This window comes from Triturus cristatus, chromosome 2_2 (assembly GCF_964204655.1).
Source record: "Triturus cristatus chromosome 2_2, aTriCri1.1, whole genome shotgun sequence".
Classification (NCBI taxonomy): Eukaryota; Metazoa; Chordata; class Amphibia; order Caudata; family Salamandridae; genus Triturus; species Triturus cristatus.
In genome coordinates this window covers 1,080,913,866-1,081,202,223 of record NC_140582.1, presented here as the reverse complement: position 1 = coordinate 1,081,202,223, position 288,358 = coordinate 1,080,913,866, and the positions used below count along the sequence as shown (strand labels likewise).

The 288,358-nt window shown below is 47.7% G+C and overlaps 1 protein-coding gene across 2 annotated transcripts; it reads left to right on the top strand.

The window, feature by feature from the left end:
* Positions 1–157,757: 157,757 nt before the first annotated feature.
* LOC146863176 (endogenous retrovirus group PABLB member 1 Env polyprotein-like) lies at positions 157,758–268,257 on the top strand. Of its 2 annotated transcripts, XR_014978222.1 has the most exons (3): positions 157,758–157,885; positions 187,168–187,216; positions 189,009–189,704. XR_014978222.1 is itself a non-coding variant. In XM_085642605.1 (2 exons), exon 2 carries the CDS (start codon positions 265,879–265,881, stop codon positions 267,424–267,426), a length of 1,548 nt encoding a protein of 515 aa, XP_085498731.1. In that variant the 5' UTR covers positions 157,787–157,885; positions 265,121–265,878; the 3' UTR covers positions 267,427–268,257. The 2 variants fall into 2 exon arrangements, 1 of the variants encoding a protein (XP_085498731.1); XM_085642605.1 differs by lacking the exons at positions 187,168–187,216; positions 189,009–189,704 and adding an exon at positions 265,121–268,257 and having other exon boundaries at positions 157,787–157,885.
* Positions 268,258–288,358: the final 20,101 nt, after the last annotated feature.

The following is a 288,358-nucleotide window of genomic DNA, read 5'->3' as shown; positions in this document are numbered from 1 at the left end:
CATCATAAAGGACTGCGTCTGTTTACTAACAGTGTCTCTCTATTATGATATGGCTGCTGCGATGCAACAAGAGTAACGGACACTCGACTCGTTACATGCATGTGTGTGCACACACGTGTGGTCACATGTGAATGTTACACATGTGAGACTGCTGTCATGCACAGCCCAGTAACTGCATGCTGTTAACCTGGCATAGAAGCAACTCTGCAGGGTTAGAAACCGACATGGTGTAGGCCTTGTAATATTAGTGGGCACTCATAGGTAAAGTCAGAATTTACAGTTTTGTCTGCAGTGACATACATAGGGTAAATCTGCCTTACAGTGCAGTGTCACTTCACTTTTCCCTACAAAGTCCAACAAACTTTCAAACGGGGGTGAAAAGAGTGCACCAAGAGTGATTATGCAAGTTCCAAGCAGAAATTTGTAGATCTTATGAGTCGTTTTTTTCATATTTATCTGGCTCAGCTCAGGATCAGGGCCCAGGCCTTTTGTTACCCTGCAGGGCCACACAAAAGGAGTATAGACAGAGCAACATGAATAGTGACATGGAAGGTACAGACACACTTAGATAGGTAGCCATAAACACAGACACTGGTAATAGGATGGGCAGACACTGGACTTAAGGAAGCACTGACAATGAGGCAAAAAGAAAGTAACAATGTGCTGAAGACACTGAAACTAAAGCAGGAAAATATTGACATAGGACAAGAAGATACAAGCACATGGTCACAAGGGAAGGAAAGATGTAGAGGTTATTGTATAAATCCGACAGCGAGACATGGGCACTAGGAGACATACATGCCAGGCAAACGTTATTGGGAGACTATGGAGATAAAGGCATGGGAAGGCACAGAGTTGGGGAAACCTAAGCTTGGTGAGAAACGTAGGGAACAAAATGGAGGCCACTTGGGAGACATTGGACTGCCACTGGCATAGGAAGATACATACAAGTAAAAACAAAGGAAGACTCTGCTGACACAGACACAGTAAGACATGGAAACATACTGAGGAAACCCAGACAATGTGTGAAAGGCACACTGAGAAACATAGAGAGGCACAAACACCAAAGCTGTATTGAGGAGACAAAGACAGACACAAGAAAGACACAGAAAGATAGGTGAATATATTGGGAATACATGACTGCTAAGAAACATGGGTGCTTTGTACATAACACACAAGCATAGGGAACCATGAACACAAGCAGAAACTTAGTCATTGGACAGAGACAGCTCTGGGAACCATTAGATGTTAGAGACCCAGGAAACAGAAATCTACAGAGAGTCGTTGAGAGGAACATATACTTAATGCCACCAAATTGCTGTATTCAAGCTATTACATGCCTGAGTAGAAAAGCACTCCTCCCTAAAGCACCACAATACAATGAGGCCATAACAACAACAGACGTACGCTATACAAATATTGTGTAATACAACTAAACATACCAAAATAGAGTACTAGTTACTTTTAACTGTTTTATATATAGTGGCATTCTATGAAAACATAAAAGTAAACAATTTGAGAGGGAATACACTCAACCCCAATAAAAGATGAAAAACAAAATTAAAACATAATGAAAAAATATTTATCTTCGGGGAAAACAAAAATCTCTTACCTCACACCACAATAATAATAATATTACGAAAGAAAATTGGGGCTCTGAAAAGAACTGTAAAACAAATGGAACTTAAATCTTTACAAGGGGAAGAAAAATGTATTGCCTGATTAGAAAACCAAGCCCACCCTTTGAAGGCTTAGGGTATTCTCTCCTCTAACTTCAACACCATACTCTTAATATTGCAAGCTGTACACTGATTTTCCACAGCTGTTTGTCCTTGGTAGCCAGCTTGTTGCTGCTTTTGCATCCTTGTGTGAAGACTGAAGGCATGGTGAATCCTGGTGTGGAGGTAATGATGTTATAAAATGTGACAGGCTTCATCATTACTTTTTCAGCTCAAACCATAACAGCATACTATCAGACAGCCTACATGCACAAGGCCCACAGCTGGGCGATTGTTTTTCTGGTGCTTGTGACTTAATAGTGGTGGTACGGATGCTGCGGTGCAGAGAGTAGTGCAACCCCACAAAGGACATGGATTCTCTCTTTTGTACAACCCTCTCTTGGGTATCATGGTTGTCCTGACTCCACATTGGGTTATACCACTGCTTCAGTGCTGATGACACATACACGTTGTTTCCCACTTCCACTGGCTCCACTAACCTCACAGCTACTTCCCTCCTGACGTTGTAGCCTTCCAAGCTAAGTTGTACTTGCAAAACATAATATTCATGATTCATATTCTAGTCTTTTTGCTCAATGCCAGTTCCTGATTATGACAATGTTGTCACTTCTTCGTCACCTCAAACACTTGCTCCAAAAAGAAGTCATCTTGGCTGGTCCTCACAGGCATCTGTCCCGTCTATTAATAGGTCATAGAGTGGCAAGATGAGCATATTACTCTGCTGATGCAATACAACTGCAACTAATCCAATATACAATATCATAATTTGTGAAGCACTTGTCACACTGTCTCACATATTATGCTGTACTCTTCAGTAATCTAAATATGAAGATGTTAACACAATTGTGTTTATTTCTGATCTCTATGGGGCTGGAAGACACTGGAAACAGGAAACACAGATATAAAGAATGAGTGCTCAATCGAGAGTCACAGATAGGAGGGAGAAGAAAAGACAGAAAGTAAGCATAGCACAATTGAAGAAGGAAGATCATCCCACCAATCTGGATGTGTCTTCACTGCAAGATGACAGAAGAATGGGACGAGGGTTGGTTAAACATATGTTATTTCAGCCCAGGACATGCACATCCAAATCACCATGTGAATTCACCATTTCTGATGACCCGTGTCCATCTACAATGCCATTCAGTGGAACATGTGGTGTCGGGAAATGACACTGAGCTACCACAGCATGATGCAGTAATACATTTGTGACAATGCTCCGAATGCACCACCAGCACCATATTACACCCTTGCCATCCTGTTAAATTAATTTGCTACTCTTGTTCCTTGTGTGACATTTGACTTTTTCACAACCCCTATGACTTCAGGGATGTAACATTGATGGCAGGACTCCCACTCTGCAAATTGTTCCATCACCACGGCAAATGGGAGAATTGCAGATGTGTCTTCCAGTTTAATGTAGATCTGTGTATCATTAGCGCACACATGTTGGTGAGCGGAGGCATGCTGGAGTTTTAGGAGGGTGATAAGGGACAAGCAGTGTGCCAGCCTCACAGTTGTGGAGAGAAAGAGGCCCAGTTCAACTTGAAGAATGCACTTTTGATTGCTCAAAGGCTGTCAACTGGGCATTCCAGTGATTAGCGTTAAATTCTACTGAGAGGTTTAAAAGAATCGGAGCACTAGTATAAGAAATTGGATTATTATTTGGGAAGGATGGCGGTCTGCAGAATTCCATCTCCTGGGAACAAAGTTCCCTGTTGTATCTCTTGACCCTCTCAGAGAGTGAGGCAGAGCAGTCTAAGGCCTTCTCAGGGGACGTGGTGCGGGCCAGTACCCCAGTCTACAGGCAAGCAGCAAACAACCCCTAATAAATCATTGCTCGCTCATTGTTTTTACTTATAAAAATGAAACAGATTTTATTACCCACACACTACTCAATACTATACATTAATTTACAAATATATACACAATGGCAGATGGAAATACCTATGGTGACACCCTCCCAATAGTTTACACCACTAGCAACACCCGATCCCTATAACCACCTTACTCCCCATATGCACAGGACACAATCTAACGGGGTGTCATTATCTAAAGGAAGTCCTACTGGCTTTTTCCACGTGTCATCACATTTGTAACATCAGAGTTAAGCCACAATAACCCAATGCAGCATCATTAACATCATAAAAGGTATTACTGTCTTACAGTGACATTCATTGGGCATAAATCATTTCCATGACCGTCATCAATACTTGTAATGATGGAATCCACAGGGGAAATTGTGGGTTGCTCCAGTAGGTGCGCTCCAACCATCAGGAGTGGTTCTTCGGGCCTCATGGTCTCTAAATGTAGTAAATACCTGGGGAACTTGATCTGTCCTGAGCTTCCCTCTCACACAGGACCTATCTCCTGTCTGGACACTTGGCACTTTTCCTGGGTCTAGGGCATTCCACAGAAGCACCCCCAAGACTCCAAGGTAGAGTGCCCTTCCTGCCTGGTCCATGGCCTCCTTTTGCCACTTGCAGAGCACCTGGGTCATCGGACATCAGGGCATGCACTTTCTGGAGGTTACACTTCTGGAGGTTACACTTCTGCAGAACCAGTCCACAGAAGAACCAGAAGAACCCTTCAAGGTTTCCTATGAGCTCCATCCATCTAATGTCCCCCAGAGGGCAGCAGTACTGCACTAGCAGAAAGAGGTCCTTGTCCCTGGAAGTCACCTGAAACCAGAAGTTACTGAGTTCATCTTTGCAGTGGTGTTAGTATCGTCGCTCCTACTGCAGGAAATTCCTCCGGTGTCACTTCCTCCATGTCCAGACTCCTCATTTCTAAAGTCTTCCTTGTGCAATGGTTTTTAAGTGGAAGTGTAATGTTCCAGAAGCTAAGCATCACTCCACCCCTGCCTCAATCCTGCTGCACAGAATTTGGGGAATTTCCATGATGGCTCCATCAAGTGGTCTCTTGCAAGACTTTCTCTGAGAGCCTTAGCTATGCTGTTAACTGTCAGAACTGCCTCGTCCCTCCCTCCTAAACTTGATAACCTCTTCTGGGACTGGCTCTAGAGGTCTCCTACACTCCGTTGTTTCTGTGGGGTTGAGCCCTCCCAGGCTAGGCACTGTATAAAAAGTAATTAAAACATGCATATTCTGTGCTCACCCTTTCCTTTCACAGGCAGGCCCGAGCATTAAAAATGGCCTCTTGTGTGACTTCTATTCATCACCTGCCCAGCAGAGTAATTAACCAGGCCTAGGAGGAGGAACAAAAGCCTGGAATCTAATTAAAAACGGAGTCAGAGAAAAATCACAAATGTGTAAGTGCCACAAGGAGTGCAGATATGAGAAAAGTGACATTGAATCAGCACTTCTGGACCATTTTTACTATATGATCAGTGTGTCACTCTAGGTGTAAGTTTGGATAGTCTGTACTTTGGTGGAGCGTTCCCCAATAATGTATAATAAGGTAGGCAACCACGTTCAATTTAGGACCACAGACTTACACTATGAATGTCTACTTGCATGATAACACCCACACCGTGTCAGCACCAATCCTTTAAGGTTACCTTCTGCAACAGAACAACTTTGTACAGATACAGGGGCGAGTTTGACAGTAGTCTCACACCGTAATTAAGCAGCAGCTGACCTTATCTTCAGCAGCGGCCGGCACAGGTAAACGCAGTGAGGCGGAGGAAGGCACGGCAAGGGGGTGGGGGGGATCAACAGACAACAAGATAGGTATAATTAAATAAATAAATAATACCTATTCCGTTGTCTGTGGGCCTCCCCCCATGCCGCGCCCTGCCCGCCCCACTGCGTTAACCTGTACTGTCCGCCGCTGCTTATCTTAAATGGTGGACACTGGTGCTAAGCACTTCTTATTCATTACAACAGAGCTTACATTGAGTGAGACTCAGGAAGTAAGACTCGATCACAGTAAAAGCCTATAAACTAGGCAGTCCAAATAGTGAAAAATCCAAGCGTACTCAACAGGACAAACCCATCTCTTACAACAAGACAGTAAATATTTCTTCCTGAGACTTCAAAGCATTGTCATCATTCAATAGTGATGCCTGAATACTGACTGTATATCACATATCATGTCATTGCCCTAATGTTATGGGACTAGTTTACAGGTAACAACTTTTTCCAATGCTTTGTTTTGTGGAGTTTTTCTATAGCTTAAACATGACCCGAAGGTATCAGACCGCTTTACATGAGCACCAGTTGTGTTACAGATGGGCACATTCATTTTTGTTAGGCACGGGGAGATTAAGTGATTTGCCCAGAATCACAGGATATTGAGCGCCCCTGCCGAGGCTTGAACACGGTTCCCCAGCTTTAAGGTTGACTACTCTAGCTGTTAAGCCACATCCTCCCCTCTTGCTTTGAATGTATCACGCTACAACGCGTGCTTTTACCACGCGGTAGGTAACAACGCGGTTGTTATAATGACCGCGTTGTTACCACGCGTAGCAATACATCGCAAGTCATTTCAACGACTTGCGCTAGGTAGCGCGCTGGACTTAGGAATAGTATAAATTACTATTCCTACTCCAGTTAGCGCAACAGTAGGGAAGGTGTTGGATTCAAAATCCAACACATTCCCTGGTGTTGCACGCCACCTTGCGCAAGTTGTTGAAACGTCTTGTGATGTAGAGGCACGTGTGGTAATAACGCGGTCGTTGTAACAACCGCGTTGTTATGTACCTACATGGTATTGTCAGCGTTGTAAACGCTGCTCCCCCCTGCTTTATCTTGCAAGCTAAGACCAAGATTAGTAGATAGCATGAAAGCTTGTCAGGATCAGCAGAGGTTTTCTTTAGAAGAAGGGTGATGACTGCATGTTTTAGGGCTTGGAAATTTTACCAGAAGAGACTAATTAGGCTGCTGATTATTAGGCATGTGCTGCAAGACTTAGACTGATTGTCAGGCTTAAGAGAAGGTTTATGGATAGCCATCCGAGAGGCCCAATCCTCCTTAAACTGCTTCGGAGACACTAGTAGATATATGAGGTACCACAAGGCATTAAGGGAAATGTGGGGTAAAGGGAAAAACTGAGGTGTCTTGTCAAGGAATCGGCACTACTCACCTCACTGAACAATGTGTGGGTAAGCCCTCACTGAGTTCTTTGGAGAAAGAACACAATTATTAAACATTACCTGAGAGTAGTATTATAGGAAATGGTTATCTTAGAACGATTAAACTTGGTGTCAGGCATACTTTTACCAAGGCAGAGGAAACAATGACAAGACAATTCATCAACCTAGGTATTGATGGTAAATCCCAAAACACCAGAGCAAAATGAACACTAAACAGGCAATTTTCTCTGCAAGTGGAAAAAGGGAGAACAACAAAAGCTAACAAACCAGGACAGTTAACTCAAAAACAAAAGGAAAAACAAAGTGTGAATACAAAAAATAACTAAGTGAATGGGCTTTGTTCCTGCTCTCCCTCTCATGACCTAGAAGTGACCCTTATCCAGTTCTGTGGTCTAGTCTTTGTCCTAACTGCCACCTCTGAGTTCTCTATACACTCCATGAATACAATTGAGCAAGCATAGTTTCCTGTAGGTCTGAATCATGAAACAGATGATCTTAGCATTGAATGTGTCACAAGAAGAGGAAGATGTTTTCGAGTGGATCACACTTTTATGCTCTTTTGTGTACAATGGATTGACCAGGATAAAGGTGAAGAGAGACAAAGACACAGTTAGTAAATCCAGCAACTCTAAAAAAACTATTTCAAGCAGCTACTCACAAAATTGACAGTTCACCATGTCTTCCACTATAGCTACAGTTTGATCACTGTAGCAAGAATATCCTGGAAAAAAATCACTGTTTCCCATCTCCAGACTCACCTTAACCTTAAGCAGCCTGGTTCCTATACTGACCATGGTAATGATGCAACACTCCATAACATCTGGGAGGCTAACTTCAAATCAGCAGCTAAGACAAATGCAGTCTAGTATTACTAGAATTTAGGTTGTGGCTGGTGAATCTTTACATTAGGAGACTCGTCACCATACAGCTCTATGCCTTTCAGCGTTAGTCTCTGATTTCTCCCACAGTCTTCTTACCAAGCCACTCAATAACTCAAACTGAAGCCTTCCTGTCAAACTCCTATAAGTTCTCATTAGGATTACGTTGCGAAGGTCTGTAATAGCCATAAGTAAGGATGACCGAAGGAAGACCTGTAGAGACATTTACTCACATAGGTGGCATGAAGTACCATACAATGGATAGGTAGTTAGGTACAAATGATATGTGAGCTACCAGGATAAATGTTACACTTTCGGCTCCCTAACAGCATCTGTCAAATCCCTGGTCTGGACCTTCTGACTCATGGGTTATGCGGGAGGAGGACACAGAAACAGAACAACGCACTCATATTCTGAGTAGGCAAGAGTTAGCAGACAATACTCAGTATCTACCATGACTAACTCCGGAAGACCATTGGCATGCACAGAAACCTCTACATATCTAACAAAGACAGAGCACTGTCAATGCAAATCACCAAAACAATTACAGGTCTCTAGAAACCCACCTGTCTGCTAATAAAGTATGGATGGCAAGGAGTTCACTGCAACCTCATCTAAACAAATTTGAAATACTATTTTTGTTAGGTTCTGTGCTCATAACTTAAAGCATGTGCCACCTTGACTACTATTGCTAAGGGTGAAATGTGGCATGTAACTTGGGGCAAAATACAATTGCTGTCTGCTGCCTGCTCTGTCGGTCGTGTTATACTTATCGCCAATACATTCCGTTAACTCACCTCGAGAGTTGTGATCCTTTGAAGATCTTTTCAATGGTGACAAGCAGAGCTGAACCCTGTGACCGGCAGGGCAGGCATTACTGAGGGTCAGAGCCCATTGTTGTCCTCGGCCGTGGGAGCATAGCACCTCATTCGGTAGTTGTTTACTGGCTGTGGTAGTCATTTGCTGGCAGTGGTGGTCGACGTCAGGAGGGGCCCTGGAAGCAGTAAAGCCACTCATTTGGCTCAATTTGGAGTCATCTGTTGCATGGCAACCCAACGGAAGCTTTTTGATGGAGAAAGCATCAGTCTCAGCAGTGCTCTGCATATCAGTGATATGCACACCTCTGCAGGTCACCAGTCTTCAGCAAGGCCGTATGGCGCATTGTGAAGCGACGCATCGTGAATCGGTGATATGCACACCTCAGCACTTTGGTGCGTTATTACAATGCTGGCAGTTGCATTTGGGGCTGTTTGGGCAAATCAGTGACACGCACACCCTTATAGATTTCCATTGTGGTTAATGGTCTCTTACGGGGGCATTTCAGTTTCACACCTCAGCATTTCAGTGTTTTGCCTCAATGCTGAGAAATCTAAGTTGGTTGAGACACCCGCCAGTGACAATTTGAGTACTTTTCCGAACTTTGACACTGTAAAATCTTTTGGCGTGATACGCACACCATTACAGTTTACCTGATTCTGGTGCATGTCTTGGTGCATATCCATGTAAAGTTGTACTTGTAGGCAACTGTATATGTAAGTATTTTTATGAGATCCATTTCTAATATGTTTCAACACATTCAAGTGTGATCTTTTTGGTGGTGACTATTCTTTTCCAGCATTTAACGGTGAATTACTGTCATTGTAGTATGGGCAATCAATCCTAGTGACAAAATGCAACAATCAGTACTACCGCCGTCCCCTTTTCTGTCTACATCAGGTAATTCTCCAGCGTAATGGGAAGCCTGCTTAGAGGGATTTGAAGCCTATTTAGAGGCAATTGAGGGGGAAGTTTTCACTCAATAGAAAAAATGTGCTTTACTGCACCATTCTTTGGGAACCAAAGGCAGGAAAGCACTAAAGCACTTACCTGTAGCTATTGTTATGGGGGAGGGTGATGCTGTAGTATATGGTGTAGTAGAATCATTGCATTATGACATAGGATGCCACACAGCTGGATTCCAGTATGGAACTTAGCGTTCAGCAGTCAGTTGGTGAAGTTGTCTTGTGTGAAAGACTTGGGTCTGTGCTCTCCTCCTGTGTCAAGAGTAAATCTTTACTTACCTACTTCCATGGTGTTAAGTCTTCACTAGAATGTGACGACGAGGATGGGATATAAACCCATGCATGGGGCACTTACAAGGGGCACCTGGGCATCCTCAGGTCTAAGCAAAGCGAGAAACTGTTTTATTGGTGGCCTGGGATTGACTTGGAAATGGAAAAGTTTGTGGGGAAATGTACTCATTGTACCTCGGTGGACAAGTTTCGTAAAATGTTTAGACCTCCCTTAGGAATGGCAGAGTTACCTTCAGAGCCTTGGAGGAACCTGTCCACAGACATTGTAGGGCATATTTTGGATAGGAATGGGGTTCCTAAAAATGTTATGGTACTTTTTTAGATGCACTCCAAATGGCCAGAGTTGGGAGTTCTTGAGAGTGTGGATTTGGCAAGTGTGGTTAAATTTTTAGAAAAAAAACTTGTGTAAGGGAAGGTATCCATAAGTCACTTTAAAGTGACAATGGTCCACAATTTACGGCAGACAAGTTTAGTAATTTCCTGTCATAGAATGGCATAAAATAAAAGAAAACCTCTGTTTATCACCCGGCTTGAAATGGTGCAGTTGAGAGATTTAATAGAGTGATTATGGGTAGCATTCAGAGTGCCATCAATGCGGGCCAGAACAGGAAGGTGGAGCTTGACAAGTTAGGGTGGGCTCATAGAATTCCTCCTACTGTCACTGGATATAGCCGCTTCAAGATATTGAGAAGTAGAGAGCCATATACCAAGGATAATTCAGTTTGGATGTTCCAGGAATACCAAAGTAAATGGTCACCTGAGGTAGATAAGAATAATTTGGAAAAGGGTCAGGTGACTTATAAAGCATATTTGTAGTGATGAAGCCAATGCAGGAAGTAGTAAGTAGGTAGTTTATTAGCCACATGGACAGCAGAGAAGGAGGACCCACTCTGCCAACAGCTCCAGCAAGAATGTCCACCAACATCATTCCTAGGCAACCAGGTATACATTCAAGATCACTTCAACATCAGAGTACAGATAAGCTGCAGTATGACAGAGTAAACAAGCTGCAGTGCAACATATCTTCTCTTCTTCCAAATAACAAAAAAGAAAAGAAAAGAAATAACAAAATAAACTAAAAAAACAATAGGGAACTTTATGACAAATAATACAAACTTCATGACCTGTACCTAGCAGGCTTAACAATATTTCTTGAGCTTTTCCTCAAAAGTACTTGATCAAAACCAGGAAGAGAGCTCTTTGTTGGAAGAGAAACAGTAGTATTGTCACGAACCTTAACCACTCTGTTGAGGTTCCACCAATGCTCCCCATCAACCATAACAGCATTACCAAGACTTTTTATGACTTTGACAGGACGACTACATTTGCTGTCACCTTTCTTAGCATGAAGACCACTTTTGATTTTAAGAGCATTCCCCACTTCTAGTGGAGTTACTTTAACACCTTTACGAGAATCAAACCACATTTTTTGTTTGGCTTGAGATGCGGACATATTCTCACTCACTAAGGATAACAAATGAACAACATCTGATTCAGACCTGACCCATCTGCTCATCCAAGCAGGTCTGAAACTGTTGTTTGGCTTACGTCCTCTCAACAACTCAAAAGGTGAAATTTTAGTAGCAGAATGGGGTGTAGTTCTGTAAAACCAAATCATGGCATTAAGTGCTTTGCAAACGTCACTACCACCGGCTCTAGCCCACTTAACACACTCCCCCACCACACGATTCATTCTCTCACCAAAACTGTTACTTTGTGGGTGATAGAGTGAGCTTTTATGGTGTTTTACACCAGAATCCTTTAGAAAAGACTCGAATTCAGTACTGACAAACTGTTTCCCATTGTCCGAAATCAATGTTTTGGGAAAACCCTCTCTCAACCACACGTCCTTTAGAAAATCTATAACAGCAATAGTGTTGGCATCTTTCACCAATTTGATCTCAGGCCATTTGGATGTGTAATCCATTAAAACAGGTATAAAACGAGTTCCACCTGGGAGAACCTCATAGGGAGCCATCACATCAATCCCCAGTTTGGACCACGGGCTTTTGGGACACTCAATGGGCATTAATGGTGGAACAGACACTTTTAGACTTTTGTCAGAGGAGCCACAAACACAACAACCGGACACCATGGAATCGATCTCAGACTCCATCCCTGGCCACCAATAAACATCCCTGATGTGCTGCTTAGTAAGCGTTGAGCTCAGATGGCCCTCGTGAGCCCTTTCAATAATATTTTTGTGGAAAAGAACCGGGGGAGCAAACTTATAACACCTGAGTAGCAACCCATCTTCAATGGAAAGTCCGTCCTCAACCTTCCAGAAAGGTTGCAGAGCAGGAGAAAGTACCTTTTCTCTTGGCCACCCATTCTTGACAAAATTAGTCACTTCACGTAATACATAATCAGATCCCAGTGCTTGTATCCAATCATCCTCAGAACCCAGACTTAAGTCGGGTAAATCAAGCACAGTAACTAAGCAATCATAACAATCCTCATTTGAAAATTCCTCAAGACTTACATCGTCAATCTCACTGGACTTGACGGGAAAACGGGATAAGAAGTCTGCCCTCCCATTCTTTCCACCAGGAATATGCTGTACTGAGAACTGGTATTGTAAAAGTTTAGTAACCAAACGCATGATCCTAGGAGAACAGCATTTACTTACACTCCCACCCAGGATGTTTACCAAGGGCTTGTGATCCGTCAAAAGCATGAACCGTTTTCCCCAGACATAAGGTCTAAAGTTCTCAATAGCCCATGTACAGGCAAGTAACTCCTTTTCGATGACCGAATACCGGAGTTCAGGAGTTCTCAGTACCCTTGGCGAAAAATAAATAGTGCTTTCAATATTGTTGTCAATTTGAGTTAATGTCGCACCAATGCCTACTTGGCTCGTGTAAACAGTGACGCAACACGGCAAACTTGGGTCAAAGGGTTTAAGTACAGTACCATCACTTAAAGCGGACTTCACAAACTTAATGGCCACAGCACAATCATGACACCAATCAAACTTGACTCCCTTTTTTAGGAGATTGCTTATAGGACGGACAATTGTGGCAAAATTTGGTATGAACTGAGAATAGTACTCACACAAACCCAATAGCGAAGTAACTCCTGCTTTATCTACCGGGTCAGGTGACTCTACTATAGCTTGAAGAAGACCCGGTCGTGGACTGACCCCTTCTTGGGATATAACATGTCCCAAGTATTCGACTTTAGAGCACAAAAATGTACACTTGGCCTCCTTTAAAATCACACCACGTTTTTTGAACAGAGTCAACACCTTTTCTAATGCAAGATTATGAGAAGTAACATCTTTTCCAAAGATAAGAACATCATCCTGAAATACAAGGACACCATCAACATCTCTGAGTATACTGCTCATTATCCTCTGAAAAACAGACGCTGCAGACGCAAGCCCAAAAGGCATGCGACAGAAGCAAAAAGTTCCCAGATGCGACACAAATGCAGTTAGATGGCGTGATTCAGGATCAAATTCTACCTGGTGGTACGCACTGGCTAAATCTAGTTTGGAGAAATAGCGTGCTCCTTTTGTTGAGGAAAATAGGTCACTGATTTTGGGCAAGGGGTGGGAATCAACCCATATCTCCTTATTCAGGGATCTCAAGTCCACACAAACGCGAAGATCTCCTCCCCTTTTTCTCACGACGACCAATGGAGAAAGCCATAACGAGGAGTCCGTGGGTTCAATGATCCCTTTGGCACACAACTCCTTTAATTCTTTTTCTAAGTCTTCCCTCACGCTGAAAGGAACTCCTCTCAGTTTGTGCTTAATGGGAAGAGCACTCTCTTTAACAATTATTTTGTGTCGGAACCCCTTAATTTTCCCCAACTCGTTACTGAAAACCTCAGGGTACTTTTTTTTCCATTTTAAGCTGGTATCTTCGCAACCAACAACTAGTACTTGTTCTTTTTCACCAGGTTTTAGTATCATGCCGAAGAGGCCTTGGTGAAACCAACCTAATATGTTAAGTCCTTTTACGGCAACATAAATTTTTCCTTGAATTCTCCTTCCTTTAAATTGCAACTCATCTTCAAAATATCCCACCAAATCTATCCTACGTCCTTCATATGAGACAGGAGAATGATCAGGAGGAAATAAGGATTGGGAACCATTCCACGTTTCTTCGAACAATTTCTGAGTGATCATAGTGATCTTTGCCCCAGAGTCAACCAAAAGTTTCACAGTGTGTTCTCCAATCTTGATATCTACAATGGGATCAATACACAAAAATGGATCACCTGTAACAACATTTGGGGAAAGGTTAGACTTGACTGAGTCTAAATCGTTTTCATTTCTTACAATAGAGACAATTTCTAGGTCTGACTCCCCATCAGATTCCACACTACAAACAGATGGTTTGCTTACATTCTTCTTTGTTAAAACATAATTTTGCAAAGTGACCCATCGTTTTACAATAATAACACATAACATTATTAGCGGGACAGCGTGAGCCTTTGATATGTGGAGAATTACCGCATCTAATGCACATATTTTTAGAAACTGCTTAAAATGAATTATTACTATCTGAGTTAGACTTGGAGGGTTGATGAACCGACTGTACAGGCTTACCACGATGTTTAGGATTATTATTTGTACTAACAGCACTAATGGCATCTTGTGGTTTGTCATTAAGTTCCTTAATAGAGACCATAGAAATCTCTATACTTTTTGCAATTTTTATAATTTTATCTAGTGACAGAGTTAGCAATTTTTGGCGAATGTTTTTTTCCTTGCATTGACACACAAACTTATTTCTAATTAATTGATTCGTGAAGTTTTCTAACTTGCACTCAGCTGCCAGTCTGCGCAAAACCGAAATGTAACCGTCAACATCTTCTCCTTCTGTTTGCTTCCTTTTAAAAAACTTGTGCCTCAATACCATAAGGCTCGGTTGCTTGTCAAACCTAGTTCTTAATTTAATGACAGTCTCTTGATATTCGTCAATCCCATTTAGTTCTTCTTCTGAGAGAGAAGGTAAGTGTTTATGAATCGATCTCCCTTCAAATCCTAAAGAGTGCAGGAGACATTTCCTCCTCCCTGCACTAAAACGTAACGCACCAATGGCTCCTAAATATGTTTGGAAAGCGTCGTACCAGATTTCCCACCTGACAGGAGGATCACCAGGTGATTCTAGAAATGAAGGCGGAGGATTAACAGATTGCATAGTGCACCATTCTCTACTTGGGTTGGAAAATTTGGAAGAGAAATGGTGTCTTATAGCAATTTAATCAAGGATGAATTGAAACCAAAAATGTAACTATGATGTGGAACATCAGATGTAAGTGGTTTTTTTTTAGTCTGAAATGTGAGAAAGCAAGTAAAACTGTGAGAAGTTAATTATCTAATCAGGTACATTAGACTATAAAAAATGAGAGTTTCACTTATTGCAACTCTTTACATATAATTGTATCTGTTTTGTAATTTATGACTGCATTTTGACACAGCTTGGCAAAATTATTATACAGGTTATTGTGGTGTGCGTGTCACCGAGGACAAGTAACACGTCTATAATATAGTTGTATCATTAGGTAGTGAGGTGTGCGTGTCACCGGTAATAATGACACACACGTTGTTGAAAAACAACTAATTATGCAATGGTGTGCGTGTCACCGAGTGTCAGTATACACGCAATTGGCTTCTTCTTTTCTCTTTTTTTAAAACAATGGCACAATTAAAATGGTGTGCGTGTCACCGGGAACAATGAGATACGCGTTGTTGTAATGACTATTCAACAATGGTGTGCGTGTCACCGGCAAGCAGAGACACGCGTTGCCAAGGAGACGGTGTACAGGCTTCTCCCCCAATGAAAATTGACGTTCGTGATGACGTCAGACGTGTTGACACGTTGATTCAATGGAGGATGAGACGAGCTCGAGAAGTGAGGTGAGCGCGCTGCTATGAGACACGAAAGCTTGGGATGGAGTGAGCGCGCTGCTATGAGACACGAAGGCTCGAGAAGGAGGTGAGCGCGCTGTTAGTTGAATGTAAACACAGTGCGTTGACTTTGGGAGCGCGAGTGAATGACAGTTGAAACAAAGTGATGTAAGCAGATCTGTTGAAACTTTAAAACATAGCGAGAAATCAAAGCGCAGAAATCAACATTCTTGGCAAAAAAGGAAAAAGTCATGAGTTGTCATGCCATTAAATGCCGATTTTAGATTAAAAGAGAGACACAATCTTTGAAGATGCCTTCTTAAACAGTAAGATTTGATAGGAAGGTCATATGTTGTTTTAATTTTCAAAGTTGTTCTGTCAGTAAAAGTAATTATTGGAGCATGGAAGACAGTTGATACAATAGTCAATATTGATAGGCAGTCAATGAACATCTGGAGATAATTTTAAACGCTGTTTTTGATCAGGAAGTCCGTCTCACTTATTTGGTAAAGTGGTTATAACAAGTCACAGCAGCGCAGCGCAGATACAAAATACCTTTCAAAAGGAGACAGCAGGAATTCTTCAGAAGTAGAGGTAGAATTGATTGAAGAAGGTAGCATTTGATTGAAGAATTTTCTCATTGAAAGGTTGTCAAATGGCTGCGTGGGTTCTTCCATGTAGCTAAAAGATCGTCGCCATAATTTTGTAGTGATGAAGCCAATGCAGTAAGTAGTAAGTAGGTAGTTTATTAGCTACATAAAGAGCAGAGAAGGAGGACCCACTCTGCCAACAGCTCCAGCAAGAATGTCCACCAACATCATTCCTAGGCAACCATGTATACATTCTAGATCACTTCAACATCAGAGTACAGATAAGCTGCAGTATGACAGAGTAAACAAGCTGCAGTACAACAATATTATAACAAGAGGAATTGCATGAAGGAAATTTCACTTAAGGAAGGTGAGTCAGTATGCGTGAAGCTAAACAATAAATTACGGAAGGGTGACAGACGTTTTTCTTCACCATACAACGTTTTGGAAATATACCAGTGTTCTGCTAAGTTAAGTAATGGAAACATTTGGCACCTTAGCAAACTTTCCAAATGTAATAGTATTGCATCTTGGAACGACAAAAATTGGGTTTCATCCCAGCAGTGGTTTTGGTATGAACAATTTCAAAGCACTTCGACCGTTCCTTCTTCTTCTGTTAACTGTCCTGGCCAGTCTGGGAGTTTGAGTCCGGAGGGTAGTTTTGATTTCGGGGGAATACCATCCGGAACGTTGGATGAGAGGGAGAATGTTGAGGTTGTGCCCTTCAAGGGTAAGGATGGGAAGTGAACTAAGTCAGGAAGATTGGTTACCATGCCTCCGAAGTTGAAGGATTTTGTGGTAGAGTAATATGTTGTAGCACTTAATTCTACCTACAAGTGTTCTCACTATAATTGGTGTATGCCTTTATGTCGTTTTCCTTATAGTTTGCTGTGTGTTGTGTTAACTTGCTACTAATGTATAAAGGGGGGAAGAGTGTGGTATCCTGGAGTCATTGCATTATGACATAGGATGCCACACAGCTAGATTCCAGTATGGGACTTAGCGTTCAGTGGTCAGTTGGTGAAGTTGTCCTGTGTGAAGGACGTGAATATGTGCTCTGCTCCTGTATCAAGAATAAATCTTTACTTACCTACTTCCACTGTGTTCCGTCTTCACTACATAGAATAAGAATTAGCCATCCAAATGATGGATTCTCAACTTAAAAAGAAGCATAACATCATTATGTAAAGTCACACATTTTTATTTAAGGAAGGAACTTCTGGGGGAACCAGTGGAGGGTTCCATGAGTGATCTTGGGATTTAGCTACAGCATGTGACTATAAAACCTTTGAGAACGAGATGCTGAGGGATCAATTAGTGCAAAAAACTATCAGGAAAAAGTTCCAAGAGAAATTTTTAACGACGGAGAAGCTAACCTTGGCTAAAGCGTTGGAGATCGCGAAGAATGTTGACACTACTGCAATCAGATGTTTGGAGATAGGGGTCCAAGCAGTTGTTTCTGACAAAATGGCAAAGAAAGGAGAAAGTAAAATGGACACTAGACAGAAAACTTCTTTAGAGTGTTATAGATGTGGAAGCAAAAATCTCTTAGGCAATGCCTCCTCATGCCTGGCAGTCGATAAGAATTGCGCAGAGTGTAAGACGAAGGGACACTTTGGAAGGGTATACAAATCAAAGTCAGCAAATATCAAACCCAAACATATTCTTTCTATTGACTGTTTTCAGAAGGCAGAATTGAATATAATAGAATTGTATATTGTGTGACTATATAAAATCATTACAATTAAACTAATAGTTCATTCCTACCTAATTGCAGCTTAACAGTATTTATAGAGACCATGGGGGAAAACATTGTAGATATTTGTATACATTAGCAGCATGTAGTTTTAAAGCCATGAGTAGGGGATAGAAATTCTTAAAATTTGTAAAATAGTATTAATTGAAAATTGATCAGTATGCCTATCAGGACTACATTACTGTAAAGTGCAAGTGTGAAACTGTGAAAATGCCACTAGGGTACAGTAATTGCCTGTTGATGGATTGCAGGCATACCCCATAGCCCCCCACAGTGTGGTTTGTTGAGGCCCCAGTTAAAATACAATTAATAAAATATTATTCAAGAACTAATATTCATATTAATTCAAGAGTCTTCCAGCTGTGTCACCGCGTGGGATTTCAATGCACTAGAAAAAGTGGTATTAAGAGCTACCAGTCACGTAGTGGGATTTGCAATTCATAGTGAAGTAAAAAATATACATATCAGAAGGCAATTCTGATTCAGTTATTAGTTATTGTGGGGGGGTAATCTTGTGACATTGGTGTCAAATTCAGTTGATGCAGTGGGGGTCAGAAAAAGATCTAGAGGAAAACAATGTACTAAATGTAGATTCCATGACTGTCAGGGGTCCATTCTGTCAGATTGAGGTTGCTGGCATTTCCATTTCCATGATGGCTGATTCTGGATCATTTCTTACCCTTGTAGGTACAGAAGAGTGGTGTAAATTTGCGAATATCCTATTGAGACGGTCACAAATTAAACCCATAGCCTATGAGGGTATGCCAGTGGAGGTATTGGGGTAATTTGACAGTGTTTTGAGTTTTAGAGAACTTGGTACCCCTGCCATAGTCTATGTAGCGAAGAATGGATCGTGGTTTCAAGGGTGGTTGGAGCAAAAAAATGTAGGTATTATTTTTAACCCTAACAGCTAAGAGAAGGTGTTGCTCAAGGATGAATGCAAGTCAGTGTGGGTTGCGGATGTAGGATGTTGGAAAGCATTCTTTCTGGAGGTTTTTAGCAAAAAGCTTGGAAGGATTAAAGGTTTTCCCATAATTTTGAAGGAGGGTGCCCAGCCAGTGGCTCACAAACCCAGACGAATACCTTTCGCCATGCGGAAGGAGTTGAATCAAGAGCTGGAATACTTATGTCAGCAAGTGATCATCAAGCCTATTGGGAGCTCAGAGTGGGTGTCTCCCATGGTGTTGGCCAGGAAGGGAAATGGTACCTTCAGAACATGTATAGATTTGAGGGATTTGAACAAGAGGATATGGGTGGTCAGACATCCCCTACCCAGCATTGAAGAGACGGTGGGTTCATTGCACGGGGCCAAAGTTTTTACCACACTGGACTACCACTAAATCACTTTGCAGATAGAAAACCACCATTTGACATAATTTGTGACTCCGGCTGGCACTTCTTGATTTAAGAGAATACCATTTGGTTTGGGGTCAGCCTCGACAGTTTTTCAGGGAGTGGTGAAGGCTCGGTTGACGGGAGTTCCAAATCTGAGGTGCCTCCATGATGGCATTCTTGTGTGTGGGAAAGACATGGAGTTTCATGACAAAACATTAGCCAGAGTGTTATACCTTTTAACAGAAAGGGGAGTTACCTTGAAAGCAGAGAAATGTAGATTTGGCGAAGACATGCTGGATTACATGGGCTACAAATTGTCTGCCCGGGGAGTTGAACCAAAGGAGGATTTGGTAGGGGCTTTTAGGGAATTTCCTGTTCCATAAAATAAAAAAAGGATCCCCTATAATAATTTTGGGGATGTTGGAGTTCTATGCCTGGTTCATTCCCAACTGCAATGCGAAGACCCATAACCAGAGAGCTATTAGGAAACATTTCAGCAGTTTGTGTGGTCCGCAGAGCAGGAGAGGGAGTTTCAGGATGTCAAACGTGAGTTAGGAGTGCCATTCCTCTTCAGCCTTTTGATACACATGACCCATCAATTGTGGTAACAGATGCTACTCAGCATGGGTTGGGGCCATTCTACTACAAAAAAGAGAGGGAAGGAAGGAAGCAGTGGCATTTGCAGCACAAGCTTTGCAGGGAGTGGAATGTATTTACTCTGTAATTGAGTGGGAGGCTCTAGCTTGCTGGTGGGGTGTGGACCATTTCAGAAACTATCTTTGGAGTTATTTGTTTGTAATCCGTATGGACCACAAGCCTTTGGTGAAAGTATTTACCATGAAGGGGGCCAACAAAGACATTCCTCGCATAGTAAAGTGGTATTATAGGATGATGGAATTCCAATTCCGGTTGGAATATATTCCTGGTGAAAATAATGTCTTTGCAGATGGTTTATCCAAAGTGCCACTCAAGAATGCGGTGATGGGTGTTGACTATGAGGAAGATTTTTACATGGTGTTGGGTGCATAATGGAGGAAGAATGGAAGACAGCTGTGTTAGAGAATGAAGTTATTCAAGAGCTGACAGGTATGATATGCAAAGGATGGATGTCCAATGACTCTAGCACAGATGTGAGCTCTCTTAAGCAGGTGTTGCCAGAATTGAGTATGAAGGAGGGAGTGATGAGAAGGACGTATTCTTTTGATAGCCTGGAATGGACTGAGGAGTGAAGCATTATGTCAGAGAATGCACAGCTTGTGCAGTGAGTGACAAGATTCAAGTTAATTTTCCTAGTCCAGTTGAAGCTAGAACTGTTTAAGATAAATCTTGGTTCAAGTTGGGTCTGGATATCATTGGGCCAATGTATGAAGTGAACGAACGGAGTAGGTATGGTTTGGTGTTGGTGGAGTATAACACACGTTTGGCCTGAAGTGCAGTTTGTAAAGTCAGCTAGCACGGAGTAGGTGATAGAATTTGTGCAGTCTTTGTTCTTAAGAGAGGGTGTCCCAGTCGAGCTGGTTACCGACAATGGGGTGCAATTTGTATCCAAAGGATTCTAAAAGCTTCTGTCCCGTTTGTGTATAGGACATATTAGAACTTCCTTATATAAAAACCACGCAGTAATGGGTTAGCGGAACGTTGCAGCAAGGCCATCAAGGACAGTATTCAGTATCAAGGATTTGTTGTGGGCTTTACACACCACTCCGAGTGCCACTATCAATGTGTCATGATTTACTTTATTGAAAGGTAGGATGGCTGCAACGAAACTAAATAGGCCTTGGAGGAGTGACTTAAAAGTGTCGGATGAGAATGTTAAAGGGAAGTACATGGGCAAGGAGCCAGACGTCAAGTTACGTTCAAAACAGGAGATTAAGTTAAGGTAAGGTTACCTGGAATAATGCCCAAGTTGCACTCCAAATTTTCCAATCCAATGGACATTGTAACGGTCAAGGGCAGAGTGGTTCAATTTAGCGACGGGAAATAGTGAATAATGAGAGGTTCTCCAAACATAGTGGAATGGAATATATTCTAAATGAGCGGAGCAAATTTCCTTTTGTGCGGGAAGATTCTAGTACAGTAAGGTCGAAAAGGGTAAAAAGAGCACCGGCATGGTTTAAAGACTATTGGCCTTATTACGATGTAGGGCGGACTCACGTCTTTCCAACACTGTTGCGGATTAGTTTGGTGGTTCCGACCGCAGTATTGGGTCGATTAAATTTCCCTCTATTTTTCTAGTTCAGTTTGGTATTTTCATTGTTTGCTGTTTTTAAGTTATTACCATTTGGGTAATGCTTAAATACTTTACTTATTGACATGAATATAGCCTGTCTACTCTGTGCCATAGCTATCAGGGGGTTCAGTTCAGGGCAATTTAGTGACTTTGAGGGTTCACCCTGACAAGGAGTGTTATCAGTCCTTGAAGTGGGCAATCGCCCACCTCAAAGAACAATTCATTTTTTTACAAGGAATTTGAGTAGAATAGGGATGGATCCCATCATCTCATGGGTGCAATCCCCATCTTCACCCTACCTTGTTATTGGTCTCTGGAAAGTGGGTAGTAGATCTTTGGCAGAGGGAGGCTACCACCTAATCCTACCAAGCTTTGCATGGAAGACTCAACGTTGAGCTTACCAAGGATTCTGGGAAACAGAGTTTGCAAGCTTCAAAGCCCTATAACCAACCTGCCATGGTTAAGATTTTACTGTGTAGGGGAAACACAAATTCACAAATGTATGACTGTTGTATGCCTTTTACATGGTCACTGTTATGGTATGGTTCTTGTGTGTACTAGTGCTGTACTTGTCACATGACCGTTGCGAACATTTGTACCTGACCACAGGACACTTGGTTTATAATGTTGGGGTTTTGAAGTATGGGGACAGTTACATCTGCCTGGAATTGACAGATGACTGTTTCTATTCAGTGGGCTGGGAAAAATAAACTACAACTCTACGTACTTCTTCCTATTCGAGATATTTCCATTACTTCTCAACAGTCACTCTTCTGATACTCTTATCTTTTCCGACCCCCAATCCCAAATAAAAAGACTGCCATGACTGCCGCTATAAAAAGCTTGAGGCCAGGAGCGTGAGCGCCACAGAGACTCGCGGGTCCAGCAGTACTAAGCCACGGTGCCAGGGCGTCCAGTGGTTCCATCTTTTAGGGCCATGCATAATTCCTGCATATAATCTGTCAGCGTTTCTGCAACTTTTTCGAGGCATGAATTCTTAACCTTCTCCTGGGGTTCTTGGCTTTCATGTCTACTTCTTCCCAGCTTAGAAAGTAATGCGGAGTCCTATACATAAACCTAACATGCTGTCCTATGTATTTGTTTAGGTCATCCCATTCCAAGATGGTGACGAAGAGGATTCTGGGCTAACTTCCAGTATTTAAGCAGCAGAAGCCTGCAGGAAGGGGTGAAACAACACTTTCGTAGTTCTTTCATCTCATTCTTCGCCCTTTCAGCTCCTGCCTTATTTTTCTTCCACCTAGCTCTGGTTCTTCTTCTCAGGTTTTTCTCTTGGTTTCCGTGAACTCCATTCTCCCTGAATTACTGCTATCCAACACTCCATTCTTCAACCCCAACAACATCAGAAGGTTTATCTGCCCTTCTGGTTTTTACCTTCTTGGAGGCACCTTCTGGAAGTCACCAGTTGTCTAGTATAGATTACCACCATTGACAGCACCGGGGCTACTGGAAAGGTTAGCCTGCATCCTAGTCGGTCTTTGTGGGAGAAGGACTCAATAATCCAGTCCTTGACACAGACAGAGGGAAATCCGCCATATTGTCAGGTTTTCTGCCTTTATCAGTAGAATTTACATTCATGCTATTTTTCTCATCTTTTATGTACATCAGATAATGTAGAATTTACTCTTGTCATGCCATTGTTTTCTTTACTATGCTCCAGTTAGCTGCTTTATGCAGTAAAACCAAAGGGGTTAAGGTGTCTGCGTAAAAGACACATACTTCCCAAAAACACTCTTCCCGATTTGTTTTAAGGTGTTTGCCCCAATTCCCCAGGCCCACTACCAATGCTGCCCAGTGATCTTTTGACCTCACTATATCTCGCCAGTCCCAGGATTATTATTTCACAGTTTCTGAGCATGTTTCTAGATAGTGATTCTAGTTCATTATTTGTCATAAACCACTAAAGAACAAACACTGCTGACATGTGCCCCTGCACAAAGCCAAAGGGAGGACTTGAACGAAAGCCAAGGATTGTTAAATGTAATATGCTGCATAAGGTAATGATCTCTGAAACCCGCTTTTCTTCTAAAACACATCCACCTGGTGTCCATTAACATAGTAGGTTTCTGATATGAACTGACAGTCAGCTGTATTTGCTTGGGCAAAAACACGACATGCTCCTAACTTGTAGTTTTTGGCAAATTCAGAGTTTGGTTTAACAATGCTGCACTGACTCAGAAAATGTAGGTTTAGTGTTAAATTATCCAGGATTAAGTATATGCCAAGGAAAAGCAGAACCAAGATGTTCTTTCTGAAGGTTTGTTAGATGGAGCCAGTTTCTTTGCAGTACTCCAGATGCTGTCCACTTGGGGGGCATTGTTCTTTTGTCGTTTGTTGTGGTCAGTTTACTCTTTCTGAGTACTTAATTCGGGTGAAATAGATACACTAATTGCAATGGGAACCCTGCAAAATGTTTCTCTGGCCCCCATTGTTTTGAAAGAAAAGAAACTCTGTCTTTATAATAAATCTTAGTCTCATGTTGGGCACGATTTGCTAAATCGTAAATTGCTGAATGCTTCGGTGTAAGCCTATAAATTGTGAAGATTTACTACTGTTTGCCCACTTCCTAGCATTCCATGTCACATGTACCAATGCATTGGTGTTAAGCTACATTTTTGGTGTATGTCTGTTTTTTCCCATCCTATGTGTTCAGACTCCACTAAGGTGAATTACTAAGTGTTCGAAATGAGAAACATTTAAAACAAGTATTTTTTAGTTACCAGTCAAAGTCCAAGTCAAAGAACAGCTTTATTCGATTGTTATACAATACAATCATAAAAGCATTACAAACACATGATTACAGTAAACATTTCATAATTACAAATTTAACTCATCATCAAGCCCATGCTTAAGACAAGTCATTAATGCCCATCAAAATAAAATTGAATCGCCTGTTTTGACTCCACAGTTTTAGACGTATTCATGCATTAAATTGACTTATCTATGGAAAAACCTTTTGATTTAGGCCACAAATAGGCCCTCGTTAGTGTTAACCTATAAACCCTGCTCCTGCGATAAGCTTCCAAACCGAAATTATAACTGGGGTGCTGATTGTGCTGCCTAGTGTGTGTTGAAATATTTTGGCCAGGCAACGCCTAGCAAAACTTAGACAGGCAAGCAGCATGTACAGTTAGCCTGTCATGCTCAGTCCCAGTTGCTCGGCTAGTGAAGTAACCCTGCACCCACTAACTACTGCACCCTGCAGTTTCGCAGTTGTGGGTGCGGTATCACCAATAGACCACCTTGAAGTAATAATTCACTTTGTCAGGTACAGTTGCTAAGGTACAACAGTCGTTGTATCCAAAGTGCATTCTCACGTAAAGTGCTGCTTCTCATCAACTATTTTGTAATCAACAATGCTCTTGCACACCCCACTGACTTCAGTGCGAAAGAAGAAAAACAAGCCTTTTAATCCTTAATACCACAAATGGGGTCTTGTGACTTTTCGGGTCACTTTGTTCCATGTTTTGTTATTTTGGATACAATGAAGGTTTTGCAAAATTGCAGGACTTAATTTCTGCAAAGGTTGCAAATTTGATATCGGTTCGGGTTGTTCACCCAGAGAATAACCCTTATAAAAGAACATTTTCAGATAGAAAATGCATTTGGCAGTAATTAATGACATTAGTGCTGGGAAAATGAATAGTGCAATAAAAAAAATTAGGGAGTGATTTTAACCCTTGTGTCAAAGATAAATGTGTGCGTATCACGATTTCCACGTGTAGCACTGCTGACGGAGATCGACGGTAAAAATACTGTTTGATTCAGTATTATATTCAGGGCCACTGGAATTATGCGGCGAGAGAGGGTCACATTATGCGGCTGAGTTGACTAATTTATGTGGCGAGAAAAGGCAAATATGTGGCATAATGCAGCGCATTTTCTGATAGTATTACTGCATCATTTTTATACTTGTTAACACTGTCTGGGTATTGGTTGCACCTTATTATTACTAGAAACTTTTTTTTTTTTTTAATCTGCAGAATTATGTGGCAAATGTAGCAGATCCATAGTTATGTGGAAAAAGTCCATGGATGCGCAATCACATAGTTCCAGTGACCCTGATTATATTTCATCAGTGACATACTGAAACCAAGTCAGAACACAGTAAACCGGGTTCATTACATTTGTAAAGGCTTGAGGTAATCGAAAGAGAACAAAGCAGATATGGGTGTGGTAAAGATTAGTACCTGTTATGCCTCATTTACCCCCACACAGTGCTAAACCAGGTGGTAAATTAATCCAGTTGTAGTCGTACAGGACCTGAACTCTCTATTTCGCAATATGCAAACGAACACCTTAGATTTTTTTCCTCACAAATGGCTCCTCCCATTTCTTTTCACTAAAAGAATGCATGCAGAAAATAGCAGCTGCTTTCAATTACAAAATCTTTGTGTAATACACTTGTACGTTGAATTCAGTTCCAGTAAATCTCTTTAGTAGGAGTTTGTGATGAACGTGTACGGTGCAGGGTGAAATTCATGTACCCAGCACTCACATTAATGTGTAGCACACTGCAAGGTCCGTAGTACTTGTGACTGCTACTTGTTGCTGGACATGACCTCTTTTCTGCAACCTATTTCTCTGACTAGCTCTTTATGGTGGAAATGGAGGAGAGGAAGGGACAATATCATCAATTCAATACGAACAGAATTCATAAAGCGCGGCTAATCACCCGCGAGGGTATCCAGGCGCTGAGGGTGGATCAGTTGAACAACCAGGTCTTGAGTCGCTTCCTAAACTCTATAAGAAAGGGTGAGATCTGGAGGTGATGGGGAAGGCCGTTCCAGGATTTGGCGGTGAGGTAGGAGAAGGAGCGTCCTCCACTGTTGCTTCGGTGGATGCCGGGGGTGTGAGCGAGGGAGAGAGAGGCGGAGCAAAGGTCTCTAGAAGGTTGGTGGAAGTTTATGCAGTGGTTGATGTATGCTGGTCTTTGACCGTGGAGGGCTTTGTAGGCACGGGTCAGCATCTTGAATTGGCATCTCTTCTGGATCAGGAGCCAGTGGTGCATCTTGAGGTGGAGGGTAATGTGGGTCAGTTTGAGAAGGTCTAGGATGTGTGTGGCCGCTGCGTTCTATATCGTCTGCAGTCTCTTCAGGAGGTCATTGGGGAGATTGCTTTGCTTTTTGTTTTTTGTTTCTTTCGGTTGCGCTGATATTCCAAATAATGTAGTTATTCAACCACAATTAAAGTGAAACACTATTCCAAGCAAATTTTCAAGCACATGATTTCACAATTTGAACAACAGAAATTATCATAGCAATCAATATATAAAAAAAAAATCTTTATTAACTTTTTCCATAAACAGTCCCAACTTCCCCCCCATCGCATCCCCCCTCCCCCGGCTAATGACATTTCCCAAATACATAAAAAAGTCAAAATACGACACAATTTCATGATGATATAAATAAACATCTAAAATAAATAATGTACATATCTATGAAAAATCCATAATACATCTGCAACCCTCGGGGATGGCGGATCCCCCACCTCCTAAAGTGTCAAGTGCAATCTACATCATTTATAGCTAACAGCCTATCAAAAGCATTAACCCTTGAATCTACTGTGGTCTGCTCTGATCTCAGCTGAGCATTAAGACGTTGTGTCCAGGAGTATGCACGTTTTTGTTACACATACCATTTGTCTGTAAACAGCGATTCCTCCAGAGAGCAGAGTTGTTCTTCATTTCTTCACTTGATTACCAACCCCTTTCCCAGCAACTTGCTTCCAATTTGAAAAAATCCTCTAACTTCTGCCAAACCAAAAAAGAAATTAGTTTCATTTTGTTTGAATTTCTGGTGTCTAGACAATGGGCTTACACATCTCTATTAATGTTACACCCAAAAATACTATATGGCATACTACATGAACCTAAATCGTATATATAGTCACTTCAGTATTTAATCCATTTATATGTAAGATTAGGATCAATCTCTTCAATAATCTGGTTTGTCCATGTAAGTCCCTTCCATGGATGATGATGGTGTCTTGAAAACACCGTACCAATGAAACTTCAGCAACGATACCAAATGTCGTATTGGGCTCAGGCCTGCACCCCTACCCACTACATAGGCCCCAATGCCCCCAGTGACTGACATGCACACAAGACTGCAGATTGGACGTAAGACCCCAAGCGGTCTACTCTCCTCAATTTAAAGCCTCGGGCCACACCTGGCACATGGATGTTGTGGGTGTACATCAGGTGACTCTGCAAAAGCAGGACTGCTAACGTGCTATATCCCTTCCCAACCTGGTCTTGAAGATAACAGTGCTGGAGTGAGGTTTTCCCTAAGAATCGTATACCTCCTCCATTTTATCAATTTTGAATTAAAACAAATAACTGATTAATATTAATAGTATTAATGGTTTGCTGTGTTTGAATAATCAACATTACTAATTAGAAAATACACGTGGGAATCGCATTTGCATGGCCTGATTGATACGTAAACTAATTTTCGTACGCATACTAATGTCAGATATTTAGAATTTGCATGTTATATGTTGCTTTCGTGATGTGATTTGTGAATCGCGCTTTAAAATGTGAGTATAAACCGCAATGTGTGTTGCTTTTGCTAGATAAATCCACACACATAAAGGGTTTAGTGAGGGAATAACATTTTAATAGTCATTTCCATGTATTAATTACGTTTTGTGTTTCTTTGCTTAAGTTGACCTTTCTGGAGTGGCCACAAAATGGCTGTCATCCCTATTTTGACGGACAGACGAGATACAGAAGTCACTGAGTGAAGTGCGCCTGCGCTAAAGATGAGCAACAATAACCTCGTCCTGACCCCAGGCAGACTGTACTCGTGAAGGTCGCACCGGGAGGAGTGCCATTCCTCAGACAATGGACTTCCTTAAACTAAGAACTGTTATAATTGATGACACCATGGACACAAACCCGTATGGGAATCAACATGCCCTGAATGGACTAGAAACTGTTGCAAATTATTAATAAATTGAGAACTACATCTAATGAAACATTGAACGCATGAGAATCAGGAAGAATGATCCTGGTTCCACCAATCGGATTTGTTCTAAAACATGTATTGTAACATTTTGTTGTTGATTTTACTATAAAAGAAGTAGACTAGAGAGGGTAGGTACCTCTTGTCGTGCTTTACCAGATTTCCTGACGTTATGCTGACGGAGAGGACGGTGACACTGCTGGACAGCTGCTTGCCAGAGACTCTGATAGACTGATCAGATGCCCAATTAATTTACGAACTGATTGATCGATTTATGGGCATAGAGATGAAAGATCTGAATTTGACATAGAGGACGCCCTTTAGCCAGATTAGGTAAATATGTGAATCAAAATATTGAATGCTTTATGATTTTCTTATGCTTTATTTAGATAAACATTTCAATTCTTTTAAACTGTGTCGGGTTATTATTGGAAGTGTATTGATGTATATTGTTTAGAAGAATTAGGTGTCGCTTTTCCCAGCAACTAAGCTGATCCATGGCCTATAGTATGGGAGGAATTGCTAGGTTAGAAAGTATTGAGACCCTGGTGAGGTAGGGAGGAATAGGTGAACTTGTTGTTACTCATCAGGTGATTGCTGCAATTTTCCTCCCATTACCAGCGCATGGAATAGAGAAAGGAATTCCCTCTCTCGAGGACCATTGATCTAAAGTAGAATGAATGATTGGTGTTATGGGCCCCACCAGTGAATGAGTGAATGAATGTTGGTCGAAGAGATCTGTGGTCTGTGACGTAGAAAGGGGATTTTGGTATTCAGCGCTGGAGCAATAGTTCATTTGACATGGCATGCAAAGTCCCTGAGCCGCTGGCTGGGTTGAGGGTTAGGTTGGAAGTTTTGGAAGTTGTATCGTGGGTACTGGTTGTGAACTGACGGATCCGGGTTAGGGGACCTAGGTGGCGCAACCCCTGAAAGGGTCTACTCGGTCCTCGGCGAGCGCTGGTCTGCTGGGCTTCCTGCTCACTCACTGTTTTCTTAAATCCCTGGCCAGTCAACTTCTTCTTCATCGCCAGTTGGATCTAGGTGTTCTGGTGATACTTTAACTTTCTTGAACCACGAGATGCTCTGGGCAACTGTTTCTTGTCATTTTCTGGCAATCACCAGGGATCCATCACTTCCCAAAACTGTCCATATCCCTGGCTCATATGGTGTTTTGAATTTCCACCCATGCTTACAGTCCTTGATGATTACTTGGTCCCCAGGTCGGAAAGAGCGGGTCTTTGCTTCTCGGTTCCAGCTGGCTCTGGCATGCCTGGGTCTCTAGAGCATCATGAGGTGGTAGCATCCACACTGGGCACGTGGGGATGGAATCTCCTCGAGGCCCATTAAATATCATGGTCCAAGGGGCTTGATGAGTCATGCAGTGAGGCGTGCCCCGATATTCCTGCAGGAAGGATTGGAGGTGGCGTTCAGGATCGACTTGCTCAGCCACGCCAATATGGAGTGACTTATTGAGAGTGACCATGAATCTTTAAATCTCCCCATTAGCTTGTGGCCATTGGGGAGTAATACGGGGGTGACGTATTCCATGGTACTTGAGGAAGTCACCAATTCTCCGTCCTGGAATGGTGGGCCGTTGTCACTCTTGATCTTGGTGGGTAGGCTGAAGATGGTAAATGTTTTTTCCAGGATGGGGTTCCACATGATTGAATGATGTAAAATCAACCACCTCTACAATGGGGCATTTCGAATAAGCGTTGATCAGGACCATGGTGACCCGCCCATCAGTGAAGCTCCCAAAATCCAGGCTCACTTTGGACCAGGGTACTGTACATGATTCCTCAGTGATGATCGGTGCGGGCCTCTCTGGTGTGCTCGTCAGCTGGCATGTGGGTACTTGCGGACAATTTCCTCAGCTATGTCCTCTAGCCCAGGGAACCACAGCTTCTCCCTTATTCGGGACTTCATTATCGTATAACCCTGGAGCCCTCCATGTGCTAATTGTGTCACATGGCGTCGCAGGGCAGTTGGGTCAACAATGCGAGATCTCAGCAGAAGGATTCCATCTTAGGTCATGGTGAACTCATCTCGCACTCTTCACATCTTCATCAAACTCTCTCAGTCCGCCCAGGGCCAGTCATTGGCGTCTCACAGGAAGTCCTGCCACGTCCCGTTCTGGATGGCGGCACATACTTGAGTGAATATGGGGTCCATTTTATCTGCTTCTTTGATGTCCTCCAGGCTCAAAGCCCGGGGAGAGGTGGCAGTTAAGACCATGTTGATGTAGTCCTCCACTGTGACAGATTCACTGTTGTCTCCTTGGGGACTCAGAGGCACAGGGTGATGAAAGGGGAAATCGGAGGGGCTTTTAGATCTGGGTCGGTAGACCACGTCTAACTAGCATTGTTGCAACAGGATGGCCAACCCCTTGATCCTCGGGGTGGATAAAGAGCGATCCCCGGAACAGAGGTACGAGAGGCTGGTGGTCCATGATAACTCTGAATGATGACAGTTTTAGAAAGACTTGTGTGTGTCACGTTACAGGATCCAAGCGCGCCTTTACCAGGGCCATGACAACTCTACTAGATGTGAGTCTACAAGAACAGGAAGATTTCCTTTTGGAGTCACAGCTGAAAATGTATGCCCTTATGAGACACTGCTGAGGATCTGAAACTCAAGTCTGGCAATGCTCATCATAAATCTTTAGAGGTGGTGCCCCACTCGGGCTTTTTATAATGAGCCCAGGAATCATGCATGTTTGGGGCAGGCACAATTGGAACCCCTAGGGGGCGCTAGGTGGCGCCAGACCAAGATGGGCGCACCGCTGTGAGGCTCTGGCTGCCTGGCCCGGTTATCCTTCATTTATTTGCGATTTTGCACGTTCCCCGTGAGTTACGCTGCCTGGATTGAGGAGCGGAGGACGGCGACCGGCCTCGGGGCAAGTTTCGGCCCGATCGGAGGCGGGACGGAGGCGCGGCGGCCTCGGGTGGTCGTCAGGGAGTTTGACTGCGGACGGCGCTGGAGCCCTGAGTTGGGCACTGATATCAGGTGAGCTCGGCGCGGCCACGAGGTGAGAGGCCGCGGGCCGCTAGCGGTGCTGCTGTGGGTGGAGTGCGGGGCCGCTCTGACCTCTGATCATTGCCGCGGCTGAGTCGCGCCTGCGAGCCTTGCTGAATTGACGGATGACACTGCATGAGCCTCGGGGCGCACCTCTGGACTCTGCGTCCCTGCTTTGGCGGGCGCCTTGGTGCGGCCGCGCCTCCCGCGCTGACGGGCTGACTTCTGAAGGTTTGGCAGGGGCTGTTGGCGGTGGCGTGGTGCGGGAGAGGTGCTCGCGCCCTTGCTCCTGGCGGTGGGTGCCGCTTGCCTCTGTGGGTGCCTCCCCTGCACATCGCGGCGCTGTTGATGACTGAGCAATCATCCTGAGAGGTCTGCTGGCTAGATGAGGCAATTGCCCGCCTGTGGCTGGGTCGCTGCTGCCCCGGAGGTGCCTGGGCTTATGTAGGGCTGGTGGTGCACTGCGGGACCCTCACCTATGTGGCCGATGGACTGTTGGCACGGATCTTGCCTGAAGGGGTATATTGTGGCATTGCTGGACGCGCTGACGGCCTTTGAGTGACTGCCCTGCGGCCTGCGCGTGCTCCTCGGCTGCCCCCCCGGCCTGTGTGAACCTGCGGGGGTGGATGTGGAGTCGGACGGAGATTGCTGGGCCTTTGCCTTATGGGAGGAAGACCGCGGGACTGGCCTGGCGGTGAGTGTGGAGGTCACCCCGGGGCTCGCTAACTTGTGACGGAGAGCTGCCCCGTTTCCCCCTCCGCTTGGATATTGGCGTGCTCGGCTCCTCTCTGCGGAGTGGGGGTGCGGGAGCCATAGGTGTGCTGAACGGCGCATGAAGACGGTGAGACTGCGACCGCAGCTGCTGGACATAACATCGGAGTACAAAGGCCTCCTGATAACGCGCAGACACCCCACCGAATAAAGCGCAATTGCGGACAACGCTGGGCCTGCCGAGATGGGGAAATCGGATGGGCGACAACAGAGGCTCCACTTTGAGTCTAAGAAGGCGGGCACTCGCTCGGGGACGGAGGAACCTCCCGGGCTGGAGCGGGAATCGCCACCCGGACCGGCGCCGAGCCCGGAAAATGAGGTCAAGGAAATGCTGCAACTACTACAGCAGAGTGTCAACGGGCTGTCGGGGAAAATGAACACGATGAACACCAGGCTCGACTTTCTCGTTCTGAAGGTGGATAAGCATGACGAACAACTGAAGGAGATGGAGCAGCGTATCTCCGACAATGAAGATCGCACAGGAACCATGGATGAACAATTGACACAGATGGATTGCCTCCTGAAGGTAATAGCGGCAAAGAACGAGGACTTGGAGGCCCGCAGCTGCAGGAACAACATACGCCTCACGGGGATTCCGGAGAGTACCAATATCGGACGGATGGAGGATTACGTCGAGAGGCTTCTCCTGACGACTTTTGGGGCTGAAGCATTCTCGTCTCATCTGATAGTGGAGCGGGCCCACAGATCGCTGGGACCTCGGCCGCCGCCGGGCGGACCACCTAGACCCATCGTGGCACGTATACTTAACTATAGAGACCGAGATGTGGCCTTGCGGCGGGCGAGAGAACAGCAAAATTTGCAGTTTGAGGGTACAGCGTTCTCCATATTCCCGGACTTCACTGTGGCTGTTCAGGAGGCGAGACGTAAATTTGTGACTGTTAAACAAAAACTGCGTGCAGCCGGCGTTGAATACGCCCTACTCTATCCAGCGAAATTGCGCCTCAGACATCAGGGTCGCACGGTCCTGTGTATGACCCCACAGCAAGCGGAGGAATTTCTCAAGACACTGCGACGCCGCTCGCCCAGCCATGTGGTGGAGGATGGGGGGGTCGCGTCCCCCTTCGCCTGCCCTTGTGGAGTGGGGGGGGAGTGAGCATCTCCGGGCCCGTGCATTGGCTTGGACTCCGCAGCTGGACTGCCTGTACCATGGAGGCTGGAGGTGAGAGATTGATTCGGGGGTGGTAGTGCGGACTTCTAACTGTATTACATTGGATTGCCACTCTTAGGGCCTCATGTAGGTAGCCAAATACCGGTCGGTAACGGCCGATTTTCGGTAAATATGCCGTTACCGACCGGTATTCAGACAAGTGAGATGTAGGAGTCCAAAAACCACTTTTCGGTAAATATGAGGCGGTAAATACCGATTCATATTTACCGAATTCCAAAATACCGAATCAGATTTACCGAATACATAATTAACGATTCGGTAAACATGAAGTGGTAAATATGAAGTGGTAAAATTGAAAATGACATGTAGGAGCACTCGGTAATTAAGAAATCCAGGAAAATCGGTAAATAAGAGTCGGTAATTAACACGGATTGAAAGCAGGTGGTAACCATCAACAATGCATATAGGCAAACCCAAAATGCAACAGCGTGGACAACATGGCCGCCATGTACGTCATTGCAAGGCGCCTACGTCTACAGGCAGCAGGACTGAGGGTGTGGCGACGGGAGGAACAAATCTACAGACAGCGCATCACACTATTCCAGCTGACTGATGCAGAGATACATGAGAGGTACAGGCTACACCCCGAAACCATCATGGACTTAATCAGGGACCTTCACCCACTCCTGGACCAGCCAATAAGAAGGGCGCACGCCATACCCCCACATGTGCAGGTGCTCTGCAGCCTACATCTGTTGGCATCCGGCAGTTATCAGGTGGTGATAGCTGCGGTGGGTGGGGTATCCCAGAGTTGCCTGTCACGTTTCTTCAGGAAGTTCCTGGATGCCATGATGCAGAGAATGCACCACTACATAAGCTTCCCAAACACACAGGCTGCACTGCAGAAAACAAAAACAGACTTTTATCACATGGCACAGTTCCCCCATGTCATCGGCTGTATTGATGGTACACACATCCCAATCTGTCCACCAGCTGATACAGAGCACATCTACAGGAACAGGAAGTCCACCCACTCCATCAATGTGCAGGTGATCTGTGATGCAGGGAACATCATCACAGATATTGTTGCAAAGTTTCCTGGGAGCACCCACGACTCTTACATCTTCCAGAATAGTGGGATCTACACACGACTGAGAGCCGGAGAATTCGGAGAGGGATACCTGCTAGGTAAGTAACAGTGACGCCCCTTGAAACCTGCAAATCATAGTGTATAGAGGCATGTTACTGATGGTTCCCTTTTACTCATCCAGGCGACAGTGCATATGCATGCCGGTCATTCATCCTCACTCCCTACCTACACCCAGCAACCCAGAGTGAGAGACGATACAACGTGGCACATAAAACAACACGCAATGTGGTGGAGCACACGTTTGGACTACTGAAGAGCAGGTTCCGCTGCCTGCACAAGAGCGGAGGCGCACGCCAGTACAAACCCATCACCTGCTGCAAGATTATTGCCACTTGTGCAATGCTGCACAACCTTGCCACGAAAAAAGGTACAGATGTGGAACTAACATATTTTGAGGACAACGAGGATGAGTCAGGCCAGCCAGAGGGCAACGCAGCTAGAGTGCCAACTGCAATCGATGGGAGAGAGAGACGGGCAGAGATCACATGCAACTATTTCTGAGTAAGTGAGGGGACACAGCGAGTTGTGAGAAGTCCTGACGTAGTTTTAATGTGGCACCACGCCATGAACACATGAACAGGCCAATCAGGCAATATACCATCTATACAAGGAGTATGTCCAGGGTTACGTCACCCAATGGGAAGTGGCTTAGCAGGGCTACATCAATGTTTGCGCATACGCGCTGCAGTGGTGGATTGCACGGCCTGTGCATCCTCACTAGAGCCAACCCCAAGCCGCCTGCTGCTCCTGCGTGCTTCTGGGACGGGGGGTGTGATGCTGCTGCTGGTGTCGATGCTCTCCGCAGCATCCCCTGCAGCAGTTGTCGACGCCTGACTAGTCAATAGCACCCCTAGTGCACTTGTCACCTGCACCATCCCCCGAGACAGGTCGCTGCAGCACTGTGTTAGGCCCTCCTGCATCGTCACAGAGCGCCGGCACAGTAGAGAAGTCGCAGTTGCCAGACGGTTGAGTGCCCTGCTGGTAGTGTCCCTTCTCTGGCGTTCCCGGCGCCGTGCTTCGATGTCAGCATCTAATTTGCTGCACAACTGCTGGATTGACTGGGACATGTCCCGAATGCCCGCAGCCATGCCGCTAATGTTACTGTCCATGTTGACTAATGTTGTCCTCATCACCCGCATGTGCCTCTGGACTGACATGACTGCCTTTGATTGCAGGCGCTGTTGCTTCAACATTTGGCCCTCGAGACCCAAGAAGACACCATGGCCGTCAGTGGGTGCTGGTGGACTCTGGACACGCGACCTGCGGCGCCCTCTTGCTCCCGTCTGTGCTGCCTGTGAGGTGTGGGGCACAGTGGCATGGCTCCCTTCCTGGGGCCCGGTGCGGTCTTCTGGGCCCATGCTGTCGTCTGACGAGGTGTCTAAGGCTCGTAGCCTGGCTGCTGGACGCCTCCTCATTCTCACACCTGCAAGCGGAGATGTGGCCGGTGATTCGAACATGAGTGGCGATGCTGGCTCTGGTTGTGGTGATGCTGGCTCTGGTTGTGGTGATGCTGGCTCTCGGTGAGGTGATGCTGGCTCTGGGTGCGGCGAGGCTGGCTGTGTTGGTGGTGCGGCTGCCAGTGGGCCTGCTCCCTGGTCTGCACTTGTGCTGGCTAGAGGTGATACTTGTGGCCGGTGTGCCGTCTCTCCTGCAGCATGCCCTGTCCTGCATGATGTCACATCTATGGACAGAAATACAACATTGGCTCAGTGTCCCCGAAGGGCTGCATTGCAAGCGTCACAATAAAACATTTCACATTCCAATATGTCCTCTGTCTCCTTGTGCCTCGAGTGCGTGACATGCCTTGTTGCCCTGTAACATTTACGTCATGGTTAGTGTTGCCCTGACTACATCTCCCGGAATGCATTGCCTGTCTGCACTGACACGTGTGGACTGCAGTGTGATTCTCGTTTCACAATGGGGGATGTGGGATAGGGGTAGGGGGGGCTACATTGCTGTGCTTTCGTCTTACCTTGGTGTGTTGCGGCTCTGGCAGAGCTGTCGGCGTCCCCAAGACCCACGACGCTCTCCTGCTGGATTGTGGCCGCCACCAGCTCCTCCAGTTCGGTGAGGGCAGGTGCCCTGTTGGTTCCACCTCCGGTCTGGCTGGCCTCCTTCTGGATGTCGCCCATCTTCCTCTTGGTTACAATCCTCAGGTCATACCAGCGCTTTTTGAGGACCTCAATGTCCCTGTGGGTCACTCCCACAGCATTGACCTGCGCCTGGATGGCCAACCATATGTTGCGCTTTTCCGCCTCAGGCACTTGCAGGGATTGCCTTCCAAACAGCTTCTGGTGCTGCTTCACCACCTCCTCCACCAGCACCTGGAGTTCCTTGGGGCTAAATTTCAGCTTCCTCCTCCTTTCCCCACCGTCTTTCTGTGGTCTCTGGCTGGACATGCTGTTCGTTTACCCGCTCGCACATGCAACGGCTCCCTGCCTCTCCTCTGCACTCCAAGCCTCTCCAGGGTCGGCTAATTATGTACACCTGCCTGGGTGTGGCCACTTCGGCTAATTATGTACACCTGCCTGGGTGTGGGCACTTCCTGGTTGGGTGGGCTGTCGTTGCACAGGATTAGCTGTCAAGTCATGTGATTTTATTTACCGAATCCGTACATACCGATTCGGTATTTTCCGATTCGGTAAATACCACCTCGGTATTTTCCGATTCGGTAAATACCGCCTCGGTATTTTCCGATTTGGTAAATACCACCTCGGTATTTACCGATTCGGTGAATTCCGATTCGTGATTACCGAATGTTACCGAATCGGTAACTGTTACCGAATTTTTACCTACATATAACTTACCGATTCTAATTTACCGATTCGGTACGGCTCGGTATTTAAGAACCGGTAAAATTTATTTACCTACATGAGGCCCTTAATGAGATGCTGATGGGGAGGTTTGTAATGCATGCTCCTACTGACTACTGGCAATGGCTGATCCCTTAGCGCTCACCCGATTGCGTATTTGCTGAGAGAGGGGAAACGTGCGAATTTTGATGTACAGCCAGGCCCCCTCCCAACACTCCCTCTCCATGCTCCTGCCTTCTGGGCGGGTAGTAGACCACCAAGGGCGAGAGGGATAAGGGAGGGTTTTCTGGGTCCACAGGCGCCCCCATCATGGGAAGTCCCCCACAGGGTAGCGATGTTCTTGTACTTCAGTTGACCCGCTTGTTGAGGTCGCTAGTGGGTTGGGGGGGAGGGATGTATGGATATCGGCACGATTGGGGTGCTGTTGTGGGAGGGACGGGGCGCACCAGTTGTTTGGTCTGAGTCTTTAGGGGATGGGGGTGGGTTAGTGAGGCATCAGCAACCGCTCAGGCAACTACGAACGAGAGAGAACACGATATTCAAGGCACATATCCACATGGAGGGGGGAGAGCACTGGGAGTTTGGACAGCAGGCCATCATTCGTTGGGCATGGTTCATACAGTACGCACGCACAACTTGCTCTAACCAAATTGAAACTACTGTCCTGGAATGTTCGAGGGCTGGGGGACCCCCGTAAGCGGCGTCAGATCCTCGCCTACCTTGATAGACATCATATCAGTATAGCGCTCCTCCAGGAAACACACATGGCCCCCGGGGATGACCCGACGTTTGGATGTAAGTGGGCCTCTGAACGAGTATTCTCGTCCCATTCAACGTATGCCAGAGGCACCGTGATCCTTGTAAAACGGGGTACTCTGTTTGTATGTGCAGGACAGACGAAGAGTAGGGATGGGAGGAGTTGTATGCTGTGGGGCACGCTGGGCACGCAGTCTGTTGTGCTTGTAAATTGCTACAGTCCTAACGTTGATGACCCTGATTTTCTACACTCACTCTGGGGGCGGATAGCGGGGGTGGGAGCCACACACGTCTTATGGGCTGGGGATTTTAATACAGTCAGTGACCCCCGGGTGGATAGATCAGGGGCACTCCCGCACCACTACACCCGTAGTCAGGCGGTGATGGCCGGGCTCCTCGCACACGAGGGGCTTACTGACCTCTGGCGATATACGCACCCGGCAGGCAGAGAGGGTACTTACTACTCGACGGGGCAGGCGGCCTGGTCGAGGCTGGATTACTGGCTGGGTTCTAGGGGGTTAAGTCACTGGGTTCGCGCGGTGGAGCACCTTGCCCGCACTTTTTCTGATCATTCGCATGTGTGCCTCACGCTGGAGATACCGAACCTTATTACCACTCCTAGAAGCTGGAGACTGGTCCCTGGGGCCCTTCTAGATGAAGTGTTTAAAACGGAACTAGGGGAAGAGATAGTGGATTTTATTGACCGCAACAGGGGGTCGGTGGCGCGGGTGGGCACGGTGTGGGAGGCCTTGAAGGTCACCATCCGGGGCACCTGCATGGCGAAGAGCTATGGTGTCTTGAGGGACATGCGACGGCGCCTTTGCCTGCGAGGGGAGGGCTAAAATGCGAGACATCATCACCGACTACACCTCAACGGCAGAACGGGAAGCTCGGTTTAGGGGAAAATATGTTACTGCCCGACGATATGGCGAGGGAGGCAGGCCGGGGCGTGCTCTGGCCCGCGACATCAGCAGACCACGGTACACGAACTATGTGCTTGAAATTGAGGATGCCCATGGGGATAGACACAGGGATGGCCTAGAGATTCTGAATACCTTTACCAAATTCTACGAATCACTGTATTCGTCTAAAAGGGTTAATTCCAATGACTTTGCTGCATTCTTTGGAGACATTACATTGGGATATCTAAGTGGGCGACAAAGGGAGTTCCTTGCTACCCCGTTTATGCTTGAAGAAATTCGGGACGCCATTGCCCAGCTGCCAGCGGGGAAGGCGCCCGGATCCGCTGGCCTGCCGGCAGACTTCTATAAGTTATATGTGGAACATCTTGCGCCAGTGCTGTTGGAGGTCTACTCGGAGGCGCTGGAGGTGCAGGAATTGCCCGCCACGATGAGGGAAGCCCTTATTATATCCCTGTTGAAGCCAGGGAAACCCTCCGATAAGTGTGATTCCTATAGGCCTCTATCGTTAATCAACGTGGATATCAAAATCTTTACTAAAATGATAGCTAATAGATTATATCTCCTCATGGATAAGCTGGTTTTGCCAGACCAGGCGGGGTTCATCCCCGGGAGGGCGACGTCTCACAATTTGCGCACTCTCTTCTCTATCATGCATCAGGTGGCTCCGAACCTCCCTTTGGCCGCTATCTTCTTGGACGCCACTAAGGCGTTTGACTCGATCGAATGGGAATATCTTCACGCGGTTTTGCGCAATATGGGGTTCCCGGTAGGGTTCTCTGCCATGATACGGCTGCTATATACCGCGCCAGTAGCTAAGGTGATGGTAAATGGTCACACCTCTACCGCCATAGCACTCTCCCGAGGTACCAGACAGGGGTGCCCGCTATCGCCTCTATTATTCGCGCTGGCGGTGGAACCATTGGCAGCTCGGGTGCGGCAGTATTATCGGGACAAGGCGCTTATCTGCCCTCTACGGCCTATCCTCATTTCGCTTTACGCGGACGACATCACTCTGTATGTCAAAGATCCGGAGACAAATTTGAATCCACTGCTGAGGGAGTTTGTGCGTTTCGGGGGGCTCTCAGGTATCCACATTAATTGGGCTAAATCCCAGATATTCCCCCTTACTGCGGCCGTATCGCGTTTCCAGGCTGACTCCCCGTTAGAGTGGTGCGACTCCACCGTGCGGTACCTGGGGGTACATGTTTCTGCGGACCGAGAGGAACTCATGAGAGACAACTATGGGCGTGCGCTTGAAGCACTGAAAGACACTATCACACGATGGATTGCCCTGCCGCTGTCCCTTGCAGACAGAGTGTCCCCGGGCAGAGTGTTCTTCGCTGCCCTGCGCACTGAGCTCTTGCGGCTCGTGTGGGGAGGGAAGCAGGCTCGTATCAGATGGGATGTGTTGGCTCGACCGTATGTGGCAGGGGGCTTAGATCTGCCAATTTTTGAACTATATTATCAGTGCGCCCAGGCCCATTATGCGCACTACTGGACGAGCGGCCCGCGGTACACAGCACATGTTACCACGGAGCATTGGCTCGCTGATCCCGTGTCATTAGATGGGGCATTATGGCTGTACACATCACGACGTGAACGCAGTCCTGATACTGTGGAATTTACGAGCCGAGCTTGGGAGTGGATCATGAAACGGACAGGACTGCCTTTGTTGTACAGGAGGGAATTTTCACCAAATTGAAGCATCACAGGGGGCTGCGTACATGGGGTGATTTATATAGAGACGGCAGGTTCATTACTTTACAGCAGCTTTGTGCTGAACCTGCCCCCACCGCCATGGAAACCTTCCAGTACATTCGGCTCTGGGCCGGGGTTCAGGCTGTAACATCTGGCTATCCGTCGGAACCGGTGACTTCGCCCCAGCTACATGCGATGCTGCGGGCTACTACTGCCTCTCATTTGGTGTCGACCCTATACCGTTCAATATACTCGGGGACGGAGTATGCGCAATGTGCTGCACGTGGCAAGTGGGAGGAGGAATTGGGGCAGCTGTTGACTGACCGTGACTGGCTATTTAGTTGCAGGCAGACAGAGCAGGTTGCGGCTAACAGCAGGCTTCGTGTCACACACTATAAGTTCGTTCAGCGATACTATTACAACCCCGTGAAGTTGCATCGGTTTGGGTTACGGGAGGATACCAGGTGCGATCGGTGTGGGGCCGAAGGGGCGGACATGTTGCACCTGGCGTGGGCTTGTCCCTCTGTGCAGGCGTTCTGGATGCTGGTGTTTGATGCGGTGGGGAGAATGATTGCTGCCCCCCTGCGACCGTCCCCGCTAATGGGTATTTTAGGTTGTAAGGAGGGCATACCGGCTCCTCACAGGAAATTCGGCTCATTTTGTCTTCTCCTTGCCAAGCGCAAGGTGGCCTGCAGATGGGGGAGAGGACGGGCTCCCAAGTTCAAGAATTGGCTGGAGGACCTGATTAGATGGCAGGATGAATTAACTCTGTATGCGGACCTCCTGCCGGCTGCCTCCAAGCCCAAGGACATATGGGACCCTTTGAGGGGGTACCTGCTTCAGAACCCTCAGGCGCATGTTAATACTGACGCTTCTATTTCCTGAGCTGGCCGTGCACCGGGGGCGGCTAGGGTGCAGCGGGGGAGTTCGGAAACCCTGATGCCGGGTCTCTTCTGTTGGGGCGGGCTGTCTGGCCCCTGGGCCTAATACGGACTTTTTTTTTTACAGAGGGCGGCGGGCGGGGATGTGAGGACGCCGGGAGGCGTCCCTGAGGAGGTACAGGCTGTGGGAGGGCGGCGCATTGCCTGTCGAGTGCGGTCCTTTGTGAATGCGGGATGGTGGAGGTCGTACGTTAGGAAATATATGCTAGCCTACTCTCTCCTTATTGCTTTCCTACTATGTGTCGTCCTTTAATGCTGAGATGCCATTGATTGTTCTGGGTTGCCTCTCGTGTTGCCTGGTGTTATCGGAATTACATGTTTTTTTACGCGGCCGGCCCTGTTGGGTTGTAGGCGGCATGCTGTGTTAATATTGCATAATGTGATACTTCTTGATGTTCATATAATGCTGCCGGCCCCGACGGGGTTGTAGGCGGAAGATAGCTGTGTCAAACTCTGGGTTTTCTTGTGGTTCAATAAAGGTTTAAAAAAAAAAAAAAACTATTGGAACCCCTATCTTTATCGCTGCTGATGCATGGTCAGGTCGTCTTTCCAAGTGATAGCAAAGGAAAATCTGACCTAGCATCATTAATATTCACTCTCTTTGACCCTCAAGCCCAAAATGATTAACCAGAACACAGTTGTGGTTTGCTCTGCCAACTTTAAAGCCAAATGTAAGCAATAGAGTGTAAATAAATAAAATCAATCAATCAAAAAGCGTTATTTCGGACACAAATGTGACCATAAAAGCACACATTAAAAACAATTCTGATAAAACAACGGACAAATCTCCACAATTGCAAACACATGCAAAAGATTAAAAAGCTGGATCAATAAATAACACACACACTATTTCATTGCATGACTAGTTAATGCATATAAGATGCAGAACGTTATATTAAAAGTGCAGATAGATTGGATTCAATAAAGTGCGAATAAATAACATCCTAAAATTTAGTCTGTCAGGTAAAACATTAGTGAATTTCTTCTGCTGACTGCACATTTGAGGAAAGAGCATATGCTAGCACAATTAGATGGGGAGTCAAGTTGTTGAGATACACAAGGGCTAATCTCAAGGATCTGATCCCTTGCTTACGTAAGATCAATATTAAAAACCTTTTAGTGAGATCAATAAAAAATGTACAAAAAAGAGTAAAATGCAACACACTTTGCGGAGTGGTCTCATCAAATGAGCATATCAAGAATTTGGAGGGCTTGAATTTGCAAAGGGGAAAACCAAGAGGCCACCTCACAAAGCCTAGCCTGAACTAGTGAGCAGTAACATGTCCCATTAGCCACCAATCCACTCTAGGAAAGGCTCCAGGGGTGGAGAAGTTTGAATCTCCACATACTCTTTGTTGGACCTTTTTTTAGTTCAATGTCCTCCCTAAGGGCTCTAGACCTTTCCTTAAATGCAGACTTAACCCAAAATATATCTGTTTTCCGCATAGAGGAAGGGATGGTGAAAAGGGACAGCCTTCCTAATTTAGTAAATTCAGTGTTAATATAATTGAACGTATGAATTTACATACCTTTCTCACACGAGAGGCAATCAGTGATAATCTCTCGATTTAGCGAGGCGTTTGGGTTCGCCCAGATGGAGACCACAAACTCAGCAAATTTCATCCCGAGCTCCTGGTGTGAAATGTAAATGGAGCATGAAGGTGGGAGGCCCAGAAGTCGCCTAAGCACCCTATTTTGTTCCGCCTGGAGTGGGCTTATATTAGACTATCAACAAATCCCTGCGCCATATGTAAGAACTGGAAGACACTCCCTCTTATAGACTTCCAGAAAGGGGGGAACCATTTTTTCCCACTATGCTTAGCCAGGTTGAATGAATAAATGAATGAATGAATGAATGAAAGAGATTTGAATAGCATGAACAGTTACTCAAAATTAAGTGCCCCGTCGCTGTCAATAATGTAACATGGTGAGGAAAACGGAGAAAGGGTGAAATATGGCTGAATAGGTATGTTTTTAGGGCTTTGTGGAGGACAGATTCAGATTCTGTGCTTCTGAGCTGAAAGGGGAGGCAGTTCTAGATCTTGGCAATGCATACTAGGAACAAAGTCCCACCGCATCTGGATTTTTTGAAGCAGTGATTACTATAAGGTAAGCCTTGTGGGAACGTAGGTTTCTGCTAGGCTGGTACTCTATGATTCTTTTGTTCATATGGCTGGGTCCGACATTGTGCAAGGTCCAGTGTGCTAGGGTGAGAGCTTCAAAGATAATTCTTTTGCTGACCAGTAGCCAGTGCAGAGTGGCCAGAAAGGCAGAGGTGGGGGTGCCTGATCACAGGTTGAACAGCAGACATGTTGCCGTGTTTTGAACCACTTGCAGTCACCGGATTAGGTCTGTGGTTAAACCCAGGTACAAGGCTTTGGCGCAGTCTTAAAAAAAATATTGTTGTTGAAGATGACTCCCAGATTTCTTACTGTTGAAATGGCCAGAGAAGGGGTTGGACCATCTTTGGGCCATGCACCAACCCAACCCAGAAAAGGATTAGATCCGAACAATAAGATTTCTATTTTTCTGGGTTGCATTGTAGTTGGCTTTCTTCAAGCCATCCTAAGACTGATTTCATGCAATTTGAGAAGGAGTCCTTACAGGCATCTGAGTCGCCCTCTTAAGAAATGACTAACTGCATATGACACTATAGTGATGCAGAACTCCTTTACCAGAGTGGCCAGGGGAGACATGTAAAATTAAATAGAGTTGTGCTGAGTGAGGAGCTCTGTGGAACCCCACATTTTAGAGGCTTGGTTTTGAAAAAATGAGGTTTTGTCCAGACCGATTATTCTCAGTCGGAAAAAAAACAAGGTCAGCCAATCTAAGGACACTTCCCTGGCATCACAGTTAGATAGGCATTGTAGAAGGATGTCATGGGGACAGTATCAAAAGCCACTGATAGATCTAACTGAATGAGTGTGGCATTGTGTCCGTGATCTAAGGACATTTTTAGTGACTCTGAGACATCCAGCAACGCAGTTTCAGTGCTGTGTCATGAGCAGAAGCCTGATTGGGTACAAAAGATGGCTGGATTCCAAAAATTCTGAGAGTTGTTTATTTACTATAGATTCCAAAATGTTTGCGGCTGCTGGAAGGAGAGAAATGGGTCTGAAGTTAGAAATGGGTCTGTCTGCTGAGGGCTTCTTCAATAGCCGGATGATGCTGACTTGTTTCCATATTAGGGGGACAGTGCCTGTTTGAGGCATAAAACACTTTTGCTCAGTCAGGGCTATGATCTCTGTCATTTGACTCATTATAAGAGGGGGCATAGGGTCTAATGGTGAGCCAGATTTACATGATGAAAAGAGGTTCTTTAGTTCTTCTTCATTAGGAGGCGAAAAGAATGTCAGTAAAATGGGTGAGGAGGGTTCAGTGGGCACAGAAGGAAGGGCAAAGGTGAGTGGTATTGAGGAGATTCCAAGGTCTGTTTGTATTTTGATCATTTAATTTTTTAAGAAGTCACTTAACTCCTGTCCTATTTTTTTTGTAATTGTAACTGGGGGGCGGGCATCCATAAAGCATGAAACAGTGTTAAAAATGTCTTTTGGCTTATTTTCGGCTTTTGCTATTTTTACCGTATAGAAGCTAGAGCGGGCTTTTTTTATGTCATTTCTGGGGGCCCTTATGTAGTCAGTTTTATTTGTGTCCTGGTAGTCTTTCCTCTAGACTCTCTCGAGTTTTTTTACATAACTTTCTTTCTCCACCTAAGTCAGCAGACAACTATGGTGCTGAGGGGGTAGGTCTCTGTTTCCCGCTTCTCTGCTTCCTGGAAGTGGGAATATGTTTGGGGCAATTCCGTCTGCATTGCCCGAGAGCCACAGACTGACAATGATGTGTCCCTATTGATGTCGCCCGATAGAGTAGGTATTGATAGGCAATAAAGAAGAACGACAAGAAGGAGGATTGTGCAGCAGGAGACAGGCAGAAGCCAAGCACTTCAGCGCCCTTGATGTCATTGATGGGGAATGTGGAGCAGCTTATGTGGATTTTGAAAGCAATGGCTATCCCGCCTCCTATTTTCCCAATACTGTCTTTGTGAATAAAAGCGGCTATTCTGTAAAAGCTAGTACGCTGTCGGGGGGGGGGGGGAGACTACTTTTATCCAAGTCTCTGACATGAAAAAAACATTGTAGTCCGCATCTCGATGTAGTTGTAGATGTCAGTGGAGTTTTTGTGAAGGGAGTGGATGTTGAGAAGGGCGGCGCTCATGAAAGTCTGCACCCCTGTAAGGACTTAGTTTCCCTTAACACCAGTGTTTAGAAAATTTAGACAGGCTTTACAGTGGGTACAAGAAATTGCACTTGGATATGAAGCTCTGGTTTGACTCTTGGGGATTGGGACTGCAACTCCCACAATGCACCTGGTCAATCCAATTAAATCCAAGTGAAGCTTGTCAGCTGCAATTTTCCTTGTTGATGTTGCAGGTAGCTTCTTCCAGCATTTTTCTACCTGTTGCTGCTCTGCTTACTGCTTACCCTTTAAGACAGGCAAATTCCTTCTGTTGCGAAGCCTTGAGAGTGCAGCAGGTGCAGTCCTTATGAGTGCAGTCCTCTCTTGTGAAGTCCAAGGGTCCAGCAGGACAGTCCTTCTTTTCCAGATGTTTCCAGGCAGGGATCTGAGGTGCGGTGCAGCTCTCCCATATTTATTCCATATTCTGGGCTGGCAACCAATGGGGTTCAAGTTGCCACCCTCTGTTATGACCACTTCCTGGGAAGTGTGGCATATTTCTGTCCCAGAATACACATCTCAACAAAAATAAAAATAAAGAAAATTTCTCGTTGGAGCTCAGAGCTGGGTAACCCAACACGCAGGTGTAGCTAACATTTCCCTACACTCACCTTCCAGGCCCTTTTCTAATCTAATTAGAGGGGCTCCCAGCTGGCTCCCGAAACCCCCTTCCTGTCCTGGCATCTGTAGGAACCAGATCTCCTCCCACCAGATGGTTGAATTGTTTCAACCCCAGGACTCTTCACATCTAATCAGGGAGCAGCTTGGTTCAGGCTGTCAAAGGCTGGCCAATCAGAGGAGGCTGGTACAGGGCAACTTTAGGTAACGTTCTAAAACTACTTTCCTGAAATAGTTAAAACAAATCATTATAATAAATCAGCACTTGGCAAGTTGTTGGATATATTGTAACTATTAGTTTGATACTTTGAATTATTGTGCTAGCTTATTCCTGTCAAATGTTAGACTTTATTAAAGTTTAATAAAGCCTGTCCATGTTATTCTATGGAGCTAGCAGCAGTACAATGGGGGAAAATTAATTAGGCTGTTTTCCCTCACCAGGTCGTATGAAACATCTTTTATAATGTCTCTGCTTTTTATAACAAGGCATCCTATCCTTGGGGCACCTAGGGCAGACCTGATGGATGACTTATATCTACTAAAAATGTATCTTTAGACTTTGAAAGTACTTTTAATTCCAAAGTCAAATTTGGACCCAGTTTTATTTTAGAACCAACCAGCAAGGCAGGGCTGGTTTAAAATGACAGCAGACACCTAAGCAGTGCACACTTAAGGGCATTAAATACACTATGGGGCATATTGTCAAGGGCTTATCGCAGCCAAAGTGGCAATAAATGTATCGCCCTATTCACAAGCTAGTGCTAACAGCCAATATCACCAGTATTCCTGAAATAGCAGCCGCAAAAAACATTGCCACCGATGACCCCGGCAACTAACATTAATGATATGCAGAGTAGGCGTTCCCGTGCAAAAAGCCGCGAAAACACCACTCCGCAACATTCTCAACAACCAGCCAGATCTGCGATAAGATCACAAAACAGGCGATAAGGTGCGTTAGCAGCAGGGATTTAACACCTGCTCTGACCTGGTGTAATGTCGGTCGACAACCTGCACCATAAAAGGGAGCCCAACCCAGAGCCACACCAGAAGAGCAACAGAAGCCATGGAGCTACTGATCATGCAGCTCGGAGCCCCAAGAGGTCCACAACACCCACCGCCACCACCCCCAGGCCCGCCACCCCCCTGGACTCCCCTCCGCCCCCCCTGGACTACCACAAAGGCAGCACAGACAAAAACAGCGGACCTTCAGAAATCGCACCAGCCTCACAGACTTAACGACAGAGATTGTCATTGCCCATTACAGGCTCAAAAGGACAACCATCCTCCGCATCCTGATCATCATTGCCCACAGGCTGACGGTACCAACATAGCGGACAACCAACATCCCACCTCAGACAAACCTGCTGGCTGTGCTGCACTTGTTGGCCTCTGGTACCTTCCAACCAACAACTGCAAGAGTCGGAGGAGTCTCACAGCCAACCCTATCAAAGTTCCTCATACCTGTCCTGGATGCCATCATCAGCTTGGTACCCCAGTAGCTTTACTTTCCCCACACTGAGCAGGAACAACTGGAGACCAAGCAAGGTTTCTATGCCCTAGCAGGCTTCCCGCACGTGTTGGGGGCAGTTGACTGCACCCATGTCCTACTTGTGCCCCCTGCCGACACTGCACACAATTACCGCAAACGAAAGTACACACATTCCATCAATGTGCAGGCAATAGTGGACCACCGGGGACTCTTCACCAACGTCGTCGCCAACTACCCAGGCAGTGTGCATGATTCCTACATCTTCCGACAGTCCATCATCAACCAGCGCTTCCAGGATGGCACCTACAGAAATGCACTGCTCGTTGGGAAGTTCCAAATGAACACACCACACAACTCAACTCCACAATCATGCAACTCACTACTCTGGGAATGCACACGTCACAAACTCCCATGCAACATGCCCACCTACCAGACACAACAGCACAATTTACTGTGGTAACCTTGTACACAAGCCATCAACGGCATTGCACCTCAGCCACACAACAGCAGAATGTGTGGAGAGGTGGTAATAAGGCATGTGCGAAGGAGGCAAGTGACACACGAATGAGAATGTACACAATGACAAGTGTGGCGTGGATGTGCTGGCCAGACTGCAGCATTCAGACCACAGACATGCCCATGTTGACATTCACTGCTGGTATTTGGAATGTAGTGAACAGTGGATGCAACCATGTTACCCCAGGCAGTGGGGAAGATCACCGAAATGTAGCATGTTACGTCCCCCCTGTAAGCGTGAGCGTAGTGGTCTGGCCCGGAATACACAAGACCAGGGTAAGGGTGTGAATAAAAAACCTGTTGCTCTGGGTGTGGTTCTCTTCCGCAATGGCCGTGTCTGCCAGGGTGGCGCCTCACAGCCCACCATGAGGCCGATGCCGTGAGCGGCGGTGCCTGCGATCATGTGCGCCTGCTGCACCCCATGCCCCAGGTCCCCAGACCGGTCTTGGTCGCCCCTGCGCAACCAGGCCACACCGCTCACCTGCAGACAACGGCGTGTGTCAAACAGGGCCCACCACGTGCCTGTGCAAGCTCCAAGCCCGAAGTCCGCAACCTTGGCAGTGTCCTCAGACCATCACGGCCTCTGCGACACAGGCACCCAGCACTCCTATCTCGTTCATGTACTCCACCGGCATACACTGCGGTCAAGTAGGTCACACATTTGGAACTAAGTCTTGACTACAAACTTTATGGCTGAGTTTATATCACTGTACTCCCTTCGATGTGGTGCCACCAACTGCATAGCATCCGAACGACACCTGTCTGTGGTCCCTTGCTGACTACTGCATTCGGCCTACACTGCAGTCGAGTAGGCCACACATTTGGAACTGAGTCTTAATTTCTTCATGGCAGCATTCATATCATTGTACACAAGGAGAGGAGTAAGAGGAAGACGCGGTTCAGGCCGGAGGAAAAAAGGATCATCGTTACGGAGGTGTTCGAACACTACCAACAACTGCTCTGGTGCCACTAACTCTGTGCATCGCAAGCCAACGACAAGTGGCTGTGGGCTCTTGCTGACCGCTGCCTTCGGCCTACACTGCGGTCCAGTAGGTCACACATATGGAATAGAGTCTTGATGTCATGATGTCCGAGTTTATATATTTATGGCAGCCTTTATTTCACTGTACTCGATTCGATCTGGTGCCAGCAACTCTGTGCATAGCATCCCAACGACACGTGTCTCCACTGTGGTCAAGTAGGTCAAACATTTGGATCTGAGCATTGATTTATTTATGGTAGAGTTCATTTCAGTGCACAGACCTCATCGCAGACTGAATCCCCTTCCAGCTCTGGTGCCACTAACTCTGTGTCCTGAAATTCATGGACACTCTCTGCTTGAACTTTGGTGGCATCTATGTATATGGCCTGGGGTTGTCTTCATCATCCTGTAGCTGATACTGACTTGGTGTTAATAACGAGTCTGTTGCATTCATCTCCGCCATATTGCCTGTTTCTGCTTGGTCCTGCCCTCTGCATCATGCCTGGAAGAACACCTTCCACTGTCCCCCGGAACTCTCTGCGACATTCACCTTGGACATCGACGAGGACCCGCTCAGCTCCCCGCGGCCCTACCTGAGTGCACCGCAAGTCACCGTCCCGTGGCGGTGTGCCTGTGCCGGCCGCAGAGCCTCTGGGGCCACTAACTCTGTGCCGCTCAAGTCAGGGACCCTTGCTGTTTGAACTATGAACTTCAGATTGCCTGATCACTGTTGTAGTTCTTGCCAGCACCAACCACTACCTGAGGGATGGATGACACTCACCCCACACCCATCCAGCACAGTGACCCTGGCAAAAAAAGGGTATGGGCGCACGTGCCAGTTCCACAAACTATACAAGTGTGTCCGTGTGCTCATTATGTATGCATGAGGGCCCCGGGCCCTACCACATTATATTGTTCTGTGTACAACGGACGCAATAGTTCTGGGACATGTAGCTGCGTCGTATCCACCTGTACGCGTAAGAGGAGATGGACTGGCATACAGCAGTCCAGTATAGGGGTGTGTTCATCAACCCATTGCTCTGGGCATAGTAAAGTGTTGGCCTTGCCAAGGAAGTAACCAATGCGTGTGTCTCTGTTGTAATGCCGGCGCCACCCGTCCCACAATGGCCAATGTTGCAATGTAGCATGCCCCCGGAGAGTGGGCTCGGACAAAGGTGTAAATGAGGTAGCGCAAGCCTGCTCAGGGTCAGGGATCATACATGCCAACTGCTGTGTGTCACTATTACCGCAGCAGAAGCCAAAGGTCTACCCCCAACCACATCCCGATTTCTGCTAGCCATGAACTCCACATAAGTGTCCGCCCTATCCTCACCATAGGCCTACACACACGAAGACGCCCACCTTCAACGCACAACTTCACAGTGTCGTTCTCAGGCTTGTGGACATGCGCAGACAGGCAGGGCAATGATGTGTTGTAGGAGTGCAAGTGATGCAACTGCGTAGCGCACACTAGTAAATAGGCTCGGGGGAGGGAGGAGTAGCAGTGAGGCTACGTGGAGAAGTGTGGCTCAATGGTTAGAGCAGCAGACCTTGATGCAGAGCTCTGGTCCGGGACCAGGGTTTGATTCCCGCCTCGGCGGGCTCTCGGGCTAAATAATTCCTCGGACCTGATATTCTCGCCTCAGTGCCTATTCTAATCATGGGTCCCACGCTGCAACTCTGGGCAATAGCTTGCTTAATCTCCACAACAGCCCCAACAGCGCTGGGATGCCTGGCTTCACCATGGGGGTGCCCAGGAGTGGACACTTCACAGGGAAAGCCAGGAAGGGTTCCTACAGCGGTATGAGTACAGCGCCGAGATGCCTCAGTGGTGAGTCGTGCGCTATACAAGTACCAAGTTTACAAGTTTAATACACAGTGATGTCGCTCATTTGCTACAAGCAGTACATGTCAAACAGGAATCACTAAGTCACACATGTCACACACCAATGAACCAGTGAGCCTGCCAAGACATCATGCAGAACCAACTATTGACTCATGTCTCTCTGCACTATCACAGGTGACCAAGGATATGCATTCTGCCCTTGGATGATGACACCCCTCCGAGCCCCGAACACACAGGCTTAGAGGCAGTACAATGCGGCCCACAAATGCACCAGGGGCATCGTGGAATGCACATGTAGTGTGTTGAAGTCACGTTTCAGGTACCTAGACATCACAGGTGGAAGGCTCCTGTACAGTCCAGACATTGTGTGCAAGATGATCGTTGCATGTTATGTGTTGCACAACATATGTGTACGTACCAATGCCCCATGGATACGAGTGTCAGATGCACCGGACGATGATGAGGAAGATGAGGCAGGTGGGGCACACCTCACTGCAGCCGCAGCAGGAATAGCCGGTAGGAACATCATCATTGCCAATTTCCTCACATGAGCACGTCGCATTGTCAGAGTCCTTAGCAATCATGGGACAGTCTTCAACATGTTGTGTTAACAGTCTCATTATTTGGAAATAGATGGTGGATGTGTCACCTCTGTACAGAGAGGCTGTTTGGGGTGTCACGTTTCCGAAATGCCATTTCTGTGTGTCAAAGATAGTACGGAATCCCACTCATCATCATTTCACATGTGTCCAGAATGATTACACATGGGCTGTCGTTTGTGACCTACAGTTGACAACAGGCCTTCTTTTGGTGTCAGATATGTACCACTATGATGCACGGATGCACCCTGTGACTCAAGTACCACGACATGAGCAACATGGACTTGAGGGGGAATCCCTGCCCCTACATTCGTGAAGGCTTTCATACTCGATTAATCATAGACATGACGCATCTGTGTGTATTAGTTTGTGTTATTCACATTCAGTGTAATGTTGAAGCTGTCTTAGTCTTGGGCCATTCAGACACCACTTTACAATGTTGCCCCGTGGATGGCCAGCCGGAGTCATTTGGGATTGACAAGTTACTCGGAAGGGGAAGAGTGCAGCCCGCAGGTTGATTGCTGTGTCATTGATTAGCAAAGAATATATGTCAGTCCATGTCGAGGTGCAAGGTTAGTGTCGCTGAGTGTTTCGGGGGATCGTGGAAGGTGTTAATCCAGGGCATGATGCAGAGGCCAGAACCAAGCAGAAACAAGCCATATGGCAGAGATGGGTGCTACTGCCTCCTTCTTACCACTAAGGCAGATTCATCCTCATCTTCGTTCTCTGAGGTTTCATATGCCTCACATGTGGGTGGTGGGGTTTGGTCTGCAGCGGTGTGTGACACTGACACATCAGGGGCCGGAGATTTGGTTGTAGAAGTAGCAGAAGCATTTCTCTGTGCACTGTCTTGTGGCATCACTCCCATGATGAGGATCTGCAGGGCATGGGAGATCCCATCTACAGCTTTCTCGTGTGCAGCTGTGGTAGCCATTCTTTGCGCCTACATCCGCTCCATGTTCTCCATGACTCCATGGGGTGGTGGGTGCTTCCTGCTGTGTGGTCTGTGCAGGGGGTGGGCTCACCTCGATGGTACTGGGCTGCCCTTCTACTGGAGGTGGGATTTGGAGGTTGTCCATGAACCATTGGATTTCGTCATAGTCGTTGTCCTGGGGGTCGTCTACGACATCACTGACGTGATGTGGAGTCTGCTCTGCAGGAGGTGTTGATTGTCCCTCTGCAATGTAATGGGGAGATGCAGTTTCACAGTGTGTTCCATGTATGTTTCTGCATTGGTGAAGTTTACATACGGACTGCATGACAATGTACATTGTGGCTGTTTGTGAGAAGATGCCTTTTTGATGCGACACAGTGGACATTTGTACCACATCACGAATGTGAGGTTGTACTCGTACATTGTCGTCTCACATTTTTTTTCTCTGCTTTTCTAGTGCATTTTCCCGCATGACGCGGGAGAATTCCAGGGCTGTCGCTGTGTCGCTGGTTATCGCTGGATTTTGTTTCACGGTTTGGGACATCGCCGCTTTTTTCGCGTTCACGTTTCGCATTTTTTAGGCGTCGCATTATTTTTACCGCTGCCATTTGACGAGTTATAGTGGGACTATCGCATGGTACCGCCAGGTTGTGAATACTATGTTAACACGGTGTTGTTTTCCCGCGATAGACTGCGATATGCGAAGTTATGTTAAGCTAATTTTGTGATATTTATCACACGTTCTTGAGAATATTCCCCTATGGGTCTCTAGACCTAAATGCCCTACCATATACTAGGGACTTATAGATAGGTTGTTTGAACTAATTGTAATTACACCAATTGCTGTATACCTTTTTTAACATAGCACTGGCCCTAGGCGCGGTTAGCAGAGCGCATGGCACATTCAAAGTGAGTAACCACCAGTATCAGCCAAAAAATGGGGGGATGAGGCAAAAAGCATGACTTTCTCACAATCACTTGTTCGCTTAGAAGAAATGTAGAAAGGCTAGGTCATGAGCATTGCATTTGGTGTGTGAGTTATAGTTTGCACAGTTGTTGCTCGACCTGTGGATTGAGGAGCTAACTGTAACTTGCGAATTTGAGGCGTCTAGCCATAACTTTACTGTAACTTTCTTTTGTTCCAGTGTATTTCTGGCTTTTTTATTCATTTACCACATTGAATAGATGGTTGCAGAGCCGGCACCCAAACCACCATAGTTGGCCAACCCCTGCCACGTCCAACTGACCACACATGGCTTTGGTTGTGCACAGTGGGGACTGGCTGCTGGGCAGAGGATTTTTGGTCACTACCTTTTGGTTTGCAGATCCACAAAATTATATACAGAAACAAGCGAGGCAGGCACACACACACTAGGAGCCACCACAACAAAAGCACATCCAGAAACAAGCAGGCAGTCACACACACACACTTGGAGCACCCCAACGAAAACACATACAGAAACAAGCGGTCAGGCACACACGCACACTAGAAGCACCCCAACAAAAGCACATCCAGAAACAAGAGGGCAGGCACACACACACACACACTTGGAGCACCCCAACGAAAACACATACAGAAACAAGCGGGCAGGCACACACACACACTAGGAGCACCCCTATCGAAAACACATACAGAAACAAGCGGGCAGGCACACACACACACTAGGAGCACCCCTATCGAAAACACATACAAAAACAAGCGGGCAGGCACACACACACACTTGGAGCACCCCTATCGAAAACACATACAGAAACAAGCGGGCAAGCACACACACACACTTGGAGCACCCCTATCGAAAACACATACATAAACAAGCAGGCAAGCACACACACACACTTGGAGCACCCCAACGAAAACACATACAGAAACAAGCGGTCAGGCACACACACACTTGGAGCACCCCAACAAAAGCACATCCAGAACCAAGCGAGCAGGCACACACACACTAGGAGCACCCCAACGAAAACACATACAGAAACAAGTGTGCAGGCACACACACACTAGGAGCACCCCAACGAAAGCAAATACAGAAACACACAAACTCGCTGGGCAAGCACATACTCGCTAGGAGCACCCATGCTAAAACAAGCAGCAGACTCTTGGTTCACCGATTATGGACACCATAAGACCTGGAAATAGTGATTTGTTGCAGACGAGATCTGTTAGTGAGCGAGAACTGCCTTTGACAAGGGAAGATTGAGATGTAGGATTTGTCCCACACACAAAAACCTTAGCAATACTACAGAACATGCGGCTTCATTTACCACATACAACATGGTCATACGTAACGGCCCCCCGCCCCCTCCCTTGCTCTCCCCAGAGTTCTGCTCTTGGCCGAGTATTCCCTCACCTCTTGTCATGCCATGGCTGACAGAAATAATGCAGCACTCCATAAATCCGCAGCCTTTTCTAAACCGAAATATTATCAATGTAATGATGCATTCCATTGTAAAACGATAAGAAATTGCATCATAGCAGTGGAGTTTGCAAATGGATTGTTCCATTTTTGGTTTAAAAATAGACTGCCTTTGCAATGAGAGAAAAGTTGATCTATTCTAGAAGGGGCATGCATCTACATATAATCTCTTTTTGTAACACAATTAACTCCAAGCTGTATTTTAAAAGGGATAATCAGTTTTTATTTAGGTGTCATAATGTGAAACTGTGTGGCACCATGACTTGGAAGGGAGGGGTGTTTGAGAGGGGCGAGGGTAGAGAAGAATGAGGTTTCATGACATTTTCAAGACCGTTCATTCAGTTTTCCTTTTTATTGGGCCTTCTTCTTTGGTGAAATCAAATTAGACTGTGAAGGTCACTGTTATGAGAAGAATACAGCAATTTACTTTAGCTCAAGTATTTAACAGTTGAGGTATGAGTGACTTTGGTTGACCTCAAAAAGTAAATTTTCATGTGAGAGAAAGAGAATACTAGTATGTGAATGCATTTGGCATTGAGCCCCTTGAAAATCATCAGTTGGATTAAAAAACACATTTTTCCCGGCACTTTATGGATCAGGGACTACTGAGCTTCTGAGATCCAGTTACTTTTTGTGTCGCTTTATGTCTATGCTAACATGTCTACCCTCACATAATGTTTAGAAAATATCTCTAAGGGTTCCTTAGTTCTAATACTAATGGACCAGCTGTGAAAGCAGACTTTCTCCCTGCTGGACTTGCCCAATGGGCCAGTAGATCTAACATTCTACTATCAATTGTGTTGTATTGTATGGGATTTATAAAGCGCCGGAATCATCCCCGAAGGGGTATCCCCGCGCTGCAGAGGAGACAAGAGACAGGTCCGGCAAAATCAGTCACGGAATAATTCAGTCTTCAGGTGTTTCCTGAATCGAAAAAGGAGACATAAATAGATAAACATGCATCACAGCCCATTCAACCAGACTTTTCAGAACAACCAGCGGCAGCTCCTCCGCTAAGGCGGAGGAGTGTCGCCCCACAGGAAACATAAAATGGTAATAACACGTTGTTATTATAACTTTATTTTTCAGTACTAGCTCAGTAGGTGCCGAGCGGGCTGGGTTAGGCTGCCCACATAGCACGGGGAGGAGTGGTGGGCACTTTCTAAGGGCCCGATTCACAGAACAAACTTAAGACTAAATCCTAAACTTAGTACCATTCTGGTATTCACAGAATGCACCTAGTACTTCTGGTATTCACAGAATGAACTTACTACTTTTGCTATTCACAGAATGAACTTAGTACTTTTGCTATTCACAGAATGGATTTACGACTCCTAAACTTACGTCCGCACTCGGGCCGGAAATTCCGGCCAGGAGGCAGAGCTTCCGGCCCAGAGGCAGAGCTTCCGGCCCGGAGGCGGGGCTTCCGGGCCGGAGGCGGAGCTTCCGGGCCAGAGGCGGAGCTTCCGGTCCGGAGGTGGAGATTTCAGCCATAGCTAAATCGGCCGGAATCCCCACCTCCGGGCCGGAAGCTCCGCCTCCGGCCCGGAAGCTCCGCCTCCGGCCCGGAAGCTCCGCCTCCGGCCCGGAAGCCCCGCCTCCGGGCCGGAATTTCCGGCCCGAGTGCGGACGTAAGTTTAGGAGTCGTAAATCCATTCTGTGAATAGCAAAAGTACTAAGTTCATTCTGTGAATAGCAAAAGTAGTAAGTTCATTCTGTGAATACCAGATGTACTAAGTGCATTCTGTGAATACCAGAATGGTACTAAGTTTAGGATTTAGTCTTAAGTTTGTTCTGTGAATCGGGCCCTAAGTGTGTATGACGATTTGGCCAACCTTTTTTGGCCGGCCAAACAGACATGCGCACTTAGCATGTTCTCCATCCCGCTGTATTGTACAGCCGGGTGGAGAACATGCACAGGCTCCCACGACCTGTCCGAGCATCGAACCAAGCCGCTCAGACCAATCATGACGCTTCTGTCATGCTAATGACAGCAGCGTTGTGATTGGCTTAGGGAAGTCTGGGAGCCTCTGTGCTTCCTGTGTCTACCGAAGGGGACAGAGCAGAGGCGGCAGCTGGCAGGTAAGTGAACCCTCCACCACTACTGCCCTGTAGCAGCCATCACTGAGAACAATGGCAACGTATTCTTCTCTACTTTCGCACTAAGTGCTCCCTTCCCATATCGGGATAACCTGGCAGTTTAGCGGAGCAAAGATCCCACTCCAAGTGGAGGACTGTACGGCGCCTCCATTCATAGCTATTGGTACTGATCCACAAACCTCTGTTCAGCAGTGATTACCTCCTCCCCGCGGGTTGGGATGGGATGCACAAGGCAACCATAGGGTCGATTTTTCCCTTTTCGACTGTGCACTTCTGTTAACAAGCTACAGTTTTTCTTAAAAACAACGGTTTCATTCAGAAACATACCTCTTGGAAAATATCCAGGGGAGAGTTTGTTTAAGATCACAGTTTTGCAAGTTATGACTCAGTCGATAAAAACAGCTCAAAGATAAAAAAGGACGTGTGTATGGCACATACCACAAATTTAATTCACTGATTATGGGTCTTATTAGCATATTAGACATTTTTTTACAGTGCTCATCCTCCCAAACGAGGGTACTAGTGCATTTTAGATACTAACAACCCTAGAAACGTAACGAAAATAAGGGGGAAAAAATTCAACAGGAGAGAAACGGGGGAAGTAATAAAAGTTTATGTGGATGGAAAGGGTTGTGAAACTGTAGATAATTTCACTATCATTTGGATCACAAGGATTAACAACAAATTGCAGAAGAGCCAGATGGTATGAGACTAAGGGTTAGGTGGATGAAACCGACAAAAGCACTCGAAATCATGTGTGGGAAATCAGATCTACCAGGGGTTCCGCAGTGACTGAACACATCTAAAACAGCACAAACAGCACCAGTGAGATCTTGGCCATCATGAAGACAGCTCCACAATTGTCATCCCTTTCAGGATCTCTGCACTAAGCTATCCCATTACTTCAGCACCAAGATAAGCATCATTTACAACAACGGAGACCCCAGCCAGATCCATCCAGCCTTTTAGCCTTCCTGCCCATTGAGACAAGCTCCCAGAGAATCACCATGACCACCTGGCCCACTAGCACCATGGCAGAAACTGCAGCAACCATGCGTTCCATCCACTAAGGAGCATCATCAGACCCCTGCCCTTACTATATCTTCTCCAAAGGATTGGATCCCATCAGCACAGCTCTTACCACGATACTCAACAACTCTATCAACATAGCCAACTTCCAAGATGCCTTGAAGCATGCCATGATACTCCTCCTTCTGAAGAAACTCTCAGCAGCCCTAAGACGCTAGTGAAAAACAGACCAATCTCCTTGCTGCCCTACACTGCCAAATTCATTGAGAAAATCATCAAGAAAAGATTAGCTGACCATCTAAACAACAAACACCTCCTCGACCCCACCCAATCTTGTTTCAGGCTCAATCATAGTACTGAGACCACCTTCACTGCTGCCACAGACAACATGCATCTGATCAAGGACAATGAAGATACCACAGCCCTAATCCTACTCGACCTATCTGCAGCTTTCAACATAGTCTCCCACCCCGTCATTATTTAACACCTTCACAAAGCTGAAATATAAGGATCCACTTCTTTCTTACTGGACACACCCAGTCAAACAGCCTGGCTCCCTACACCTCGACCGTGTCAATCTCATCTGCAGAGTGCCCCAAAGATTGTATCTCAGCACCATGCTGTTCAAAGCCCACATCGCTCCCCTTGCCAGCATCTTCCAAACCCACGGAATCAATGCCATTTCCTATGCTAACAATAGCCAGCTCGTCCTTTCCCTCCCTATGGAAACACCCAGCACAAGGACACATTTTACCTCCTGTATGTCTGAAGTCACCAGCCGGATGAAGACCAACTATCTGAAGTTCATCACTGACAAGTCAGAAGAAGTACTCTTCAGAAAGGACATTTCTCTATGGAACTAGCAGATCTAGGACCTACACCCGGCCCAGCCACCCAAGTCAACAACTTAGCAATAGTTTTGGACAACCAACTTTCGATGACCAGCCAAGTCAATGTAGTCACCTCCTCATGTTTTCACACCCATGAGCTCCTCAAAAAAATCTTTAAGTGGTTTCCAATCAACACCTGCAGAACCAACACCGGGGCCCTCATGGCCAGCAAACTAGATTATAGCAACAGTCTCCATGTCCGCATAACTGCCCAACTGTTCCAAAGACTTCAGACCATACACAGCTCATCTGACAAACTTACACTCAGGCTTCAGTCCCACCCACACATCTACCCGCAACTTGAAGACCTCCACTGGCTCCCCATCTGCAAACTCACACTTTTCAAGATCCTCACAGACACATACAAAGCCCTGCACACCCTAGGCCCATCCTACGTCAACAGCCACATCACCTTCCACACCCCTACCAGAAACCTCCACTCTGTCGATCTCCTGCTCACACACAACCTCCACATCCACAGAGCCAGTGGGTGAGCCTTCTCATACCTCACATCCTAAGCCTGCAACAACCTCCCTCCACATCAGAGCCACCTCCTCAGTCCTTAAGTTCCACAAGAAACTGAAGACATGCCTCTTTACCTCAATCTCAGGCTGCACAGTCCCTCATCCTGCTCTAGCGTGGGAATATCCTCTCGGGTGAGATGCACACTTTACATGTTTGCATGCAGGATAGTGATTGAAAAGGATTGTTTTTTATATCTTTCTGAACTGAAACATGATTTTCTTGACACCGAGTTCTTTATGAAGAGAGTTCCACACAGTTGGGGCCGCTTGTGTTAACATCATTGAGCATGATTATTTTTATTATTAAAAGATGAAAGACTGAACCGGATAAATTGAAATTAAGCCAAAGAAATTCTGTACATCTCATCTACAGACAGCTGTAGTTGTCTGATATCGAAAGATCTATTGTAGTCAATACCAGAACAGAGAATGGACTTTCAGTGAGCACACGCCATAGTCAATCTCATTTTCTTGAATCTTGTTGGACGGCTTGACTTACTCTTTTATGTTTGTCCCTCCCTGGAGCATAGCTACTTCTAACTGAATGAGTAGTATCCTACCACTGTTTACGTTCAGTGAACTACTCTATGCTTTTCTTTTTTTTTAGAACTCTTTAAAAGGTACTCTCCCTCATTTTTTTAAAGACGGGTGTCCATCTGCATCTATGTCATGATGCCAGCATGCGTACACATCATCAAAGTTTATGTTTTCGTTCCTTTTTTTGAGGATCAGCAGTAACCATTTTTTTCTTTTTGAAAAGCATTGACAAAGTCAGTAGTCCTGCATTGGCAAAGCTGACGCATAAGACCTATTGGCTCTGCCAGTGCTTGTTCTTTGAGGAATAATTTTGAAGAATAATTTCTGTATGGTACCCAGAATGTTAATGGGATTCTTCCATCGACAGTGCACCATGCTTTCACTGGTGGTAAAACAGACTCCACATCACTTCATTCCCCCTTCTCCTATTCTGAAATCTGTACTCAGTAACCTAAAATAACTCTGGAGTGATGTAAGTTTTACAGCAGCCCCTGAGAAACTGAGGGGATTATGCCTGCAGACTCCTGTATTTTGCTGTCTGAACTTAATTTTGCAAAGAATACATTACAACAGTTCACCCCTGGACCACTGCAGTTGGCAGCTCCCTGGATGTAGTCACAAGTAGTATTGTATTCACGGATCCTGTTACCTTTGTAACTGTCGTTCTCTCACCAGGAGTAACACGAAACTCGGTAAAATATTGTGCGGTGTGGCAGCCTTCCCACAGCCTCGTGAGTGGGACTCCTTTCTGTGAATGGGCGCCCTGTCAAGCCGTCCTGACGTCTTTCAAGCCTCGCTTTCAGTGGTGTTGCAGGAGCCGCGTCCTGAACATTTGTAAGTTCACCTGGTGGGAAAGGGATTTAGAGGTGAGGGAACATTTTGAAATGCTGGGGTGTACTACAACTTCTGTAGTACATATAGGAATGTGTAACTGGAACAACACTTCGGATTGAGCACCAACCTGTGGGTAAGTTAAGCACTGGACGTGCACATCCACTAAACAGAAATACAAAAAGACAAATGTTTTCTGATTCCTCTGATTAAAGGCGTCTAGCTCCCTCCCCCGGATCAATAGCATGACCGAGGCTGATGCGCTTCGTTATGCCGCTGCCTGCAGGAATTACAGTGAGTATAGGCATGCTGTCAGAAAAGGCTGCCAAATGTCTCGACTAATTGTTCATACTCTGGCGATGTATTCAAGGGATGCGGTAATAATGCACACGGGCTATTTTCCAAATATGGCCTTTTTCATGTATGTCATGAATTCCCCAGATGTCATCATGTCTTTGTGTTGCTTTGTGTCACTACAAAAGTAAAACAAGGGGTTCGTTATTTACCGACACAGGCCAGTCAAAGAGCAGTATGTTCAATATCGAAGATGTAGGGCCATATTATCAAGAACGGCGATAACATTATCGCCGCTTTATTGGCAGGAAACTGCCGCTAAAGCGGCGATAAGGGGCTTGATAATATGCCCTAGAGAATTCCAATAGAAGCTCAGGTTTGATGTCCTTCACACCAGAACCTGGGCTTCTATTGGAATTCTCTAGGGCATATTGTCAAGCCCCTTATCGCAGCTTTAGCGGTAGTTTCCTGGCGATAATGTTATCGCCGTTCTTGATAATATGGCCCGTAGTGTCTTCTTACAATTATTTGTGAGTTGAAGGAGAAGGCTTCGAGGAGGACATTGAAAGGGGAAAAGTGTCCTATCTTGCTCTAAGCACCTTCAATTTCATATTTGTAGGTAAATCACTGACGCAAAAAAGAGAAATGCTAGCGGTAGCATCTGTGTTAGACCTGTCAGCTTTAGGGTGGTCTTCCCCCAAACTTTTTGCCTTCATCCTCCCTTTTTGCTGATCTCGTTTTTGCTGACCTTAGGACTCCGCACACTTTACCACTGCTAAACAGTACTAAAGTGCTTGTGCTCTCTTCTTTAAACATAGTAACATTGGCCTGTACCCAATTAGTATATCTAATTTACTTGTAAGTCCCTAGAAGAGTGGCACTACCTTATATATATGTCTATTGTTATTGTTCTTACAGCCTTGAAAAAGTCACAGGGCCAGATTTGAGGGGAGGAGCCAAGATGGCGACCGGGACGGCAGCGTAGGCTCCCGGCTCCGTGAACCTCCACATCCCGCACAGATATCCTGCATGTGATCCTCAGCCTGCGCTACATGCCCGTGTTGGTGATTGAGAGCGGCAACCGATCGTGTGATCCTGAAGTTTCTGGCAGCGGTACCGCCTGAGAAATGTTCATTTGAAGTTTGCGGCCTGTGCAGCCCTGGAGCCGGGACCTCGGGTGGACAACATGGCCGGGCGGCAGTTCAACAACAGCGGCCATTGGTGACCGGGTGGAGTCGGAATACCGAAGCGGAGCGAATATTGGCCTAAATCTCGCTGTGGTCGCTCCTACCATCGAGCGTGGCGTAGTGGGTGCATACCCGGGGTGACGATTCCAGGGTCTTTCGGCGATTGCCTGGGCCCTCGCCAGTGAACTGATCGGACGCGGCCTGTGGCTCGTCCCGATTTGTGCGGGCTGCTCCCGATTTTCGCGGGCACTGGCCCAGGAGGAGAACGACTGTTACCTGTGACCACACACTGGATGCATATTTTGCCTGCCTCCGGAACCCTGTTTGCAGTGCCATGGAACTTGATGCGCTTGTGCCTGAGTCCCGGTTCCCATCTGGGGTGGCCCTGCCCTGCGGCCATCTTGATGGGATGGACTCTATCATCCTGTACATTGGGTCACAGCAAGATTGGGAGTGTGTGGCGCAGAGGAGCGTAGCGGAGCGAGCGCAGGGGGCTGTGCTGGGGTACGGTGACCTTCTCGACGCTCTCGGAGCCCTTCATTCCACCCTGGTTCACGGCGCCCGGGTATTGGGGAGGAAGCTGGATGGTATGGCGTCAGCGTCGGAACAGTTACGGTCTGCCTGTCCCCAGGTACACAAGGATCTGCTTCACCCTACACAGGAGGAAAGTAACGTGACCGCCTCTGTGAATAAGGGACAGCTGGAAATTTCGGACACTGTGGCAGCGGGTGGTCGGCTGGCTGTGGGGTCGGCCTGTTCCGGAGATTTTGGACTTGAGCAGAAGGTGGTGACTTTGTCCCATGCGCGGCCTCCGGCGACCCGGGCGATCTTCCCGCAGCGGTCGCTTGCTCTGGCTGATTCCTCCTTCCTGGACCTTGTGTGCGGCGCAGGCCCTGGGGCAGTACTGGGAAAGGTGATCTTCTATGACGATGACTGTGTTGGTGTTCAGAGACATCCTCCCTACATGTGTGTGTCCCTTCCTGGTCTTCTTTGGACGCTCCTCTTCCTTGTAACTTTGGACATGATAATGGGTCGCTGGGTATGCATTGGTGGATTCGCAAAGCGTGGCCAAGGATAAGGCTGATCCTTCAGAGGTTGTCATTTAATAGGCGGGCGGGCTTGGGGGTTGTGTGCTCTCACGGCATAACTAATAGTGTAGTCTGTGAATAATGCTCCCCATTTCTCTTAGACATGGTCGAATTTCGGTTGTTTACTGTTTGTTTTGGGGAGGAATATATTGTGCGGGAGGGAGAAGCCAGGGGCATGATTGAAGGCCCTCCTCCAGTTTATTACTACTCTCTCCCCTTCTCTGTTAGGGGGGGTTTCCTCTCTTTCCCCTTTTTCTCTGTTTCTTCTATATTTTGGGTCTGGTTCTGGGGCGACAGGCACACTGCGGGGGGGGGGGGCCGTAGTCATCTGCAGAGGTGCAGGGTGGGAGGTTGGGGGAGGGGCTTCTTTAGTCCTTTACTTTGTTCCTATGGCCTCCTTTTTCTTCTCTTATTCTTCTTTGTCTTTCTTTTCTGGGGTCAGTACGGTAGGTTTCCTTCGTTGCCAATCATTGTTTTTATTTGTGCATCAATTTCCGTGATGTCTTCTGGGTCCTAGGGCAGGGGACTGCAGGCGCAAACGGCTCGTGACATTCCTCCACATCCTGAACCTCCTGTTTCAGCGCCAGTGACTTGATAGATTGCTGTTCATTGTTGACGTTCACTACTCTGCCTGCCATTTTTCGCTGCTGAGAACTTGATTGGCACCTGATCCTTCTATCCCTTATTGTAAAATGAAAACCTTTTATATCCTGGTTTCCCCTTTGGGCTGTTCACTGGACTAGAGTATACTAGCATGGAGAATCTGCTTCCCGAGGTGCTGCGTGTGATTAAGATTTGCTTGCTGTTACTTTAACTGCTTAGCGGCCGGCCCCGAGGGTTGTAGGCCCATACTTGTCTTTGGTTGCAATGTCAATAAAGGTTTTTCAAAAAAAAAAAAAAAAGAAAAAGTCACGGGAATTTAAAAAAGAAGCTTCTAGAAACTTCTCCACCGTCGTCATAGGCACTACTGGGTATAAATAGTGGACCTCACATACCAAAACTTCATACACTTTTGGATCTGTGGATACTCTGCCAGGAAGAAGGACTGCCACTCTGCTGTACTGCTGCCCTACTGAAATACTGCCTCCCCGTGCTGACCTGCTGCCCTTTTGCCTCGGTGAGTAGGACTAGACCTGCATTTTTTGCACCCAGAACCCCAGAGTGACTCCAGGGCTAGTTGTCTGGCCTCCTGATCTGAAGTCTACAGGACATAACAGGCTTCCAAAAACCTTGCACCTGCACCAGTACTCTGCCATCTGTGAGCCTACCCTGTCAAGTGGTGGCATCCCAGTCCTGATCCCTTGGACATGGGCCTAAGGTGCTCTGCCAGTCTCTTATGACCAAGTGGAACTGACGCATCTCTTCTGCTGCGCAACACAAACATTAGCAGAACCAACACATCCCTGCAGTGAGTGGATCAGGACCACGGCACAGACTCGCATCGCAGCCAGTCAGTGCTTCGGAACTGCTGCTGCGTGATGCATCCACGGCACAGGCCCTCACATCCCTCTACAACAGCAGCTTCAGCGAGGACTCCAGCCTCCGCTTTGCAGCTCATCTGAAGTGATGCATTGCCCCAACTGCACAACAAATTCACAGTGCCAGACTTTGCATCACAAACCCTCATTGACAGGATCCTCGATGATGCTGCATCACCTTGCACTGCAGCCTCACTGCATCTCAGAACAGACTCATCGCTTCAGCTGCGCAGGTCACAGGATCTTCAACACGGATCCTAGCAACGTTCCGCAAAGCAGGATTTAAGATACTCTATTTAGCAGGCCTAACTGGGTCCCTGTAGCCGGCTCGTGCTCCATCACATTTGGACTGAACTTGTGACATTGTCCCGGTCTTGTGCGACCAGATAGCCACAGTTGGTACTTTACACATTTTGGGGCTATTTTTACTAAAATCTTTCAAATCAAATATCTCCAGTTCTACTAATTAGATGTTTGTTATTCTGCTCTTATTTTATTTATTAAAATGCACTCTATATTTCTAAATTGGTGTAGGATCCTTTTGTGGTGTTTTTCTGGACTGTGTTACTGTTTGAAGTGTTGCACAAATACTTAAAACATTGCCTCTGAGTTGCGCCTGAATGCTCTGTACCAAGATACCCCAGGGATAAGCACAGGTTAATTTAGGGATTGCTTGCAACTTCACCCTGAGAAGAATTGTGGTTGCTACCTGAGAAGCATATCACACCACTCAACCAGTAACCCCATTTTCTTACACCGGTGTACAGCGATGATGATCCCTCATCTCTGACCCCAGAGGAGTTGCCGTAAAGGAAGGCAGATACGAAGTTTACTCTTCCGATGGCTCAACTTAGGATGGAGGAAAGGAAATTGGCTTTAGAGGAGAAAAAGTTGGCTCATGAAAGGAGACTTAGAGAGATGAAACTGAAGGCAAAGCAGACAGAGTCAGCAACGGTGCAGCATTTCCTCAGTGTCTGAAGGAGATATGAAGGTCCAGATTCCCAAAGACCTGTTACCCAGTTATGTGGTGGTGGATGACATCAATAAATGTTTTTCAGGTTTTAGGTGACCCTGAGAGTTCCTAAGATCCTAGAGGAGAACTGGGGGTGGTGGTCTGTGGTAGCCTATGCCTCCGTGCCCTCGCCATGCCCTGCTAGTTACCCCACATATTATATCACTCATGACATCTTTTATGACATCATTGATAATATTACTGCAAGATTTGCAATGAAATTATTGATGAGAAAACTATGCACTGCGGGGGTGTGAATTATAGTTACCTTAGGACACAAGTTATAGTTACTTGAGATACGTTCTGTGGTTTTAGAGTTTAAAATATCAGTGTTACTGAACATTTCAACTAAATGTTATGTTATTTTATTTGGTTTATTCAGTAAATATATATATATATATTTGTATGACATAGTCTCATACAAATAGAAATCTATAAATAAAGGACAATAATTACCTTTAAGCAACAAAAAAACTGTTTGATCTATTCCATGTGCAAACATTTCTTTAAAAAACGTTGTTGGTTTTCTTTGAATCCCCTACATTACTACTATTATATTACTACTATCTCATAAACACCTGGAAAGTCAATTACACATATTCAAAACGTTTGGAACATCCTTAAGAAATATACAGATGCCTAAGATGCCTGTACAAATTCAATTTCTAAAAATACGTAAAAGATTGTTATTAACCACAATTGACAACTAAGCACCAAATATTATTTTTTAGTCACCTTGACTTAAAGTGTTAATGCAATTGCTGTTTCTAAAGTTGATATTAAAAGTAAAATTGACAGAGGGTCAGATGTACGGCCCATTTTTGCATGCGCAAACGGGTTTACGAACCTGCTTGCGCATGCAAAAACATATTGGGCCATATACATAGGCTATTTAGCGAGTCGCAATTTTTTTGAGACTCGCTAAATAGGTTTTGCGACTTGCTATTTGGAAGGGGTGTTCCCTTCCAAATAGCGAGTCTCAAAACAATGTACTAATGTTTTGCAACCGCCATTGCGGTTGCAAAACAATCGCAATTACCACCTACTTCAAGTAAGTGGTAATGCATTTGCAAATGGGAAGGGGCCCCTAGGGGACCCCTTCCCCTGTGCAAATGCATGCAAAATAATTTTTAAAGGGTTGGAACCACTGCCTGCCTTTAAAAAATTAAACGAAAACGTTTCAGTTTTTTGTTTTAAAATGAATTCCGTTTTCCTTTGAGGAAAAAGAGCTGCATTGAAAAAAAAAGCTGCTTTATTAAAAAGTAGTCTCAGACATGGTGGTCTGCTGAGCCTAGCAGGCCACCATCCCTGGGAGGGCTGGCATTCACAATGGGCTCGCAAATTGCAAGAGGCTCATTAATATTAATGAGCCTCACAATTTGCGACCCCATTGGGAATTGCAAAACAGTATAAACATACTGTTGTACATTTCATTTAGCGCCTCGCAATTTGCGACTCGCAATGTGTCGCAAATTGCGAGGCGCCAAATGAAAGGGTCGTACATCTGGCCCAGAGCCCTGAGAAAACATTTTGTCCCATATTATAATTTTGGACATAAGATCTTTTTCCTTTTTCCTCATCAAACCTTTAATCCTCTAGGCTGCATTGACTCCAATTGAGGTATTTGTTGGCAGCTCAGATAAATAATGATACATCCCTTCACTCCAGTCCAGGACATAGCGTGTTTTATGGAATCTTTAAGATACCACTTGTCTATAGATGCACTTAATTCTACCTGTTTTAAATTCTATGCTTTCTTTTCTTCTTCCATCCCTTTGAGTTCTGTAACTGCATTATAGTCTCTTCGAGACTGGTATTGGATAGACAACTACTTATCTGCAGAGAGTGTGTCCTCCCTATTCATTAGGACATTCCAGGTTATTATCGAAAGTTTGCTATTGTTTCTCTTATGTTTTAACAAGAACATAAAGCACACCCTCCAGGCTCCAGGACTCTGCTATCAGCCTCAAGATGTTAAACCCAGCTCAGGTCTCTGAACTGAAACACTGCATTGGGAGGAAGCAACAAAGTCTTTTCAAGTAGCTGCTTCGCATAAATGACCAATGTATCCTTTTACCTAGAAGTAGTAATTCTGAATGATAAAGGGCGTGCGGAATCAACGTACCCTTTTATTAGAATTTCGTAGTAGGAGATAAAAGTTTGGTGTTGAGTGCAGATGGATGGATATCCCAGCAAAATATTTTTTGCAAATTGGAGCCTCAGATATTTGTATGAGCGTGCTTGTTCAAGGAGAGGATTTTCCAAGTACAAAGAAAATGTATTATGCTTCTTATCAAAGATCAATTACTTCGTTTTGTCTACATTTATTGATAATCAATTGATTTTAAAGTAGACACAAAGCGCAATGATATAATTTTATAATCTGATAGGAGTATAATCTACTCACAGTCTTGCCAGCTACTTTAATTGATCACTGGCAATTGCCCAAAGTACTAACTAAACAGTGATCTAAGGTGGAATAGTTTTCACAAATGCCTCCTTGCTCTCGTGGGATAATCCCTTCAGGATTAGCTCATCTTTCGAAGCATTTAAAAAAATATATATGATTTCAATCTCTTTTTAATGAATGGGTTTGATAATAGCCTCTTGCAAGGAGTCGGGATCGGACTATTTAGCACTGTCTAATAGAAACTAGCATTGGTAAAGCCGATAGGTCTTGCCTATGCAAGTGCTATTGGCCTTGCCAATGTGTTTTAGACATGTTGTAAACCACTGTCCAGCATGGCTAAAAGTTAGTGGCGGAGAAGAGAATAGAGTAGAGTGTAATAGGTGGGTGTGGTGAAGAGTGGAGAAGAATGTCATAGAGTTGAGTGTCATAGAGTGGAGTGGCATAGAGTGCCGTGGAATGGCGTAGAGTAGAGTGGAGGGTAATGCTGTGTTGAAGAGTGGATTGTTGTGGAGGAGAGTGGACTGTTGTGAAGAAGAGTAGAATGTCGCGAAGCAGAATGGAGTAGAGTGAAGTGTCATAGAGTAAAGTGGTTAGAGTGGAGTGGTGTAGAGTAGAGTGGAGTGGTGTAGAGTGGTGTGGTGTGGAGTGGTGCACAGTGGGTTAGAATGTAGGGGCATAGAGTGGAAGGCCATAGATTGGAAGGGCAAAAGAGTGTAGTGGCTTAAAATGGAGTACAGTGTCATAGACTGGGGTGACATAGAGTGGTGTAGAGTGGAATAGTGGAGTAGAGTAGAGTAGTGTGTCATAGAGTAAAGTCCAGTGGAGTAAAGTGCAGTGGAATAAAGTGGTATGGAGAGGCATAGAGGGAGTTGCGTAAAATGGAGTAGAGTGTCGTAGAGTGGAGTGGCGTGGAGGGGCACTGAATGGAGTAGAGTGTTGTAGAGTTTAGTGGTATAGATTGGAGTAGAGTGTCATGGAGTCGTATAGAGTGGAGTAGAGTGTTGTAGATTGGAGTGAATTGCCATAAAGTGGAGTCTTGTGGCTTAGAGTAAAGTGTTGTGGCCTAGAGTTGAGTGTTGTGGCGTAGAGTGCAGATCTGTGTTGTGGAGTTAAGTGGAGTGTCGTTGAGGGGAGTGTTATTGAGTGGAGAGTCGTTGAGTGGAGGGTTGTAGAGTGTAGGGTCATAGGGTGTCATGGAATGTCAGGGAGTAGAATGGCATAGAGTGGAGTAGAGTATGGTGGTGTAGAGTGGAGTAGAGTGGCAGAGAGGTGAACAATGACAGAGTGGAGTGAGTGGAGGGCATAGAGCGGAGGAGCGTAGAATGTCATAGAGTGCTGTGGGGTAGAGTGGAGTAGAGTGTTGTACAGTGGAGTAGTGTGCAGTGGGGTAGATTGCCATAGAATGGAGTGTTGTAGAGCAGAGGGGAGTGTCATAGAATGGGATAGTGTGGTTTTAAGTGTCATGGATTGGAGTATTGTTAGGTGGAGTGTGGTAGAGTGGAGTGGCGTGGAGTGGTGCAGAGTGGAGTGGCATAGACTGGAGTGGAGTAGAGTGAAGTGGTGTAGCGTAAAGTGGAGTAAATTGTCACAAAGTGGAGTAAAATGTAATAGTATGGAGAAGAATAGAGTGGCGAAGAGTGGAGTGGTGTAGATTTTTGTGGACTATCGTAGAGTGTCGGAGAGTGGATTTGCCTAGAAAGTCGTTGAGCGGAGGGGTGTAGGGTGGACATGCGTAGAGTAAAATAAAGTTGAGTAGAGCGGAGTACCATAGAGTGAACTAGAGTGTTGTGGAGTGGAGGACAGTGGAGTAGAGTAGAGTGGTGTAGAGTGGACTAAGTAGGCTTGAGTAGAGTGCCGTAAAGTTGAGTAGAGTGGTGTATAGTCTCATCGAGGGGGCATAAAGTGGAGGGACATATTGTGCAGTGGAGTCAATGGTTGTAGAGTGGGGGCGCAGAGTGTCATAGATTGGAATGCCATAGAGCAGAAGGGCATAGAGTGGAGTAAAGTGTTCTTGAGTGAAGTGGCATAGTGTAGAGTGGAGTAAAGTGTCGTAGAGTGGAATGGAGAGGCATGGAGTGGTGTAGAGTGGCATATAGTGTAGTAGAGTGGAGTGTCACAGAGGGGATTGTCATAGAGTGACATGTCAGAGTGGAGAAGAGTTGCTGATTGGAGCGGGGTAAAGTGGAGTACAGCTACCTGGAGTTAGGTGCCATAGAGTGCAGTAGCGTGGTGTAGTGTGTCGTAGAGTGGCATAGAGTGGAGTAAAGAATCATGGGGTGGAGTGAAGTAGAGTGGTGTGGAGTAGAATGCCATAGCGTGGAGTGACGTGAAGTGGAGGGTGATTGCGGAGGGGCACAGAGTGGGCATAACTTAGAGTGGAGTAAAGTTTCTTAGAGTGGATTAAGGTGTCATAGTGGAGAGGGGTAGTGTGGAGTGTCATAGCATGGAGTTAGGTGGCATGGAGTGCAGTATAGTGGAGTGGCATAGATTGGCATTGAGCGCTGTAGAGTGGCATAGAGTGGAGTGGAATCGAGTGGTGTACAGTGGAGTGGAATAGAGTGGCGTAGGTAGAGTGGACTGTTGTAGAGTCAAGTGCCATAGAGAGGAGTAAAGTGGCCTACAGTGAAGTGGCGCACAGTGTTGTTAAGTAGAGTGGCGTAGAGTGGAGTGGCATAGAGTAGAGTAGAGTTGTGTGGGATAGAGTCTAGTGTCAGAGTGGATTGTGGTATAGTGGAGTAGGGTGGCATAGAGTGGAGTGGCTTAGAGTGAAGTAGAGTGTTGTAGAGTAATATGTTGTTGAGTAGAGTAGTGTGACATAGAGTGTAGTGTAGTACACTAGCGTAGGGTGGAGTAGAGTACAGTGGTGTAGAGTGGAGTAGAGTACAGTGGTGTAGAGTGGAGTTGTGTGGCATGGAGTGGAGGGTCGTAGCGTGCCATAGAGTGGGGTAGAGTTTTGTAAGAAAAGTGGCCTAGATTGAAGTATGCATGGTGTGGTAGACAACGCATTTTCAGTTGAAATGGTCTTTACATTTGCACAGACATACAGTTTTACTGATAAAACTAAACAGCATGCAAACGATAATGTGTGGAAATGGCATCACATATTGTACTGATGTGTTTTGATCGCATTCAAATATTTGTTTCCAGCACACTTCAGAATTACAAAAAATGTGCTTCATTTGTGCTTTCCAAATTCTGATGGGGCTTAAAGTGTCATAGAGTGGTATGTCATAGAGCGTAGGCGCATAGAGTGGAATAAAGTGTTATTGAGTGAAGTGGAGTGGAGAGACGTGAAGTGGTGTACAGTGGCATACAGTGTCGTAGACTGGAGTGTTATAGAGTGGAGTGTTATAGAGTGATGTGTCAGAGTGGAGTAGAGTCGTAGATTGGAGTGAGGTAATGTGGAGTAGAGTGGCATTGTGTTAAGTGCCATAGAGTGGAGCAGAGTGGTGTAGAGTGTCTTAGAGTGGCATAGAGTGTAGTAAATAATTGTAGGATGGAGTGGAGTAGAGTAGCATGGAGTAGAGTGCCATAGTATGGGGTGACGTGGAGTGGAGAGATGTAGTGTGGAGGGGCATTGAGTGGTACAACTTGGAGTAGAGTAAAATGTCTTAGAGTGGTGTAAATTGTCAGAGTGGAGAGTAGTAGCGTGGAGTGTCGTAGCGTTGAGTTAAGTGGCATGGAGTGCAGTAGAGTGAAGTGGTATAGACTAGCATAGGGGGCTGCAGAGTGGCATAGAGTGGCGTAGAGTAGAGTGGAATAGAGTGACATAGAGTGGAATGGAACTGAGTGGCATAGGTAGAGTAGAGTGTTGTAGATTGGAGTGTCATAGAGAGGAGATTTATATGCAGCGGAGGGCCTGAGGGCAAGGGGGCCTACTAGGGGCCCCCAAAGTCACTTTTTGACAGCCTTTCCATGTCAGAAGGCCCAACATGGAAAGGCAGTCCGAAAGTGACATCATAATCCTGACGGCATTGCCAAGGCTGGCTCTGTCGTCTTTTTGGGATTATGTGTCCTTCCGACACTTCCCCAGGCTCCTAGAGCCCATTGGAAGTGCAGCAGACGGTCCCTCAGCCCGATGCCTCCACATCATAATGCAGCGGGCAGACCACAGGGGCAGATGTCTAGCAGAACGCAACCGATGGTCGCTCGGACAGATCGGACATGTACCTATTTCGAAATCTTTCTCTTTTAATATTATTTCACCTGCATAGTGGTAATGTTTTATAATCTACCCTCTTGAAAGTTTGACATTTAACAGTTTTCCTAAATCATAAACTGTGGCACAAAACTTAGAAAGTAAATGACCTACCTTCCACAGTTTAAAACTTGTAACATTATGTGTGCTGCCCCCTTCAATCTACCATAAAATACTGCTAGTGAAATGGTAACATTGTTAAAATCACCTAATACACGAACATTCCCCAGCTATTCCAAAATATGTGGCAAAAAGGTCTTTGAAGGAGACACATCTAGTTTGGTTAACAACAAAACATTAAAAGGGGGTCAAAGGGAAACATATTTAAAGACCCAATGGTTTCAAATCCCTTAATATCCACTTATAAGTAACACCAAAGAAACCTCGGGTCTAAACAAAATTGAGTGCTAAGAAGAATAGCAGAGTTGGTTAACTATGTTATAGGAAGTCTCAAAACTCAAAGAAAAATCCCATCAGCCACCATAGTGGCATATATCATTATTTGGGATCCATTTGCAGTTGTGAAGCCCAACAGCAACTCAGGGCTACAACCTTAGTGAGTTAAGACCTCACCAGACCTGCAGGAATGTTTTCTATGCAAGGGTATATATTTAGTTATCTGAATCCTTCTAATGTGATAGTGCATATGAATTTGGTGGTGATGGATGCAGTGCAAGTGAAAAAATTTGCAAATTTTAAAATTATCTGCCGGGGCAATGACAATATTTTAATAAACACTTTCCAGGTGACAAGATTAAAAAGCCAGGGCAAAAATGCAGTTTGAAATAATAACTGCTGAAGTCCAAAGAATAAGGTCTACATGTTTCAGCCTATTGATGAAACTTGATCCAGGGTTTCGTCAGGACCTAGAAAACGTATGCTACTGCAATCTCTGTGTAAGTGAAAAAACACAATTATATAACAAAGACGGTTAATATTATACCACCCAGCAAAAACCAAAGGAAATGATAGACGGAGTGTTGAACATTGCAAGCACTCACCCCTAGTCAACTGATCTGGGTTTAATCCATCACCGTTCTTTAGCCCACTCTGCCACCCCAGTTCAGACACAGCCATATGCAAATCAGTCTGACCCTGTGCCTCATGGGAACAGTCCAACCCGAACTGCCAAGCCATGTCTTCCCTGGACCGGAAACAAGCTTCCTAGGACCGGTTTCTGGCATTTCAGCCGTCTTCAGCCAGGCTTGCTTGAATCCATTGTCAAAGTGAGCAAGGGACTCACGTCTGAGCATACCCTGCCAACTTATGGCAAACAAAGCAAAAACCCAAGGAAATGATGGACGGAGTGTTGAACATTGCAAGCACTCACCCCCAGTCAACTGATCTGGGTTTAATCCATCACCGTTCTTTAGCCCACTCTGCCACCCCAGTTCAGACACGGCCATATGCAAATCAGTCTGACCCTGTGCCTCATGGGAACATACCAGCCCGAACTGCCAAGCCATGTCTTCCCTGGACCGGAAACAAGCTTCCTAGGACCGGTTTCTGGCATTTCAGACGTCTTCAGCCAGGCTTGCTTGAATCCAGTGGCAAAGTGAGCAAGGGACTCACGTCTGAGCATACCCTGCCAACTTATGGCGAACAAAGCAAAAACCAAAGGAAATGATGGACGGAGTGTTGAACATTGCAAGCACTCCCCCCCAGTCAACTGATCTGGGTTTAATCCATCACCATTCTTTAGCCCACTCTGCCACCCCAGTTCAGACACGGCCATATGCAAATCAGTCTGACCCTGTGCCTCATGGGAACAGTCCAGCCCGAACTGCCAAGCCATGTCTTCCCTGGACCGGAAACAAGCTTCCTAGGACCGGTTTCTGGCATTTCAGCCGTCTTCAGCCAGGCTTGCTTGAATCCAGTGGCAAAGTGAGCAAGGGACTCACGTCTGAGCATACCCTGCCAACTTATGGCGAACAAAGCAAAAACCAAAGGAATTGATGGACGGAGTGTTGAACATTGCAAGCACTCACCCCCAGTCAACTGATCTGGGTTTAATCCATCACCGTTCTTTAGCCCACTCTGCCACCCCAGTTCAGACACGGCCATATGCAAATCAGTCTGACCCTGTGCCTCATGGGAACAGTCCAGCCCGAACTGTCAAGCCATGCCTTCCCTGGACCAGAAACAAGCTTCCTAGGACCGGTTTCTGGCATTTCAGCCGTCTTCAGCCAGGCTTGCTTGAATCCAGTGGCAAAGTGAGCAAGGGACTCACGTCTGAGCATACCCTGCCAATTTATGGCGAACAAAGCAAAAACCAAAGGAAATGATGGACGGAGTGTTGAACATTGCAAGCACTCACCCCCAGTCAACTGATCTGGGTTTAATCCATCACCGTTCTTTAGCCCACTCTGCCACCCCAGTTCAGACACGGCCATATGCAAATCAGTCTGACCCTGTGCCTCATGGGATGAGTCCAGCCCGAACTGCCAAGCCATGTCTTCCCTGGACCGGAAACAAGCTTCCTAGGACCGGTTTCTGGCATTTCAGCCGTCTTCAGCCAGGCATGCTTGAATCCAGTGGCATCCCCTTTGGTTTTGCTTTGTTTGCCCTAAGTCGGCAGGGTATGCCCAGACGTGGGTCCCTTTCTCATTTTGCCACTGGATTCAGGATAGTCTGGCTGAAGAGGGTTATGAACCCGAAAGTGGTCCTAGGATGCTTGTTTCCGGTCCAGGGAAGACATGGCTTGGCAGTTTGGGCTGGACTGTTCCCATGAGGCACAGGGTCAGACTAATTTGCATATGACCATGTCTGAACTGGGGTGACAAAGTGAGCTAAAGAATGATGATGGATTAAACCCAGATCAGTTGACTGGGGGTGAGTGTTTGCATTGTTCAACACTCCGTCCATCATCCCCTTTGGTTTTGCTTTGTTTGCCCTAAGTTGGCAGGGTATGCCCAGATGTGGGTCCCTTGCTCATTTTGCCACTGGATTCAGGATAGTCTGGCTGAAGAGGGTTATGAACCCGAAACCGGTCCCAGGATGCTTGTTTCCGGTCCAGGGAAGACATGGCTTGGCAGTTTGGGCTGGACTGTTCCCATGAGGCACAGGGTCAGACTAATTTGCATATGGCCATGTCTGAACTGGGGTGGCAGAGTGAGCTAAAGAATGATGATGGATTAAACCCAGATCAGTTGACTGGGGGTGAGTGTTTGCATTGTTCAACACTCCGTCCATCATCCCCTTTGGTTTTGCTTTGTTTGCCCTAAGTTGGCAGGGTATGCCCAGACGTGGGTCCCTTGCTCATTTTGCCACTGGATTCAGGATAATCTGGCTGAAGAGGGTTATGAACCCGAAACCGGTCCCAGGATGCTTGTTTCCGGTCCAGGGAAGACATGGCTTGGAAGTTTGGGCTGGACTGTTCCCATGAGGCACAGGGTCATACTAATTTGCATATGGCCATGTCTGAACTGGGGTGGCAGAGTGAGCTAAAGAATGATGATGGATTAAACCCAGATCAGTTGACTGGGGGTGAGTGTTTGCATTGTTCAACACTCCGTCCATCATCCCCTTTGGTTTTGCTTTGTTTGCCCTAAGTTGGCAGGGTATGCCCAGACGTGGGTCCCTTGCTCATTTTGCCTCTGGATTCAGGATAGTCTGGCTGAAGAGGGTTATGAACCCGAAACCGGTCCCAGGATGCTTGTTTCCGGTCCAGGGAAGACATGGCTTGGCAGTTTGGGCTGGACTGTTCCCATGAGGCACAGGGTCAGACTAATTTGCATATGGCCATGTCTAAACTGGGGTGGCAGAGTGAGCTAAAGAATGATGATGGATTAAACCCAGATCAGTTGACTGGGGGTGAGTGTTTGCATTGTTCAACACTCCGTCCATCATCCCCTTTGGTTTTGCTTTTAATATTATACCACCTACATTACCCTGGGATTTTCAGAGACTCTAGGAAAATATTTCAGGAGTTTCGACCCAAGTCCCGTTTGAGTACGGGAGCTTGCCTCACCTCACCTGGCATCTGCTCAGGAAAATGAGGCCCCGCTCTGTCCGTCGGTACCACGTCTCTTTGCCAGAGCTAGCTTTTCCTGAGCGAATGCCAGGTGAGGTGAGGAGAGCTCCCATACTCAAATGGGACTTGGGTCGAAACTCCTGAAAATATTCCCTAGAGTCTCATATGCACTATCACATTAGAAGGATTCAGATTACTAAATATATACCCTTGCATAGATAACATTCCTTCAGGTCTGGTGAGCTCTTAACTCACTAAGGTTGTAGCCCTGAGTTGCTGTTGGGCTTCACAACTCCAAATGGATCCCAAATGATGATATATGCCACTATGGTGGCTGATGGGATTTTTCTTTAAGTTTTGAGACTTCCTATAACGTAGTTAACCAACTCTGCTATGCTTCTTAGCGCTCAATTTTGTTTAGACCCGAGGTTTCTGTGGTGTCACATCTAGTTCTCCACAACTCAACCCAGATGCAGGAAGGCATTGTGTCCAGCTGTGCTCTGCTCAGCTTACAGACCCAGCACTGTATGGCTGCCAGACTACACGTCCAACCAGACCTGAGCTCTGAAAGCTTGTTTTTCACTGGGGTATTATTGGCTGTAATCGCTGCAAAGACCTCACTTCTAATTTGCCTCACCTGATTTTCAAGTCAGATTTGTTCATGAGGAGCTTTTCCTATAGGTTCTGGTCCTCCCAGATCCTACTCACAATCATAGTACGATAGAAAACTACTTGGATTTTTAAACATCTGTAAGTAAATTCTCCATCATTTTTCTGAAGCAAACTCTATTACAAAAAATAGTAAGACGTTTTTGTAACATTTTAACAATATTTTCATGTTTGAGTTTTTATTGCTTGGCTTCTGCCATTTTGTTTCTGATGATATTAATACGGCCTCATCCTAAACAAGCACTGGCAAACTAAATTGGTCTTGCATTGTTATTGCCAGCATTTGCTTTTCCAATGCTTGTGCACTGTATGAATTGGCCAAGCCACTAATGTTTGGAGGCCATCTCGGAATTTTATGTTTTCTATTGTTTATTATAGTTATACAATTCCAAAACAGCTGCCATGTTTGATTAAACAGTGTTGAGACTCAACGCCTACAACGCCGCGGCCCTCAACGCACTCAACGCCGGCCGGAACCCCACCTGCTGCCGGGCCGCCCCGAGACGCGTTCACGGACCGTTCACCTGCACTACCTGCAAATTCACCTGCCTCCGTCCCTGCACTACGCCCGCCAAGCCAAACTCCGGCAGCGACCTCAAGTACATCCTTCTCAACACCCGCTCCGTCCACAGACACGCCGTAGAACTCTGGAACCTCCTCGACACAACAGCACCAGACATCGCCTTCCTCACTGAAACATGGATGAACGCCTCCTCAGCCCCCGACATCGCCATCGCCATCGCCATCCCGGATGGATACAAGATCATCAGGAGGGACTGCGTCAACCAGACCGGAGGAGGCATCGCCATCGTCCACAAGAACACCATCCGCATCACGACCGACGCCGACGACACCTTCACCACCGCCGAACACCTCCACTTCCAGATTCACACCGACCCAAAGACGACCCTCAGAGGCACCCTCATCTACAGACCCCCGGGACGTCGCACGCAATTCAGCGAAGACATCACGGACTTCATCAGCCCACACGCCCTCCCCTCCGCTGAATACATCCTCCTAGGGGACCTCAACTTCCACCTGGAGAACAACAAGGACTGCAACACCGCCACCCTGCTGGACAACCTCGCCAACCTCGGACTCAAGCAACTGGTCAACACCCCCACCCACTACGCCGGCCACACGCTTGATCCCGTCTTCTCATCCAGCAAGCACATCACCTTCAGCCACTCCACCGGACTCCACTGGACCGACCACAGCTGCGTCCACTTCGACTTCAGAAAAACCACAACCCACCACCACCTGCATCAGGTTCCTTACAGGAGCTGGAGCAAGATCACCGCCGACCAGCTCACCACCGCCCTCAACCAGAACCCACCTGCCAGCACATCGGACCCCAACGAAGCAGCCCGCAATTTCACGCAGTGGCTGACCGCCTGCGCAGATGACCTCGCACCACTGAAGAACCCTCCCAGCAGACCCAGAAGCATGAAAGCCCCCTGGTTCACCGACGAACTCAAGGACTCCAAGAAGACCTGCCGCACCCTCGAGAAAACCTGGCTCCTCAACCAGACCACTGACAACATGACCGCCCTCAAACACGCCACCCGCAAGCACCACCAGCTCATCCGCACCACCAAGAAGAAATCACTGAAGGAGCGACTGGACAACAACGCCCATGACAGCAAGGAACTCTTCAGCATCGTCAAGGAGTTCTCCAACCCCAGCACCGGCAACAACGACATCGCCCCGTCTCAAGATCTCTGCGACTCCCTCGCCTCGTTCTTCCACCGCAAGATTGCCGACATCCACAACAGTTTCAGCGCACCATCCTCGTACCCAACCACCGAACCAACGCACCCCACCGCCACCCTCCGCACCTGGACCATGGTGACCACCGAAGACACAGCCCGCACGATGAACACCATCCACTCCGGCTCTCCAACCTCCCCTGCCCCCACCACGTCTTCAACAAGGCCGACCCCACCATCGCACCCCAACTCCGGGACGTCATCAACACCTCCTTCAACACTGCCACCTTCCCAGAGAGCTGGAAGCATGCCGAGCTCAGCGCCCTACTGAAGAAACCTACAGCGGACCCCACCGACCTCAAAAACTTCCGCCCCATCTCGCTCCTCCCTTTTCCTGCCAAAGTCATCGAGAAGATCGCCAACATTCAGCTTGCCGCCTTCCTCGAGACGAACGGATCCCTCGACCCCTCGCAGTCCTGTTTCAGAGCCAACCACAGCACCGAGACCGCCCTCATCGCAGCCACCGATGACATCCGAGCCCTGCTCGACAACGGGGAAATAGCAGCACTCATCCTCCTGGACCTCTCCGCAGCATTCGACACCGTCTGCCACCGCACCCTAGACCAACGCCTCAGCAACACCGGCGTCCAAGAGAAGGCACTGAAGTGGATCACCTCGTTCCTCGCCGGCAGAACACAAAGAGTCCGCCTCCCCCCTTTTCGTTCCGAGGCCACCGAAGTCATCTGCGGCGTCCCGCAAGGATCATCACTCAGCCCCACCCTCTTCAACGTCTACATGAGACCTCTTGCAGCCATCGCACGCCAGCACAACCTCAACATCATCTCCTACGCCGATGACACCCAACTGATCCTCTCCCTCACCAGAGACCCCGCCACCACCAGATGGAGCCTACACGAAGGGATGAAAGACGTCGCCGAGTGGATGAAGAACAGCCGCCTGAAACTGAACTCAGACAAGACGGAAGTCCTCATCCTGGGACCATCACCCTCCGCCTGGGACGACTCCTGGTGGCCCCCAGCCCTGGGCACTGCCCCAAGCCAACAGACCACGCACGCAACCTGGGCTTCATCCTGGACTCCTCCCTCTCGATGACCAGACAAGTCAACACCGTCTCCTCCTCTTGCTTCCACACCCTCCGCATGCTGCGCAAGATCTTCCGTTGGATCCCGACCGAAACCAGGAAGACGGTCACCCAGGCCCTCGTCACCAGCCGTCTGGACTACGGAAACACCCTCTACGCCGGAACCACAGCCAAGCTACAGAAAAGACTCCAACGCATCCAGAACGCCTCTGCCCGACTCATCCTGGACATCCTCCGACGCAGCCACATCTCCGGCCACCTGAGGGACCTGCACTGGCTCCCCGTCATCAAGAGGATCACGTTCAGGCTCCTCACCCACGCACACAAGTCTCTCCACGACCTGGGCCCCAAGTACCTCAACGACCGCCTGACCTTCTACACGCCCACCCGCCAGCTACGGTCCACCAGCCTCGCCCTCGCCACCGTACCACGCATCCGAAGAACCACCGCCGGAGGCAGATCCTTCTCCTACCTGGCAGCCAAGACATGGAACTCCCTCCCCATCCACCTTCGGCGGACCCAGGACCACCTCGCCTTCAGGAGACAACTAAAGACCTGGCTATTCGAGCAGTAGCAGACCCCTCCCCCAAAGCGCCTTGAGACCCTTCCGGGTGAGTAGCGCGCTATACAAGTGCTATGATTGATTGATTGATTGATTGAACAGCGCGGCCTTTAAGAACAGATATTTTTTTTTTTAACTTATTTTTATTGCCATTTTCATATTTCACACATTATCCATCATACATAACCGTCAAATAGTCATAGCAGATCATATATCCAGTAGTGGGACATAGCAACTGTATATATTGCTGGTACGTAAACAGGGAGCATAAACAGTGTATAGAGATAGCGAGATGTTTATATCCTGTTGTCTCGGGTTCCAGATATGGCATAGGAACTGGGGCGTAACACGGGCATAAACTAAGGAACAGGTATGGAAGAACATATCCAGTTACACTAGTGAGGGTACACAGCGTCGTATGGGCAAGGCACCTCTACGATTCATGTCTGCCTATCCTAGTTGGTTCGACCGAGGATTGCGACAGTTTACCAGACGCTAGGGCTTGTGATGAGCTTGTGTGGGCGGGATTCCGAGAAATCAGTTGGGTGGGGCCTGTGACTGCGTGCGCGGGACTGACGATGTAGAGGAGCTGTCATTTGGGTCTGCTCCCGGGAAAAGCTGCCTAAACTGATACAATAACATGGCCCATTCCATCGATATAGGGTGCTTGCGGGTCCCCTTCACCTCCTCCTCCCGCAATGTCTCCTCCTCTGCCGCCGCCCATTTGTGTGTAGCTCCCACCCACGCCGCCAACGGTGGACCGGTGGGGGAACGCCAATGCATGGCGATGCTGCGCTTGGCCAAGAGCACCGCAAGGGAGAGGAAGCGAGTCTGCACCCTATGCTGCTTACCTGCGCGAAAGATGCCTATGGCACTGGCCTCCCAAGTGTTCGTACAAGTTAGCCCAGTGAGGGTACCCAGAGCAGTGTGAACGTGGTGCCAGAAAATTTTAATGACGGAGCAACTCCAAAACATTTGGTGGAAGTCTGCATTCCGCACATGACATCTGGGGCATAGGAACTGAGTGTCAGGATAGAATCGTTGGAGGCGCGCAGGAGTTAGATAGGCCCTGTGTAGGATGTAATATTAAATATTTTGAAAGCGTGCGTTTCTAGAGACCTTCTTAGGGTACTTCAGAGCTCTCCCCCATTCCCCTTCATGAAGCACCCGTCCGATTTCAGCTTCCCAGGTGGCTCGCAGGGTCTCCAGTGGCTTGTTAGTCAGTTCCCGTATGGCTTTATAAAGCCATGTAGTAAGATGGCGTCCTGCTCCCATGTGTAGAATCGTGTGGATAACCGGATGTGTGTGTGGTTCCCCTTTGCTTAGGTCCTGATATGGTCGATAGCTATCTAGGAGTTGGCGGTGAAGCAGGAATTGTCCCGGGGGAAGATCGTATTCCTCTACCTTCAAGAACAGATATGATTATTTATATAAAAAATAAAATTATGAAATATCCATCTTACACATTCTCTATGTCAACGCTTGTGCCACAATTTTACAAGCAATGAAAATACAACACTGGCAGGTGCAATGTTTGTTGTTGGCATGGGGTGGAGATGGAGTACTGTGAGGGCAAAGATCATGGTTATCGGGTAAAGAAAAAGCAAGGAGCCAGGAAGTGAATGGTGAGAGAGTGCATGGCGTGGAAAGCAACCAATGGGGATAGTGAATGGGGTGAACAGAAAAGAAGACCAGCCAAACACTACCATCAAATTCAAAAAGAGAAATGCCATAGAAACACACTCCAGGATTTATATAGGTCCTTGACATCGTGAATGGAAGGAAGCAACTCATTCAATCACACCAACAGGCCTCGTCTAAGCAATAGCTATTGGCTTTGTCAGTGTCTTTTAGCCATGTTTTAGAGTAGCGCAGCTGCTGTGCAGTATAGCTAAAATGTATATTAAAAATTGCTAAGATGCGGCCAGCACTGGTTGGGTCTTAGTGCTTTTTTTCTTGATTGCAGGTGGCGGTGGACAACGCAGGCAACGGGAGGAAGGGTATTACGGAACGGGCCATAATTATAACGAGAGGGACAGTGGGAGGGAAAGAGCAACAGCACAAAAACAAAAGTGCTATGACGCGGTCAGCACTGGCGTGTCCTGGTGTTCTTTTTTTAGGTCTCGCCTGACCCAGCGCATGCGCTGGTCTGGCGAGACTTATTGAGAGGGCTCCAAAAAGTGCTACCAGGCCAGCCTAGAGCTACAGTGTATGTGCGCGGGTGCGCGCTTGACAGCGATTACTATCACTTTCGCGGCCGCACGGCCGCTTTGTTTGATCGTAATCGCGATTGCGATCACTTTCACTTTTGCGGCTGCAGGGCCGCTTTTCAAAGCCAATAGGTCTCTCTTATGGGATCTTATAAGTATTTAGTTATGCAACTGTTGCATGGCTAAACACTTATAAGGTCCCAAAGGTGAGACCTATTGGCTATGCCAATGCTTGTTCTTATGGTCGGCCGGGTGCAGGTAACATGGTTAACAAAAGGGCGGAATGGGAAGTATCAACAAAGACAACTGGGGCATGGGAGGGGGAAGACGCAAGACAGACAACTGAGAGTGAGTGGGAAGAAACAATACGGACAAGACAGCTCCAAGGAGAAAAAAGCAATAAGGATAAGAGATAGGAGGGTAAGAAACAGCACAGACAAAGGGTGGTGGGAGGGAAGAAGCAACAAGGACAATGGGCCGGTGGGAGGGAAGAAGCAACGTGGACAAGGACGGCAGGGGAACAAGAAAAAATAAAACTATCTCAATCACAGTGTGATCAGTAGGAGACTAATCAAGCTGAAGCACTCATTTCTTTGGCCATGTTCCAGTTGAAAGAGGAGGAAGTGAAACTGGCATATGATGGCCAATTAGAGGGCAGTAAATAAAAGTGACAATGAAGTCAATGAATGGTAAGCAATAGGCGGGTCTCATGTGCCTTGTTGTATACAATATCTCTTGCAAGTGAGAGCGCATGCAGCACATGCACTGTCGCAGGCGAGACCTAAAAGTGGGCCACATTCTACATTGAAGGGCAGTTTTGAACTTGTAATGAAATGCTGTATAGGTGTTCTGTAATGTAGGGGTGACTGCAAGCAACAACCCACCAAACCAGAAAACAGCCCACACACTGGCCCATCAGACCAGTCAACCTGATACTGCCATACTGCCTTTCAAGCCAGACGACTCTGAAGGTCACAGATTCAACTCCTGTCAAAGCTAATTCCGCTTTTCATAATTGCAGTGTAAGTAAATTAAGTAAAATTACATTTCTAATAGTAACATTTATTATTTATAAGCATTAAGAAAAACGAACTGTGGTAGGAAGCACTGTCTGCAAAACATGTTACTATTAGAGCATTATGACTGACTTTATGTGCCGGCAGGTGCCGTTCTGGAATTGGGGTATCAATATGAGCAGCAAGCATCATTAAAACAATAACATTAAAAAATCCATAATAATGTTTGAGACTGAGACTTCAGGACACGTGTCTCCTTATGGTATTTTTATGGCAATATAGGAGCGATAAAAAGACACATAGAACCAATATGTCTATGTGCATATGTATGTGTGTCTGTGTGTGCCTCTATCTGTATTTCGGAATGAGTATCTGTGAGTGCTTGGATGTCTGTGCATGTGTGTTTGGGCATGTTTCTATGTGTGTGCTTGTGTATGGCATTATGTGTGTTGTGATACGTGTGTCTTTATGTGTATGTGTCTGGCCATGTAAATAAATGTTTGGGCATGTGTGTCTAGCACTGTTTATGTGTGTCTGTGCCTTTATGTGTGTATGTCCCTGCGAACATTTGTTGCTGTGCTTGTGTGTATGTGTCCTTATGTAGACCTAACAGCATTTTTACGTCTCTACTGGTATGTGTGTGTGACTGTGTGTCTGGCACTATCTATATGTGCCTGTGTGGGCATAGCAGTGTATCTGTGCATCTATAAGTGTAGCAGTGTGTATGCACCTTTCTGTCTCTGTTTATGTGTGCCTCTAGATGTCAATCAGTATTTATGTATGTATCTGTGTTTCTGTGGTTAGATAATATATTTCTGTTTGCGTTTGGCAGTGTTTAGGCATGTCTGTGCCTATTAGTGTATTGAAGAGTGTATGTGTCTGTGCATGTCAGCAGAGTTTATGTGCCTCTGTGTGTATATCTCTATTCATGTTTGTGTGTAGCAGTGTGTGTAAGTGTCTATGCCAATGTGAGTCTAGCAGTGAGTGTTTCATTGCCTGTGTGTCTAGCAGGGTATAGATGGCTTTGCATATATAGCAGCTTTTACCTGTGTTTAGCAGTCTGTATGTGTGGCCCTTCTTGTGTGTGTCTTGTTCTGTGTGCCTCTGTACCTATGTGTAATTAGCAGTATGTATGTGTGTGTGTCTAAGTTTGCATGTGTGTTTGCGTCTTTGTATGTCTAGTAATGTGTTTGTTTCTGATCCTATGTGTATCTAGCAATGTGTCTATGCCTGTGTGTCGGTAGCAGTAAGTGTGTGGCTGTGCCTGTGTGTCTCTAGCTCTAGCAGTGCATGTGTCTCTAGCAGTGTGTGTTGGTTTCTGTGTGTGTTTAGCAGTGTATCTCTGCTTGTGTGTCTAGCAGTATGTATTTGTGTCTACCTATGTGTACATGTCTGTGTTTCTGTGTGTCGAGTACAGTGTATGTGTTTCATTTTAATCATCAAAGAAAATAAAGATGTTTTGGAACATATGAAATTTGGAACTGGACTTTTGTTGAATGGACTGTCACTTTTCGGTGCACTTCCATTTGTGGGATTCGATTTGAATTGCCCCATTGGCGCAGCAGGTGCCTTGGTGTGGTGCAGGCAGTAGGATCATACTGATTAATAATGTCCTGGGGGAAGGGGGAGGTGCAGTGTCTTGATTGGCTCGCTGCTCTGATCTGTTAATTGACAATACTGTCTATATGTGTGTATACCTGTGTGTGTGTGTGTTGCAGTGTGTATGCCTGTGCCTGTTTGGGTCTAGTAGTGTGAATGTATCTGTGTGTGTCTAGCAGTGTGTTTGCTTGTGCCTTTTTGCTTACAGCAGTGTGTATGTGTGTATTTGGCAGTGTGTGCGCGCCTCTTGCAATATATCTATATGTGTGTTTAGCCATGTGTATATGTATGTCTAGAAGTGTGCCTGTGCCTTAGTGTGTCTAGCAATGTGTGCATGTGATAAGCAATGTGTACGTCTCCATGCCTGTGTATGTTTAGCAGTATATATGTGTGTGTCTAGCAGTATGTACATGCCTGTGCGTCTAGCAGTGTGTATGTGCATGTATGTGTAGCAGTGTGTGTGCGTGCCTGTGCGTGGGTGTGACTGGGTGTGAGTGTTTGATTGGTTCTGATGCTCCGTCCATCACCACCCTCTTTTGTATCGCTTTGTTCGCCATAAGTTGGCAGGGTATGCTCAGACGTGAGTCCCTTGCTCACTTTGCCACTGGATTCAAGCAAGCCAGGCTGAAGACGGCTGAAATGCCAGAAACCGGTCCTAGGAAGCTTGTTTCCGGTCCAGGGAAGACATGGCTTGGCAGTTCGGGCTGGACTGTACCCATGAGGCACAGGGTCAGACTGATTTGCATATGGCCATGTCTGAACTGGGGTGGCAGAGTGGGCTAAAGAACGGTGATGGATCAAACCCAGATCTGTTGACTGGGTGTGAGTGTTTGATTGGTTCTGATGCTCCGTCCATCACCACCCTCTTTTGTATCGCTTTGTTCGCCATAAGTTGGCTGGGTATGCTCAGACGTGAGTCCCTTGCTCACTTTGCCACTGGATTCAAGCAAGCCTGGCTGAAGACGGCTGAAATGCCAGAAACCGGTCCTAGGAAGCTTGTTTCCGGTCCAGGGAAGACATGGCTTGGCAGTTCGGGCTGGACTGTTCCCATGAGGCACAGGGTCAGACTGATTTGCATATGGCCATGTCTGAACTGGGGTGGCAGAGTGGGCTAAAGAACGGTGATGGATCAAACCCAGATCTGTTGACTGGGTGTGAGTGTTTGATTGGTTCTGATGCTCCGTCCATCACCACTCTCTTTTGTATCGCTTTGTTCGCCATAAGTTGCCAGGGTATGCTCAGACGTGAGTCCCTTGCTCACTTTGCCACTGGATTCAAGCAAGCCTGGCTGAAGACGGCTGAAATGCCAGAAACCGGTCCTAGGAAGCTTGTTTCCGGTCCAGGGAAGACATGGCTTGGCAGTTTGGGCTGGACTGTTCCCATGAGGCACAGGGTCAGACTGATTTGCATATGGCCATGTCTGAAATGGGGTGGCAGAGTGGGCTAAAGAACGGTGATGGATCAAACCCAGATCTGTTGACTGGGTGTGAGTGTTTGATTGGTTCTGATGCTCCGTCCATCACCACCCTCTTTTGTATCGCTTTGTTCGCCATAAGTTGGCAGGGTATGCTCAGACGTGAGTCCCTTGCTCACTTTGCCACTGGATTCAAGCAAGCCTGGCTGAAGACGGCTGAAATGCCAGAAACCGGTCCTAGGAAGCTTGTTTCTGGTCCAGGGAAGACATGGCTTGGCAGTTCGGGCTGGACTGTTCCCATGAGGCACAGGGTCAGACTGATTTGCATATGGCCATGTCTGAACTGGGGTGGCAGAGTGGGCTAAAGAACGGTGATGGATCAAACCCAGATCTGTTGACTGGGTGTGAGTGTTTGATTGGTTCTGATGCTCCGTCCATCACCACCCTCTTTTGTATCGCTTTGTTCGCCATAAGTTGGCAGGGTATGCTCATACGTGAGTCCCTTGCTCACTTTGCCACTGGATTCTAGCAAGCCTGGCTGAAGACGGCTGAAATGCCAGAAACCGGTCCTAGGAAGCTTGTTTCCGGTCCAGGGAAGACATGGCTTGGCAGTTCGGGCTGGACTGTTCCCTTGAGGCACAGGGTCAGACTGATTTGCATATGGCCATGTCTGAACTGGGGTGGCAGAGTGGGCTAAAGAACGGTGATGGATCAAACCCAGATCTGTTGACTGGGTGTGAGTGTTTGATTGGTTCTGATGCTCCGTCCATCACCACTCTCTTTTGTATCGCTTTGTTCGCCATAAGTTGCCAGGGTATGCTCAGACGTGAGTCCCTTGCTCACTTTGCCACTGGATTCAAGCAAGCCTGGCTGAAGACGGCTGAAATGGCAGAAACCGGTCCTAGGAAGCTTGTTTCCGGTCCAGGGAAGACATGGCTTGGCAGTTCGGGCTGGACTGTTCCCATGAGGCACAGGGTCAGACTGATTTGCATATGGCCATGTCTGAAATGGGGTGGCAGAGTGGGCTAAAGAACGGTGATGGATCAAACCCAGATCTGTTGACTGGGTGTGAGTGTTTGATTGGTTCTGATGCTCCGTCCATCACCACCCTCTTTTGAATCGCTTTGTTCGCCATAAGTTGGCAGGGTATGCTCAGACGTGAGTCCCTTGCTCACTTTGCCACTGGATTCAAGCAAGCCTGGCTGAAGACGGCTGAAATGCCAGAAACCGGTCCTAGGAAGCTTGTTTCTGGTCCAGGGAAGACATGGCTTGGCAGTTCGGGCTGGACTGTTCCCATGAGGCACAGGGTCAGACTGATTTGCATATGGCCATGTCTGAACTGGGGTGGCAGAGTGGGCTAAAGAACGGTGATGGATCAAACCCAGATCTGTTGACTGGGTGTGAGTGTTTGATTGGTTCTGATGCTCCGTCCATCACCACCCTCTTTTGTATCGCTTTGTGCGTGTCTAGCAGTTTGTCTCTGTCTGTGCCTCTGTGTCCAGTAGCGTATTTGTGTCTGTGTGTGTCTGTGCCTGTGTGTGTCTAGAAGTGTGACTGTGTCTGTGCCTGTCTTGCACTGTGCTTGTGTATGCCTAAGTCTTTCTAGCACTGTATGTGCATACCTATCAGTGTAACTATGGGTGTCTAGCAATGTTTATGTGTCACATGCCTGAGTATATCTAGCAGAGTGTGTGTGTGTGCGCGCGATTGGCAGTGTGTATGTCTCGGTGCCTGTATGTATCTAACAGTGTTTAATTGTATGTTCTAGTCTGTGCATGTTTGTGTGTAGCAGTGTGTATTTGCCTGTATTTGTAGCAGTGTATATGCACCTGTGTAGACCTAGCAGTTTTTCTCTGTCTGTGTGTCCAGCAGAGTATTTGTGTCTGTGTGTATGTTTAGCGTCGTGTGTGTGTGTCTATCAGTGTGCATGCGCCTGTGTGTGCCTAGAAGTATGTGCGCCCCTGTGTGTCTAAGTGTGTATGTGGGTGTCTGTTTGTGTTGAGCAGTGTGTATGTGTGTCTCGTCTCCCTGTGTGTAACGTGTGCGCCTGGAAGCCCCTGTGGAATCATTGCCCCCACCCATAAATCACAGTACTGTACACATAAACAAACGTTCAATGTGCTGGGTGTTAGTCATAAAAGTTGTTTTAAACTGAGACACTCTGGGCTGCATCGATTCCTCTTTGAAGACAGAGATCCTTGAGCTCAAGATCTTTCTTTCGCACTTTAAATATTTCTGCACAGTGTCCATCTTGAAGCCCAAAAGGCGATTAATTGATTTCTGTTAACGCAGGAGAACCACACACAGTCAAAGTCCCAAATATGCTTCTTTCTTAACTTTTTGGGTGAAAGAAGCGCCATAAATTGAGACGAAAATCGAGAATTTGTTCTGGACTAAGTCAGGCAAAGAATATGTTACAAAAAAACAAGAAACAAGGACAATGGGAGTTTTGAAACAAGCACTGGCAATGCGGATAGGTCTCACATTTGCGAGAGTTAGAGCTATTGGCATTGTCATTGTTAGACCTGGCACCTTGGCGTGAGTTCCCCTTCCACTTTTTGATGGTGTGCCTCGATTGTTTTGCTGGTGTTGTCCGCTCAGGGCACTGCGCCACGGCTAATCCGTGCCGCAGTGCAAGTGCTCCCTAAGTAAAGTGTACCTGTAATTGATGTTCATGATTGGTTTATTGGATTCACTGTCAGTCCCCAGTAGAGTGCACCAGGGGTGCCAGGGCTTGTGAATGCCAATGCTGCTGGTGGGCTTGCAGCGCTGGTTGCGCCACCCACCGAAAGCGGCCCTGTAAAATGTGTCTAGGGTCTGCCACCGCAGACCCTGTGCGCGGTCCGGGACCGTCGCGCTGACTGCGCAAGTGCCCCCACTTGCCAGTCCCTAAACCTTCCCTTACCTACATATTAGTCACCCCTCTGGTAGGCCCAAGGGCAGGGTGCATTGTAGGCATAAGGTAGGACATGCCCTGATGTGTGTGGCATGTCTTAGTAGTGAATTACAGCCCTTTTCGTTCTTCACTATTGAAGGCTACCTGCTCTCCATAGGCCAGAATGGGCTGCCGGGATCACGCCAACGCTGTGACCCCAGTGGACTCATAGAGCATGGTAGAATGTCAAGTTTAGTATGCCTGAACTCAGAATAATAAAATACTTCTTGTAGCCAAGTTTATTTTAATATCCTGGGTTTGTAAATACTACTTTTAGAAAGTTAGTATTTACTGACCTGACCATCTCAGTCCGCCTCTGCTGTGTGTGTGTGTTCTGCCTGGCAACAGTAAGGAGCAGGGTGGGGGGATCCCCAGAGACAGGTTGGCTGCCAGGTGGTTGGCCGGGAGATGACACCAGGATGGGTGGGAGGAGTACACCTTGACTCTTGAATAGACCTGTGCTCTGCCACCACAAAGCCGGCGCCACCCCCTGTGGGGCGGCTGATGTCTCTGCCCTGCTGCTGAAAGGAAAGAGCAGAGTCACCATAACAAAGTGCTCCAGAACTGGACTGAGCCAGGCCTAGGCCCCCTGGCGCTAAAGAACAAAAGAATCATGGTATAAAAGTAGGAGCCTGGCTCCTAAGAAATCAGAATCCTGTTTACCACAAAGAACCTCTGCCCGACTAGAAGGAGAAGAAGACGCTGGAGGAGCTGGCCTGCTGCTTGCCTTGCTGAGAAAGGAGAGGAAGAGACTTACTAAAAAGACTTTGCTACTTTGTGCTTGAACATTCTCCAAGGGCTTGATCTGAGCTTGCCCCCTGAACTGAACCCCAGGACCAGTGGGTTCTCTGTGCTTTTGCTCGTCCTCCAACTCGAGCCGTGTGTGCATCCCGCTGGAAAGAGACTGCGCCCCTCAGCGCCCCTCCTAGGGCCGTGACACTCAGAAGCTTGCCTGCCTTAAACCCGTGAGAGCCCCGCTCCGTCCAGAGCCGCTCTCTGTCCCCGGGCCAGGCCGCCTGCATCCCTGTCACCGCCTGATACTGGAGCGCGCTGACCGCGCTATCACCCCTCCCGCCGGAAGCCGTCCGACGACTGTGATCTACGCCGGGTCATCCAGCTGCACTGACTGTGCCCTGCGACCCCGCTTCGCTATCCCCAGACATCTCAGGCCGCGCCGCCCCCGCTGTGGAGACCCTCCTGCACCGCCGTGCTAAAGGGTCGCTGGCCGCGCCTGCCTACGTGCCCACACCTGCTGATTGAGGACCCAAGAACACTTCCCAAGCTGAGAGTCGCATCGACCGGTGCCGACCCTCCACATCACGAAAGAAGTTCCAGTATCGGGCTCGGGGCCCGCAACGCCTTATTTCCCCGTTCACAGGAGCCGACCTCTGTGAGTACTGGAACCCCAAGTAACATTTGCAAGAGACTACAAGGTCTCCATTTGAAGCTACGAACAAAGAACATTTGCCTGCTTTACAACCTGGCGGCAGAGCGAAAACGTTATTGGTCTTGTGATAAGTCTGCTGAGATATATATACCTATTTTTACATAAAGAAGCGTATTTTTTCTACATATCCAAGTCTGGTGTCCGTTTCTGGGGGGGATTGATGTATTTACTGTGTGTATGATTGTAAGTGCTTAACCAACAACGCCTGAGGAATCGCCTTGGCTGCTCACGCCACGCACCTAGAGGGTGAGCAAGGGTCATTCGCGAGGGGTTATCCTGCGCCCTGACGTGGAGGAGAGGGTTCCTGCTTGACACAAGGGCAACCTTGCGGCAACCAGAGATCCCCGACTCTAACATTGGTGGCAGCGGTGGGATTTCGGATTTGCACTTGTAATTTGCATACAGTGAATTATTAATCACCAGATAGTGAGAGCAGACCAAATAACGCAGCCACAGGTTTTCATTTTTTGAACTTTGTTGAGACATCTGCCATTACTGCAACCATGCCTAGCTCACTCTCCGCTGGGAGAGCACTCTCTGTGATTTCTGGAATAGATGAGGTGGATTGGGAGAGACTGGAAGGCTACACGATGGAGCAATTGAAAGGCTACAGTGTAAAATTCAGAGTCCCCCATGCTGGATTCAAGAGGAAGACCCAGTACGCCAAGGCGTTGAGAGCCTGGAAGGAGTCACGAGACCCACGGAATGCGGGGGACATCGTTCCGCCCGACAACCTTGAGGAGCCCAGCAGAGTCCGGTCGCCAGAGGAGCTGGCAGACAGGGCAGCAGACAGGGCGCATGCAATGGAGATGGCAAAGTTGGCAGGACAAATGGAAATGGAAAAGCAGAAGTTGGCCCTGGAGGCACAACAACGCCAAATGGATCATGATATAAGATTGAAGGAGTTGGAGCTGAAGGCGAAAAGTTTGGATACCGCTCCTTCTGGTGGCAGCACTCCACCAGTGCAGGTAGAGTCCAAGGTGTACATCCCCAAAGATGTAGTAAAGGAGTATTTTAGAAAGGATGACATAGGGCAGTGGTTTAGAGCCTACGAGGTGGCCATGTCTTCACACCGGGTCCCTGAGAAAGACTGGGGAGCGGGGTTGTGGGGAAGGTTCCTTGCTGAAGGGCGTGACACACTGTTAGATTTGCCCTTAGAAGTCCAGACCTCATACCCCCATATGAAGGAAGCTTTAATGACCAGGTATGGGTTAACTCCTGAGCTATATAGACAGAGGTTCAGGGAGACTAAGAAGATCCCTGAGAGTACGTATGTGGAATATGTGACCTTTTTCTGCAGAGCGCTGGATGGTTGGGTGAAGGGTAGCAAAGTGAATGATTATCAAGGGCTGCTTGATTTAATTGCATGGGAGCACTTGTCCAGTCAATGTTTTCCTGAGCTACGCCAGCACCTGATTGATAGCAAGCTGTCCAACCCGAGGAAGCTTGCTGAGGAGGCGGACCGCTGGCTCAGCACCAGGGTCCACAAGGGTCAAGTGGGAGACTCCGCCAAAGGTGGGCAGGGTCCCCAGCAGAAGAGTGGGGGGGACAGGGGTAAACAGAAGGGGTTCCAAAAAGGCCCCCAAAGTAATTCCCAAGGGAACCAGCAGAAGGGTTCTCAGCCTCCCCCACCCCCGCAGCAGAACGGGGCCCCGACAGGTAGACCTGTTCCAAAGGGGCCCTTCAATTGTTATAGGTGTGGTGACCCGGGTCACATTGCCTCTGATCCTAAGTGTCGCCTGTTTGGTAAGACCGCACCCACTGGTGCTCCACCCCGGCAAGTAGCTAGTGTTAACTTTGGGGAGGAGGTAGCAGTCCAGGAGGGTGGGGGTCCCGGGCAGATGACCCTAGTCTCGCTAGGAGACAGTGAGATGGTCCCTGTAACCTACCTGCCCTCTAACACTAAGAAATATGGGCAAGTAGTGACCATCAATGGAAAGAAGGTTGAGGCTCTTAGAGATACAGGAGCCAGCGTGACCTCGGTGAGGCAACACCTGGTGTCTCAAGAGCAGATTGTACCCAATGCCTACTGTAGGGTTGTCAATGCTGACAACATAGAGAGTCGTTGTCCAATGGCTCAAGTTCCCTTTGAGTGGGGGGAGGTCTCTGGTACTCTACAAGTCGCTGTGAGAACTGACATGCCTGTAGACTGTCTGCTAGGGAACGACCTGGAGAGCTCCCCTTGGGAAAAGGTGGAGAAGACCACGCATCTGAGGATGGTGGGTCTACCCGACTGGGCGTGCGTGACCACCCGGTCCATGGCAGCCAGTAGGGGTGTTGAGAGGGTCCTGGAGCCTGAGGGAGAGGTCCAGGAACCGGCCTTAGGGAGAAGGCGCAGGAGGCGCGGGAAACCGGCCCCCAAAGTTCCCACGGCCCAGGAGGAAGTAGACCCTGAGGGGGATGCTCTGGAGCCTACCGGGGAACAGATTGCCGAACTGGGAGACCTGCCTGAGCTGACCCATTGGCAGCAAGAAGGAGGTCCCTCCAGGGAGGAATTCTGCAGGGAGCAGAAAGAATGCCCTTCTCTCGTGGGTATGCGGCAGCAGGCTGCAGACCAGGCCAATGGTGTTCAGGCCAAAACACACTACGTGTACTGGGAGAGTGACCTCCTGTATTCCGAGCCTAAGGCTGCTGAACCTGGGTCAGCCCGTGTGCTGGTGGTACCCCAGAAGTTCAGAACCTTCCTACTGGGGCTGGCTCATGATGTGCCTTTAGCAGGACATTTGGGGATGGACAAGACCTATGACAGGCTTGTCACCCACTTTTACTGGCCCCAAATGCATAAGAATTCAGATTCCTACTGCAGAACCTGTCAGACTTGCCAGGCAAGTGGTAAGAGCGGAGGGAAGCATAAGGCTCCTCTGCAACCTTTCCCTGTGGTCGGTACGCCATTCCAACGAGTGGGTATTGATATTGTGGGGCCTCTGGACCCCAAGACAGCCCTGGGCAACAGGTTCATCCTGGTCTTGGTGGACCATGCCACCCGGTACCCTGAAGCCATCCCTCTGAGGACAGTGACGGCCCCCGTGGTGGGACGGGCACTGATGGGAATTTTCTCCCGAGTGGGATTCCCTCTAGAGGTGGTGAGCGACAGGGGGACCAATTTCATATCCACATATATGAAATCCCTGTGGAAGGAGTGTGGGGTAACTTACAAGTTCACCACTCCTTACCACCCCCAAGGAAATGGGTTGGTTGAGAGATTCAACCGAACCCTCAAAGGCATGATCATGGGCCTGGACGGTCCAATGAGGCGTAAGTGGGACGTCCTCTTGCCATGCCTGCTCTTCGCTTACCGAGAGGTGCCACAGAAGTCTCTAGGGTTCAGCCCCTTTGAGCTTCTGTATGGTCACCCGGTAAGAGGACCTCTGAGTTTGGTGAAGGAAGGCTGGGAGCAATCTCCCAGGAAACCTCCCCAGAATGTATATAGTTACATGCTGGCCTTCCGAAACCAGACTAGGCGTTTCAGGCAACTTGCTGAGGCAAATCTGGAAGCCAGCCAGGAGGAGATGAAGCGGTGGTACGACCGGAATGCCACTCTGGTAGAGCTTCAACCTGGACAAAAGGTGTGGGTCTTGGCCCCAGTGGAGCCTTGTGCACTTCAGGATAAGTGGACAGGTCCCTTTGAGGTTGTGGAGCGCAAAAGTCCTATCACCTACTTGGTGGACATGCGGTCTCCCAGGAACCCTTTGAGGGTCCTACATGTTAACCGCCTTAAGCCCCACTTAGAGAGGACCGAAGTGGGCATGCTGCTGGCCACTGATGATGGAATGGAAGAGGAGACCGAGCCTCTTCCTGACCTCTTAGTGGCCTCTGAGAAAGATGGGTCAGTGGATGGAGTTAACCTCTCACCCACCCTGACGCCCGAACAACGGGAAGATTGCCGCCACTTGCTGGGACAGTTTTCCGACCGATTCTCCCTGGTTCCTGGTGTCACAGATTGGTGCGTCCATGATGTGGACACAGGAGACAGCTTACCTGTGAAGCACAAGGCTTACAGGGTAACTGACAGGGTCAGAGCTTGCATTAAGGAGGAGGTCTCCAAAATGCTTGCGCTAGGGGTGGTTGAGTCCTCCAGCAGTCCTTGGTCCAGCCCCGTGGTCTTGGTCCCCAAAGCTGCTGCGCCGGGAGCCACACCTGAACTCCGGTTCTGTGTGGACTACAGAGGACTCAATTCAGTAACGAAGACTGACGCGCACCCCATCCCCAGAGCTGATGAGCTCATTGATCGGATGGGGGCTGCCCGGTTCCTCAGCACGTTTGATTTAACGTCTGGGTACTGGCAGATCGCCTTGACCGATGGGGCCAAAGAGAGGTCAGCATTCTCTACTCCAGATGGGCACTTCCAGTTCCGAGTCATGCCATTTGGGATGAAGAATGCCCCTGCCACCTTTCAGAGGTTGGTCAACCAGGTACTGGTTGGGCTGGATGCGTTCAGTGCCGCCTACCTGGATGACATCGCAGTGTTCAGTGCCACCTGGCCCGAACACCTGCGCCACCTCTGGGAAGTGTTGATGGCTCTGCGCCGAGCAGGCCTCACGATCAAGGCAAGCAAGTGCCAGATCGGGCAGGGTTCCGTGGTGTACTTGGGACACCAAGTGGGGAGTGGCAAGGTGGCACCCTTGCAACCCAAAATTGAGACCATCCTGGCTTGGGAACCCCCCAAGACGCAGACCGCAGTGAGGGCCTTCCTGGGGCTCACTGGGTACTACAGGAGGTTTGTCAAGGGCTATGGAACGATTGTTGCCCCCTTGACAGAGCTGACTTCCAAGAAGCAGCCCAGGAACGTGATTTGGACTGACACCTGTCAGAAAGCTTTCGACACCCTGAAGTGCCATGTGCACGGCGCCCGTGCTCTTGGCCCCTGACTTCTCCAAGGAATTCCTAGTACAGACAGACGCTTCAGAGCATGGTGTAGGGGCTGTTCTCTCACAGATGACTGAGGAGGGCTGGGACCAACCCGTAGCCTTCATCAGTAGGAGGTTACTTCCACGGGAAAGTAGGTGGAGTGCAATTGAGCGAGAAGCATTTGCTGTGGTCTGGGCGCTGAAGAAGCTAAGACCCTACTTGTTTGGGTCTCACTTCCGGGTTCAGACGGACCACAGGCCCCTCAGATGGTTGATGCAAATGAGGGGTGAGAACCCGAAGCTGTTGAGGTGGTCCATCTCCCTACAGGGTATGGACTTTACGGTGGAACACCGTCCTGGTACAGATCACGCCAACGCTGACGGTCTGTCCAGGTATTTCCGCCTTAGTGACGAGGAACCCCCTGGGCAAGGGTAGTTCTCCCCACATTTCAGCTGGAGGGGACACGTGTTAGACCTGGCACCTTGGCGTGAGTTCCCCTTCCACTTTTTGATGGTGTGCCTCGATTGTTTTGCTGGTGTTGTCCGCTCAGGGCACTGCGCCACGGCTAATCCGTGCCGCAGTGCAAGTGCTCCCTAAGTAAAGTGTACCTGTAATTGATGTTCATGATTGGTTTATTGGATTCACTGTCAGTCCCCAGTAGAGTGCACCAGGGGTGCCAGGGCTTGTGAATGCCAATGCTGCTGGTGGGCTTGCAGCGCTGGTTGCGCCACCCACCGAAAGCGGCCCTGTAAAATGTGTCTAGGGTCTGCCACCGCAGACCCTGTGCGCGGTCCGGGACCGTCGCGCTGACTGCGCAAGTGCCCCCACTTGCCAGTCCCTAAACCTTCCCTTACCTACATATTAGTCACCCCTCTGGTAGGCCCAAGGGCAGGGTGCATTGTAGGCATAAGGTAGGACATGCCCTGATGTGTGTGGCATGTCTTAGTAGTGAATTACAGCCCTTTTCGTTCTTCACTATTGAAGGCTACCTGCTCTCCATAGGCCAGAATGGGCTGCCGGGATCACGCCAACGCTGTGACCCCAGTGGACTCATAGAGCATGGTAGAATGTCAAGTTTAGTATGCCTGAACTCAGAATAATAAAATACTTCTTGTAGCCAAGTTTATTTTAATATCCTGGGTTTGTAAATACTACTTTTAGAAAGTTAGTATTTACTGACCTGACCATCTCAGTCCGCCTCTGCTGTGTGTGTGTGTTCTGCCTGGCAACAGTAAGGAGCAGGGTGGGGGGATCCCCAGAGACAGGTTGGCTGCCAGGTGGTTGGCCGGGAGATGACACCAGGATGGGTGGGAGGAGTACACCTTGACTCTTGAATAGACCTGTGCTCTGCCACCACAAAGCCGGCGCCACCCCCTGTGGGGCGGCTGATGTCTCTGCCCTGCTGCTGAAAGGAAAGAGCAGAGTCACCATAACAAAGTGCTCCAGAACTGGACTGAGCCAGGCCTAGGCCCCCTGGCGCTAAAGAACAAAAGAATCATGGTATAAAAGTAGGAGCCTGGCTCCTAAGAAATCAGAATCCTGTTTACCACAAAGAACCTCTGCCCGACTAGAAGGAGAAGAAGACGCTGGAGGAGCTGGCCTGCTGCTTGCCTTGCTGAGAAAGGAGAGGAAGAGACTTACTAAAAAGACTTTGCTACTTTGTGCTTGAACATTCTCCAAGGGCTTGATCTGAGCTTGCCCCCTGAACTGAACCCCAGGACCAGTGGGTTCTCTGTGCTTTTGCTCGTCCTCCAACTCGAGCGATGTGTGCATCACGCTGGAAAGAGACTGCGCCCCTCAGCGCCCCTCCTAGGGCCGTGACACTCAGAAGCTTGCCTGCCTTAAACCCATGAGAGCCCCGCTCCGTCCAGAGCCGCTCTCTGTCCCCGGGCCAGGCCGCCTGCATCCCTGTCACCGCCTGCTACTGGAGCGCGCTGACCGCGCTATCACCCCTCCCGCCGGAAGCCGTCCGACGACTGTGATCTACGCCGGGTCATCCAGCTGCACTGACTGTGCCCTGCGACCCCGCTTCGCTATCCCCGGACATCTCAGGCCGCGCCGCCCCCGCTGTGGAGACCCTCCTGCACCGCCGTGCTAAAGGGTCGCTGGCCGCGCCTGCCTACGTGCCCACACCTGCTGATTGAGGACCCAAGAACACTTCCCAAGCTGAGAGTCGCATCGACCGGTGCCGACCCTCCACATCACGAAAGAAGTTCCAGTATCGGGCTCGGGGCCCGCAACGCCTTATTTCCCCGATCACAGGAGCCGACCTCTGTGAGTACTGGAACCCCAAGTAACATTTGCAAGAGACTACAAGGTCTCCATTTGAAGCTACGAACAAAGAACATTTGCCTGCTTTACAACCTGGCGGCAGAGCGAAAACGTTATTGGTCTTGTGATAAGTCTGCTGAGATATATATACCTATTTTTACATAAAGAAGCGTATTTTTTCTACATATCCAAGTCTGGTGTCCGTTTCTGGGGGGATTGATGTATTTACTGTGTGTATGATTGTAAGTGCTTAACCAACAACGCCTGAGGAATCGCCTTGGCTGCTCACGCCACGCACCTAGAGGGTGAGCAAGGGTCATTCGCGAGGGGTTATCCTGCGCCCTGACGTGGAGGAGAGGGTTCCTGCTTGACACAAAGGCAACCTTGCGGCAACCAGAGATCCCCGACTCTAACAGTCATTTACAATGCCTTTTATTCATGTGTTATGGAGTGGATTTATGCGGTGTGGAGTGGAATTATGTGGGTTGGATTGGAATTGTTAGGCGTGGAATTGTGTGGTGTGTAGTGGATGTGTGTAGTGAATTATGTGGCATGGTGTGCAGTGCACTCATGTAGATAGTAATTATGTGGTTTTGAATGTACTAAAATTATGTGGAATGGAATTGTGTGCCTATTTTTATATTTAAACAGTAAAGTAGGCACAGCGTCTCTTACATTAAAGTTGTAGGGTACAAACACATCTGAAAGTTAAAAAGATTATATATGTGCAAAGGATTGGGCATGTTTCGGTAAATTTACAGTATAATTTTTTATTTTTTTTAAACATAAAACTCATAACGGCTAGGAAGTTCCACCTAGAACAATTACAAAGATTACAACCTCTGCTGGTAGCAATAACATTACAGTGTAATGCGTGCTGGTGGGTTTTAAAGTAAACACAAGGGGGCCGATTCAAAGGAAAAATGAGACGAAATTCTGACTTTACGACTTTCAGTATATGACTCATAAATGCCCTTTGTGAATACCGAAAGTCGTAAAGTTCAACTTTTGGTATTCACAAAGGGCATTTACAAGTAGTAAATGCCCTTTGTGAATAGTAAAAGTCATGAAGTTAGACTTTCATCTCAGTTTACTTTTGTGAATCGGGCCCAAGGAGCGTCCCAAAAGAGACTAGTGTGGAAGTTAGCAAGCAGGGGCCGGCGCGCAGCAATATGGGCAGGGACTACCGAATTTCCCCCTCCCCCCCGGAACCTAAACACATTTAAAATGAGGAACATGAGAGGTAATGACTTTTGGAAGGCGGGGGTCGAGCAACCCCGGCCGTATTTATTAAAATATGAAAACAAATCAAAAATTAAAGATAAACATTATTTACATTTTTATACGCAGAAACATAACACGACATTTGATTACAATTAATATGCACAGATTTCAGATGGCTAACCTTAACATTTCACTAATACATAGTTTTCCTATCCGAATCTAACATAAAGATCATAATCATACATTAATTACTTTCTGCGTATCCTATTTGGGCCTACGGCAAGGTCATTAACTGGTGTCAGATCCTTATCAATTTAACCGCGCCCCCCCAGTAGGGTTGCGCATGCGCAGGGGGCCCGCTTACCGAGAGGGTACTTCCCCCTCCCGGTTACCCCCATACGTTAACTGAACTCCACGCCAATTTGGGGGGTCTTGCACTCTGCGCCATTTAATGACGTCAATGCCAGTGCGGGGTGGCCAACCAGCCTAAAAGAAAGCGTGACTCCCCCCCCTTCCCCGCACCCATCCAGCCAACCGGATGTACCGCCCCTGGAGTTATAGGAGAGACCCCTTGTCCCTCCCCCTGGGCGACCCCATCCGAGAATGAGGCCGCCCCCTAAGGACCTTAAATGTACTGCTCACTAGTCATGACCTTACCGCCTGACCAAGGAATAGCAATAAATACGACGATTGAAGACCTGTAAGCGGGAGAAAACGCCTAAGGAAGGAACAACACCGTCACTTACAACAACCATAAAATCAACTTGCAACAGGGGATGGAGGGTGGGCAAACAAAAGAGTTAAGCAGCCTCCTAGAGGGCTGCGACCAGGTCCTGTAAGAGCGCGGGAGAAAGAGACAGAGTCCCGCGCTCCACCGCCCTTTAAGCTTGAACCTGGGGTCAAACCAGTTCTAACTGGTCTGACCCCGGCCCCCCCCCTTAACTCACCATGACCCGGAAGCGCTTTAACCGCTTCCGGGCCATAGGTCACCATTGTGACCAATCGAACGCACGGCGCGCCCACCGTGTCACGATGACGCGGTGATTCAGCGCCGCGCGATCGAGACACAAGGGCGAGGGAAGGAGGGGGTCGGTGCCCCGCCATATTTGCGGCGGGGCCGATGCCGGCCCCGCCTTACGATATGGGCAGGGACTACCGAATTTCCCCCTCCCCCCCGGAACCTAAACACATTTAAAATGAGGAACATGAGAGGTAATGACTTTTGGAAGGCGGGGGTCGAGCAACCCCCGGCCGTATTTATTAAAATATGAAAACAAATCAAAAATTAAAGATAAACATTATTTACATTTTTATACGCAGAAACATAACACGACATTTGATTACAATTAATATGCACAGATTTCAGATGGCTAACCTTAACATTTCACTAATACATAGTTTTCCTATCCGAATCTAACATAAAGATCATAATCATACATTAATTACTTTCTGCGTATCCTATTTGGGCCTACGGCAAGGTCATTAACTGGTGTCAGATCCTTATCAATTTAACCGCGCCCCCCCAGTAGGGTTGCGCATGCGCAGGGGGCCCGCTTACCGAGAGGGTACTTCCCCCTCCCGGTTACCCCCATACGTTAACTGAACTCCACGCCAATTTGGGGGGTCTTGCACTCTGCGCCATTTAATGACGTCAATGCCAGTGCGGGGTGGCCAACCAGCCTAAAAGAAAGCGTGACTCCCCCCCCTTCCCCGCACCCATCCAGCCAACCGGATGTACCGCCCCTGGAGTTATAGGAGAGACCCCTTGTCCCTCCCCCTGGGCGACCCCATCCGAGAATGAGGCCGCCCCCTAAGGACCTTAAATGTACTGCTCACTAGTCATGACCTTACCGCCACAGGCCAGCATAGTTGACCGACTATCTGGCCCCCCCCAACCATCCCTCAGAAAGGTCATGCCCCCTCACTGAGACCCCCTAGCCAAGCTAAGAAATTCTCTAACATCAAGTCATTCCCCACCCTAGTCAAGTGTACCCCGTCTTTTAAGAAGCACAATTCCCCCCTAACACACCCATGTGCGATGCACTGTAACTTAGGAGATCGGAACAATTTTCCTATCTTATTATTGACCCTCTTTACGGAGTGGTTCAAAGCCCTCACCGAGTCCCCCCCTCTCCATTTAAATCTGGGTATCATGTGTGACCAAGCTATGTAAGCCCCTCGGCACACCTTGGCTAACCAACCAATCTCAGATATTATGCTCTCAAATAAAACCCTCCTGCCCAACCTGACTAAGTCATTGCCCCCCAGGTGTAAAATAAGGATAGAGGGAGAAGAATTGTGTTTTTTCAGCAGATCGCTCATAAACCCCCTAAAGTGACTAAGACAAAGGCCCCCCTTGCCATGAAAAGATACTGTGAACCCCTTCTGTTCTGCCCGTTTCCTATAGTCACCTGCAAGAAAAACAGATTTCATACGCCTAACATATGAATGCCCCACAACCCACACATTCCGCGTCCCTGAAACCTGTGGTTGTGCTGATCCTTGCGTCGAACGTTGTTGGTGGTGAGATGGCAGTTCCCCCCCCTGCGTGACAGGATTGAGAAACTGTGAAGCAAACGACAGAGAGAGAGGCATCAGTCACACCATTTCAATGCGCCCTCACAACATGTGCAGCCGCACATAACGCTTATAACTGTTGGAAACCCATCGCCCAATCTTCTGTACCTTACTGGGATGCAATCCCCTAGCCGTCGCCTCTGTGGCAGCCCCTATCCTAAAAGAATGTGTTCCAAAAACACTTGGATCCATGCCTGCCCTGGCGATTGCCATGTCCAATACCATTTTGAACTGGTACCTGGTAAGTGGTGTACCGTCCGCATGTACTAATAATGCACCCCCCAACGCGCTGCTCCTCACACTGAGGAAGTTTTCCAAATGCATTACTGGGCAACACGGGTTGTTTAATGCTCTATACAGAACCACCCCTTCACCCCGTGCTTCCTGATCCGTTTTTGATTGTCGTATGGTCAAAAGCAGACTATCACCATGTATCCTTACATGCTCAATTAAAAGGCCACCCTGCCTATCCTGCTTGTTTCGGGCCACCAATTCGCCCACTCTGAATGCCCCATAGAAAGCCAATGCAAAGGCAGCTCTGAATAACAGAGTCTCCACCACCGAACTGCAGATCACACCCAGCGCTGACAACAGTGAACTCAGCCGCGCCAACCCTATCGGCTGCCTGGAGTCAGGAACCCCACCTTGAATTCTTCGCCACCCCTTCAATGCCTTTCTCACGATGAAGCTCCTGGTCGGATCATTCGTGTCACTAATCTGCGCAAAGAAGGAAACTGCCGCTACATGTCGCCTGGCAGCCGCAACTGTTCGCCCCCCCCTGTGTAAGCTGTCTAAAAACGAGAGGAATGCTCCTGACGTATGCCATCTCCCCTCCCAATCGTGACCCAAAAAAGACCTGTAGGACCCAAACGCCCCTTCATAAGCTTTCCGGGTCCCTGGAGCTAGGCTAGCAGCCACGAGGTTCTGTAGTTGGGGGCACCAATCTGCCAAAGAACTTCTGGGAAGTGCGATGCTGTCGCCTCCGCGGATGGCAGATGATCCCTGAAAACCTGCATCTTGAAGCGAGAAAGTGCGTCAGCAGCATTATTCTGCACTCCCGGGACATGCTTAGCCTTAAACTGGACATTCAATTTCATACATAACAGCACTATCTCTTTCAACAGGCGAAGAATCATTCTACACCTTGCTGCCTGTTGATTGATGGCCTCCACCACTGTCATGTTATCTGACCAAAATATCACAGACTGGTTCTGCAGCTCCTGGGGCCATACCGTTAAAGCGACCCAGATGGGGAACAATTCCAAAAAACCTATGTTAGCTGTTAAGCCATTCTCACACCACCACCCTGGCCACGGCTGAGCCACCCACTTGTTCCCAAGTATGGCACCAAATCCCACACTACCCGCCGCGTCAGTCCATAGACCCAAAGCAGCCGAAGTAATGGGAGGACAGGGCCACACCACTCTGCCATTGAAACCCTCCAGGAATGCTATCCAAATCCGCATGTCCTGGCTAACCTCAGATGACAAGCGCGTGTGATGGTGTTTTTCATGTAATCCTGCCATAGCCTGAGAAATGGAACGGGAAAATGGACGAGCGATGGGTATCACCCGTAATGCAAAATTCAACTGTCCTACCACTTCCTGCAATTGGTGTAGTGTCACTTTGTCCTTTAACAAACACTGCTGCAGTGCAGCACGGAATTTCCTTATCTTCTGTTCTGGCAACCTAAAACAACCCTGTACTGAATCAATTTCGATGCCCAGGAACTCAATTTTGTTCGTTGGCCCCACTGTCTTCCCCTGAGCCAGGGGGACCCCAAACGTATGCATGAGGGCACAGAATTTCTCCAAGGCGATAGAACATTCCTGAGAGCCCGCCGGTCCCAGAAAGAGGAAATCATCCAGATAATGCATCACAAAATGATGTCCTGTGACCTGTCTGAAAACCCATTCCAAAAAGGAACTAAATTTCTCAAAATACGCACAGGAGATTGAACAACCCATAGGCATGCACCTGTCCATGTAAAACTGACCTTTGAATGAAAATCCAAGCAAATGATGATCTAAAGGATGTACTGGCAAGAGTCGAAATGCCGATTCGATATCAGATTTCGCCAGCCATGTCCCCGGCCCTAACACCCTCAACATCTCTACTGCCTGATCAAAGGATGCATACTTTACACTGCAAAGTTCTTCATTAATGGCATCATTCAACGACTTGCCTCTGGGTGCTGATAAATTATGAATCAATCTAAACTCCCCCTCCTCCTTTTTTGGTACCACCCCTAGGGGAGAACAGACAAAATTCAGCACCGGGGGAGTGTCGAATGGGCCCACAATTCTCCCTAAGCCCAATTCTTTCTTAATTTTCTGCACCACAACCTGTGTATTAGCTCTGACAGACAATTGATTTTTGCACTCCGCTGTCCCTTTGTAATCCCCCACTGGTATCCTAAAACCATACGAAAACTCTTCCTGCAGCAACCTAGCTGTAGCATGGTCTGGATACCGATTAAGCCAAGGATTCAAAGCCACAACATCAATGGGCGAGTGCGTGTCGTTAAGGATTGGCCCCTCATTCCTGCTTTTTCCCCCCTTTTGACACTGAGACATTGTTCCCTTTCTTAAAGCATTTTGACTCTGGGTGAGAGGGGTGATTACATATGGCACATGCACGCCGCCGCCCCGGGAAGCCCACTCCGAAAAGGCTGATGAGGCTGTGAAATGTGGGCCTTTCCCCAATTCTGAGTCGTGCTGCCCATGTGCCCAGGGGCAAACTGATCAAACCAAGAAATGGAATCCACCCTGTCCCATGTTAATGAAGAATCAAACTCCTTAGCCTTCCTGAAGTTCATGTCATACTCCTTCCAACCCTCCCCACCATATTTATCATGCGTCATTGCCACCCTGCTCTGATAGCATGCCATTTCCGCCTGCATATTAGGTGTACGTTCAGCAACTATGGCCATATAAACAGAAAATGCCCTTATCCAATTTGTCAATGTCTCCTCAACCCTGAATCTAGACATTTCCGCCCGCCACTCACTGGGAAGCATCCAATCCTTCTGTCTCTTCGCATACTCCATTTCCCTGTTATCCACCAGCAAAGAAAACATATTGACATACGCCCCAGCCCAAATCAATTCTTTCACATCCTTTGCAACATGGCGCGCTAAATATTCCTTCTTAGAAGGTAACACCCCGGCGCCCAACAATGGCAAAGCCAGCTCCTTACCCGCAGGCTCTGTCGTCCCTGCTTTTCCACTGCCACCTTCTTGTGGCCCTGGCTGCGCTTGCTGTGCCTTCCCCACGGCCAGGCTTTGTTCAATGCCCGGAGCCGCCATGATCTTCGCCACCATTCTTTGAGCCTCTGCCAGAGGATCGGTTCCCACCGCCAACGGCAAAACCCCCCCCTTTCCTAACCATGGAAGCACTGCCGCAATTTGAGTAGCTAACTCCCCCGGGACCTGCCCTCCCCCTACTGGTGATGGTGTCGGGGCCACTGGGTTCATTTCGGGAACCTTGGGGCTTGTTGAGGGTACTACCGGGATAATACTAGGAACAACCGGCTCCACTACTGGCTCAACTGGAAGTGGAACTGGCGCCGGTACTGGCACCCCTGACCCCGGGATGGCGGGTACTAAATCAGGAGTATCAGGCGTTACTGGGAGCCCAGACGGACCACCCCCCCCCCCGGTGCCTCCAGAGGTTCCACTGCTTTTGGATCCCGAACCTTACCCTTCTTCGATCTAACCCTCTTAGGGAGAGCCTCTAATTCCCCCCTTGGTTTCGGGGGTACTATGTTTCGCTTCGGCCTTCCGGACGGCCCACCCTGCGCCTCAACCTTCTGCTTAAGCTCGGCCAGGCTATGGCCAATTTGTTCCACCTTACCCCATCTCCTATCCATAGTCGCCATCTTACGCATCATTGCCTCAAGCATATGCTCCATGCGCGAACGCTTGGCCCCCCGCTTCCCTGACATCCTTTGCCTAGACCCTTGCGCTTTCTTTAAATCCCCTTCAACCAACTTTTACTCCCTTCGCAACTTTTAACCTGTAACAACACAAGCGACACAGCCTTAGCGTAATACAATAATCACGAAATTGCAGAGAAAATACCCAATGTTCAGCATAAACCTGGCAAATAACAGTACAATCGTGCAATCACAGTCCCTGCCCCACTGCAACTCTCACCATGTAATTACGCAAAATGCGCAAACATATTAAAATAAAAGCACCTGTAGTTGCAAAAGCTAATTATGCACTTACATTAAAAACGAATTCAAATGAAAGCCCTTGTATTTGCACAATGTAATTGGCATGCGTTGCCTCAAATAAAGCCTATGGCCCTGCGCGTTTTACTTTCTAAAGAAGGGCTTTGTTTTAAATACCCAACCTCAGCTTTACGTCGCACTATCAATGCCGATCGATTCCTTCAAAATTCACCCTTTCTCCTGAAAAGCCGACACGCCAAAGGGGCTTCCAAAGCAATTAAAACAGGCAGCAGGAAAAAACCTCACTACACGAGCCTTGCAATGCAATTGGCATGCGCGCTATACGCCACCCGCAAGGCACCCAAATGCTGACGAAACCCCTGTACCTTATCGGCGCGTACGCGCGCCGCTCACCCGGGCTCACAAGCCCTTCTGCCGTATCTCTGACTGATCACGCAGCGGAACCACCCTGCGCAACAGGACCCACCGAAGCCTCCGCCTCCTCACTCAGCAACGCGAACCAGCCTCCCGGCGCCGACCAGCCTCCCGGCGCCGCACCCTCGACCTGCCACGAATCACCACCGGAACCAGACAGGAACCAGGATACCGCGTCGCAAAGATCCTGCAGAGGAAAAAACAAACAAAAGAGTTAAGCAGCCTCCTAGAGGGCTGCGACCAGGTCCTGTAAGAGCGCGGGAGAAAGAGACAGAGTCCCGCGCTCCACCGCCCTTTAAGCTTGAACCTGGAGTCAAACCAGTTCTAACTGGTCTGACCCCGGCCCCCCCCCAACTCACCATGACCCGGAAGCGCTTTAACCGCTTCCGGGCCATAGGTCACCATTGTGACCAATCGAACGCACGGCGCGCCCACCGCGTCACGATGACGCGGTGATTCAGCGCCGCGCGATCGAGACACAAGGGCGAGGGAAGGAGGGGGTCGGTGCCCCGCCATATTTGCGGCGGGGCCGATGCCGGCCCCGCCTTACGATATATTCATGCATGAATTCCTTCAGATAACCTCTATTTGTGGTCACAACAGCATTAAACGACGTAAATGAACTTTGCATGTTGTAAACTTCACAGTAGAAGGATGTTTAAAATGTATCGTAGACGCGTGCTTATGGAACTAGAGGGCGCAGCTGTGGGTGCAGATTTGCCAATGTTCTTTCGAACAGGGGCAAAACTGCTTGCTGCAAAGTATATTCTGTGCGGGACCGTTTTATTAGTATCAAATAAGGGTGTGTGCCCATAGCTGCAAACTGTCCCGATTTTGCAAGGACAGTCCAGGCAAGATGGAGATTGTCCTGGGTAATATTGTTGCAGAAACTGTTCCTCTTAATATTACACACAGGTCCGCAAACAAGAGCTTTCCATCTGCAGAAGCCCTGTGCTGCAAAGTGTCCCGGGAATTTTTTTCCCAAATGTTGGCAACTATGTGTGTGTGTAAAATATCCCTGAAAACGTTGTGATTTGCACCTGTATCAAAGTGAAAAATGTTGCATCCTCCATACAGTTTTCCTTTGCAAAGTCTGAAATAAATGCAACTTTGAACACTTCTGTGAACGATGGATCTGTGCACCGGAAGCCAATGCAGTGGAATGCGTTTCAACAATAAGACAAGAGGCGAGGGCAGGGCTCCCATGGGACAGGGGATTTAAGGGGCAGGAGGGCTATTGCTGCATCACGATGAAGGTAAAGCTACCCACAGACTGTGTGACCCCCCCAGAGACCTCGATTTGTGCAAGTCATGGTTCCTGTGCATGCCTTACTAAAACCTTACAACGTAGAGTTTGATAAAGTCAAATACAGACTAGCACCTGGAGCCTTGCTCTATACCACTGTGGTACATTCTTCGGGGACCTTTCAGTGACAGTCCATTGGAAATACCAGTGACAAATAGTCAGTACTTTATCCAGCAGCTCCCTATGGGTTCTTGCACCCACAGGATTATGTAGGGTCAAGCAGAAAAAACATGTGAATTTGTAATGGCTATCCAAAGAAATGAATTATGGAACCAGTAAGCACGATTAGGCAATAGAATGAGTTCTAAGAGACACCTGAGATTTCCATCTCACAAGTTATATGGCCAAACCAAGTTATGCTAATATAACAGTCCAGCAGATGCCATGTGTAACTGGTGAGACAGACCTTCCACAAGCCCCGAAGCTGTATTCAATAAGCCACTGGCTGTATATTGGAGGTCCCTAAAATGTAACTTTACCCCACCTGCTTACCATAGAGATCTTAGGTGCACTCTTCCCTCGTGGATCTATTTTCTACAATATTTCTGTAGGCCATCCTTTGCTGTTTGTACAGCATATGTATGCGTGCTGTGCTGTAGTTTGTGACTTGTCTGCTCAAGTAACCGAAGCATCATGCTCTATTGTGGTGGAATTGCCTACATGCCCTTAATCACACAATTAGTGTGCTTTGGGATATGTTTCATTTGTCATCCATTTAAAGTGTGCGCTCTTTTGCAATGTGTTGTTTCATGCTGTGATTATACCCTCAGGTATCCAGTAGCTGAATATATTTGGTGAGAAGTAATAAACCACATTAAAACCATTGTATGGTCGGTTATCCTCCGCATCTTACTTATCTTGCACTTACTCCTTGCACCTAAAAATCAGCTTTATGGCTGCCAGACTGGGCGATTGGCAATTTCTAAAAGATCTGCCCGTCTGGCGCCGTCTGTCAGAGGACGTAATCTGCAGGGGGTGCGGCATGTCTCCCGAAACCATGGAGCATATAGTTTGTCTTAGTCCATCTTTTATGTCACAACGTAGACGTAAATTGAAAACCGAGTGGAACAGGCTGGGAATCCGAACGTGGAGACAAGCAATTATTGCAGCATTAATGCCAGAAAACACAGGTTTAAATATTGCTTTTACAATTCTTTTACGACATGCCTACCGCTCTCTTAAGCAGTAACGGGCTGGTTTGTTTTTATGCTTTTTTAAGAGCTATTTCATTTTATTGTGCAATTTCTCAAATGCTGCTAACACTTTTTTTATCTGACTGTTGCTTTGCACAATTGGCTGTCATTTTATGGTCTATTGGACTGTATTTACGGTCTTTGTCAAACATTTGAATTCAAATGGACTTTAAACGTTATGCTTGTCATTGCATTTTGCAAACTAAGGTGCCGATTCGGATCCTGGAGAAACCGGGTACGAACCGTCGGACGGAGCATTTTCTCCGTCCGACACGTACCTGGTAAAAAACATTACAAACATGCAAGTACGATTTGCACGGAAACTGCATTACCGTGCGATCCGCACAAAACACCGACCGACGAAAATATACATACAAACGTGATCCGGGAAAGCGCCGACGTGACGTCGGGACGCATGCAGGCTGCGGTTCACGAACCAGGAAGTATGATCCGCACCGACGTCACCCCGCACGGATAAAATTCTCCGCCTGCCAAAAACTGCCGGGAAATCAGGACGACGCGCACAAGGAGCACCTGTACGCGACGGACAGCCATGGACCCGAACCTACGTGTCATCCCAGCACTCCACCTGCTCTACAGGAACCGACCCAGACGCCGCAGAAGGTCAGAACAACACCCAGGGGCAAAGGGGGGGGGGGGCAGGGGCAGGACACAAAACCCCCACCCAAGTCACAAATCATACATGCCCTGGACATACCTGACCTTCAGGGCCTGGTCACTTCGAGGGGGTGGGGGCGTGTCCAGCAACGGATGTGGATGTAGACGCGAACCGGCAACACAACAAGTCCGGTACGTACCGTACCCACGCCTTAAGAGTGTGGGTACGAGTCATACCATGCCCACCCCTACGTCACCCCAATAATGGCGGTACGGCCCGTACCCACATTCTAAAGGCCTGGGTACGGGCCGTACCCCCACCCGTGTATGTACCCCCACCCCAACAGTGCATGTATGGAGCGTACCCCCACCCCAACAGTGTATGTACGGACCGTACCCTCACCCCACCAGTGTATGAACGGACCGTACCCACACCCGTGTATGTATGGAGTGTACATGGCCAGACACAGGAGGGGTGTGTGCAGAGTCCTCCCAGCAGTGCCCAGACGCAGGAGGGGTGTGTGCAGAGTCCTCCCAGCAGTGCCCAGACACATGAGGGGTGGGTGCCTATCACTCCCAGCAGTGCCCAGACACAGGAGGGGTGAGTGCAGAGTCCTCCCAGCAGTGCCCAGACACAGGAGGGGTGGTTGCAGAGTCCTCCCAGCAGTGCCCAGACACAGGAGGGGTGTGTGCAGAGTCCTCCCAGCAGTGCCCCGACACAGGAGGGGTGGGTGCAGAGTCCTCCCAGCAGTGCCCAGACGCAGGAGGGGTGGTTGCAGAGTCCTCCCAGCAGTGCCCAGACACAGGAGGGGTGGGTGCAGAGTCCTCCCAGCAGTGCCCAGACACAGGAGGGGTGAGTGCAGAGTCCTCCCAGCAGTGCCCAGACACATGAGGGGTGGGTGCCTATCACTCCCAGCAGTGCCCAGACACAGGAGGGGTGGTTGCAGAGTCCTCCCAGCAGTGCCCAGACCCAGGAGGGGTGTGTGCAGAGTCCTCCCAGCAGTGCCCAGACGCAGTAGGGGTGTGTGCAGAGTCCTCCCAGCAGTGCCCAGACGCAGGAGGGGTGTGTGCAGAGTCCTCCCAGCAGTGCCCAGACACAGGAGGGGTGGGTGCCTATCACTCCCAGCAGTGCCCAGACACAGGAGGGGTGAGTGCAGAATCCTCCCAGCAGTGCCCAGACACAGGAGGGGTGGTTGCAGAGTCCTCCCAGCAGTGCCCAGACACAGGAGGGGTGAGTGCAGAGTCCTCCCAGCAGTGCCCAGACACATGAGGGGTGGGTGCCTATCACTCCCAGCAGTGCCCAGACACAGAAGGGGTGTGTGCAGAGGCCCCCAGCAGTGCCCATGGAATGAAAAAGGGTGGAGTACCCACAGATCCAATGGCCACAATTGTCAGTCAGGTGCACAAAGACCCTGCAGTACATGTAACACATGTGTGCGAGGCTGGGAGTACACACATGCATACTGCCTAAAAGGGAACATGTCCACATGAAGTCATGTCAACAGTCCACATACACAAGTACAGTGATCACCAAGGATGTCACGAATGATGCAGGTGGAGACATCGCTCTGCATGCATGGCCAAAGTTGAAGGGGTCCGTCACACACCCAGCTAATGTACACACAGCTCAGCACAACACATTGGAAACACCCTGCAGGGAAGATGTCAGGGTACACAGAGGAAGGAACACACCTTGGGACAATTTCACCATGCAGTAACGGCTTACATGAACAAAGAAACTTAGCTAACACCTTGTGATGGCACACAGATACCAGGGTCCCCCCTATGACCAGCACACTACTACATTTCCCACACACCCAACACATGATCACCACCCAAAATCATGTAGCAGCCCCACCAACAGCAATATCAGAAAAGCAGTAGTGTTCAAAGGAAACAAAAAATGGCTTTAATCAGCATGATCAAAAATTGTTTGTTCGTAGAAAGTTCAATATTTACAAAGCCCATAGGGCAGTCCATGAGTCACAGCTGGATGGGGGACACAGTGGGACGCGTGTCCCATAGCTTGCCTGCACAGTTCAGACCACCCTGTCTTCCACAGGGGGGGGGGCATCATGTGGGGGGGAAGGACCAGGCACCACAGGGACAGGAGGGGCAAGGGCAGGCGTTGTGGGTGCAGGGATGGAGGACTCCACCACAGGGGGTGGGGCAGCACCAAAGGAGGTGGTGAGGATGGCGCTGCACACGGTTGCAAGGTCCCCCAGCGTCTCCCCTGCACCCGAAGGAACCACAGGCCCCAAGGAGGGGGGGGGGCAGAGGAATGGGTCGCAGCGCCACTGGGGGAGGGTGTGGACGGGGGGGGGCACTCAACTACCCTGACCGGGGACTCCTTTGCCCGCTTGCGGGGTGGTGACACTGTTGGGCTCAGGGACAGAGCGGCCATGAAGGAATCCTTGCTGGATTCGTGGCCAGGAGAGCTGAGAGGAGTGGATTTGGAGGGAGTGGATTTTGCGGAATGCGGACTCCCACTCTGGCTGCGTGACTTACGTTTGCCCCCCGACCCAGTGGGTATGCCTACCTCACCCTGTGTGTGCGTGCCAGGAGGTGTGCGCTTGCCCTGCCCTGCTGGTGTGGTGCCTGTGTCTGGTGGGGTGCGTGCATGCTGACGTCTGGGTGTACGTGGGACGGGCATGGGAGTGGGAAGTGTGGATGGGGCAGGAGTAGGGGGTGGGACGTTGTGCTGCAGGAGACCCACTGCTGCAGTCAGTGTCGAGTCTATGGACCTCAGCAAGTTGCGTTGGTCAGACTGTGCGGCTGAAATGCCCTCCACGTATGCCTCCATCTGGTTCAGCACTCGGCTGTGGCCATGGAGGACATTAAGCGTCGCAGTCTGACCAACCCGCAACTGCCGCAGGATGTCCACAGACTCGGCATTGGTGGCAGCAGTGGAGACAGGGGCAGGGGGTGCGGTGCCTGGCAAGAAGGAGACACGTGGTGACCGAGCACCAATGTCCAGGGGACAAACACATCATTTGTACACTCTCAGCACAGGTACACTAAACAAACACACATCTGTGGGTACTGCCACCTGTCACACTGGGGGGAGCACAGATTCACATTAGGACTGTAGTAACAACATTCCCAGGAGGATTAGACAGGCAGAATGTGTAATGCCACATGCAGTGATTGTCACAGTACACACAATGAAAGTGAGGAGAGCAGACATGCACCACAGCATGCTCTGGCTGGGAGACATTAGGCATTCCCCCACCCGGGACCCACCCTACAGTACATTACATGTGTGTTACACCTGGACACAATGGCAGAAGTCACAGTCACAAAAAAGGGGCACAGTCTTTGCTAGTGGACTCAGCACTCACCTGAACCCCTGGTCGACCATACAGCATGGGGTACTGTGGGAGGATCACATCCAGCAGGGCTTGGTTCTCCTCGTGGGTGAAAGGCTGGGCCCTCTCCACAGACCTGGACATGGTGCCAGAGGAATCACGAGCAGCAGCAGTGGTGTGGAATCAAAGGTTGTGCAGGCAAGTGCTCTCTCATGGGACCTGGCTGCCTTATATCTGCCTTGCTGCCCTGTTTCATTCACAGGAGTACAGAGTGATTGGTCACTCACATTTGCATCCTATGTTTCCTCCAATCCCTTTAAACCTACCACAGTCAGTGCCTTAGCAATTTTTTTTAATTGAGCATGATGTCAACTCAACAACCACTTTGCAACAAAGTAGATTCTTTCAAACCGACTTTAGCTGGGCAACTGATTAAAAAATTCAAACTTTAAACTCGGTCTCCATGACAACCAGCATGCATGTAGGGCTTTATACTTGTCCCTCATGTGTCCCCTATGTAATTTGGACATACACACACAGGTACAGTGAGTTCCAGGGCCCTAGGGAACCCGAAAAGCATAGAAACGGCCCGTACACGCGCGTGTACGGGGCGTATCACTATGGGTACGCATACGCGAGCACACCCATAGTGAAACGGCCCGTACACGCGTGTGTACGGGGCGTATCACTATGGGTACGCATACGTGAGCACACCCATAGTGAAACGGCCCGTACACGCGTGTGTACGGGGCGTATCACTATGGGTACGCATACGTGAGCAAAGCCATAGTGAAACGGCCCGTACACACGCGTGTACGGGGTGTATCACTATGGGTATGCATACGTGAGCAAAGCCATAGTGAAACGGCCCGTACACGCGCGTGTACGGGGCGTATCACTATGGGCACGCATACGCGAGTACACCCATAGTGAAACGGCCCGTACACGCGTGTGTACGGGGCGTATCACTATGGGTACGCATACGCGAGCAAAGCCATAGTGAAACGGCCCGCGTGTACGGGCCGTTTCACTATGGGTGTGCTCGCGTATGCGTACCCATAGTGATACGCCCCGTACACATGCTTGTACGGGCCGTTTCACTATGGGTGTGCTCGCGTATCCGTGCCCATAGTGATACGCCCCGTACACGCGCGTGTACGGGCCGTTTCACTATGGGTAGGCCTACGGCAGTACTCCCATAGTGATGGGGAACGTACACACGCCCTCAGAGCGCATGTACGGTGCATTTCACACCTGACAGTGGTGACAGGCAGCACACAGAAAGGAATAGAGCTGACATAGTTGTCCAAGGCTGGACATCAAGGCATTGTCTGTGCAGTACTACATGTGTGGGGCACAGGTGTGTCAGGCTGTAATGTGGCACGTTACTCCTGAGTTGTGAAGGCAATAGATGTATGATGAGATGTGTACAGATGTCATGTGTGATGGTGGACTGTGTGCCAGACATCCCCTTCACTCCTTTGACATGTGTGCATGTAGTACAGAACACTTGTGAAAAGCGGCACTGCCATGGCACAGTCAACAACACACGCAACTGTCCCCTGATGCCAGCTACAGGGGTTTTCACACCTGACATGTGACTACCCGCGTTGTACGATGTGACTATGTCATGTATGTGTCGTGTTTTGCCATTAGCTTGCTGTAGGTGTTTGGTCAAATGCATCTGCAGTTGCTGCAACCAACATGTGTCTGTGTGTAGATGGCCATGGCACAGTGTTACGCATACCAGGCCACATGTGGAAGCCGACGTCAGGTGTGTGTATGCGTCGACACGGAGTTTCAAAACAAGGACATATCTGCATCCTCTCAATGTATGTGGGATCTTTCTTGAAATGTAATCCTTCATGGCAAGGTGTGTGGTCTGTCCTTTTTCTATTACATGTGACCTGTGCCCCTAGTGTTCCGCAACCGGTCTGTACAATAAACATCCTTCCTCTGCACATATTTGGTTGTCTGTAACTCCTGCAATGCGTCTGCCTGCTTACTTACACTGGCCCACAGCTAGTTTCATGGCATGGCATTATGAGGTTGAGAATAAACGTTTGGAGCTGTCTCTTGGTAGGAGTGTCACATGGCTGGCAAACGTGTCCAGGGCATATTGCACAGACCTGACTCTGTATGTAGCATATGTGTATTGCCTGTTGACCATGTGCTCAGTACATTGACATTGGTGGTGTACTGCACTCACTCTTCATTGTCCCTTCTAATTCACTGCAGGGCTCCGCCTCTCCCTCGAGCAATTCCGGACTTGGCTGATATGCGGGAAAATGACTGTATACGCCGCTACCGCTTCCCCCAACGTTTGATTGAGGACTTGACGACACGGCTGGCAGCACACCTCCAACCGCTACACAGGTATCCTGGTGCACTGACACCCAAGGTGAAGGTGATGGCAGCCCTACATTTCTTGGCCACGGGTACCTTTCAACATACCATTGCCCAAGTGGGTGGGATGTCCCAAACCATGTTAAGCCGTGTTCTGCATGATTTTTTAGAGGCCATGTTGGAGCACCTTGATGAGTTCATAAAATTCCCAACTCCTGAGCAGGTGACAGCTGTCAAGCGTGAGTTCTATGTCCTGGGAGGGATGCCCCATGTCATTGGGTCCATAGATGGAACACATGTGGCTTTGGTACCACCACAGGCACAGGAGGTAGCCTTCCGTAACCGCAAGCATTACCACTCCATTAATGCCCTTGCGGTGTGTCTTGCCAACATGGTGATTTCACATGTCTGGGCTCGTTTTCCAGGATCAGCACACGATGCGTACATCATGAGGCGTAGCAGGGTGCCTGAAATGATGCTGCAGCTGCGCAACGAACGAGCATGTATTGTTGGTGGGTATACTCTGGCAGTCCTGTATTTAACGTCATCTTCCTGTCTTACTGCTTCTCCTGACCCACTCTTGTCCATGATGTTTCCATATAGGGGACGCTGGCTATCCCAACATGCCATGGCTGATCACGCCTCTCCGCAACCCCCGCACGGCTGTCGATCACCGCTACAACAACGCCCATGGACGGACCAGGCGAGTGATAGAGAGGGCGTTTGGCCTCCTGAAGAGCCGATTCCGTTGCCTCCACAAGACGGTGGCGCACTCCCATATGCACCGGTGAAGGTCTGCAAGATATTCCTCGTGTGCTGCATGCTGCACAACATGGCAGTGGAGAAAGCTGTGCCACTCATCCTGGATCCAGATGAGCAGGACCATCCACCCGTGGAGGATGAAGGGCTTCGGCACGAGGCAAGTGATGTGGAGGAGGAGGATGCGGCAGAGGACATGCGGAGTCGGCTCATACGCGACTTCTTTGCTTAGTGGTGAGTTCCAGTGTCTGAGTGTGCACGCATTGGGCTGTGTGTGGCATGTGTTGCAATGTGTGTGTCCATCTGCATGTCTTCCAAGTGAGTCTGAGGTGTGTTTGGATGTGTCACTCGAGTGATGGTGCAATAGAAGAATGTTTTTCCAGAGTCATCATTGTCACCTAACATGTTGACAACCTAATACGTGTCGAGTACATGCACATGCATGCGGATGTACTTCTTTTGGCTGACTTCTGGTGTGTCTCCCATCCACAGGTACTTGCGCATGCTGTCTGCTGGTGGCATCGTTGTGCTCCTGCTATTCCTCATGAACACAGCAACATGTGCTGAATCAGCGTTACATGCACGGACAAGTTTGAAAATCTCCTTCGGGTAAGGGATGCAGCATGGCTTTTTGGGAGTGGTATTTGTTTTGAATGTGTGTGCACTGCTCCTGTTCATGTTTGGTTACTTAGCATACATGTAGAATCACCATGGGGCACATGACCTGGAGCAGAATTCACCTGAATTGATGGTCAGATTTGGTGACAGTCATCTGTAATGGGATTGTGATGGAGCCATCAATGTGTGTAACACTGGCCTCGGAAACATACGGGTTGCACCAGGTTGACATGGTGTGTGAATTCCCCATTAGGGGCTCAATGGTGTATAGCAGGCTCTCCGTGAGCAGCAGGGGGTGTTTAGCTGTAACCTGTCACTTGTGTGCCAGTGCCATGGATTTCCAGCATCTGTGGTGCTAAGGGGGGTGCCAGTGTTGGTCCCACGTGTTCATCCACATGACCTGTGTATGTGTTGACAGAGTTGCATTAGCATTCCGACACACATGAGTAATAAAGGTGTCCCTCTGCCTCCAAGGTGCCTCATCTCTGTCAATGGTGGTCTGTTGCCACTGTGCATGCGGCATGTCTGGCATTGTTCTCAGAGATGGTGCATATGAGTCTATGTGTAGCGTAGCAAGATGCAAGCTGTTTGTCAGGGATTAGATTCTGTATTGTGCATGATGTCCATGGCTGTGTAGGTTTTGTGGCATGTCAGTCTCCACGACGACCACTGTGCCGCATGTGAATCCATTGTGTGTGTGTGTGCCATGTTGAACCAGACATTCCTTCCTTGACATACACCTTTTGCATGGTTCCTTCCTGAGATCCTTGTCTTTGTGTGCTACTTGTGGCATTGTTTCCTTGACATGGCGCATGCTGCTGCAGGCCCTGCTGCAAGGGCACCCAGTGTCCACGCAAACAAGCTGGTGTCCATCATGGATTGCTTGCTGACATGTGCTATGCTGATCAGCAGCATCTGTGCCTCATGCGGCAGCACACTCTGCATTATGCCCAAGATCCCCAGTTCCATCCACCTCAAGGCAAGAGGGAGACCATCCCCCAGGTCAACTATGGCATCCGTGTCTACTCCTACCCTGCACTCTACGGACATGTGCGTTAGAAATCCCATGATACTTGTCCACATCCAGGGTGCATCTGCACAGCTCTGCTACTACATCCAGCGACCAGGCCACATCAACGTCCAACAGAGATGGGGGGAGTGGATCACTGCCAGCTGCAGGATGACCTTCTCAATCCACGCACACACTCAGGATGCAGCCCACACCCACAACACAACCTTGTGGCACTGTGATCCAACACCCAATTGTGCCATCTCCATGCATCCAACCTTGGCTGGCCCACCATTCTCCACATCCACCTGACTCAAGCATGCAGGAGATGGTTCTGTCACGTGTCTACACATACCTGGGACTCCAACCCCAGGACACTCCACATGATCCCTGACCTCTGCGCATGACTGTTGCTCTTCTAAATAGGTCTGTGGGCACAGTTGTGCGGGCACCCCCTCAGCTGGTTGGGCCCATCACGGGTGAGTATGGTGCTCCATGTCTGTCTTGGATGGTACGTTGTGACCCATGTGTGTCCTGTGCCAGACTCAGACCCCAAGGTATGGTGGTTCGGAGTTAATTCAGAAATCAGGCATGGTTTGACTTTACAACACACACATGTAGTGGAATAATGCAAAATGACGGCATCACCTTGTGATTGTGATGAATTTTATTAGTGCTGGGGTACGTGTTTGGGGGGTGACAAGAGGTGGTTGGCGGGAGTGTAGAATCCAAAGTTCACAGGGGGAGTTGGTGTCCTTGCCATTGACAGTCATCAGAGTCTGTGCCACAGTCTTTGTCAACATTGGTCAGACAGTGACCAGCAAGGCCATGTGGCAGAGAATGTCCTTTGCTGCTGTGCTGCTGTTGGGCCATAGGGCCAGGTGCCAGGCCAGGTGACCTGGGAGATGGTGATGTTCCGCTGACTCTCACGGTCTTTTGCGTGGACGACCCACCTTCCTGCGGGGACCCTCAGACGCCTGGCTTGGCGGTGCAAGGGACGCTCCGTCAGATGAATCCTCCTCCTCCTCCCTCCCTGTGTGTGGTGCTGCTCTACGCCTGGTGGCACAGGGAGGGTTTGCCAGGCTTTGGGCAATCTGACGGAGGGATTGGCTCAGGTCCCTGTGCACCGCCAAGTGCTCTGCATGTCTTGCCTCCATCCTGGCATGATGCTCAACCTGCAGGGCCTTCATCTCATTGAGGGTCTCCACTACCTGGGCGATGCCTCTGGAGTCACGCCGGTATGCGTCCAGGATGGTTCTGACGTGTACCATAGCCGGGTCCTAAGCTGGCTGGTCAGGCTCGCGCCTCCGCCGTCCTCCACTCCCACCACCCCTGCCCACTTGTGCCTGGCCTACCGTTGTGGGCACATCGGGTCTCCGGGACCCCTGAGGGATGGCATTTGCGGTGTCGCCTGCCTCCTCCTGGGTGCCCGGAGAACCTTGTCCCTCCTGGACAGACTGGCTGCGTGGTTGTGTGCGGGCAGGGCTCCTGGGTGTCTCCTGGGATGTGGCAGGAATGGGGGGGGGGTTGGCACAGTTGTACCTGACGCAGGTGCTGCAGGTGGATGGACACCAGAGGGGCCAGGTTGGTCTGGGTCATCCACGGAGTGGTGAGAGTCGTCGCTGCCGGTGGGGTCCTCTTCATGCAGAGCCTGGTCCTGTGAGTCTTCCCCCCCAGTGTTGGGGGAGATCGATGACGTTGACCTGTGTGTGAGAGAGACAGTGTTAATTGTGTCACATGCGACATCCATGTTTCATTCTTTTTTGATTTGGCACAGGTTCTCTGGGTGGTTGGATTTGGCTAGCATTCCTCACACAGTGCACTTGTGCATGGGTATGTCCCTTGGCCACAGCTGTCGACACTTTACCTATGTGTGACACAATCTTAGTTGATGCATCTTTTGGGAATGCAGTCAGCAGTGTAGTGAGCGGGCGGAGCAAGCCATGCAGAGCCGCCTTACGTGTTGCACTGTACGTGGCCAAATGTTGTTTTTTCCATGCTATTTGAGAATGCAGGTAGGTAACTTAACAGTTTGTGACAGGGTTCTGACGAACACAGTGGGTAGGTATACTGGGTGTAAGGTTCTGTTTGTGCCTGCAGCACGGATGTACTCGTGCACAGATTGACACATGGCCTAGTGTTTATCAAAGGTTGAAGGGGGGGTTAAGGCACTGCGAAACCTTGTCTACATGCACACAGTCCACCTGCTGACGAGCAGCCATGGCCACACCACCCAAGGGTGATTTGGTCTCCCTCTGTCTCCCTTTCTCCCTCCCTCTGTCAGCCTCCTCCCTCTGTCCGTCTCCCTCTGTCCCCCTTGCTCCCTCCCTCTATCAGCCTCCTCCCTCTGTCCGTCTCCCTCTGTCTCCCTTTCTCCCTCCCTCTATCACCCTCTTCCCTCTGTCCGTCTCCCTTTCTCCCTCCCTCTGTCAGCCTCCTCCCTCTGTCCGTCTCCCTCTGTCTCCCTTGCTCCCTCCCTCTATCAGCCTCCTCCCTCTGTCCGTCTCCCTCTGTCTCCCTTTCTCCCTCCCTCTATCACCCTCCTCCCTCTGTCCGTCTCCCTTTCTTCCTCCCTCTGTCAGCCTCCTCCCTCTGTCCGTCTCCCTTGCTCCCTCCCTCTATCAGCCTCCTCCCTCTGTCTGTCTCCCTTTGTCTCCCTTTCTCCCTCCCTCTATCAGCCTCCTCCCTCTGTCCGCCTCCCTCTGTCTCCCTTTCTCCCTCCCTCTATCAGCCTCCTCCCTCTGTCCGTCTCCCTCTGTCTCCCTTTCTCCCTCCCTCTATCACCCTCCTCCCTCTGTCCGTCTCCCTTTCTCCCTCCCTCTGTCAGCCTCCTCCCTCTGTCCGTCTCCCTTTCTCCCTCCCTCTGTCAGCCTCCTCCCTCTGTGCGTCTCCCTCTGTCTCCCCTTCTCCCTCCCTCTGTCAGCCTCCTCCCTCCCTCTGTCTGTCTCCCTGTGTCCACCTCTGTCTCTGTCCCTCTCTCTGCCCCTCTCCCTCCCTCTGTGTGTCACCCTCTGTCACCTCAGCCCAGCTTCCTGTGCACAAACAGTTTGCAGGTCTTGCAAAGGCCATTGGCTTGTTCATGTGGGTTTGTTTCTTCTCTGCGGGCACCCATTGGGCGTAGTGTCTGAGTCTGCGCTGCTGCTGTGGCGGTGTGTGCTGACACTCTTTCACTGTGCTGCGTCTTGATTGTCTGCTGTTATGTGCAAATTGTGCCTTCATACCCATGTCGTCCTGCAACGCGGCCACCATTAGTAGGCAAAACTGTACTGTGTGGGGACACACTGTTTGTATGGCTGTGCCCTTAGCCATATGGGCTGAGGGCATTGTTGTGTGCTTCAGAGTTGCTCTATGTTAGTTTTGAGGCCCACCCTCCCGGCATCAGGGACATCCCGTCTTGTGTTGGTGTTTTGTGTGGCCTGTGACTTGGCATGGCCTTGCTTGGGGCATGGGGCATGGAGGCGCTAGTGGCATGTGTGTGTTTTTGGAGTGTGGTTGTGTCTGGTGCTGGCTTTGGGGGGGTTGCGTGCACGATTGGTATTTGGGTTGTATATGGCGTTCCCCCCATGTGAGGTGAGTTGTTTGTGTACTCACCAGGCTCTCGGACTCCCCCTAGTCCGTCTACTATCAACTGCGGCAGCGTGGCCCTCACCTTCTCCTCCCAGGGATGGTAGTGTATCGGTCTGCGGGCCGGCCCTCCTCCAGTGATGTTGGCCTAGTTGTGCTCGTCCGTCATTTTGCGGCGGACCGTCCTCCGCAGATCGTACCACCTGGCTTGGCACTCATGCCTGGTCCTTCTGGTGGACCCAACAGCATTCACGGAATTGACTATCCTCTCCCACATGGAAGTTTTTTCTGATATGCTGGTCCGTCTGATCAATGTTCCAAAGAGCTGTGGCTCGACTCTGATGATTTAGTCGACAAGGGACTCCAGCTCGTCCTTTGTGAACTTTGGATTCTTGTTGGTGGGCATGGTGTGGGGTGTGGATGTGTATGGTTGTGGGGGTGGGGGTGTGGATGGGTGTGGGTGTGGATGGTTGTGGGTGTGCAGGTGTGTGTGTGTGAATGTGATGAGGGTGTGTTTGTGATGGTGGTTGTGTGAAGGAGTGCAAGTGTAAGGTGTATTGATGGTTAAAGTATGGTGCAGTGCGTTGTCTCTGGGGTCTGGCAGCAGTGGATCTGTTGCAAAGGATCATGGTTTGTGTGTGTTGGGCCTTTTTATTGGTCCATTTGTGGGTGTGGCTGTGTTTGAACTTTGGGTGGGTGTGTTATAAGGAGTGGTAGTGGTTTGGGCCTCTGTTTCTCTGTTTGTCAGTTGCAGGTCAGTGTATAGGATGTATTTGGCATTGTTGGATATGTTTTGTGGTGTTGTGTGCCTCAGATTGACTGTCCTTGTGTTTTTTTGGTTGGTTCTGGTTCAGTAAGAGTGTTTTTAGCGTCTGTACGGTGCGTACATGGGCCATGTTGTTGTACAGTGCTGTCCTTTGCTATGGCTTAGTACGACTCGTACATGCCCGATGTTGGGTGAGGGTGCTGGTGTGTGGGCCTGGGGTAGGGTGCGTACGAACACGTGCAGGGTGTTGGTCCGCACCGTCCATCGGTGGTGGTGTTTCGCACGGTACATACAAGGGGGGCTGGGTGTAGGGTCCGTACATACACGGGTGGGGGTACGGTCCGTACATACACTGGTGGGGTGGGGTACGGTCCGTACATACATGGGTGGGGTGTGTGTACGGTCCGTACATACACTGTTGGGGTGGGGGTACGCTCCATACGTACGCGGGTGTGGGTACGGTCCATACATACACTGTTGGGGTGGGGGTACGCTCCATACATGCACTGTTGGGGTGGGGGTACGCTCCATACGTACGCGGGTGTGGGTACGGTACGTACATACACTGTTGGGGTGGGGGTACGCTCCATACATGCACTGTTGGGGTGGGGGTACACTCTATACATGCACTGTTGGGGTGGGGGTACGCTCCATACGTACGCGGGTGTGGGTATGGTCCGTACATACACTGTTGGGGTGGGGGTACGCTCCATACATGCACTGTTGGGGTGGGGGTACGCTCCATACATGCACTGTTGGGGTGGGGGTACGCTCCATACGTACGCGGGTGTGGGTACGGTCCATACATACACTGGTGGGGTGAGGGTACGGTCTGTACATACACTGGTGGGGTGAGGGTACGGTCCGTACATACACTGTTGGGGTGGGGGTACGCTCCATACATAAACTGTTGGGGTGGGGGTACGCTCCATACGTATGCGGGTGTGGGTACGGTCCGTACATACACTGTTGGGGTGGGGGTACGCTCCATACATGCATTGTTGGGGTGGGGGTACGCTCCATACGTACTCGGGTGTGGGTACGGTCCGTACATACACTGTTGGGGTGGGGGTACGCTTCATACGTACGCGGGTGTGGGTACGGTCCGTACATACACGGGTGGGGGTACGCTCCATTCATGCACGGGTGGGGGTACGGTCCGTACATACACGGGTGGGGTGTTGGTACGCTCCATTCATGCACGGGTGGGGGTACGGTCTGTATATACACGGGTGGGGTGGGGGTACGGTTCGTACATACACGGGTGGGGGTTCGGCGCGTACATTCGCGGCTGGGGGGCATTTTGCGCATACATGCGGGGTCTGTGGTGGGGTGTTGGGCGCATATGCGGGCACGTGTCTCCAAGCTTGCTATGGGTGTTCGGTCCGCACGGTGTTTTTTGCATACAGTTGTGAAATCGAAAGGACGGGAGTGATCGTACTTGCGCGGTCGGACTTCATTTTTCCGATTCGTACGGTAAATCGTCCAGGGATGTGTCGGACACAATTTCTGACCCGAGGACGTGTGGGGGACTTTTTCGGATGTGATTCGTATGGAGTTTTTCCCATGCGAATCGTACTTGGCAGTTTGTACGCTACTTGTGCGACTCGTACGTAAAAAAATACGGATGCGAGTCGTACGGTATTTTTTTTTCCGGATCGGAATCGGCACCTAAGTCTTTATTCCATTGAAATATCGGTGAAGTTTTTTATTGTAATTTGAAGTTTCTATCAACTACTGCTTTTATGTTAAGGTTCTGTTTTTATTGCTGTGTAAATTTGAGGTGTTCTTTTAAGGATATTTTTATATCTAAATAAAGTATACTTACCACATTAAAACCAAAACTCTCAAGTTTCCCAGGTCCATGTGTGAATAGTAGATCCTGTACCCATGTTTTTTGGCTTTGCCTTCTGGTTCTCGGAGCCACGTGTAATGCATTATAATACAGGACTGCAAGCCCCAGAATGCAAAGCAAAAACCTCACCTGTGCCATCTAATCACACATCCCCTTGGTTAGACTAAGAATTCTGATTAAAACTCTCATAATTGTCCCCCAAATATATGGCGAAAAAGAAATAAAAAAAGTTTCCATTGGTCTAATAAGACCTTTGTTGGGCCTCCAGAATGTTACAGCTACGGTCGCGCAGGCGCTTCGAAGTCGTATAGCGTCTGTTTTTGTTTGGGTGAAAAATGAGGTTCCTATTTAAGCTCTGCTCCTTCAGTGCCATGAGGGTATTAACACAACAGATTCTTGTTCCATACTGTCGCGGGAGTGTGGAAGGGATTACTGCTTTTGTAAATCGCCTCTGTGCGTCAAGAAGCCCCCTCCGCCCCCATTGAAATCTGTCTGCAGAGGATGCAGAAGCTCACATGCACACAAAGGGGTGGGGAAGCGCCGGGAGCGGCAGATGCTCGCCGTAATCTCTACGCCCTCCCTCCTCGGGCCAGAGAGACAAGCTGAATGACACATGGAATTAGGAAATCTACGGGTCTGATCGTCAGCCTCTCTAACTCAAGACGGAAAGAGACTGTCCGTGTTACACAGAGTGTAGAGGAGGGGTCTGCGAGAGACAGAGGAGAGTGGGTTTAAGCAGACTCACGGACAAGAGACACGCTCTCTTATTCAAGGGGGCAGAGACTGCCTGTGTTACACTGAGTGTAAAGGAGAGAGACAGACAAGAGGGTTTAAGAAGACATATAGGCAGGATATTTGTGAGACAAGAGACAGCCTCTCTCACTCAAAGGGGCAGAGACTGCCTGTGTTACGCGGAGTGTAAAGAAGGAGTCAGGGAGTTTGAGCAGACGCACGAACAGGTTATGTGTGGGGTGCAGACAGTTTGTTTCATTCAAGGATGGCGGAGTGACACACAGAGGTCTGTGAGATATAGAGAGGCTTGCAGCTGGTTACACCGACATGGGTGAGGGATCTGTAGACAAAGGGGTATATTTACAAGAATTGACGCTAACTATCGTTAGCATTAGTTAGCAGTAATTTTCGTAATGCTGCCTATCGCCGAAAACTATCGCCCTGTTAACAACTTATGGACAGTACGTCACTACAGGGTGATAGTATCAGCTAACTGCGGCAAAAAATGCAGCTAACATTAGCATCAAGGCAATAACATTTTTGCCACTAGCAAGGGAAAAGTGACAAAAGGCCAATTAGAGGCAAGAAAACTCACGTTAGTCAGCCCTGCGTCACTTTTCTGCCTCTAGAGGCAAAAATAGGCTATAAGTCCACCACCAATGATAAACAGAAAATAAAAACAATGGAATGCAGAATGGAGCAGCCAGGGCCAAGTTCAGTGCAGGTAAACAACCCCCCCCCGACACACATCATCAGCCAGGATGACCAGCCAGAGTCCCAGGGGAAGAGGAAATGCAGATTCAGGGCACCATTAATGTAAAGAGGTGCATCACTGGGGAAACCCAGTGATGCATCACTTTACATAGCGCTTTCCTTGCGACACCATGGCAGCCGTAGCCTGGAAGCATGGACAGTCCCTGGGGCCTGGAAGCCTCGCTGGGCCTGCGTCTGAGACCCAGATAGGGAGGTGCTGTGGAGTTGCTGCGGCCTGACGGTTGAGGCGGCCAGCATTGGGACACGACCCTTGAGCTGTGGCAGCAGACATTGAGGCATCGACAATCGCTCTTAGCTGGTGGTGAAAGGTCGCATGGAGACACATTGCTGACTTGTGTGAGAAGACCGACTGGCACCCTTTGGAGCTGTGATCGGTAGAGGCGCTCCTGCGTACCAACGTAGGGAGGTCTGCATAGCATAACACGGGCCACCACTACACTGGGATGCACGAAGGAGATTGCCAATGGTGGGCAGCGCCTCTCTGCACCACAGGCCGGAGGATGTGGCACTGCCCGCACACGGTGGAGGGTGAGGCCCCTGAGCTGCACCAAACTTGTGTGGCGGGAGTGCTGCAACTTCACACCTAATGGGGCTCTGTTGTATCAACTGCCTTGGGAGGTTCCCCAGCGTATTTGGCCACGTCTGCTGTACCCAGGCTTGTGAAATCCCACATGGCTGATGCTCCTGCTGGCTGGGTCACAGATTCTGAGAGAGCGCGGTGGATTCAGCACCGGTGTCGATGTGCAGGTGAGGAGAAGGTGTGACGGGAAGTGGAGGAGGCCTGGGGGTCGTGTCGGGCCTAGGCCTAGCACTGGTGGGTGGTGCACAGTGCCCTGAGCAATCCCTGCACTGCAGAGCACGCACATTGCCGAGGACACCGCACCAGACTAGTGGGGGACTCCACTAACTGGCTCAAGTTGCTGAGATCGGCCATTGTTGGCAGCGGGTGCCAGGGGCACTGGGGCCGGTTTGTGCCCACGCCCTTGGGTATGCAGCTTGATCTGCCGTTACTCGCTAGCAGTGGTGGCTGGTGACATTTGAATGTGGTGGGGTGTACAATTTGTGGTGAAGCGCACCACGGCGACCGAGAGTAGCAAGCGTTGCCGAACAACCGAAGGAGGGTTTGGGGTGATTCTACCCCAGAGAAAATATCGACAGAAGAGTGAGCAAATGGTGTATTTTCAAGTAAATTTGAGAACACATGCACTTTACTCTGCACAGTCAAAAACGAGGTGAGGGTTGGCCTAAACTAATTATTAATTAGTCCATGACAACGCTCACCTCCTTTTTGACTGTGAAGACTAAAGTGCATCTGGTTATGCAGGTGCGTAAATACATACATCCCATCCTAGTCTGCCTAGCCTGACGCACAAAAAACAAAATATATAATTGAGCCTCTACATCTCTCTCTTGCAGACAGAATATCAGTTGTGTTTCTGTTTTAGATACTCTAATAGTTAAAGAGATTATGCACATAGACACAGACAAAACACACAAAAAAACACAAACAAATCACCAAACTATCCCTCACGATGGAAGACTGAGACCAGGAGTAAAACCAGAGTCTGGCAAGCCACTCATTGCAAAGTATTTCATATTTGTATTCTCTGCTGTGAATGTCGCTTTCTTATGTGCACCTCTACTGCTCTCACCACCTCTTCGTTGAACAAATATGGTCTGGTTGAGTTTCATGGCAGTTTAGGTGACAAACAGTCACAAGTAGTGTTAGTGGTGCTGTGCTCCGTTAGGCAGGGATTCTTGTGTTCAGATCTCCCTCACCTCCTGCACTTTGCTGCTGTGAACACAAAGCAGGCAAAGTAAGGGTGCTGCTGAATGTTTCTGGAAAAGTGCACAAGGTCAGCACAGGCTACCTGGGTGAAGGTAAATGAAGGAAGGAAAGCAGCCGCCATTCACGGAGAGAGCAGCAATCAAGGGATCTCGGAGAGTGTTTACATAAAGTTTAGAACAAAAGAAATGTACAAGCGTAGACATTTAAAGCATCCTCAGACACCGTTTACATAAGAAGTAAAGCGCACGCAAGGGTTAATAAACTCGGACAGCGGTAAAAGGGAAATTATGGAGCAGTGTTGAAACACACTCCCTTCAAACTAGAATGCATACATGTGGCTGCAGGGGCCCTAGCAAGCAGGTATAACTCAGGGCTTTAAAAAACTTTATAAATGTATATCTGCAGCAATACATTCATAGATGAAGCGCCTATGGTTTAGAAAGAAAGCGCTGGTGATAAACGTTAATAATGTAGCACAATAGAAGCGCACATCCATAACCATAAAAACTGTTGTGATAGTCAAACGGCAATGTTTATGTTTCCACATAAAACCTGAGAAATCGGCATACTTGATTAATAAAAAACATAAAATCATTCTAAAAGCAAGCAGCAGGCACCGGCAATCATAGTGTCACAGCACAGCAGCAAACATATCATATTTGCAGGTTGTCCGCAGATTAGCTGCCAGTGAAGGTAAGGGATAAAAGCCTGGGTGGAGTTGATCAGGCGGGGGGTGGGGGGAGCAGCAAGCAGGGTGGCGACAGCAGTTCTAGCATGCTCGCCACAGCACATGATATGTGGGCTCTCAACAGGGGTTTTTGCTCCGTCCTAGGTCTCTCTTACCTTCCGAGGAGCCCACCACCTCAGAGTTGCGTCGCAGCTAGTCAGCCTAGGGCATCAAATCAAATCAAATCAGGAATATTTATTTAGCGCAAACATATCACCCGAAAGTCTCATGGCGCTTGCAGAAAAGCTCAGATGTTAATTTTAGAATAGCCGTTTAGGAGTCAAACAGCCAAGTTTTTAGCTCCCCACGAAAATGATTATGATATAAACAATGAAATGTGTGAAAAAATGAACTGTCATGTTCTTTGACAGCACACACTTCACTGACTTGAGTCTGCAGATCTGATTATCCTGAAGGCCTCTGCTTTAACTTGCGCTCCAACAAGTGGTGGGTCTGGTGTGTGTCAGCAGCTCTTTTTAGATGGTGGCTACTGGGTTCTTGCACAGTTCCTTCATAATAAGGATTTCGCTTCTTCGTCCATATCTCAGGAGCTGCCCAATGCACTCTATTAGGGCAGCTCCTCACCACGATGGTACACAGAGAGGCATACAGAATGGCTATGGCCAGAGGTATGATCCTAACAAGAGTCAGCCCGGGTAATTATTAGATGGGCGCAGCCTTTTTAATTCCCTGTAACTTCCTTCTGGCACCATGCTACAGTGTCAGCTATATGGGTGTGTCCATTCTATTCACTGTCAGGTGTCCCCTGTCAATTATGTATAGGTGACATTATGGTGCCGATTACGATCCTGTAAAAACCGGATACGAACCGTCGGACGGAGCATATTCTCCGTCCGACGCGTACCCGGTCGGAACAATATACAAATATGGAAGTACGATTCGCACGGAAATACTATTTCCGTACGATTCGTACAAAACACCGACCGAGGAAAATATACATCCAAATGTGATCCGGGAAAGCGCCGACGTGACGTCGGGACGCACGCAGCCTGCCTTTCACGAACCAGGAAGTACGATTCGCACCGACGTCATCCCGCACGGAGAATATTTTCCGGCAGCCAAAAACTGCCGGGAAATCAGGACGACACGAACAAGGAGTATCTGCACGCGACGGACAGACATGGACCCGAACCTACGTGTCATCCCGGCCCTCATAGCAGTCGACCTCCTCTACAGGTTCCGACGCAGACACCGCAGAAGGTCAGAACAACAAAGGGAAGGGGGAAAGGGGGGGGCAGGAGCAGGGGCAGGCCACAAAACCCCCACCCAAGTCACACAGCACACATGCCCTGGACGTACCTGACCCCCAGGCCCTGGTCACTACGAGGGGGTGGGGGCGTGTCCAGCAAAGCCAGCGTTCGCCACAACGGAAGTGGTTGACGACGCGAACCGGTAACACAACAATACAGGTACGTCCTGTACCCACGCCTTAAGAGCGTGGGTACGAGTCGTACCACGCCCACACCTACGTCACCCCAACAATGGCGGGACGGCTCGTACCCACGTGGCAAAGGCCTGGGTACGGCCCACACAAGCATTCCACAGCGTGGGTACGGATATGTACGGACCGTACCCCCACCCGCGTATGCATGGAGCGTACCCCCACCCCAACAGTGTACGTACGGACCGTAACACCACCCCCATATGCATGGAGCGTACCCCCCACCCCAACAGTGTACGTACGGACCGTACCCCCACCCCCGTATGTATGGAGCGTACCCCCCACCCCAATAGTGTACGTACGGACCGTACCCCCACCCCCGTATGTATGGAGCGTACCCCCCACCCCAACAGTGTACGTACAGACCGTAACACCACCCCCGTATGTATGGAGCGTACCCCCACCCCAACAGTGTACGTACGGACCGTACCCCCACCCGTGTATGCATGGAGCGTACCCCCACCCCAACAGTGTACGTACGGACCGTAACACCACCCCCGTATGCATGGAGCGTACCCCCCACCCCAACAGTGTACGTACGGACCGTACCCCCACCCCCGTATGTATGGAGCATACCCCCCACCCCAACAGTGTACGTACGGACCCTACCCCCACCCCCGTATGTATGGAGCATACCCCCCACCCCAACAGTGTACGTACGGACCGTAACACCACCCGCGTATGCATGGAGCGTACCCCCACCCCAACAGTGTACGTACGGACCGTAACACCACCCGCGTATGCATGGAGCGTACCCCCACCCCAACAGTGTACGTACGGACCGTAACACCACCCGCGTATGCATGGAGCGAACCCACACCCGTGTATGTTCTAAGCGTACATATCCTGATATAGGAGGGTTGGGTGCAGAGTCCTCCCAGCAGTGCCCGGACATAAGAGGGGTGTGTGCAGAGTCCTCCCAGCAGTGCCCAGACACAGGAGGGGTGTGTACAGAGTCCTCCCAGCAGTGCCCACACACAGGAGGGGTGGGTGCCTAACACTCACAGCAGTGCCCAGACACAGGAGGGGTGGGTGCCTAACACTCCCAGCAGTGCCCAGACATAAGAGGGGTGTGTGCAGAGTCCTCCCAGCAGTGCCCAGACACAGGAGGGGTGGGTGCAGAGTCCTCCCAGCAGTGCCCAGATATAAGAGGGGTGTGTGCAGAGTCCTCCCAGCAGTGCCCAGACACAGGAGGGGTGGGTGCAGAGTCCTCCCAGCAGTGCCCAGACATAAGAGGGGTGGGTGCAGAGTCCTCCCAGCAGTGCCCAGACACAGAAGGGGTGGGTGCAGAGTCCTCCCAGCAGTGCCCAGACACAGGAGGGGTGGGTGCAGAGTCCTCCCAGCAGTGCCCGGACATAAGAGGGGTGTGTGCAGAGTCCTCCCAGCAGTGCCCAGACACAGGAGGGGTGTGTGCAGAGTCCTCCCAGCAGTGCCCACACACAGGAGGGGTGGGTGCCTAACACTCACAGCAGTGCCCAGACACAGGAGGGGTGGGTGCCTAACACTCCCAGCAGTGGCCAGACATAAGAGGGGTGTGTGCAGAGTCCTCCCAGCAGTGCCCAGACACAGGAGGGGTGGGTGCAGAGTCCTCCCAGCAGTGCCCAGACATAAGAGGGGTGTGTGCAGAGTCCTCCCAGCAGTGCCCAAACACAGGAGGGGTGGATGCAGAGTCCTCCCAGCAGTGCCCAGACACAGGAGGGGTGGGTGCAGAGTCCTCCCAGCAGTGCCCAGACACAGGAGGGGTGGGTGCAGAGTCCTCCCAGCAGTGCCCGGACATAAGAGGGGTGTGTGCAGAGTCCTCCCAGCAGTGCCCAGACACAGGCGGGGTGGGTGCAGACTCCTCCCAGCAGTGCCCGGACATAAGAGGGGTGTGTGCAGAGTCCTCCAAGCAGTGCGCAGACACAGGAGGGGTGGGTGCCTAACACTCACAGCAGTGCCCACACACAGGAGGGGTGGGTGCCTAACACTCACAGCAGTGCCCCTGCAAAGAAAAGGGTGGAGTGCCCACAGATCCAATGCCCACAAATGTCAGTCAGGTGCACAAAGATCCTGCAGTACATGTACCACATGTGTGCGAGGCTGGGAGTATACACATGCATAGCGCCGAAAAGAAAACATGTCCACATGAAGTCATGTCAACAGTCTACATACACAAGTACAGTGACCACCAAGGACGCCACGAATGATGCAGGTGGAGACATCGCTCAGCATGCATGGCCAAAGTCTAACGAGTCCGTCACACACCCAGCCAATGTGGACACAGCTCAGCACCACATATTGGAATGACCCTGCAGGGAAGATGTCAGGTTACACAGAGGAAGGAACACACCTTGGGACGATGTCACCATGCAGTAACTGCTTTCATGAACAAAGGTATGTAGCCAACAGCTTGTGATGGCACACAGATACCAGGGTCCACCCTATGACCAGCACAAGACGACAATTCCCACGCACCCAACACATTATCACCACCCAAAATGATGGAGCAGGTCCACCAACAGCAATACCAGATAGACAGTAGTGTACTAAGGAAAAAGAAATTGCTTTATTCAGCATCCAAACATCTGTTTGTCCCTTGAAAGTTCAAAATGTACAATGCCCATAGGGCAATCCAAAGTTCAAATCCAGGTGGGGGACACAGTGGGACGCGTGTCCCATAGCTTGCCTGCACAGTCAGGCTCCTTTGTCTTCCACAGGGGGGGCATCATGTGGGGGTGAAGGACCAGGCACCGCAGGGACATGAGGGCGAAGGGTAGGCGTCGTGGGTGCAGGGACGGAGGACTCCACCACATGGGGTGGGGCAGCGCCAAAGGCGGAGGTCAGGATGGCGCTGCACACCTTAGCAAGGTCCTCCAGCGACTCCCCTGCACCCGAAGGAACCACAGGCCCCAAGGAGGGGGGGGTCGGAGGGATGGGTCGCAGCGCCACTGGGGGAGGGTGTGGACAGGGGGGGGACTCAACTCCCCTGCCGGTGTCCTGCCTCCACCGCTTGCGGGGTGGTGCCACACTGGGGCTGATGGACAGACTGGGCAGGACTGACCCTGTATCCGACTTTTGGCCAGGAGAGCTGAGGGGAGGGGATTTGGAGGGAGTGGATTTTGTGGAATGCGGACTCCCACTCTGGCTGCGTGTCGTACGTTTGCCCCCCGACCCAGTGGGTGTGCCTACTTCACCCTGAGTGTGCGTGCCAGGAGGTGTGCATTTGACCTTCCCTGCTGGTGTGGTGCCTGTGTCTGTTGTGGTGGGTGCATGCTGACGTCTGGGTGTACGTGGGACAGGCATGGGAGTGGGAAGTGTGGATGGGTCAGGGGTAGGGGGTTGGACGAAGCGCTGCAGGAGACCCACTGCTGCAGTCAGTGTCGAGTCAATGGACCTCAGCAAGTTGCGTTGGTCAGCCTGCGATGAGAAAATGCCCTCCAAGTATGCCTCCATGTTGGTCAGCACTTGGCTGTGGCCATGGAGGACATTAAGGATCGCAGCCTGACCAACCTGCAACTGCCGCTGGATGTCCACAGACTTGGCATTGGCGGCAGCAGTGGAGACAGGGGCAGGGGTTGCGGTGCCTGGCAGGAAGGAGACATGTGGTGACCGGGCACGCTGGGAAGGGACACGAGCAAGTGGGAGGCGGCTGATGGCAATGGAGGGGGCGGGGAGAGATGTTGTGCCGCTGTCAGCTGGTGGTGCAGCCTCCGCCCACTCGGAGAGCTCAGCCTCGGACCCGTCAGCTTCATATTCTGTGGTGGCAGTTGACAGGTCCTCCGCCTCACTCTCCTCCGCCTCAGTTCCACTCGATGTGTCAGCCAAGATGTCACCACTGGCACTGGTGCTCGGTCCCTCCGCTCGGTCTGTGCTGATTTCTCCATCCGTGTCCCCCGACGATGCTGTGGGCAAGGTGAAGAAACAGGAATTAATCATACACCTGTATACATATGTCACATGAGTCCAATCTACATAGGTTACAGTGCATAGCCTGAAAAGGAAGATGAGTAATATCTACAAAACAAGGTACATATGTAGGCCCTGCAACACACAGTTGGTTGACCCACCATGCCACTGAAAAACTATGGAGAGCATGACACATTTGCAAATGACATGAAATGGATTTTGACAGAGGAGCCAGGCTCTGGGGACAATCCAGCACTGCATCTGCACCACACAGCGTTGCCGAAAATAGGGATGAGCAGGGACCATATCCATGAACTTTAGGCACATGCTGCCTAGGTAATACTGAAAACATGCCCACCATGACTGGCTCACTGCACCTTGAGTGTATGTCCAGACAAACATCACACACTGGCCAGACCTAGCAAGGAGATTTCAGGTTTGACATGTAGGCCTTGCCCGCACCAACCACCCCCTACATGAGACAATTTGTTGAGACACAGGAAACACTTACATCTCTTAGTCTGGGCGAAATACACATGGGCTGGAAAAATGCAAGATTGGACACAAAATACCCAAGGTGCGCCTGTCCAAATAATCAGGTACAAATGGGCATCATCAGATGATTGTAACAAGACACACAGGCACTGGCCACCGTGAGTATGAACAAGGAAAATCAGGTCAGGCTGTACAGTGGACACATGTACTACATTTGACGTCAATATACATGGTGCCAGGGGACAATGGCACAGAGCACAACCTATGCTGTAGACACTGAGAGTGTCCACATTTTGTGATGACACACAGGACACCTAGGATAATATGCCCCAGGGGACAGTAGTGGCCACACAACTCCATGGTCCTGAATGGGAATGACTGCTACACACGCCACCATCCCTGCACTATGCATATCGCACACTCATGCACATCATGTAACAGGCCACAACATAGGACATGCGTGCTGTAAGGCATGACACTTGAGAGACTAACTCCCATGTCTGGACTCAGCATCAGTGCCAACTGACATGGAACCCACAAGTACTGAACTGGACAGGGCACAGGCAAGGTCCCAAAACCTGTTACACACCACCCCCACACACATGATGCTACAGGCATTGTTCACGTGGATAAACTGCCAGCCTAGATAACCTTGTGAAGGAGTGACTACACACAGACCAGGGAACACATTGCAAGGAGGGGAAGGGAGGCAGGAGAGCACCGCTATACTGTGGGTAACAGGATCTGCACAGCACCTTTAAACCCTGGCAGTGTATCCATGCAACTGCGCACTTACAAATGCTGGTGACACACAACAAACACACATGTACCTACCCCCTTCCTGCTGCTGCTTCTCCTGTAAGTGCCTTTCCAAGTCTGGAAAGACCACCGCCAGCTCACGCTTGTGGATGTGGGTCAGACGGTGGTGCCCACGGTTCTTATGGGTCTCAGGTGAGTCCCCCAGCAGGACCCGTGCGATCCTCCGCGTCCAGCACCGGATATCCTGCCAGCGTTTTCTCACCTGGGCCAGGCGCCGCTTGCGACCCTCCGTCCTCCTCACGGCACTGACGGCGTTCATCCAGATCTGCTTCTTGGCAGAGGCGCCTACCTGTGAGGATGAACAAGTGACACTACATCAATACACCTGGCACATGTCACAGAGACACATATTAGAACAATTTTGCTGGTTACAACAAGGCATAGTATACATCCAACGCATTGCACCTTTGTCATAGGGACATTATCCTCTGGGGAAGGGCAAAAGCAGTACGTGCCATTGAAATTACACAGGTGGAATGAGGGCAACGACACAATCAATGATCCAGGCTCACACTGTGCATCACAAGCTACACCAGGATTATGTGCAGCACCTCAAAGCAGTCACATGCCCCCTACAGTACATTGCATGTGTGTCACACCTGGACACAATGCCAGAAGTCACAGTCACAAAAAAGGGACACAGTCTGTGCTAGTGGACTCTGCACTCACCTGATACCCTGGTCACCCATACAGCAGGGGGTACTGTGGGAGGATCACATCCAGCAATGCCAGGTTCTCCTCCAGGGTGAAAGGCTGGGACCTCTCCACAGACCTTGACATGGTTCCAGGGAATCACGAGCAGCAGCTGGGTCGTAGAATCCAAAGATGTGCAGGCAAGTGCTCTCTCATGGGACCTGGCTGCCTTATATCTGCCTTGCTGGCCTGTTTCATGCACAGGAGTACAGAGTGATTGGTCACTCACATTTGCATCCTATGTTTCCTCCAATCCCTTTAAACCTAGCACAGTCAGTGGGTTTTTATTGTGTTTTTTCTTGAGCATGATGTCAACTCCACAACCACTTTGCAACGAAGTAGATACATTCAAACCGACTTTTGCTGTGCACCTGCAGAACAAAATTCATACTTTAAACTTGGTCTGCATGACAACCAGCATGCATGTAGGCCTTTATACTTGTCCCTCATGTGTCCCCTATGTAATTTGGAGATTCTCACACAGGTATGGTGCGTTCCGGGGCCCTAGGGCACCCCAAATGCATAGCAACGGCCCGTACAGGCGTGTGTACGGTCCGTATCACTATGGGTATGCATACGCGAGCACACCCATAGTGATAGTGAGCGTACAGGCGTGTGTACGGTCCGTATCACTATGGGTACGCATACGCGAGCACACCCATAGTGATAGTGAGCGTACGCCGCTCACTATCACTATTGGTGTGCTCGCGTATGTGTACCCATAGTGATACGGACCGTACACACGCCTGTACGCTCACTATCACTATGGGTGTGCTCGCGTATGCATACCCATAGTGATACGGACCGTACACGCCTGTACGCTCACTATCACTATGGGTGTGCTCGCGTATGCGTACCCATAGTGATACGGACCGTACACACGCCTGTACGCTCACTATCACTATGGGTGTGCTCGCGTATGCGTACCCATAGTGATACGGACCGTACACACGCCTGTACGCTCACTATCACTATGGGTAGGCCTACGGCAGCACTCCCATAGTGATAGGGAACGTACACAGGCCCTCAGAGCGAATGTACGGTGCCTTTCACACATCACAGTGGTGACAGGCAGCACACAGGAAGGAATAGAGCTGACATACTTGTCCATGGATGGACATCAAGGCATTGTCTGGGCAGTACTACATGTGTGGGGCACAGGTGTGAAAGGCTGTGATGTGGCACATTACTCCTGAGTTGTGAAGGCAATAGATGTATGATGAGATGTGTACAGATGTTATGTGTGACGGTGCAATATGTGCCAGACATGCCCTTAACTCCTTTGACATGTGTGCATGTCGTACTGCATACTTGGGATGAGCGTCACTGGCATGGCACAGTCAACAACACACGCAAGTGTCCCCTGATGCCCGCTACAGGGGTTACCACACCAGACATGTGACTACCCACGGTGCATGATGTGTCTATGTCATGTATGTGTGGTGTGTTCACATTAGCTTGATGTTGGGGTTCCCTCAAAAGCATCTGCTGTTGCAGCAACCAACATGTGTCTGTGTGTAGATGGCCATGGCACACTGTTACGCACACCAGGCCACATGTGGTATCGGATGTAAGGTGTGTATGTATGCATGGGACACAAAGTAGCGTAACAAGGACCTGTCTGAATCCTCTCAATGTATGTGTGGTGAGTCATGACATGTACACCTTAATGGCAAGGTGTGTGGGCTGTCCTAGTGTAATGTCATGTGACCTGTGGCTCTAGTGTTCCGCTACCTGTCTCTGCAATCGACATCCTACTCCTGCTGATGTGTTAATGTATGTCACTCCTGTGTTGCGTCTGGCTGTTCACTTACACTGGGACACAGCTAGTCCCATGCCATGGGATGTGGACGTTCACAATCTCTGTGTGTAGCTGGGTCTTGGTAGGAGTGTCACCTGGCAGCCATACGTGTCCAGGGCATGTAGCACATACCTGACTCCCTATGTAGCATATGTGTATTGACAGATTACCATGTGCTCTGTACATATAAATTGTTGTTGTGGTGCACTCACTCTTCCTTGTCATTTCCAAATTACTGCAGAGCGCCGCCTCTTCCCCAACCAATTCCGGACTTGGCTGACATACGTGAGGATGACTGTATACGCTGCTACCGCTTCCCCCAACCGTTGATTGAGGAGTTGACGGCAAGGCTGGCACCACAACTGCAACCACTGCACAGGTATCCTACGGCACTGACACCAAAGCTGAAGGTAATGGCAGCCCTACATTTTCTTGCCACGGGTAACTTTCAATATACCATAGCTCATGTTGGTGGCATGTCCCAGAGCATGTTCAGCCGTGTGCTGCATGATTTCTTAGAGGCCATGTTGCTTCACCTGGATGAGTTCATCCATTTCCCAACTCCTGAACAGTTGACTGGGGTCAAGCGTGGATTCTATGCCCTGGGAGGGATGCCCCATGTCATTGGGTCCATAGATGGGACACATGTGGCTTTGGTACCACCACAGGCACAGGAGGTAGCGTACAGGAATCGCAAACACTACCACTCCATCAATGCCCTTGTGGTGTGTCTGTCCAACATGGTGATTTCACATGTCTGTGCTCGTTTTCCAGGATCAGCACACGATGCCTACATCATGAGGCGTAGCAGGGTGCCTGAAATGATGACGCAGCTGCGCAACGAACGAGCATGTGTTGTTGGTGGGTACACTCTGTCTGTTCTGTTTTTTGCGTAGACTTCCAGCACGACCGCTTCTCCTGTCCTACTTATGTCCATGTGGTTTCCATGTAGGGGACGCTGGCTATCCCAACATACCATGGCTGATCACACCTCTCCGCAACCCCAGCACGCCGGCCCAGCTCCGCTACAACACCGCCCATGGCCGGACAAGGCGAGTGATAGAGAGGACATTTGGCCTCCTGAAGAGCCGATTCAGGTGCCTACACAAGACCGGTGGCGCCCTCCCATATGCCCCGGCGAAGGTCTGCAAAATCTTCATGGTCTGCTGCATGCTGCACAACATGGCAGTTGAGAAAGCTGTGCCACTCATCCTGGATCAAGATGATCAGGACCATCCACCCGTGGAGGACGAAGGGCTTGGCAATGGGGCTAGTGATGTGGAGGATGTGGTTCTGCAAGAGGACATCCGGAGTCGGCTCATACGCAACTTCTTTGCTTAGTGGTGAGTACCAGTGTCTGAGTGTGCACGCATTGGTCCCTGTGTGGCATGTGTTGCGATGTGTGTGTCCATCTGCATGTATGCCACGTGAGTCAGAGGTGTGTGTGGATGTGTCACTTGAGTGATGGTGCCAGTGATGAGTGTATTTCCACAGTCATAATTGTGACCTAGCATGTTGTCATCCTTACATGTGTCGAGTACATGCACATGCAAGTGGCTGTGCTTTTTGTGGCTGACTTCTTGTGTGTCTCTCATCCCCAGGTACTTGCGCATGCCGTCTGCTGGTTGCATTGGTGTGGCACTGCTATTCCTCATGGACACGTCATCATGTGCTGACTCCGCATTACACGCACGGACAAGTTTGGAAGTCTCCTTAGGGTAAGGGATGCATCAGGGGTGTATTGGGTGTGGCAGTTGTTTACGATGTGTGCACACTGCCCCTGTCGGTGTTTGGTTCCTCTGCAGACATGTCGCATCACCATGGGACACATTACATGTAGCTGGATACACCTGAATAGATGGTCAGACTTGTTGACAGTCATCTGTGATGGGATAGTGGATTGTGATGATGGCATCAATGTGTGTAACACTGCCCTCGGACACATACGGTTTACATTGGCTTGACATGGTGTGGGACTTCCACATCAGAGGATCAATGGTGTATGGCAGCCTCTCCGTGAGCAGCAGGGGGTGTTTAGCTGTTACCCGACACTTGTGTGCCAGTTCCATGGCTATCACGCATTTGTGCTGCAGAAGGGGTGTTCCAGTGTTGGACCAACATGTTACTCCACATGACCTGTTTATGTGTACTCCGAGTTGCCTCTGCATTCCGGAATACATGACTAATAAAGGTGTCCCTATGCCTCCAAGGTGCCTCTTCTCAGTCAATGCTGGTGTGTTGTCACGGTGCATACGGCATGTCTGGCATGGTTTTCCGTGATAGTGGCTATGTGTCTATGTGTAGAGTAGCAAGATGCAAACTGTTTGTGTGGGATTAGACTCTGTATTGTGCATGATGTCCATGACTGTCTGGGTATTGTGACATGTGCCATCCCCATGCATCCAACGTTGGCCAGGCCACCATTCTCTGCATCCACCTGACTCAAGCTTGCAGGACATGGTTCTGCCACCTGTCTACACATACCTGGGTGCCCCCCAGGACACTCCACATGATCCCTGACCTCTGCGCATGACTGTTGCTGTATTCAATATGTCTGTCGGCACGGTTGTGCGGCCACCCCCTCAGCTGGTTGGGCCCATCACGGGTGTGGATGGTGCTCCATGTCTGTCTTGCCTAATACATTGTGACCCATGTGTGTCCTGTGCCAGACTCAGGCCCCAGGGTATGGATGGTTGAAGTCATATGAGAACTCAGGCATGGTTAGACTTTACAAGACACATGTACGGTAATAATGCAAAATGTAGGCATCATCTCTTGATCGTGTAACTTTTTATTTGTGTTGGGGTACGTGTTGGGGGGGGGTATGACAAGAGGGGCTTTCCGGTGTGTGGAATCCAAAGTTCACTGGGGGAGTTGGTGTCCTTGCCATTGGAAATCATCAGAGTCCATGCCACAGTCTTTGTCAACATTGGTCAGACAGTGACCAGCAAGTCTATGTGGCAGAGAATGTCTTTTGCTGATGTGCTGCTGTTGGTCCAGTGGGCAGGTGCCAGGCCAGGTGTCCTGGGAGATGGTGCTGTTGCGCCGACCCTCACAGTCTTTTCCGTGGACGAACCGCCCTCCTGCAGGAACCCTCAGAAGCAGGCCGTGACGATGTTTGGGATGCTCCGTCGGATGTCTCCTCCTCCTCCTGATCCCTCCCTGTGGGTGGTGATGTTCTTGGCCTGGTGGCACAGGGAGGGTTGCCCATGTTGTCGGCTATCCGACGGAGTGCATGGTGAATTCCCGTGAACACCGTCACGAGCTCAGCCTGTCTGTCCTCCATCCGCCCTTGGTGTCGCAGTAGACAGGCATGTTGCTCCGCATGTTGCTGGGCCTGCTGGGTCTTGATCTCCTCGAGGGTCCCCTTCATCTCGTTGAGGGTGGACACAACCTAGCTCATGCCGGTGGTGTCCTGCCGGTATGTGTCCAGGATGTTTCTCACATGGGAATATACCGGTTCCGCAGCCAACTGGTCAGGCTCACGCCTCCGCCGTCCTCCACTCCCACCACCCCTGCCCACTTGCACCTGGCTTGCCCTTGTGGGCACATCGGGTCTCCGGGACCCCTGAGGGGTGGCATTAGCGTTGTCACCCGCCTCCTCCTGGGTGCCCGGTACACCGTGTCCCTCCTGGTCAGCCTGGCTGCGTTGTGTTGGTGGGGCAGGGATCCTGGTTGTCTCCTGGGATGTGGCAGGAGTGGGGGTGGTGGTTGGCCCAGTTGTACCTGACGCAGGTGCTGCAGGTGGTTGGACACCAGAGGGGCCAGGTTGGTCGGGGTCGTCCACAGAGTGGTGAGAGTCGTCGCTGCCGGTGGGATCGTCATCCCGCAGAGCCGGGTCCTGTGAGTCTTCCCCCCCAGTGTTGGGGGGTGATCCACGATGTTGACCTGTGTGTGAGAGACACAATGTTATTTTTGTTCCATGCTACATCCATGTTTCATTCATTTCAAAGTTGGCACATTTCCTCTGGGTATTTGGATATGTCTTGCATTCCACTCACAGTGCACTTGTGCATGGGTATGTCCCTTGGCCACAGCTTTTGAGACTTTACCTATGTGTGACACAGTCTTACTTGCTGCGTCAATTGTGACTGCAGTCAGCAGTGGAGTGAGCATGTGTGGCGAGCCATGCATTGGCGCCTTCCGTGTTGCACTGTACGTGGGCACATGGAGTTGTTCTACACACTTATATGATGCAGGTAGCTGGCGTTGTGCTCGTGCACAGGTTGAGACATGGCCCAGTGTTTTGCCATGGAGAAGAGAGGGGGATTCAGGCACTGGCCACCCTTGTCTACATGCACGCAGTCCACCTGCTGACGAGCAGACATTCCCACACCACCCAAGGCTGAATTGGTCTCCCTGTGTCTCCCTTTCTCACTCCCTCTCCGTCCCCCTCTCCCTCCCTCCCTGTGTCAGCCTCCTCCCTCTGTCTGTCTCCCTGTGTCTCCCTCCCTGTGTCTCCCTCCCTCTCTCTCCCCCTCTCCCTCCCTCTGTGTGTCACCCTCTGTCACCTCAGGCCAGCTTCCTAGGCACACACTTTTTGCAGGTCTTGGAATGGCCCTTGGCTTGTTCATGTAAGTTTGTTTCTGATCTCCAGGCACCCATTGGGTGTAGTGTCTGTGTCTGCGCTGCTGCTGTGGTGGTGTGTGCTGCCACTCATTCACAGTGTTGGCTGTTCATTAGCTGCTGTCATGTGCAAAAAGTGCCTTCACCCCCATGTCTTAATGCAAGGCGTCCGCCATTTGCTGGCAAGTCTTTCCTGTGTGGGGACACACTGTTTGTCTGGCTGTGACCTAGGCCATATGGGCAGAGTGCATTGTTGTCTGCTTCTGAGTTGCACTATGTGATTTTTGAGGCCCACACTCTCGCCATCCGGGTTACCGTGTCTTGTGTTGGTGTTTTCTGTGGCCTGTGACTTGGGATTGTCCAGCGGGGTGCATGGGGCATGGTGGCGCTAGTGGCATGTGCGTGTTTATGGAGTGTGGTTGAGTCATGCGATAGCTTGGGGTGGTTTCGTGCATGATTGTGAGTTTGGTTGTGAATGACGTTCCCCCCATGTGAGGTGAGTTGTTTGTGTACTCACCAGGCTCTCGGAGTCCTTCTACTCACTCCACTGCCACCACCGGCAGTATGGCCATCACCCTCTCCTCCCAGGGATGGTTTTGTACGCGTCTGCGGGGCGGCCCTCCTCCAGTGATGTTGGCCTGGTTGTGGTCGTCGGTCATTTTGGCTCGGACCCTCCTCCGCAGATCGTACCACCTGGCTTGGCATTCATGCCTGGTCCTTCTGGTGGACGAAACAGCATTAGTAAACAGCATTCACAGCATCGACAATCGTCTGCCACATGGCTGTTTTTTTGGAAATGCTGGTCTGTCTGACCAATGTTCCAAAGAGGTGTGGCTCGACTCTGAGGATTTCGTCGACAAGGACCTCCAACTCTTGGCTAGTGAACTTTGGATTCTTGTTAGTGGGCATGGTGAGGGGTGTGGATGATTGTGGGGGGTGTGGGTGTGGATGGTTGTGGGTATGTGGGTGTGGTTGTGCAGGTGTGTGTGTGAATGTGATGAGGGGGTGTTTGTGAAGGTGGTTGTGTGAAGGTGTGCAAGTGTAAGGTGTAGTAAAGGTTCAAGTATGGTGCTGTGGGTTGTCTGTGGGGTCTGGCAGCAGTGAGTCTGTTGCAAAGGCTCATGGTTTGTGTCTGTGGGCCCTTTTTATTGGTCCATTGGTGGGTGTGGCTGTGTTTGAACTTTGGGTGGGTGTGTTATAAGGAGTGGTTGTGTTTTGGGCCTCTGTTTGGGAGTTTGGCAGTTGCAGGTCAGTGAATGTGTTGTATTTGTGCTTGTTGGACATGTTTTGTGGCTTTGTGCGATTCGAATAGAGTCTTCTTGTGTTGTTTTGCTTTGTCCTGGTTGTGTACGTGTGTTTTTAGCGTGTGTACGGTGTGTACATCGGCCATTTTGTTGTACAGTGCTGTCATTGTCTCTGGCTTGGTACGACTTGTACATGCGCGATGTTGGGTGAAGGTGCTGGTGTTGGGGCCTGGGGTGCGCTCCGTACTTAGACTGTTGGGGTCGGGGTACGCTCCATACATACGGGGGTGGGGGTACGGTCCGTACATACATGGTTGGGTTGGGGGTACGCTCCATACATACGGGGGTGGGGGTACGGTCCGTACATACACGGTTGGGGGTACGCTCCATACATACGCGGGTGAGGGTACGGGCCGTACATACACGGTTGGGGTGGGGGGTACGCTCCATGCATATGGGGGTGGTGTTATGGTCCGTACGTACACTGTTGGGATGGGGGTACGCTCCATGCATACGGGGGTGGTGTTACGGTCCATACGTACACTGTTGGGGTGGGGGTACGCTCCATGCATATGCGGGTGGGGGTAGGGTCCGTACGTACACTGTTGGGGTGGAGGGTACGCTCCATACATACGGGGGTGGTGTTACGGTCCGTACGTACACTGTTGGGGTTGGGGTACGCTCCATGCATACGCGGGTGGGGGTACGGTCCGTACATACACGGTTGGGGTGGGGGTACGCTCCATACATACACGGGTGGGGGTACGTCTCGTACATACACGGGTGTACATACACGGGTGTACATACACGGGTGGGGGTTCGACTCGTACGTACATGGGTGTACATACACGGGTGGGGGTTCGACTCGTACATAGGAGGGCTGGGGGGGTGGTTGGGCACGTACATACGGGGGCTGGGGGGAGTGTTGGGCGCGTATGCGGGCACATGTCTCCATGGTTGCTATGGGAGTTCGGTGCGGACGGTGCTTTTTCCATCTGGTTGTAACATCGGACGCACGGGATGGATCGTACTTCCGCGGTCGTACTTCACTTTTCACATTTGTACAGTAATTCGTCCGGGGACGTGTCGGGCACATTTTCCGACCCGAGGACGTGTGGGGAATTATTCCCAATGCGATTCGTATGGACTTTTTCCCATGCAAATCGTACTTGGCAGTTTGTACGGCACTTGTACGATTCGTACGGTAAAAAGACCGGATACGAGTCGTACGGGGAAATTTTTTACAGGATCGTAATCGCCACCTTTGTGTGCTTGGGGCTATGTACTATGTCTGCATCTCCCCAATTGTCATCTGCGAGATACACCTTCACAGCCAGGCCAGGGGACACCCCAGGGACACTGCATCCCCAGACAGTGAGAGGATACCTACAGTTCCAATGGCTATGAGTGTAAATTTGATTTGGCCATTGTGTAGGTGAGACTTGCATCCAATTCATACATCAGGACCATGTGTCACCCATCTTGCCAAGGCATTTACTTTTGGAGTGACTGGTCCCAAGGGTGCTAATTGTACTGGCTGAGAAAGTGTGTTTTGAGCCGGCCTTGATAGCATTTGCAGTCATTGCAGGACCTCCTTTATTTATTTATTTATTTATGGATTTATATTGCGCTAGAATCGACTCTTCGAGAGTATCTCTGCGCATGGAAGGAAAAGATCTTTACCGCTACAGGAAACGCAAGGTACAGTTCAGCTCAACTTAGTCATATACCCTCAAAATGATAGATAGTGAATGGATGATTAGATGATTACTAGAACAAAAACGTTTTCAGCTTTTTCCTAAAGATCAGGAATTCTGAGCATTGCCTGAGCTCCAACGGTAAATTGTTCCATAATGTTGGACCTACCACTGATAGGGCTTTCCCGCCCTGTCTGCTCCTCTTAATGGTGGGTACTTTGAGTAAGAGTTGGTTACTGGACCTGAGAGTTCGAGTGGGGTTGTAGGGAATGAATTTGTCTCTCCAATAGGAGGGTCCGGATCCATGTAGAGTTCTGTGAATAAGGCAGCATGTTTTAAAAGTAACCCTCTTATGGATAGGGAGCCAGTGCAGACTGTCGAGAAGTGGTTGAGAGCGTGTTCTAGGAGGGGCATTCAACACAAGTCTTGCCGCAGTGTTCTGAATCACCTGGAGTTTCTCTAAGACTCCTTGGGTAGCTGACAAAAGGAGCCCATTGCAGTAATCCAGGCGACTCAGCACTAAAGCCTGTACCAAGGTTTTCTTAGTGTGATCAGGCAATAGTGGGAACACTTTGCGTAGTAATCCAATGGCATGCAGACATTGTTTGATCACCCAATTACCATGTTGTTTAAGAGTGAGCTCCCGGTCAAGACGAACCCCTAGGTTCTTTACAACCAGCTTGGGTTCAGGTGCCTTACCGAGTTCACTTGGCCACCATTCAGGAGTCCACAGATTTTTAGCCTCCCCAAATAGCATTACTTCTGTTTTATTCACGTTGCATTGAAGGTAGTTGGACCTCATCCAACTCGCAACAGCTTTCATGCCACCTGAGAAGGCTGTCCTCACTTCGTTGGTAAGATGTTTAAATGGGAAAATGAGCTGCGTATCATCAGCATATGAGACGGGGACAAACCCGAAGTTTCTCAATATGCTGGCCAGGGGTGCCACATAGATGTTAAAAAGAGTGGGGCTTAGACAGGAGCCCTGTGGCACCCCCTTGGTAATATAAGTTTCCTTTGACCTAAATGGGCCCATGCTGACAGTTTGGGTGCGGTCAGATAGAAAACTCTTTAACCAGGTTAACGCTAAGCTCTCAATCCCAGTAGCGGCCAGACGTTCGATTAAGATTTTGTGAGATATAGTATCGAACGCTGCCGATAAATCCAACAGTACCAGGATCACCGAGTATCCCCGGTCCTGGTACATGTGAAGGTCATCAGTCACAGATAGCAGGGCAGATTCAGTGCTGTGTTTAGGTCTAAAGCCAAACTGCGAACCATCTAGCAGACCAAATTGTTCAATGTAATGAGAGATCTGTTTATTCACATGTTTCTCTATCACCTTCCCCAAAAAAGGGTGTAGTGAGATGGGCCTTAAATTAGATAAGTCAGTCCAGGGGATGGAAGAGTTTTTCCTAATGGGCCTCACCAGCGCTTTCTTCCATTCCCCAGGGACTTGGCCCTCAGTTAGGGAGAGATTGATAAGCTTTTGAATTTGCGGACTCAGACTTTTCCCTACTTTCAAGATAATTCTAGCAGGGATTATGTCTGAGGGACTGCCGCTTTTTATCTGGCCAAGATAGCCCTCAGTATCTATCAGGGAGATAGGAGAGAAGGAAGATAAAGACATATTTCCCCTCTCTGGTTCCTTTCCCAGAACAGCTGATGTATCTCCGCTATTCGATAGATTTGAGTTTGTAATGTCGTCATGGATCTTATTTATTTTGTTTGTGAAAAATTGGGCCACCTCGTTACACAATTGTTGTGAGGCCTGCTCCTGAGTTTCACATGCTGCAGGCTTGACAAATGAGTGTAAGGTTTGGTATAAAATCCTTGGGGAATTCCCTGCAGCTGTAAGAAGAACCTGTATATGGGATTTCCGCGCATGACGAATTTCTTTGTGATATTTCGACAGAGCTATCCAAAAATTATTCTTGTCAGTGTCCTCGTGGGTCGATCTCCACACTTTTTCTAATCTCCTGGCCTGTTGTTTGAGGGATCTCAGTTGTTCTGTAAACCATACCTCCTGTTTGCGTGCTAGGCGAGGTTTATATGTTTTCATAGGGGCAATCCTATTTATTGCCTGCGATATGGCCTGATTGTAGCGGTCCAATGCCTCATCTACATTAGCTCCAGGGCCGAAAGGGGGATCAGCAAACTGCTCCTCAAAGTTCTCCGCAGTAATCCTATGCCATGGCCGACGCCTGGTAGAAAGGACTTGTGCCTTGGGAGGAACTTTGTCTACGTGAGAGATAAAAAATTCCAGGACAAAATGGTCGGTCCAATTGACCTGAGTGGCAGAAGCACATTGCAGGGTTTTAGGTTTGTTGGAAAATATAAGATCCAAAGTGTGTCCTGCATCGTGTGTAGGACCCGCATTCACCAAAGTTAATCCCAACAGGGACATATCATTTAATAAAGATAGCGCCTCAGCATTATCTTTCAAGTCGCAATGCACATTAAAATCTCCTAAGAGTAGGAAATCCTTCTCGGTGTCAACATGTCTGGCTAATATCTCCAATAGCAGGAGATTGGAGGAGGTATAAGGCCCAGGTGGGCGATAAACCAATGCCCCTTTATAGCTGGTTTTCGTCGAGCTGCTGACTTTGAAGACAAGGATTTCTAAATCAGTAGTGCTCATTTCCTCCAAAATAGAGACTGATAGGTTATTTTTATGCACAATAGCAATACCTCCCCCTGTCCTGACAGGCCTATCAAGTCTGGCAATTTTATAGCCCTCTGGGATCCCTAATGTGATGGCTGGGACAGAGTGTGGTTTTAACCATGTTTCTGTTAGGAAACAAAGGTCAGGTTCAGTCGAAGCAATCATATCCCACACCTCACTGTAGTGTTTAGACAGGGATCTAATATTACAGAGGAGATTCCGGCTCTTACGGGAATCCGAAGGCAGAGTGGTTGTGGATGGAAAATCCTGCACAGCATTTTGCCGGTCATTGATGGAGGTTTTATATTGACATTTCTGACATGAGTGAGGGCCCTCAAGGGGACTGCCCTCCCCTACCCCCCCGGTACAGCCCTGAAGCACGGATTTACCAATGCGCAGTAGGTCTGCTGGGGAATACCTTACCCGTGGTTTCAAATGGGCAGCAGTTGGCGCCACGATCACGGCCATGGCGTCTAGCCTCTAGCCTCGTCCGGCCGTGGACGGGCTTCTCTTTGGCTTGTCTTAGGCGAGTTCTTAGGCACACCCCTGCGCGCAACCGCTGCGCGCTTAGAGTGACGAGCACCCTTTATAGTCCTGCGACTCAGGAGCTAGAGCGCTAACCGCTGGTGATGCGGAAGTGCTTGGGTCTGCCTGTCCGCCCTCCGCTCAACGGTGTTAATCACCGAGTCGGACCGAGGCGTGCAGGCTGTAGGCTGAACCCAGACTTCCCTAGCAGCAAGTACAAGTAAGTGGGGAGCTAATAGTAAAAATGCAATGACTTAGCCTAAAAAGATTTTCGTTCAATTAAAACAGTTAAAAAGTAGCAAGTTCATCAACACTTTACAGTATATTGTGCAGAAATCTCGCTGACTTCACACGTTTCCTGCACCGTAGCCAAGCAGCTCGGGTAGACGCTGCCACCGTCCACACCTTCACCCACAGAGGGCAGGTAATCCCCCATGTGGCATGATTGCATTGCAGGGAGTCACAGTCGACGTTCAGGATGTCAGGCAGTAGTGTCCTGTTGTAGTGTCCTGTTGTTTGTTTGTGCCCAAGTCCCAGCAGGGCCTTGTGCTCCCCACAGCAGGGCCTGGTGTCAGCCATCTTGTCAGTACTTTAACACTCCCTGTGAGGTGAGCATGGTTCAGTGTGGGCTTGATGGTCCATGTGGGTGGGGGACTGTTGGCTATGACTGCAACTCCCATCATGCTTTTGGCTACCCCCCCTGTCCCAGCATAACCTACCTTCCTTCCTGTGATTCATTATCCCTGTGTGGTGGTGTGCCTGTATTGACAAGATGGCAGACAGTGGTGTCCTGGTGTTTGTTTGAACACTAGTCCCAACAAACCCATGTGCTTCACACAGCAGAACAGTGTGGTAAGTCTTTGTGAGATATTTTAATGGAGTCTGAGGGAATGCATAATCCCAGGTGAGTTGTGTGGAGTTTGTGTTAAGGGGTGTGTGTGTGCAAGAACATGCTGGTCGATGTAGTCAGATCTGGCAGTACTCCTTCCCACTAGGCCAGATTTCCCACCATGAGGCATGCTTCCATTGCAGGAAGTGCAAGTTACTTTTCAGGCTGTCAGACATTTTGTCGTTTGTTTGAGCACAGGTCCCAGCAGGGCCTTGTGCTCCCCACAGCAGGGCCTAGTGTCAGCCATCTTGTCAGTACTTTGGCATTCCTTGTGAGGTGAGCATGGTTTAGTGTGGGCTTGATGGACCATGTGGGGGGAGATTGTTGGCTGTGACTGCAACTCCCATCATTCTTTTAGCTACACCCCCCTTCCCAGCATACCCAACCTACCTTCTTTTTGACTCTGCTTCCCTGTGAGTGAGTGAGACAGCAATGGCAAGATGACTGACAATGGTGTCCTCTTGTTTGTATGGGCACAATTGCCAGCAGGGCCTTATGCTCCCCACAGCAGAGCCCATTGTCAGAGATCTTGGAAGTGGCTTTTCACTCACTCTCTTGTGGAGCCTGATCCCAGGTGTGTATTTTGGTGTTGGTGGGAGGGGTGTGTGTGACAGTGGCTGCTGGTAGATGTAGTCAGAGCTGGTGTGTCCTCCTCCTCCCAGGCCAGATATCCCACCATGCAGCATGCTTCCATTGTAGGGAGTGGAAGTTAACACTCAGGATGTAAGGCTGTGGCGTCCTGTTTGTTTGAGCACAAGTCTCACCAGGGCCTTGTGTTCCCTCAACCATCTTGTCAGTGTTTTTCATCTCCCTGTGAGATGTGCATGGTTTGAGGGGAGCTGTTGGCTGTGACTGCAACTGCCATTGTGCTTTCTGCTACAAACACATTCCCAGCAGACCCAACCTTTCTTCCTTTTGACCCAGCTTCCCTGTGAGGTAGTGTGACAGTGGTGGCAAAATGGCTGACAGTGTTTGTAGGTGATTTATGCCAATACCTTGCAGTATTTGTTGTTAGGTTTGTACATGTTATGACATAGTTCCATACTATTATGAGATGGCAGTTATTGTGTTTGTGTAACTGGCATACACGTCACAGGATACTTGCCTTTCTGTTGCTATGGCTTTGCTAACAGTACTTGGTTTCACTGTCCCCTTGACAGTGATATATGTGTATTGCCGCACAATATTGAGTATATTGGTTGTGTACTCACCAGGCTCTGGTATTCCTGTTAATCCATGGATGCTCTCCGGTGGTAGGATGGCCCGCACCTTCTCCTCCCAGGTGTGGTTTGGCAAGAGGGCCACCGCCAGTCTGCTTGCTCAAGGCGTGCTCCCTGTCGATGAGCTTCTTGACCCTCCTGCGCACATCATAGTACCTGTTCTGAATATCATCCTTTGTGCGCAAACAAGGTGCTTGTGCCTTGACCTTGTCGATGATCCTCTCCCACATCTTTGTTTTCAAACAACTGTGGCACCACTCTGAGGATTTCATCAATCATGACTTCCAGCTCACTATCAGTGAACTTTGAATTCTCCTTGGGTTGCATGGTGGTGGGTGGTTGTGGGGATTGATGTGTGTGTGAGGGTGTAAGTGAGTGTGGTGAGTGTGAGTTAATCTGTGAATGTGTGATTGATTTTTTGAGATGTGCAACTGGTGTAGATGTTGTGTGGTGTGTCTCTGCAGTGTGGTGGTGCTGTCTGCTGTCCTATGTCTGTAGTTTTCAAAGGATCATGGGAGGGATTTCTGGCCTTTATGTAGGTGGAGTTGTGGGTGTGTCTTTGTTCCATTTTTTTGTATTTATTGGCTTTGTCATTGCTTGTTTGGTCCTTTTTTTGTGTTTTTTCCTTTGGGTTTGTTGGGCATGGTGGAGACGTTCATTTGACAGTGACGGACGCTGCCAGTGGCTCTTGCAGGGTAATCCGAGTCTGTCACACTGACATTCTGCGGAGTCTCTACATTGGCGTACGCGTCGGTCGCCAAGGAGTCTATTGTTCGCTAGTCACAGTTTTCTGTACGTCTCAGTCTTCCGGATTGTGCTCCGTGCGAGTCGGTCTCGTTTCACACGCATTACATCGTACAACGCGTGTATGTGTCAGTCAGGTCCATTCCTGATGCGTGTTGGTCGGCACGGTTCCCAGTCCGTTTACGGGCGAATCACTGATTTCCGACCGGTTCGGTCGTGCGGCTTGTGTTCCGTATGAGTGGGTTGTAAATCACACGCTTTGCATCGTACTGCGCGGGTCATAAGGTGCCGGTACTTGTCGGTCGGTCTCCATTCCCGGTCCGTGTCAGTCAGTACGTTTTACAATCGGAATCGGCCCCATAGTGTTAATTGTGGGAATTAATTTATTAATAATTATTTACCAGTTGTTTGTTAATTAATATTAATGAATTAATTGGTAATTAATTATGTTAATTGTGTATTTTTTAGGAATGGGTGGTGGAGTTTATAGGGGATTAGGGTGGGAAGTAATGTATTTAAAATTAATTAATTAATTGTTAAATAATGGTAATTAATTAATTAAAAATTAAATATGGCAATTGGGTAATTAATTTGAGATGTGAGTTGTGGGGTTTATAGTGGTAAAGGGTGGGAAGTAAATTATTTTTAATTATTTAATAAGTTGTTCTTAATTGATAATAATATAATAATGTAAAATTAGTTATGGAAATTGTGTAATGATTTTTAGGTGTGTGTTGTGGTATTTATTGGGGTAGAGGGTGGAAAGTATTTTAGGTTTTATTAATTAATAATTAGTTGCTCGTTATTATTCATTAATTAATTGATAAATATTTATGGTAATTGGTTACTTTTATTTTGTGTGTGGATTTTGGTTTTATAGGGGTAATGTTTGGCGAGTAAATACATTTTTAACTGTTTTAATTTGTTTTTATTTAATAATATTTGTTTATTTGATAATTAATTATGTTCATTATGGAGGTACACTTTTTTAGAAATTTAGATGCGTGTTGTGAATTGTGTGGTGTTATAGAGTAGAAAATAAAAAATATTAATTTTATGTAACAATTAATGTTTTTGATTATAATTATTTTATAATTAATTTCTATTATAGTTATTTGTTTGAAAATTATTTTTTACATTTTTATAAAATAATGTTTGCAGGTAATCTTTTAGATTTATTTACCATTATATTATGTTTCTATTTTCTATCCAACACTTTGCCTACTGTTGCAGTAATTTGAGTGGGAATAGTACATTTTTCCCCTTTGCTATCCAACACTTTCCCTACTGTTGCACTCACTGGAGTGGAAATAGTAATTCTTACCCCGCCGCTATTCAACACTTTCACTACCGTTGCACTCACTGGAGTGGGAATAGTAATTTTTACCCCTTTGCCATCCAATATTTTACCTACTGTTGCACTCACTGAAGTGGTAATAATACATTTCCCCCTCCGCTATCCAACACTTTCCCTACTGTTGCACTCACTGGAGTGGGAATAGTAATTTTTTCCCCTCTGCTATCCAATACTTTCACTACCGTTGCACTGTTGGAGTGGGAATAGTAATTTTTACCCCTACGCTGTCCAACATTTTCCCTACTGTTGCACTCAATGGAGTGCTAAATGTTAAGTTTAAAAATTAATAAATATTTTGATGTTTTAATTTATAATCTAATTTTTTTTATTAGATTTTATGTTATAGGTGTATGTATATACACATATATATTTATTTGTAAATTTAGATATATTTATAACTTTTTAAAATAAATTAAAATTCTTAGTTTATTTATTGTTTTAAAGTAAATATACATTTAGATATTCGTTTTTACATATGTATGTCTAATTTTTTTAATAAAATTTATTTATTATATTGGTTAAAATGTACATTACATTTAAACAATTTTTTTAAAGTTACTTTTATTAATTTATTTAACATTATTTTTTAAATATTAGAAAACGATATTTTGTACATCAATATTTTTTACATCTATATATTTTTTTCTCAATATTTTAGTCATTTACATTATAAAGATAGGATGTCGATATTTTGGCTATTAATATTTTTGTGTCGATATTTGTGTATGGGGATATTTTGGTAATCGATATTATGTCAGTGATGCATCCTGGATATCACACCAGTCATTTCTTAAATGTGTCCTTCATCTCCATCAGTCTTTGAACTGGATCCCCTTCTTTTAGTACTTCTACTGGAAGACATACTGGATAAATGTAGCTGTTTTTTAACCTGTTATCTCTAGTAGGACCTGTTCCTAAATAGTCCTTCTCACATTGCGTGTGGCAGTCGACAACTGTGAGATATTCAGCATTATGGCCTTAACCCCTAATTCCTTGTGTCTCAGCAAATCTGAGAAGAACAATGTTTGTGCTTGTTTCCGGGTTCCAAATTGGGCAGTAATTGCTATTAAAACTTGTAACCCTTACCAAGGCAAATTTATCTAGGTATCTCCTGGAACAAGTGCAAGAAAAACATGCTGTATTGCGCTGTGATAAAACCAATCCCATATGCTGCCCCTCATTAAGACCTATGAATCTTGGAGCCAGGAGGCACAGCCGTCCAGGACAAAAAATGCAAGATGCAATAATGGTATTTCCTCCAGATGCTATTAACTGCAGATAATTCCAGCATGGTCAGTATGGCCTTGTTGAAGGAAGCCATCACTTTCCACTTAGCTGGAGAGACAGAGATGTATAGTTGCAGTTTATAAAATGAAAGCTTATAGTGTGTGTTTGCATCCATGCTTTACTTTTGGAATGCAAATATGGCCAATTCAGAGGTACAAACAGAAACATAGGGGTCTATTAGTATGGCGGTCGGAAAATCACTCCGACCACCATGGTAGCGGGAAAACACCGCCCGCCAGGACCGCGGGAGAACCGCAAGTCCAATTATTATGCTCCGCAGTGGAAATCCGACCGCGGCTGTCAGATAGCGGCGGTTTACATTGTGGCGTGCGGTGCTGCCAGCAGCACCGCCACGATGTCCAAACAAGCATGTCCTGCATGTCCCTGCACTGTGTTGCAGGCACTGCACAGTGCCTGCCACCTGGTACATGGTACCCCTCAGTGCACCCACACACCCCCCAACACATTGGGGGTCCGCATTGAACCCCCAGAGACATTTTCCGCATGCCTTTCCAGGACGGTTCCACCGCCGCGGAAAGCGGGCTACCGCCAGCATCATAATCGTGCTGGCGGAGCGTGGCGCTGATCCGCCACAATTGTAGCGGTCCAGTTCCGCATGCCAGGCAAGCAGGCGGACTGCAACCGACGAAAAAGTGGCGGGCGGAAAATCACACCGCTGCGGTCACGACCACAATGCTAATCGGACCGGCGGTGTTCAGGGCTTCGATGGCGGGCGGATATCCGCCGCCGGTCCGGCGGTTGCTAATGCCTGCCGGCGGAGGACATCCGTCCTCCATCCTAATGGACCCCATAGTTCGTATTCAAATAATACCTATGTCCTATGATGCATAATGCATGTGATAGATATTATCTGGTAATTTAACCAACACACACGGAAACCAAAGAATCACGTCTATATGTGAAAATATTTGTACAGATGTCTATTTTTTGCTAACATGGCAAATTTTATGTTTTTGGGATTAAGAAATTAGGTGATCAATCAGAATGCTGGGAAAGTTTTGAATCTGTTGTAAATTAGCGTTCAGAATTCCAGTTTGTGAGCAAATTAACACATCTTGGCAAATTTTCCTCATTCAAATTTCGACTTGAAAAACCTGGCGAATGGTGAAAGGGGCAAACATGGTCAGAATTATGGAAAATGGGTGGAAAAAGTCGAATAACACAAAGTATGCCTCATTCCGACCTTCGGAACTCCCTATTTTTAAGGAATAGAGCGCCCACTAAATACCGCCTCCTGAGGCACTGGTATTTACCACCCCAAAGTGCAGTCGAATGAGGCCTAAATCTATTTTACATGCACATTCAGAAGTGTTTAATACGTGTCCAAGTGATGGTTTACGCCCTAAGTAAACTTATACCTTACCTGCGTGGATCCTTTTTTTTTTACTTTAAATGAAACGTGGACGATTTTAGGTTACATTTATTGCAATCATTTTCACTAAATATGCTCATCTATTTGTAATGTAAATCTAATATTGGGTTCAGAATAAACCTGGCAATGAAAACCACAGCCATATACAAAATGTATCTTTGCATTGTCTAATTTAAAATGTTCACGTAGGATTAACTATAAGCTAGATATATGATTTGAGTTTAATATGAAGCGCTGATATATTAACAAAAGATGTGCAGACTTAGAAGATTTCAATGGCAATTTTAAAATATTGCTATTTAATGAAGGTACCGAAGTATCTGACACAAATTCTAAGGTAAAAGAGAGGTCACTTTCTATAATGAGCAGTTTTAATGTGATCAGAACCTACTGGTTTGAATCACGTGGATAAAACATACATTTCCAATTTGGAGTCATTTGCTGAACTGCATATTTAAAATTTGGCTGCGGATTGTATCATAAATCTTAACAATTTTAATATTGTTTTTAAGAATAATATAAACCCAGGGATTTATATATGAATCATTGCACATACTGATTCCTTGAGGGACTCCTACGAGCTAGGGGTGGGCCACTTCCTCACATACATGGGCTGTCAGATTCATGTGGAATGTAAAAATCAACGAGCCGCCTACAGCTGCAGCCCTAGGTCTGTTACTTCTATTCAGCAATGGAGGTCATGAGATGTTCCCCCTATATGGTTCTTTGTTTCCCACTTTGCACTCTTAAACATAAAGTATAAAAGCCATTTGGGAAGTTGAGGTTGGACGTGCATTTAGTGAAAAGGAGTGGTCAGGCAGACATTCTGCGATACACAAAATGGTCACGAGAAACCATCAATTCAGATTTACTTACCTCAACTCCTGACATCAAATATACTTGACAACTGAAAGGATGGCGAAAATGTCGACCTTTTATTCAGGGCAATGTGCATGCCCGCTGCAGAAAAACCAGCCATCAGCCATGTAACTCTACACCTCCGCTTCTACCTGGAGAGGTTCAAGAAGTTGTTAGAGGACTGCAGCTCAGGACTGAGCCCAACATCTCATTGAGGTTCTTGATTAGTGATGCCCATATGGGCTCGCCTCCTCCTCCACATTACGCTGTCTGGCCCAAAACAGCGGCCACTACAAAAAGCACACAAACGCCAGAACCCAGGACCAGGATGATCCCACACTAATGAGACCTGGTCACTCCCGTGCGAGTGGATCCATCAGGAGGGCCTTTGCTCGGCATGAGGTTGTGAGTCGCCCTTATCTTGGTTGTGGAGGACCTTATATTGTTTACAAGTACACTTATCTGGTTTCGCCAGCATTTTAAACTGTAGAAAATGTTGTATTGATCTACGGGTTATCACACACATGTATCATGTTATGGTACAGATTGACCTCATTTTCAATCTCCATTTAAACCTGCAGCATGTGTTGTGCTTCAGGACTCACCCTGGCCCCATGTACTTAAAGATATACATCCTTCCCTTGAAGCATTCTCTCTAATATTCGATGCCCACAGATATGCCTACGACAAAGAGCGAACGGTTCGATTGTCCATGTTTAATCGGGTGCCCAATCATCTGAGGGAATTCATGTGGCAATTAATAGCTGAATGAATTCGAAACTGAGCCTTTCAAAGTCGGAGCTCATGACAGAAGTCCACAAAACCAATCTGAAGTTTTCTTTTAGTCCTCAAATTGTGGGCTCAGATGAAGCACCTCCATCGGACGTGAAAATGGGGAATAACTTTTTTTTTGACCTAATCACACTTATCCTGCAGATATCAAGAGGAGTCCAGGCAGGCTTTCACCACTTTAGAATACTCAAGCATCCCTTTCTGTACTGGCCCTCGCCAAAGGAAGTGGCCTCAGTGCTATCAGCGCTGGAGTATGCAAAGAGCCATTTACTAGCACAACAAATAGGAAGTGGCGGCACAATTGTTACTACAGTGGAGTCACTTCATGTGTGCGCTCCATGACAAAGGGAGAATAAAGTACCAGACCCTATGAATTGTTTATCAAAACTTTGAAAAAGGGCCCAGTTTTAGTCAGGAGAAACTATTGGGATACAAATCAGGGGGAACCCTCGGGTCATGGGAGATGGCCACTGTAGCCCACCAAAAGGCAGACTTTTATCCGAGGTGTTGCTTGTGTCCAGATGTTTTTGACACTCAACTGCCTCTGCTCACCTCATGCCAAGGGTTTTACCTCTACTGTTATCAGAACCTTGCTCAGTCTGGGTTCTATACAGGCAAGAAACACACTCAATTCTGCAAGTTACTTTCAAAGCAAGGGGCTTACAGACTCAAACATGCCCATTTTTAGGTCGAGGACTACCGGTCTGCCGAAGGCAGAACCGGAAGTCGAGATTTAATGTTTCCTAGAGTGGCTCCTTAGCCCGCCTCTCTTTTTGCCTCTCCTCCATTGGCTGGCTTCCTAAACGGAGGCCCGCCATTGGAGGAGAGAGCCGTCCCTCCAAATAGGCTCCGTCTTTTTCAGATTCGGGGGCGTGTTCCTTGCTGTTCTTTCCACTTTTTAGCCACGCCCTTTTAGAACAGCAGGAACACGCCCCCGAATCCGAAAAAGTTTCGGAGCTTCCATCCGCCATTGTTTTGCTGTTCTCTAGCTGTGACGATTGTTCTCTGGCTGTGAGGATCTTGTTTTGCAGTTGTGCGTTATTTCTAAGGTATTTTCCTTGTTTGTTTGTCTCGTCTGCCACCGGTCATTGATTTGCTTTTCTCTTTCCATTCGGCTTTAGCAAAGTGAGCCGTCTGTATACTTTTGCATTGCGGTTTCACTTTTGCGCGATGCGTGTTGCTCTGACTTGTTTATAGGTGCTACTTCTTTGTTTGTTGCAGAACTTTACAAAAGTGTGTCCTTTTGAGCTATCTTCCTCGTGTAACTGCTGCCTCTGCTGTCTGTCTACTTGCGACGGCCCCTTCCTCCCGTTGTTCGGGAAGCCCTACTTCCCGCTCCCCTTCCTTTTCCTTTGTACCCTTAAAGAACATGCGGCAGCTGCCAAGCCTAGCATATGCGTAATCAACACTCCTCATGGGATAGAAATGGACACAGCCAACTCAGGCTGCCAGGTCACTTTAATCTGAGCGGCGGCAAAGGACACGCTTTCGGACGACTGCACGGACAGAGGCATGTAAATACACCGCAGCCAATCCGAGCTTCGGAATTCTGAGCGGCACACTAGAATTGGCTGAGGTGGAACAAATCACAGGCCCCCTTACACGTTAGCAGTCCTCCCAAACTGCATAAGGATGCCGAGGAGAATTTAAAGTGCGTTTCAGATCTTAAAATGTAAAGTTACACACCATTTACAGCTTTAAACTTGAAAAACGTGTATGAAAGACAAGTTCAGCGACAGGAACACCGTAAACCTATTACAAGGTTACCATCCACGATTTTAATACGATTTAAAATGGAGTCGGGTGTAGATGAGGTGCACGTCAAATCTTGAAGTGTATGCTGAACGATCCACGGTATTTGACTGTCATAAAGTACCGCCCGAGAAGTAAAGTGCTATGAAGTCTTGAGTCTGCTGTTACCTGTCCTTTACAGCACCACGGTTGTATTGTGCCTCGTTATTAAAAACCATTGCACACGTCATCTCATTTAAAACCAGCGCTGTTCTGAACATTAATAAGAAAAGTTAGGATTGTTACCATCGCGGTGATCGTGAATGAAAGGGGAATATCCATAAAACCACAGTACCTCACGGTTTTCCTGTTTTTTTGCCGCAAGCTTTACATTTTTATAAAGCATCCGTTTAGGATGGTGTACAATCTCCGAAGTGAGCCTCTTGAGTGCGAAGGCGCCATTGAGAGTCAGTTTGTGCTTTCATGATGTGTGCGCACACTGAGCTGAGAAATGTGGCTGGTAACGAGGAGGCCAGTCCAGTGATAGCTGCATCTCTGGCTAATGTCACAAACAGTTTAAGATACAGCCGGAGTTGCATTTTAAGTGGACCTTGCAGTACACTGCAAGCAATGCAAACAGTTAACGTGTACAATAAACGTTTTCAGTGTAGTGTTGAAAACCCCGAGTTCTGCTACATCAACCCTTACAAGCTGTCTGATATTTGAGTACCTCTTCAGTAATGCACGATATTGAGTCTCCCGTTTTCTTGAGAACTCGAGGGGGGTCTGTGGTCCCCCTGTTGTATCTATTACACACTTATCAATCTATTCCAGATCGTGCTTAGATCTGCCACATGGATGTTGGAGGAAATAAATTACGGCCCCACAATAACGTGTCTTAAGTTTCGTTTAACATTTTGCCACTGCTGACGCTTGTTGCTTTGTGCGCAGTCCATACACAAATAGGTTATGCCAGACCGCTATAAATGTATGGAAAAGCAAACCTACCTATGCTGTAACTAGTTGGTCAACATAGGCTGTGTGAGGGACTCGATTACCCGTTGGAAGAAACACAGCAGCTCAATAACATTTCAGTAGGTAAATATGTACAAAGTTCCTGCCTCAGACATTGCTAGTCATTCTGTGCTGTGATTGAGTGTAGACTTGCAAAAAGGGGTAATTGCCTAGTCAAATACGTCACATGACTGGTGTCTGCCCTGCATGTGTTTCCTCAGCCCCAAAAAATGTCTTCACGTATGTTTCTTACAGGAAGTAAGAGTTGTACATAAAATAAAGCTTTTGTTAGTGACTTGCACGCAGCCCACAATCTGAAACCACGCGCACAGCAAAGTTATGGGCAAACACCAACATAAAATTCAATTGAGGAAACAGTCCAGGTGGTTTGCATTTCTTCTCTAGTCTGGAGCATGCCACAATTTCATCTGCTAATATAGGGTGTCAGTGATCAGTGCACAGTTGATAAGAAAGCTGAAAGTACTACAGAAGTCTACTCTGCACCTTGCCTGCCTCTTTTTGAACAGGCACACTATATACTCTGTTTCCAGACTACTCGCCACTAAAGGACATCCAGAAGATTACTATACACCATACTACATCCCACCCTGCCGCCTATTAAATGTTTTAAAAACAAAAACATAAACAAAAATAATGTCATGAGCAATGCCAATAGCTCTAACTTTAACAATGCCGAGACCGTTGCATTGTAAATGCTTGTTTCGAAAGTTGCTCAGACTAACTCAGATAACATACGCATAAATATACTATAATGCATTAAATTGGCTCGCCTGTATTCTCTTGTCCCGTACGGCTATTCAGGACCTTACAAAATGTCTTAAATGTTTAGAAGTACAACTGCACTTATCTGTATCTTCTAGACTAACCCACCCAATGTCTGCAAATCCACTGCCCGAAATGCTTGCTATTGGGCAATCCTTCGGGTGGCTTCTTACTCCATGCTTTCGGATTAGGATACTGTGATGCACTAAGTGGTAGATGGTGATGGGTTAAATAAACTGGGGACCCCAAAATAGTCAAATAATTCTTGTAAAATTTTGAAATATGGCGAGACTTTGCTAACTCTTGAGAGACTTTAGCAATAGGACCACTTGAAAGCTAAGATCGCTAAACATCAAAAAGCATATCTGAGGGAGTTGTGGGACTAAGCTCTGGACTTTGATTTTGTGTTTATGATTAATAAAATTTGCACTGATCCCTACTTTGCAATGAGACCAAAATGAATGAAATTTGTTTAGGAATAGGCAGTGATCCAGGGGACTCGTAAAAAAAAAAAAACACTTTCCTTGCGATCACAGACATGATTGTCTGCTGACCTTAGGCCTGTGAAGCATCCAATCATAGGGGGATGCAATTTGCAACCTACATCATTAATATGGATGAGGTAGATCAAATTGTGACTCACTACAATTCTGACTTTTGTGAACCGACCTATTAGTACATAAGTCAGTTCGCAAAAAGTAGGTGAACAATTTACGGCCACTTTTTGCAAATGGTATAATTTCCATCCCCATTAGGGTTGGACAGTAATGCCGTCCTCTAGTTGAGCCGGAGCCATGTCAGAGAGAGTCTGGCAAAAGTCCACAATTTGATCTAGGGGCAGGATCTCTCTATGGGCGTAAGTTCTCTTGTAGTATGAGGCAAGACTCGGCAACCTCCTGTGGGTGAACTAGCAATTGGCCCTGATCTTCATGGACCGTGGCTGTCGTGATGTGCCTGGAGTTGTGTGACAATCTATGAAGCATTGTGCTCCATTTATCCCCCCATTGATCCAGGCTGCTCTGTGGCGCTCACCCGGCCAGATTTGCCTCGTCAAGGAGCAGATGCTGATATTGTTGATGCACCCATCCCAATTGTCTTCGCGCCATGTGCCCACCGGCATTTCAGCCAAATTCTTCCAAGGACCTTATCTGTTGTTCCAAAGCTACAATGGCCTGGTCTCTTCGGCGGCACTGGCTGGCACAGTAGCTAACGTCTGATGAGGAAAAAATGAACACCGGGCACGGTGTGGTTAGCAAAAAGGTTTGCAAATTGACTCCCAGTTTGATAAGATCACCTCAAAGATGACTAATACTTAACATGCATGCCTGACAAACAGTAGCTAACGTCCACACTGCTCAAGATTGCCTTGAAGGCCTCCCGTAGCCTGGCCGCTGAAGTCGCAGTGTCTACATTTAGACTGAATTATTCTTCAATGGATCGTGAAATATGCAGACGATATGAAGAGTTCTGCCAGTGGCATGGTGAGAGGCGTCAGCTGAATGCTGGTCTCTTAGGTCCCACCAGGAGTTAAAGGACTATTGGGGAGTGATCGGATAATCCCCTCGCCAGGACATCAACCTCTGCCACCATATGAGCTTGTAACATGGGAACAAAAAAATAATCAAGATAAGACAACGAGTTGAAGAGAAGTATGTGTATTTCATATTAAGTGGAGGAGGGCCTTATACCAACACCCGTTATTTGAGCTTGGACCCACACGTCTCTGGAACTCCCACCCTGTACTCCTCCATCTATCAATGTGTGAGTCCATTACTGCATTCCAATCGCCCCCAAGGACCAAAAGACCCTCAGGAATGTCTCCCCACATGCGAACAATCAGGTCCACAAATCCACCCCCTGTGGTGGAGGGGCATAATAAATAAGGAACCAGTAATCATTATATACATCCCTTGATGATCCTACCAAGTCCCTCCTGACCCTCCACTTTCTCCCTAAGGTTAGCCAGGCCATGCCCAAGCTCATCCACCTTTTTCATCATTTCTTCCATCAGTCTCTCCATACGAGAGTGTTGATCCCCCTCTTTGCTTTTCCCAACATTACACCCCCAAATAAAAATGTACTCTGCCCGCAATACACTGACCCCACACTTGTGGAAGAAGGGTATCAGAGTACTAACAATCAACAGTCACTAGCACACACTGTAATAGAAGGAGTCACAGAGCTCTAATTGTTACATTAAACATTTACATGTACTGCCTATGCCACGAAATACAATTTCCTTTTAGCTGTACTGAGACCCCTATAAAGAAAAGCAAACACAGTGACTAGATTACCTGTGGGCCTCTCAATGGATGCAGTGCAGCCTTCACTTATGCTTGCGCGTGGTTAAACATGTACTATAAGGGCTAATTACCATCCACTGCGCTCCACTAGACGGTCCCAAAATAAATCAACCGTCTTGTCAGTGCTCTTGTTTCACACGCCCTACAGGAGAATCGAACTCGTGACCTTTTGAAACCAAACTCCCGCTCTGCCGAAAGATCGCTAGACGCTAAATGCGGGGCTTGCCGTTTCCTTTTATACCGCGCGCGCGCTCAAGTTTCCTGCCGACGCGCAGTAACAAATGCGGCTGATTTTAGTTACGGGATACACGCTAGGCGCATTACCCTACTAAGCCACCAGACCCGGCCACAGAATCAACACCGCCAATTCAGAATACCCAGCTAGACGCTAAATGCGGGGCTTGCCGTTTCCTTATTTTACTGCGCGTGCGCGCTCAAGCTTACTGCCGACGCGCGGTAACAAATGCGGCTGATTTTGGTAACGGGATACACGATGGGCGCATTACCCTACTAAGAGACCCGGCCACAGAATCAACACCGCCAATTCAAATACCACTACGTGCCACACAAAACCGGGAGGGGTGCACGCTATTATCGGCACCTGCGCCACCCCGACCGGGTACCTGTAAGGAGCTCCTGCTCCTCTGCTCAGACGATAACCCCAGTGGCGAGCGCGATTTGGCGGTGATGACTCCTGGCCGGCAGGCAATGGCTGTACACAGCTTCGTGCTCCCACGTCTTCCCTGTCCTTGGCCGGCAAAGGATAAGCAGTAGGGGACGTCCCGCTTCCGCAGACCGATGGATCCCCAAAGTCGGCAGTGGAAGAATCGACGTTCCCGAACAGACACCTGCAAAACAAAGTAAAACAAAAGTTAAAGCCTCCTAGCAAGGCTTGGGGGCAAGCTGGGGAGCACGGAGCGAAGAGACAGACTCCTGTTCTGCCCAGCCCTTTATACCCCTTGGTGGCCTGGCCAGGGCTACTGGTCAGACGTTGCCCTTTCGCGTGACCCGGAAGTGATTCAAATCACTTCCGGGTCACGCCTCTGGGCCAGGACCTATCGGGAGGAGGCGTGCCTGTTGCATCACTAATGTGCACGACAGACCCGCCTCCTGTTCTGGAGGGGGCTGGCTCGACCGCTGTTGGACTTGGCCCTTCTGGCAGGTTCACCCCTGAAACTTTTTGCTTTTTATTGTGACCTGGTGTTAGTGATTTTTGGCTTCTGCGCACTTTACCACTGTGTCCCAGGGTAAAGTGCGTGCGTGTAGTGAGGTTGGCCTGCCCTCCCATAGGAAGGCATGGGGGAATGTATGTGTCCCTGGTAGTTCCTGATGCATGGGGAGTGCAGGTACGAGTTTGGTATGTGCGGACTCGTGTGATGAAATGCTGCGCGATGATGTGCGTGGTGTCCATGTAGCTAGTGTGGAAGTGCCACTTCTAGACGCTGGCATAAATGTGCAGTGACTGCCTGGCGCGTGATTGGCTGGCTGAGGTCATGTGATGGGCTAGGGAGTCAGGAGGAGTCACCCAGTAGTGAATGGGGAGATCAGCAGCCAGATGGGTGGGAGGAGTACACCTAGGACCTGAATAGGGATGGGCTTTCCCCACACAATGCTGGCTCCGCCCCCTGTGGTGCGACTGATGACCCTGGCCTGCTCTCTGAATAGGGAGAGGGGCTGAGCCAAACAAAGTGCTCAGGAACCAGTTGTAACTGGTTCGCCCCTTCCCTGCACCTTGAGACAAAGGAAACCTGTGTATAAGAAGGGGCTGTGACCCCATGTAAAATGTTCTTCTTCTGATCCTAACTTGAGGGGGGCCTGCTGCTGCTGGGCGCCAGGAGAGACCGCCACTGGGGACTGCCTCCCTGCTGGAGGGCCCTGTGAGCTAGCCCCTGTCCCTAGTCTTTGCTCCCATGCATCTGAATACTTTCCCTGGACTTTGCCTGGCTGAGGAGAGCTTTCCCCTTTTCTCCCTGGAACTGGGTGCTGCAGAGCCTGGGGAGCGACCTACATTTGTTCCTGGTGAGCGCGCTAGTTATTTGCGCTGATAAGAAGCAGCCCGGCGATTTCCAACAGCAGCGCAAAGCTGCAATCATCTGTGTCAGGGAATCCCCGGCGTAGGGATTCCCCTGCTGGTTGCCGCGATTTAAAACGGGTGCCCACCCCGCTTATTTATTTCTCTACGCGGGTGCCCACCCCGCTTGGCACCTCGCGAAAATGCGGGTGCCCACCCCGCTGTGGGATATCTAAATACGGGATCCTACCCCGTACTGTTGCAAGGAGCAGGAAGACCCTCACCGCCGCAGGCCCGGAGTCTCCGCCACGTCAGCTCTCCGCCGCGCTGGGATTGGCCCAGCGGGAGAGAGTGTGTCTACGTGACTGGAGGCTCGATGGAGAAAGCCGCGCTGTGAGTGGAGGAGGCGCGAGCCACCTCCTCCCTCTTCCCCGAAGCTGCGCTTGGATTGGAGGAAGCGGACGGGAGCCTACCCCGCGCTTCCCCGAGGGAAGAATAGAGAGCGAGTCTGCGAGGCAACAGCGTCGCTGCTGCCCGGCTGAAGTGCTGCCGGCCGCAGAGAAGAGTACGGACGACGCCGCAGAGAGCCGGTAAGTGTGGGCATCCCCGCCGGTCTCCCCTCGGCCTCGCACGGGCTGTGCTTGATTCAGAGCCGGTTGAGGCTCCAGCGACGGGGCCAGCATTGTTTGCACAGAGCGCGAGTACGCTCCAACGACGGGGCCGAGATTTGTTAAAGAGCCCTCGAGGCTCCCACGTTGCTTTGGGGGGCATTATTTGTAAAGAGCCTAGTAGGCTCCAAGGGGGCACATGGTTTGAAGAGCCTAGAGGGCTCCAACGTGCACCGCATTGTTTGATTAAGAGCGCGAGTACGCTCCAACGTGACTGGGGCATTATTCTCCTAGAGCTGGCATGCTCCAACGTGTGGCATAAGTCATTTCCCCAGCTGCCCAGCACTTAGTGGGCAGCTGCAACGTTTAGGTTGTGCCCCTTTGCGCTTGGCACTTTGTCTTGACTGCGTGCGCAGTCTAGCCCTGACTCTGCTGGACAAAGGGCCTTTGAGCCCCTGAAAGGCCAAGTTGGCCTGGGGACAGTTTTGCTGTGTTGTGCCCTCACCTAGGGTACATGATCATTGTTACCTGTGTACTTTTGCGCCTGTGCATTGCCGTTATGCTATGTTCATTCCTAATGTGATTTATGCAATGCTTTGTGTATCCCTCTAGATGTATTTTTATACCTAGGAGGTTGTGTTACCTAGTATAGTGTTACTAGTGTGTTCCTGGTTCCCTGCGTAATATTTTCCTAAGGTAGTTAGGGTTGCGTAGGTGGTACTTACCTGTTACCAGTGGTTACTGGTTGTGCGCTACATTTATTATTATTTGTTCTACCTTTCTACATTTACAATTTGGTGATTTGTGATAATTCTGACAGTGGTCCATGTGGCCCTGTCTTGTGTAAATAGTCCCCTGTAAATTCCGCCCAGTGCCAGTTGGCACAGTGTAAATTGTGTGAATATTATCTAATGTGTTTTGGTATAATACAAAGGCTATTTTTATATAATACCTTGTGTGGAGTTTCTTTTGTGGTAGGCCTTGGGTGTTGTTGCTGGGTGCGCGCGCAAACGCTTTACACATTGCCTCCGGGATAAGCCTGACTGCTCGTGCCAAGCTACCAAGGGGGTGAGCAGGGGTTATCTTTGGCGTGTAACTCACCAGCCCTGACTAGAGTGGTGGTTTCTGCCTGGCTTTGGCGCAAGCCCTAGCCAACCAGAAATCCCATTTCTAACATTGGTGATCAGCGGTGGGATAGGATTTGCGTTTGCGCTGTACCGCAGCAGCAACTGGCTGCACTACAAAACTCTGCATTTTAGATAATCACATATTTGGGGATTATTGTTTTGAGTTCCATTATTTCTTCTCCTAAAGGTGTCCTTTGTGAATTGTGTACTCCTGTTTTAGCTCAGACACCTAGGTTCCTTGTGTTGAACGTTTCTCGAGAACGTCCGCCAAAATGGAGCCTGCTTTTAATTTCTGTGGTCAGTTTAGATACAGTATGTTGGAGTTGGTCAGGTTCTGTGAAGAGAGAGACATAGAGGTGGGTGAGTCAGATACCCAGTCCAAACTGAGGGACAACCTGATCCTATGGCAAAAGGATGAATGGGAACGTGAGCGCAGTGAGGAAGATAGGGCCCGGGCCGCACGCCAAGAGGGTGGTGGGTCTGAGGGGAGCCCTGAGGAGTCTGAAGAGGAGGAGGAAGATGACCTGACAGGGACGCCAGTAGATAGTGAAGACCCCATAGTTAGGGAGTCCCTTGCTGGGTCCAGTGTCAGGAGCAGCACCCCATCCCTTTTCCTGTCCCCAGAGGAGTGGGTAGATAGGAGGGAAGAGAGGGGGAAGCTCAGGTTAGAGCATGCCAAGGAGAAGGCGCAGCTGGGTGTGGAGGAGGAAAAGTTTGAGACCTAGAGGGTCTTAGCGCAGGAGAGGATGGCGGAGGCTGAGAGGGCCTTCGCCAGGGAGAAATTAGCTCACGAGGGTAGAATAGCCCCTAAGTGCAGTTGTGGTTTTCTGGATTCTCCAGTAAGGGTAGAGTCCAGTGGTGGCAGCGATATAGAGTCCAGTGCAGGAAGTCCCATTCCCAGTTCCCAAAGTATGGTACCTTGTTCCCCAGAAGAGGAGTTTTTGGATGAATGTAATGATGCACTGGATGATTGGATAAAGGTTAACACGAAACAGGATTACGATGGACTGCATAGTCTGGTTATCAAAGAGCAGATGCTCAGTAGTTGTTATCCCGAGTTGCTCCAACACCTGTTGAGGTATAACTCCTTTTGTCCTTGGGACCTTGCAGTAGAAGCAGACCGATGGGAAAAGGCCCAAGGTTCTGATGAGGTATGGGAAAGCGATTCCAAAAGTAGTGGCTCAGGTATCTTCCCGTCCTGTATTGGGGAAGAGGTTCAGAGTAGCCCAGCTAGGTCCCAGAGTAGTGAGAGGGGTGTAGGGGCTCACAACCTATCTCAGTGGAGTAGGAGTGAGTGGGTGACTGAGTGTCCCCAGGTGCCCGAAACCCAGTCTCAGAGCCTGGATGGTTTCTTCAGGGAACACCAGGTTGGGGGCCTAGGCTGTCCTGTTAGTCCATTTGAGGAGGATCACCTAGTGTATGGAGAACCTGGAGCATCTGTAAGTAGAGCTCCAGTGGTTCTGGTGTCTGGCAGTGCCGCTCCAGTAGGGAGGGTACAGAAGTCCAGCGAGAGGGGTGGCATGGGGCTGTGTTCCCCAGTGGAGGAGCCAGTGGGTAAGGGACCAGCCGGGAGGGCTGAGTCTCCAAGAGGTGACCATGGTGACCACACGTCTGTCCTGGGGGATCTTCGCGCACTGTCAGGAGGACAGGGGACGGGAGATCTGCGCCAGCCAGACTGTCACGCAACATATCAGGCATATGTTACTCTTGGGGGGATGGTGTGTAAATCCCCAGAAGTCCTGGAGTGCCAGGCAAGTACTCAGCCAAAGGGTTTAGGCCCCTGGTTGGGAGGCCAGAATCAGGAGCAGCCTGACCTGGAGGGAAGGACGACTGTAAGCAGTGTCCTGACCGATGTAGCTGTTAGGGGCACCACTCCAGTTTGGAGGGTGCCAGACTCTGGAAGGGGGTGCAGAGGGAGGGAGTCCTCGCCTCTGACCCCGGTGCAACCTGAGGGGTTAAACCCTAGGTTGGGAGACCACTTCTCAGGGAGAGGCCCTGAGCTGGTGGGTGAATTGCGTTACGAGGTCGCCTCTCAGAGGAAGAGAGGGCGGAACCCTAGAAGAAGAGGTAGGGGGAGGAGAGCCTCGCCCATGACTGTTGATCAGCTTGAGGGTACAGACCCTGGGCTGGAGGATCAGTGGCAGTTTGGAACTGCCCTGATGAGGGGAAGAGTGGAGAATGGTTGCTATGTGCCAGGGGTTACTATCCCCCACTCTGTGGTTAGGCAAGGACCAGTGGCACCTGGATGGCCTAGGGCCTGGTCCTGGCCGCGGACAGCTGAGGAGTACCAGTGGGGTAGCCCAGTTGGTCCGCCGAGTTTTTTCAGAGGGAACTACGTGGGTTCAGAGTGGCGTAAAACCGGAGAGTGTTCCTGCCGGTGCGGGCCTGCGTCCGTGTTTTATCGCCCGAAGCAGGGAAGACCATCACGGTGGTGATTGGTCTACCCTGCGTTTTGGCTGGAAGGGGGTATAATACAAAGGCTATTTTTATATAATACCTTGTGTGGAGTTTCTTTTGTGGTGGGCCTTGGGTGTTGTTGCTGGGTACGCGCACAAACGCTTTACACATTGCCTCCGGGATAAGCCTGACTGCTCGTGCCAAGCTACCAAGGGGGTTATCTTTGGCATGTAACTCCCCAGCCCTGACTAGAGTGGTGGTTTCTGCCTGGCTTTGGCGCAAGCCCTAGCCAACCAGAAATCCCATTTCTAACAACCGCCATACCTTTGCCGTGGCCGATGCCGGCCCCGCCGTTCTATCCTGGTTGGTGTAAACGGAATGCCCTGCTATATTAAGATGCAGGTACCCCTACAGCCCCTAGTAAATCCTGGGTTAAAGATCTGTTCATATCCATACCGAGCCAGGCAGAGGGGCTTGGCACCCAGGAGATGTGTGTCTTGTAACAACAGTATGCCTGCTCCCTTCGCTTTTGCATATTTTAGGACAGCCCTCCTGTTGACTTTGTCTAACACCCCCCAAACATTCCAAGATAACACTTGGAGAGGGCCCGAAGGGGCAGTAGGTATCGTTTTACTCATTAGGGGCCTTGCGATGATAAAGCCATATTGCTGTGTCGGGTCCCTGGCCTGGGTGTGTAACGGGTCTGTGCATAGCAACAAAATAAAACAAGCAACTCCCCAAAGGAAAAATAAAAGAGAGACTCCAACCTATACTTCAAGGAACAAGGAGTATCTAGACTGGGATGCGTCAACCTAGAACCCCAACGGGGGGCTCCGCACAGCCACTCCCAATGTACCCCTATCCCAGCTGGTATTAGTCACTAGAGAATAGAAACCAACTATCTCTGTGACTGGCGGTCTATCATAGTGCATGCCCACACTGCAGCGAGTTGAACATAACATCAGTTATCCTCGCCACTGCCCGTGGGACGTTCTGGCGGAGGAAGGTGACATCAGAGCCCACTGCTCCTATCTTGGCTTTGAGCATGCTGCAGGACTTGGTAATAGATGCCAGGGGAGCCACATTGTCCAGCACCAGCCTTGGTGAGTCATCGGCCACGGACGCCTGCGCAGAGCTCCCACGTTGGGCATATTTGTCTAAGGTGCTCTGTTTGGTTACCGTGGGCATTTTATCCTTCGTCATGATGGCATGTCTCAGATTTTGCCTCCATCCTCTCAATCTTCCACGGTGTCGCTGTCCCTCAGAGGTGAATGTGCAGGGCTGCCCGAGCAGTCAGTCACCGGGGGTCCCGCGTGTAGGCCCGGCAACGCAGAGGAGGCGGCCACCACGGGATGCAGAAGCGACTGTCTCAATGGGTGATTGTGTGACCAGTCCTCTGTCAGAAAACGATCCAGGGCATGGGCAGGCTCCGGTAATACATCATCGCCCCTTTCTCAATGAATGGCAAACTGTATAGGCCCAATGTGCACATGGTGTACCAAGCTCATTGTTTAATGAGTGTCTGCGGGGAGAACCCACTCACAGGCATGTGGCCCCACACGAAGGGGGAACACAGTACAAACATATGGCCCCAGGCACAGCCTTATCGCCACATCGCCAGCACTGCAATCCCACACCCCTGCCGCCAAGACACCAGGCAACGGTACCTCACTCTGCTGTCACTTGCAATGTATTCGGCGCCCCCGGTGCATCAGGGGATCATGTATGCTCGATGTCTGGCACCGGGATATTATGGGCCGCGTGGCGCTTCCGACTGCTGCCTTAACAAGACAGGGATGATCCAATTTCGTCTCCTTAGAGTCGTTTTTCGGAGTATCCCTGTGACGTGGTTTCTGGGTTTTTCCCTAGTCCCGGCTCATATAGGTAAATGTTCTGTCATGCTCTGTTCCTGGGATTATAGCCACAAGAGCAACCCTCTAACCCATGGGAACAAGGGTATGCAATTCTTAAGTGCTACAGTGGTGCTCGTAGGCTACCATACAATATAGTATATTATTATATAAAGATTGTAAGATATGAAAAAGGTAAAAAGGGGTTTGTGAAAAGGATGCTCAACAAACTTAGGGCCATATTCTCAAGGAGCTATCGCCGAGTTAACGGCACTTTATCGCAGCCAAAGTTGCGATACATTTATCACTCCATTCACAAGCTGGTGTCTATAGCCCATAACACCAGTGTATCCGCGATAGCAGCCGCAAAAAACATCACCACAGATGGCCCTGGCAACTATCGCTAATGAGATGCAGAGTAGGCGTTCCCATGCAAACAGCCGAGAAAACAACACTCCTCAACATTCTCAACGACCAGCCACATCAGCGAAAAGACCATGAAACATGCGATAATGCGCGTTAGCAGCAGGAAATTAACACCTGCTCTGACTTGGTGTAAAGTCGGACGACAACCAGCAGCAGCCAAGGGAGCACAGCCCAAAGCCAAACATGAAGAACAACAGATGCCCCGAAGCAAGTGAACATGCAGCCCGGAGCCCAATAGGGCAACAACACCCACCGCCACCACACCCAGGACCACAACCCCCCCCCCCCAGAGTCCCTCCCCCAGACCACCACAGAGGCAGCACGGACAAAGACAGCGGACTCACAGGAAACGCACCAGCCTCACAGACTTAACACCAGAGAATGTCATTGCCCACTACATGCTCAAAAGGACAAGCATCCTACGCATCCTGACCAGCATCGCCCAACAGGCTGACGGCACCAACACAGCAGACAACCAACATCCCACCCCACACCAAGCTGCTGGCTGTGCTGCACCTGTTGGCCTCTGGTACCCCCCAACCAACACCCGCCAGAGTCGAAGGAGTCTCACAACCAGCCGCATCCAAGTCCCTCACACCTGTCCTGGATGCCATCATCAGCCTGGTACCCCAGTATCTATACGTCCACCGCAATCCACAAGATCAGCTGGAGACCAACCAAGGACCATACGCCATAGCTGGATGCACGCACGTGTTGGGGGCAATCCACAGCACACATGTCCTACTTGTGCCCCCTGGTGACACAGCACACTATCACCGCAACAGAAAGCACATGTCTCACATCAATGTGCAGGCAACATCCGAACACCCTGGAATCTCCACCAACGTCGTCGCCAAATACCCAGCTAATGTGCATGATTCCTTCATCCTCCGACAGTCCATCATCAACCAGCGCTTCCAGGATGGCACCAATGGGAATGCACTGCCCATTGTCAAGTACCAAATGAACACGCCACACACCTCAACTCCACTACCATGCAACTCCCAACTCTGGCAATGCACACGTCACAAAATCACATACAACATTGAAAACAAAATGACCACCTACCAGACACGACAGAACAACTTACAATGGTAACCTGGGCAAGCCGTGAACATGAGCCATCAACAGCATGGCACCTCAGCCAAACAATAGCGGAATGTGGGGAGAGGTGGGAACCAAGCATGTGTGAAGGAGGCAGGAGAACCATGATTGGGAAAATACACAATGCCAAAAGTGGCGGCGATGTGCTGGACAGACCCATTTCCATGGCGACATACACCGTTGGTGTATGGAGTGTAGTGGACAGTGGATGCAACCATGTCACCCCAGCCAGTGGGGGAGTTCGCGGAAATGTTGCCTGTTATGTCCCCCCTGTAAGCGTGAGCAGAGTGGGATGGCCCGGCGTACGGCAGGCCAGCGTAGGGGTGTGAATAAAAAGCATGCAGCCCTGGGCGTGGTCCTCTTCCAGAATGCCCAACGTCTCTGCCAGGGCGGCGCCTCTCACCCCGAAACGAGGCCGACGCCGTCCTCGTTAGCGGAGTTGCTGCGATCCTGTGCGCCTACAGTACCCCGGCCCGCTGGACCCCAAACCCGTCAGGCCCGCCCCTACACAGCCAGGCCACACTGATCACCTGCCGACACCAGCGTGTGTCACGGAGGGCCCACCACATGCCGGCGCAAGCTCCAAACCCGAGGCCCGCGACCTTGGCAGTGTCGTTGTTTGTTGTAACGCTTAGCGTCCTAAGACCATCTCGGCCTCCACGACACAGGCCCGCTTTACTCCTTTCTCGTTGACGTACTCTACTGCTGCATCCGGTCAAGTAGGTCACACATTTGGAACTGAATCTTGATTACACCATGGCAGAGTACATATGTTCATTGCGGATTTTATAGCAGTGAACTCCCTTCGATGTGGTGCCACCAACTCTGTGCATGACATTCTTACAACACGTCTGTTGTCCCCTGCTGACTACTGCCTTTGGCCTACACTACGGACAAGTAAGTCACACATTTGGAACAGAGTCTTGATTACACCATGGCAGTGAACATTATTTAAGGCAGAGTTTATGTCACTATACTCCCTTTGATGTGGTGCCACCAAGTCTGTGCATAGCATTACAACTACACGTGTCTGTGAGCCTACGTGACTACTGCCCTCGGCCTAAGAAGATGACGCGTTGCTGTCCGGAGGGAATAGGATCATCGTTACGGAGCTGATCGAACACTACCGACAACTGCCCTGGTGTCACTAACTCTGTGCATCGCGAGCCAATGACACATGGCTGTGGGCCACTGCTGACCGCTGCCTCCGGCCTCCACTGCGGTCCAGTAGTTCACAGAGTCTTGATTTAGCAATGGCGGAGTTCATATCAGTGTACCGGCATCATCGCAGACTGCATCCCCTCCCAGCCCCGGTGCCACTAAGTCTGTTCCCTGACATTCATGGACACTCTCGTCGCACATTGGTGCAGTCTGAGTCTATGGACTAGGGGGTAGTTTTCATCCTCATGTGGCTGTCACCGAATTGGTGGTGGCAACGCACTGTCGCTTTCCACTCCTCCATTTGCTGCTTCTGTATAACATCAGACCACTGCATCATGCCCTGGAGGACACCTTCCACTGTCCACCGCAACCCTCCGCCACATTCACCTCGGACATCGATGAGGACCTGCCCAGTCTGTGTGGTCCTACCTCAGTGCACCGAAAGTCACCGTCCCGTGGCAGTGTGCCTGTGCCGACCGTTGTGCATCCGGGGCCACTAACTCTGTGCAGCTCACCTCAGGGACCATGTCTGAATGAATATTGGTTGATCTCTGTGACGGTGGTCCTGGGGTCATCGACTCCATGTGCATGTGGCCATGCGCTGTCCGCTGCCTCCGGCCTCAACTGCGAACCACCAGGACTCACACATCAAATCGAGTCCTGACCGGCCGGACGTCGCATCACCGCACGAGGCACAGGCCACCATCGCAAGGGCCAACTCCATCCACCATCTGCCAGAGTCGAAACAGTGGTACTGGCAGACTAACGGAGTTGCTCAGACCTGTCGTGGATGCCATCATCTGCCTGATCCCCTACTCAGCACTCCAGGTGCCACTGACTCGGTGCACCGCAACCCATGGACCATTACTGATTCAGTTTTGTGCTGTGGAGAGGTTACGCAGCAATGTCACCTCAGGCAGAGTGGGAGACCTGAGACGTTGATGAGGAAGTTGATGCAGGTGTAACACACCCCACTGCATCTGTATCAGGACTAACCCGAAGGGACGCAATCCTAGCAATTTCTTCACATGAGCGCGCTCATCTCTTGTGGCCCAACCTTAGTGCACTGCAACTCACGGACACTTTCGTTTGAATGTTGGGTGACCGCTGTCCTTGCTCCGGCTCCCTCCATGTTGCTCAGCAGTTGACTCTGTTATGCAGGTGTTTTCTGTTTCCATTGCACTGGTGTCCACTGTTCAAGTTGTTGCCAGCACCAAGCACTCTGCAGGCTGGCTGGCTTATACTCACCCCATACTCATCCAGCACAGGCGTCACTGTACATGTGGCCCTGCCAATAAAGGGGCCGGGTGCACGTGCCCGTAGCCAGGTCAACATGATATATGCATGTGTCCCTGTGGTCTTGTTGTATGCATGAGGGCCCTGGGCCCTACGACATTACATTGTGATGTGTACAGCGGATGCAGACATGTCACCTCAGGCAGCGGGTAAGACCTTGGACATGTAGCTTTGTCATCAGTCACTTATTACATAAGAGGAGTGGACTGGGCCGTCGTACGGAGGACCAGCGTCGGGGAGTGAATGATGATTCCGTGGCTCTGGGTGTGATTCATTGCAGGACATGTGCACGTGCATGTGTATCTGTCGCCGTGTGGGTCTCCTTTGTGGGGTGTAGGTGGTCCCTGATGGGACTTGAACACCCACGTATGTGATCTACTTCGGCTTCCATGAGCTCTGAGCCCACCCGCACCAGTTCGGCCACCTCCTTTTGGCATTCTGACACCTGGCATTGGAATGCGATGTGTGCCTCGGTGAAGTGTTGGGAGCCAGCCGTGGTGGCGGGTGCTTCCTGCTGTGTAGTCTGTGCAGGGGCCCGGAGGTCTTCTCTATGTAGCTTGGCTGCCCTGCTCCTGGGGGTGGGTTGCCTGATAAGTCCATGAGCTGTTGTAGGGCGTTAGTATCGGAGGTGTGGTGGTCGTCTCCAGCATCACTGATGGTTTGTCTTGTCTGACCTGCTGGAGGTGTTTTTTGCCCCTCTGCAATGTGAAGGGGAGATGCATGTTGACATTGTGTTGACATTTATGTTTGCACATTGTTCTTGTTTACATGTACACTGTGTGACAATGTACATTGTGACTGTTTAGGCGGTGCTGGCCATTTGGGGGGAGAGTGGACATTGGGACTACACGACGGATGTGAGGTTGTACCCGTGCCTATGCATCTCACAGTTCCCTGCTCTGTCCAATGTGATTGCCCTGTTTCTGCGCATGAGCGGACCCTGTTGTGTCCCCTGTTCTGCAGTGTCGGTGTTGCACTTTGTGCCACATTGTCATGGGATGTTCTGTGATTGCTATGTGTGTGTCCTACAGTGTGCCACGGGGATGAGGGACATGATCCTGGGTCATTGTGGGTGTGCAGTGTGCTATACTTGATTGCGCATGTGTGCCATTGTGCGCATCTCCCCCCGTCCGCCCAGTCCCTGGTCGTTACTCATCCTGTTGTTGTTGTGTCAGGTCCCCTCGAGCTGTGTCCCTACTCCCACCTCCTTGCACCGTCTCCACACTGATGACTGGCCTCCATTTCCTCCTGCTCCTCCTGTGGCGCAGGACTCCCACCTCCTGTTGCCGTTGCTGCCCTCCTGTTGGCAGTGGGTTTGAGCCTGGTTTAGGTTTTCAGGTCATGCCAGCGCCTCTTGGCCTCGTCCATTGTCCTCCTCAACACTCCGGCTGCATTCCAGGTACTCTGATTGTGGGACAGTTGCTGGTAGTGTTCTGTCACCTCCGTGACGCTGGTCTTGTGTTGCTGCGGACTGCACCCAGTCTTCCTCTCCCTCTTCTCCCTGGCCTTCCCCGACCCCATTGCATCTTGCTGGTGGTGAAGGACTGGGCTATTCTAAGGCCCAGCGGTGCCTGGGGACAACACCTGAAACCTTCGTGGGTTACCTGTTCCGGCGTACAAAACACAGAGACACGGGACACTTCCGGCGGCGTCAAAGATCAGCGTTTATTTACTGCAGGGATACAGAAATCGCAAGAAGTACACAACGTGTAGGTTCTGAGAGACTGCTTCGAATTGCGAAAGTGGATCGCTCCTTTTATACACATTCTGGTCATTGCACAACATGACGAACAAAAGGTTACAACTCAGTTCCCACAGTAAACTTCAAAAGGGTCGCATTCATGTTTCAGAAGCCCGGAACATAATTACAGCAACATTGCCGGTTCCCAACTGTAAAAGCACATCATCCCCACATTAAGCACATTCCATTCCGACTGTAAACGAATTAGGAGAAGGGACAGAAACAGATGTAAAGGAAAAACAAGGATGCACAACAGATTGGAAAAGAGTGTAAAGGGCAATATCGGAAACTTGATTGCAGGATCAAAGACCTCGTGCCTAATGCATGCATGACTGAAACAATAGACTGGCACGGCAAGATGAGCCTCGAGCGGGGCCATCTGCCTTTGCCGTGTCATTCCCCTTATCATAAAGACACCTTCAAAGGAACACGTGTCCTCCACTAAAGCTTGGGAATACCAGGGTCACAAAGCGGGCAAGGTCCGTTCGCTGGCTACTTGAGGGCAAGAAACAAAATGGATGTCGCATCTGAAATGGAACCCGAGGGCTCAGATGGACATACCCAGGAATGAGACGAACCGTACATAGTAGCGTAGCGAAAACGCGTACACCCACTAAACTCGTCATTTGCGGTTCGTAGATACCAAACTCGTCCATATTCGAACACACCCAAAAAGTGTCATTACGATTCCCACGGAACCTCAGACGCTCCTTTTGCCCTCATGTAGGCAAGCACTAGTCGAGATCAGAATCGATTTCGATATTCATCAAATCGTTAAGCTGTTGCTGGAACATCATTCTATCCATCAATGTCTCCTTGGTAACAGATGGCCGTCTTATACACGTTGTAGCACAGAGGCCACATAAGGCAGGACCACACTGCACACAAAGACAACACGTGAACAGAAACGTTACAACAACCCCTACGATCATCAGAATCTTCCAACCCCAAGTTGATATCAGACCCCAAAACCATCCTAGAAGTGTCCAACCACCTTCGTCCACGTGTATGAACTCGGAGATCTTATGCAACTTCGAGATGGCTTGGTAAACAGTTGGAGCGTTGTCAGGGATGAAAATGCAACAGCTCGAATGGATAACTTTGCACACACCACCTCTATCTGCAAGAACAACGTCTAGAACCATACGGTTCTGCAACGTCATAAGTCTATCCACCTGAAGTTCTGCTGTTAAATTACCAAGAGCACTTGCAGTTATGTTAGCAGTCGACTCTACCACACGGGTCAACTGTCTTAGGTTCCTACTATTAACCATAGGTCCCCAAAACGGCAAGAAACCCTTAAAGAAGTCTCCTGCTTCTTGACCGGCAGTATCCTCTTCGCTAATAACGCCTCTCACAATTCTAGTTTTGTGATAGTCTGAGGCAACTGTAAAAGTCGGTGGCAAAAGATTCGCAATATAACAGGTACCCGAGAAGTCACGGGGCAACCATGTATATGCACGTTCATAACATACAAAATAGGTACCCTTAGCAGTCAGAAAAACAGGGGAAGAGAGCATTGGTAGAACATACGTATCAGTACAAGCACTGTTCCCAAGTTGTGCTCTCGGATTTCGACCAAGACCTTTCAAGCAGAAATTACCGAGGTGGGGTACGATCCATATTGGAGACGAGCTCTTAAGCTGTCTATCACCCACTGACATACTATACTCAGCCTCACTCAGGTCCTTATAGGCTTGCATCTCTTCATCTGGAATACGCGATGCATCAAAAATATCCCTATCTAAATCAGCAATCGCTATCGCCAAAGGCTTGTGGTATGGACCAGGACCGAAGTTTGCAGAGCGTGGCTCTCGACTGGGGTAGGAATCTAGTGCACTACGGAACATAGTTTGGAATGCTCGCGCTGACCCTTGGGAGCTATAAGGAAAAACCAGATACGGAATACCCCTATCCATGGTATGTGGCATTAACCCACACACCCAACAATTGGTAGTATTCATCACCAACTGATGCTGATGTAGGAGTTGAACGAAGGAGTTATTCATGAATTCCGCACGTCTAACCTGTTCATGTTGGGGCAGAGGATGAAAGGAATGTGGAGAAGCAGTGGTAATAGAGCTTAGTTTAGGAGAAAGAGTAGGTGAAATGGAAGGCACTAACGATTGTATTCCAAAATACACTCCACCCACCAATAGCATAGAACAGTCAAAAATAGCAGAAATACCTGAAACAAAACACATTTCGTTCGTACAACCTTATGCAATTTTGATCTTTGCGCCGACATCCTTTCTACTTCCAACAGCTTAGAGAATGCCATCCTCTAAAAACCGTCCGTGACGTACTTGACGCACTTCGTTCTGAGTAGCGATTATCAATTCCCAGGAGTTCCCAGGAGTCGACAAAAAGTAACCGACCTAGTGTCAGAAACCTGCTAAACAGAAGGGAGTACCCGCACGGCCCTACGGTTAACCTGGATGATAGGTTTTCCTAAACACTCAGCTTAATACAAATCTCTTTAGCTGTGAAAAGCACACATAAAAAGAAACTCAAAAAATCAGAAAAGGATGTAATTATTCTTAATGTTCGTGGCAACAGTAAAGGAGGATATAAGAATTTTTTTTATTAGTCTCTGTTACGTGGACGAAGAAAATATCGATTTCTTCCAGGTCGAGTCTGTTCTTCAAATAATTGTTCAGCTGGTGGAACAGTGTTCAGTCGATCAGATGTCAATTCAGACCTTGAGTTCTCCCAAACTGACGACTCAACAGATGTGTCTGGCTGCAATGAATTGTCTCCTACAGGTTGAGCATCACTAAACGGCACAAAGCATAGAGGGGTCTCGGTTTCCGTTGCCGCAATACCAGTTCTCACCCAACTGTCTGCTGGTGAAGGGATCGGAACCTTCTTGGTATGGGTGGCATGTACCCAGTTCTTTCTGCCTTCCAACCGAACTGCAGTCCTTGTAGCCAATAGTACTTGGAAGGGTCCCACAAATCTCGGCTCCAAGTTGCGTTTTCTGCCAAAATTGCGGGTAACAACCCAGTCACCCAGTTGGAGCCGATGTCCAGGACCCTCTGTCTGTGCTGGCAAAGCTTCAAAGACCTGTTGATGAATTAACCTCAATTTAGCAGTCAGATCATGAAGATAATCAATTAGCATTGGATACTCAAGACTATCAAAGGCCTTAGGTCTCGGGACTCCCCAAATGTTCGCAGGGCGGCCGAACACAATCTCATATGGGCTGAGCCCTACTCGAGAGTGTACAGTCGCCCTGGTTGATAGGAGAGCCAGAGGCAAGGCATCAGGCCATGACAAACCAGTCGTAGCTTGTATCTTCGCAAGTTTCAGCTTCAGAGTACCATTGTACCCTTCAACCAAACCCGCTGCCTGAGGATGATTGGCACTATGGAATTTTTGTGGAATTCCAAGGCCCTTACACACAGTCTGCATCACACTTCCAACAAACTCGCTTCCGTTATCTGACCACACAATCCGTGGCATTCCATACCGAGGAAAGTATTCCTTCAGTAGGACTTTCGCTGTGGACAGGGCAGTATTATCCTTAAGAGGATAGGCCTCGATCCATCTGGAGAACGCACAAACCACAACTAAAACATACTTCAGATTATTGCATCTCTCCATATGAATGAAGTCCAGCTGGATAACCTCAAAGGGACAGGCAGGAGGAGCAAAATGACCAGGTGGAGTGGGGGTGCCCTTGCCAGGATTATGCATCAAACACGCCATACAATTCTTAACCACCCTCTCAGCACATTTAGCAATACCATCGTTCTTCCATACAGGGGACAATAACTTGCATATACCTTTCGCACTAATGTGTGACAACCCATGAGCCATAGTCAAGACGGCTAATGCATACGCATCCGGTAACATCCACCTCTGACGTTCCGACAAGTCAACCCAACATCCATGCATGTCCAACTTTCCCGTACTTTCTTTCCACTTGGTCCTTTCAGTCTCAGCGGCCTCATTCTGAATTGCTTTCACACTCTCAACAGTGTCTTCACACATACCAGTCTCCGTCGGCCACCTCACTGAACTCGTAACATACATTCGGGTTGCAAGATTCTTAGCCGTTTCCTTAGCAATCTCGTCCGCAAATGCATTACCACGACCAACGTCATCCGTAACCTTTCGATGCGCACTACATTTAACGATCGCTACCTGTTTAGGCAATGTAAGTGCATCCAAAAGATCATTCACGAGCTGCCCGTGTTGGATCTTCGTACCATGCAATGTCATAAATCCTCTTTCTCTCCACAATCGACCAAAACTATGTGCAACACCGAATGCATACTGACTATCGGTGAACACATTCACTCGCTTTCCCTTAGACAAAACACACGCTCTTGTTAACGCAATCAATTCTGCCGCTTGGGCTGAATTCTGACTCAATCTCGCAGTTTCCACAACCGTGCTCAACGTCACTACAGCATACGCAGTCGTCACATCACCATTCGGCAACTTAAAACATGAACCATCAACATACAAAGTGCCATCGGGATCTGTCAACGGAGTGTTTTTCAGGTCCACACGACCCTTCGTTTCTTCCTCAGTTCGTAAATAACAATCATGTGGTGGTACATCATCTGATTCCATATTAGTCGGCAACAATGTCGCCGGATTCAGTACATTACAACGCTTAATCTGTATATGACTTGCCAAAAGTGTCAACTCATACCCGGACAACCTTGCACTCGTCAGATGTTGAGTTTTTGTCCGATTCAGGAGAGTGTCAACTGCATGGGGGACCATCACTATGAGCATATTATCCATGACCAGACCTGCGGATTGTCGAATAGACACCGCAGCTGCCGCTGTCGCCCTCAAGCAACTTGGCAACGCTCTAGCTACCGGGTCTAAAGTCGAGGAAAAATACGCACATGGACGCTGCTTACCACCAAATTGTTGCGTCAAAACACTCAACGCACAACCTTCTCTCTCGTGAACGTATAGTGTAAATGGCTTACTGTAATCAGGAGTACCTAACTCAGGAGCCGAACACAACGCATCACGTAGTTCAGAAAAACTTTTCTGACATTCTTCCGTCCATGGCAAAGGAGTCGAAACATCTTTGCACGTGAGAGCTATCAATGGCTTCGCTAACAGTGAAAAGTTCGGAATCCACTGCCTGCAGTATGACGTGATACCTAGAAAGGCACGCACATCTCTCTGAGTTGTTGGCACAGTCATTCGAGCAATTGCTGCAATTCTTTCAGGGGTCAACCTTCTTCCCGCCTTTGACAATAAGTGACCTAGATAGGTTACTTCTTGACAACAATATTGTAGTTTAGAAGGTGACACTTTGTGATGTAAGTCACATAGATGCTGTAACAGTGATACTGTAGCAGTTTTGCAAATCTGTTCAGTGTCAGCAGCTACCAACAGATCATCAACGTACTGAATCAAAGCCGCACCAGCCGGCAACACAAACGCATCAAGTTGACTCTTAAGAGCTTGGCTGTAGATCGATGGACTCTCACAGTAGCCCTGAGGTGCGCGTTTGAACCTGAAACTACGACCACCTAATGAGAAACCGAATAAATCTCTGCTTTCCTCAGCAATCGGAATGCTAAAGAACGCATTCTTCAGGTCGATTACCGAGAACCATGATGCAGAAGCTGGAATCAGAGTCAGCAAAGCTGTAATGTCAGGCACCACAGGAAACTGTGGAACAACAATTTTATTCACCTCCCTTAAATCAATAACAAAACGATACACAGGAGGCTTGGATGGATCAGTTCGTTTCAAAATAGGTAACACAGGACTATTACACACGTTACCCCGTGTTTCCTCGATGACATCTTTATCGATCAAATCGTAAATGATCGCTAATAGCGCTCGTTCTCCATCAAGAGAGATACGATACTGGGGAATGCGTGGCAGTCGCACGTTTGATTTCAATTGAACAACATAAGGTGGTATATCCAGCAGGCCCACGTCATTGGGACCTGTCGCCCACAAAGAATCAGGAAGAGAACTCAATTCCGGTGGGAGCTTATCAGTCGACAAATACATAGGAGAGATCACTCTCTGACCCAACGTAAGCTCCACTCCCGCAGGAGAGCAGTACAAAGTCGAATATAACCGCTTCAACAGATCCAAGCCCAAAAGATTCTCACCACAACCAGTAGTCAAAATCAAAGGAGCTTTTAACTCACGAGACCCAATAGTAAGGGGCAAAGGGCTAGAAACTGGATTGCTAACGGGGGCGCCAGAGAATCCAACGGAAACATTCGTTAAGCCAGACAAAGGCGTGCCAGGGAGTTTCGAATGCATGATGGAACTTTTCGCTGCACCAGTGTCCAACAGAAAAGGCTCAACTACGCCCAATGTAGCAACTGCGACATAAGGCCCTCTCTGATCAACCGGAACTGATACTACTCCCTTTCTTTGTCTATGGCTGTCCTAGTAAGTACCGTCCGCATCAACATCATGCTCGACATAATAGTCATCCACATGATATTGTGCAGATCTACCAGACGATGGATCGCGCCGATCAAAGCAATTTTGCGAATCTGATGGGGTGGCAAGACGCTCGTTCTGATTCTGAGTAACACCGCGACCTCTACCGCGTGACGCTTGTTGAGGACCACTACGACCTCCTCGAGCCGAAACACCATTGTTCCGGTCACGCAAAACTGGACAATTAAACTTCAAATGGCCCTCACCCCTACAATATGCGCATTGATTATACCCCAACACAAAACGAGGTGTAGATGAGTCAGTACGCGACTGCGATCTAGAAAACTGCGATTGTAATCGATTTGGCTGTTGCGAGTCATTTTGATTCGAGCGCGGAGGATATGCTTGCTGCAATAAGACCTTTGTTTTAAGATCCTTCGTTTTCGTATCTGCGCGCTCGCTTTCTTCTTTCTCTCTATTTTCGTAGTATTGGGCCGTGGCTAATATCTGAGCAGTGGTAGAAACGGCCCACGAACTTTCAGAATTCTTCAACTTGTTGCTTAGTTCAGGCAACAAATTTGATACAAATTTATCAACAAACAACCGCTGACCTCCCTCAGAGCTCATATCCTGACCACTATGATCAATAAATGCCTCCTCAAATCTCGTAAAGAAATCGGAGACACTCTCGTCCTTCTTTTGTTTGCACGCAGACAATTTGTCCCAATTAACGCGTATGGCTGGCATAAGTGTCTTCATAAGTGTAATTATCCTCTGGGGCAGATTCTCAATGAGCTGTTCGGGTTTAGCCCCACCAACTTGCCGTCCGTCAGCCGCCGCAAGAGCAGCCCAATCACCGCCTAACTCAGCTGCGTGATTCTCTTGACGGATTTTCGCCCAAATCGATTGAGGTACTACATTACCAAACAACATATCGATATCGGCAAGGTTCATGACAGTAGCATCCACTAATTGGGACAACTCCTTATAATAACCTGCAGGATTTTTGCGGGGGTCAGGCAAGGTTTGCTTTACCTGCAAAACTTCCGATCGCTTCCACGGGAGGTGTATCCAAACTCTCTGAAAGTGTGGTGGAATAATAGGATTAGCAGCAGGATCACCTGGCATCCATACTGGGGGAACTTCCCGCATAGGATACTGACCTGGTTGTGCCATCCACTCCCCAGTGGCGTCCTTAAACAATGCTCGAGGTTGCACTGTAGATCGAAAGGATAACAGACGCTCTAAAGCACGTCGGACATTACCACCCACAATCATACCAGTCGAAAATTGATTCTGAAGCTCAGTGATCTCGGGCGGTACATTATCTACCTCCTCATTATCCCATTCTTCTCTCAAGAATTTACACATTTCCTCGAACACGAATCTTTGCGTGGGCTCATTAAACTGAGAAAATGTCTCAAAAACTATACGCGAAGCGTACTTCGCAGGATGCCTAATCCACTTACGCGCCATTTTCACTAACGACTCACGTTCCCTACCATCAGGAATTTGACTGCGCCTCTGAGCAACATCAGAAAGATCTGACCCGAGTACTGGTCCAAAAAACGGAGAATAGAGAGTAGCGACAGCATTAAATATACGACTACGAACAGAAGGGGAAGAAGAAGGAGGCACAGGAGCAACAACATTAGGAGTAAACGAAGAAACAGTAGCAGTAGTCGGGATAACAGGAGTAGTAGTAAGATTAGGCTGATGAGATACTGGCAAAGGAGCAGTAGGAAAAAGAGCGGGTAAAGGAGGATGAACAATTTGCGGCACAAGGGGATTCGGAAGAACAGGAGGAACGACAGGCTGACCAGCAGCCGCCAGAACAGCAGGTTGAGGAACAAGAGGAATCACAGGACCCACGGTATCTGGAGCATAGGGAGGTGGTGATTTCAATAGATAGGACAATATGGGATCTTCTACCACTTCTTCTCCCGTCTTATCTGGACTAGACGGTAAAACCGGATAACATTTATCCACCGCCATATGATGAAGTCTAGCACTAACTTCCTGCTCCTTCTCATCTTTGTCTCGCTGATACTGTTCTGCATTTCGCATCACCGTAATGACACCTTCTCTCTTATTTTTCTTAATCTGTTTGATTTCTTTCTGCTTGGCCTCTTTGCGCCATAATCGAAAGGAATCAAACATGGCCGGCCGAGCCTTCTTTTTAAACAATTTAGCTTCAAGATTATCTAATATTGCAGTTTCGAGGCTACCATGTGATGGCCAACTAAGAACACCATCATTTTTAGTGTAACAAATCCAATATTCATTATATACAATAGGACCTACGCCGTGGCGACTATAGAGCTCATAAATTGGAGTTCCAACTGGAGGTATCGGGCATGAATCCTCCAGTCGGGAATCCGTGCTGCAACATTTAAGGAAACCAAACAAAGTACTACGGCCAGGCATCGTGCACACTAACCGAGTTTACAAACTTCAAGGGCTATCGAATTACGATGTCCTCGCAAAAAATGCAAGACCCTCGGTTTTTGGCAATTGCAATCGTCAAATAAAACCCAACAACTAAGAACCAACAACTAAGAACCACAAATGCAATGGAACCATGCAAACAACCAGAGTTAGCGACCCACAAATACTTAACTGAAAGAGCAATGGCGTCACCAGGAAGGCCCGTCTATCGTCTCGCCGTACAAAGGACTACGCCAGGCGCCAAAACAGGTCGACAGTCAGGGCATCAGTCCGTCGCAGCCGTCAGGAGGCGGGAATCTTCGCGGGAAAAGTCTTCGGGCCACTTATTTCGACAACTGGATCGATGAAGCGGGGTGCACCTTCCCTCGGAAATTTCACACGAAGTTCCTCACGATCGTCGGGCTTTGGACCGGTACCGCTGATGTCGCCCTACGTTGGGTGCCAACTGAAGGACTGGGCTATTCTAAGGCCCTGCGGTGCCAGGGGACAACACCTGAAACCTTCGTGGGTTACCTGTTCCGGCGTACAAAACACAGAGACACGGGACACTTCCGGCGGCGTCAAAGATCAGCGTTTATTTACTGCAGGGATACAGAAATCGCAAGAAGTACACAACGTGTAGGTTCTGAGAGACTGCTTCGAATTGCGAAAGTGGATCGCTCCTTTTATACACATTCTGGTCATTGCACAACATGACGAACAAAAGGTTACAACTCAGTTCCCACAGTAAACTTCAAAAGGGTCGCATTCATGTTTCAGAGGCCCGGAACATAATTACAGCAACATTGCCGGTCCCCAACTGTAAAAGCACATCATCCCCACATTAAGCACATTCCATTCCGACTGTAAACGAATTAGGAGAAGGGACAGAAACAGATGTAAAGGAAAAACAAGGATGCACAACAGATTGGAAAAGAGTGTAAAGGGCAATATCGGAAACTTGATTGCAGGATCAAAGACCTCGTGCCTAATGCATGCATGACTGAAACAATAGACTGGCACGGCAAGATGAGCCTCGAGCGGGGCCATCTGCCTTTGCCGTGTCATTCCCCTTATCATAAAGACACCTTCAAAGGAACACGTGTCCTCCACGAAAGCTTAGGAATACCAGGGTCACAAAGCGGGCAAGGTCCGTTCGCTGGCTACTTGAGGGCAAGAAACAAAATGGATGCCGCATCTAAAATGGAACCCGAGGGCTCAGATGGACATACCCAGGAATGAGACGAACCGTACATAGTAGCGTAGCGAAAACGCGTACACCCACTAAACTCGTCATTTGCGGTTCGTAGATACCAAACTTGTCCATATTCGAACACACCCAAAAAGTGTCATTACGATTCCCACGGAACCTCAGTGGTCTGTGGGGCTTGTGGGGTTCGCGTTAGCCTCTGCGCTCGGTCAGGGTGCATCCATGGTGCTGTGCACTTTGGATTGTTTCTGGTGTGTTTTTCTTGTTCTGCTTTTATAATGCATTTTCCTGCCAGACACGTAGGATTTGCAGGCCTGTCACTGGTTTTTGCAGCTTTTTGTATCGTGATTGGCCTCATCGCAGCTTCTTTTGCGTTCGTGTTTTGCATTTTTGCGGCGTGGCGTTGATTTTAATGCGGCCATTGGACACGTTATCTGGTGACTATCGCATGGTACTGTCGTGTTGTGAATACTTGGTTAACACGGCGTAAATTTCCTGCGATGTTTTCGGTTGCGTTAAGTTACTTTTGCGATGATTATCACACGTTCTTGAGAATATGCCCCTTAGTCAGCACTGCCACCAACAAGTCACATACATATAATAAACCCCCAAAAATATATATTAATCTCAATGGACACGAAAGAATTTAAATGATTTTCTATTGCTTTTTACGTATGATTCATAAATAAATAAGAATAGTCGTTTCTCTGTGCAGCAGAGTAGTTCATAGGCTTTGTTTTACTCTCTTTTAGTTCCCGGATTCGAAAGGATGATTTTTGACATGCCCTTAAGAAACATGAGGTACAGTGGTGCTGACGCTTTGTTTCTCTAGCACGGTACTATTAAGTGATTATATTAAGATTATATTCTTCTTTAGCTAGCATGCTTTCTGTGCATGCCTCGGACATTTGATTAAGGTCTCCCCTCACCCTTGCAGTCATTCCTTCATGGTTACCATGCTCACCTTGCATACCTTGCGCTATCATTAGGGCCAGTTCCACAGTTAACCCCCGATTCCCCGTCCATTGATTTTTCATTTCTGTTTCACACTGGATGTCCCATTAGTGTCAGTCCTGATGAGACCCCTATATCCAGGTGTGGGTCGAAACACCGTGGACAGCACAAACAGACAAACTTGCTTATTTCCTGTAAACCAACGATATTATTAATCATGTTGATGCGTTGTCTGCTGCCCAACAGCAGCTTTCCTTCTTTCTGTATATACTCTTGTGTTTTTTTATTTGTTTATGTTCTTTAACACTTGGGGCACATTATATGGATTTGTATGCACACTAGACCTACCAGTGACGTTAATTGGGGCTCTAGGTTAACTAAGAATTATATGTAAAAAACAAAAATAGAAAGATCACTTAACTTCTTTTGTGTCCATTGTGATGATTATTATTCAATTGTTTGATATTATATGTCTGTTTACATTTTCATATTTTATAATTTTTATTGAATAGAATATACTATATTGTATGGTTGCCTATGAGAACCACTGTAGTAGCACTTAAGAAATACTCCATTCCTGGGCAGAAAGAACAAGAGGAATTTCACCAGAGTCAATAAGTTGGTATTTCTCTGACTTTGTTTGAGTCGACCTGTCACACCACCTTCTGCTGCACTTAGTGTGACATCACTGTCACAAAATCAGTCCATTATGTGTAAGGCAGTCTTCGTTCTGTCCCAAAGGATTCAGCCCGAACTGCTAGCCCATGTCCCTCAGTTACAGAAGATGATAACCCAAGCCTTGTTTCAGCCGTGTTCACGTCCCTGGCATATGCTGTTGAGTCCTTGTGAACCAATGAGCATGGGACGCGTGTCTGGACACGCCCCTCTCACTTAGGGAGACAAATGTAACTACTAAAAGGTGGTGAAGAGGGTGAAAGAATTACTCATAACCGCAGGGAATGACTCTGGTAGTCTTTAGCTTGCACAGCAAAAGAGGAACAACAACCCTATGCAATCACTCCAGCCTCACCCCACGTCTGGCAAAGCAGTCTGATCTGCTAGCCACATCTGCTAGCTTCTCTGGGGTCATATCTGAATGAACCACTGATGCGTGTTGACATGTAAACAGGGCTCGAGTCGGGGTACCACGCGGGTGGACGGCGTCCCCCCACTTATTTTACGAGGTTTTTCCGGGTGGACGCCGTCCCCCCTGCCCAAAAGCTGGACAGCATTGTGTGAGCAGAGAGCCCGGGTGGGAGGGAAGTTTCCCGTAAATTACCAAAGATATGCTCATGAGATTCCTGTTGTGACGTCACTTCCGGTGACAGCGTCCCCCCCCACTTCTTTTCATGGGATTCCTGTTGTGACGTCACTTCCGGTGACAGCGTCCCCCCACTTCTTTTTTTAGGACGTGTGCCCTGCATGTAAACCCTCAGTTCTCGTTCTTCACTGCTACCACTGATTCCTGTGGCAAAGGGCAGAACTTAGAGAATGATAAAGAAACGATAGAGCAGCGGGGGGAGTGGGGGGGGGGGGGGCGCTCCAGCACTTCTCTCCTTCTGAGCATCTCCTGCTCGGCTGCTGGTAGTGTCACAGGCTCGCCTTTCACGAATTGAAAGCCGTTCTTTCTCTGTCCTAGCATCTAGACCTTGCCTGACCTGCTCGCCTGAGGTTGACTGACGGCCATCTTGCATTCTACAAGCCATTACATCTCGGCTACTTCACCTGTGAGGAAAGTTATACCGTGTATTCCTGTTAGCTGCCAAGTGACCCCAATATTTGTATAATCTGTTATCCTGTATAACTATCAACTTTGAAATTGGTACCAATTTGACTATTACAATTTAATGTTATCTTTAACCTTTCAAATTAAGCACAGGACATGTTCATTCGGTCCCAGGGGACCATCCTTTATTAATGCAAAACACATCTCTTCAATAATGAATTTGCTTTGTCGCCTCCTCGCAAAACTGCAGCCTAATCTACAATCCAGTATACACCCATTGGAAGCCTTTGACATCTAGGAGAAAATCAACGCGTTCCTGCACAAATCTCCTTCGCCAATCCAAAATGTGTGCACTGCAGCGTCTCATGGTCCAGCAAACTCTGCACGGCTTAACATCTGACTGCAATGGCTAGAAAGGTTAACAACTGTGTTACTAGTATGTGTGACGTGTCATCGCATTTGCTTAGCGAAAAAATGCTTGTTTATACTCCAGGGTCAACAGTATATGATAAGTGCTGGACCGCATCATTGTGGTTTCAGGAAACACCTAACTGAAAATTAGGTTTCTCTTTTATGTAATTTTAACCTGGAAAACATATTTAGTCAATAAATAAGAGCATTAGTAAGTGCGTTTGAACTTGTTTTTTTCGCATACAAACATTTTCGTTTGATATATACAAATTCTTAAAACTTTTCCAGGGTTATTTCTAGGAAGCTGCACGATATTTTTTTATCAAGTAGTAAGGGTTAGTTTTTAATTATGTATTGTATTATTGTATTGTATTTATATAGCACTTACTACCCCTGACGAGGCGTCGATGCGCTTTTCGGTGAGTAGCATGGTAATCCGTAACTACTCGCATTGACGAGGCGTTCATTTAATAGAGGACGTTTATGGCTATTTTTATATTAACTATTTTAAAGCGCAGTCCCACTGAAGAGATTTCAAAATTAATTCTGCATCTTTTATCGGAATGAGCACCTATGCAGTTTCGCAAGTCAGACGTTGGGTGTGACTTTGTTGTGCTGTTAGATATGTTATCGGGCATTTGAATGGTTTACATACAACCTGACGTTCGTTATAATAAGAGAAAAATACAGGAGGATGTCATGCACAGTACAGGTATTATATATAGTTCAGAAACAACATATTACATTCAACTTCCTTCTTAAAGTTACTATGTGGATAAAGAGTTTATCGGTCCCATACTACCGCCTAGTGCTCATTTGCAGAATTTCATGCTTCGAGCTTTTGTTCTAAATTATAAAGGCACACATTATTCAGTAGCTACTGGCTACCTAACTTTCATTCTCGAGTTAGGGAACGAACCAAACATAATTTATCACATGTATTTAATGTATAATTATCAAAACAATTCCTATCAGACCCTGATTTGAAATAAAGCTAACTGGCCCTTGTTCTATCAAGAATGCATTATGGAAAATACTATCGGTGACAATTCTTAAAATGCAGGGGGGGGGCGAGGGGAGAGAGGGTGGGGGCGAGGGGGGTAACATCCCTCAAGCAGCCTTACGATGAACCGCCAGACTGGTCACGGGTTACAGAATATATTCCCATGTCTCCCCATTCTCATATCTTTCAAGTGTTTTTTCACATAAACCAGCAATATCTTCAAACTCGTGTAAGGGCCATGGACGTCATTCAGGGGTCGCCGCTGCGACACCTGGCATCCCCCTGGTGGCACCTGTCAGTGCCTTTGCGACCCCTAGCGCCAGCAGTGGCTAAAAATCGGTGCCATGAACAGAAGCAGCTCGCCCTTATAGACGTCGGTGGGGGATTCACTCACCTAGTTTTTTTGTCATTTTTTAAATTACATTACTAGTGAATAATATTACATTATTCGCTATTAGTTTAATAAAAAAAATGGTTTACAAATAGCTGGAATATGACTTTCCCTGGCAGTCGAGGTAAGGAAAAAAATGCTTTTGAATGTATGTATGTGTGTTGTGTGCATGCTTGCAGTGTTGAGTGTTTATGTAATAGAGTGTGTGAATGTGTGTGCATGTGTAGGCAGAGTGTGTATGTGTGAGAGAGTGTTTATGTGAATGCATGTGTGTCTATAAGTATATGTATGTGTGAGTGAAAGTGGAGGTCAAGGGGCATGTGACGTCACTTCCGCTACCCCTTGCATTTTGGTGAACTAGCGTCTGTGATAAGGGCCCTCAGAAGGGCAGGACCAAGCTGCCTCAAGGTGAAACTGAAAACTCTGATGCGTTCTAGGCCTGGGCAAAAATTTCGTTCCGTTCGCGGAAATTGCGATAATTTGACATTTTCGCGTTCCGCGGAGAGCGCAAAAATGTCAAAATTTCCGCTTTCCGCAGCAGGCAATAATTTGTTTCTTGCTCGCGCTGTAAAATAATACATTCTCGCGCGCGCGATCGCCTTACCTGAATCCCTGCGTTCGCCGACAAGTTTTCTTGATCCGGTCGTGTTCTCCATGAGATGTGGGATTGTTTTTAGCCATTTGCGCTGTCTTGCGACAGTTCGCGCCCGCAGTGACGTCATGCGTCGCGTGATCATACACCGCGAAACAACTCAAAACAAGATGGCCGCGCCCGCGAGCAACCACATGGGTAAGTTGGCGACCAGCAACCATGCAGAAAATCTCGCGAACATGCGGGATAAAAAAATTCCGCATCTTCGCGATATTTCCGCTTGTTTGCGATAATTTTAAACATTTTCGCGATAATTTGCGAAAGTGGATTTCGCAAATTCCACCCACCCCTAATGCGTTCTCATCTAAGTGACAGCTACACGGAAATAGTATTTAAAAAAACACACTGAAGCAGTTACTCAATGGAAGTTCCCCCAGAACCTGTAATTATATTCGCCCGAACAACAGTACAATTACATCTTCAAAAAAATTAGATGGAAAGTGAAATACATTTTATTCCTGTGCCACATCCACATGCAGTCATCGCACATTCCAAGAATAAGTGTTCTCCCAAAGAGACAATGCGAGCCCAAACAGCTTCTATAAGATCAATGACTCTTGACACATTTTTTCTGTTTAATTTTTGCTGCTCTTGCCTGATATTTTGTTAATACTGTGTTTCAACTGTCACGGCTCTTGTCTGATATTGAAATAACTTTCAGGTATCTAAACATGATGGCTTGAAGCTAACGTAGACACCCCATCGACAACTGGACAAAACATTAATATATAAAGCGCCCTGTCACCTTCGCTTCTGTGCTACACAACACTGATAGATGAATAAATAAGCAAGCATCTGAAAGTTTCAAAAGTTTAATAACACTACTGCAATTGTCATTTGTACAGTGTGGCACCAGTCACAGGAATAACGAGGCACTCGTGAGATGTGCTATACGATTCCTTTAAGGAATGGAGGGCATATTTACAAGATAAGCGAGCCATCTTGCTGCGCTGAGCTTCATCATTAGGCAAGTGCAGGTATGCATCGTATTTACAATATGACACACCGCTGTGCTTTCCTGTGCGCTGGCGCACAATAGGCTGCCTAGCGCCAACGCAGGCGCCATTGCACCATAGTGCAAGGATGCCTGCATTGCAGGGATGATTGTTTTTGTGCAGGAAGGAGCACCTTCCTGCATGAAAACAATTATTGATAGATACATAGAAAGAGAAAAACACGAGGAGAAATAAAGTTATTGCTCCTTGTTGCACCACTTTTACGCTTCCCCTGGGAGGCATTCGAATCTGATGCATTCCCAGGTTTACAAAACCTGGTAAATATGGGAATGCGTCGGAATCCATGGGTGTTGCATAATAAGAAAAGCGAATCCAACTGCCTGAAAACAATTTCTTTAGTATGGCAGAATACCTCAATCATATAATAGGGATATGTATCTCATCATCCACAGGGAGCTAAGGAGAGTGTGCAATTAGGGACGCATTCTTTAAGAATAATCCAATGTCGGATATAATCTCATAATATAAAAACATATATGAGCAATATGTTTGACGTATTTGTCATACAAAAAATATATACACGTTTCTATGTACATCAATGGACATAAACAATCAATACAATTCATACATGGAAGAAAGTGTCAAGTGCCCCCGAGTCAAAAACATATTTCATTTGTGTTGCAAATAATCTGCCCCACAGCTCCATACATTCATTCAAACTAAGCTCTTACATCCACACTCACCCACGTGAACAAGACAGGACATAACAGACCAACTAACCAAGTCAGGAATACTAATAGAAAACCATATATACTGAGGAAATATGAATTTTTATGATCAATTGTGTCCCCTATCTTAGACCCCAACGGCTCCATGTACATGCTACAAGTACATGTATGTTCCCTCCACTTCAAGCTATGAAGACGCAAATACATATACGTCCAACGTTAACATGTCCTCTTTCAGATCCGCCATGAATGGGTCGAATATTCCGTTCCTAAGTATGCCTTGCCACCGCCTTTATATGGTGTACCTTTCACGTTTTTCAGCTCTGGCAAGTTAGGCCCTGAATTCTGCCATCGAGCTTTTCCTGCCTTCTGCCTCTGAATGCTCCAGCCTGGACCTGCATCTGTATCCATGACCTTTGTCTTACTTCCTGCGCGGCTAACGGTGCCTGGCCCGGCCTGTTGCCTGCCAAAACTGTATTCAGCCTTCAAGTTATCTGCTCCGCTCCTCGAGACATGCATTCCTGTCTAGTAGTTTAGGTAAACATCCTTCCAGCTACAGAGCAAAGGGCCCGGCCTTACTGTCTCCGTGCAAGTAATTCATGGCTTCTGTTGCCATGGTAGGCCCATGCCCCCTCGCATCTCATGTAGACACGTAGACGCTTATACACGCACTAACAGTCAGTATAGGATAGCCTCTGCCTGAGAGACCTTTCCTTCCAGATAATACAGTTCCTTAAACACAAGATATTAGATACGATATGGGATTAGGTTGTTCTGACATCCCAGACTTCTGTCTCCTCATGTAGGGCTAAATGTCAAGTCCCCTTCACCCTCCAGTTACACGTCAATCACACGTCATGCTACTGTGCGCGCATCTCTGCCATATATTTCTGCTGACTTTGCAGGATTCTCTTATGGATCCACCCACCTGTGACATCCTCATAATGACGTTTCTAGTACACGCCTATTGTAACGCCTTTTCTATTACGTATGTGTATTCTTATCTCTCTTCTCAGCTGTCACGCCTTCTGCATATGTCTTCACTGTAATGCATTTACTATATATATGATAACCTGTCAATAAAGTATCGCTCTATCCCTTCCCGAACCTTCGTGGTGACGGAACCCGATTGCCTGGTTCGAACCAATTCCTTTGTAAGGAATAAATCCCATTTTAAAACCTCAAATACCACGGATTCTGCCTCTTATTTTTACTGAGTTATTCTTATTGAATTTTACCGCATAAATTAAGTCCAGGTAATTAAAATTTACCACATAATTGGCGCCCGAACAGGGACACCTTCCTCACCTCACGCGCCGGAGGTGCGTTGCACACCCGGTCTCCTGCCACAGCCGGACGGACAACTACGCGTACCCGCAGGATTTCCTGTATCTCCCTCAGGCCAACGGGGGTGACTGAGGCTGCGATCAACACCCAGACGAGGCGGTGAGGAGTGCGGAGGATCCCGACCAGAGCCTAGCTGAGAGAGCAAGATCCGAGGTATACAGAGGCCCACCAGATTCCGAAGTTCCGAAGTAACTAAGTCACGAGTCGAGTCCAGTCCAGTCTGGTCTAGTCCAGTCCAGACTTCCGAGGCCTTCTGTTCCGTTCCGTGCTTCCCGGTGAGTACCGTTGCTGGGGACGCATCTAGACGTGCGCATTGGTTTGTGCCGGTCAAGACGGGTTTGGGTACACAGACCTGGTCTGCACTGTTTCAGCAGTGTATCTGTACTGTTTAGCAGTACATCTAGTATTATGCAGTTAACTAGTTTTATTCTAATTATCATTGTTCGTCTTAAAATGTTTTAATATGTTTTAAATGTCGTGGTATGAGTGATTGTTCGATCTTCATTACTGTGTTTATTGTATTAAATTGTGTTCAAGTCCAAGTAAGAATCAGGTAGCAAGGTTAAGATGCCGTTATTCTCAAAATTAAGACAGATAAAAACTAGAAAAGGGATACTCGAAGAAGCCGTTCCCATTCCACCTAGGGACTCTCCAGGGTACTTTATGTACCATAAACATGGCCTAGATGCCGTATTATAGCTCGAATTGTGGGTAGACTACACCAAGGATTTAGCAGAGAATCAGAGATGGCCCGTTGCTGGGACATGGGATGCAGATTGCATCATGAGAGTAGAAGAAGCATTATGGAAAAAGAAAGCAAGGCAATCACAGAAAGATGCCATTGAATTATGGCGTAAAGAATCGCATAGACGCACAGAGAAAGCGCTCAGAAAAGAAGAGAAAAGCAGGGAGGATTCAGACAAAGCCCGAGAAAACGTATTAATTGAGGAAGGTATCCGAGTAAAAGCAGAACAAGTAGACAGGCAACGAAACACTCTTATGAATGGTATGTATCCTCTTCTGGCCGAGGGTCTACCTAAGGCCACCCTGGAAGTACCAAAAGATCTGCCACCTCCATTGCTTCCGACTAAAGTGCACCCCAAGACCGCAAAGGACATTTTCCTTTCTTCCTATTTAGACGATGTAGCCCCCGAATATGTTAATGCTCCGCCGCCACGCACACCACCTGCTAATGACGCTCGACCACGAGATAATCCGCCCCCACTTCTGCAGCAACATACTCCTCCGTCCGTTCCAAACCTTCCGCCCGTTCCTGCACCTATTCTTCCTACCTTACACCCAACGAATCCTTTTGGACCTAGCACCTCAGGAGGTGCGACAGGAAGCTTTCATACGCCGCCATCAGTGCGTCGATTGACTTATAGGGATCTAGCACACCAACGTACACCTCAAACAGCGAATTATGACATATTTAAGGAGCCTCTTACAGATTGTAGATATGATCCAGTACCAGGTAAAGACGACAGAATGATGCTATCATCAGTACGTCTACGACGAGTTGCGAACTATTTAATGATATTACCAGGAATGATTGATCATCTAGACAAAATATACCACTTTGTCCAAACAGGGCAAGGTCCTGAAAGTATTGGCGAGGCCATGGAATATCAGAAAGTGGACACGCAAAAACTGTTGTTACGCTTCTTTATAAACTGCCTGATAAGACACAGAGATAGGCCAGGTGTAGACGCGGAAGAAATGAAAGCACTTAACAAATGGGGCTAGAATATAGCAGACGGAAAACATGATAAACAGAATAGTATAGAAAGTATGTACCGAAGGATCAGAAAAACAGTAGAACAAATATGTGAAAGAGAACAGCCTGAAAGAGAAATAGATGCAGATAAAACAGAGTCCTCCGGGGAGGAGGAACAGCTAGAAATGACAACAGGACAATTACAATTACCAGCTAGAGAAACGATAGCTTACGTAGGTAAGGGAAGATCCTTTAATAATTCAATACGTCCGACACGTCCAGAAAGTAAGAGAATTTTTCAAACAGCTATGTCAAATCCGAAGACCCCTGAACATTTGTTTCAGGCTACTGATAAAATACTTCAAGAACGAATGGGGTACCATGTACTCGATTCTATGGATGAACAAGAATTAGCCAGGTCAGGAGTACAATGGGCTGACAGTTCTGATAAATACAGTGATGACGCGCTAGTACATACGTTTTTGAATCTTTCACCAGACGAACAGCGTTTAGCTGGTATATACATGATACAACACCTCCTTATATTATATAAAGGCCAACACTCCGATCCTGGTCCCCTACCTGATATACTGATAGAACTACTCATGAATAAATGGAGAGGTCTAGGTACCGATCTAATTAAAGTAATTCTAGAATATCGACACAGATATAGTGCCTTTTTATGTCCAGAGCACGATCCAGCTCCCTCCATGGAAAGAAAGACGTATTACATAGACAGACAGAATCCCTTACGCGAAGTGCACCCAGTTAGAAATGATGATAATACTTTTAGACGCGTGTTCGTGTACACGCCTATAACTAAAATAGAACTATTGGAAATGAAAAAATTAGTGCCCAGCCATGACAGAGATCCAGCAGGTTTCCACCGTGAAATAAAAGACATGTTACCCATGGGTGATTATACCTATCCTGACATTATGAAAATATTGAAAGTATTATTGCCTGCCGGTATTTACGAGAAACTCAAAGAAAAAGAGTGGGAGGTGGGAGAACAAAAGATTGATTGGACAGCATTAGAAAACGAAGAAAATGCCCGAACTGCAGGCCTAGGGCTTGGAGACAAAACTAAAGCATTACCAGGATTATTAGTACAAGTATTGCCACGTCTATTAACTACGAAAAAGGAGGACTGGGGAGCAATCTCAGCTTGCAAACAGAAACCCGATGAAGACACTAGTGATTTCTATTCCCGATTTGAAAAATGTTTTGGTATTAATAGCGGCCTGAAAGAAAGTAGCGATTCATATCCACATCTTTTTGTAACAAAATTAGTCGAAAATTCCTTGCCTCAGGTTAAGAACAGAGTATTGAAAGTAGAGAGCTTGTAGTAATAACGGAAGCGTAGTATGGATTAATTCTTCTTTAATTGAAGTAATCTGCATACAAGTAAGAGGGTGCTGGCATCCTCAACAACGGCACATCTAGAATTCCTCACTACATTCCATAGCTACCATTTATATACTATCCTCTGACATCATATCATTCTATGATGGACATTCCACACGTGACATAGTAATGTTCCCAACCAATATACTACACATCCCCCTTTCTAATAATAATAAACACATTAATGCTTCAAATACAAATACAACAAAATGAAACATTTTAATCACAGACAAAGTCTTGTAAAAATTTAGGTGTGACCACATGTCTTCCACACTTGGTAGACACCTGATTATTTTCCTTGCTAAGACACGAATTCATAGTAGGAACAGAAAGAGTTGGGGAAGAAGTATCTTGAACAATGGTGTCCTGTTCCCTACCACCCTCCGACTCACTGTTACCAGACCTTCTTTCAACGTCACTGCTTATAGTGGCATCTTGTCCCGACTCAGTAATAGAATCAGAACCCGAAATGGGGCTCAACCACCAATAATCATAACCCCTTCCCCTCTCTTTAGATATTTGATTCGTTCCAGACAATCTAGCCAAAGCAACCCGACTCATGTGATGCACACCACCATCATCTAACATGACAGTATTGCGCATCACCTTGACAATAGTTTTGGGTTCTGAAAAACGAGGTTGTAACTTACCAACTTTTTTAGCTGTTTTAATTCTTACAACTTGTCCAACATTTAGGGAAACTTCTTTAGTACCATGTTTCTCATCAAAATATAATTTATTCTTCTCTTGCGAGATACATATATTTTCTCTGACCTTGGTACTGTCCCACTTGAATTCTTTTGACCTACCCATCCATATGGGGTTAATTTTACAATACGGAAATCTTCCTCTCATTAATCCAAATGGACACTCCCCACATGTATCATGCACAGTTATCCTGTAAGACCAAATCATTTTGTCTAGTTCCGTATTCCAGTTTTTTTTACATTTGTTAGCAAGTTGCAATGTCCCTTTTATGATCCTGTTGACTCTTTCCACCACTGAATTCCCCCTGGGATGATACAAAGCTGCAAATCTTTGCTTAATCCCAGTAGAATTCATGAAAGTTTTCATTGTTTCTGATTTGAATTGTACTCCATTGTCTGTTAAGATAGAACCAGGTAGTCCTTCTCTTAAAAAACACTCGTCAAGAAATTTAATGACAATATCCGTGTCAATACGTTCGACCACTTTTACCTCAATCCATCTTGAGAACAAATCAACCAAGACTAAAATGTGTTTATATACACCATCTTGCCACATAATTGGTCCCATAATGTCTAAGGCTACTTCTTCCCATGGTAATTTGGGACACGCTATTGAAGACATAGGGGGGTTAGAAGTTTTCTGACTTTTATCAGCACACTCACAACTTGCACAATCCCGTATGCGTCTTTCTATTTCTATGTCTATTCCAGGCCACCAGTATAATGCTTTAACATTTCTTTTTGTCCTAGAAATTCCAGGGTGACCCTCATGTCCTATTTCAACTATTTTTTGACGTACTGCTTTAGGAGGAATGAGTTTTTCGCCCCGACATAAAAACTTTCCATCAAAACTCAACTCATCTCTGACTTCCCAAAATGGTCTGATTTGAGGGTTTAGCTTAGCTTCTGAAGACCAACCATTGTTAACTTTCTCTAACACACTTCTAAGAACCTCCTCTTTAGAAAACTCTCGCTCCCACTCATCCATAGATAAGCCTTCAGTATCCGAGAATATTCCTGCAACACAACAGTCATTCCATGAACTATGATCAATCTCTTTGAGAGGTAATGATAACCTGCTTAAGAAATCAGCAATTACGTTCCTAACTCCAGGGACATATTCAACTTCATAAATATAATCCTGTAATCTCATGGACAACCTTGCAATTCTTGCTGAGGCTCTACACAGTCCTTCTGTTGTTAGCAGTTTTGTTAAAGGCTTGTGATCTGATCTGAGAATAAACTTTTTTCCCCAGATAAATTTTCGAAAATGCTCCATAGCCCATACGCATGCTAGAGTCTCACGTTCGATCACCGAATACTTCTCCTCACACGGAGATAGTGAACGTGAGGCAAAAGCTATTACTACTTCTGACCCTTGAGTAGAAACTTGAGACAGCACAGCTCCTAACCCAGTGCCACTTGCATCAGTGGTGAGAAGCGTATCAGCTAATGGGTCAAAACCTTGTAAAGTGGGTGCATTAGTAATAGCTTCTTTTATTTCCATGAATGCTCTCTGACACCCCTCACTCCACACAAATGAACTCTTGTTTTTCATTAACACACGCATTTCATATGTCTTCTGAGAAAACTGGTTGACAAACTTTGAATAAAATTCTGCCAATCCTAAAAAAGATCTAAGTTCATCTTTAGATTTTGGTGCAGGAGCATTGACAATGGCATCTACCAGTTTTGCTTTTGGTTTGATTCCTTCATTGGAAATTTCATGACCTAAATACGTGACCGATTTCTCCGAAAACTTACACTTGCTTAATTCAGCAACCAACCCATTAGTTTCTAGAATTTCTAATACTCTTCTGAGAACATCATCATGATGTGACTTGTTCTCGCAACCTTCAACTGGGAAGTTGAAGGTTGCGGGATTCGAAATATTCCCGGAGCGTGCAGGAAACGGTAACTCAAACTGTAAGTACAGCTAAGTACCCTTTAACTCACGACTTCCACTATTCTCCCGAAGTCCACACCATCTGTTCTTGTCGATCCTTAGGTAGAAGAACTTTACAACACGCCTTCACTTTTTCTTCGGTTACACATTACGATGTGACATCTGAAATGAACTTGTTTGAACGCGTGGAAAGTACTCGCCAGATCGTCGCCAAAATTGTAGTAATAACGGAAGCGTAGTATGGATTAATTCTTCTTTAATTGAAGTAATCTGCATACAAGTAAGAGGGTGCTGGCATCCTCAACAACGGCACATCTAGAATTCCTCACTACATTCCATAGCTACCATTTATATACTATCCTCTGACATCATATCATTCTATGATGGACATTCCACACGTGACATAGTAATGTTCCCAACCAATATACTACAGAGCTCTTGGCAAGCTAATACCCCGTCACAAATGTTACAAATGTTACAGTACCACCAGAATAGAATTAGAGAAGAACAAGAACACGAACAAAGACGTATGAAAGACACGAAAATGAAAATGCTCGTCGCCCAGTCAGTTCCAGCTGACAGTCATAAAAAGGGTGCGACACAGTCCAACAATTCAGCGGTTCCTGTTAAAGGGACATGCAACTATTGTAAACAGCCAGGTCATTATATAAACGATTGTGCAGTTCTGAAACATAATATCTCTACGGGTAAAACCAAGGAGAGACCACGTCCACCTAGACAGGATCAGATCCAACAACAAATACCTCAGAATGTACAGCCTATGCAAGCTGCACAACAGACCGTAGCGGTACCACAGTCACAGCCTATTGCCGCAACACAAAACACGACACAACAGATGTACCAGTATGCACAAAATGACTATCCCGACTATCAGCGATACACATGAAACAGCCTAGAGAGGGAAGTTGGCTTACCCCTTATTGAGATTCCCGTAGATCAAGAGGGTCCTTATGTACATAGTCAAGTATTAGGGAAAGACAGAAAGTTTTTAATTGATACAGGGGCAAGCAGAACAACTATAAGTCACGACGAGGTTCCAGGGGCACCCCTCTCAGGCTCACAAAACGTTTCCCTTGGATTTTCAGGAAAGCCTATTGTTAACGAAGTATCGCAACCTCTACCTCTTGCAGTTGGTCCATTAACACGGACTACAGATTTATTGCTTATGAAATCATGCCCAGAAAACTTGTTAGGTATAAAGACACTGAAAGCTCTAGGAGCTGTAATATGTTGTTCCCCGGAGGGGGTACGACTATTTTTGCGTGACTTTAAAGGTCACTATGTATTTAGAGACATGGATCACCGGTTACAGAATGTCCCTGCACATTTATGGGCGCAAGGCCCCACTGATGTAGGTTGTATGCACATTACACCATATCGAGTCACACTCAAAGCAGGAGTGGTATTACCACGAATTCGACAATACAAGTTACCTCCAGATGCTGTAGTGGCTTTGCTGCAAATCATTGACGAGCTCATTGCACAAGGAGTGGTTGTGGAAACCGACTCCAATGTATGTAATTCTCCTATAATTCCGGTTCTTAAACGAACTGATCCAAAAGCACCCCCAGTTTATCGATTGATTATTGATCTGCGCGAATTGAATAAATGCATTGTACCACAATATCCCGTGGTTCCAGATATCTCTTCATTATTGACAGCTATTGATTCAGAAGCAACGTTATGTACTGTAATTGACCTCAAGAACGCCTTCTTCAGCATCCCAATCGATCCGGAAAGCCAATATTTGTTCGGATTTTGTTTAAATGGACGAAGCTTCAAATTTGCACGCGCACCTCAAGGATTCACAGAAAGCCCCAGCATCTATAGCCAAGCACTGAAAAGACAACTTGACAGTATCCACATGCCTGTTAACACTGCCCTGCTTCAGTATGTCGATGATCTGCTGATCACCGCCCGAAGCAAACCCGAATGTGAAAAAGCATCACCGACGGTTTTACATTTTCTGGCCGACAAGGGGCACAAGGTGTCCCCTTCGAAGCTGCAATTCTGTGTTCAGCAAGTTGTGTACCTTGGGCACTTGCTGTCCAAGGGGGGGAGACAGCTCACACCTGACCGCATCCAGTTAATTGTAAACATGCCACCACCCAAGACACAAAAGGAGGTGCGGGCCTTCATAGGTCTCACTTCGTACTGTAGACAATGGATTCCCCAATATGCATTTCTAGTAAAGCCACTCATTCAGTTGACAACCCAGGAGGCAGCGACTTCGACTGTCCTCCCTTGGACTCAGGCACATACACAAGCTTTTGAAGACTTAAAGAAAGCCTTATGTCAAGCACCTGTTTTAGCGACACCATGTTACAGTAAGCCTTTTACACTTTTTGTTACAGAACGCGAAGGTACTGCCTTGTCAGTACTCACTCAGGAACAAGCAGGTTCACACAAGCCGTGTGCTTACTTTTCGAGCACACTAGATCCAGTAGCCCAGGCTCTGCCTACGTGCCTGAAATCAGTCGCAGCGACAGCTTTAGCGATCAGACAAAGCGATTCCATAGTATTAGCACATCAATTGATAGTGCAAGTTCCACATTCCGTGGAAGTTCTTTTAAACCGAACTCAGACTCAGCACTTGACTATAGCACGACTGACAGGTTACGAATTAACATTGTTTCAGCCACACATAGAAATCAGACGTTGCAGTACATTAAATCCTGCCACACTTTTGCCATTAAGTGGAACAGACCCACTGGCACATAATTGTATTGAAGTCATTACAATTACGACGAAACCCAGACAAGACTTGACAGACATTCCATTACCAGATCCAGACCTGACACTTTACGTGGATGGTTCATGCATGAGAACAAGCACAGGAGAATTAGTGGCCGCTTACGCAGTCACGACAGACACCGAAGTTATTGAAACGAATTGTATTGACACATTATCAGCTCAAGCAGCAGAGCTCATCGCTCTGACACAAGCCTGTATTCAAGCCAAAAATAAAAGAGTCAACATATACACAGATTCACGTTATGCATTCGGAGTTGTACACGACTTCGGAGTCCTTTGGCGAGAGAGAGGTTATTTGACTTCTCACGGTGCCAACATTCAACACGGTCCCCTTATTCAAGCTCTGTTAGATGCAATACATCTGCCTACTTCGATATCTATCATGAAGTGCAAGGCCCATACAAAAGTCACCGATATCATTTCCCAGGGTAACGACCTAGCAGACCGAACAGCTAAGCGAACAGCACAGAATCGAACTCATGTAACTGACTTGACAAAGACAATAGTTCCGACATCGACACACTGCATGACAGTTAGGGATCCCGCCCTTGATGTAATTGACATACAGACACATGCTACACCAGAGGAAATCAAGAAATGGACTGAACTAGGAGGGATCCAAACAGATCAGGGATGGATGACGAAGGGAAAATCTACATGGTTTCTCCCCGACTCAATGGTTCAAGTTATCATTAACACAATACATAGTCCAGCGCATTAAGGAGAGAAAGCTATGTTAGACAGTATTCAAAACATTTGGTTTAATAAACACTTACGAGCTGCAGCCAAACAGAAAGTGCGTACTTGCATGATTTGTTGTCAGTTCAACCCAGGTAAAGGCGTTCCTGTAGAGCAAGGTGGATTTCAACCTCCTGATCACCCTTTTGAAGTCCTCCAGATGGATTATATCCAGATGGAACGCTGTCGAGGATTCAAATATGTCCTCGTAGTTGTATGCGCACTTTCTCGTTGGACAGAAGCATATCCAGTCTCAGATTACACTGCCCCGACCACTGCCAAGCAGCTAGTTCGCGAATTCTTCCCACGGTATGGTTTGCCCCGTATCGTGTACTCAGATAACGGCCAACCGTTCTCATCCGAGCTAATGAAACACATTTCACTCCTGTTAGGCTATCAATGGAAATTCCACTGTGTCCGGCATCCCGAGGCAGCAGGCCTCGTGGAACGTCATAACCAGAGTCTGAAAATTCGACTTTCTAAAATCTGTAGAGAGAAAGGCGTCGACTGGATAGTAGCCTTACCAGTTGCACTATTTTACATGAGAATGATAGCACATTCTCGGACAGGGCTATCCCCGTACGAGGTGGTCTTCGGTAGGCCACCAAATATGTGGGGGACGCCTATACCTCGTAAAATAACTGATGTTGATTGTAATATGCTGACAGATTACCTTGCTTCCTTGATGTCTGCACTACAATCTTGCCGTTCACAGGTAGCTGCAGCCTTTCCCGACAACACCGAGGTGAAGCCCCATGAAGTGGTTCCCGGAGATTTTGTTTTTATAAGAAATTTCGACAGGAGGAGCCCGCTGGAGCCTCGCTGGCAAACGCCGAAATTAGTACTTCTGACCACGAGGACAGCAGTGAAGATTGAGGGTCGCAAGGGTTGGCTACACTCGAGCCATATCAAGAAATTTCATGGACTGCCTTCTGATTTGAACACTCAGCCCTACCCTCCTCCACAGACTGACACAAAACTCCCCCTGGCCGAGAAAACTGCTTCCCAAAACTATAAACTGAAACTAAGGTCTAGCAAGTCAGACAATTTGATTGTTTAAGTCCTCTCCTAGGTGAATCGGTTAAATTAGTCTCTGACATGTATCCTCTAGACCGAAATCGAGAGAGAGATAGACAGAAATAGCTCAAGAAACGTGCATATTGTAAATCACTTCATAGTCACTTTATAGTGACATTGTTGATTATGTTTTTTCTAAATCTTCTGATTATTGCTGCAAGTATACTGTTGCACATATACTATCCTATTTTCAAGCGTGCACATTCTGCTTACAATGTTACTGCCGAACATTCTTTTAGCGAATTACCTTCACATGAGTTGCCCTATAGACTTGCGCTGCGCAACAACACATTCATCAGTATGTTACATCACTCCCATCAGGCCAACAACGCTACAAATTGTTGGATATGTGGCCGACTCCCTCCCTATCAGAAATACAAGGGAGTTCTGCCCCTCTTTCCGTATCCATTCACACACAATGGTTCCTGTGGCGCATGGTTTAGTTTGATTAATTCTTTAGATTCAAATACCGTAGTTTACCAGAGCAACTGGGTATGGGGAAACCTGAACTTAGTTTTGCTTAAAGCCTGTTACCCTAACAAGGAGGGACTTCCCAAAAGGACAGGAACTGATCTAGAAAATGAAGTATATGGATTAGGTAATTTTACACTTAACCTCATGATTCTAAATGTCGAATCTGAAACTGCACTAGTCTTGCCTGCTATGTCCGTATTACCAGTCAAAGGTGAATTATGTGTAAGAAAGAATGGTTCAGTACACCTGGGTCATAGTAAATGTACCACTGTGATCGAATTCAGTGACCAAGGCAAGTCTACATTTAGAGCTTCCCGTCATTCCTACTTCATTTGTGGTCATACCGCATATATACGTTTACCCCTGGATTGGGATGGTACCTGTTACATTGCATTCCTTCTGCCACCTGTTTTCCTAGCCCCTCCTGATTATAATAGAAACACCCATCTAGTACACAATAGACCCCAGAGAGACCTCCCGATTGTCGACTACACTGAAACAGCATGGGAACAATATACAGACTTCAATAAAGGTCTCTTTCCCTACATAGGTGTTGTCTCTAATAGTAAACTGATACGCAGATTAACCAGAACCCTTGAAGCAGTAGTGAATGAAACTACCTCTGCCCTAGGCAACTTAACAGAGGAGCAGTCTGCGATGCGGATTGTTGTTCTCCAAAATCGTCTTGTCCTTGACGTCATCCTGGCCGATAGGGGCGGAGCCTGTAGAGTCATCGGATCAAGTTGCTGTGTTTTCATTCCAGAAAACGCGCCATCCGTATATAAAGCCATAACTCGTCTTCATAAGATTGCAAGCCAGATACACCAGAATCCAGGCACCTGGACGTGGTCCGGTTGGTTCTGGAGCATGTTGTCAGCCTGGGGATGGAAAGTCCTATCCTTCCTAGGTATTGGCCTTCTCATAGTATTCAGTTGCTGCCTGTGTCTACAATGTGGACCAGCGATTTGCGGCCTGTGTGCCACATCATGTATTCCACGTTCAAGTTCTAATTCAAAATCCCGGAAGAAGAAAGAAGAGCAAATGATGTTACATGAACAGATTGATGGATTCCTGAGGATCGATATCTCATGAAGGGTCCGTAGGGGACAAGGAGGGAATGAGGAAATATGAATTTTTATGATCAATTGTGTCCCCTATCTTAGACCCCAACGGCTCCATGTACATGCTACAAGTACATGTATGTTCCCTCCACTTCAAGCTATGAAGACGCAAATACATATGCGTCCAACGTTAACATGTCCTCTTTCAGATCCGCCATGAATGGGTCGAATATTCCGTTCCTAAGTATGCCTTGCCACCGCCTTTATATGGTGTACCTTTCACGTTTTTCAGCTCTGGCAAGTTAGGCCCTGAATTCTGCCATCGAGCTTTTCCTGCCTTCTGCCTCTGAATGCTCCAGCCTGGACCTGCATCTGTATCCATGACCTTTGTCTTACTTCCTGCGCGGCTAACGGTGCCTGGCCCGGCCTGTTGCCTGCCAAAACTGTATTCAGCCTTCAAGTTATCTGCTCCGCTCCTCGAGACATGCATTCCTGTCTAGTAGTTTAGGTAAACATCCTTCCAGCTACAGAGCAAAGGGCCCGGCCTTACTGTCTCCGTGCAAGTAATTCATGGCTTCTGTTGCCATGGTAGGCCCATGCCCCCTCGCATCTCATGTAGACACGTAGACGCTTATACACGCACTAACAGTCAGTATAGGATAGCCTCTGCCTGAGAGACCTTTCCTTCCAGATAATACAGTTCCTTAAACACAAGATATTAGATACGATATGGGATTAGGTTGTTCTGACATCCCAGACTTCTGTCTCCTCATGTAGGGCTAAATGTCAAGTCCCCTTCACCCTCCAGTTACACGTCAATCACACGTCATGCTACTGTGCGCGCATCTCTGCCATATATTTCTGCTGACTTTGCAGGATTCTCTTATGGATCCACCCACCTGTGACATCCTCATAATGACGTTTCTAGTACACGCCTATTGTAACGCCTTTTCTATTACGTATGTGTATTCTTATCTCTCTTCTCAGCTGTCACGCCTTCTGCATATGTCTTCACTGTAATGCATTTACTATATATATGATAACCTGTCAATAAAGTATCGCTCTATCCCTTCCCGAACCTTCGTGGTGACGGAACCCGATTGCCTGGTTCGAACCAATTCCTTTGTAAGGAATAAATCCCATTTTAAAACCTCAAATACCACGGATTCTGCCTCTTATTTTTACTGAGTTATTCTTATTGAATTTTACCGCATAAATTAAGTCCAGGTAATTAAAATTTACCACAATACACAGAATGACAACATAGTATTTACCCACAATAGGTCCTGTACATCACTATGTTAATGTCAAAGGCTTCTGTTATTTTTTCTTTTGGGGCTTTTGTATTTTTTTTGAAAGACGGTTGTCATCGAGTCTTATTCATTGAACTGCGCACTGTGCATTTTGGTGGAAGACCAGAGGATATGGTCACAGCTTCTTCAGGGCGCTTCAAGGATAGTATTATGGGGCAGCAGAAAGGGGGGGCTATACATCCATGGGGGTGTCTGGACATTGTCGCTTTATAGGCAAAAGACCATATAAAGGCGTGGCTGCGTGATCGCGTCTACCAAGCTGCAGATGCAGCAGACCTCAGGTGGAAGAAATGGAAAAACGGCACTGGCATGACAGCGGAACAAAAACGGTCCAATGGATATCCAAAAAACGTCTCGGGTGACTCGGAAAGGGTTTAGATAAGCCCCATCATGGGTGTAGGATAAACTCAGTGGGAAATGTCTAGCGGTCTAAGATCTCGGGTCTACATCTCTCACGATATGGTCGCCGCCGTGGTCTGTGGATTCCACGCTGGGTCAATACCCACAGCAACACCCATGGAAAGCCCCTTTCACGCAGGGTCGTTTGTGAAAGGGGGCCATATTTACAAGCTCATGAAAAGCCACGCAGGTTGGCTTTGCGTGGCCGTGTAAATAGAGCCAGGCCTTGTACCGCTTGTAAATAGAGCCAGCATACAGAACCACCAGAGCGTCAAAAAAGTGATGCTCCGGTGGTGCAAGAATCTTGTAAATATGGCCCTATGATTTTGTTTACAGTACCTGATATTCCCAAGCAGTAAGTCTTTCCAAGTACCTAATAAAAGTCTAACCAAGCGAACGTCCACGATTAGACGAGGCTGAAGGCTCGGGTAGGATCATTTTCATAATGAACGTCTGAGGAAAAACAAAATGTAATGGTATAGAACCATAAAAATCTTTTTGAGATTTTTTTTTTTACTTAAATGACATCCCCGCGGGAGGTAGCTATATGATCTAGATACCATTTAGTACAATTGAAGGTTCTCCATAGGTGCCAATATGCATGTACTGCCCTTGTGAAGGTGGACAGAGTAGCTACATCACACTGTCTTCGAAATGTGGGTAAATAGTTACATTTTATCACATGATTTGGAGCTTCCCGGCCATACAGAGATACTGGGATTCAGCGGTGTCTGGTCTAAATAATGTCTGTGGCAGCAATGTGGAACTTTTCCCAAAATGGTCTTTGTTAAACATATGGAAAGAAACTGACCTCACCTGGACCAGACCTGGATGACCTTGGGGTTAATGGTAGCTAAACGTAATATTGCTCATGCTTGGAAAGCTGACCAGCCGCCGGACCTAGGTAATTGGATGCTGAATTTAGACTGGTGCATGCTAGTGGGGAGGGCGGTAAATCAGATCACGGGCTGCCCAGTAAATGGACAAAAATCTGGGGTGAATGGAATGACCATTGAGGAGGGTTGTGTGCCCCACATGGATTTATGGGAGTTGATGTTCACAGACAGATACATGCGGTTGCTGCGACAATTGTGTAGCTTTTTTGCAGGCGAGGGGGGGTGGGGGGGGCATGAGCCTAACGTGAAGAGTAATATTGATTGATTGTGTCTTTATGCTGCACACTATGATGTTGTGCTGTTCTGTTTTTCTTTTGACTCGCAATAAAAAGATTTTTGCATGCTCTTGTATCAGTAATCAGACAGTAATGTGTTCATATTGATCCTCATTTTTGGACATTAGCGGTTTGAAAAGCTTGCAATGAATAGACATCATGACCGGCAAAACACAGCTTGTCTCAGCTGCAAGAAACAACCTCAATGAGCCATCATGCTAAATCTAGCGCTTCAAATGTTCAGATATTGTCCGGTACTGAGTACCTGCACTTCTTTAATTTAAAAAGCTGAGTACCTATACATCTGAACACTGCTTCTATACATTTAATGGCAGAGTATCAGCACTCCTCAGGAGCAAATAGGTACTCTAGATAGCGAGTACCAGCATTTCTATATTTCCATTTAAATCACTGGCTAGATTAGAAAAAGATTTCAATTTAACGAAAATTAGGCTCAAGATTGAAAGAAGGCTATCTGTGGAATGGCACAGTAATACAGATGTGTGAAGGCCCAATGACCTCTTTAAGACCCCGATGTTACCACAGAAGCACTTAAACCAAGAACGTTGCAACAGTAAAACCAATAGAGCGGACTTTAATGTGCCAGTGCAAGCAAATACAGACATGCAGACATGTATTTCTTTATGATAGTTGTAACCAAATGAGTTCTGCCCATGTAATCGCCAAGATTTTTTGCAGTTTGATCACCTGTTTTTTGGCCTTTTTACTATGAGTAAGCCCCACAACTGGTGACACACCTATGGTAAACACACAGTAAATGGACTGTGCGTGTTACCACCAGTGTCTACATTTTAAGATCAGGCCGCTGCGATGGTAAGCAGTACTTGACTGGTTACACGTGAACATGTGTGAGTGGGAGGGCTGTACATGGGAAAATACTGTTGTGTGCAGCCTGGTAAATGCACACAGGTAGCCTGGCACAGAGGGGACTAGGTATGATTAGATATTGACCTGGGGTACGCTTTTTAGTATTAGTGTACGCTCATAGGGAATGTCAGTGTGCTTTACTGTTTTGTCTGCAGTGACACTTTATTATACACATTGGGGGGAATTTGCCTTGGAGTGAAGTTTTGCTGCTTTTTGGCCTACAAAGTCCAGTAACATATCAAAATAGGGTGGAACATAAGCACCAAGATAAAATCTACAAATTCCAAGAAGGTATATGTACATTTATGGGTCATTCAGATTTGTCATATTTCTCTGGCTCAGCTCAGTAATGGATCAGAGCCCTTGTTTTTTGTCACCCTGCTGAGCCAAGGTAATTACATTGCACCCCAGCAGCAGGAACAAATGCCTCCCCACACAAAAGGGGCAATTAACAGTGCTTCAATTATCTCATGAGTAGGAATGGGTGGGAAGAAAAACCTGAATCCATCTAATGGAGCTCCACAGTATGAGGTTGCCAACCCCCCCCAAGGTGGGCCAGGGCCCGGTGCATAAACTATAATTAACCCTGGCATGGGGTGTGCATGGAGCACTCTCCCCATGGCCCAGAAGGCCTGGGGATCCCAATCCCCATGCCAGGATTCATATACAGGGGCCTTGAACCCCAACTCCAGGCCCCCCCACCCTCAAAGGAAGGCAAAGAGCACTGTTGCATCTCCGAGAGACAAGAAAAGGGCCTGAGATCCTAATTCCCTGATGCCAGTACCAAAGGGGGAAGAGCCATCGCACTCCCCCAGAGAAAAAGAAGGAGCCCGGGACCACACATCCGGGCCCCAGCGGAGAATGGAGGAGAGAGAGCACCTGTGCACTCCCCCAGCAGTGATAGGCCTTCCATGCTCAACATGCCAGTGTCTGGGGGAAGTTGGCGGCCACCACAGAAGAGGAGCTTCCTGCCTGCAGGAGCAGGCAGGGGAGAAGGGCTGCCGGCTCCCACTGCAGCAAGCAAAGATGTTGCTAGTGCAGATAACCAGCTGAGGCCACCAACAAATAAAGGTATGAGGGGTGCCTGAGTGGGAACGAGCAACCCCAGAAAAAAATGGCAACAAAAAGGAAAGCTGCACAGTGCAAGGGCATGCGCTAACTTGAAAAGAATGCAGTTGGAGCCGCTAATTAGATATTCATGCTCCGTAGAAATCGCCACATAATGCCACGTGGGGCTGGAAACTGGCCAAGCACTTCTCAGCGCTCATGGTGATCTTAGGATGGGGTAGCATCACCAAAAACATAAAAACAATACGGGCAGCTGCATAAGTACCTCGGCTCCCTCCCCTCCCCCCCCAAGGAAGCCCAAGGAACCTTTTACAAAGTACAGTCTTAAAGTGTGAAGGGTAAAATAATCTAAGACCACCCTAGGCTTCACATGCATTTTTAGGCGCTCCCAAGGTCGGAGCTTTAGATCTACAGCTGGGAATGCAGGGTCCATTAGGGGTTGATTCTATGGCTGCAGTTTATGTGTCTGAAAGTTGTTTAAAGACACGTGATGTATGTTTGAAAGATGCTTCAAATGTGATTTCACAATGGCTTGAACAATGTTTTTTTTAAAAGTATTATTTACATTGTTCTATGCAATGTTTCATTCAAAAAGGTTATTTACAACGCTTTATTTGCACAGACTGGCCAATTATTTACTGAGCGTACCAGCGAATTGTGATTACTAGCCCACACCACCTTCCTTGAGACAGCCTTGAACTGCTCTTCTTTGTTACCCTGAGCGGCCAAGCACTACAATGGGGTGTTTGGTTACCAGTGAAGGGGTGACTGTGGACCCATTTCTTGTACAGGCCGCACAAGTAATGGCCAGTTTCCTCACAATAATATATAAAAAGCTCAACTTACAGGATTTGCCAATGCTTGGTAGTGGCATTCGTCGTGTGGTATTGGTGAAATGGAATTGACAGTTGTGGAACTGGGTGTATGGTAATGATGGTAGTTGAAAGATTGGTTGTTATACTATTGGTGCTGTTAACCGTGGTGTTTTTGGTACCAACCTCTGAAGATGGGCAGCGACCACTGCCATCAGTTTCATGAACATCCAAGAGGTGCTGTTAACACTGAAAATGCTCTTGGCCCACCTTGAACCGCAGGTAACGCCTCTGAAAGATGGGTATAAGAAATGTGTTATGCAAGTCCAGTTGACTGGGTCCAAAGCACACAGAATCCACGCTAACATGTTATGTTACAAAGCATTTGTAAAGCACATCAAAAAGGGTTCATGGCGCTGAGAAAAAGAGGGGGAACATCAAGGTTGTGAGTATTGCCATAAGCTTGTTTAAAAAGCTAGGTTTTTATAAGTATCATAAATCTGGGATAAACAGTGGTAGTTCTAATCTCAGAGGGAAGGGAGTTCCAAAGCTGCGGAGCAATCACAGAAAATCTGATGCCACCCAATCTCTTCTTTCTGAACTTAGGGAGAGCTAACAGGTTTCAATTGGCCGATCTGAAATTGTGTTATGGAATGCAGCTTTGAACCCTGGTGGACACAAAAGTTGGGCTTTTCCTATAGAGTGATTTAAAGCCAGTTTTAGCAATGGTCTGCTGGGCAAAGGATAAATTAATGTGGTTTGTTGTAGGTGGAGCCGTGGAGGAGGAGTTGGTAAACTGGTGACCCTGCTGGCATTTATGTTGCTTACTGGTTCTGCATCTGTGGCTCTGAAAACGCTGGGTTGTCTGCTGTATAACTGCCTGTAAATATAACATATTTGGATACATCTTGCGCATCATATATTGCCTGGGCCACAGAGGCCGTCAATAGTTCTGGGGTTGCAACATTATCTCACTGGCCATGCTGCAAAAGGCATGAGTGTAATGGCCCACAGGCAGACTTCATTGACAGTCTGCAGTGCCAGACTGGCAGAAGAACACATGCCAGACTGGCAGAAGAACATATGTTCGCCGAAGACGTCAATAGTGAAAGTGTGGTGGCAAATACAATGGGATTCATTTTACAGGTCAAGGCCTGCACAATAAGGCTGTCGGGAGTGAAATGCTTGGTGAGAAAATCCGAGTCACCAGGCTCTGCTCTATGATGCCGCCACCTGGATGTTCAGAGATGAGCAAGAACATGGTTTAGACCAGGTAGCCATTAAAGAATGGAAAGGAGCATCATTGAATGGTAGCAAAGGCTCAGATGTTACAAGCCCAGGCTGTACGATATCTGTTAAAGTATTGGTTTTACTCTCAATGGAGGGCAGCTGGAACTATGGCACTTCAGCTACCGTCTAAAGCACAACTGTAAATAAGGCACTCTCCTCCGTTGGTGGAGAGGTGCCACGGTATAGCGAATCATCAGTGTAATGAGGGAGAAGCAATGCACCCCCTCAACAGCTACATCAACATCAATATCTTAGAGTACCCTGTTCTGGCACAGGGTCAGAGTGAGAACCAAGAGATGTTGTAGCCTTGTTGATAACTGCGACCCAGTAGATGCACAGGGTTAGAGTATGGCTGCATGCAGAAGGGGTCAGATGGTGCCAGGGAGGGGCCTGCCGGCAATAACCCAACTGAATTCCCCTACAGTTCCCTAGGGCCCAAAGGAAATGCACAAAAAATTTGTAGCATGGCCTCCATGAAGCCCTCAATCTACTGCCGTAGTCTATGAGGGCCTGGAGAGTTCAAAACGCATTGAAGCCACCTGAGGACTCAACTCTGGGACTAATGACCTAGATGCAATGCAACTTTCATCTTAAGGTACTCATGCTTTCGCCTTGGAGTTAGAGTGGGGTAGTGGGGCAAGAACCACTTCACTTTTAAATGATTGGGTTTGGAATTGGACTTACAGGAAGATTTGGAGCAGGAAGTATAACTGTCGAACAAATGACCCATTGATCAAGACTGACGCAAGAAGAACTTATGCAAAGGTCGCAAATTCGTTTTGTTCTTCGCAACATACAGCTTCGCCTCCTGGCCTCGAAGAATTTCGGGTACATGAGGGCACACTTATTAAATGACTTAAGAGTTGTGTCCCGAGCCCAGCTATCAAATGGACACATCTCTTGCAGAACCATGACCTACATATGCCTCCTGCAGTCGTGGCACGGCTTGAATCCTCTCATTTTTGGTAGGGTCATCATTCCCTAGAACAAGGTGAAAAGTTTATGCCATTTGGAAACCAAACAGGAACAGAGCTGGGGATTTGTGTTGGAAAGGCAGTAAAGAAAGGAGGTGACATCTGCACACAGGGGTGGCACTTATACATACCTCTGCTCCACCACTTCCATGTACAGTATGGAGCCAACGCAGAACCACACAACACTACCTAAAGGCACGCAGGAGCATTGCTATGAACATTTTTCACATCCAGTATGGTGCCTGGGAATATTCTAAGGTGAGGAATCTGCTTTTACTTTTTAAGATCATTAAAGAAAATACTAAAGGTGGTCCTGGACGAAACAATGGAGAAAAATAGTGCTTTCATTGATCACTTACCGACTGGACTACGCCAATGCACTTTGTCTTGGGTTACCTGGGATTCTCATCCGCAGGCTGCAGTGGCTCCAAAATGTGGCCTCAGGGCAAATCCTTAAATCTCCACAATGGCATGCCATCCCTACCCATCTGAAACAACTGCATTGGCTCTCTGTGGAAAAACAAATCCAGTTTAAGGCCAGTTTGAGAAATCCACAAAAAAGACCATTTATTTCTTAGGGAAACGCTTTCAGGATATGGGTCAGCCAGATCTCTTTCCTCGGCAAAGCAGGGCCGTTTGCTAAGCCTTAGGATCCAAAGAGCTAGAAGGAGCAGACACTCCGTTTCATATCAGACAGCAAATCTTTAGAATAAGTTGCCTGCTCAACTAAAGAAGTTTACCTCTGAACCCAATTTTAAAAAGGAGCTAACATTGTCCTGTTTCGTGAGAAGTTCCTTTTTGAGCAGCTGCATGTTTTGTAAGCCACATTTATTCATTCAATTATTGAATTTGGATGATGTCCAACTAATTTACACTCTACAACAAATAACTGGTCCAAGTATGATGTTTTGACCCCTATGGTAATTCAGGGACATCACCAGGATAAGAGTAAACTGAAAGTGCACGTTAGCCTCCATATGACAAACAGTCTCAAGGGGAAATGATTTGAGAACCTTCTGTTGCAGCCAGGGGCAAGTCCATGTCAGCCGGTCCAGCGGAACCTTAAAGGGTGCAGTACATAAAATACAAATGGAAGGGTCCCAGATGGGGCAGAAGCAACATCCAGTACTAGAGCGATATATAATGGCAGGCCTGCCAGGCTGTGCAAGGTAGGAAAGCAAGGTAATAAAAGCACAATGATAAACCTGCCTTTTGGCTTTGGAGAAAACGTCTAAAGGGTGGTACATTAGGGCACAGTCATATTATATTATTATTTTAAAAAAAAAAATCTTTATTAAGCAGCTTGTAAAACGAGGTGCACATCACCCCAACAGTGGGGCTCAGCAGGTCATATTTGCACAGTTGATCAATACAAGCCAATTTTCAGTTCAACGAATCAACCCGCAGTAAACAAGCCTGCCACCCACCCCCCCCCCCACCCCCGGTACCGGCACTGTGAACATAAATCAGAGACCTTGGTTTAATACGGTGTGACACTCAACAGTACACAATAACAGTCCCATCCCTCCCCCATTCATACCACAACTCTATCGTATAAGAGGTCAGCACAAGTCTGGATTCCCAAGAAGGTATCCCATAAGGGAAGCCCAGAAGTCCTTGGGGCGCGAGGCCTCAGGCAATTCCCCCGCGTAAGTTCCCAGTTGTTCCTTACAGTACAGCAAAGCATGAATCCATCGCTTAACTGTCAGGACAGATTTAGCACCCCAACACTGCGCCACCGCTCTCTTAGCAAACAAAGTGGAAATGGCCACCAGCCGCCTATTGCAAGTTTTAAGCTTCTGCACCCAACCCAACAGACAGATAGCAGGCACCCACCCAACATGTTCCATTATAACATCTGTGAGCACTTACGTGACTCATAACCAAAAGTTATGGATACCAGCGCAGTGCCATGCTAGGTACATAAAATCCGTGTCCGCTTGCCCACAGCGCACATTTTCTCCCAAGCCGAATCAGCGCAGCTGAAGCGGGGTATAGTAGAGCTGATGCAAGTATTTTTAAATGAATAATGCAGAGATTGCAGTGTGCCGTCAGCCGCCCAGTCAACGCACAACAGAATTTCCAGTCATCAAGCAACAGTGGGGTGCACAAGACAGCTGTCCACTTTGTATACGAGGGGGACTCAATGAGATCCGTTTCCCTAAGGGGTGCGTTGTACAGTTTTGTTATTAAGCCCCTTCGCTCTGCCACTGCGAGCACTGTCTGCAGTGCCCGCAGTGTGCGTGGTTCGGCTGAATAAGCAGGGTAAATATCTCGGATGGCTTGTCGCACTTGCACGTAAGTGAACCCAGCATGAAACCCGAACCATGGCCACTCTGCAGGTCCGATAATGACCGGAACTGTCCCTGGAAGTATAAATCGCCGAGTCGGGTGATCCCCACATACCCAGTGCCTTCAGGGCAGCCTGTTCTCATGCCACAGAAATGACAGGGTGTGCCACCAGCGGTAGTTTTGGGGCACATAGGTAGTCAAAGTGCGCCCTTTTAGCAAGGGCGCTCCATGTCCAGGCTGTGTAATGAGCAAGACTTATTTCAGCCCTCACCCCCCCGCCCCCCCCCCCCTCACCCATTAGTGCAGCGGCAACCAGCGGTGTCGGGAGTACAGAGTCCGCCTCTACTGCCGTGTGCGGCTGGAACCTCTGAGGGTAGTAGCAGAAATGCACATACTGCGCCTGCACGCACAAGTAGTACAAGCGCAGATCAGGGGCCTCAAAGCTGCCGCCCTCAAATGGTTGCATCAGCACACTCCAGCTACAGCGGGGTTTCCTACCCCCTCAGACAAACATTAGCAGGACCGATTGCAGCGTGTTGAACAGTGCAACATTCAAATGGATAGGTATGTTAACAAACAGATAAAGAAGTTTGGGTAGAAATTTCATTTTTATGATTGCGATACGATGCGCAAGAGAAAGAGGCAGCTTAGTCCAGCGTCAAGCTTGATCAGTAATCGTGCTGACAGCTCAGCCGTAATTAGCGGTGATCACTACCTCAGGATCCCTGTGGAGCCATATACCCAATTACTTCACCTGGGTCGAACGACCATTGCAAGGGAAAGTCCAACTCGACCTTTGTGGTGCCGGCTGTCAACGGAAATACAGTGGACTTAGCCTAATTGATGCCTTGATCAGAGAACCGTTCAAATTCGACATACTCGCGCAGTAGTTCCGATAAGCAGATGGCGGGCTCGCGTACATAAAGCAGCATATCATCTACATACAGCGACACCATTAACGGCCGCTGCCGAAACCGAAGCGCCACCTGGGTATGCCGCTGACGCAACTTACAGGCTAAGGGCTCCAATCCGAGCGCGAATAGCATTGGGGACAGAGGGCAGCCCTGCCGTGTACCGCGTTTCATGGAGAAAGCGTCCGATACCCAGCCATTCACGCGGATCCACACCACTGGTGCTGCATATAAGAGATGGATCCACTTCAGAAAGAACGGAGTCACACCCATCCGCAGCAAGATGGTAAATATGCACCCCCACTGAAAAGAATCAAACGCCTTGGCAGCGTCCAGCTGCACAGTCACTGCCTGAAAATCCCACTCACAATAATGTAATGTAGCAAAAATAGTGCGGAGGTTGTGCGCTGTAGACCTAGCAGGCACGAATCCCGACTGGTCCGGAAGGACCAAGTTAGGAACTAACGGCTGGAGCCTTGTGGCAAACATTTTGGCCAAGCTTTTGGCATCAATATTGATAATAGATAGGGGTCTGTAGGAGTCACATACATTTGCCGCCTTGTCAGGCTTCAAAACCATTACAAGCAGGGCCTCCTTAAGGGAGGAGGGCAGCGTCCCCGAATTGTATGCCTCAGCAAAGACCTCCAGGAGTCTCTGCGTCAGGGCATCAGCATAGGCCTTTTAAAATTCACCGGGGAGGCCATCCAGACCTGCCACCTTGCATGTAGGAAGGGACATACTAGCCAATTAACCGTCCTAAATGTCGAATGGCTGCGTGCGGTATTCCTGTTGAGCAAGTGACAGCCAACCCAGCGCCACGTCGTCCAGGTACTCGTTAAATTCGGCTACAGATGGCTGATCACGTTCCCCATACAAGTCAGAGTAGAAATCCAGCACCACCCCGCTAATTTCAGAAGTGCTGAAGTATGCCACTCCCTCACGGTCCAGGATTTCAGTAATTTAGGCCTGGCTACGAGGAGCCGTCAGCTTCTGCACCAGCCAGCACCCAGGCCGTGGCCCCTCCCTGTAATAGCGGGCTGGGCTCCGGCGAGATCTGTGTAACATCTCTTGATCCACCGTCTCATTATGTTCCGAAACGAGATCACGAATCACTGACAGTGTTTCGGGGATAGGATTCTGAGCGTAGTTACGCTCCAGCGCGGCCGTTTCCTCAGCGAGCTTCATTATTCTACGGCATAGATCCTTAAGGACTCCGGCCTGTGCCCCAATACACACACCCCGAATAGTAACCTTAAACGCCTCCCAAAGGACCCCGGCCTCATCTACAGTGCCCGCATTTCCCAGAAGTAATTAAGAATTGCTTCGCAGACAGTATGTTTAAAAACTGGATCTATCAAAGAGGACTGCAGTAAACGCTATGAGAACGGGGCGTGCTCAAAACTAGTAACACTCAGTTCATGGAGTACAGGAGAGTGATCTGACAGGGTTTTGGCCAAATGTTGAACATCTACCACCCAGGTGCATAGAGCCTCAGAAAAGAGCCAATAGTCCAAACGGGACCACGTGCCATGGACACTAGAGATAAAAATACTTTCCCTGGCACCAAGGTGCTGCTGGCGACAAATATCATGCAAATTCCCAGCATCCAGGAGACCCAGAAGTGCATCAGTGGATTGCCTGTATCGCGGGGCCCTGCTCCCCAGCCAATCTGCATTCTTGTCCAGGCAAGTGTTGAAGTCCCCCCCCCAGATAAACTCGGCAGTGGGGAACACAGAAATACGGCACCACACATCACTATTTTTTCGCTGATCATCCACATTCAGACCATATACGTTCACCAATAGAACACTCGTACCACCAACAGTCCCATGCACAATTGCCAGGCAGCCTTGCTCGTCTATCTCTGTGCCATAAACCCTGAATGGAGTGCCCTTTCAGACCAATATCATCACCCCCCAGCAATAAGAGGAATAAGAGGAGGGAACTTTCACCCCCGCCCACCGTGTGCCCACATTCTTCTCGGAGAGTTGAGTGAGGTGTGTCTCCTGTATAAAGGTCACCTGAACCTTCAGTTTCTACAGGTGCGCTATCACAGTGCTGATTTTCTTGGACTATTGAAACCACATACATTCCAAGTGAGGAACCTTATGTTACTACCCATGTGCCACATGTACCAACAAATGCAGATCTATGAGCGAACAAGCTACAAGTGCCTGCCGCCAAGGTTCATATAGAGTATAATAAAGAAGTGCCAACTGTACCCAGCTTTCCGCTCCCGACCCCCCACCCACTTTGGCTTCCTAACTAGCCAAAGCCATCCCAATCAAGGCTAAACAATCCCCAGCAAAAACTACAAAAAGAGTACATAGTGTGGGGGTCTCCCATATAGGGGGTGCCAGAGTGCTACTGTCCTCCCACCATGTAAACAAACAAAATCTCTTGATTATCCCTAGGTTCAGAAAGTCGAGGACAGGTGGTCGTGCGTTTTCAGTGAAAACGGCCATGTTATGGAACAATCTACCTAATGATCTCAGACTCATTGATAAGGAACTCCCGTTCAGAAAGGCCTTGAAAACCTGGCTATTCAGACTACCTTAGAGATCGGCTCTGGCTGCTCTCCTCTCAATCTCTTGCGCCTGTTGGACATTAGCGCCGGGACACTTCTGTTGGAAGTAGCTGTCGCGCTCTACAAATGTAATAATAATAAATAATAATGTAGGAGGTGGCTGATCAGGTCTTAGAGCCTGTGCGAGGATTAAAGAGCACATTCACAATCTGCCCGCAACCAATCCAACAAATATAAAAGGAAATAAACCCCCCCCCCAAGCATACACAAGTGACAAAACAGGTAGCCCCTTCAACAGGCTGGCCAACTAGGACGTCTCATCGACAGCCCATAATTAACGTCATTGTTCCTCTTCATCTTGGCCAGTCATGTCCTCACCCCGGCGCCGCTTTATCTGCTTGGCGTGCTCCATCGTAGCCTTAGAGGTAGTGAAGATTTTGAAGTTCCCCTCTGGCCCAACTCGCAGACGCGCAGGATACAGCATTGCGTATGGGACGCCCTCAGACTGCAGGAATTTTTTAACTGCACCAAACTACCGGCGCACGAACTGGACCGCGAGTGAAGTCCGGGAAAACGGACAGTGTGTTCCCCTGGTGACAGATGGAGCCTTTGTCTCTGGCCAGTCTCAAAATGACATAGTGGTCCCAGTAATTCAGTAGTCGAGCAATTATAGGGTGAGGTGGAGCGCCCAGAATCGGTCGCGCCGCTAAGGAACGATGGGCGCGCTCAATTATGAACATGGAGGACAAGTTCTCGGGACCAAATATTTCCTTGATCAGGTTTTCAATAAAAGTCTCCATCCTACCAGTATTCGTGGATTCTGTAAGGCCCATAATCCGGATGTTATTACTGCGGGACCGGGCCTCCAAATCCTCGTTCTTGTCCTGTATGAGTGCCAGCACCTTTTCCATATTGAGCGTCTTGCTAGCAACCTCACTGAGGCCATCCTCCACAGTAGAAACCCTCTGTTCAGCTCCCCCATGCGTGTGTTCTGTTTTCCCAACTGCGCAGCCATATGGTCCAGCCTGTGATTAATGGTGGACATGGTACCCTCTATGGATTGGAGGCTTCTTTGCATCGCCAGCAAGGTGGTTTCTAATTTGGTTGGGCTCTTTCCCTGCACCTCAGCCTCTGTATCGGAAGCTGCCTTTTGCTGGGTTCTGCCAGACTTTCGCGCCTCAAATGTGAGGAGAGGTTGCGATTTATCCGGCTTACCCATAATGAATGCTGGTGAACGCAGTTATGAGGCAGTAGATCCGGCAATGGGGCAACACCCGCAATGGCACAGGGAAGCGATTCAGGCACTGTCTCTCGATGGCACCTGTGAAGTAAGTACTAAGCAGCAGGCAAGGAAAGATGGTCTAGCAGTGCAGTGGGCCAGTAGCAATAGGCATTCCTTGCCACCAGTCAGGCACACGCTTCCCGTGTACCCCAGCTTGCACAATGTGAGCCTCTGAATTCCTCTGTCAAATGCGTGTGAATGAACAGCGGCCTCCCAAAAGCAAACAGGTCCGCTGCACCAGAGGCCAGGGAGCAGTCTCCAAGTCCCCCGGAGTCAAATCGATTTTAGTGCCACCTCATGCCTCCCCATGTAGGCTCAATCCACCACACACTACACTCACAGGCTGCAGCTCGCAGGACGTGGCCCCATGCTCAGGCCCACACCCGCAGCCAGAGGCCCAAGCTAGGCTGCGCCTCACTCACCACCTCCTGCCGCAGGTGCTGATCTCATCCCTCAGCGATAGCTCACACACTCCGGGGGTCCGGCGGCGGAAAGGCCCAGCCGAGCCCCAACCAAGCCAGAGGGGCACAGTCTGCATCGATATGTGCAGCGATTCGAGCAGTAGCTCACAGCTCCAGCCCCACAACCAGGGCCCCTTGCAGCCGTTGGCGCAGACAAGGCCGCACAGCATTCGCCAACACCCGCCGAAGGTGCAGACTGCACTCAGCAGCCGTGGATTAGGTGCCCCGGGGGCCAGGCATCAGCAAAGCCTTGCACTGGTCCGATTAGACCCTCAGAGCGGAGACTGCACCGATGTGTGCAGCGAGGCCAACAGCGGGCAGCGAACAAGCCGGAATATCGGAATCGTCTCGTGGGGCAGTCGAGTGCACCTCGCTAGCTGCGTCCGAGGCGTCTCAACTTCCCCGCTGTAATGAGGGCAGCTCCCAACATTCAGAGAAGGCACCTGCAGGCCCCACACCAGTATCGTAATGGAGCGAGTGCAAGGCCAGTACACCTCCACCAGCTCGGCAGCGCAGTCGGCCAGCCGTGGCAATATCGACCAGGCAGGAGTCTTTGTGTACCCTGAGCTATAGCCACCGCCTGCAGCCCCCAGCACCGCAGTCGCCGGGGTCAATCAGCTCCGGGCACCGACGGCCGTCATGTTGTCTCCAGCCCGCGATGCCATGCACGTCAGCCTCTGGCCACAAAAATGCCTCCAGGCAAACCAAAAGGTCCTCGCCAGTGGGTGGGGGGGGGAGGGTTAAAAGGGGGGGATGCACCTTGCAGGGCAGGCAGTATTCGGTCAGCGATGCGTTGATTTTTGGCAGATTCTTAACGGATAGGGGATCAGCCGGGCAGAGCTACACTAAAGTGCAGTCATCTTGTCTGGCGCCCTCTAGCGCCCCCAGGGCTTATCCATATTAAAAAGGTAAAATAAATAGACAGTCCAGCATCATTCAGCATCACATCTGTACATTAGTTACCACCAGTGACGTTTAATAGTGTCAGTCAAAGATGTTTTATGGTCTGGCCCATATGATTTCTTATTATTTTGCACACAGTTAAAGTGCTTTGAAATATTGCATATTTTGCACCATTACTTGTAACTCGTAGGCCATATAACAATCTATTTCCTATTGTTTCCTTATTGAAGAATATGCAGTTTTACCATTTATGAGCTAGATAAACACTGCATTTGTTTTGTATACAATGTTACTTTGACCACATTACATATTCCTTCAAAAGCACTTTATTTTCAGATGCATCTCATGATTTCTATAGTTTTTCTAGTCACTGGCAATAGAAATTCACACAAGTGTCCAGATCAATTTCCAATTTCCTTGATTTACAGTGTTTGCTTGGTGCAGAGCATGCCTGCTTTTGCTGTAGTTACATACGTTCATTACTGTAATGTCACTGACTTGCTAATCTGAATAAAAAGATTTACAAAAAAAAAATAAAAAATAAAAATTCCAATTTCCTTCGTTCTCAAACCAAACATGAATTTATTTTCGTAGTTTGTAAGTCAAAGCAAGATCTGGGTTAGCGCATGCATTTAAAATGGCTAAGGGTTCTTACAACTTTACTGTGTTGAAAACAAAGCTGAATTTCTAGAGATGAAAATCTACATTTATAACAATAGCTCTCACGGTGGAAAGCTGTTACAGTGTATTATCTGTCATCGCCCTCCCCCCTTCCCAAGGACCCCATACTCAGAAATATGAGGGCCAGTGAACAAACAGGAAAAGGGGAATGAGATGTAAGAAAAAACTGAGACTAGGGTCCACCACTCAGCACTCCTGCTACTCAGTGATGTCTGCAGGCTGTAGTGGACATCTAAAAGCAAAGAGAGATGGTCAGTAAAAGGTTCTGCACTGAACTATAGCAGTACCTTAGCAATATCTCTGTGTAACCAACTCTGTACTTTGTTGTGTAATAGTAACTTGAGAGACTAAACAAACAAAACATTTGCATAAAATATATATTCATTTACACTTCTCTCTGTCGACAGAAATGCCTATCTCAAGCTAGGTCGCAGTAGAAGACGTGTTATACCTTCTACTTGACTTGCTAAGGTAATAAACAAATGTTACACCAAGCAGTTCGTGTACACATATTAGAACTCTAATGCCTCATGCCATGGCACTTTTACACAGCATAAGTACATAGTCAGTCCTAACAGTCCTTTGCGTTACATCAAAGGAACCCTTAAAATATAATGCAGCAACCCACAGTATCCTAAGAGTTATTTTCACCACCTTACTTCCAGCGGTGGTGCTGTGTCCTTTTATGGTATTGGGGGCGGAACCCGCTAAAGCCTTACTCTTTTTCCACAAAAGATACCTAGGCCAAATTTGTGACCTTTTTCCCCACATGCTGAGGATTATAAACATACTCGGGATTTTTAGTTTCTCCTGGAGGGGGCTAAGAAAATAGCCAAAAAGTGGCAACCTTTTGGTGTTTTTTCATCAAGTGGGAAAAAGTGCTTTGCAACGAAACGTGTGTATTTTATTTTTCTAAAAATGGCATCACAAAAGGTTTGATGTGTTTTTAAGTTCATTCCAACCCAGCATTCAGAAACTGGGAAATAACAAAAATAAAAAAACACATTTTACTTCAGCAATTAAACATTTTGTAAGTGGCGGTTAATGTTTCCCATGGTTGCAGTTTACAGCTGCTACTTGTATAGAGGGAGGAAATGTTTGAAACGCACTGATAAACCAAGAAAGCTGCACATTTCTGAAAGGTAGAAGAAATTCCGAATTTGCCAGAGGGTCATTTGTGTAGATCAGGTTTCAGAAATAAGCTAACAGTTTAAATAATAACAATGAAAGTAATTGGGAAAGAAATAGGTGACAATATTTTCCTCTATATTTTTTCTGCTTTTAAGACCGATCTACAAAAGGGATTTACAGTTGCATTTGTTGGACACTTCTAGTAGCAGAGGTATACAATGTCAGATGTCCAAACAGCATGCAATAACCAAAGTCAGCAACCGAACTGCAGCTTATAATTATTCAATGCGTTTCATCCATGCATCAAATTATAAAGTAAAATGTAACTAACGAATAAAGGGTATGACATTATTGAAAGGTGTATTATTCCGAATTTGGGGTTACCCATGTCATTTGATTCACAGTGAGTTTGACAAAATACATTCATTTTTACACACTGACTTACATTTGGAAGTAAAGTACATTTACATGTAAAATAATTACTAAGAAAGTTCTAGTATTCTGCATTCCCAGACTCTCCTTGATTGAAGCAGTACACCATATTTGTAAGTGGGCCTACCACACTGAACAGCACTAGCCCTAAAACACACCATGGCAACACCAAGATTGTTGATTTGGATGGCACTGAGTCTTGTGACTAGCTGCTGTATTTGGCCTGGGGTTCACAGGCACAGAGGATAGCCTACCAACCCCTGGTCAATTTTAAGACTTGACACCCGGGGGGAGTCCTGGATTACTTGGTAGTATGGCTTGCATGAATCCCACTACACGTTTGTCCCCCAAACCTTTGCCAATGTCAAACCTTGGCTGAAATAACAGACTTTTTTCAAACTTCCATCTAGGAAATTTCCAGAGTCTCATAGGATTTAACAAGTATTACCACCCAGTGTTCCTACACATCTCCTGATCAAATTGGCATAGCAATGTTTTGGGTGGGCTTATTGCCTAGGTCAGGAAAGGCTGCAAAGTGCACTATGGAAACATGATTTCTACTTAGAGTTCCAATCATTTTGGCTATGTGGATACCTGCAGTGTTTTGTTATAGAGTTGGGAGTTATCAGGGTAACCTATCAAGCAAAGACTTTTTAAAACTAGACCCCCTAGGGGAGAGGGTGTGGGGTGTCTTGTGTACATCACACTACTGAAATAACTGAATTACTACATGTGTGGGAAATTTCCGGAATCACCTGAGATCCAAAAAAGTCCTGCCACCCAGCGTTTCCACAGATCTCCGGATGAAAACCTTGCCTTGTGTGAGTGGTCCTGTCACTTGGTAAAGTAGTGTTCCAAAATGCAATGTGGAAGCATCAAGATTTTGAATTCGAATTTCAGTGATTCTGGTTATATGGGCTGCAGAGGTATTTGAGCCTGGGATTGGCAGGTACCCAGGGTAACCTAACAACCTCATATATTTCTGAAAACTGGACAATAGGGGAGAGCCTCAGCTGCTGTATCTTGCATTGACCACACTAAAATGTGCTGCCTAAAGGCCCTGCAAGTGGCAAACTTTGGCTTAAATTATTTTTGCCTGATTCTTTGTAGTAAATTTGTGGAATCTGCAGGGATACAAAATAAGTCCTAACTACCCAACCTTACCACATCTCTCCTGATCAAAACAGTACCCCGCTTGTCTTGGTGGGACTATTGCTCAGGAAGGGAAAGCCCCATAAAAAGCATGGCAGAAATATATGTTGTAAACCTTTATCAAACCACGTCACAATAGGTGATTTGATCAAAAAAGGCTGAGCTGGTAACTGTAAAAGAAGTCGAAAGAGTTTACAAATAACCTCTAACAGTTGCTTTAGTGGGCCAGCGATGATACAAATAAAATATCAAACTGATTGGTCGGTAATGGGCCTATCTGGCCACCAAGCCACAAACTTGTCCCAGCAGCCTGTATACACTTTGTGAAAGGAGGCCTAGCTGCTAGGATGACACCATCGACCTTGAGAAGATCAAATGGTATCAACTGCCACCATTTAATCTCTACACATGAATGTGCGTGTTTTATAGAGCTGAATGCAAGACTCTGCCCTGCTGCTGTAACAGAGAATCCTCTTGCAATTGCAGCTGGATAGAAGGACAGATGCTCATGCTCTGGAGTTCTGAATAACACACTCTCCTGGCTCAATATGGAGCTACTAGGATAGCTTGAGTCCAATTTGAGCATCCATTCCTGATTCATGGAAAGGCGCTATAGTATTACCTATACAGAAAAAAGGCGACCGCTCTCCACTTTTAAATTATAGACCAATAAGTCTTATAGACTCCATTTAAAAAGATGTAGGTCGATGTCTTCTTAACACAATCCAGGATTGGATGGTGGAACGCGATGTTCTTAGTCAGTTTCAAGCAGACTTCCGTCGTAGATATTCAACCATTGACCAAGTTTTCAGTTTTGTGGAGAATCGTTTTGATTGGTAGGGGCAGCCTTTATGTCACCTTCATCAACGGAAAATAATCTGCTTTTGATCCGATTACCCGACCCTGTCTTTGAAGTGCCCTGGCTGATTTGGCAATGCCCCCTCATATATTATCACTTTTGATTTGGTTGCACAAGAATAATTATGCACGTATTCGTTGGGGGGGGAAATCGGGCTCAGTTGACAGAAAGGGTACCTGTCTGTAAAGGTGTCCGCCAGAGCTGTGTCCTTGCTCCCACTCTGTTTTCACTTTTTATTAATGACATTGTTCCCTTTTTGTCACAAGTGGAAGCGGACCCCTCAACTCTGGCATGTATCAAAACTCCAATTCTTCTCTTTGCAGATGACACCTTGCTGATCTCCAAGACCCCTTGCGGGCTTCAGAAACTTCTGACTCGTTTTAACAAGTTCTGTGCCGCACGTGGCTTGGAGATCAACACTTCCAAAACCAAGGTGATGTTCTTCAACCAACACAAATCCTTTAATGGCAGCTGATGCTTAGGGGGAGAGAGGAGTTCTCCTCGAGAGGGTTGACTCATTTGCATATTTAGGGGTTACATTTGCAGAGGACATGTCCTGGCACCCTCATATCAATAAGGCAACTAAAAAACCTAAACAGATTTTGGGTGCGATACTTAAGGAATTTTCTGTCCCTCACTAAACCTATTTCACCGGCACTTAAGATTTATGAGGCTATGGCTTTGGGTTCAGCTTTATGTGGGACTGAACTATGGGGGTTTTTCTAAACAGGAGGATCTTATTAGAACCGAGAAAAAATTCCTTTCATACCTGCCGTCTAGTACCCAGTTACATCCACTGTTTAGTGATCTGGGAGTCACAGGGGCGGCGGATAAAATCTGTTTACCGCCCCTATTGTATTGGAGATGCCTATGGACCACTCCTGAACTTGTCCACTGAGGCTAAATGATGTTATGAAGGTCGACCAAGTTAATAGAATTCCCTGGCCCTCTTATATGAAGTCAGCATTGCACTTGTTAGGGTTGCACAATTTATGGAATTACCAGGCCTCCACTTTTTTTTCTATCTAAGGCCCTTCTGAAAAAGCAATATTGGACACTGGTGGCGACTGAGGAATCTCAGAGAGCAGCTAATCTCAAACTGGATAGTGACATTATTGATAGGAAGCCAGCACCTGGGTTTGAGTAATTTTGGGATATTGTGTCTGTTCCATTGCACAGAAAACTATGCTTTCAGTTTCGAATAGGCACTCTACCCCTTAGAGTGATCACCTCTGGATGGGCTGGCAGGGGAGACAGTTGTGGCCCTAGTTGTAACTTCTCAGAAGAGAGTATTCCCCATGTTTTGTTTGTGTGCCCAGGTTATATTTCCCCTCATCGTACTTGGCTTTTAACTTTATGCAGGCTACTAGGAGTACGTACCCATCAGGATGCCCTTCGTATTCTTAGATTGGATTCCTGCCCACTAATAGCCATTTTCATCTCCAAATTCCTGGGTGCCATGTGGGTGCTCCCTGTCGACCTATTACCTGAATCTGTTTAAATGTATCGTCAGTTTACACGTTTTGTTTTGATAATTGCACGGTATGACGATACCCTCTTTTTTTATAGGAAACTGTGTACATTTTTATTCTTCTTAGACAGTTAATTAATTTAACCAAGAATTAACATACTTTTTCTTTTTTACATATAATATTTATTATATTGTACCTACTTTTATCTTCTAATCCGTCTATTTGGAGAATTGCTTAAAGCAGGTTTTACTTATTATACGTATTTTAATATGTTTGTACTCTTATGGCCCTGGCAGTCCATATAAGGTAATTTGAACTGAACTGCAAACCTGAGGGAGGGCCGCAATGGCATATAGGAATTCCAAGCTCCACTCTAGGCTGAATGCATCTTCAAGAGATAGCCTTCAATGGAGCTCCAGTGTGCAAAAGCATTGACATTACGCTGAAAGATCCAAAGATTTAGGCAAGGTTCTCCCTGTTGCTTGAAGATGCCCTTAACCACCTATGGAAGTAGTTGCCCTTTGCGATCCACTAGGCTATGACAGCTGTGTTTGTTGGCTCTGGCATTTAGAGATCCCATCAGGTGGTGCACCACCAGAGAAATGCCTTGGCGAGTCAGCCAGTTACGTAGGTATACAGCTCCCTGGCACAAGGCCAAAAACCCCATCCCACTTGATGCAGTACCACATGGCTGTGGTGTTGTCTGTGAAAACCAGTACCTGCTGTCCTTTCATGGTTGGCAGGAAGGTCTTCAACACTAAGTGGATCACCCTCAATTCCAGCAGACTGACGTGGAGTCGGGTGTCTGCTGGATACCAGAGTCCTCAGACGGCAACCCCTCTCAGATGGGCTCCCCAACCCAGTAGAAATGTATTCATCACCACCGTCAGCTCTGGGTGGGGTCAGAAGAGGAGTCCACTGTTGGCCTATTGCGTTTGAGCAGTAAACATGGATGGAATCCAAAAGGTTCCCCTGGTACTGGACTTCAGATCCCACTGCAGAGCTCACGTGTCACATGGCATGCTCGACTGGATGGAGGAGGCTAACAGTCCCAGAAGTTAAGAGTCACCCTCACTGAAATCCAATACAGAGGCTGAAACATTGGGATCATAGCACGAATCTCCTAGATTTTCTGCTCTGGTGGAAAAGCACAAACCTGCACTGTGTTCTGGATAGCTCAGATGAAGGTAAGAATCTGTGAAAAAGTTAGGTGTTACTTTTGCACTTTGATAGTGAACCCGAATGATGTTAAAAGGTTCGCTGTTGCCTGTGGAAAGCCTGTCTTCAACAGCTGCTCATCGAGGTAGAAGACTGGAACATCTGACCTCTAAAAATGTGCTTCAATCCTCACCATCACGTTTTGTGAATACCCAAGGAGCACTGGTGAGGTAAAAAGAAAGCACTGCAAACTGAAAATGGTCCTGGTCCACTGTGAGTCGCAGATAACACTTATTGGCCTTCAAGAAATTAATCTAAAAATTAGTTCTGCAGGTCCAACACTACCATGCAGTCTCCAGGATCTAGGGAAACAGAATGTGGGTCAATGTGGGCTTCTTGAACTTGTCCTTTTGCAGACAGGCATGGAGAGTGTAAACATCCAGAATAGATCAATTGCATCAATCCTTCTTTGGCACAAGGAATTAGTGGGAGTAACACTCAGTTCAAAATTCTGAGACCTGAACCATCCCTATGGCTCATTTAGCCAAAAGGGCGTTAACTTCCTACCACATAAGAGATATGTGGTCCTCCGTCAGCCAGTCTAATGGAGGGTGGAAGGTTAAAGATGCCTGCAAGTCCTCTGGTCTCATCGTAAGATCTGTCCAACCATATACCATTAAGCATGGATGTAGCAGGTAAGAAGGCAGCTGGCATTCACTGAGTGTAGAGCAAGGCTGGCTGACGAAAACAAGCACTGCCAAATGTTTCCATCCATTTACATTTATGGTCAGGTGCAGTTGCAGGAAAAGTGTTAGGGTTTACACTAACGGTGGATGCCTGATTGAACCACCGAGCTATCCAGCACACAATGCTGCTTGGGTAACTCAGGCTCTTCTGGAGCTGGTCTGTGATGCTAAACAACCTACTTGTTGACAGGGGTCCAGCACATGGTTTTGCCCACATGCCCAGGGAAGTGTCAATAAGACCTCATTAAAGAGTATAAGAGTTTTGGTAGGAGCCTGACAAGGTGGAAAGACTTCTGTGTAACCTCCATGGTGGAATACTGTTGGTCGAGGACCTCTGCAGCTTGTATAATTACAACTGTAATACTCTGTAGCGGGCTTAGGCAAAGAGACCAGCCCAGTGTTTAGGGGAGTGTCCCGCCCACTAGCATCCTTTAATTCTGCATACCAGTTATCCTCATCACATTGTGGGACAAATTTGGCCCCTCATTGTAGTGTTAGTAATCATCATAATCTAATCCAAAAAGTAGAGAAAGCGTGTGTGCACGGTCACGTTGCAGCAAGTAAAAATCAAAAGGATTTCAAATAGGCTTGGCTCAAGTGGTTTCAAGCGAGGCCTTGGCTGAGGTGAGTTCAGCATCAAGTCAGAGACCACAGCTGGATATGCTCCCTCCTTTTTCGGGGTCAATGTTGACAGGACTGGCACTGGCATGGGTGCCTAGACCGAAGTCAGCGTGGAACCCAAAACAGGTTTGAGAGGCTCAGATGGCAAAGGGTGAACCCACCCATGGACATCTGACTCTAGGCCTCTGCAGATCCTAGTGGCAGCAGGACCAGGTCCAGATTTAGCTTCTCAGGAGTTCAGGCGCATGACCTGGTTGGACGTTAACAAACTATGTGGTCCCCTGGGGGGTGGGGGGGGTGGGGGGAGGGAGTCCAATGCCAATACGAGCCAGCCTTCCATACCATACATAATAAACAAAAAGCATTGTCTGGTATCTAGTGGTGATTCCTGGCCCCTTGGGCGGGAAAAACAGACTTTCTGAGCTTCGGGATGCAACTTTATGGTCCAAAGTCAAAAAGGGATAGCCTCCCACCTATTATATAGGAGAGAAAGCAATCCCATGTGTTTAATGGTGCTTTCTGACCCTTGGTTGGGCAGAATAGGGGGTAAACATTTGATAAAGCCTTTCTGATTTGCCTACTGACTACTTTGTAATTGAAATGATAATGCTGTGATGTACAGAAATGTGTTTTCTTGACCTATGTTAACTAGATTTAATCTAGGCTTCAACTCTATTTTGTATTACGATGGCTGCTTCATAATATTGTATGTTCATATTTCTCATTGACACTGCACGTAGCAAAATGTGCACTGATGCTCGTGTTGACAAGCTATTCTTGAAGAGCTCTGGAGGAAGCCTTTAGATACTTTTCAAGGCCCTTCCTGTCTGTCCACTGTATGGCATTTATCTATGAGACTCTCCATTGTTTATGTAACCAGATTTGTTCGGATACCTTTGGCTGCATTGGGATAGACAGGATTCATTGATATTCACTTAGAGGGATAGTGATAGGATGGTGGTATTACGGGTCGTTTAATAACGTTGTATTGTAACTTGCTGTTTATTTGCTCATCCTCGGCTTAATTTGTAATTTTAATTGCTTTCTATGGTACAATATTCTGTATAAAGCCATGATTTTGGGGTTCAGTGTGACACTTTTCTGAGCGTCTAGGGATGCTGTCCATTTCTCTATCGCTTTGATGCATAATTTGGACAAACTATTTTTCAGATTTGTGCACGCCTGCATCTATTTTAAATGCTGAGAGCTTTCATGACAATTGATTCCATATTTTTGTGTTCTGTAGTGCATTTTACTATTTTAATAAACCTTCATGTTTTTTTCTAAATTACTGATCGCAAACCTTTTTGAGTCAGCCCTTATCTATTCATTGCTTTTAAATTCATCAGGGACACATTGCCTCATCTATTCTTGAAGACAACACTGCCAGGGCCCCACAAATGGGTGCTACATTTTCATCATGCAAATTTTCTGAGAAAGAAATGTATGAGCCCTTGCTGTCTAGTGAGCTTTCTGCCAGAGTCTTTGCGTGATGAGTGGTAAACGAAAATGCTGCACTAAGTTTGCTCCTGCAGTATTTCTGTATTACACGTATGAGAAATTGAGAACATTTTCTTGATATGATATAACAGGGCTCGACAAATCCACTCGACCGCTCGCATTTGCGAGGTAAATTTAATGAGGTCGAGCTATTTTTAGGTCCTACTCGCCCTTTCTGGTGAGTAGGAAAACATACTAACTTTTGTCCTCTGTCTCTGAAAGCGGAGCAAATGTGACAAGATAACAAGATTTAAATGCCTTTTTATTGCTCACAAAGCAAATGAGCAATAAAGATGCCTTTAAATCTTTTTATCTTGTCACATTTGCTCCGCTTTCAGAGACAAAGGTCAAGTAGGTTACTGTTAGGTAGAGGAGAGTTTTCAAGGTACTAGACATGCAGGACTAGTACCATTTTTCAGATTTATCGTATGACCTGTTCTAATTATATTTTGATCTCTTCTGACTCTTTAGATACTAATATTTCACATCTTAAAGGCAGTGTTACAGCGAGTAAAAGCTCACCATTTGCTCGCTAAGATGGATACATTTCTTTTTTTACACCAGTACAGTAGATTTATTTTGGTACATAACTACAGCTGAGAGCATTAAAATGGATGAAACGAGTCAGCAGTTGTTCAGGGGCCCACACCAACTTCGTGGGCTTTGCCAAATTTTCTAGAAGGCTCAATCAGTTTTCTGAAACCATTAGTACCATCAATCACTACACAAGTTGTTTGATTAAAAAAAAGCAGACCAAGGGGCACATGCAACAACAATGCCATTTGCGATTCCTTATTAGCGAAAAATAAGGAATCGCTAATAAGGAATAGCAAAAGGCTATGCATGTAGGAATCGCTATTCAAATAGCGATTCCTTAACTTTCCTTAATTGCGACTAGCAAATTGCGAGTAGCAATTAAGGAATGCCGTCCCAATCATTCCTATGGGCCTCCAGGCCCATAGGAATGAATTGGAGATTGCATGAGCAAATTGCGAGTACCAGTAGGTTCTCGCAAATTGCTCATGCAATTTCAAGGGTACAAGGGTGTCAAAATGACACCCTATTGCACCCCTGAAATTGATATGTGCACATATGTTGCACACACACATGCTCTAAGGCCATGTGTGTGCGCAACATGAAACTTTGAAAAATGCACAAAAGTGCATTTTTCAAACTTTTAGCAAATTACCATGCAGTTCATCTTCATGGTAATTTGCTCCCCCTATTAGCGAATTCGCTAATTTTTTAACTTTCATGCATTGCATTTAAGGAATCTCAATTTGGGATTCCTTAAATGCAATCGCAATTTAAGGAATCGCTATTTAAGGATTCCTTAAATAGCGATTTTTGGGGCATATGCATCAAGCTAACCAAAAGCGATTCCTTAATAGCGAGAAATAAGGAATCGTTATTAAGGAATCGCTTTTGGGTATGCATCAACAGATTCGGTAATTATTAGCGATTCCTTAAAATTCGCTATTTTTACCGATTATACAATAGCGGGGCATGCAAACTCCGAATAGCTATTAGCGAGTTCGGTAATTCCGAATTAGCAAATAGCGAATTTGGTATTAGCGAAATCGCAAATGACCACGTCGCACCGGGAACGTGCAGATGACATCACCAACCAGGAAATACAGCAGCCCCACCCTCATTGCATCGACAGAGGAGCAAACAGGAGCACTGACTGCAGACTGCCTGTGCAGACTGAAGCCACACAGACTGTTCCATCTGCAAAAACAACACCATCCATGGAGAAGGAAGCCCCATCCAGCGCTGAGGCTGCGCGCAAGCGCAAGTTCTCCGACAGGAAGCTGGAGCACCTAATCGAGGGAGTCTCGAGCAAGCACGATCGCCTCTTCGGCAAGCTGTCCCTCAAGGTGCCTGAGGCGGAGAAGCGCCGCATATGGCTGCGCATCCGCGAGAGGGTGAATGCAGTTGGTGTGACGCCCCGCAGCATCGACGACCTAAAAAAACAGGTGGTACGACCTGCGGAAGCGCGCGAAGGAGAGGATAGCAGAGAGGCTCCGGGACGCTAGCAGAACGGGAGGCGGCCCTTCCACGGTCCAGGCTAACACTGCCCTGGAGGAGCTGGTGGAAGGTACAATTGAGCGGGAAGCCGTCGTGGGAGTGACCCAGATGGACACGTCCGGCGCAGCCACAAGTGCCCAAGGTAAGATGCATGCCTGTTGCCATACCCAGCATAGCGTAAATCCCATTCCAGGCCCCCAGCAGGATCTGAGTGTGCATGCAGCTTTGCAACACACAGCTTTACTCCTAACACTAGTGCATCATGGGAGTTGTAGTCTACTCAGGCAAGTGTGCATGTACAGGGGTAAATGCAATAACCATTCACCAGATCAGTAGAAGCTGGGTATAGACAGTATGTTTAGTGGATCACAGAGGGACATGTATGTGTGCAACACTACGTAGGTCTAACTATCCCACTAACCATGCACTGTTTCACACACAGATGCATCACCTGGGGATTCAGATGACAGCGGCCGGCTGATAATCTCCGAAACACCGGTTAAATCAGACCTTGAGACAGCGCAGGATGCCCTCACATCACCTACACCTGCCACCCCACCAGCACCACCAGCACCAGCAACAACAGCACCAGCAACAACAGCACCAGCAACACCAGCACCACCAGCACCAGCCACACCAGCTGCTGCCACGACAGCCACCAAAGCGCCGCGGCGCAGGTTCCAGGTTGCGCCCTTGGCGGTGATGGAAACACCCACCACACAAACGGGACACGGTCAGCGCGCCATCACACCAACTGATGCACCACCTGTCCGCGCCAGGCTAACACAGCGGCGCAGGTCTCGCCAACGTTCGGTCTCCTCAGGCAACCTTGATCTCCAACACACTCCTGGCATTGAGGAGAGGATGCTGTCTGTCCAGCGCGTGCAGGGCCGCCACATGGCAACCATCAGCACCAACATCGTGCACCTTGTTCGTGAAATGCGAGCCATGACTGCCGCAGTAACGGCCATGGGCACGGCGGTCAGGGACATGAGCACTGTGGTGGCAGAGGGCAATGCTCACCTCAGGGAAGATGTACAAGAGCTCACCAGTGCCATGAGGGAGGGCCATGAGTGCCAGAAGAGGAGGCACCGACAGCAATTGTTGCGTTCCGCTGCCGCTACTAAGGATATCACGCGCCACAGCAACAGTACCGCAGTGTTGGCACGCCGCACTGTGTCCTTGCAGGTCGACCTTGGGCACTTCTGCGGGGATGTGGCAAAGGCACTGGGGCAGTTGACCACTGCTGTGGAACACATCCAGAGCAGCACATGCAGTGCTGCAGCTTTGGGGGGGATGACGCTAGTGAGGCTGCCTCGAGTGTGAGCAGTGTGTCTGTGGCAGAGGGCAGCACCAGGAGCCGCAGTTCGCGGGCATCCACGGGGACAGGCCGTGGTGAGGCTTTGGAGACACCTGAGCGGAGGCTTGGGGTACGTGGGAAGTGCCACTAGACAGTTGGACATGCATACAGGACCATGGTGGGGCAACCATGGACATCCACTTACTGAGTATGCACAGGCGTGACTTTTATTTTACTTTATGCAATTGGAGCATGATTTACATAGCTAGTTTTGTTGCACAAACATCAGTGCTACTGTGCATTAAACAGTTTCACCCCAAACTAACTTGTAATGTTTAATTCTCACATGTTTCAAAAATGATTTTGCATGATGTATGTCCGCCTCCTATGGCCCTCTGCTGTGTTAGGGACGTGTGCCTGTCGTTGTTGGGCGGGTGGTTGGTCATCCCGGTGGTCGTCATCCCTGTCCACCTCTATGGGTATCCCCCTTCTGGTCGCAATGTTGTGCAGCATTGCACATACAGCAATTATCCGGCAGCATGTTTCAGGTTTGTATAGCAAGGCGCCGCCAGTCTTGTGTAGGATTCTGAAGCGACTCTTCAGAATCCCAAATGTCCTCTCTATGACATTCCTAGTGCTGATGTGTGCAGCGTTGTAGCGATGTTCCTGCGGGGTTGCTGGATTGATGTATGGGGTGAGTATGTATTCACGCAGGGCGTAAGCACTGTCACCTAGAAGATAGAAGCATAGACTTAGCATTGGTGATGTACATACATGTGTGGTGTTGGTGTGGGGAAGCGTATTTTTACGTACCTAGCAGGAGTCCCTCTCCAAATTCTCCGTTGATTAGTCGCCTGTGCATTCCACTGTGGCAGAAGATGTAGGAGTCGTGTGTGCTCCCTGGGAATTGTGCCACTAGGTCCGTTATGATGTTATTGGCATCGCACACAACCTGCACGTTGATTGAGTGGTATGACTTGCGGTTCCGGAAAATGTACTCATTTGCTGCGGGTGGACATATGGGGATATGCGTGCAGTCGATGCATCCAATCACATGTGGGAATTGTGCCACCTGGTAGAATGCCTGTTTGGTGCGGTCCAACTGATGTGGGGTTGTGGGGAAGCTGATGTGGGTGTGTAGCATTGTCAGCATGGCATCTAGGAATTTCTTGAAGAAGCGTGACAGTGCGCTTTGCGATACGCCTCCGGCCACCGCAATTACCCCCTGGAAACTCCCTGAGGCCAGTAGGTGCAGGCTGCATAGGACCTGAACGTGCGCAGGGATTGCATTGGTCCGGTGTGTCTGGTGCTGCAGTAATGGTTCCAGGTCTGCAATCAGGCGCATGATCATTGCACGATTGAGGCGATACTTCTCGTACACCTCGTCCTCATTCTGCCCGAGCAAGGTTATGCGCAGTCTGAAAACTCGCTCCTGGACCCTTCTCCTGCGCTGTCCTTCTGCATTGATACGCATCCTCCTTGCAAGCACGTAGAGGGAGCCATTTTGTGGGAGCCAACAGGGTCTCCTGGGCCACATTTAAGGGTTTTGTGATTGCCTCAATCATTTGCACATGTGGAAATATTTTTTTTGCATTTGCGTTTTTTTTTTTTAACTTTACCTCCAGGTTTTGATTCCCCTTATTTAGCTCTTGCAAAATAGCGATTTTTGGGATTTTTGTTATTAGCGACTGTTGTTGCATTGGGGTGCGATTCGTTATTTGCTATTGGCACTTTCCGGGAGCTAATAGTGATTTCGGTAACTGCTAATTCGGTATTCAGCGATTCGGTAATTTTGCATTTTGGTTATTAGCGATTCGGTATTTTGGCGGATTTATTTTAACGATTCGTTATTTGCTCACGTTTTGGGTTCATGCATTTGAAGTGGGTATTTTTTAATCGGTAAAGGGTGATTTTTGCGATTCGGTATTTTACCGACTGGATTTTGGCTTGATGCATGAGGCTGCAAACCTTTTATTTCTTGAAAGAACGTATTTCTAGTCGCACAATTTTGAAACATTCCAAAGTAGAAATTCCTTTCATTGCTGAGGCATATGCTTCCTGTCATGCTATGGAAGGTGTTTTATCTCAGAGAAATCCAAACACTACTCCGGTTCATTCAGTAGCTTATTTTTGTAAGACATTTTCACCAGCAGAGTTAAAATCTACTATTAATGAGTTAAAGTTTTTTCTTAGGTACATAATTACAGCTGAGTGCATTAAAATGGACGAAGAGTCAGCAATTGTTCAAGGGCCCACACCAACTTCGTGGGCTTTGCCAATTTTTATACATGGTTCGTTAATCAGTTTTCTGAAATCATTAGTACCATCAACTACTACAAAAACTGTTTGATCAAAAAAGCTGACCAAACCTCTTATTTTTTTGGAAAAAAGTATTTCTAGTGCCATCATTTTGAAACACTCTAAAGTCCTTTCATTGTTGAGACCTATGCTCCCTGTCATGCTATGGAAGGCGTTTCATCTCAAAGAAATCATTCAGTAGCTTACTTTAAGCACTTACTAACAGTCATTCTTTTCTGACTATAATTCTATGATAAAATGTAGACAAGGTCTTAAGAATGGTAAGCCGGGTGTTAGATTACATGCATTTCTAAAGCACACTATTAAACATGAGGGTATCCTGGTGCTGTTCAGGTGTGAGAGGCTAGCCCTGACAGTGGAGGAAAGGACTTAGTCGAACAGCCAGGTCTTCAACTTCTTGCAGAATTCAATAAAAGAGGAAGAGGTTTTAATGTATAGAAGGGGCTGATTCCAAGCTCTAGGAATAACGAAGAAGGCTTTACCCCCAGTTCTGCTTTTGTGAATGCGTGAGATGCGAACTAGAGCTGAGCGGAAGTGCCTGGAGAGCTGATAGAAGTGAGTGGTCCTGTTTAGGTGGGCTGGGCCTATGTGTAGTGATATCTATGTGAGGATGAGGAGTTTGAACTATGTGCACTTGTGTATCCTGAGGCAGTGCAGCACCCTTAGGTGTGGTATGATGTGGGAACAGCATGGGAGGTTGAGGACAAGTCTGGCTGCTTCGTTCTGGTTTGTCTGCAGTCTCTTCATATATAGTTTGTGATCCTTGCATGGACCGCATTCCCATAGCCCAGTCTACTGGTGATGAAAGGTTTGATGACAGCCTTTATGAGTTTGTTCGGTAGCCACTCGTATATTTATGTCAGCATTTTTAGAGTGTTGTAGCAGGATGAAATAACTGCGTTGACTTAGGCAGACACGTCCAGGTAGTTATCGATGATGATGATGATTCGGAGGTTTCATGTGTGAGGGCTGGGTGTGGGTTGGGTCTGAGGTCTGAAGGCCACCATGTGGAGTTCCACAGTGAGGCTTTCATTCTAAAAACCATTGCCTCCTTCTTGTCAGTGTTCAGCGCGAGGCAGTTGGAGCTTATCCAGGTGGACATTTTGGTCATGCATATGGTGAATTTGTTCCTTTTGTTGGGGGATTTGTCCATATGCCCTATCAAGACAAGATAACATCTTTTTTTTTTTATAAATCTTTTTATTAAACATGAGAAAATCGACATGCCAGAGTATATTAAGAGGAATTTGTGCAAAGATAAAATCATAGTCACAGTTTTCAAATGTCACACAGAAATTGTATCCGGGGGTACAACGTTCACAGTGTAGATGGCTCATCAATTAAGGGCACCGTCAGAGGGAATACATATATTTCCCCTGTAGGCATTCCATTTGCTCCATATAGAGGACCATTTTTCGGGGCAACCCTGTGCTACGTACACTGTTTTTTCCTTGAACATACACTAGTCCATATCTCCCTTCCAAGCCTCGATTTTGGGTGATACCACTGCTCCCCACTGCCGTGCAATGTTTTGTTGTGCCACCATTAGAACCAGCGTGACCCATATTTTGTCTTTACTATTTAGATCGGTTGCTTCCCATACGTTCAGAAGGCATTGTTTTGCTTCAGGGCGAATAACAAAGTACCTCACTCATAATGTCATGTGTCTTTTTGCAGTATCGCTGGATGCACCCACAATCCCATATTATATGCATAAATGTGCCAACATGACCGCACCGCCTTCTACATTCTCCTCCATTAACCCTTCCCATTCGAACCAGATTGGGCCTCGAGATATACACTCTATGTAATATTTTAAGTTGAACGAGGCGCAACCTAGCAGAGATTGCCACCTCTCACGGGAGAGTCAAAGCCTCCTGCCATTCCTTGTCATCGAGTTCCAGCCCATCTGTCTCCCAGCGCTCTCTTATCTGCATAAGGGGGTCAGAGACATTATTAATCAGTTTCTTATAGGTCAGAGATATTGCTTTCTTTGGCAAGTATCCGTCAAGCAGCCTGTCTTCTAATGGCGAGGATTCAGGGGCCTTTCTGTAGGCATGACACTAGCGTGTGCCGGACTTGCAAATATCTGAAGTACTCTTTATCTGCTAGGTCGTATTCACGCTGCAGCGATGCAAATATTATCATCTCGTCCTTCACCCAGAGGTCACCGATTTTTGAAATCCCAATACAATCCAATTTTTCAAACCCCTTCGAGGTCCTTGGGGGACCTAGCTGTTCCACATCCCACAAGGGAGTCGCCAACTTAAGTTTACGGTCCCACCAAGGCTCCCGTTCGCTGCATGCCAGACCTGGACTGAGTGTTTAGTTGGTCCTGTTAAGGGGGATTGTCGGGGTCTAGAATAAAGAGCACTGTTGTAATTTCCACCCGGCAGTAGCCATTTATCCATTGCGTATCCTGGGTCATCCCAGCGGCGATAGGTACAGTGGTTGATCGCAGCCAGGTGGGCTGCCCAGTAATATTTTTTGAGGTCCGGAAGACCGATCCCCCCGTCATACCAGGTTAGATCAAGTTTGTTCAAAGCTATACGGGGCCTGCCATCCCACACCAATTCTCTCAGCAGGCCCTCCATCTCCTTAAAATACCTTGAGGGGACCAAATTTGGGGAGCTTTACAAAGCAGAGAAAAGGCGGTAGTGACTGTAGGAGAGTAGGATCTGCTTCACATGGGTACCCCCACTTTTTGCTGGTGTTTCACTGTTTTTCGACCTTTGTCTGGCTGTGGCCCTGCTAATCAGGACCCCGGCCTAGCTGCTTCCTCTCTAAAATGGTTTCCATGTACATTAGATAGATTTCAAATTGGATTCTGGAGAGCCTTATACGCCCATAGTATATGGTATACTATGTACCTAGGGCATAGGTACCTCAGAGGCCTACCAGGGACTGAAGCATGTATTATGCCACCCCTGGGAAGCACTCCAAAATGACACCACAGCAGCCTGGGTAAGGTGGTGCTTGTACCCCTTACAGTGGTATAGACTACCATTGCACACACATATAAAACCTGTAAGTCATTCCTATGGCAGGCCTTAACAATCCTGAAGGCAGAGTGCTTGGTTTTTATGTGAGAGGGTGCCCCTGCCTGAGCAGAGCCCCTCTGCAGCATTCGGAGTACCTCCTCTGATGTGGTTTGTGGTGCAGCTTGACCATATACTCTTAAGTGCATTATAACCTCGCGGTAAATGCTAACTTTGGGATGGCTGCACGGAAACATGTCGTGTTTTGTGTCAAACGCTTTGGAATACTACCCCCCTGCCAGTTCTGGTGGTGGGGGTAGCATTCCACCCTTCTAGAGGGAGAGACATGTTCACACTGGTCAAACCCGGTAGGACTTTCTACAGCCCTGGCATCACAAAATGGATGCCTCTGCCACAGACACGGGTCTGGCCTCCTGCTGCTGACCGAAACACTGGCAGGGGAGGCCTGGACAATAGGTTTCCTGTCCCAGGGAGGTGTAACCACCTCCCCAGACAGGCTGGGCGGGAGCACTCTCTGGTGCTTTGAAGTCCTGCACTGGGGGCACACTTGGTGTCCCTGTGCATAGTCCAGTTCAAACCGGTTGCAGGGGCTACCTGCCCCAGCTCTGGCATGAAACTGGACAAAGGAAATGGATGTAACCCCCCCTCTTTCCAAACCCTCCCATAGGTGGGTCCCTAGAGTATGTCCAACCCCCAAACTTAGTATAAGTATGGGAACCCAGTCCTTGCGACTTTAGATTACCCTGGACGAAACTCTGCAACATAAATCCTGGACCTTCGACGTTCTACTTTGCTTAGAAGACTGAAGAAATCTCCCTTGGGGGTCAAGGAGTGACTCCCCTGCTTGGCAGGCACCAAAGAAGCAACTGACCTGTCTGCATTGCTGAAGCTCCCGCCGGACACCGAAGATTTTGCATCACCAGAGGTGGATTTGCAGATTTCCCGAGGCTACCCTGAGTCCACAGCAAAGCTGAGGCCCGTGGCTATCGTGGGTGACGTGGAACCTGGACATCGTGAACTTTTGCCGCACCATCATCTTCCCGGTCTCCCTCAAAGTTGTGCTTTGGGCTCCGAGGAGCCTCAGCCTTGAGCATCTCCTGCACCAAAGATTTCTGGCCTCCACTCCACGAGTGACCCATGGGCCAGTTTCCAGTGCGACCACTCGAGGCTCCTACACGATCGCTAGCCCGCTGGCTAGTAGGTACCCACGAAGGCAACTCCTCTTCTGATTGGGCTTTCCTGGTTGCTCCAGACGTGCCCCGACTTACCCTCGCTGGGTGAGTCCCCCAGACCTTGCTGGTCTGCACCAACGTCCTTTCTCTGATTCCAAGTGACTTGCCGTTGCCAAGGCTTGTTGGGTCCAATCTGGTCGCCGACACAGCAGCACTAGACAGACTTGGTGGGACAGCTTGAATCCAGCTCCTTGTCGTCATCGGCGCCTCCTGGACCTCGTGGCTGAAGAGTCAAGACACCCGTCAACTCACCTGAAGCACCCGACATCTGTGGGCACTGGTCTATCCTGCCCTTGGTCACTGGTAAGTGACCCAGACTCTGTCCCCACTGCTTTCAGGTTCCTTCCATCCTAGATCCAGGCTTGGATCTCTCCGGACACTTTTCCTCTTCACGGCAGCCGCACTACCTGAGCAGCTTCCACTGAAAACAGCGACACGACCCAACACCATTTGACACCTATGCACCCGGCTTCCCTGGGTGAGGTAACTCGAGTACTCCGGTGCTCCCGTGGGTGTTGCCCCTAGACACCTCTAAGTCCAAAAGGGTTCGCTCATAGATATCTTCTAAGTGTCCTTAAACTCAAAATTTCCAACCGCGTCATTCCCCATAGAAGTAAACGGCGATTTGCGGCTGTGTTCTCACACTGCACGCGTCCCCCGTGGGTCCCCTGTGTCACTACCTTGGGTGGTTCCTTGTGGTCCAAGCACTTCTACAGGCTCTAGGCCTTGTATCTAGCTCAGTCGTGGTTCTTATACCACTTTATTGGTATATGGTTTGGTACGCCCCTAGGGCCAAAACGTGTATTTGTGCTATTACTGTTGATTGCTAACTTGTAAATTAAGTACTCCGAACTCCAGTCTCATAAAGAGACTAGAGGGGTGTGTTTTATCTTAAATACATATATTATAAATACATGCCTGGTGTGGTTTTCCTTTCATTTGATCATTCAAGAGATTATAGACTGGTAAAACAAGCTGCTTTACATTGCTTCAAGACTTAGCCTGAAGGCTGCTCTCCATAGCTACCACTAGGATAGCTTTCAAAAAAGGTTGTCTTTAACCTATTCACCATAAGGGGTTGTTTGGACTGATACAAGGTGCCCACTATAATTAGTGGACAGCATATATCAGGCCAACTTCTCACATTGGTGTGCAGCGTGTGGGATTCCAGCTTGCTATTGTTTTAGCAGATAATCTCAATTGAATTGATCAACTGAAAACCACTAAAGGTACCTTAGGTACATATAATATCAAGTTTAGTATACAGTAAGTTCTACTGAACTAAGAGTTGTGTGTTAAGGGATAGCACACCCTTTCTTCAACTCAAGAGAGTTTAGTAGGCCACACTAGTGTAGGTAGTGCCATACACCACACCACATTAGTAAAGTCTAATCATCCAGGAACCAGTGGGTCCCCGGCAGAAGCCAGTGAGCTTCTCCCCAATAGATATGAGGATCTCTCCTTTGCATAATTAGGGCCTTATGTTCCATTAGGAAGCTGAAGACAGGCAAAAGCCCAACCACCCAGCATCTCAAAGATACTCAAGCTGGATGATATCCCAGGGCCTAGTGGGTCTGAGGGGGTAGGCAGAGTGGGTGGGGCAGCAGGTGAGGGTGGGCCTAGGGTTGGAAGCTCCCCTGACCCCACCTCTAATGCTGACCAGACTGATGACAATGATCAGGAGCTGGTAAACCTAGCTCCCCTGGATGAGGATGAGGAGGATGACAACAATGCTCCAGTCTTTGGTTCTCCAGGAAGAGTTGAAAGTAGGGTTAGAAGGGATAGATCTCTTTCAAGGGGATCTGTCCAGTATACCTCATCTGTAGGGACCTCTGTTTCTTCTCACAGAGGGAGGGAAACCTCCCAGGAGAGGAGAGAGAGACTGCTGAAGTATGAGCAAGATAAGTTCAACCTCAGAAAGCAGCAGATGGCCCTAGATAGGGAAGCCCTAGAGCTCTACAGAGCTAGTAAAAAGGAGGGACTAGAGTCCCTTGGTAGAAGCAATTTCCCTAGAGATAGGGAGAGGTCTTATGACCATAGAAACCTAAGTAAGATTGTCCCTCCCTACCAGAGTGGGGATGACATCCACAAATGGATAACTGCCTTGGAGAGGGCCTGTAAAGTACAGAAGGACCCTCAAGGTCAGTGGGCAGCAATCTTATGGCTCTCCTCTGCAGACAAAGGTAGAGATAAGCTCCTCACTGTAAGAGAAGAGGATGTCGATGATTACCAGGTCTTGAAAAGTGCACTGATAGATGGGTTTGGCCTAACCACTGAACAATACAGGTTAAAGTTCAAAGATACCCAAAAAGCACATAATCAAGACTGAGTTGACTTTGTTGACTGTGCTGCTAAGGCTCTGGAAGGTTGGTTATTGGGCAGTAAAGTTTGTGACTTCGTAGGATTGTACAATCTGATAATGAGGGAGCAGATTCTTGATAACTGTCAAAATCAGCTGTTGCACCAGTACCTGGTAGACTCTGAGCTGACCTCTCCCCAAGAATTGGGAAAGAAGGCAGACAAATGGCTCAGAACCAGGGTGAGGCAGAAGGTACAGAACAAAGGTGGTGACCCAAAGAAGCAGGATTCTAAGAACTCTGACAAGGGTGGGGACAAGGGTAATGACCAGAAGTCTTCTCAAGGGCCCCAAAAATCTTCTTCTAATGGAGAGTCACAGTCAAACAAGGGAAAAGGCCAAAAGAAACCTTGGTGCAAAATCTATAAACAGAAAACTCACTGGACCAGTGACTGCACCAAGGCCAAAGAATCTACTCCAGCCACCATTGCCCCTAAGGCAACTGTTCCCCCTAGTACAGCTACAATAGGTGGTGGCAATGTCCAGAATAAGGGTGTAGTAGGGTTGACCCTGGGTTCTGAGATGGACTCTGCCCTAGTCAGAGTTCCAACTCAGGCTGTGCTTGTCTGTGATGGGGGCATGGATATGTCCCCCTTTGTGAATCCCAGTAACCTGGGCAAATACAGACAACAGCCTTTAATAAATGGAGTAGAGGCTTGGGCATTCAGGGACACAGGAGCAAGTGTCACCATGGTGACAAAAGATCTTGTGGATTCTGGGCAGATTATACTTGGTGAAATGTACCAAGTGACCAATGCTAGCAATGTCAGAACAGACCATTCTCTGGCAGTTGTTAACTTCTCCTGGGGAGGGGTAACTGGCCTTAAGAAGGTTGTGGTAAGTGCAGACCTACCAGTACAGTGCTTACTTGGCAATGATCTAGAGACTTCAGCTTGGGCTGAAGTAGAGCTCAGGACACATGTAGAAATGTTAGGGATCCCTGCTCATGTCTTTGCTGTGACTAGGTCACAGGCAAAAATGTCTAAAGCTGGACAGGACCTGGATTCTGGAAAAATTGACCAGGTGCCTCACAAGAGGAGAAGCAGTAGGGTTAAGGCAGAGCCTTCCCACCTGACTCAGAATGCTGATCAGTCTCCTCAAGGAGATGATCTTGAGCCTGAAGAGGGAACTGTCCCAGAGGAGCTTGAACCTGACCAGGTTGAGTTCTTGGGGACAGGGGGCCCTTCCAGGTCTGATCTGAGCCAGGAGCAGAAAACCTACCCCTCTCTTGAACCACTCAGAAAGCAAGCTGCTGATGAGGCTGCTGGGAATGCTAGTGGCACCCATAACGTTTATTGGGATGATGGACTCCTTTACTCAGAGAGTAGAGACCCCAAGCCCGGTGCATCCAGGAGGTTGGTTATACCTCTAAAGTTTCGGGGTTTCCTATTGACACTAGCCCATGATATTCCCCTAGCAGGACACCTGGGCCAGAACAAGACTTGGGACAGAATTGTCCCTCACTTCCACTGGGCCCCACATGTCTGAAGACACTAACGAGTTTTGTCGCTCCTGTGTAACCTGCCAAGCCAGTGGCAAGGCAGGTGGCACTACAAAGGCCCCCCCTGATACCACTACCTGTGGTGGGGGTTCCCTTTGAGTGGGTTGGGATTGACATTGTTGGTCCCATGGATCCTCAAACAGCATCTGGGCACAGATTTATACTGGTGGTGGTGGATCATGCCACCAGGTACCCAGAGGCAATTCACCTAAGGACCACCACAGCACCTGTGGTGGTAAGAGCTCTCTTGAGTTTATTCTCAAGAGTAGGCTTTCCTAAGGAGGTAGTATCTGACAGGAATGCAAACTTCATGTCTAGTTACTTGACCGCTATGTGGAAGGAGTGTGGAGTGAACTACAAGTTCACCACACCCTATCACCCACAATGCAATAGTTTAGTTGAAAGGTTCAACAAAACCTTAAAGGGCATGATTAAAGGACTCCCAGAAAAGCTTAGGCGAAGATGGTACATACTCTTGCCCTGCCTTTTATTTGCATACAGGGAGGTGCCTCAAAAGGGGGTTGGCTACAGCCCTTTTGAACTTTAGTTTGGTCACCCTGTCAGAGGTCCATTGTGTCTGGTTAAGGAAGGATGGGAGTTACCTCTCAAGCCCCCCAAACAGGACATAGTGGACTATGTACTTGGTCTCCGCTCCAGAATGGCTGAGTAAATGAAAAAGGCAACCAAAAACCTTGAGGCTAGCCAGGAACTGTAAAAAGCCTGGCATGACCAAAAGGCTATACTGACTGTCTACCAGCCAGGACAGAAAGTGTGGGTGTTGGAGCCTGTGGCCCCAGCAGACCTCCAGGACAAATGGAGTGGCCCCCATACAATTATTGAGCAGAAAGGGGAGGTTACCTACTTGGTAGACCTTGGAACCCCTAGGAGTCCCCACAGGGTACTTCATGTCAACAGACTTAAACCATATGTTGACAGGGCAGACATGGGCTTGCTCATGGCTACTGATAGACAGGAGGATGATAGTGACCCACTCCCTGACCTGCTTTCACAGAACCCTGAAGATGGGTCAGTTGATGGTGTAGCCCTGGCAGGCAGCCTCACTGCCCAGCAGCAAACTGACTGCATAAAACTTCTCAGCCAGTTCAGACATATGTTTTCTCTGACTCCAAGTCAGACCACCTGGTGCACTCATGAAGTGGACACTGGGGACAGTCTACCTGTGAAGAATAAGATCTACAGGCAACCTGACCATGTCAGGGACTGTATATGGACAGAAGTCCAAAAGATGTTGGATTTGGGAGTGATTGAACCCTCAGTTAGCCCTTGGGCTAGTCCAGTAGTCCTGGTACCTACACCTCACACCACAGATGGCAAGAGAGAAATTAGGTTTTGTGTAGACTACAGGGGTCTCAATGCAGTCAATAGGATTGATGCTCATCCCATCCCCAGGGCAGATGAGCTAATAGATACTTTGGCCTCAGCCAAGTTTCTAAGCACATTTGACCGGACAGCTGGCTACTGGCAGATCGGAGTAGTTGATGATGCAAAGCCAAATACAGCATTTCCAACCCCTAGTGGGCACTATCAGTTTGTGGTAATACCCTTTAGTTTGAACAATGCACCTGCCACCTTCCAAAGGTTGGTGAATCAAGTCATTACAGGCCTGGAAGACTATGGTGCAGCATAGCTAGATGATATTGCTGTCTTTAGCTCCACCTGGGAGGATCACCTGGTCCACCTGAGGAATGTTTTGGAGGCCCTGCAAAAGGCAGGCCTCACTATCAAGGTCACCAAGTGCCAGATAGGGCAGTCAGGTTGTGTACCTGGGCCACCTTGTAGGTGGAGGCTAAGTTCAACCACTACAGAGCAAAATCCAGACCATCATGGACTGGGTTGCTCAAACTACCCAGACTCAGGTGAGAGCCTTCTTAGGCCTGACTGGGTACTATAGGAGATTTGTCAAGGGGTATGGATCAATAGTGACACCCCTGAATGACTTAACTTCTAAAAATATGCCCAAAAAGGTTCAGTGGACAGCTACCTGTCAAAAGGCATTTGATGACCTGAAGCAGGCCATGTGCACTGCTATCATTCTGCAGAGTCCGGACTACTCCAAGAGGTTCATTGTCCAAACAGATGCATCTGAATTGGGGGTAGGGGCTGTACTGTCACAACTGAAGGATGAAGGTCAGGATCAGCCAATAGCTTTCATAAGCAGAAGGTTGACCCCTAGAGAGAAACGTTGGTCAGCCATTGAGAGGGAGGCCGTTGCTGTGGTTTGGGCTCGGAAGAAGTTGAGGCCATACTTGTTTGGTACTCACTTCATTGTTCAGACAGACCATAAGCCCCTCTTATGGCTAAAACAAATGAAGGGTGAAAACCCCAAACTGCTTAGGTGGTCCATTTCCCTACAGGAGATGGACTTTACAGTGGAACATTGACCTGGGTGTAACCATGCCAATGCAGATGGACTCTCTAGGTATTTCCACTAAGAACATGAAGACTCAACTGATCAAGGTTAGTTTAATGTCCCTGCGTTGGGGGGGGAGGGGGGGTTGTGTAGGAGAGTAGGATCTGCTTCACACGGGTACCCCCACTTTTTGATGGTGTTTCACTGCCTTTCAACCTTAGTCTGGCTGTGGCCCTGCTAATCAGGACCCCAGGCTAGCTGCTTCCTCTCTAAAATGGTTTCAATGTACATTAGGTACATTTCCAATTGGATTCTGGAGTGCCTTATAAGCCCCTAGTATATGGTATACTATGTACCTAGGGCATAGGAACCTCAGAGGCCTACCAGGGGCTGAAGCATGTATTATGCCACCCCTGGGAAGCACTCCAAAATGACACCACAGCAGCCTGGGTAAGGTGGTGCTTGCACCCCTTACAGTGGTATAGGCTACGTATATCACTACCATTGCACACACATATAAAACCTGTAAGTCATTCCTATGGCAGGCCTTAATAATCCTGAAGGCAGAGTGCTTGGTTTTTATGTGAGAGGGTGCCCCTGCCTGAGCAGAGTCCCTCTGCAGCGTTCGGAGTGCCTCCTCTGATGCTGTTTGTGGTGCAGCCTGACCATATAGTCTTAAGTGCATTAAAACCTCGCAGTAAATGCTAACTTTGGGATGGCTGCACGGAAACATGTCGTGTTTGGTGTCAAACGCTTTGGAATACTACCCCCCTGCCAGTTCTGGTGGCGGGGGTAGCATTCCACCCTTCTAGAGGGAGACACATGTTCACACTGGTCTAACCCGGTAGGACTTTCTACAGTCCGGGCATCACAAAATGGATGCCTCTGCCACAGACACGGGTCTGGCATCCTGCTGCTGACCGAAACTCCGGCAGGGGAGGCCTGGACAATAGGTTTCCTGTCCCAGGGAGGTGTAACCACCTCCCCAGACAGGCAGATGTGTATTGGGGCTGGTCGGGAGCACTCTCTGGTGCTTTTAAGTCCTGCACTGGGGGCACACTTGGTGTCCCTGTGCATAGTCCAGTTCAAACCGGCTGGCGCAAAACTGGACAAAGGAAATGGGTGTAACCACCCCTCTTTCCAAACCCTCCCATAGGTGGGTCCCTAGAGTATGTCCAACCCCCAAACTTTGTATAAATATGGGAACCCAGTCCTTGCGACTTTAGATTACCCTGGATGAAACTCTGCAACATAAATCCTGGACCTTCGACGTTCTACTTTGCTTAGAAGACTGAAGAAATCTCCCCTGGGGTCAAGGAGTGACACCCCTGCTTGGCAGGCACCAAAAAAGCAACTGAGCGGCATCCGGCGCGAGCTTCAGCGATGCAGACCGAAGTCTTTGCATCACCAGAGGTGGATTTTCAGACTTCCCCAAGGCTACCCTGAGTCCACAGCAATGCTGAGGCCCGTGGCTATCGTGGGTGATGTGGAACCGTCACCCCTGGACACCGTGAACTTTTGCAGCACCATCATCTTCCTGGTCTCCCTCGAAGTTGTGCTTTGGGCTCTGAGTAGCCCCAGCTCCTTCGCGATCGCTAGCCCGTTGGCTAGTAGGTCCCCTTGAAGGCAACTCGTCTTCTGATTGGGCTTTCCTGGTTGCCCCAGACGTGCCCCGACTTACCCTCGCTGGGTGAGTCCCCCAGACCTTGCTGGTCTGCACCGACGTCCTTTCTCTGATTCCAAGTGACTTGCCATTGCCAAGGCTTGTTGGGTCCAATCTGGTCGCCGACACCGCAGCACTCGACAGACTTCGTGGGACAGCTCAAATCCAGCTCCTTGTTGTCATCGGCGCCTCCTGGACCTCGTGGCTGAAGAGTCAAGACACCCGTCAACTCACCTGAAGCACCCGATATCTGTGGGCATTGGTCTATCCTGCCCTTGGTCACTGGTAAGTGACCCAGACACTGTCGCCTCTGCTTTCAGGTTCCTTCCATCCTAGATCCAGGCTTAGATCTCTCCGGACACTTCTCCTCTTCACGGCAGCAGCACTTCCTGAGCAGCTTCCAATGAAAACAGCGACGCGACCCAACACCATTTGACAGCTATCCACCCGGCTTCTCTGGGTGAGGTAACTCGAGTACTCCGGTGCTCCCATGGGTGTTGGCCCTAGGCACCTCTAAGTCCAAAAGGGTTCACTCGTAGATATCTTCTAAGTGTCCTTAAACTCCAAATTTCCAACCGTGACATTCCCCATGGAAGTAAACAGTGATTTGCGGCTGTGTTCTCACACTGCACGCGTCCCCCGTGGGTCCCCTGTGTCACTACCTTGGGTTGCTCCTTGTGGTCCAAGCACTTCTACAGGCTCTAGGTCTTGTGTCTAGCTCAGTCGTGGTTCTTATACCACTTTATTGGTATATGGTTTGGTACGCCCCTAGGGCCCAAACGTGTATTTGTGCTATTACTGTTGATTGCTAACTTGTAAATTAAGTACTTCAAACTCCTGTCTCATAAAGAGACTAGAGGGGTGTGTTTTATCTTAAATACATATATTTTAAATTATGCCTGGTGTGGTTGTCCTTTCATTTGATCATTCAAGAGATTATAGACTGGTAAAACAAGCTGCTTTACATTCCTTCAAGACTTAGCCTGAAGGCTGCTCTCCATAGCTACCACTAGGATAGCTTTCAATAAAGGTTGTCTTTAGCCTATTCACCATAAGGGGTTGTTTGGACTGATACATAGTGCCTACTATAATTAGTGGACAGCATATATCAGGCCAACTTCTCACAGTGACATCATTTTGAACAGCGCTGCCCTGCCCAACAGCGAAAGCGGGAGCGCCCTCCAACTCAAGACGATTTGCCTCAGTCTCTGTAGGGGGGGAAACAGATTTCGCTTGTATCGGATTTTAGGATCTGTGGTGATAAAAGATGCCCAGATATTGGAAGCCCACTCTAGCTATCTGTATAGGACAATCCCTGGGCGGGGAAGGAGGATCTCCTTTAAAGACATACATTAGGGACTTACTTAAATTGATCGTGTATCCCGAATATTTACCAAAGGTCGTAAAGATGGTGAGCACTCTATGAAGCGAAGACTTCGGGGAGGCAAGATACAAGAGGATGTCGTCCGCGTATAGAGAGATGCAGTCCTCCCCTTCTGCCGACCATCTCAGCCCACGTATTATTGGGTCTCTCCGGATCCATGCCAACAATGGCTCCAGGGAGCGGGCAAAGAGCAGGGGTGACAGCGGACAGCCCTCGCGGGTCCCACGACCCAGCACAAAGACCTCCCATTTTCTATTGTTAACCACAACTTGAGCCAGGGGTTCCACGTAGAGGAGCCAGACCCACTGAATAAAGCCTGGCCCAAAACCCATTTTCGCTAGGTCTGCGAAGAGATACGGCCAATCAATAGTGTCAAACGCCATCGAGGCGTCTAATGAGACCATGACCGCAGCCTCCTGAATCGTGGCCACTCTTCCCAGCACACCATGTAATCTATGTAGGTTTAGTACGGTGTTACGATTGGGCATGCAGCCCGATTGGTCAGGGTGCACCAACTTACATATTACTTGGGTGTGGCGACTCGCCAGCAATTTGGCAAGGACTTTGGGTTCCACATTGAGTAATGAGATGAGCCTGTAGAATGAGCGCTTACCCTTTGGCTTACCCTCTTTGTATATGGTAACCAGCGTTGCTACTCTCTGGTCCAGCCGGAGCATACCCAACCTCTGTCTCTCCTTGAACATGACCGTATGTGTGGGGCTATTTTGTCCGGTTTTAGCTTATACAGCTCGATGGGTAGGCCGTTGGGGCCCAGGGCCTTGCCGGATTGGAGAATCCTGATCGCATCGCCTGTGCTATTTAATCGTTGGTGAAGTCACTATCAAGCTCGTTCTTTTCCTCTGCTGACAGGGTGGGCAACTGTACGTCTAGAAGCAGAGCCCAGGAAAGGGTGGTGCTTGCTTGGTAAACAGTGCTATAGTGAGCAGCGAATTTGTTAACGATTACTTGGGGATCAGTAATTTCCCCACCGATTCATCTATCAATTCTGGCACTAGTCTGCTCGCCATTTCTTTTCTGTCCAGCCAGGCAATTAACTTCCCCGCCTTGTCTCCCAAATCATACACTCTGCCATCTCTGTCCCTGCCCAATGTTTTGGCCATGTCAATAGCTATGGATTTATATTAGTCTCTCTTGAGTTTCAGGGCATGTAGTTTCTCCTGCGAGATCTCCTCCCCAAGTTCCTCCTCTAGCTGGAGGACTTCTATCTCCACGAGAACAAGATCCTTCAGTTTCTCTTTATGCGCTCCAGCTATCAGGGAGAGATCCTGTCCCCTTACTACTGTTTTAAATGCTTCCCAAAGGGTTTGGGAAGACTCTACCGACCCCTTGTTTTCAGGGAAGTAGTTATCTAGGGCTTGTATGAGTGCTTTTTCGACCACTGGGTCGGGGAGGTAGAATGGGTTGATGGGCGCAATCTTCCCCACCCTTTTCTCACCCAGAATTAGTTGAGCCAACACCAGGGAGTGGTTGGATATACCTCGTGCCAAGTGTCTGATTTCCTGGATGTTTGCTATTTGAGATGCTGGTACAAAGAGATAATCGATCCAGGATAGACTGTTGTGTGCCCCTGAATGAAAGGTATGCTGAACACTATCTGGGTGGTACGCCCTCTATCTGGGTGGTACGCCCTCCAGGCATCCTCTAGGCCTGGGGCGTCCAGAAAATCTGGTAGCCATTGATACGAGGAGCCAATTTCGTGGGGTATTGAGATGGAGAGATCCTGATACCACCAAATTAAAGTCTCCACCCACGATTAGATGACCTTCAGGGAGCGAAAGCATGATAGTACCTAAGTCTTTGAAGGTACGGCCCTGGAGACCCGGTGGGACATAGACTGCCATTAGTGTGAGTGTTTTCCCCTCCCATTGTCCCAAGATCGCAGTATATCTGCCCAATTCGTCCTTCCAGGTGTGTTGTATGGAAAGAGTTTTTGAACATGATGCCCACTCCCCTGGAGCCAGTGGTGAAACCAGTGTGTGCCACGAGCCTGTAACCCCACCTATTAAGCGCTTTACAGGAGTTGCCCACCAGGTGAGATTCTTGAAGAAATACGACATCTGGGGAGTGTTGTTTGATGTATTGTAAAACTATTCAACATTTTAATTTGTCCCCAAGCCCGTTGACATTCCAAGTCAAAAGTTTTTGTCCCAGTGTGCGCTCATTAAAACGTGTGATTTGTGTATTCCTCTCCTAGTAAGTGGATAAACCATGGCAACTTAACTTGTACATATCGAAAACCCCCATCCCCAACCCAACTACCCCCTCCCTGCTCCCCTACACTCTGGGGTTTAAACTGCCCATCGAACAACTATTCAGAGTTCCTGTCGCCCAAACTTAAACTAAAGGTAGTCTAATGCGGGGTGAGATGCTCTGCCACTTTTCCCTCCCTTATATGGTGAACTAATGTGGCTTCCCGAGTGGGGCCGGTCAACTACAGCCGGACATCGTGAAGAATATAATACATCTGACCAAGCTATTTTTTTTTTCCCAAGTGAGCTCTGCATACCTCTACCAATTACAGGGTTGTGCACAATTAGAAGGATGAAACCTGTCTAGGGCAACTCGTGTTCGGAACAGTCTTAGCCGTGGACCCAGGTGGGTCGGACACTCAACGAGCATTATGTTCTTTGGCTCCCCTCCACCCCTCCAGCCAGTCCGCAGCTGCTTCAGGATATTAAAAAACCCAGACTTTCCCATCTGCCTCCACTCGAAGTCGGGCTGGAAACAGCATTGCATACTTTATTCCTTTGTCTCTACGTTTTTTCTTCACGGCGAGAAACGATCGTCGTTGTTTCTGCACCCCCTGGGCAAGGTCTGGGAAGAAAGTGATTTCTGCATTCTCGTAGTGAAGAGGTGGGTCCACCCGGGCATTGTGTAGGATGGCGTCGCGGTCTCGAAAGTTCAGCAACCTAGCCAATATAGGGCGAGGAGAGGCTCCAGGCTTCGGTCGCCCCCCAGGGACTCTATGGGCCCTTTCGGCGACAAAGAATTTTGACAGGGCCTTGGGTTGCAGGTGAGTAAGAATAAGGTCCTCCACGAATTATTTGGTCACTTGCCCCTCCGCTTTTTCGAGCACCCCTATAATTCTCACATTATTGCATCTGGTGCACCCCTCATAGTCATGTAGCTTGTCCTCTGTGAACTTCCTGAAGGCCTGTAGTTCTTGTATTTCGTTCTGGATTTAGGAGGTATCGTCGATTAGGCTAGAGGTGGTGATCTCCATTTGATTTACTTTCTCTTCAATTTTGGAGAAGTCCGCCCTGATGAGCGTCACCTCCGATGTAATTGCATCTATTCTCTGCTCCAGAGACGATCTGACCCCAACATTGCCTCCATGACATCTTTTAACGTGAGTTCAGGGAGATCCACCTTCGGTCCTGCCGCCGTCTTGTCCTTGGTAAGATGCTCGGCCATTGCCGCCTTTGGCAGAGCATCTCCGTCCAACTTATTTTGTTGGGTCACTTTGGGGCCCCTCGAACCAGACATCGCTTGCAGCACTGGCGTGACCATCTCACACTTCCCTCCAAGGCGGTATATTCTCACGGGAGGAGTCCCTTTTTGTGCCAGATCTGGCGGGTGGGTCAGTCTGCACATGAGCCCAAAACGTCAAATCTTTGTCGAGGGGAGGTGAGGGGGCGGGGAAAGACTCACCCCCGGTGTGCCCCCAGGTTCTATGTGGAGGTTGGATGTAGGTGGCTTGGCGGTGCGGCTCTCTACTACCACCTTGCTCCCAGAGGTGGCCCTCCTTCGTCAGCGCACCGAGACCTCTCCTCACCTTCGCCACAGAGGGCAGGATGATCACTCACTGCGGGGACGAGTGAACGCCGCGGGATTCACTCAGGTCATAGGGACCAACAAGACCTGGGGCGTTCACATCCCTTCAGGGCCTCTCAGAGCCCAGCCACTGCACACTTCTTGTCTCTCCGGGCATATATTCTGGCTCTATGGCTGCTGCTGCAGATATTGGCTGCCTGGGGAGCATAGGCCCTCCAGGGGACCCCGGGTGTGCCTGCTCGCTGTCCCAATGGGCCCGGATAGCCCTTCCCTCTACTGCAATATTTAGCCCCTGCTGCGACTCCTGGGGGCAGAGACCGCTGTTGCGGAGTTACGGGGGCACTCTCCCAGGTTCGGCTGCGACACGTCCAGGATTTCGCCCCGGCGAGGACCCAGCTCACCTCATAATTTTCAGGTCCGCTGTGTCAATGCTGTACAGACCTCGCTCGGTCTCCGCTCTGCTATACTCCCTCTTCTTCGGTCCGTGGGCCCAGACCACTGAGTCACTGGGCGCAGGCCGCCTCTCGCCACGGCACCCCCAGCCCGAATATGAACTGCAGTTCCCGGCGCCAAGCCCAGAGAATGCTGCAAGTGACAATGGCCGTATCCCTGCCGATACGGGTCCTATGATGATGATTTTCGGATCGGCAGCACCCTCTCAGGTTCCGGCGGCGCTTTCACCACTCGGTGTCAGATCAATGTTACGGATGACAGGAAGGGAGTCGGTGTGTGAGGAGCTGCTCTAACTCGCGGCCATCATGCTTCACAGAGAAGCCACACCCCCGACAAGATCAATTTAAAGGTGAGGATCAGTTGACAGAGGATCCACCATTAGTTCTGACTTTAAAGGTTTAGCATGATCACTTAATTGTGGACCCATTTCTGCAAAATGTACGAACAGAATGTTAGTCAACAAATAAAGAAGCTTGGTTAAAAGAACAAGAAAATATCCATGGCAAGTATGTATTATTGAATTAGGGAAACTTACATATTTCGCACCATTTCTGTTAAGACATCAGGCTCTAAGATTCATGATTTGAAGATGGCTGGATACCCTGGAAAGGCTAATAAGAGTTTAGCAGAAATGTGGAGACAATTGATTGTTCCGCTTGGATCTTGGAATACTGTGTCAATGGATTTTTTGTTGAATCATCCAAAAGTCAAGGTTGCATAGTAATTCTAGTGGTCGTTGTAGGAGGCTGGCTTACTATATAGTGCACGCTTATTTAAGTGATTCACCTTGCACTAATCTAGGCAACCCTTATGGCGATTTTAGTGGTCTTTAATAACCATAGAAAGATCTCAAAGTGGTAGCTGTGGAAAGCAGGCTTATCTTGAAGCTTGTTTTACCAGTTTAATCATGTAGTGTAGATTAAATGAAAAAGAACCACACAGTGTATATATAAAAATATGTCTATTTATTACACAACACTCACTAATACATTGGTATATCTCCTACCTGGAGATATCAACACAAATACACAACAATACTTTAAGTTCAATGAGGTGAGTAAGCACAAAATACAGTGGTCTCCAAGAAAACTAAACCATATACTAAAAAAGTGGAATGTGAACTGCGACCGAAGTCAGGACTTGGACCAGGAGACTCAGAGGAGCTGGGGACACATGAAGCAACCCAAGCTAAGTACCCAGGAAGCCCATTGAGTCTGTGTGCAGAGTGGAAACACAGCCACGTGTCCAACAGAAATCAACGGGGAGGTGGCGATTTCACTTTTTAAGAAGAAGGACCCTTCTCAAATGGCAAGTTGACACGATGCACAGGGGTTTGATCCCAGCTGTACGATGAGGGATACTGGCCTAAAAATTGCAGAGAGGACAGGTCAGGCCACGAGGGAGTTGCAGAACCACCACCTGTGTCGGGAGCAATAGACCGGTCAGCTTCGTTGCGGTGTCCGAATTTGCAGGGGAGTGACTCCACTCCACGGGAGACTACTTTGGGTGTCCTTGATGCCCACAGGTCTGGTGAAAATCCTGGAAGAAGACTTGCAGAACAGCGAGACCAGGCGCAGAAGGAGTCTTCCTTGATGCAGTCTTGGTTCCAGGCGTAGTCCAACTGTCCAGACGGTCAAGAGTGATGTGGTGTCAGGCTTGATTCTTGTCCCATGACGAATTTAAGGAACCACCCACAGGTAAGCCCTTAAGTACCCTAGGGAAAGGGTTGGAACGACTCAGGGTTCCCTCCTAGAGGAGGGACTGGACAAAGGGGAGGATACTGCCTTGTCCTTAGTCCAGTTTCTTGCCAAAATGAGAGCCAAGGGCTCCCTGAACTGGTTCAAACTGGAGTATGAAAGGAGGGCTCCAGATGTGCCCCTCAAAGCAGTCTGGTGGCGCTGGCAAGCACCCCCACCCCAGCTCAATACACAAAGTCTTGTCTGGGAGGTGGCCACAACTTCCTGTGACTGGAAACCTTTTGTTCTACCTTCCCCTGCTGGAACTTTGCTGTGTCTGTGGTCGGCAGCAGCACTAGCTTGCTGTCAGATACTAAAAGGTTGTTACGGGTAGTACAGGGGGTAGCCCAAGGAAGCCCCCCCAAGTACATTGAGGTTCCGTATGAGACGAGACGGCACTTTTTGAGTAATGACGAATATGGATGAGTCTGGTATCCCCGAACCGCAAATGACGAGTATAGTGGGTGTACGTAGTTTCGCTATGCAGCCACGTATGGTTCGTCTCGTCTCATTTTTGGGTTTGTTCATCCGAACCCTCGGGTTCCATTTTAGATACGGCATCCATTTTGTTTCTTGCCCTCAGGTAGCCAGCGAACTGGTTTTTGTCCGCTTCGTGACCCTGGGACTTTCAAGCTTGCACGAAGGACACGTGTTTCTTTGAGGTGACTTTTACGATGGGGGAAATGACACGAGTAAGGCAGATGGCCCCGCTCAAGGCTCATCTTGCCGCTCCGGTCTATTGTTTCAGCCACGCATACATTAGACACGAGGTCTTTGACCCTTCTATCGAGTTTCCTTTATTGCCCCTGACACTCTTTTCTAACCCGTTGTGTATTCTTGTCCTATCCTTTCATCTGTTTTTCGTCCTTCCTCTTAATGTGTTTATGGTTAGGATGAAATGTGTTTATTGCGGAGGGAATATGTTTTTACAGTTGAGAACCGGCAAGACTGTTGTAATTATGTTCCGGCCTCCTGAAACATGAACACGACCCTTTTGAAGTTTATTGTGGGAACTGAGTTGTAACCTTTGTTCACCATACTGTGCTATGGCAAAAACCTGTATAAAAGGAGCGATCCACTTCTACGAATTTGAAGCAGTCTCCGAGAACCTACACGTTGTGTACTTCTTGTGACCTCTGTATCCCTGCAGTAAATAAACGCTGATCTCTGACGTCGCTGGAAGTGTCCCGTGTCTCTGTGTTTGTTACGCCAGAACAGGTAACCCACGAAGGTTTCAGGTGTTGTTCCCTGGCACCGCTGGGTCTTAAGAATAACCCAGTCCTTCAGTTGGCGCCCAACGTTGGGCGACATCAACGGTACCGGTCCAAAGCCCGACGATCGTGAGGAACTTCGTGTGAAATCGCCGAGGGAAGGTGCACCCCGCTTCATCGATCCAGTTGTCGAAATAAGTGGCCCGACGCCTCTTCCCGCGAAGATCCCCGCCTCCTGACGGCTGCGACGGACCGATGCCCTGACTGTCGACCTGTTTTGGCGCCTGGCGTAGTCCTTTGTACGGCGAGACGATAGACGGGCCTTCCTGGTGACGCCATTGTTCTCTCAGTTAAGTATTTGTGGGTCGCTCCCAGTGTTGCTTTGTTGTTTGCATGGTTCCATAGCATTCGTGGTTCTTAGTTGTTGGGTTTTTATTTGACGATTGCAATTGCCAAAAACCGAGGGTCTTGCAATTTTTGCGAGGACATCGTAACTCGATAGCCCTTGAAGTTTGTATACTCGGTTAGTGTGCACGATGCCTGGCCGTAGTACTTTGTTTGGGTTTCTCAAATGTTGCCGCATGGATTCCCGGCCGGAGGATTCATGTCTGATACCTCCGGTTGGAACTCCAATTTACGAGCTCTATAGTCGTCATGGCGTGGGTCCTATTGTATATAATGAATATTGGGTTCGCTACACTAAAAATGATGGCGTCCTTAGTTGGCCATCTCATGGTAGTTTCGAGACTACCGTTTTAGATAATTTGGAAGCTAAATTATTTAAGAAGAAGGCTAGGCCGGCCATGTTTGATTCCTTCCGGTTATGGCGGAAAGAGGCCAAGCAGAAAGAAATCAAACAGAATAAGAAAAATAAAAGAGAAGGTGTTATCACGGTGATGCGCAATGCAGAACAATATCAGTTAGACAAAGATGAGAAAGAGCAGGAAGTTAGTGCTCGGCTTCATCATATGGCAGTGGATAAATGTTATCCGGTGCTACCTTCTAATATTGACAAGACAGGTGAAGAAGCGGTGGAGGATTCGCTCTTGTCTTATCTGATGAAATCACCACCTCCCTATGCTCCCGATGTTATGGGTCCCGTTCGTCCACCTCTTCCTCAACCCGCTGTTTTGGCGGCTGCTGGTCAGCCCGCCGTTCCTCCCGTACTCCCGAATCCCCTTGGGCCACAGATCGTACGTCCTCTTGTCCCGGCTTCTCTCCCTACTGCGCCTTTCCAAGTCCCTCCTCAGCCTGTCATTCCTGTTGTTCCTGCTGCTGCGTCTACTTCCACTGTTTCCACCCCTATTGTTGCTACGCCTGCATCTTCTTCCTCTTCTCCTTCTGTTCGTAGTCGTCTCATGACTGCTGTAGCTTCTCTTTATTCTCCGCTTTTTGGGCCGATACTTGGCTCGACTCTTTCAGATGTCGCTCAAAGACGCAGTCAGCTTCCTGATGGTAGAGAACATGAATCGTTGGTGAAAACGGCACGTAGATGGATTCGTAACCCTGTTAAATATACCCTACGTGTAGTGTTTGAAACGTTTTCCCAGTTTAATGTGCCCACGCAACGATTTGTGTTCGAAGAATTGTGTAAGTCATTGAAAGAGGAGTGGGACGATGATACAGCTGATGATATACCACCTGAGGTTTCCGAGCTGCAGTTTCGGTTTGCCACGGGTGTAATTGTGGGTGACAAAGTTCGAGAGGCCCTAGAACGTTTGTTATCCTTTCAATGTACGGTGCAACCTCGTGCGTTGTTTAAGGACGCGACTGCGGAATGGATGGCACAACCTGGTCAATATCCCATGCGGGAAGTTCCCCCGGTATGGATGCCAGGTGATCAGGCTGCTAACCCTCCTGTCCCAGGCCATTTCCAGAGAGTGTGGATACACCTCCCTTGGAAACGATCGGAAGTTTTACAAGTGAAACAATCCTTGCCTGATCCCCGTAAGAATCCTGCGGGTTATTACAAGGAGCTGTCCCAATTGGTGGATGCTACTGTCATGAACCTAGCCGATATTGACATGTTGTTTGGCAATGTGGTGCCTCAGCCGATTTGGGCGAAAATTCGTCACGAGAATCACGTAGCCGAGCTAGGCGGTGACTGGGCTGCCCTTACAGCGGCAGATGCCCGGCAGGTCGGTGGGGCTAAACCTGAACAGATTATTGTGGCTTTGCCTCAGAGGATAATTACCCTCATGAAAACACTTATGCCAGCGATGCGCGTCAATTGGGACAAATTATCAGCGTGCAAACAAAAGAGGGAGGAAAGTGTTTCTGATTTCTTTACGAGATTTGAGGAAGCGTTTGTTGATCATAGCGGTCAGGACATGGGTTCTGAGGGTGGTCAGCGGCTGTTCGTTGATAAGTTTGTATCGAACTTGTTGCCCGACCTTAGCAACAAGTTGAAGAATTCTGAGAGTTCGTGGGCTGTTTCTACCACTGCCCAAATATTGGCCACGGCCCAATATTACGAAAATAGAGAAAAGGAGGAAAGTGAGCGCGCAGATAAGAAAACGAAGGATCTTAAAACTAAGGTCTTATTGCAGCAAGCCTATCCTCCGCGTTCGAATTTTAGTGATACACAGCAGCTAAACAGATCACAACCACAGTTCTCCAGATCGCAGACGTGAAATGTTTCGCCCGCACCTCGCTTTGTGCTGGGATATAATCAATGCGCATATTGTCGTGGGGAGGGCCATCTGAAGTTCGATTGTCCGGTTCTCCGTGATCGGACCAATGGTGTGTCGGCTCGAGGAGGACGTAGTGGTCCTCAACAGGCTTCCCGTGGTAGAGGTCGCGGAGTTACCCAGACTCAGGCCGACCGCTTTGCCACGTCTTCGGACTCGCACAATTGTTTCGATCGGCGCGAACCATCGTCCGGTCGGTCTGCACAGTATCATGTGGATGATTGCTATGTTGAGTGTGATGTTGATACGGACGGTATCTACTAGGACAGCCATGGACAAAGGAAGGGAGAAGTATCAGTTCCGGTTGATCAGAGAGGGCCTTATGTTGCAGTAGCCACTTTGGGCGTCGTTGAGCCTTTTCTGTTGGACACTGGTGCAGCAAAAAGTTCCATCATGCATTCGAAACTCCCTGGCGCGCCTTTGTCTGGCTTAACGAATGTTTCCGTTGGATTCTCTGGCGCCCCCGTTAGCAATCCAGTTTCTAGCCCTTTGCCCCTTACAATTGGGTCTCATGAGCTAGAAGCTCCCTTGATTTTGACTACTGGTTGTGGTGAGAATCTTTTGGGCTTAGATTTGTTGAAAAGGTTACATGCGACTTTGTACTGTTCTCCTACGGGTGTGGAGCTTACGTTGGGTAAGAGCGTGATTTCCTCTATGTATTTATCGATCGACAAGCTCCCGGCGGCATTGAAAGCTCTTCCGGACTCCTTGTGGGCGACAGGTCCCAATGACGTGGGCCTGTTGGATATACCACCTTATGTTGTCCAACTGAAAGTTGGTGCGCGTTTGCCACGTATACCTCAGTATCGTATTTCCCTTGATGGTGAAAGGGCATTGTTAGCGATCATTTACGATCTGATCGGTAAAGATGTTATTGAGGAGACACGGGGTAATGTGTGCAATAGTCCCGTGTTGCCTATTCTGAAACGAACGGATCCCTCCAAACCTCCTGTGTACCGTCTAGTTATCGACTTACGGGAGGTGAATAAAGTCGTTGTTCCGCAGTTTCCTGTGGTTCCAGACATTACAGCTTTACTGACTCTGATTCCAGCCACTGCATCATGGTTCTCGGTGATCGATCTGAAGAATGCGTTCTTTAGCATTCCGATTGCTGAGGAAAGCAGAGATTTGTTCGGTTTCTCATTAGGTGGTCGCAGCTTCAGATTCAAGCGCGCACCACAGGGCTACTGTGAGAGTCCATCAATTTACAGCCAAGCTCTTAAGAGTCAACTTGATGCGTTTGTGTTACCGGCTGGTGCAGCCTTGATTCAGTATGTTGATGATCTATTGGTCGCTGCTGACACTGAACAGCTCTGTAAAGCCGCTACGGTGTCTCTGTTACAGCATCTCTGTGCTTTACATCATAAAGTGTCACCTTCCAAGCTGCAATATTGTTGTCAAGAAGTTACCTATCTCGGTCACTTATTGTCAAAGGCGGGAAGAAGGTTGACCCCTGAACGAGTTGCAGCAATCGCTCAAATGACTGTGCCAACAACTCAGAGAGATGTGCGTGCCTTTCTAGGTATCACGTCATACTGCAGACAGTGGATTCCGAACTTTTCACTGTTAGCGAAGCCATTGGTAGCCCTCACGTGCAAGGACGTTTCGACTCCTTTGCCTTGGACGGAGGAATGTCAGAAAAGTTTTTCTGAACTACGTGATGCGTTGTGTTCGGCTCCTGTGTTAGGTACTCCTGATTACAGCAAGCCATTCACATTATACGTCCATGAGAGGGACGGTTGTGCGTTGAGTGTTTTAACGCAACAATTTGGTGATAAGCAGCGTCCGTGTGCATATTTTTCCTCGACCTTAGACCCGGTAGCTAGAGCGTTGCCGAGTTGCTTGAGGGCGACAGCGGCAGCAGCGGCGTCTATTCGACAGTCCGCAGGTCTTGTTATGGATAATATGCTCATAGTAATGGTTCCGCATGCAGTTGATACGCTCTTGAATCGGACAAAGACTCAACATCTGACGAGTGCAAGGTTGTCTGGGTACGAGCTGACCCTTTTGGCAAGTCATATACAGATCAAACGTTGTAATGTACTGAATCCGGCGACATTGTTGCCGATTAATATGGAATCAGATGATGTGCTGCCACATGATTGTTATTTACGGACTGAAGAAGAAACAAAAGGTCGTGTGGACCTGAAAAACACTCCTTTGGCAGATCCCGATGGTACTTTGTATGTGGATGGTTCTTGCTTCAAATTGCCGAATGGCGATGTGACGACTGCGTATGCTGTGGTGACGTTGAGCACGGTGGTGGAAACTGCGAGATTGAATCAGAATTCCGCGCAAGCGGCAGAGTTAATTGCATTGACAAGAGCGTGTGTTCTGTCGAAGGGAAAGCGAGTGAATGTGTTTACTGACAGTCAGTATGCATTTGGTGTTGCGCATAACTTTGGAAGATTGTGGAGAGAAAGAGGATTTATGACATCGCATGGTACGAAGATCCAACACGGGCATCCCGTGAATGATCTTTTGGATGCACTTACGTTGCCTAAACAAGTGGCGATTGTTAAATGCAGTGCACATCGAAAAGTGACGGATGATGTTGGTCGTGGTAATGCATTTGCGGACGAAATCGCTAAGGAAACGGCTAAGAATATTGCGACTCGAATGTATGTTACGAGTTCAGTAAGGTGGCCGACGGAGACTGGTATGTGTGAAAATACCGTTGAGAGTGTGAAAGCAATTCAGAACGAAGCTACTGAAGCTGAAAAGACAAAGTGGAAAGAAAGTACAGGGAAATTGGATATGCATGGATGTTGGGTTGACCTGACGGAATGTCAGAGGTGGATGTTACCAGATGCATATGTATTAGCTGTTGTGACGATGGCTCATGGGTTGTCACATATTAGTGCGAAAGGAATATGTAAGTTCTTGTCTCCTGTGTGGAGGAATGAGGGTATTGCTAAATGTGCCGAAAGAGTGGTTAAGAATTGTATGGTGTGTTTGATGCATAATCCCGGAAAAGGCACCCCCACTCCTCCTGGTCATTTTGCTCCTCCTGCTTGTCCCTTTGAGGTTATCCAGTTGGACTTTATCCATATGGAGAGATGCAATAACCTGAAGTATGTTTTGGTTGTGGTTTGCGCGTTCTCCAGATGGATTGAGGCCTATCCTCTTAAGGATAACACTGCCCTGTCCACAGCAAAAATCCTGCTGAAGGAATACTTTCCTCGGTACGGAATGCCCCGGATTGTATGGTCGGATAATGGGAGTGAGTTTGTGGGAAGTGTAATGCAGAGTGTGTGTAAGGGCCTGGGAATTCGACAGAAATTCCACAGTGCTAATCATCCTCAGGCAGCGGGTTTGGTTGAAGGGTACAATGGTACCCTGAAGCTGAAACTCGCTAAGGTTCAAGCTACGACTGGTCTGTCATGGCCTGATGCCTTGCCTCTGGCTCTCCTATCGACCAGAGCAACCGTACACTCTCGAGTAGGGCTTAGCCCATATGAGATTGTGTTCGGTCGCCCTGCGAATATTTGGGGAGTCCCGAGGCCTAGGGCTTTTGATAGTCTTGAGTATCCAATGTTAATTGATTACTTGCATGATTTGACCACTAAACTACGGTTAATCCATCAACAGGTCCTTGAAGCTCTACCGGCGCAGACAGAGGGTCCTGGACACCAGCTCCGGCCAGGAGACTGGGTGGTTACCCGAAACTTTGGTCGAAAGCGTAACTTGGAGCCAAGATTCGTCGGACCCTATCAAGTCTTATTGACGACGAGGACAGCGGTTCGACTGGAGGGTCGGAAAAACTGGGTGCATGCCAGCCACACAAAGAAGGTACCGATCCCCTTACCAACTGACGGTTGGGTGAGGACTGGGATTTCGGCCTCAGAAACTGAGACTCCTTTGCACTTTGTGCCATTTAGTGATGCTCAACTTGTGGAGGAGGATTCGTCACTGCCAGATCCACATGTGGAGTCATCAGTAGTAGAGAACCCAAGGTCTGACTCGTTGTCCACTTCATCGAACACTGTTGCGTCAGCTGAACAATTGTTTGTAGAGCAAACTCGACCTGGAAGAAGTCGATACTTTCTTCGTTCAAGGACTAATAAAAAGTAACAGTACAGTGGTTTTTGACGTTACGAATATTATGAACGATTACATCCTTTCTTTTTGAGTTGTTTGTGCTTTTCCACTGCTAAGAGACTTGTAATAAATTTGTCGTGGAAACCTCGCCATCCGGGTCACCGTAGGGCCGTGCGGGTACTCCTTTCTGTTTAGCAGGTTTCTGACGCTAGGTTGGTTACTTTTGTCGATCTCTGGAAACTCCTGGGGATTGATAATTGCTACTCAGAACGAAGTGCGTCAAGTACGTCACGGACGGTTTGTAGAGGATGGCATTCTCTAAGCTGTTGGAAGAAGAAAGGGTGTTGGCACAGAGATCAGAATTATGGAGGGTTGTACGAACAAAATGTTTTTTGTTTCAGGTGTTTCTACTGTTTCTGGCCTTATCTATGTTATTGGTGGGTGGAGTGTATTTCGGAGTGCCGTTGTTCTTGCCTTCTGTTTCGCCTACCTTTTCTCCTAACCTAAGTTCCCTCACCACTGTCTCCCCACATTCCTTTCATCCTTTGCCTCAACATGAGCAGGTTAGGCGCGCGGAATTCATGAATAATTCCTTTGTTCAACTTCTACATCAGCATCAGTTGGTGGTGAATACTACCAATTGTTGGGTATGTGGGTTAATGCCACACACCATGGATAGGGGTATTCCGTATTTTGTCCTTCCATACAGCTCCCAGGGTTCAGCTCGAGCATTCCAAACTATGTTCCGTAGTGCACTAGATTCCTACCCCAGTCGAGAGCCACGGTCTGTCAATTTTGGTCCTGGGCCGTACCACAAGCCTTTGGTGATAGCCATAGCAGATCTGGATAGAGATATCTTTGATGCATCACTCATCCCAGATGAAGAAGTGCAGGCCTATAAGGATCTGAGTGAGACTGAGTATAGTACGTCAGTGGGTGATAGACAGCTTAAGAGCTCGTCCCCAATATGGATTGTACCGCACCTTGGTAATTTCTGCTTGAAAGGTTTGGGTCGAAATCCAAGAGCACAACTTGGGAACAGTGCTTGCACTGATACGTATGTCCTACCGATGCTCTCCTCCCCTGTTTTTCTGACTGCTAAGGGCACCTATTTTGTATGTTATGAACGCGCGTATACATGGTTACCCCGTGACTTTTCGGGTACCTGTTATATTGCGAATCTTTTACCTCCGACTTTCACAGTTGCTTCGGACTATCACAAAACTAGAGTCGTGAGAGGCGTTATTAGCAAAGAGGACACTGCTGGTCAAGAAGCAGGAGACTTCTTTAAGGGTTTCTTGCCGTTTTGGGGACCTATGGTTAATAGTAGGAACCTAAGACAGTTGACCCGTGTGGTAGAGTCGACTGCTAATATTACTGCAAATGCCCTTGGTAATCTAACAGCTGAACTACAGGCGGATAGACTCATGACGTTGCAGAACCGTATGGTTCTAGACGTTGTTCTTGCAGATAGAGGGGGTGTGTGTAAAATTATCCACTCGAGTTGTTGCATTTTTATTCCTGACAATGCTCCAACTGTTTACCAAGCCATCTCGAAGTTGCACAAGATTTCCGAGTCCATACACGTGGACGAAGGTAATTGGACGCTCCTGGGATGGTTTTGGGGCCTGATGTCAACCTGGGGTTGGAAGATTCTAATGATCGTAGGGGCTGTTGTAACGATTCTGTTCACGTGTTGTCTTTGTGTACAGTGTGGTCCTGCCTTATGTGGCTTATGTGCTGCGACGTGTATAAGGCGGCCATCTGTTACCAAGGAGACGTTGATGAATAGGATGATGTTCCAGCAGCAGCTGAACGATCTGATGAATATTGATATAGATTCCGATCTTGACTAGTGCTTGCCTACATGAGGGCAAAAGGAGCGTCTGAGGTTCCGTATGAGACGAGACGGCACTTTTTGAGTAATGACGAATATGGATGAGTCTGGTATCCCCGAACCGCAAATGACGAGTATAGTGGGTGTACGTAGTTTCGCTATGCAGCCACGTATGGTTCGTCTCATTTTTGGGTTTGTTCATCCGAACCCTCGGGTTCCATTTTAGATACGGCATCCATTTTGTTTCTTGCCCTCAGGTAGCCAGCGAACGGGTTTTTGTCCGCTTCGTGACCCTGGGACTTTCAAGCTTGCACGAAGGACACGTGTTTCTTTGAGGTGACTTTTACGATGGGGGAAATGACACGAGTAAGGCAGATGGCCCCGCTCAAGGCTCATCTTGCCGCTCCGGTCTATTGTTTCAGCCACGCATACATTAGACACGAGGTCTTTGACCCTTCTATCGAGTTTCCTTTATTGCCCCTGACACTCTTTTCTAACCCGTTGTGTATTCTTGTCCTATCCTTTCATCTGTTTTTCGTCCTTCCTCTTAATGTGTTTATGGTTAGGATGAAATGTGTTTATTGCGGAGGGAATATGTTTTTACAGTTGAGAACCGGCAAGACTGTTGTAATTATGTTCCGGCCTCCTGAAACATGAACACGACCCTTTTGAAGTTTATTGTGGGAACTGAGTTGTAACCTTTGTTCACCATACTGTGCTATGGCAAAAACCTGTATAAAAGGAGCGATCCACTTCTACGAATTTGAAGCAGTCTCCGAGAACCTACACGTTGTGTACTTCTTGTGACCTCTGTATCCCTGCAGTAAATAAACGCTGATCTCTGACGTCACTGGAAGTGTCCCGTGTCTCTGTGTTTGTTACGCCAGAACAGGTAACCCACGAAGGTTTCAGGTGTTGTTCCCTGGCACCGCTGGGTCTTAAGAATAACCCAGTCCTTCAACATGGAATCATACTTCCAACAATGGAATTGTTGTTGGGGTATGATACAAGCATGTTTGATACCAAACGTGACCAAGTTCGGTGCAGCCACTATATAGCTAGACATCTCGTTATGACAGACGTCCACTATATGTATGAAAATAGCTGACCGCACATACAAAGCCTGGAGAATCGACTCCGGGGTTAGTAGGGGTGTCCTGCTCATTCAGGGGCACCCTCACACTTATAAACAAGCACCCTGCATTCAGGACTAAAAGGCCTGCCATAGGGGGGACTTATAGGTTGTAAGTGCAGTGACTAGATATAAGAAAACTTATATCTGTCATGAGAGGTGCAAGCACCAACTCACACAGGCTGTTATGGCAGGCCTTAGGCACATTTTAAGTGGTCTCTCATGGGTGGTACAGTACATACTGCAGCCCATGGGAGAACCCTGGAGTTCCTATGCCCTGGGTACCTTATTACCCTATACCAGGAACTTTCAAGTACACATCAATAGCCAATTGGGGATGTACAGAAGTACTTGCTATGGCCAATTTTGGGAGAAAGCAGAGTGACTGGGGTCCTGATTAGCAGGATCCCAGTCAGGCTAGTCAAAAACATACTGACACCAAGCAAAAAGTGGGGGTAACCATAATGGCAGATCGTACTTTCCTACAGTTGTGGTCTATTTGACTAAGATGGGTCATTTTATATCCCGGCCTGACTTGTCAATCTCTAAAGAGTTCACACAGACGTTTGTACAGCACATTTTTCAATTGGATGGTGTTTCAGGGGCTCAATTTATTTCTAAGTTTTCCTATGTAAAGCACTAGACATGGAAGTACATCTGTCTACCAGTTACCATCCCTGGACAGTTGGACAGACTGAGAGCTTGAATCAATGTTTTGAACGGTATTTGAGATTTCAAACCTTTTTACAAGAGCGGTATTGGAGTAAGATGTTGAAGTTACAGCTCACATATATGTTAGCATACAAAAGTAGTCAACACTCATCTATTTGAATAACCTATCTTTTGCATATAACTATTTATGAAGAATGAGAAGTCAGTGACATTTTGAGTCCTCTGCTAAAGAAGTAATAATTTAGCAGAAATGTATAGAATATGGATAGCCATGTGCAGAGTAACATAATTGATCCAATCGCATTCTTGTTCGATCCAAAAATTATTTTACAAGAATTCCAAACAAGTGAATAACACATTTCACCAAAAAGAGAACCAGCACTGTGACTTACTAACAATGAAACTGAGTTCTCAACTCATATGGTAACCCTACAAATCTCACCCCAGACCTTCGTAATTGTGTGGAAGCAATGGAAGGCACTCAAGAAGACCGGAAGAAGTTTAACGAATGTGAACAACAGAACGGGTTCAGCAAACTGGGAATGTGTGCCATGCCAAACACTATCAGGAAACGGGAAACGTTACAGATCCTAAAAATATTTTGAAGATGAGCACCGCCATACCTTTTACACTAGATTATAACTCCTCGGTCTCACATCTCTCCAGACATTGACACAACGACAGGAAGTAATGTAATTTTCTCTTCCACAAATAACTAGACCTTGCTGCAACAATTCGGAGAGCATTTCTTAGAACCACACTCAGTAAATACCAACACTAAGGAACAACTGAGAGTAAAGAGTGACTTAGGCATCTGTTAATATTGAAAAAGTCGATGTCAATATGAATTACGATACATTCATTTATAAAAACAAAATTGCATCTTTATGGACTAATTCGCCCATTGGGAACTCCACATTAGCCCCGATACAGAAATACGGAGTTAGGCAGGCCCTCAGACCAAGGCCTGATGTCACTGATCAGGCGTGGGTGGGGGGAACGTAGCCAGCAGACAAACGATCGAACAGGAAATCCCAGATCGATCCCACATATATACACAGCGACACCACAATTATCTAGGGAGATTGGTGCCAATTAAGCACACATGACCAGAGGGGTGCGCTCGTTCCCAAAACACCATGTCAGATGCCACATGAAGTTAGGAACACTTAGCAAACCAAGACACAGCACACACAGTACACGCAGTGATCACGTGCTCCCCATGCCAGACTTCTGGACATGTTAGCTCCTAAGACAGAGGTACACATTCCTTACCAAAAATGGATTGCCGGAAACATTTTATTGCATTCAATGAACTGTATAAAAGTTTGTTAGATTGATTGAGACAGTCCCCAGACCCTATGCCTGTGACTGTGCTCCCGGCCGCACTGTTTAATTAAACAAACTGTTCCTGTTTTGCAAAACACCTCTTTTATTTTGTTTTTCAAGGTATCTCATGTTCAGGCAACACATCTGACCAGCAAGAATAGGATAAATCTGCAATTTGATGCTCCCTGGTCAATGAGATTATCCAAGCAAAAACGTCCTTGCAAGGCTAAAAAGATCAAACTCTGCCAACCTGCATTAGCGCTACATTAGTCAGCACCTCATTGATAGCTTCCCAACAAACGTATACATATTACCACTCCACAGCCTAAGAAATCTTATTCTTATAAAACATACCCTGGCAACTGTCAGACCAATCTCCTGCCTCCGGAATATTGCTAACAGAACCGTCTTCACTCAGCTATCTGGAAACCTATTGAGCGATTTCCAGTCTGGATTCTAAGGCAGGCAAAGTAACTGGCTTATAAAATATTACAGAAATCCTTTCTTCTAGGGACAACAAGCAGAGCTACACCTTGATTGTCTAGACCAATCTTCTGCCTTTAGCACAGTTGGTCACAGAATCCCATTTTCCTAACTGGAGTACACATTTAGGCTAGGCTAAGAGATATTTTTCTATAATGGTTCTGACCTTTGCTCTATAATCAAACCCATCTGGTAAAATGTGGCCTCTTTCTATCTAAAATTATTCCTGTGACATGTGGTGTGCTACAGGGACCATCCCTCATCAGCCCTGCATTGATCCCTGTGCAGCGATCATCAATAGATATAATGTTGGCTATCAATGTATACTGACAACACTTAGATTTATATTAGGATCTAAAAAAGCCAGACCACAGTAACTTTCTGCATGATTGCTTTCCGCATGTTAAATCTGAATGACTGACAACTGGCTTCCCTCAAGTGACACAAACTCTGACATTCTACTCAACCCTCAAAAACCTAGAACACTCATTTGAATCTGGTCTTTATGGGAACTGCTCCTACCCCATTAACTCAGAAATCTGGGAGTCTTCATTGACAGTGATTTATCATTTGCCCCACAGGTTAATTCCGTAATCAAAATTGTATCTTTCCATTTCTGATATCACGAGGAACTCTCACATTACTTTAAATTCTAGCAGTGGCGTTCTTACATATTGACTGCTGCAATGGCATCTATGAAGGTCTCGCAGCCAAATTACTAGAAAAGCTACAATTGACAGACTTGTACTACTTGTCTCAATCTAGGTTTGAAATCCTTAGATCTCGTCAATCCTTTTTTTAAATTGCTCCATGTATAAAACAAGCACATTCACAGGTTCTTTCATAAGCTTCCTTCGAGATTAACTCTATTTGACTCCAAATCATTCTGTTATATTCCATATAGGTACCCCAATATCGGCTCAGGTACTAACTGCACCTTTCACCTACATTAAGCTCACATTGCACTAGATAACGGTTCTTAGGACTAACCTTTAACCTAGTTGAGGTAATGACTAGAGGACCTGGGGTTTTCTCCGAAAGGCCTAAGCCTCATTCATTATGCATGATGATTCTTGGAATCACAGCTGGACAGCAGGCCGAACATCTCCTGCATAACAACAATGTCATCTTTGTTTGACATGACACAGCGAGGTATATACCCATGGGGTACTACTTTCGGTATACATACACCATCTGTTACTAAGGTAGAGAGGAGAAAAGGACTTCCATGCTGACACACTGACACGAGACGATGAGGCTCCTGCATGCAGATACTCCAGCTCGTAGTGGTCTGCGTCCCTTCCGGGGTATCCACCTCGAGACCAGAACAGGGTCCCATAGTCTCTCACTTCAGATAATGGGGTTGACTTTATCCTAGAGGTCTTCTTGGCTTCCACACCTACATTTATGCTAGGTACACTTAGGTACATCTAGTTAGGGTCGCATCGTAGGAGTACGCTTTTATTACTCTCATGTATTTTTATACCTAACCTGTATTTATCGTTCTAGCATTATGGTAGAAATCTACCATCCTTTTACTCTGTTAGTGCTTAAAATCATCTATTTCTGTTACTGTCTAATGACTGTCAGCACATCTATTTTACACTAGAATGATGCTGCTTCAATACGTTTTGGAAAACTTCGCACCGTTTATTCTGTGTATCTCTCTCGGAGACAAAGTGACCATGATTGACTAAGCAACTAGTAGCACTGTTTCCACGATTCTGAGGGATCAGGGTTGTCATGTTCGATAGTTGCCAAGAACTATTCTCTCCTAGGTAATAGCTTGATATTTTCTCCTCCTGCTCACTGACAAACCTGACATCCTACTGCTGACCGAAACATGGCTCACCTCTGACTCCGCCCCGGATATGCTGGCAGCATTACCCCCAGACTACTATATTATTCATACCAACCGTCTGTCAGGTAAACAGGAGGGGAGGGAGGGTCGCAGCCATCATCCACACTAAACTCAGGTTCAGCTTCCTAACCTGTCTTTCCCTCAAGGAGGTGGAGAACATATTAATTCAACTTGACTCCGACACCGACACCTTTGTCTGTGTTCTAGTCTACAGGCCACCTCATCAGATGTCTCATTTTACCCTATCACTGAGCGAACAGATGGCTAAACTCGTCATTGATCACGCCAAGGTCCTTCTTGTGGGCGACTTTAATTATTGGTATAATGACCCTCATGAAGGACCACAATCTGTGGAGCTGTCAAATCTCCTGACTAATTTAAACTTTACACAGCAGGTCTTATCCCCCACCCACCTGAAAGGGCACATCTTGGATCAAGTCTGGACTAACGGCCTGACGACATCCATCCCCACTATCGCCCCATGTATTTGGTTAGTACAATTTACACTCCTACTTCCTACCACTCACAAAACTAGCACAGACGAAGGTGGATACGCTAGGAAATGGAACGCCATCAATAAAAAAAGATTTCTTCGACACCCTGACCACCACAGGCCCGGTCCCTGGCACAGACATCAATGCTACTGAAGCGAATCTCTATGAATGGCTTCTCAAGGCCAGCAACCAACACGCGCCCCTTAGGAAAGTTAAACTTGCTCGACGTGCTGACGCCCAGAGATGGTGCTCTACCAAACTTACGACTCAGAAACTGGCCGTACGCCAACTAGAGAGGCAGTGGCGACAGGAATATTCCCCTGACAAGAAACTTCTGTACTCCACTGCCCGGAAAGATTACATGAAGGCCATTCTCGCAGCTAAAACTGCTCACTTCTCCACGCGTATTCTCAATTCCAACAAAGACTCCAAAGAAATATTCACCATACTGAATGAACAATCCGAACCTGATAGAATCCTCTCAAAGGTTACGCCCTCTCAAGCACTGTGCCACTCTCTTAATGACTATTTCATTGAAAAAATCACCATCAAAGCTAGCATTCCAAAGCACCCCCCCACGCTGAACCTCGTCACCATGCACAGAAACAACTACACACTCAGCTGCTTCCCCACCATCAGCACCAATACCTTCCAGGAACTACTAGCGAAAGTTAAATCAGGAGCCTGACTGTTGCCCACCTCACATACTCAAAGAATGCTTTTCAGCCTTACTAAACAAATCACTTTCCTCTGCCCATGTTCCTATGGCCTTCAAGAAAGCCATAGTGGTCCCCCTCCTTAAAAACCCTGGAGCTGACGCTTCTACCCAATTACCGTCCCATTTCCCTACTCCCGTTCCTGGCAAAAGTACTAGAGGCCCACGTAGCTAAATGTCTGTCCAATTTTCTAGAGGAATCTAAATACCTCAACTCTTATCAGGCAGGTTTCAGACTGGCTCATTCTACTGAAACTGTAATTTTAGCTGTCCTGGACACTCTTCGTAACAACGCCGATAACAGCTCCCCACAAGCACTGGTGCTACTGGATCTTTCCGCCGCATTTGACACAGTCGACCACACTATTCTGGTCAACCGTGTCAAACATGCCGGCATCCATGGTGTGGCATTGCACTAGCTCACCTCTTTTCTGGAGGATCAGTCCCAGGCCATCCGTCTAGGCCAGTTCTTGGCCCTGACACGTAAAACCACCTGTGGTGTCCTACAGGGCTCCACTCTCTCCCCCCACCTGTTCAATCTATATATTGTCCCCTTGATCCAGTCCCTTATAGACAGGAAGGTGACGGTCTCTAACTACGTGGATGACCTGCGATTGGTCTTCACAGTTGACAACCCACCCAGCTCTGTCACCGAATTTCAGGCCACCATGCGGCATATCCAACAATGGATGGATCACAATCACCTCAAGTTAAATCCTGGTAAGACAGAGTTAGTTCTTACGGGGGGGTAGCCATAAGTTCTGGGGCCCACACTACTGGCCATCAGAGCTAGGACCACCACCCTCCCCCTCCTCCTCAGCCAAAACACTGGGAGTCACCCTTAACAGCGATATGTCGCTGAAAACTCAGGTTGGCTCTGTCCTCTTTAAATGCTTCTTCCAACTACGGAAGATTAGGAAGATTCGCAGTTTTTTCCACACATGAAGCTCTGATCCAAGTCGTAATAGCCACTGTTATCTCACACTTGGACTATGCTAATTCTGTGTACCTGGGCATGCCAATCTACTTGCTCAAACAGCTACAGATAGCCCAGAACCATGCGGCCAGATTGATTCTTCATCAACCTAGATGGCAGCCAGCAACCCCTCTGCTGAGGAAATTGCATTGGCTCCCCATTCCTCAACGCTGTGCTTTTAAAGTGGGCTGCCTGATCTTCAAATCCCTGCATGTCAATACCCCTAAATTTATCAACAGCCTGATACTCAGACACACTCCCTCTCGCAACCTTGGCTCCGCTCACCTCTCACCATACCGGTCTTTAAACGGGTACGTCAGGGTTGCCGCAGATTTGCAACTCTCGCCCTTAGACTGTGGAACTCTCTTCCGCTGGAGATCAGGTCCTGCACTGATCTTCTGCAGTTCAGGAAGTCCCTCAAAACGTGGCTATTTGCACAAGCCTATGACTAATGATCCTTCTAATAGCACTGGAGCCTTTCACAGCGCCATGAAACCACCCGGTGTACGTGCGCTTTATAAGTCATTTTCAGCATTAACATTAACATAAATGTTGCAACTCCAGTACTAGCTTTAGAGGCTGTTACAAAGGCTGGCATTACTAATGCTAAAGCTTTACATCCTAGAGGGATACAATGGGCTAATTCTCTCACTGCAACGGATGTAGAATACAGATATGATACAAGGCTAAAAACACAATCATTTCTGCAATCTGAACAAGAATATCCGCTCCCAAATGTTATCGGGCCTCTAGATCAGTATGAATTTAGAATTTACACTGACAGATCTGCTCAGCCAGCCATAGGGAGTAAACAACAATACAGCGCCGCTTGTGCGATTGTAAAAGGTTGTATGCGGGAAGGCAAGTTCCATCCCGGTGATACGAAGACACAGTCTCTAGGAGGCTGCACGGCTTTGCTAGCAGAATTAAAAGCCTTATTGCTGGCACTAATAAATACGGATCGGGAATTCCCCACACTCATTGTGCGCGATTCCTTTTACTGTGTTCAGTCATACAACAAATATTTTCATTACTGGGGTAATAATGGATTTAAGGACTCGAAAGGAGGCACAATTAAGAAAATGCTATGGGAACAGGTAGCAGAGTTCAAAAACGAACTAGCAAGGGCACACTTGATACACACACCGAGTCAACAACGTGATGGCGTTCACGCAGCAGGGAATTCATTGGCTGATGAAGCTGCGAAAGGGGCTGTACATACGGCTTCTGTAGCTGCAATCACTTGTTCAAAAACGAGAATAGACAGACATTATGGTTGCTGTTACTGCTACAAGCAATAACTCGGTTGTACCGAAAATATTTCCACTCAAGTACTCCTACAAGTTAAATGCGAACAATATTCCGTATACTAAGATTCATGGAGTGGGGGGTAGAGTAATACCAAATATGGATCTCAGATTAGGTTTAATTCTAGCTGCACATGGGGGTCTAGGTTCTGCACACGCAGGAATTACTGCAACAGTTTCATTACTGAAAGAACGCTATTGGTGACCTGGTTTAACAAAACAGACTAAGAATTTGGTCTTAAATTGTGACATCTGCCAGCATATCATAATATCAGACAGACCACTCAAGTGTATCTATCTGGACCACTGCGGTCCACTACATTGGGATGGGGCTTACAAGTATATCTTGTGGGCGGTGGATTCATGCTCAAGATTCCTATGGATATGGCTTCACGCTCGGCTGATACTCGAACTGTTATAAAAGAATTGCGTGTCTTTATAGGGACATATGCAGTTGGCACATTATATTCTGACCGTGGCCCCGCGTATAGCTCTAGGGCTTACAAGGAATCCATGGAAACTTTGGGTGTACCATCCTGAGGGAAATTCGGTTGTGGAGAGGAAAAACCGTGACTTAAAGCAGTCTTTACCAGCTAGGGTATTAGGTTCGGGTGCTAGTTGGGTCTATCACCTATATGGGGTCACATATTGTGAGTCTGGCCTATGGATACTGAAACCTTCGGTTGTACCCCTGAATCTTGACTGACATCAATTTGTGTCTGTGGGCCAAACTAACCATCCCTACCAATTGGAGTCTGATGTATTGTACTGTATGATGTCATCTACTGCATCCCCTCCATGTGATGTAAAATTGATGTGTGAAGGTGTGGGGAACCGTGGTGTGTTCAAATCTTTGTTCATGGCTAGTCCAAGAAAAGAAGTCTGTTGCACAGTTACATTCAGAAATATCATTTGTTGTAGAATTAAGCATGCTCTAAATAGTGCTTCTGTACCCTGAACTTGCCAATCCTTAGAACCTCAGACCTATTTTGTGTCTATTGTGTCTTTCCATAAATCGAAACCCTGTTCAGACAGTTGGGCAATAAATGATGCACAATAAATCTGTTTGGTGTTAGTCATCCTATTTTTCTGTGCAGGTGTAGGTGCAACCTATGAGGTTGGGTCAGAAGTGTTGACCCCTGAAAAATATGAACATTTCTGTGCAAATGTTTTTGAACTACCTTTTGGTGGTGTTGGACAATGTTCCCATTGATGGTATGTGTAAACATTTCTAGGGATACTCGATTTGTGTAAAAAGTGATGACCATAATGATAACAGTACATATTATTGAAATCAGATATGTCTTCTTACATTTCATTGCTGGAAAATGCAGCAATTTTTTCTAAATCTGACAACATATTATTGACAGTTTCAAAATCCCAATCGTCCAAGAATATACTGGAGGTAAGGATATCATTTAGAGATATTTGTAATAAATGTGGTATTTTCAAAAGTTCTGTTGGGCCAAATGCATCGTAATCAACTTTGTCCCAAACAATACCATCAGGAATTGGAACAGCTGTAATGTTCACGGAAAACAAGTCTCCTTGTTTACGATGAGATGCTGTATGTGATTTCAAGACCAAGTTCACATTGGATACTGCAGAGCGTTTGGGAGATATTTTCCATTCACTAGTAAGCAGAACACAGTCACTAGGCAAATCCAGAACAGAAAAAACAATATTGCAGGTATTATCCAGCAGTGGAGCCAAGGTGATACTAAGTAAGTCTTATTCAGAAAGGTGTAGAACTCATAAATTGGTTGCTTACGGGAAACTGGAGCTGGCGGTGTCTCAGGTTCGCTGGGATCAGGAGAGAATGTATCAAAATCGATGAAGTAGCCAGATCCAGTTCGATCTATCTTTGGTAGCTCAGCAGGTGCTGTTGAACTTGCAGGTGTCTCTTGTTGAGGCATATTGATGTAGATATCAGTATTTGGTCAAATTGATACTTGTGTTTCTCTCAAGTTTTGATGTTCAATTTGAACAGGAATGAGTTCCATTTCATTGTTGGAAATTCCTTCACTCTGAATTCCTTCACTCTGAATTGGTGACTCTTCAAATGTTATGAGCCTTTCAGTCTGAACTTCTTGTATGGTAGCAAGAGGAGAGCGTTGGCTACCAAGGAGCCCACAAGGCCTACTAGTCAGTATCAGCCACATAGTGTGGTTTGATCAGATCAATGGAGACGTATCTTTCTTTTTAACCGGCAAGAGGCAGAAGAAGTACTGTTCTTGTTCCTTCAACAGCCAGGACAGGTACAGGCTTTCTGTATGATGGCCCAAATTCTTTCTTTTCCTCAATCTTTTCTCTGACCAGATCCCCTACTTTTGGGATCCAGACAGGTCTTGCAGTGACTGATTTGACTTCCCCAGTGGCGGTGCGCTTGACCTGCTCATTGCTTTGTAGTGCTCTAGATTCATTCAAATCCTGTAAAACAGCCAAAAGTTTATTGATGTCAAATGGTTTAACATCCGCCACTGTGCCTTCACAATCAAGATCAGGTACTCACATTCTTGTCCCAAGTAGGACCTCATAAGGAGTGACCACCCCTAGAGAACTTCTTGGCAAATTGTTGAGGGTGCGTCTCTCTCAGATTGACGTCAAGGCCATCTCGGGGCATGAACTACTGGGTTTTTCCCTAAACAGTCCAGGAGGAGCTTTATATTCTGGATTGCTGTGCTATAGACCCCCGGCTGGCTCCTTATCAGAGGTAACAGAGCTCATCGACCTGATCTATGACCTATCCAACTCCCATAACAGACTCTTGGTATTGGGAGACTTCAACCTATGGCCAGATGGTCCAATGGATTCTGCTTTCAAAGATTTGGAGCAGGCCTGTAGTAATGTACAGCTGAAACAGCTAGTTACCCTGCCAACTCACTCAAAAGGTCATACCTTAGATATGATTTTTGCGGATACAGAGAATGTAGCTCTTCGGAAAATCCTACCCCAATGCTGGACAGATCACGCATCGGTCCACTTTACCCTTTCTCTTTCCGCCGACTCCATGAAGAAAGGTAGCCTAGGCACTACTAGGGTGGGTAGACAGTGGTCCAAGCTTGTGAAGCAGTCCCCCCTGCCGGCCTTGCTGCCGTCGGGCTTCTCGTTAGGAGACAACGTGGACGCTAGCTATGAGATGCTTAGCCAGCAAATTGTGGCTTCACTAGATTCACTAGCTCCTTTTCGCAAAATCAGAGATAGACCCACTCGTGCAATGCCTTGGTTCTCAGAGGAACTGCTCCAATCTAAACTCCAGTGCAAGAGGACGGAGCGTGCTTGGAGGAAACAGTACCGGGATTCAGACAGAGCTTGCTATAAGCGAACTTTGGCAACTTATAAAGCACAGATCAGACGTGCCAAAGCTAAATTCCTAGAGGACTCCCTATTGTCGGCAGCAAATAAATCCCAGGCGCTGTTAAAAATTGTTAAAGATCTCTCACACCCTACCTGTGTCGCTAATGTTGTCCCTGCATCTCAATTTTTATGCGACTCATTGGCACAGGCTTTTGAGCAGAAGATTGCTACCATCCTAAGCAATCTTGTTACTTCATCAAGCTCTGGCACTCAGCCTTTGCTCACCTCTACCTTGACATCGGATAGGGAGGGTGATGCTGGCTCAGCACGCCTTAATTGTTTCCCGGTACCATGCTTTGAGGAATTTAGTGCTCTGGCCGCCAGCGTCTCTTCTGGCTCTCCCCTTGATCCACTTCCTCATAAATTTTGGAAGCTATTCCGGACAGAACTCTTCTTGCCATTATTCGCGACCTGCTGCCAATCCCTCAGGTCTGCGCGAGTACCGGATTGCTGGAAGTTGGCAGTGGTGTCTCCTCTCCTCAAAAAGGAAACCTTGGATCCTTCCTGCCCTGCCAATTATAGGCCCATTTCCCTTCTCCCCTTTCCAATCAAAATCTTGGAGAAATGGGCCACAAAACATCTTTCCTGCTTTCTGGAGAGTAATGCCTGTCTGGATGTGGCTCAATTTGGATTTAGACCAGCCCATGGGACAGAGTCAGCATTAGTGACCGTGCTCGATGACCTCAGGACGCGTGCCGACCAAGGTCGGGCAGCCTTTTTAGTGCTGCTAGATATGTCGGCCGCGTTCGATACGGTCAGCCATGTGATCTTACTCAGGAGGCTGGAGGAAGTGGGGGTGACTGGCTTGGCCCTGGACTGGCTGACGTCTTATTTGGATAATAGACACCAGGTAGTGGCCCTTCCTCCGTTCAAATCAGCCATCAGAAGCGTTGGTCAGGGTGTGCCTCAAGGGTCAGCCATTAGCCCTATCCTTTTTAATCTTTACCTCCGCCCCCTGATTAAGCTGATAAAATCTTTCGGCATTGCAGTTACTAACTATGCGGATGACACCCAACTTATCTTCTCGTTTGAGGGTAAGGAGGCGGTGTCACAAGAGACCTTCCATCGCTGCATGACCTCTACGGCAGACTGGCTGTGCCACAACTCTCTGCAATTTAATAGCTCTAAAACTGAGGTCCTATACTGCCCATCTGGCAGCACCCTGAGGCCTTTTCCATCGAACTTCTGGCCTTCATCCTTCCAGGGCACCAGTTTACCAACGAATTGTGTGCGGAACTTGGGAGTCTATTTTGGCTCCAACCTTCAACTGGATGTTTCTGTTAATAAAACAGTGGCCACATGCATGGCCTTGCTTCGCACGTTAAGGAAAATCTTGCCTTTTCTCCCAGCGCAGGCAAGACCAGAGGTAGTGCGGAGTACCATCCTAAGTAGACTTGACTACTGTAACGCACTACTTCTGGGAGCCCCGGTGACCCTGGTGGGTAAACTTCAACGCGTGCAGAATCTGGCGGCTAAACTGGCTCTGTCACGCCAGCGCGCGGACTCCTCCACTACTGCGCTCAGGGACCTCCATTGGTTACCTGTCCCTCAGCGGATTGAATTTAAAGCCCTCTGCTTGGTGTTTAAAGCTCTTCATGAACAAGGCCCTTTTCCCTTACAGAAAATGTTCTCGTGGTATGTTCCGCGTAGGTCTCTCCGCTCCGCCACGGCATGTCTGGTTGTAGTTCCAAAAATCTTAAGGACTCGTTTGGGAGGCAGGTCCTTTCGATTCACAGCAGCAAGGCTGTGGAACTCTCAGCCGTTTGCACTGAGGAGTACGGGCGATTTCCCCTCCTTCAAAAAAGCCCTGAAAACTCACCTTTTTCCAAGAGCGGCGTAATTTTTCTTATACAGTGGATCGTTTCTTTTCATGCAGGCTTCTTTCTCCATCAGTCTAAGCGCCAGGATGCCCTTTGGGTGACAGTCATTGCGCTATACAAGTATATCTATACATACATACATACATACATGTGAAACATCCGGAGCAGTGACATCATACAGTGTAGGGAAGTTGTGCCTTAATTGGCTAAAAACCTTGCACTCTCCCAGGTGAAACAGCACTTATCCTTACTGTCAGATAAGGTGGATTTAATGGACTTTTTATTAGTACCCCGAAGGCCACTTCAGAAACGTTTCTATTATGCTGTCTATAATGAAATCTGGAAAATCTATCAACAAGAAGCTGCAGAGAGACTTCAATAAATAGATAGAATTAACCTAGAAAAGGTATTAGCTGTAGTTGACAATGATAGGACTACATTAACATCCAGGATTTATTCACTGGGCAACATTGTATCTTCTGCTATTGATATACTATAACAGGAGCTGTCCATTCGACAACATGGACAATCACAACTATGTCCTATTACGTTAGTAAGCTGGACGCTGCAATCCTTGAACGCTGGTTATGTGCCTTGGCGATTTACCAACAGTACATCTGTATTTTCAACATACAATCTGACTGAAAAACAGATTACAACGGCACAAAGGGGAGCAAAATATACAATGCTGCGTATTGAAATACTTGACAAGTTACCTTTTACTGTGGCGGAGTCTCCTCCCACAGAATGGTTAAATCATGGACATTTAACACTACCGGTCACAACTTTCCAATTTCAATATTGCCTAACAACGCTGATATGAAGCGATGGGTAGGGAATTCATCAAGGAATCTTGGGAACTGCCGTACAGATTTCGATGCCGGAATGGGGACACAGAAGTGTTTCTTAGTGGTACAAACTGCGAGAGCAATGCAAGCAGCTCTCTCATATGCCAGGATATTATGCTTCACGGGGCCTGTAATGGTCCAGTTGCAAACTTATCCTGTCACTTGAAAGGTACCCCAGCTGCTGTGATTAATCCTGTATTCGAGTTACTTTCAAATGGGAGTTACTTGATGCTGAATGATCAAGGTTGTTGTGGGATGCTTCCGGGCATCGCATATCTTGACACTGTAAGCTTACTGTATGCATGTATTGTTTCCACCAACCCACACAATCAGGGAGGTGCAGTTATGGCATTCGTTGAATGTTTCCTTTATGCGGTTTGATAGTCTGAGCCGAATGAAAGCCATGCTTTTACAGCAAACCGTGCCCTCAACCTCCGCCCGAGAAACTTATGCTCGTTAGGTTGCAAGGTCTCCAGCCAAGATAGAGGCACTGATGCAAACAAATTGCCCTTTCCATTTCACAGAAATGGTCCAACGAATCTTGAACATGTCTGATACGACGGGTATTGTCCACCTATTTAAGACCATAGGTTCTGGACTGTTAAGCACCTTTCAGACAATCCTCGGAGTTGTACCCAACTTTATACAATCTGTAGTCAAAAGCATTTTTGGAGGGTTTCCGGTCATCCTGTTTCTAATAGCAGGTATCCAGATTGTCCTTTTTCTGTATGTCCCAATCACCAAGGAGATAGAAAGCACGCTCTTGGAGCACCAATACCGTGATCGCATGGTAATTCATCTGGGCACACCTCGACTTCGAGAACTAAGCGAGTCTTGGTTCTTGTCATTTAGACCAGTCTGGATTGACTGTATTCTGCCTGTCCTCAGATGCCTGTTCGGCGGACAAGAATGCGTGTTGGATCTCTGTCTAACACTTCCAACAATTGCGCCACGGGACGTTGATGCTTTACTGGCCCGATAAAGCCCCATGTTCTGCAGTGTCCTCAGCGTATCCCAATGTTGATGTCTGCACTCTTAGAGCTACCAAGGATGCTTCATCTCTTGTTGGGAAGGATACCGGCTCCTCATCAAATACTCAGGCCTCGGATGAAACTAGCGCCTCACCAGCAACGGCTGTGGTGAATACGGCGGAACATCTGAGCTCGATTGACCTCATCTGCGAGGTGTTGCAGGGATCGTCGTCTGCCGATGCAGACAACAGCGATGTTGCGTATCCCAGCCAGGACACAAACATTTGGGAAATCGTGTGCTGGGGAAATTCAGCCTTTTTCCAAAACAACCAAAATTGGAATTTTAAACAAGAAATTTTTAGTCTAAGCTGCATGGCTTTCAGTCACTCTATGTTCAAACTATATCCACGAACATATTCTAGATTTCTATTGTCTACTTCACGTTTAACGTTTCTTAGGCATCTTTACATTTTTTAAGGACAATTTTTTCTATACATTTATTTTACATACTAGATTTAGCCGTACGTTAGAATTTTTAGTATGTCATCCAGTCGGATGAGGAGTGGGAGTTATATTCCATATAGGTACCCCAATATCGGCTCAGGTACCAATTGCACCTTTCACCTACATTGCCCTCATATTGCGCTACATAACGATTCTTAGGACTGACTTGTTACCTAGTTGAGGTAATGACTAGTGTTGCAGGGATTCTGCACATACATAGAACTTTGCGCAGGAAAACAGGACCTAGGTATATAGGGGTTATACCTTCCTACCACCTTTGTACCCAAAATCCCAGAACCGACTAGCTATAGTGTCTCATTCATTCTCCTACATAATCACAAAGCTACAAATGATTAGACAACCCAGAACACAACACTCCCGACTATCAGGAATCGCGGGAGCAAGACCTACCCTTTCGCTCACTCACTCGTACTTGTCCACAATAAGGATTGGCAGAGTCACTGTGATAGTTCAAAATATTTATTTTAACTATCTTACTCTATAATGCAGTATATGAGCCACTTCCAGCAGCACAATGCATAAACCTAGCAGTTAGCATTGTTACAATACCAATGAATATAAAAGGGGATGTCATATGCAGACAGTGCAAAAAGGACTATAAGGCCTAACCACCCTCCCCTTGGTAAGTTGAGGTTTGTTAAATATAGGAAGATCTCTGGGCTTTATCAGCAGACCCCGTACCTTAAAGCCTAGATTAAAGGTTTACCTCATAGGAACAGCATAGTTCTTCTCCTTGGAAAGGTTTTTCTCCAAGTGTGTGTGAACAACATGCATCACCGCAATATCAAAGCACAAGCTATCAAGCAGTGCTGCTGTGTTTAGCATGTTTTATCTAGGTGCTAGGTACTGACCAGATCAGAATAACAAAGAGCATTGTTTATCGACCTTGCAAATTGTGTTCAGACTAAACTCCAGGAACTAACAGAACGCGAAAAGCAGACAGTTCTCATGTGAAAGACATAAACAGAGTCTTGCAAAATAAAGTCATGGAGTAACGTGCGCAAAAGCAGTATCATGGCAGCAAAGCTCATGCTAATTTAGCAATGTCGAGAATGACCCTAACGGCCATATAACACCCTCCCCCGGTAAGGTCGTAGTATTTAGACAAAAGATTAAAGCAGAGTTTAAAGTTGAGGGTAGTTCAATAGCGCTTGAAAACACAATTTTGGGGGAAAAAATTGCGTACAAATTTCTTTTGACAAAATTATAAAGAGAAAAAAAGTTGTATGGCGATTACATTTTTTAAGAAGGAGGTGGAAAATCCATAAAAGTATGTGGGCTCAAGAATGCAATTCATTCCAAAAGGCGATCCCTACCATTAGTAGAAAAAAGGGATGCCATCCAATTAAGTATGTTGAAGGAATAGACATGCTCTTCGCATTGTGATGCTTCCAAGAGCATATTGGGACAACTTGCGTGATATTCAATGAAACTTTGTGGTAGGAAGTCCTGTACAGCCGCGCAGATATCCTGTTCAGCCAAGATCCCAAGTGAAGCAGCATGCGCCATGTCTCCATTTCCAGAACAAGCCTGCTCATGGGCCTCTAAGGAACCCATTAATTGGTGAAATTCTGGGATTGTACACGACGTATTGGAGAGGCATAAATGCAAAGCCCAATAGAAAGGGCAGTGACTACAGTAGAACACAGGTTGCACGCAAGTGAAGTAGGCAAAGCGAAAAGTCAATCCATAACTCACGCTAAGCGTCGCTAATTGCAAGCATCCAAAAAATTGTTGCATTCGGTCACGGTACAGTTGCAATTGGCGTGGTCTGTGCAGTACCACAAGATGAGCAGCCATTGAGTAGTAGAATCAGAATGATCAGTATTCAACCTGCAAGCGCCAGTAACAAAGGAAACCCTCAGAAGACTCCAGAAAAGACAGAATGAATAAAAGCCGGTATTACTCTAAATATAGTCTGAAAAGAAGTCACAAGGCCGGATCCCGGATCCCACATTCTTAAAAAATGACCAACACCTTCCGTTTCAGATGCATTGAATATTTGATGTATAAGCTCCCCAAAGTGAAGTGGGAGGTTAGTGTTCAGAAGTGACTGAATGTCGCTAGATGTCCTAGCCACCTGAAATTCGAAGGTCCCTCGAGCCAAATTGAGGGCCACCTCCTGTCGAAACAACAGCGCCCGAGCCTGCTCAATTTGTTGAAATTATTTTTCAAAGTAGGAATGGAAGGCCAAGTCGAACTATCTACTTTTCCATGCGGTAGTGGAAAAAGCTCATTTGCTACACCAAGTAACATGTTGTGAAACTGTTACTAAATACGGGATCCCTGCCCGTAAACCATAGCAGTCGTGGTTGTTCAAAACACGATATGCCGTTTGTAAGCAATGTAAAAGCGGGAATTATTGATGGGACAGGAGTTCCTTTAAAAAAACAAGCAAGAATAGGCGCAGATATATAACAAGCGGCGTATAACTTAACGTGTTTACAAACCAGGGAATGTCCTACTCTGGAAACACAATCCTCCCCTGTTAGAAAAACGTCCTTGTCGTCCCGTTGGCATCTGTAAGCGAATGGAAGGGACCATAATTCATGGAGAAATGCACTACCGAGAGGTTCAAAGTGAAAATATTTCATACCGGATTTAAACTGAAACAGCGAGAATGGTAGAGATATTACCCCATGAATTAACCAAACAGCCGAGTCTGTCTTCGCCACAGAGAATGGCAAGGGCTCAAACTGTTCGATGTGTAATTGGGTGTATGTTACATCTTTCATGGATCTAAATCTCTGCTTATCAGTCAGATTTAAGGGTGAAAACAAGGCAGAAGCATTTAAATAGTCCCAAGGGACTTTCCCCATTCTGAGAGTCTGTAATGTCCATGCAAACGGCATTACTGATCTTAATTGATTTTGACCATGATACAACACAGATACATCATTCTGAACAATATCAATAACAGATGAAACAATATTATCCAAGGTATAGATGCGTGAAGACAGTGTATTGATGATATTGTCGACTACGACAAGGAATTTTTCCAAATTTGCCAGGTCAATTTGGCGCAGACGAAAGGCTGCTTCCATCTGCGAAAGTTTCCCACTTTCATTGTAAGCTCCATAGATAAACCTTTTATTTCTAGGGGCTGTAAGTCCTAATATAAAATCAGTCAAATTGCTGTCGCTCGACGAGTGATAAAAATTGTTTTAGTGATGACAAAGTGGAATGTTCCAACCATTGTAAGTACAATTTGCCCACAGAGTAAGTGGTGACTGTTTATGAATGTGGAAAACGAGGATCTGGTCTAGCCTGTGTGAAACTAGGTGATACAGTATATAAACACAGTTGACATGCATTTGAACTTGTTGGCCAGACCAAGCAACTGGAGTGGCCAATTTCAGAAATATTCAAAGTGTCACTGCAAAACAAAGCTTGTAATACATCGATCGTATAATTAGTTTGTGCGCGCCAATCGTCATATTCCGCTAAGGAGGGAATTGATGGGGTATTCAAATTGTTAGCAGTCGCCAAGCCAAAACAAGTGGTCTGGTGTACTGTATCATTTAAATATAAAATTTGAGTCGGATTCAGGCAGGCATGATGCATAGCTTTAGTACCCTGAACCTGCCAAGCTTTAGTGCCCCAAATTGATTTTAAATCAATTCTATCTTTCCAGTCATCATAACCTTGTTTGGCCAATTCCGTTCTAAAGGAAGTGAAATAGATCAATTTAGTACGGGTAAGAATACATTTGGGCTGCGATGAAGAATGCAACTCAAACAAATAGGGTTCTGGATTAGACGTGTTATAATCGGCAAAATAAGCAAACTGATCCATAAAAGTGTTTTAGAACTCCATCGGACGGGAGTTGGACAATGTTCCCTTTGATGTAATTAAAGACAGGTCGTAATGTGTTTGTTTTGTGTAAGTAGTGATGCCCATAATGTTGATAACAGAATAAATTAGCATAATTGGCAGAATTCAAACACAAATCTTCAGCACAAAAGCAGTATAGTATTTCAAATCAGGAAACAATGAATGCACAGCTTGCACATCCCAATCATCAGAATGTATGTCCTGTGTTACCACATCTCCTAAGGAGACGCTAAACACGTATGGTATCTTAAGGACTTCCGTCGGACCATGGATTTCAAAAGCTACTTTATCCCATACAATGCCATCTACGACTGGGAAAGCTGAAATGATAACAAGAGTTTGATCACGCTTCATGATATGGGACGATATATGAGGTGCCAGAACTCCGTCAACCAAGTTCACAGCAGAGTGTTCTGGCAAATAATGACCACTGATTAGTAAGAATAACACTGTGACAAATCCGATCGACATGAAGAGAAAAATCAGGATAAGCACCAACCAGATGAACAAGTTACTTACCTTTGGTAACGATATATCTGTAAGAAACATTAGTTAGTTAGATTCCTCACCTTAGAATATCCCCAGGCGTCAGGCTGGATCCGGAAAGATTTTTCGTCAGCAATACCC

Coding starts and splice junctions, on each gene's coding strand:
- LOC146863176 (XM_085642605.1), top strand. CDS start 265,879: ATGGCATTCTCTAAGCTGTTGGAAGAAGAAAGGGTGTTGGCACAGAGA.